At 41.3% G+C, this 249,549-nt stretch overlaps 1 protein-coding gene and 1 long non-coding RNA gene across 18 annotated transcripts; one reads left to right on the top strand and one right to left on the bottom strand.

Annotated features, from left to right (window-relative positions):
* Positions 1 to 9,148: 9,148 nt before the first annotated feature.
* Positions 9,149 to 180,993, bottom strand: ZNF236 (zinc finger protein 236). 12 transcript variants are annotated; one of them, XM_037892973.2, is made up of 34 exons: positions 180,772 to 180,813; positions 179,880 to 179,936; positions 157,061 to 157,203; positions 155,872 to 156,036; positions 151,918 to 152,096; positions 145,050 to 145,174; positions 138,392 to 138,564; positions 134,822 to 134,968; positions 117,017 to 117,088; positions 111,695 to 111,898; positions 109,932 to 110,160; positions 100,230 to 100,502; positions 99,152 to 99,355; positions 91,510 to 91,654; positions 89,254 to 89,514; positions 88,687 to 88,937; positions 87,881 to 87,982; positions 81,517 to 81,668; positions 79,911 to 80,014; positions 78,508 to 78,659; positions 78,120 to 78,332; positions 76,670 to 76,952; positions 75,949 to 76,052; positions 68,514 to 68,879; positions 66,532 to 66,677; positions 63,256 to 63,499; positions 60,590 to 60,769; positions 54,751 to 54,906; positions 49,653 to 49,840; positions 40,584 to 40,715; positions 33,235 to 33,432; positions 27,369 to 27,498; positions 11,602 to 11,778; positions 9,149 to 11,291 (listed from the first exon to the last, which is right to left on the bottom strand). In XM_037892973.2, exons 3-34 carry the CDS (start codon positions 157,085 to 157,087, stop codon positions 11,170 to 11,172), a joined length of 5,604 nt encoding a protein of 1,867 aa, XP_037748901.1. In that variant the 5' UTR covers positions 157,088 to 157,203; positions 179,880 to 179,936; positions 180,772 to 180,813; the 3' UTR covers positions 9,149 to 11,169. The 12 variants fall into 12 exon arrangements, 10 of the variants coding, with proteins under 10 accessions (XP_037748901.1, XP_043395928.1, XP_037748896.1 ...); XM_043539993.1 differs by lacking the exons at positions 179,880 to 179,936; positions 180,772 to 180,813 and adding an exon at positions 180,874 to 180,993; XM_037892968.2 differs by lacking the exon at positions 179,880 to 179,936 and having other exon boundaries at positions 180,772 to 180,880.
* LOC114022626 lies at positions 180,889 to 202,126 on the top strand. Of its 6 annotated transcripts, none has more exons than XR_006288626.1 (4): positions 180,889 to 180,994; positions 185,140 to 185,263; positions 190,546 to 200,750; positions 201,376 to 202,126. It is a non-coding gene; the product is annotated as an uncharacterized LOC114022626 (long non-coding RNA). The 6 variants fall into 6 exon arrangements; XR_006288624.1 differs by having other exon boundaries at positions 189,822 to 200,750; XR_006288623.1 differs by having other exon boundaries at positions 180,958 to 181,087; positions 189,822 to 200,750.
* Positions 202,127 to 249,549: the final 47,423 nt, after the last annotated feature.

Raw genomic sequence — 249,549 nt, 5'->3', positions numbered from 1 at the left:
CCATCAAGATATTTTTCATACATTTAAAAATGACAGTTTACCTCACTGTTATATATAATGGTTCTTTGTAAGGTTGAGACTGAAATCCAGTTCCTCTACGCATCACAAGAGACTGGGCATCTACACTACTTCCAAGCAAGGGGGTTTTAGTGGGATGGAAGAGACCAGGATCTGAAAGAAGGCATGTGTCCACCCTTCATTCCACACATGGAGGGAGAAGGTATAAGCCAAAAGAAATACTACAGCTCTGAGGCTACACTGGTGGCCATCAAGCAGCTCTACTGCAGCATCATGATCTGGAAAAGGAAGGGAGGATTCCTACCCCTCCACTTCTTTGGGAAACCTCTCTGGCAACTAAAATACACAACCTGGCTCTTCAGGCTACAGCTGGGAACTGCTTTCCCCTTCCTTCTGAAAATCCTGCTCTCAGATTCCAGGAAAATGCAGACAAAAATATGGCTTGTGAGACAGTCCATTACATCACTTACAAGAAGCCTGAATCTCCAGATCAAACACCCCTGAACTGTGGTGATCTGTCCTTTTGTCAGTCTTCCCTCCCAGCGTTGGCCTCATAATCTCCAGCTCTTGTCTTAAGTACATGCCACCTGCTTCCTCTCATCTCATTTCCCCATTCATCCTCATCTATTTCAGTTTCCTTGTTAAACCCTCTGACTTCACTGCTTTTCACTTTCTCTCCCAGACTCTCTCAGATCTGGATCAGTCCATAAATCACCACTACAGTCAGCCTCTTGACCTAGTCTTTACTTGCAACTGCTCTCTGAATTATCCCTGTCAATGAATTATTAGAGAGGGTATTACTTCATATTCTTTAATATTTCTCACTTTCATGTATAATCCTTCTAAAATTGAATTCTACTTCAGTGGGTTTTATGGAGATGCCAAATCATACTGCCATAGGTCCAGGCCATCAAGTAGTTCATGTCTGAGCTGGGATTAGAAAACATGTTCTCAAATACAATGCAGCATCTGATACTAGTAAGCTGCCCTTTTTGTGGGCAGAGATCACATAGGCTGCTCAGCAGAGGAATCACCTTAGCTACATGGAGCTGGCTGGAAGACTGTGGTAGCCTTGGGAATGTTGGAAATGCTGTCCATGAAGCTACAAACTGATCATGGGTCTTTCCTAAAAATCAAGGGGAAACATGGTCATGATTTTCCCAGTCTCCAAAAAATAATCACAGGGAGCTATAGGCAGTGGCATATCATAAACAATCTGATCATTAGGAAAAACCAGGGACAGGCTTTAAGCCCTTGTGATCAGTTGACATTTCCCAGGCTCTTTTTATAAGGAATTGGGTGAGAAATGTACTTTAAAAAAAAATGAAAGTGCTGAGATTGTTCTCTAATTTCTAGGTCCTTCACATCTGGGGGGATAATAGAAGATGCTGCAATCATGGGCTCTGCAGGTCCCACAGGCCAGTTCTGCTATAGAGAATTCTCCCATAGCCATGTCCAATTTATACCGTCCAAAGCTCACTATGGGCAACAGTTTTTTAATGACAGAAGTATTCTGTATTTTAGTTGACTGGAGCACTGCATTTTATGTATTAGAAAAGATGGTAGAGACTGTGCTGTGAGTCATAGAATATCACTAGATATCATTGATGACAAATTATGAGATTCAGGTTAATAGTGAATTAAACATTTCCTGACATAATAAAGGTTATGGAAAAATTGTTACCTGATGATTTCCAATGCATTTAGGCTGTGCGTCTCTTCCTGCAAATACCAGAAGCAGTTCAGACTTGTCCACAAGACACTAGGGTTTAGGCACGTTATTTTTTCTGCCCTCATGCTAGCGTATTTCCAAAGCTGTATGAAAACACTGAATTCTTATTATTAGCTAAATATAAGCTACTTTACTATAAAGTATGACCATTATTATTAAAGTTCTGTTTATAAAGAGTTGATAGTTAATAGATGCTTTGATATATATTTAATCAATTGTTATGGATTATTTTAGAGTTCAAGAGGTTATTTATAACTATCTAATATCTTATACAGGTGTGTTTATAACACGTATAATGCATCTGATGTCTGTAGCATGCTTATAACATGTATCAATCATTTACTATCCTTTATAAACAATTTATTAAATTAAACCTTAAGTACAGCCCAATTCTATCTTTCTTAACTGTGTTAACTATACATACAGACTCTTAAAAGGCCATTATACTGATCATCAGAGAATACGTCTCAGGTAGGGCAGACTGGGAAGAGGTCCCAGAAAGGAATTCACTAGACAATAAATTTTTCCTTCTGCATCCCGACTTCTTCCTCAGTCTGAGGGCTGGTCTACACTACTGCTTATGTCACTGTAACTTATGATGCTCAGGGGTATGAAAAAGACACACACCATAAGGTACATTCACTTAAGTGGTGTCCACACTGCGCTATGTCAGCAGCGGATGCTCTCCCACTGACACACCTTCTGCCCCCTGCGAAGGTGGAGTAATTTTGCCAATGGGAGAGTGCTCTCTTGTCAGCATAGCACGTCTTCACTAGACACGCTGCAGCTGTGCGGATGTATCATACTCGTGTAGACTTACCCTGAGACAATTATAATGAGCAATAAGGAAAAAATAGTAGGAAAGTAGGGATAAACAAGGTAAATGGTTTCTGCTTTCCCTAATATGAGTAGCATAGGTACATTATATTACTGCTTGGGCCCCTTTCAGCCAAAAGATGCTTCTGCAGCAAAGTCAGGCCTGCCGATGAGGCGGCAAAGGGGGCAATTGCCCAGGGGCCAGGGCAATTTAAAAGCCTCGGGCCCTTTTAAATCACCTGTGAGGGCGGCAGGGCTCCTAGATGTGTGCGACCGCTCGCAGGCCAACCCCAGAAGTGATGGATTCATCACTTCCGACCTGGGCTCCGCCCCCTCAAGGACAGCCCTTGGGCCCAGAATTCCTGTCAGTGGGCTTGAGCAGGGTGAAAGTCAAGTTTGCAGTACTTCCTAAGTTATTGATGGGTGACAATTTTGCAAGATTTCCTCTGTGGTGGCTAGCACCCCTTCTGCCCAGGAAGTTGTGATGGAGTATGCTGAAGGAGTTCTGACTCTTTGGGCAGTCTATTTGCATCTAACATGCTTCAAGTGATCTGGGATTTAGTCCCTCAGCCAACAGATGGACTAAATTACTCTAGATACTATTTTCACTTTCCTTTGCATCTCCTGTTGAAAATGGTTCCAAGGAATTTCTGAAGCACTGCCACATGCAGTCTAGCCTATAGATTAATCTGTATGCATGAGACAAGACTACCAAAGAGCAGCAGGTAGTGAGAGAGCGAGGATGCTCAGTTCCATGACACTCTAAGAATCACTACCTGGAAATTGCCAAACATTTCTTGTGATGGAAATTCTCTTGTTCTCCTTGTATCTATCTAAATAACTTTTAGATGAAGGATGCTCTGTGAGGGGATCAGCAATGACGACAGTCCATCTGACAATTCTCAAAGTCAGAACTAAATCCAGGGAAGATAATGTAATGCTATAGAAGTTGCTTGACCTAATGAGGTCGCCAAAGTTTTCTTAAAAGAAAGACTGCACACAGTGGTATATCAATATCCTTAAGCTGACTGTTCTGTCTCACCTCTCAATTTATTTCATTTAATCTGTTTCATTATTTCAGTGTTGGCATGCTCTCCTGTTTCTTCATGACCTGATTTTCGAAAGTGCTCAGTGCCTGCAAATCCCCCTAAAATCAATTGGAGCTACAGGTGTTCAGAACTTTTGAAAATCAGGCCATTATAGTTTGGCAATTTGTGTGTCTTTCCTTGTGTGGCAATATTTTTTCCAAAATACCAAGATTTTATAGGCAACAGTGTTCAACAAAATTTTCCCCATTGTTGGTCTGTCGTGGGATACCATGTCTGACAGGAACATGCTCATATCTAGTATTATCATTCTCAATTGGTGCATTTAGATCTCCCAGAAGAATAACTATAATATTTACTGATCGTGCCAAGGCCACGCTGCAATCTTTCACAGAAACAGTGTTTGACTTATTCATCACTATAATTTATTGCACATAACACTGAACTATCACAAAACAAGTAGTCAGTATGTCTGAGTTTACAGGTTCCCACTTCTTCGGTGCTTTAGTAGCTTCCTTGCTCAATAATAAGCCTAAATCTTCCAGCTGCTTGCCATCCTCTCTTCCAGAATTAAAAAAAAGTCACACCTCCCAATGGTACTTTACCTTGTCTAGTCCATCTCATATCGTTTCAGTCAAAGTAGACTTAAGCCAAAGAATTTCTTTTCTCTGAAATAGTCTACCATGCTGCAAAATAAGCTAACATGCCAACTCCCAATTCTTGTCTTAACCTTGGCTGTGAAGATATCCCATTTCAGACAAAGAACTTCCTTGGGGTTTTGATTCTCTATCAATTGACAAGGAGATCAAATGATAGCTTCACCCAGAAAGAGCTTGACCACACTGCCATTAATGGGCACCGCAGAAGATCACTATTGAACAGGGTATATACGAGTGCTGATGTTTTAAGTGACAACCATCTTGTGATTGGGAGAATCAAAATAAAACTAAAGAAGGCACTACCAAATAAGACAGACAGCATGCATGATACACAAAAACTAGTACTTCTTCTTCAAGTGATGGTCCCTATTGTATTCCACTGAGCGGTATGCGCATAAGCAGAGAGCCAGAGCTTTTTAAAAGTAGTAGTGTCCGGTGATCCGCACATGCGCCCTTGTTTCACCTCATGATATCAACCAAAGCGATTAATGGTGGGGTGGACTGACTGTGCTCTCAGTTCCTTCTCACTGCTGCATGGTCCGAGTCGAAGCTTCTGCTGTTCTTTCATCCCCTGTGACGCACTTCACAAACTTTGCATAAAAGACTGTTCTTGTACATAGTTAGCATTTTGTTTTTACTGTTAGAAGCAGTTTCCCCTAGGATTTAAGGAGTTCGGGAACACCGCTTTGTTGGTTTCCCACCAGCCCTCCCCACCCAGCACCCAGGCCAGGGTACTGGATTAGGACAAAGACAACAGGGTTCAAGATTTGCACTTCCTGCCCTTGCTCATTTTCGATCAGTGATGACCACCAGCACTGCCTATACTGCTTGGAGGGAGCCCAGCTTGTGTCCAAGTGCAGTATCTGCCTCTCCTTCCCTGCCCGTACCTGGGAAGGCTGAGCTCTCTCACCTTTAAACAGCATCACTGCATGGTCCGCTGTCGTATCCAGGCCGGGGACACCCCTCACCCCCTCGCCATACACTGGCCTGAGCAAATCAAAGCGCGCACCTCCTACAGTGGAGCTCCATTGCTACAGACCCCGTGCTGGGGACTAGCCATGAGGCAAGGAAGCATGTGAGTAAGCATGCCAGAAGGTCTTGCTCGAGGCCTAAGAAAGACACTGCATTGTCCATGAGTTCCAGCCACCAAGGAGCAGAGAAGAACAATGGCAGTTTTTTAAAGAAGTAAGTGTGAATGCAGCCTGGGCTAAAGTAAGGGTGAGAAGATCTAAGAAAGAAGAATGGAAATATTAAAGAAGAGAATTCAACAATGAGACAGAACTTAAACTGCTGTTCTACAGCAAGAACATGGGGACAAAGACAAGTAAGTCAGAAGATCAGCCAGAAAAAATAAGAAAGGGACAGAAAACAAAGCAAGAGAAGCTCAGGAGGCATGCTAGTGAGGTGTTTCCGAAAAACTTTTTCTAATATCCTAATGAGAGGAACAATTTTAGCCACAGAGGATGGAACATTTCTAGGCTGTGCTCAACCATCCAGAACCACTAATACACACAAAGATGTGAAGAAATAGTGGACTTACCAATATCACTAAGAGCAGTTGCTTTTGAGGAAGTAACTAAGGCCATAAACCAAGTAAGGAGTGGTAAAACACCAGGCTGTGGTAAGAAACATGCTAAATGCTAAAAGCTCAAAAAGAAATGAATTTGAGTTACATATCCAGGTTGTACAGAATGGTTTCGGAAAAGAAGACCTATCCTGACTGGAGAAGAGGTGTTATCTGTGAAATCCCTAAAAAGGTGGATTAATTTATTTGTGATAACAGGAGATAGATGACACTCCAATCTGTACCTGGAAGAGTGTTTTGCATTATCATTTTAAATAGGATGAAAATGGCTGTTGACAAATTACTCAGAGATAAGAAGGCTGGAATTTAATCTGATAGGTCATGTTCAGATCAGATTTTCCCCTTGACAAGACTTATTGAGCAAGGTTTAGAATACTGGCAGAAGATGGTTTTTAACTTCACTGATTTTACAGAAGCGTTTGACAGTGTCCACGGACAAGCCCTCTGGAAGATCCTGAAATGCTATGGAATTTGAACAAAGACAGTTAATCGGATAAAAGCTTGGTAGAATGAGTCTGCATGCTGTCAGGACAAAAAATGGCTTAAGACTGTTACTGGTGTAAAGCAAGGTTCAGTACTATCCCCGCTTCTCTTCTGCATTGCCATAGACTTTGAGATGAGAAAAGCGACAGCTGCTTTTGAGGCCACTGTCATTGTTTGGACAAGAGATGAGCTGCAGGATCTAGATTTTTTCAGATGACAGTCATACTGGATACCAGCTTTGAGGAAATGAAAAAAATTGAGAGTATAAAAGTGGAAGCTACCAAAGTGGGAGTTTGAGACCAAGAGTATGGAGATAAGAGAGAATATGGTCAACGCTGACAGATGTGTGAGTGAGTGATGGAGAAGGGTACAAAAGGGTTTACAACTTTTTTTTAAAAGATCTAGGAAGTAAAGTATTTCTGCTAATGGTCAGCTCATTAAAGAACTGAGGGCAAGAACTGGCAAAGCCAGTGGATCAATTACTTGTTTGCCAAACACCTGGAACAGTAGCAGGATACAACTACATCTTGAAGTGAAATTGTACAATGGTATTGTCCTTTCAACATTACTGTATTCCTCGAAAATATGGCAAAAGTACAGAACAGGAAGCTGAATGCATTTCACCAGCATTGTTTGAGAAGGATTTTAGAATTCATTGGAGCAACGGTATAACCAACGTGGCAGCATTGCACTGCACAGGTCAGCAGACTGTGGACTTAATAAATCAGCTAGAAAACACTCTGGTGGTTTGCCCATGTCATCAGGCTACTCCATGGGAGAAGCACAAGCTACATCTTAGACTGCATTCCAACTGGATGGAAAAAAGAAGGCATGGGGGAGAAGGAATGACCTAACCCCGGACAACTGAAAAGGATGTTGCTATCATGGAAACAACTTATGGACAGCAGTGGGAAAAATGGGTCACCTCATGTGCCACTAGGCACAGAAGGTTCTAAATCGTATTTTGTTGGTTATTACAGAAGAGCTGGAGCTTAGATCCTCCTACAAAAAAAGTGCTGTTTCTGGGAACTCGCACTCACTCTGAGCACAGCCATTAGGCAGTTGTGTTAGTGCTTAAAGCTACTGTGTCATTTTGGATTGATTTGTCCCCCACAGAAAAATTAGAGGGACTCCCCTACCACACATTGGCTGCTCTGACATCTACTATCACAAACTTCTTCCATACCGCCATGGTCAGGAGGCTCCATGGAAAATACATCCTTGGGCTATACTACGTTTTCTGCGAAATTTCACAACCTGGCCACTCAGCCCCACAGCCAGTACAGTCTCCAACCCCCTCCAGTATAAACCTCAGATACATTAGAATCACTGTCGGGTTCTGGGGAGGCAGCTCAGTCCCCTCTGCTCTGTGGAAGTGGCAAGAGCCAAAGGCAGCCCTCCATGCACAAATCCAGGTGGTATGATTTGGGTTGAAGTTGGCATTTAAATCACAATTAGGACTTTAAGCTCACACCACATAGGGTGATAAACTAGGGAAGGGATGAGTTCTCTCCTCTGCTGGATACTATTTGGCTGAAAATAGTTTTCTGCAAGAAGCCAACCTATTTACATTGTAATGGTTTGCTATCTACAATCTAAAAAGATAGAAAATCAAAAATTGCAGGATTCATGATATGATTTTTTTTCCTAGTGATCTTCTCCTGTTTATGTGAAGGAGGATTTGAGAGTTTCTTCTTTTGAGGTTACCACTATGTATTCCAATAAAAGATTCACAATGTCTCTCATACAAGGCTCTTCCAGGTTGGGCAGAGAAAATACAAAATATCATAAATGGGCTGCAGTAGCCAATCAAGGCACGGCCATAAAATGGTGTTCACAACAGTTTTTTAAAAAAAGAAACTTAAAATACAAGAGAAAAAATAGGCCAAGGCAAAATTAAATTGATTTATTGCTAATAACTACATCTCAGCTATCAATGGTATATGATGCTCTTACTCAGAGAGCAAATGCCCAGTTGCCAAAGCAAGATGGACTAAGGTTTCTAGGGCACGCAGAGGTTATATCTGATGTTATCTTTCTCCAATGTGATGCTGTTAGGGCATGCTCCACATTCCATTTCTTTATTTTAGCAAGAAAGTTCCTAAACAACCTGATCTTGTCCTGGACACCAATGTAATTGTCACAACCTCTTCACTTCTACAGAGCATCAGCAGATATCACACATTTGAAGGTTTCCAGTTCAAACTTATCCAAATAATCTGGAGCAGCTCCTATGTTTAAAGGAAGGACATTAAATACCTTTGTGTCAGGCAGAAGACATTCAAGGCATGATTCTAAAGTATATACTGTAACTTATTAAAATGTTCAAAAAGGATATTTACCATAATTGGCAGGACTCTCCCTATTGTGGTGGGTTGAGAACTCGGGAAAAAAAGGCAAGTCTCCCTATTTACTTGTTACTTACTATACTTACAAATATCCACTCATTACCTGATTGGTATGTGATCAAGAGTCTTAAAGCATGGCCCTCTTGGAAAAATGACTATGTATTTCAAATGGCACCTCCTTACTGAAAAGATCTGCTTTCCGTGTACAGTGAATTCTGCTTATTAGCAACCTCTTGGTTCCCAGCAAAAGGCTGTCATTCTCCAGAAGTTACCAATAAGTGTAAGGCAGGTTTGCACGGCCAAACAACTTGTCTGGAATGAGATACACTGCTGAAATGAAAGGAGAACGTCAGTCCTTTATGTTCAACATTGAGCTGCATAATTTTAGTCATCCACAGTTTCCTTGAAATAACTAAGAATACCCATTTAAAATTGTCTTTTAAAAATAACATACACAAAGGAAAGTTGGAAAAAATTAATATTATTAACATTTCTGACTTAAATATTTCCACATAACAAAAATGTTATTTTTATGTCACCAGCTATATTACTTATATACATATGCAAAGAGTTAAAGAAATAAGAGATTCCCTATCAAAAACAACAGTGATTTCTTTCTTCAGGAATCTAAAATGACTTATAGCAGACAAAGTATAGATAATATTTACCAAAAGGGGAAAAAAGTGTTTTTTGTATCCTAGAGTAAATAAAAGGCGATTATTTTTCAAATGGTAAAATAAAACCCAACTCTATTTTACATTACAATGAATCCAATACTGATCTAGAAGTACTCATATGAACTCGAAAACTTGATGAAATCTTCCTGCGATTGGGATTACTATTTACAAAATATACTGATCAGCCACACAGAGGCCCATATATTTGTATATATACATACACACACATATATATATATATATATAACATATAAATAAATTCAAAGGAACAAAAAGTAAAAGTAAGCAAAGAGCTTTCTGTCTTTGGAATGTCTAAAACATGACTTAAGTTTTACTCCAGTGTTTCTTTGTTATGAATACACTTAAAAGTGGCACCTTTTAGAGCAGTACTAAGGCTATGTCTACACTTACAGCGGCAAGTAGAGTAAAGGCACTACACCTGTAGCTACATGCCATGGCAAAAGGCAGGTGGCATGCCATGTCACTAAAGTGAGCAGCTACATACTGCTGTGTGCAGGCAGTAACGAAAAGGCTCTGGCAGTAGAGAGGCAATTGGACACTACACTGCAGAAATTAGCAGCATAGACATGGGAGGCCCTGCTTGGAAATGCAGAGAGGTGTGTTGGATATATACCCTGAGGGCTGAGATATGTAGGCACTCTACTCTACCCACCTAAGCCCTGCCTCACCATCCTCACTGCTATTTATACCCCTGTACTCTACACACTGCCGTAGCTGTAGATGTACCTTAAGTTAACTAGGTAGTTTTACTGAAAAAATAATTAAAAAACAAACAAAAAAACACCACAGTAAAATGCTTTCAGAGTTGATGCAAAAGAAAATAATGATGCTTTTACAGATTTGGAACTATAAATGTCTACAGTACAGATTACTTTTACGTTAACTGAGGTGACCTGTACTGCAGCTTACTTCCAGTCTACTATTAAAATGTACAATTTTAGGTAACCTCCCAACTTTAGTATATGGCTTGTGCTTTCCACAAATACTCAAGTATCTGCCTGCTGATCCTTATGGCTAACCTAAAAACAGGGGTGTTCAACCAGTTTAATCTCTTTTAGTTTGGATTTTCTTTGAATATTTATTGCTGAGTTTGAAGCCTCAGACATTTTGATGGAAAAAAACCTAATAACTGTCTCTACAACTGGAATGGAAATAGCCTGGTCACCTCTCAAGAGATTAGCTACATAAATACCATTTAATGCAAGGGCAATTCACTTTCCAAAATTCCTCAAATGCACCAAAAGAAACTAAGAACAGAAATTTAACATTTTACTTTGCATTGTAAAAATCAATTCTGTACTGCATGCATCTCTATTGTAACACTTTTCTTTCTAACCTCAAATGTTTTTGCTATACATTAAAAAAATAAAATAAAAAAGTAAATGACAATTTTCATGGTTTTCCCATGAAGTTACTTTTCATCTTCTTTACTAATGCAAGGGAATCACTCTTTCCTGATATGAAGCTCCAGTTAATTGTTCAACTAGATATACTGGCTGTGGATTAGAAGATGAAACCGCACGTAGTATTACCTGAGTTCACTGATTTGTAGACATCTTAACACAGATTAATTGATGTTTTTTTCAATATTTTCCCACAAGCTTACAAAAACAATGATTCTTTTTAAGTACTTTTTGTAAATAATTAAAAAAACTATAATATATTATTCTATTGTTAATATTTTCAATGCTTGAAGCATCAACTGTAAAATCCATATGCTTTACTTTTTTCAAAACATATGTTGAGAAATTCAAGTCCTGAAAGCAAAGCTTTCAACTAAGGTGTCATCGAAAAACATTGCTTATACTCTGCCATTCATTTGAAGATTCTTGAACAACTTCTTCTAAATTCAAAGCCCGATTAATATCTTCCCCTTCTTGTTGACTGGCAGATTCTTGTATAGTACCTATTGTAATACAATAGAGAAAGAAAGGAATGACCAATACAGATAACATAAGACTACTGCAAATACAACAAAAACAAGGAATGAGGAATATGCACAAATTATTTTGGTTCATAAATCAGAACATCCCCTTGAAATGGAAAAAAAAAAAATCAAAGGGAATGGAGCATTTCACTAGAACTGTGTATCATCTACATTCTATGTTTTAGATCGTCCCCACCTAAACTACAGAGCAAAGGGGATACTGAAGCCACTCACTGATCTCTGCTTCAAAAAATGTGTGCTTAACATTACTACATATCACGTTACCTACCAGCATAACCATGAGCTCGTTTCATATGGAGTTTCATATTGCTTTTCTGTGTAAAGCCCATTGCACAGTAATCACATTTGTAAGGCCTCTCTCCTGTGTGCTTTTTCATGTGCACCTGAAGGGCACTCTTCTGGTTAAAAGCTTTATCACACAGTGTACACTGAAATGGACGTTCCCCTGCACAACAGAAAAATTTACATGGTAACTTTTCAGGTAACAGAACTACATGGGACAGAATACACTTATAATCCTTGAAGAAAGCATTAACATTTCTACTTTATATTCATGATTTTGTTAAGTTTGACAAATTTGTGTTTTAGAATACCAAGTTATAAAGAAGCTTACAAGTTTGATACTTTTTGCCCTACCTCAGAAAGGTTATATAAATTAGGCCATTTTATTAATTTCTACAAAACTGAACTACTCTCAGACTTGAAAGGTGTGCCATTAAAAAATCATTTCTGCTAGATTTGCAATAAAATACCAAATGTGACCCCTGTCCTCTGTGCCAAGAGGTGAATGATCTCCATACAAGTAATATAAAAGCAAATAAACTTTTCCCTAATTTGCTAGACTTGTTTATTTACAAGGATAAACACAATTTCAATTAGAACTTATTCATTTCTAAACAAACTTATTTACCCAAAACAGACCATTACTCAGATGTTAGGTCTACACACATTTTATTTTTTTTATATTATACATAAATTATAGCACAGTGCTATAGCTCTGCTATAGTCAATGTGTGTGTGTGTATCAAAAAGTCTGTTTTCTTTAACAGTTTATGAAGCACTGTTTAAATATACAAATGTAAAATATTTTTCTTATTGAAAAGTGCAATAAAAGAAAAATCAGAAATTTCTTATATGGTAATCTTATGTTAGCAGCTTCCCTCTTCATTAATCACTAATGGGTAAATGCTACCCCAACCAGGGTGGATAAAATTTTTGATTTTAAAAAATGATTTTTTAAAGTTAAATCCGTTTTTTTAATTGGATTTTTGTTTAAATTAAGGTTTCAGAGTAACAGCCGTGTTAGTCTGTATTCGCAAAAAGAAAAGGAGTACTTGTGGCACCTTAGAGACTAACCAATTTATTTGAGCATGAGTTTTCATGAGCTACAGCTCACTTCATCGGATGCATACTGTGGAAACTGCAGAAGACATTATATACACAGAGACCATGAAACAATACCTCCTCCCACCCCACTCTCCTGCTGGTAATAGCTTATCAAATTAAATCCATTTTTCTTTTAAAAAATAAACCTATTCAAAATTACAACATATATTAAAGCCCAAACTTACTATAATCTAGTAAAACCATTAAATTTAAAAAAAATATTTAAGCAGTAAATATTTGCCGCTGAAGTTTTAAAGAAAGTAAGTCAAGTCTAAATCACTGGGTAAGCACCTGGAACCAGAGTTTGCCGAAATGCTAAACCAGCTTTTGACAGCAGTAGCCTCTTCTGCAGGTGCAGAAGTATTTTCTTCATTTTGATTGATTCAACAAGTTTATTTCAATAACTAGTTCATTCCAAGTTGAGAAATTGATTGGGAATTGAAAAGCAGCAAATCTCGTCTTCCTCTTTCAACCTATGAATAAAAACTAGGTGAGAGGATGAGATCTACTACTACTTAAACCTTGAAGGACATGGTAACGAGAACAATCAGTTCAATTCACTAACTATAGATTATACCTCCTTTGTTTAACACATCAATTTCTTCAACTGCAAAACATGTTTTGATAAACTTTGTTTTTTATGTATTCTTCATATTTAAGGTAGTTTTATGTAATTAATAAAATACCATTTTAAAATTCTGGTTTTGTTAATTTTCAATTGAATTTTAATTTCCATCCAAACAGAGGTTGATACAAATCACAAATACAAATTAATTATTATGCAGTAAATAGGAAATGCATCATTCACTGTTTTCCAACGTAATACAAAACATAAAAATAAAGAATATGAATAAATATACGTTAAGTTATATAACTGCTTAAATAAATATATTTAGGCAGAGTATCCTCCTGGTTAGCAAAAAGAAGTACCAAATTTGTTGAAAAGGCTATATTAAATTGCAAATCAACATGTTTTAATGGTTCTCAATCAATGGGAATGAACCTCTCTTTAGGAAAATTACTAAAAAATACAAAGCAAAACAAAAATGAATTATTTAAATCAAGATCTCCTGCTTGCTGATTTAAATTATTTAAATCAATCCATCCTGACCTCCAGCTATAGAAATTAAGAGGCAGTCCAGTGTTTTTGCTGGAGGCTCAAGGACTACGCCCTGCCCTTCATCTTAGGCCACCAGAAAAATTCTTCCAAAGCTGAAGAAACACTGTAGCAACCAATTATTAGCATCAAGACAACCTGATATAATGCATTAATTAACCTTAAGAGAATATGTCTACATTTTCCTTTAGAAAAAGATTTCCATTTTTAGTCTGGTCATTTACTAGACTATCCAAGTGGACTGAATGAGGAGAAAAGCTACGCAACAGAAAGACAATTATCAGGTAAATTACATATTCTGTTGCTCAACTTCTCTCCTCATTCATCACTAACAGAAGTAGCGAGCAGTGAATCACAGAAGTGTGGGGCAGAACAAGCAGTGTTTTAATTGATATAGTAGAACAACAGGCAGGAATGACAAGACAGTATGTGGGAAACAACTCAGCAGTACCTTCCTACCAAAGGAAGCAAAGGAATGGAAACACTTACTTGTAAAATCATCCTCAGACTAGGCTCATGACCTGTGAATAAGTTCTGCCGGTTCCTTAGCATACTAGCTGGTGCATGATTTTAACCACTTGCCTGCAACAATTCTGAGGCCCTAAGGCCTTAGCATTTTGGACTGAAAGAGACACCTGGCATGTGAACTCAATATGTTTGAAATATATCTTTTAAGTTCCATGAAAGCCCATTTATGTCATACTCTTCCAAAGGAGTACTAACGGTTAGAACAAAATGATGGAAGAAGTATTTTCCAGGAATAGTGGAAAAAGGAACCTACTTGAATAGAAAATTTTCTGAAGCTACAAGAGTAATTTTATACTTTTGACAACCACAGTGTGGTTCTTGTAGAGACAGGAACCAATTCCAAAAACTACCTATTAGAGGTAATGAGAGCAGGTCAGAGGCTCTCACTGATTAATCTTAGCATCTGATACTCAAAGGGAGAGTCTGATGTGCTACATACAGGATACCACTAGAGCTGGTACCCCCATTTCTATTGTGTTTGGTTGTAGGACTCCTATCGACCATTCTGGAGAAACAATAAGGTGGCTGAGATCACTAGAACTTTGTGATTATTATTATAATTCCCTGCTATGTAGTTTCTTTCACATTCTTCTGGAACAGCTGATACTAGCCAATGCTACTGTCAGGATATTGGACTCAATGGACCACTGGTCTGATCCCATATGGCCATGTCTGTGGGAGTGAGGTTTGCGGGTTTGTTTGTTTTTGGGGGGGGGGGGGGGGGCGGGAGAAAGGGGAGGTTGTTCAGAGACACCACTGAAAGAGCTGCTGAAGTTAACTAAAAGGACGTGTACTCTGAGATTTTGGAAACTTGCCTTCTAGATATGCTCCCCACCGTACAAAACTTTCTCACACAGTGAATATGCAATGGTCCAGAATGAACATTAGGTTGACTTTCTGCATGTTATTTGTACTTAAACTATGGAGGCCACTCTGCTATTTCAGCTGCTAATTTTCTCTAATGTTCTCAGAGAAGCAACTCACCTCTAAATCTGGATGCACGATATTTGTTTAAAGATGACTGACTGCTATTCATGGGTATAATATTGCCTTTGTAGCTGCCGAGTCAGAAGCCATTGCTCATCACAGATCACATCAAAGGTCTGACAAGGTCAGCACATGAGATGTTCAACTCCAGGCAAGGATTATACTCCTAAAAGAACCACCTGCTTACCATCAACTAGTTTTTCCTTACTAAGTATATGAAAAACCTCTGGTCTGAATGGCTATAGGTGAGGCTTTGAAATTGCAGCACTGTATGTCCTCTCTCTTATGGTCCTTTGGAAAAAAGCTCCCTTCTGAAGGAGTGCCTGTCTTTCACTGGAGAAGCTATTGCTGCACCAGCCTTAGGTTTCCAAAACATATTACATGTCTTTGTTATATAACATTTAGTTTAAAATTTAGTTTTGATCAGACATCTTCATTTGGATCCCAAGATGATCTCAAAGGAGGTGGCTAAGGAAAGCCTTCTATTTAATAACGTTTGAAAGAGAAGATACTTTGTTGCAAGCCACTATCCTCTTGTCCGGTCTTGCACGTGGTGGTGCATGTGGTACTTCCTCAGGCTGTTTACATGGGGGAGATAGCATGCTACTGATCCTGGCTTGGAGGACTACTCAGCTGAGGAGGGATACTGATACAAATACCTCAACTCAATTGTAGAAGCAGCTTGCTAGATGTCCCCAGGAACATGAAAGGTTGCCTGCCTGCTTCCCCAGGATAGCTAGCATCCAAGTATTATAGGAGCAACCTAGCTCCTCTCAGGTCTTTATTCAGTAAATCGGGATAATTTTGAACACAGAAAGGGATTTCTCACTTAACCACTGTAATCCCATGATGGTGCAGCTTTGTGGGGAGTGGAATGTCACATCTCACAGTCAGCATAGATTTGTCAAAAAAAAATTGTGTCAAACCAACCCAATAACTTTCTTTGACAGGGTAACAAGCGTTGTGGATAGGGAGGAGGCAGCAGACGTGGTATTTCTTGACTTTAGTAAAGCTTTTGATACTGTCTCGCATGACCTTCTCATAAACAAACTAGGGAAATGCAACCTAGATGGAGCTACTATAAGGTGGGTGCAAAACTGATTGGAAAACTGTTCCCAGAGTAGTTATCAGAGGTTCACAGTCATGCTGGAAGGAAAGTGGGGTCCCACAGGGATCAGTTCTGGGTCTGGTTCTGTTCAATATCTTCATCAATGATTTAGATAATGGCATAGAGAGTACACTTATAAAAAGTCTGTGGAAGATACCAAGCTGGGAGGGGTTGCAAGTTGTCATAACCATAAGGGTAGCCTAAAATTCCTTCTTACCTGTAAGGGGTTAAGCAGCTCAAATAACCGGTTGGCACCTGACCAAAGGAACCAATGGGGACAAAAGATACTTTCAAATCTGGGTGAGGGGAGAGGCTTTGTTTTGGGTTCTTTGTTTCTGTGTTCGTTTGCTCTTGGGACTAAGAGGGACCAGACATCAATCCATGTTCTCCAAACCATTCTGAACCAGTCTCTCATATTACAGAAATTTTAAGTACAGCCAGGCAAGGCATATTAGTTTATCTTTGTTTTCTCAATTTGTAGATTTTCCCTTTGCTAGCGGGAAGTTTATCCTGGTTTTTTTGTAACTTTCAAGTTTTGCCTAGAGGGGAATCCTCTGTGTTTTGAATCTGATCACCCTGTAAAGTATTTACCATCTTGATTTTACAGAGGTGATTCTTTTACTTTTTCTTTAAATAAAATCCTTCTTTTAAGAACCTGACTGATTTTTTCCATTGTTCCAAGACCGCGTGGTTTGGGTTTTTGATCATTTTGTAACCAATTGGTTAGGATATATGCTCAAGCGTTCCTCAGGAAAGGGGGTGTAGGCTTGGGGAAATATTTTTGGGGAATAGGACTCCAAGTGGTCCCTTCCCTGATTGTTTGTTAAATCACTTGGTGTGGCAGCGATCCCAAGGCAAGAAAGGAATCTGTGCCTTGGGGAAGTTTTAACCTAAGCTGGTAAGAATAAGCTTAGGGGATCTTTCATGCGGGTCCCCACATCTGTACCCCAGAGTTCAGAGTGGGGAAGGAACCCTGACACAAGTGCTTTGGAGAATAGGATTAAAATTCAAAATGATCTGGACAAACTAGAGAAATGGTCTGAAGTAAACAGGATGAAATTCAATAAGGACAAATGCAAAGTACTCCATTTAGTAAGGAACAATGAGCTGCACACATACAAAATGGGAAATGACTGCCTAGGAAGGAGTATTGCAGAAAGGGATCTGGGGGTCACAGTGGATCACAAGCTGAAGAAGAGTCAACAGCGTAAGGCTGTTGCAAAAAAAGCGAACATCATTCTGGGATGTATTAGCAGGAGTGTTGTAAACAAGACATGAGAAGTAATTCTTCCGCTCTACTTCTGCACTGATTAGGCCTCAACTGGAGTATTGTGTCCAGTTCTGTGGACCACATTTCAGGAAGGATGTGGAAAAACTGGAGAGAGTCCAGAGAAGAGCAACAAAAATGATTAAAGGTCTAGAAAACATGACCCATGAGGGAAGACTTAAAAAATTGGGTTTGTTTAGTCTGGAAAAGAGAAGACTGAGGGGGGACATGATAACAGTTTTCAAGTACGTAAAAGGTTGTTACAAAGAGGAAGGAGAAAAATTGTTTTTCTTAACCTCTGAGGATAGGACAAGAAGCAATGGGCTTAGATTGCAGCAAGGGAGGTTTAGGCTTCCTAACTGTCAGGGTGGTTAAGCACTGAAATAAATTGCCTAGGGAGGTTGCGGAATCTCCATCACTGGAGATTTTTAAGAGCAGATTAGACAAATACCTGTCAGAAACGGTCTAGATAATACTTAGGCCTTGTCTACACTACAGGGAAAAGTCAATCTAAGCCATGCAATTTGAGTTACGTGAATAGTGTAACTCAAGTCGACATAGCTTAGATCTACTTACCACAGGGTCCACACTACGCAATGTCGACGGGAGATGCTCTCCCGTCGACTCCCCTTACTCTTCTCGATCCGGTGAAGCACAAAAGTCGACAGGAGAGTGGTCTGCGATCGATTTAGCGGGGTCTTCACTAGACCACTAAATCAACCGCTGATGCATCGATTGCTGCATGTTGATACCCCGGTAAGTGTAGACAAGCTCTTAGTCCTGCCATGAGTGCAGGGGACTGGACTAGATCACCTCTCAAGGTCCCTTCCAGTCCTATGATGCCTCTAATCTGCTCAGAGGCTGCCTCAAGTGTTCCTTTACACTTTAATATAGAGCCAGCTTGTGGAGTGGGGAAGGGGCAGGGAAAAGAGACAGAGAAAGAGAGATCCTTTCCCACCTTTCAGACTATGAGCCCCTTTCTCTGGCAAAGACAGGGTTTATGGCTGATAATCATAAGGCACAATTCCCACAATTGAAATGAGTCACTTTCCCTAACAGAGAGGGGGCCCTTAGGCTGAAAGCCAGACAGACAATTCCCACTGCACCACATCCTGAGGCAAGGCTTCACAGGAGTGACCGGCTTTTCTACATGTCCACACACATGCTGGTGGGGACGGTATAGTGAGTTTGATACAGAGCACCGAGAGCGCCTCGATGTAGGAGAAAAATCTCAGCAAACACTCCCGCAGTGGGAGAAGGGATTCAACCCTGGGGTTGCAATTGCACTCCACTTGTTATTAACAATATTAATTGCTGCTTTGCAAAAGTGATGCTTGCTTTTGCCTTTTTGGGACCTGTATCTCTGGGGTTTGCAAGACTTACCTCTGAATAACATGAAAATCCCCTAAGTCATAAGGGGAGGAAATGGAGTTGTGTAGGAGCCCTGCTTCTTTCAATAGGCAGCTGAGGACCACTTCAGTATCTTGTGGGCGGAGTAGAGAATTTTGGCTCCTCCTCATGGATTTTTCATTGTAGCCCACATCTGTGGTAGCCACATCACCCCACCCCACTCCCTGAGCTGGCTAGACAATGTTCTCTTCATCTTTAAATTCTCTCCCTCTCTCTATCTGAAGTGCTCAGAAGCTCCTGCCTGGGCTTTTCTGCATTTGAGTCATGGTTCCTGGAAGCAAGAGGGGACTTGACTTGCGGATCGAAATCTGAGGCCTGTACCCTGGGGTCAGCTTGCTGTGAATATGCAGTGCAAGATTTGCCCTTTGCAGAACCTGTAAATGCAGAACCTGTAAACAGGGAGCACTGTTTACATAGCCTGGTGTTTGAAGACACTGCAATCCTGGAGACAAGGTGCTGCAGCAGATTGAAACCACCATGCTGCCAAATACCTGCTCGGAGATAAGTCACTATTGCATGAAAATGAATAAAAATTGAAGTTATAAAACAAAATTGTCAGGAGAAACTGAGCCACCAGAGGCAGAAAATCTGGTGGCTTGAGCTCAAAGCCAGGGCTTAGTCCTGGAGCCTCCTGCAACACAATGCACCACCTCTGAATTGTACAAGTGAGGGGTATTAACCCATTAGTGATGATGATGAGAAACGATGTACATCAGAAATATAAAGTACATCTTATAATAAAATTATTTTACACCACTTACAACCATAACACTTGAGACCATTTTTTTCTATTTAAATATAGAAATTAAAGCCCTGAGAGCTATTCTCATGCAAATTCTACATTTTAAAATTTCATCTGAATGACACCTGATAGACTCCCAGCACTTCATCAAGAAGTCTGTTCCTATAAACAGTTACATTTATTTTTTTCTTTTTGGCGGTATTGCGGAACACTCTTAATTAGAAGAAATCAATTTTCTCAAAATTATATTACCTAATTCATCTATAAACATCTTTGGAATCCCTGGATGTCTCTATTCCAAGTATTCATGGGTTTCTACTTGGTGAACCAACCACATTTCAGACTACTTTAATTTTATTTCTTCATGAACTGCAAATGAAATTGTAGCTAGAAACCATTTAGAAATCTAGCTACTGAGACTAGAAAAAAGGCCAACAAGCTAAAATGGAACAAGAAGCCCAAAGTTCCCTTTTATTTTGGGACATCAAGGAATATCAGAAGTAAAAACTTTTTGCCTGATAACACGAAGGGACTTTTTCTATTGGTCCCAACTGAAGCATGAATGGACACGGTCACCTAGTACTCACTCATGAGAGAGGTTCATGGAAAAGGATGGGGGAGAAGGAGGTAGTGTAGTATGGAGTGAAACTGAATAGAATAACTTTACTAATTTCCAAAATTCACTTATCTGAGACAATTCCAGTCCATGTCACTCAAAAGAAGGATGAAACGTACTCAGAGGGGAATGAAGGAGGGAATAAGTCCACAAAGCATGATTCAAGGTTCTTATTAATTGGTTTTGTGTAAAATGGTCTAATTTAGGTATTGTAACTAAAACTGTAACTTGAGAATCAATTAATAAGGAGTATGGCAGTAGAAATATACTACCGACCACTTGACCAGGATGGTGAATGACTGTGAAATGCTCAAGGAGATTAGAGAGACTACAAAAACAGAAAACCCCATAATAAGGGGGATTTCAACTATCCCCATGCTTACTAGTATGTCTCACCACAAGGCAGGATGCAGAGATAAAATTTCTAGACACCGTTAATGACTGCTTCTTGAAGCAGCTAGTCCTGGAAACCACAAGAGAAGAGGCAATTTTTGATTTAGTCCTAAATGGAGCATAGGATCTGGTCCAAAAGGTTAATATAGCTGAACCACATGGTGATAGTGACCACAATGTAATTTAATTTAACATTCTGAGGGTGGAAGCGGGGAAGAATAGCAAAAAACCCCACCATAGTAGAATTTAACTTCAAAAAGGGGGAACTATACAAAAAATGAGGGAGACAGTTAAATGGAAATTAAAAGGAACAGTCAGAAGAGTTAAATGCCTGCAAGCTGCATGGAAAAATACACCATTAATACAGGGTAAACTAAATGTATACCCCAAATAAAAAACAAAAACAGTAAGAGGACCAAAATAATACCACCATGGCTAAACAGCAGAGTAAAAGAGGCAGCTAGAGCAAAAAGGCATCCTTTAAAAAATGAAAGTCAAATCCTACAGAGGAAAACAGAAAGGAGCATAAAATCCAGAAGGTCAAGTGTAAAAGCATAATTAGGCAGATCAAAAAATAATTTGAAGAACAAATAGCAAAACACACAAAAATTAACAGCAATTTTTTTTAAAGTACATCAGATGCAGGAAGCCTGCCAACAATGAGAGGGGCCACTCGACAATCATGGTATTAAAGGAGTACTCAAGAAAAACGAGGCCATTGTGGAGAAGCTAAATGAATTCTTTCCTTCAGTCTTCATTGCAGAGAATGGGAGGGAGATTCCCAAACCTGAGCCATTCTTTTTAGATGACAAATCTGAGGAACTGTCGCACACTGAGGTGTCAGTAGAGTATATTTTGGAACAAATTGATAAATTAAACAGTAATAAGTCACTAGGACCAGATGGTATTCCCCCAAGACTTTTGAAGGAACTCAGATAAGATACTGAAGAACTCACTGTGGAACATAACCTATTGATTAAATCAGCCGCTGTACCAGATGACTGGAGGATTGCTCACATAATGCCGATTTAAAAGAAAAAAGGCTCCAGAGACAATTCTAGCAAATAAAGGCTGGTAAGCCTAACTTCAGACAAACTGGTTGAAACTATCGTAAAGAACAGAATTATCAGACACAGAGATGAACACAATATATTGGGGATGAGTCAACATGGCTTTTGTAAAGGGAAATCATGTCTCACCTATCTATTAGAATTCTTTGAGGGTGTCAACAAGCAGGTGGACAAGGGTGATCCAGTTGGTATAGTGTATCTTGATTTTTGGAAAGCCTTTACCAAGGTCCCTCTCCAAAGGCTCTTAAGCAAAGTAAGCAGTCATGGGATAAGAGGGAAGGTCCTTTCAAGGATCAGTAACTGGTTGAAAGACAGAAAGCAAAGAGTAGGAATAAAGGGTCAGTTTCCACAATGGAAAGAAGTAAATGGCAGGGTCCCCCAAGGATCTGTACTGGGACTTGTGGGGTTCAACATATTCATAAATGATCTGGAAAAGGAGGTAAAAAGTGAAGTGGCTATGTTTGCTGATGATACAAAATTACTCAAGGCAGTTAAGTCCAAAGCTGACTGTGAAGAGTTACAAAGAGATCTCACAAAACTGGATGACTAGGCAACAAAACGTCAGATGAAATTCAATTTTGACAAATGCAAAATAATGCACACTGAAATAATCCCAAATATACATACAAAATGATGGGGTCTAAATTAGCTGTTATCACTCAAGAAAAACACCTTGCAGTCATCATAGCTAGTTCTCTGAGAACATCTGCTCTATGAGCAGTGGCAGACAAAAGAAGCGAATAAAATATCAGGAACCGTTAGGGAAAGGGATACATAATATGATAGAAAAGATTATGCCACTATATAAATCCATAGTATGCCTTCATCTTGAAGGCTATGTGCAGTTCTCGTCACCCCTTCTCAAAAACAATACATTAGAACCGGAAAAGTTATACCGAAGGGCAACAAAAATGTTTACGGGTATGGAACAGCTTCCATATGAGGAGAGATGAAAAAGACTAAGACTGTTTGGCTCAGGAGAGAACTGACTAAGGGGGGATACGATAGAGATCTTTAAATAATGAATGCGTGGAGAAAATGAATAGGGAAATGTTATTTACCCCTTTACATAACACAAGAACCAATGGGGAATACACATAAAGTAGTACTTCTTCACACAATGCATAGCCAGCCTGTGGAACTCATTGCCAGGGGATGTTGTGAAGGCCAAAAGTATAACTGAGTTCAAAAAGGCATTAGATAAATTAATGGAGGATATGGCCAACTACAGCTATTAGCCAAGATGGTTAGGGACATAACCCATGCTCCAGCTGTCCCTAAACCTCTGACTGCCAGAAGCTGGGAACAGACAACAGGGGACTGATAACTCTATAATTTCCCTTCTCTCTGAAGGGATTATGTCCATTCTCTCTGAAGCATCTGGCACTATTCACTTTCGGAAGACAGGATATTGGGCTAGATGGACCATGGTCTGACCCAGTATGGCCACTGTGTTCATGAATATACCCATATAACCTCAAAAACATGGGTTCACTGAAAACCGAAAGTCTGATGTCACAGAAGCATCTCTCTGTTTCCGGAGCTTGGAATTATAATCTAAGCATCTGAATTGGTAAAGAAAATTTAAGAGAACATTTATACAAAATAAATGTAGTTGGTCACTTATTTTCTGTATTTCCTTTATTATTTCAAAAATTAATGTATGACTATTAGGGCTGTCAAGTGATTAAAAAAATAATCATGATTAATCGCGATTAAAAAAATTAATTTCAATTAATCGCGTTGTTAAACAATAATAGAATATCATTTATTTAAATATTTTTGGATGTTTTCTACCAAGTGTACAGTGCTCACTTTATATTTATTTTTTATTACAAACATTTGCTCTGTAAAAAAACTTCAGTTCACCTCATTGAAGTACCGTAGTGCAATCTCTATCATGAAAGTTGAACTTACAAATGTAAAATTATGTAAAAAAAAAAATAACTGCACTTAACAATAAAACAATGTCAAACTTTAGAGCCTACAAGTCCACTCAGTCCTACGTCTTGTTCAGCCAATCACTCAGACAAACAAGCATTCAGTGTTGGGGGAGGACAGGGGAGGAAAGAAGGAAGCAATGACTTGTGCAGGAGGAAAGCCTGGGAAGACAGGGGGTGACAATGGGGAGGAGTAAGCAATAATTTGTGCAGGAGGGTGAGGAAGGTGTCTTTCTGCTGCTTCTGGAAGGGTGGTTTCTGGTACTGGGCTCACCAGGCTTGACTCATTTTACTGAGCTAGGTGGGCTCCCTTCACCTGAGTGAGCCTTTGTTTGCAAGGGAGGCTGGATTTTACCTCAGGGACTTATCATACTGCACGGGAGGAGAGTCTGGTGCAGGGAGGCTGAGCTGGCCAGGCCCATGTTCTCATGGGTTATCCCCGGAGCGAACGGCTGGCTAAAGGCAATGGGGCACGACGCAAGGGGGTTGATCCCGCGAGTGAGGGGCTGGCCAGGAACAATACGTCCCGTTTTGGTCAGGACAGTCCCCTTTTTCAGCTCTGTCCCAGCCGTCGCTACTTTTTCATCAAAATTGGGTATTTGTCCCGAATACAAGGCAGAACAGAGAGTGGCGGCTGCTGCCTGGTGATCAGCTGAAGGCAGCACTACTCGCCAGCAGGAAAGTGGAGAAATCTGCTGCTGGCGGGGAGTGCTAGCTTCAGAGCTGACCCCTGGGCAGTGCAGAGCTTGAGGGTTGTGGGGTGGGGAGAAAGAGAGATCAGCCTCAGACATGGAAGACTCAGAGCTCGGGGAGCGGAGAGATAAGCCTCAGCCGGGGGAGGCGTGGAGCTTCGTGGGGGGGGAGAGGGTGTCAGCCCCAGCTGCAAGTGGCACAGGATCGGGGGGGAGCGGGGGGTTGGTCAGCCTCAACCCCAGGTGGCATAGGGCTCAGGAGGGGGGCAGTCAGCCCCAGCTGCAGGTGGCACGGGGATGGGAGCAGGGGTCAGCCCCAGGCCCGGGAGGAATGGGGAGGGCAGCTCGGGCAAGCCCTGCAAAGTGAAGGGGGAGCTCCAGCGAGCCCCTGGCCATCCTGTTTTTACTTTAAAAAATATGGTCACCTGGGGGCGTGGGTGTGTGTATCAACATCTCTACTTCTCGCTGGAGCGGGAAAGAGAACCACTTCTTTCTCTAGCCTCTTCTCTTCCAGCCCCCTGGTGGCAGCTTGCGTTACTGCACCTGATTGACAGGGTCTCCAGAGCAGCTCATGCTGCCCTCCCGCCCAGAGGGTCTGTGATTAACATGTGTTAAAAAAATTAATACATTAATTGTGCTGCATGTTAATTGCATGCATTAACAGCAGTTAATTGACAGCCCTAATGACTATATTTCCTCTTATCAATACAATCTCTCCTCCTCTATTACTTGCTAGTTCTGTGTTGGGCGCACACTGCCTGTACATCCTTTCACTCAGACCTTTTTCCCTGTCTTCCTATTTACAGAACCTAGCAGCTGTTGAAGACTAGCTTCCACCCAGGCCATTTCAGGATCCTACTTTCAAGATGCAGTTTTAGATACACCATGTAGCAGAAGTAATGAGCTTAAGTTGCAGGAAGAGAGATTTAGTTTGGACATTAGGAACAACTTCCTAATTGTCAGAGTGGTTAAGTACTGGAATAAATTGCCTAGGGAGGTTGTGGAATCTCCATCATTGGAGATTTTTAAGAGCAGGTTAGATGAACACCTGTCAGGGATGGTCTAAATAATACTCAGTCCTGCCATGAGTGCAGGGGACTGGACTAGATGACCTCTCGAGGTCCCTTCCAGTTCTATGATTCTATGTAAATTAGACCATTTTACACGAAATTTATTAAAGACAGCAGTGCCCAACCTTTTCAGCTTGAGGGTCAAACATTATTTTAAAAACGTTGAGAGACACAAACTACTGAGGGCCAGAGAATTGTTCCGTTCCCTTACCAATACTGAGGCATCACCAAAGGGGGAAAAAAACAATTAAAAAACCCCATGTTGGGATCCTTCCACTATGAGAAAGTCCCAAGAAAGCACAGAGCCATTTCCTATACCTCCCTCCCTGCAGTCTCTGGTGCAGAGGAGCCTGCTGAGAGCAAGGACAGTGTGACTGAAGCCTGCACTCTGGCTGTCCCTCAGGTAGTGCCATCATCTCTAGGGAACTGCTGTCACCTGATCACCTAATGCAAATTAGAGACAGCGAATTGGGGAGCTATAACTAGAGGTTGTTTCTCAGCTTCTCCTCCTTTTTCCTCTGTCCTTGGCTACCCTGGGTATCTAGCTGTGTAGAGGAAAGGAGCTATCCTTTGCTAGGAGCTCCCCTCTGCTTGGACACAGCAAATCAAGCTTCTGCCCTGACATCCTTGGGCCTCCCACAGCCCAACAGGGAAGCAGGACACTGAGCAGCCAGTTAGTAACTTACTTCCCTGTTTCTGCAATCCAACAGCCAGCTGGACTGCTGCTGAGCAATGGGTAGTGGAGAAAAGACAGCAGCTTCTCAGAGCTCATGCCAGAGCTGACTGTAAGGCCTTGTCTACACTACCACTTAATTCTACGTAAAAAAACCAAAACACCCTACTGAGCGACATAACTTACATCTACTTAACACGGTGTCTACACCGCACTATGTCTGTGGGAGATGCTCTTCCATCAACATAGCTTCTGCCTGTCATTGAGGTGGTGCCAATTTAGTGCAATAGTGAAGACAAGCTCTAAGATGTAGAGCAGGCAGTGTGAGGCAGCTGTAAGTGTGGTTCCTCCAACCTGCCTCTTGTAGCAGGAACCTGAGTCACAGGTTGCACATACTAAATTAAAATAATTAGTGTAAGTATTTTCTTGGAAAATATAGTACAAGCTATATAATAGAAATCATGTACTTACTGCCACTATGGTCTTGGAAAACAATCCATCACAGAGTAAGACACTAGTATTAAGTTTGAGAAAACAAGTAATCTTTGAATGACAATGCAGTATGATTCATAGGACTGAATTCCTATAGGCAGACAGTGCCTACTTTGTGTGTGCTTCACCACTGGCAGCCATGCAAAGACAACAGACAACTGCATGCATGTAAATGTTCACCTACATGCCTTAGAAAAATCAAGTCCAATTTTTTAAAACCCTTATATTTAAGTACTGCTTTACTGATATGTCTCTATTAGCATGTACCAGCAACTGACAAAATACCATTTACATAAAAGGGAAAAACTCATGAGAACTTTAAAATAGTAAGTACTGGGTTCTTTTTCTTTGCTTTTTGCTGTTTTCAGATTTTAAGGGTTCTAGCTTTTTCCCCACAATCCTGAGACCTAGAAGCTTTTTTATTATTATTTATGAAAGCTGATATTCTTATATATCCACATGAATCCAGGAGCAGCTTTAAGGAAAACAAAATATCACAAGATCCACAATAAAATCGCAAGAGCAGGCACAATGTAGTTATTACCTGTGTGGATGCGGCTATGCCTCTCCAGCTGACTTGGCTTAGCAAAAGCCTTTTCACAAGTATCACATTTAAACACTCGTGGCTTCTGGGAACTTAGTGAAGGTCCAGCCTGATGGGTTTGCATGTGCTCCTAATCAAAATATGGAAGAGGAAATGGCTTTATAAATTCATTTTTTAAAAAACATGTTTATTTACATTTTTGGGCCAACAGCAGAGGACTTTAGTCATCAATAGAAATAACAGAGTGAGGAAGACGGAAGCTGATATTCTGTTCTTTAAAAATGGCGGAGGTCATTTTCTAAATGAAATCTGAGTAATGGTTGAATGATGTAAGATTTTCTTTGTCATTCCATGTAGTTTATATACTTTTGTTATCACAAAAGTATATAACTTAACAGGCTAAGCATTCATTTGAGAAGTCTTTTTCTCACACCCAGAAGGCATGTTTTCGAGCAAATGAGATTTTAGGCTTCAATATTTGGTTCACTGTAGTTATTAATGGTGTTTCTAATAGGTGCCTCTGAAATACACTGCCAATGGTGGAATTTTTCATTGCTTTGCGTGTTAACTGAACACTGAACATATGGGGTAATCTTGTACATATTAGACATCTAAAGCAAAATAAAGCCATCTATTTGTGTGATACTGTTCCTTGAAATTGTTTCTATGTTTTCTTTAACCAAATCCCTTTCTTCCTCACTATTTACATCTAGAGACCACAAAAAGAGTTTCTAACAGATTCAGCTTCTGGGATTCTTGTAGTGTTCGATATAATGTCAAATTCTGTCCTCAGATACAAGCAAACAAAACTTTGTAGGACACAATCATTTTCAAGGATTCATTTTTCACATAGTGCTATTTGATCCCACATGACTCATCCTTTTAATTCTTCCCTGATGCTGTATATGCATGGCCATGCAGGCACATTAAATAACATCAGAGATGATTAATCATTTTGCACACCTGGAAGCTCTGGTTCCTCAAATTACATAATCCACTAAATATGATGACAACTAACTCTGGCCATACAATGCTTAAGCACCTGCTATAAAGAATAGAAAAAAATCATATTCAATAATTTTGTCTCTGTTAGATAGCATCTTCAGGACTTCTACACAATCTGGAGAATAGTCCGGTCTTCTGCAGAATTTGGAGACAGCTGAAATTTGTTGCTTAACAACAACATCTACTTTGCCATGCCCACTCCACTCGGGGCGCTAGATGAATGCTTCCAAAACAATAAATTTGATTCATAAAATAGGAAGAAGGATGTTGACAAATTGGAGAGGTTCAGAGAAGAGCCACAAGAATGATTAGATGTTTAGAAAACATGCCTTATAGTGACACACTTAAGGAGCTCAATCAAAGAGAAGATTAAGAAGTGACTTGATTACAGTCTATATGTACCTAAATGGAGAAAAAATATTTAATAATGGTATCTTCACAGTCTGGCAGATAAAAGTATAACCCGATCCAATGGCTAGAAGTTGAAGCTAGACAAATAAATAAAGCATACATTTTTAACAGTGAGAGTAACCATTGGAGCAATTTACCAAGGGTCATGATGGATTCTCCATCACTACCACTTTTAAAATCAAGATTGGATGTTTTTCTAAAATATATGCTCTGGAGATTATTTGGAGGCAGTTTGGGCCTATGTTATGGAGCAGGTCAGATTAGATAATCACAATGGTATTTTTTGGCCTTGGAATCTACAAATCTATGAAATTAACAACCCTTAATTAACACTGCTTGAAACATTTAAACAGCTATATAACTGGACTAAACCTAAGCCAACTGGGGAGGATGGATTAGTGAAGATGCTGTTTAGCAGAAAAAAATTACACAAAACATTTTAATTTCCAGCCCATCGCATCTTAATTAGTCCCATGACTTCTGAGTAGTGAGCAATAAGAATGACTACTAAAGATATAATCTCAGGTAGTTTATCATAATGGGTTAGCCTCCCTGACAAAAACAGGCATTTAGACGCTATGTGCCATCTTTATATCTATAGAGATGGTCAGGTAGCAGTTTCACCTCTCTTCAGATGTAGCAGGGGATTTCTACACTTAAGATGCTGATATTTACTTAACAGAATTGGATGTGATCTCTTAAAAGAATCAGTTGCTTAGAGGTGATCTAAGATTTTCTTATACTTTCCCTTGTAAGCCTTTGTACAAAGATGGTCTGGGCCACTTGCAGAGCTAGGCATCTTCCCCCACACGTCTGAGATCTCTTGCTCAAAAAAGTATGAGTTGGCTGTACTTCCATGGGTGAATAAATCCACATATGGTATCCCCAAAATCTTTCTGGTTTTTATTTGGAATACTATTTTGTTCAGGGCCCAGTCTGAGGTCTCTCTCCTCCAGCAGCAAACCAGGTAGCCTTTTGATGTGCAGGAATCTTATGAAAATCTATTTTACTGTATCTGCTGGACTGTTTCTAGTGTTTCATTTTCAGAGGCCAACTCCTTGCTTTTCCCTGGCTATGTAGATATACTATTGTTGTGGTGTTGCCCGACTGATTAGATACCCCAACCCCTTTGTGTTCAAATGTTAGTTTTTCTGTTTTTAATTCCAAAGTCATGCTTAGTTTTTTTCCTGTTCTGACCAATACCCCTGGGTTGTAAATTGTTGGACATAGGCTCACATTGGCTTTGATCACCTTGCAATATGGCCTTGCAAGAGGCAACTATGTGCATTCTTTATGTCTTCCACCAAATGGGGGGAACTCAGGACCAATTTGCTGACCACTGTTCCTCATTCTTTTACATTGAGGTCAAATACTTGGAGTGGTGTCATATACAGCCTTGCCCAGGCAGGATCCCAATACATGACACCAGTGGTAACAGACAATGTACCCTGAACTGCTGGGATTGGATCTCTTTGAATCTACATGGTTTTATCTTGGAATTTAATTCCTGGGTTAAAACAATTGTCCCAGACACATAGGGGATATTTCTTTCCTAGGTAGCATTTTCTGAAATTCATTTCGGTATATTTCAGGTTCATAATGTAACCCTGTTCCTAGAGAACTATTTGGGTTTTCTATGTTGCTATCATGGAGATCTGACTCTTATCAGTATGTTGTCCAGAAATAGCTGACAGATGGGTGCTTGATGACCACCTCCCTACTGGTTTTGTGACAATCTTGGGAGTTAACAGGCTAATTGGAAGTGTTCTAAACTGGAAGTGATGTCTTATCTATACGTAAATAGAGAAACTTGCAATGGCAACAGCAAATCCAAACTTGCAGGTATATATTTACCCACTCTAACATGGGGAAATAGTCTCCTGAAGAGAATGCAGCTGTTAACATTTCCATTCTGAATCTGGATTTCTTCATATTTGTTGTGATGTTTGTGGTCTAGTAACACCCTCATTTTAGGATCTGTTTTTTTACCATGAAGTCACTGTAGAACCTTTCTGGTAATGCAACAGTTCCTTTGGCCCCAATTCAGAGAAAAAACAGGGTTTTTTTTATAGTTTGATGTTTACCAGCATTGAGAGAGGGAATGATTACGAAAAAAAGGGAGTGAAGTTTAAACTAATCGATGAGGGAACCCTCACTGCAGCACAGGATTTGTCTTGTTTGTTGAGGCTGCCAAACTGGATTGCTTCCCAGGGCTTTTACTGACATGCAGTTCTTTTTTTTGCCAGTCACCAAATGAGGAGGACCTCTAGTGTTTCTGTTCCAGGCATTTACCTCCAGTGTTTCTGCTCCAGGACCAGCTTTCTATTGGTTTCCATACTTCTTTTGGAATATGTTGATGAGAACAGGGCTAACGAACTACATCCTGTAGCTGGGATTGAACTCTTTCCCTGTGTTTCTTAGAAGAATTTGACAGGGAACTTGACAGGGTATGTCCTTCGGCCCGCGCTGCTTCCAGCAGTTCCCATTAGCCTAGAGCAGCGAACCGCGGCCACTGGGAGCCACGATGGGCCGAACCTGCGGACTCGGCAGGTAAAAACAAACTGGCCCGGCCCACCAGGAGTTTTCCCTGCACAAGCGGCGGAACAAGTTTGGGAACCACTGCTCTAGCAGATCAAATGTATGCCACAGGTGCTTGCATCAAGACAGTGACAGATTCAAAACTCTGCTGCAAAGTGAGCTTTCAAAGAAGCCATTTCTGCATCTGCCTTTGAGATCAGGGTCAGATTCCCCTTCAGACCAATAGAATTTCATAAAGTCTCATTAGGTGTTTACAAATCCTCTTGGTTTTAAGTGAGACAGTGTCACTTACCTAATTATATTCTCCAGAGAATTTTGACATGACAGGTTTGCTTACCTTTACCTGGCTGAATACCCTGCATTTCTGCACAGGGTAACAAAATAGGCAGGGGTTAATAGTCTTTCCTGCATGTCGTGTTCCTTCTTTTCAAGTTTTGATAAAAAAAAGAGCTGTTTTTTCTAGAAATAAGCCTGATGAGTAGCGCAATCTCAAGTTTTTTGTTCTTAGATTTTTATTTCAAGGTTTCTTCCTTTTGACATTGCTCAGCTTTTTGCGAAGGTCCATCCCTTGTGTTTGAGAATGGAGTGCCTTTAAAAAAAGTTAAGCTAGTAACAATCCAGTTTCTTTTCCTCATCTACTTCCGAGGAAAGAAAAATCTATTTAAATATGATCATCTTGACAATCTTGCATGTTTGACAGCACGTCTGCCCGTTTGCACAGGCTGGAGAGAACCCTCTTTAGTACCAAAGTAGGCACTGCATGAATTTTGGTAAAGTTATCTTAAAGAAGAGCTGTTCTTGTAGAAAGGGAGGTATTGGCATTTACCTCAATCTGAAATGTAGAAAGATCATCTACATCAGAAGTACAGCAATTTTGTAGATGTAGCCTTCCTGATACCTGTAATGAATGCTCCATGCTTGCTGCTGAAAAATTCTTGCTGTGTTGGAATTTTGCTGGAATATTATTTATATGCCATGAGTTTTTTATGAAGGTCGGTCTGTGGACCGAGAATAAGTCTGGCAGAGTTCACTGTTTGCCGAGGAAAGGAGGGGAGCTTCAGAGATGAATTTTTGCCTTTTAGGGGAGTATTTGTTTACCTAGCCACATGCAGTAGTGAAAGGGAGTGGCAAAGGAACGGCAAAGGAGCACTCTGAGAATAATAATTAGAAAACTCCAAAGTAAAACAATATTTACTCCTTCCTGTAAAGTCCAAATACTGTAAGACTGCTTACTCTTTCCAGAAATTCTGAAAAAACACTAAGACAATAGTAACAAAATAAGGAAGTTAAAAAAAGAAAACTTTGGAAAGCAGGAGCTTTCACACTTGCTATCTGCCCTGATGCAGAAGGCAGAACAACTAGAAGTCAAATGGACGTGGGTACTAAGCCACAAGTCTCACCAGTCTCCATATTCTGCAAAGAGAGGAGACACCCAGAAGTCAGGACTAATGGAGATGGCATGCATTAGATTTGCAGAGTTAAAGTTAATTTCTGTTTCAGTACATTTCATCTACAGAGTTAAACACCATTAGAAAACTGAAATATTGAATTAATGTTCTATTTGAAAATGCAAAACAATATAATTCCCCACAAGTATATTTGTTTTGGTATTTTTAATAATATTAGGGCACTATTATTTAAATTCCAGAGTACTGTCTTTTATTAAGTATTTCAGCAGAGATCTGCAGTACAAAAAGATATACCTATTGCTACAGCGAGAGCGAGTGAGAGAGAGAGAGAGAGAGAGGTATTTTTGCACAAAAATGCTCATGTGATGCATGCCCTAAGGCCTAATACCAAAAAGGAAAGATTAAGCAGATGACAAGTATCTTTAATTCATTTACATGACTAAAATTCTAAAGCAAAAGAATGAGTGAACATATTAACTGGGAATTAAGTTATTACCAAGTACCTTAAGATGTGTTGCCCGTTTGAAGGCTTTATTGCAAACATGGCACACATGAATTCTCTCCTTGCCATGAACCTCTTTACTGTGGTGCATTAACATCGTGGCTGAAGAAAACGTCTCACTACATTCAAAACATTGGTGTACACGGCCCTCTTTTTCTACTTGACTGCCCTTAGTCAGGTTAGAAGAAACCTCAGCCACCTGTAACAATTTATAAAACATGATTATACATTCAAAATTGGAGGATGACACTCTCAAAAACCAACAGAATTATTTTTCTTGTTATGTACTCTAGTCTGATCAATGTATTTTCAAATGAATCACATGAGCTGGGCTCCAAACATAAATAAAAAGAACAGAACGAGATTAGGGATAAATATAAATTTGTGTTTGACCATTCCTCCTATGCCTCTGGCAATTTTTTTAAATGGAAGAGTTGCTAGATACATTCAATATCTGAAAATAAACAGACAATATATTGTGGTATTAAGGGTACATGGGGTACATGGTGTGCATGCAGTCAAGTCTATGGAGATCTAATTCACAATATTCTTTATGTAGAAGAGATTGTAAAACCACATATTCAGTACTGGAAAGAAAAAGGACAAAGTAAATGATGGCTGCTTCCTAAGGTGTCACTAAGAGGTTCCAAAATATATAAATTGTCTTACAGGATAATTTCCTTTGATTTATGTCCCTCCCTATCAATCCATCACTGTGAACTCCCTCTGTGTGAGCACAGACCAGAGGGAGTTCAAGCATTGTGCCTGAAAACTCCAGGCTTATACCCCAACTACTTGGCTTCCCACCAGGAGAGTACTTTCAAAGCCATAAACAATAACTCAGATTAAATATTTAATTGTGAATTATCTTTTTTGTGAACTACTGTATGTATACAAACTATTCTTGAAAGCGTATAGGAAAAAAATGAGATGTAGTCAACTGCTAGACTTGGGAGAGTCCATATTGAAAGAGACATTAATCAAAAATATTGGGTAAGAGATTTTCCATTCCTCATGTTGTCCTATTCCCCCCACCTCCACCAATCTATTTATCACTAGGGAAGATAGTGCAGGGGTAGTAATTTGGAGGGAGAGAGAGAGAGAATGTCAGAAATAAAGTAGATTTTGGTGAAACCAAGTCAAGTGAGTGGCCATTTTGGCAAGTGGGAGAGTTGATCCATAGTTCAAGATCACAAAGGGCAAAGAGGTGGTCAGGTCAGGTTGTGGATCAAATGGAATATCAACATGGAAACTGAAGTCACTAAAGATGACTGGAGATTGAGATGAGGGGGAAAGGTAGGCATCACAATCAGGGAATAAGGCATTTGGGGAAGGATCGGGGCAGTAGACAAGAGCTGTAAGTGGCTGAAGGAAGAATAAAGTCTGATGAGTGCTACTTGAAAGAGGAATGGGAGAGAATGGAGAGACCGTCTGCAGGAAGAGGAGGAATCTGACATCCTGAGTATCGTTCTTTGGGTAGTGTGGAGAGAGAGAATTAAAATCCCCGTATTAGAACACAACTTCAAAGGTCAGGGATGTGGAGAGTAGGAAGTGGACAGGACTGTGGTATTCTTTTGTAGAGGAGTGAAAAAGGGAAGAGAAAAATAGTGGTCTTAGTAATGAAACTGGAAGCGTATGGGACCCAAAGGGACAGGAAGGGTGACAGAGCAAGGTGTGGTTGGTGAGGAACAAGGGGCGATGTAGACAGGGGCAAGGTTGGGTGAGATGTTACTTGATGCAAAAAGAGTGGCATTATGGGATGATGGCAGCAGCGAGATGTCGAATGTCATGGAGTTGCAAGGAGGCTGTGAGGTGAACCTGGCAATGAGTGAAAGGAGAAAAAAGAATGGAAAGAGAAATTGTGATGTAGGGCAGTGAGAAGGGAAGATAGGGTGGAACAAGAGGGTGTCAGGAACAAAGTAATGGAGGACAACTATGAATAGCATGGCTGCTAGAAGTCAAAAATCAAATAAGTAGTGAAGCAATTAAAAATGTGTGTGTGGTAGGAAAAATCACATGAACAGCAGAAAAGTTAGAGCAATGAAATCCATTGTATCAATCAACTGGGGTAATGAATTCATGCAAAAATTATTAGGTGACAATTTATTATGAAGAAAATTGAGAGCAATGAAACAGTTAAAAATATGGAAAATCAAGTGATTAACTGATGGATCAATATGCAGAGAATGAGACAATCAAAGGGATAATGAAGTGCTCAATCACTCAAAGAGCAGCCCACTAAATGATGAATTCACTAAGACACAGCTGAGAGGGTATCTCCAGAGACTGATAATAACTAAAATTTTCACCATTGAAAGATGGCATGACACCATTGAGGAGGATAAGGAAGCTGTAGAGATATGCTCCTCAAGTCCTTTCATCCTGTCCCCTGAACTCTTCAGAGATAGGAAAGATGGCAGCAGTAGTCGATTAACTCTGGATGGGTGCAATGTCCCAGTGGTGGGGACTGGGGAAGCTAGCTGTGAACAAGAAATGAGATTTTGCCACACACACCTTTCCCCAACCTCAGACAAATCTATTGTCTCCGGTGAAACAGATTTTAATGGAATATCTTAGACACAGAGAAAGGCAGATATCTGGTGTCGATGGGTCCAGGCCATTGACAACCTTAACGATAAGGATCACAACCTCTAAACTATTCCAGTTTTGACCCACATCTCCTTATTTGGCAGTTTACTATTTTTCTCTATACAGATTTCTTTAAGATTTGATTCTCTCTTCAAAGTAATAATGAAATGGAACAGTCTTTTCTGCCTAGATCTGAAAGATAAGTATTACTCTAACTTTTTCTTCTTCTTTTTGTAAAAGTGTATGACAAAGAGGATTAATAACACTACCACCCACTGATACAAATCAAAGTTGTTTTTGGCTGTGGTCCAGCCTCTTGCTGCTCATTTTTTGGTTACTTTTAAAAACCTTTCTTGTGGGGTTCCACAGACCACTCGTGGCAAGGAAAGAACTTCTTCTTGGATGAATAAGACATTACTCCCAAGTCCATGCTTTATGTTAATCTCAGAACAAGAGGTGAAATCCAATGGCACAGTACTCCTTCATACTTTTTATTCTAAAAACAATGCTTTTTCAGCTGCTTGAGCGTGGTGCTGTATGGGGACAACCTAATTGTCAAGCAGCATTTTTTACTGAGTAGTTTCTGAAAGCTTAGGAAAATGGAGAAACTACTTCCCAAAATGAGAGGGAAAGGTCAAGAAGGATAAACAAAGGGAAATATCCCTGCTACTTTATGAGGAATTAAAAGAGGAAAGCTCCAGGAGAACTTGAAATTGCTGCATCTAGCTACTGATGGGAGGCAGAGCTAGCAAAAACCAGAGTACTTCAGGCTTAAGCCCGGAGTTTACTGCCAAAGCATTCAAGCTTCCTACAATCTTTGCACACAAGGGAAAGCTCCACAATAACTGATGGATGGAAGTGTTACACAAAATTAACTTTTCTGCATAGATACTTGAAAAAAATGTGGGTAAATGACACCAGGTGCTACCAGTGGACCAATGGCAAGCCTAATGAGAGTGGAAGGGAGGAAGGCCAGATTGTATGAGACACAACAGAATCCAAATATTCTACCATAGTTCTAGACAACACAAAAGCAGAATTGGGTAAGTGGTTTTGAACAACTCCTAAGCTTTCCTCTATGTTGTCTGGGATACTAGAGCCTAGATCACCATTCTTAACGATCTGCTATTTTAAAGGAATTAATAATTTAAGTGGAGACTGTTACATGTAGTCCTTCCCTTGCATAAACTCAAAGCATTGAGAGTCAGACAGCATTTTTACTGTAATCATACTGTAACTGTGAGAAATTCAATACCCAATAAAAATTTCCTTATCAATTTAAAATATTTCAGTGTAATTCTTTTATTACTAACCGGTACATAAGTGTTTTTAGGGCTTTGAAAGAAGCTCGATGGCCAAATGTAAAGGCGAGATTCAATCTGTTTAGCCCATAGAGGAAAGTCTAGATTGAAATTGAGCCTGCTAAACCACAGTAAAAGGTGTTAACCTGTGTCTAGACTAGGGAAGAGGTCGATATTAGGTCTGGGTTAGCTAAAACATTTTAAATAATCAGGACCTAAACTCAACCACTGAAATTTCCTCATCTAGACAAAGCCACAAACCCCATTTTTCACATATTAGGGGAGATGATGTGCGCCAGAACAAACATTTTCTGTGATGTTTTCTGGATTAATGTGTCGAGTACCACCAACGTTCTCAGAATAAGCCCTCAATTTTGCAAATGTTTACTCACATGCTTAACATTAAGCCCATAAATTGTCTCACTAATACCTGTGGGACTACTCACGTGCTTAAAATTAAGCAAGTGCATAAGCACTTTATTCTTTTAAAAAATGGATTGCATCAAAGATGTTATTAAGCTAACTACAATATGAAAAGCTTGTTCTCTGTCCAGTTTCTTGAATGCAGCTAGTCTATTCCTCAAATGGTAAAATGATTTTTAAGATTTTTTAAGTGTAAAGCAGGTAAGGACTGTTTGCAAGGGAGAAAAAGTTAATTGCCTTTTATAGAGTAACCAAGGAGATTCAGAACATTTATCAATGTTTTGAAACCAAAGTATACCTTATCTAAGAATAAAAACTGATAATTATGATTAGAAAAAGTAATGTGTCATCTATTTGATAACAATATCCATCTGTCTATTTTTACCTAACAGATTTTTTCCCATAGGTCTGGCTTGCATGATTTACAGAAGAAATAACTAATTTAGTGAGAGTGATTTTTTTCCCCTCACTATGTAATACACGAGGAGTTTCTGCAAGAGACGAATGCTCTTTGTAAAAAGAACTGGAAGAAAAGAGTGATAATATATTTAGTGTGACTGTATTTGTGATGTAACCATTTTCTGAAGTGCAATATGATCCACTAAAACAAATTATAGGGCTAGCATTTACATGTGTTAGCTTGTTGGTTTTACAGATCATGAGCCAGAGATACTTGTACCAGATGGAGCTTCATTTCAATATATCTGTAGTTAGTGCACATAATTAAAATGGATAGACAAAAAACCAAAGACCTTCATCTCAAAGCATAGCTAGAAATACTGTTCTTCCATCTCATTAGAGAGAATGTACTTTTAATAAAGCATTTGAACTGGTAATATAAAAAGCTCTTAACCAGCTCAATGGCTATGAGCAATAGGGGTGATAAGAGGGAATGACTCTGTCATACTTCAAAATAAGGAGAGTAAGGCCTCACTTAGAAGAATTCAGTAAAAAGGCATTTATGTAATAGAAATGGAATTTTAACCTTGACCAATACATGCCTTTATCTTCTGGAAAAGAAAGAACACTGGTGGTTAGATATTTTGTGTACATTCAATGGCAATTCTGAGCATACATGTGTATCAGATGCGAGAAGGTGCATAAAGTTCTGGTGTAGTCCGTTTCTGTTTTTTCTTTAGCAAAGGCCACTTGCTCAATAGCAGAGTTAGAAAGTGACACACTTTTTACCAAACAAAATTCACAATTTTTTAAAGGATTTGGAAATGAGGGAGCGACATGCCTATAAACCTGTAGATTGTGCAAGTGACAGGATCTTTTCCATTTCTTTTATTTCTTCAGCACAAGTAAAATTTTCAAATGTTTTAGTGACTTAGAAGTCAAAAGCCCATTTTCAAAAGGGATTTAGGCACTACAGGTGAAATGGTTAAAAGTGCCTATGTCCAATTAAAATTCAATTGGATTTAGATGCCTAAGTTACTTAGGCATTTTAAAAAATTTCACCCCACATCGTTTTTTAAGGAAATAACTTGAGGCTGCTTGAGAGCTTATTTAAAAATTCAGTAATTTCTAGAATGAGATAAACAACTCAAACATGACAGCACACATTAATGTACATGAAATTATTGAGGGTAATCATGACTAAAGAAGATGTATAGAATTTCAATAAGAACTAAACTAGAAAACAGAAATGGTAGATTAAGTTTACTAAAGTCAAGTGCAATGTAAAGCATATTGAAAAGAACAGTTTAAACTGCAAATTTATGCACTAATGGGTCCTAAATTAGCTGTAACCTCTCAGAAAAAGACTGATGTGTGGGCAGCAAAACCAAGATGTCAGCAATGGTTAAATAAAAACAAACATGATGCTACTGTAACCTGTATGAACAGGGAAAGTAGAGAAGAGTATTATACACAATAGGTAAATTGCTGTTACTCTTGTGTTCATATTGGTCACCTCATGGTAAGAGAAAAGGGCAATGAAAGTTATTTGACACACTGCGATGGTGGAAATCACGTATATATCAAAAAGGCTAGGATTAGTTTGCAAAAAGAAGAGAAAAAGGAGATATAAATATTTGTATTTTTAAAGCTTCCATTTTTAAAACAGAATTTTGGACACTACAAATATTCAAAAGCAAATTTAAACCATAACTTATGCACCTTGTAAGAGTGATTAGGCATGGAGTTGCAGAAACTGCATGCATAAATTATTTTTTTGTCATTTGCAATATTAAAAATCTAAGTCTATATGAATTCTAAGACAAAAGCAATGGCAAGATGGAAGTTATGGATGAGAATTCATAATAGTTATTCATAGTCAGTACATTACAGGGATGATGTAATTCTCCCAAAACCGATCATTATAAAGCCAAGAAATTAAGAGTTAAGGTTAAACTTAATGTTATGAATTGGCAATGCACAGACAGGGATACTAAACCTTTACTTGCCCTGTACTGATGCCATACAATTATCACACTATTATGAGTATGGTATTTTCATGGCTGTGGTTCCACATATGATTAATTTTCAAAGATTATATTTTTTCTTTTTTCCCCCACCTTATGGTAATTTGATACAGAATTGATAGAAAACTTGCGATTAATCTTTTAAAAATTATTCAAATGTAATCCATGCACAAGATTTAAGCAAGTTTCAACTATATGGGAAAGTATGCATTATTCTGTTATTAAAATCACAGAGGAGGTTGGAGGGCGAAGATCTGGGAGGCGGAACAGGTTGGAGTACCAACTTTATTTAAGAACCCATTTTAAAGCCTGTACTAGTTAATAGATTTACATGGAAATTCCCATAAAATGTATTCTATACTCAAAAAGTGCTATACTTATCATGAAGATATCAGATATTTTTTTCATAGTTAACAAAAACCCTGAATCCCTGCTTTAAGTGCAAAATCAACCCAGTCTCAACTATAAAGCTAGAGCCTCTGTAATAAGCTACTTTAAGATAAAGTTAAAAAATTATATGAAACTCTCTGCTTCAGGACAAACGGATCATTTTCATATCTGAGTAAAGTCATGTTTTTATACATAAGAGTACACAAATAAACTACATCTACCTGATATGTTATTTCATCAGAGTTTGTAGATGTTGAATGTGGAGTATGGCTCACCAGTATGACTTGTTGTGAGCCCGAACCGCTTTGGCTGGAGAGACTAGAATCTGTGAGTAAAGCGGGGAACTGCTGACCCTATCAAAATAAAATTATTTAAGTGATTGTATTTACAAGCACAGTCAACTGTCATAATTAACCAGTAAATCCTAAAAGAATTATAAAATGGGGTTAAATAGAAACTCATTTTATCACTCAAGACTACTCTTTAAAAAGATTACTTCAAACATCGGTCTGAACAAATCACTTTAAAACAAAAAAACCAACCAACCAACCAACCAAAAAAAACCCCTAGCACTTTCAGGCCAATGGGGGTTAAAAATATATCCAAATAAGCATATCAACTGTGCTAAATCCACATATTTTGAAGTGTCACATTATCTGAAATTAAACCACATAATGTATTATTGCCAACTCCACAGAGCAGGAAGTCACCAGACCAATGGTATAATACATTATATCATTATATATTTTGACCTACCATTTGCATGGTATATCATGACAGATATACCTTGTATAAGCTGTTTGGGAAGCCCACCATTTTTATTTTTCCAACTCAAGATAAATATTTTTAATGCAAAGCTGAAGAGATTGGGGATAACTGGGAACGTAGTTACCTCCAAAGACTGTATGTGTAAATAAATATATATATATATATATATATATATATATATATATATATATATATATATATATATATACACACACACACACACACACACACCCAATCCACAGAAAATAAATAAGCAAACAACTTAGTCCTAGTTCAGCAAAGATAGAAGCCAGCAGTGGTTTTCACATATTAAGATTGAAGGGAAATGTCACAGAGGATCTGACTGTACATTTGGCCTATGTACAACACCTAAATGTAGTCAGTGATATTAACGTCTAACTTTCAAGGACAACAAATGTAATTCAGCTAAAAATTATATGAAGAGGTAAGTTATTGCTGAATGTGCAAATGGTTTTGCTTTGCTACCAACCACTGAAGTCCTTTTTCATGAAGCAATAGGGATTTTTTCTTCATACTACTTGCCAATGCACCTTTAGCTCTATTGACGTACTGGAAAGGTTCCTAAACAGTGGCTCATGAACCACGGGCAGATAGCGTTGGAGAGCCAAGTGGTCACATGGTGCTGGCTTGCATTATTTTTTTCAGCTGCTAACTTATTTTAAAAAGACAGTTACCAACTATAATAAATACTCTCCTATTATTTTCCACAAAAGAAACAGCTGTATTGCCACAGAAATTATGTGGTCAAAAATGGATGGACAGCAGGTTCACAAGACAACATACTAAAGTCTGGTCCACGCTACAAAATATTTTGGAGGCCTGGATCTAAAGTCACTGATTACTGTGCACCAGCGTTTTCAAGATGAAAAATAAATATCTTATTTAAGTCTCTATAGGTTTATTCACATTCACAAATACTTGCTCCTAGAGGAAGGTACCACTGTCAACCTTTATATAATGTGTCTTCCTTCACTATCTCACACTGGTGTTTCTCCTGTTAATTTTCCTAACCGGACATGAAATGGAAGAGGTCACTGGGATTTACTGTTAAAATTTCTAAAATGTGTTCTTGTATTGTGACTAATTTGTCTAATTTTGATTAAGTAGAAATCACTATTACAAACCCAGTGAACTTTCTCTTGTACAGCAGTGTTACAGAGTAGACAGGAGCAAGGAGCAGAGTTACATATCCTACAACACATGGAAAGAACAGTTTCTTGCCTTACAGCAACCGTGACTCTTTGACACGATGTACACAGTGTCAATCTCACTGTAGGAGGCACGCACCTGACACACACAAGACCAGACTATACTGGATATGAGGGTTGCATAGGCATCCTTGTGCTCCCATCTGAGGGATAAATGGTGGAGGGGTCATGACTCTTCCTCAGTTCCCTTGCAACTCGAAGCCCACATTGCAGACTACTCCAAAAAATGGGGATGGAGGGTTGATCATGAAACCACACTGACTACAGCATCTCAAAGAACCACAGTTACTGTAAGATAGGTAGCCATTCTTTTCTCTTCATGTACAATGTGTGTCAGTGCAGATCCCACTGTAAGTGACTAGCAAGCAGTCTCCCCTTCAGATGGTGGGAGTAAGAAGCCACAGCTGTACAATCAAAACCTATGTCTATACTTACGATCCTGTGTAAAGAAGACACTTTACACTCCCACCTAGCATGGGTATAAGTATCAGCATAGTTGACAAGGCACGGCTTAGGTGAGCAGAGTGCCCTACCTATACAGCCAAGATGTATAGCCTACAACTCTCTACGTGCCAAAGCAGCGCTTCCCATGTCTGCACTGCTATTTTTAGGGTCCCTTTGCCTCAGCCTTCCCCCACCACAGTGAAAGGCTATGACAGCGGGGAGGTACCACGGAACAGCTCAGACAACTATCTGCTGCTGGAGCCTTTCACTGTCACGTGTACCTATACCCTGCAGTGTCAGGTGTGAACACAGCCTGCCTTTCACTGAAGCATGTAACTACACATGTAGTACCTGTATTCTACACACTTCCGTAAGTGTAGATATAGCCAAAGATTGCAATCCCACTTTTGGTGTCTGCCCTGGCTATCCTGTCAGGTGCATATTTTTAAAAAGATCAAAATCTCTGAGCTCAGCACATTTCTGAAGCAGGCCAACGAGGTTGCCTGTGCTCTATTCAGCAGCGCTCCTTGTTGTTTAGCAAGACACACTCATTGACTAGCTGGTAACAAATGGTAATGTACTCTGTGATCTGCTTTGAGAGTCTCTGGGAAGATATTGCTTGGCATTTACATACATCTGATAAAGCCACAAAGAGAGACACAGTGAGTTTGAAGGGCTTTGTCCTTCTAAATAGTAAAGTAGGGCTCTGGAGACATCCAGAGTGTGAAATTTCTTTTCTCTTGGAGAAAACAAGTGTGATTTTGAGAAGAAGACTGCCAAGATGAGTGACTGATTCTGATGGAATTCTAAGATCACCTAGGGGATGAACTTGGGGAGGGGACTCATCATTACCACCTTATCCCTGTTAAAACAATGTGTATGGTGTCCAGCCATAAGGGTTTAGATCTTGCTGACTTTCCATACCAACCTGATAGCAACAAAGACGACTGTCTTGATGGTAGGTGGTATAATGAACATTTTGATGAAGAGTCAAAGGAAGGTTTCATGAGCCACAGGAGGGCAAAAAGAAGAGTCAGGTCTCTAACTGGATGTCAGGCACGAAGGAAGCCCTTAATAAATCTCACCACTGTACAGTGTGAAAAACTGCAGCAGCATACAGTCCAGAATCTGGAATCAGGTTTTCAACAAGATTTCCATTATTTTGGGCTGCCTATATGGAAAAAAAAAATCACCATTTGAAAAAAAAAGTTCTGCTAGTTTTCCTGCTCTGCATAAGAACCTCTTGCACCTGCCACAATCTGTGTCATGAATGCTCATCCACACAGTATCCAAGACAGCTGTGTGCAGCAAGTGCAAGTACAGGTGCAGTATCTGTCCAGAGTTCAGAGACACTGTGTCTGGGCAAAGAAGGGACGCATATAGGAGGCTGGCTGGACATCTATAATAGGTCTGACAGACAAAACTGTCCCTGCCAGTTGGGGGCTATCATGATAATGGTAGCCTTGTCCTCTCTGATCTTGGATATTATCCTGGGGATCGGTTGGAAGGCATAAAAGAGACTGAGAGACCACCAAAGAAAAAAAGCATCCAGCAGAGACCCTAGGTATATGTCTCCGTTGGAGTAGAAAACCTTGCATTTAGCACTCTCTATTGTGGCAAAAATAAATCTATGGCTTATTTGGATGGGTCCCCCATCATCAGAATATTGGGTCTAGGATGGATTCCACAGCAGTCATTCATGGTTAGTTACCACACTTCTGCTCAAGAAGTCTATAAGGTCATGGCTGACTTCTGGAAGAAGAAAGTCTGGTGGAAAATCATCCCGCACTGGTAACACTATTCACCAAATTTGATGGATTCCAGATAAAGTGAGGACCATCTGGTACCCCGCTTGCTGATACAGTGTATCACCATCATACTGTCCATCACAGTTTGCACTATATTGTTTCACAGACATTGCACGAATGCTATGCAGGCCAAGCTGGTGGCCCTCATCTTGACGACGCGTAACTTCAGATTGCCTGGTGACCACACTCCTTGTATTTGGAGTTGATTCAGGTGGGCACCCCAACTTGTCCCTGTTTCATCTGTAATAAGCTTCACTGTTAGCAAGGGGGTCGAGGACAAGACCCACCTTTCCTCATATCAAGAGCTTTAGTCACCCGGTAAGTTCTCACAAAACTTGGGACGGGACAGTGACCAACAGGTTCATATTGTGTTTGGATGGGGAATACGCAGTCCTTAGCCAGTGCTGTAATGGCCATAGGTGAAGTCAGGCAAGCAATATCACATAAGTACATGCATGTATGTGTTCTAATAATCCCAGGCATATGCAAAAGTTCATGGATAGTCTCGTCCTTATGTCACACACAAGCAACTGAAGGGATCTCAATTTGTCTTTTGACATGTATGCTTATGATATCTGTGACTTGAGCAGAGTTCCTCTGAATTCTACATTCTTAGAGGGCATGAAAGATGATTTTTCATAGCTCACCAGGAGCCCTAACTGAAAGAACTGGAGGAGATCTTGATCTAGGGTGTCTTGTCTCATCCCGGAATTTGCCCCTGAACAGCCAGTCATCTAGGTATAGACAGACATGATGTCACTGTTTTCTTACAAGTGACACTACCATGGCCAAGCACTAAGTGAATATTCTTGGTGTCATGGAGAATCAAAAGGGTAGAAAGTTGCACTGAAAATGGTTGGGCCCTACTATAAATTTGAGGTTCTCCCAGTGAGGGAGATGGAGAGCTATGTGGAAGGAGGCATCCTGCAAGTCATGAGATATGAACCAGTCTTGAGCTGGGAGCAATGGAATGATAGAAGCAAAGTGTTACTATCCTAAATCTGAGGCAGCATACGTATTTGTTTAGTTTCCTCCGGTCTAAAGACAGGGATAAAGGATAAAGATGGGGAGTAAAAGCCTCTTCCTCTGTAGTCCTGAGGCACCTCCGATATGGCTCCAAGGCAGAGAAAGAAGGCCAATTCTGTTTGTAAAGGGCCCTTGTGAAAAGGGGCCCTGAAAAAGGACATGGAAGAGGAAACAGGGGAGGGAAAGGAACTGGGTAATATAATCTTGAGTTATGATGTCCAGCACCCAATTTATCAGTGGTAATATCCGATCAATGCCCATTGGAATAAGGTTAGAGAGTTTCCAAAAAAGGGCTCCACAGACCTGTCCTGGTGCAACTCTCGTCTGAGTAGTCACATCTGCTGCCATTATGTGTGGACAGAGTTCATGAAAAATGATGTCCTCTACTGTACCTCATCAGCTTCTTGGAAAGGTATTTCGGCTGCCTACAGTAGGACAGCGTGTGCTGTCTTTGCTGGCGCAAAAGGGAGCTCAGTCACACTGGAGTCCTTGAGCAAGCATAAAGGCAGTGTCAGTTTTCTCTCTGATCCTTCGAATGGCAGATCCTCAACCATAGTTTGTACTCCATGAAGAAGGCACACAGCCTGGAGCCAACATGCTTTCCACATTGGCAACACTTAGGCCATGTACCTAGTTGCAGTGCCTGCTCTGACCATAGCTGCTTATAAGGTCATTTTGGCCACCAGCTGAGTTTTCTTTTATGATGTCCCTGAGCTCCTCTCTGCTCTCACAACATTCACTCTGCCCCAAGTTAAAACGTCACATTTGGCTTGGAAACCCTGATAGCCACTTACAATTGAAACAATGCACAGAGTAGGATTTCCCCCCAAACAAATCCAGTCTTTATCTTTTGGCACATTCTTGGCCGAACAAGACTTCTCTTGGACAGTTGAGATCACTAAAGATCCAGCGACTGTGGCTGAGGCAAGGATGCTGCTGGAGAAGGAGATCTTTTCCTCTTCCATGACTGAAACAAGGGGCTTGGAAGGCAGAGACCTGGCAAGATGGACCGTACGCCACAGGGGCCAAGGAGGCATCCCATATGCATCCATGTGGCTGGTAAGTTGCTGACTGGACCAATGCCAGTCCTGGCAGGCCAAAGATTGGGCTCTGATGAATTCCTTGGGTTTCTTGCTGGCACCACTCATGGATCACCTGGGAGGGACAGCTAACTGCTAGTACCACCTCATCACCAGGATGCAAGCTGTCTCTCTCTTTCATGGGTGGCACTGATGGGTAGGGAGCCATAAGTGCTGGGGCCTTGTTGGCCCTGTTGGATACTGCAGTGCTGATGTATGTCCTGGGTGTGGTCCACGATAGTTCACCCAATGCCAGGGTTGATGATAGTACAGGTGCTTTTGGTACTAAATGTAGTCTGCTGCCCTGCAATCTACTCCTTTTCACTCATTTTTCATGCTGGATAAGGTTTATCCTCTTGCCTTCCGGTCTCTTTCTGCATGAGAAGACACTGAGCTTTTCCCCAAACTCCTGTCCCAGTGTTCTGGGTGGCCTGTTTTAGTGTCCTGTTTCAATGTCTGTGATGGGGAGCATGGATCAGCTTTCATGTTGCACTCCCCATCAGTTTCCAGCCCTGGCTGGGGAAGCTAATGATCCAACTAGCAGACCAAATTCAGTGATGAATCCTGGCCATATGCCACCTGAGGCTCGCTGTGTATACACTAAGAAGAACGTCTATGATGTTGACTAATTTATGCTGGCTATCATACATATATATAAAGCATTAAGTATCCATATTAAGCATTAATATAGCAGTTATAAATCCCAAATTAGTCTGTACCTTGGAAATAATCCCGTTCACCTATATGAAATATCCCATACCACCTTGCATTAACTTTGGCTTAGAGTAGATAGGAATATTGTCAGTATCAGGACATATAATTGTTTCCTTATAGAAACAGAAAGGCAGTTACCCTCACAAACCTATTTATCATAGTACAGGCTTAGGAGGTGTCTTCAGATCCCTTAGTACCTGGAATGCATTTACCCATACTAAAGATAAGGGTCCATCATGACCTAGAATGCACAGTGTGTTCAGAACAAAGATAAGGGGCACATCAGAAAAACAAGATAAAAAGCTAATTAGTTGAACCTAGTTTCAAATGAGGAATATGGTTTCTTTTAAGATTGCTTTAGGAGTAGAACTTTGGAGAACACACCTTCTGTAATAAGGTGAACGTAACACTGCTCTACAGGACCTCTACAGGAAGATTGTTGTCATATAGAACCTTTTTCCTATACCATATTAATAAACTTGACTGACACTGGTTATTTAGTCTCTTGACCAACTGACCATACAATTTATCAAAAATGGCATCATCTTTAATGTCAAAAGTTTTGATAGGTTCAATGCTGCAGTTGGTGACAGTGTACATCAGAGGTGGGCAAACTATGGCCCATGGGCCACATCCGGCCCTCTGGACCCTCCTGCCCGGCCCCTGAGCTCCTGGCCTCGGAGGCTCGCACCCAGCCCCTCCCCTGCTGTTCCCCTCCCCCACAGCTTCAGCTCGCTGTGTCGCCGGCGCAACGCTCTGGGCGGCGGGGCTGGGCAGCGCAGCTGCAGAGCCGCAGCCTGACCCGGTGCTCTGTGCTGTGCGGTGGTGTAACTGGCTCCAGCCGGGCAGCATGGCTGCCTGTCTTGTGCTCTGGGCGGCACGGCTGTAGCACCACCAGCCACTGGTGCTTCAGGCAGTGCAGTAAGGGGCCAGGGACCGGGGGGGTGGGGGTTGGATAGAAGGCAGGGGAGTTCGGGGTGGTGATCAGGGGGCGGGGGTGTGGATAGGAGTCAGGGCAGTCAGAGGGCGGGGAACAGGGGGTTGAATGGGGGCAGGACTCCCGGGGGGGCAGTCAGGAAGAAGAGAGGGGGTTGGATGGGGCGGCGGGGAGCAGTAGGGGGAGGGGTTCCGGGGGCAGTCAGGGAGAAAGGGTGGTTGGATGGGGCAGGGCTCCCGGGGGAGCAGTCAGGAATGAGAGGAGGGGTTGAATGGGGTGGCGGGGGGCAATCAGGGCAGCAAGAGGTGGATGGGGCAGGAGCCTTGGGGGGGCCGTCAGGGGGCGAGAAGCAGGTGGGGTGGATAGGGACCGGGGGCCAAGCCACGCCTGGCTGTTTGGGGAGGCACAAACAGCCTCCTGTAACCGGCCCTCCATACAATTTTCGAAACCCAATGTGGTCCTCAAGCCAAAAAGTTTGTCCGCCCCTGGTGTAGATATTAATGTCAGTGCCAGTTGTTTTCTTGATGCAGTCTTCTTTGCTGTGGTCTTGGCATTACCTGCCTGCTTAATGGAGTGCTGGATGGTGCAAATTTGAGCAGTATGGGGATACTAGAGCCTAGATCTTCTGGGTCTCACGTCATTCTCAGACTGTTCTAAGAGATGGAGCTTCAGTCTCGCTTCTCTTGACCTTTAAGATGAGTAGAGAATGAAAGGCAAACCGAGCACATGCTGCTTGGATGAATTATACACCCCAAAACCAGGCAACTGCTGTGTCCGTCTTTAAGAAAAATTAGTCTGTCAAAGGATGGACAAGGCTTGAAGGTTTTGACTCCACCATCTTGAGATCTTTCTATAAAGGGGTATGTCCTGAGGGGGGAGGGGGAATGGGGAGAGAGTGTTGTATAAGGGGATCAAATCAAGAAATTCAGTCTGGACAGGGATTCAATTGCAGTTGAAAATTAAAGAACTAAAAGCTGTTCTAAAGATTGGTTCCGTTTTGCTGCCACTGACAGTAAGAGGAAACTTGGGGAGGATCACGGGAACTCGGGCCTTCACGCTTTCCCATGGGACCATGAGGTGGCATAAACTGTAGCTCCACATAAGAAATTCTGTCATGGTTCTAGACAACAATGTGCACACTGTTAGCAGCAAAAATGTTTATTGCATCTTCACCTACTGTGCGTAAGTGCTAAAAATTACTTTCTGAAAAAACATTCAGACACTCCAGTCCCTTGAGGTTGTACTATTACTTTACCAAAAGAGCAGAGCAGTAAATTGCACTGACCTGTGAAGTGATATTAAGTGTAACTGAATCAAGACCACTAGATAACATGCCCTGAGTATCAGCCAAGGTCAAGGTGACACTACCATCTCCTCCAACTCCCGACGAAGACATTACTAAATTCTGAGCAGAAACTGTGGATTGAGACATGGGTGGTGTTGAAGGAAGATTTCCACTTGAAGTATTAAGTTCTGCAAAAAATAAAAGTATGCACAACATTAAAAAAGGAAACAAGCATCAATCCTAACTACAGAGCTACCTTATTTTAGGTGAATAACTTAGGTGATAATTTCTTGCTTGCTAATTCTTTACTAAGAGTTGGTGGCACTACTGCAGATCTTTCTCCTCTTTTAGTCATACAGGTGGCAAACAACGGGAAAAACAATTTACTTTCTTGTAACTGGAGTTTGCCAGATATGTAGCATCTGTACACAAAGATGTATGTGTGAGAGCCTTGCGCTGTGCTGCATGGACGTGGGTCCATTACAAGCAGTATAACTGAAGACAAGTTTTCAGTGATAGGTAACACACTATGGAACACCCTATCACAGGGGGTCAGAATGTGTCTTCATCTGATCACCTTAGGAACTCAGAGGAAAAACTCACCTTTTTCAAAAGTCTACTTACACCAGAAGCAAAGATGACAACAAAATTTAAGAAACCCAAAGAAAGAACATTCCACCACAAAACAAAAACCAGTAAAAGTGACCAAACATTAGGATAGCAAGAGCAGAGCCAGATCTTATTTTCCTATATAAAAGGCTCAGATATTACAGTGAGATGTGTCCACTCTAATATAAAAATAACAACAACAACATAAGACCAAAATTCTGTAAACAGATTAGTTAATGCATCTGTTTACAGAACAGGGCCCCAAAAATATAAACCTACATTAGAACACATTACAGTATACGAAAATAATAGAAATGTAGTGGCTTGAAATAGCCACAAGGGAGTTCCAACAGCATCTACATAGACAAGCTGCCTAGTCATGAACCAATTTATTCTGAATCTGAAATAACTGGGGCTATGAGAAAGTCATCCTCAAGGTTGAAAACAGGGTGTTCAGAAAATATTGCAATAATCTAAAAGCTGCACTGCCACTATCTAAATCTAAGGAATTCATTTATAACTATTCAGAGCCAGTTCAGACACTAAGACAAAAGGAGACATTACTTACCTTGTATAATGAGCTATTTGAGATGTGTCCCCCACTTGAGGTGTACACACACCCCTGACACATTTGATTGGAGACTTTCAGCAACAATGCTCCTTCAGTCCATGTATGCACCCTAGCCATCTTCATGCCCTGTACTGAGGACACTTAGGATTGTGATTGACAAACTATCCTCAAGTTCTTTTCTACCACAGAAGTCCCAGTGAGAAGAGACACTGCAGCTGAAGTGAAAGGAGGGCGGGCAGTCGAGCACCCACAGGGAGACATCTTGAAAAACTCTAGTTACTGTACAAAGTAAGTAACAACTTCTTTTTCTTCGATTAATGCCCCTATACACACTCTACTTGAGTTGACTCTCTAGCAGTATCCTCTGAAGGAGATGGGCACTCCAGAACCCAGCCTAGAACTGTTCGTAGAACTGCAGAACCAAATGTAGCATCTGTTCTAGAGGCATTCACCAAGGCCTAATGTGTTGAGAAAGTATGAACTAATGCCCATGTAGCAGCTTTGTAGATTTCTGTAACAGGAACATCTTTCAGTATGACAATGGACATAGGTTGAAATCTAGTAAAGTGGGCTATTACCCTATTTGGACATGGCCCATTAGCAGCTGGATATCAGGAGACGATGAAGATGGAAACCCATTTAGAAAGTATCTGGGAGGACACTAATGGAGAGTGTGTAGGGGAGGGCAGCTGGTGGTGAGCGGGAAGCCAGGAGCCTGTGGGGCTAGGGTTAGGTCAATGGAAGTGCTCCTGTTTAGGATGCGCACTACCGACCGAAGGAGGGTAGTATGGACCTGAACCACTGCAGTAATTATGTAAGATGTCTATGGAAAAATTATGATTTGTGGAATATGATTATCCTATTTGTATGAATGCATCATTTTGTATCTGAAGTTCTACATATTAACTACGTACCTGTATTTCAAATGTTTGCTCCTATGGTAGCACCAACAAGGTATTTAGCCAGCACATTGTGAAGGAACTATCCAAGTTGAATGGCCCATCAAAGAACACTTAACTCACAATGAACCATGGAAGACACCTTAATGGACTTTCCTGTGAACGTTTTAATTAGAGTAGGAGTAATGGCCTCTGCTATAGCAAGCATGGACATGTGACTTGCCCATGTGACGCCAAACTCCATCTTGTTACAGTACCTGTATTTTTCCACAAACTGGACAGAGGGCTTTGTTTGAAACAATGGGTTTCCCTCTGCATGGCAGAAGCTATAAAAGGCCGTGGAGACATCTCCATTTTGTCTCTTTCCTACTCTAACTTCTGGACTATGGTTAGAATGCTCCCATGAGCATAAGTTCAAAGGACTGAGGACCTTCCAGTGATTTGGAAGCAACCAGAGACTTAACAAGCCAGCAGTTTAATTTCATCACTGCTACAAGCCTGATCCAAGAACCTTGCAATTATTGTATGTATTTGATTCCTTTAACCACTTTTAACTCTCACCTTTCTTTCTTTTATAAATAAACCTACCGATATTAGATACTAAAGGACTGACAACAGCATGATTACTGGGTAAGTTAGATATTGACCTAGGTCAATGTGGCTGGTCCTTTGGGATCAGAAGAACCCTTTGGTTGATGAAATTTGCTTTAAATAACCACTCTTCATTAAGTCTAGTGTTTTTGGTGGTGATACAAGGATTAGAACACCTAAGGAGACTGCTTTTCTGACTTCTTGTTAGCCAGTGCGGTGAAACATCAGTTTACTTCTGTTGCTGGTCTAGTATATCTTGTGAAAGAATAACCACCAGTTTTGGGGTGTGTTTGCCCTATTTCTCAACAGTTCATCCTGAATTTGGTATTCTCAGTTGTGATCCACTGAGGCATGGTTACAAGAGGTATTTGCCACTAGAAAAACCATTTTCATGGAAAGATTTAGAAGCGTACAAGAAGCTAATGGCTCTAAGGGAGATTATTCAAACCCCATGTTCACACTTAGGAAGAGAGTTGATAACACTTTGATGAATCTGGAAGCTGAAGGATGAGCAAATACTGAAAAACCCTCCACAGGAGAATTAAATTCTGTGATGGCTTCTAGGTGGACTTGAATGGAGCTTAACAAGAGACCTCTTTTCTTCAGAGTGAATCCATAGGTATCCAAAATCTCCAAGATGGAGAATCAACAGGAGAGAGGTGATAGTAAGTGCACCAGTGGTAAAATCGCTTCCATTTCTGAAGGTAATTCATGGTAGACTACTTTCTGCTGTTCAAAAAAAAGACTTCTTGATCCTCTCTGGAACAAGAGAGTTCTAATCCTGAAAGCCATCTAGGTAGCAAGCCTTTAGCCAGAGAGCCTCCAAGCTGGGGTAACAAATGTTCCCCAAATCCTAAACGATGGCTGGCTGGGAGTAGAAATAAAGAAGGTAAGGAAACCATACCTGTCTTGGCCAGGTTGGTGCAATCAAAATTACCATGGTTTGTCCTATTTGTTTAGAACGATGAAGATTAGCAACATTGGAGGGGAAGGTATATAGGAGACTCTTTGACCAGGAAAGGAAAAAGGTGTCCCCATGGAATAGAGACTGAGACCTCTTCTCAAACAGAATTTTGCACATCTGTGGTTGGCAGTACTGGAAAAAATGTCTATTGTTTGGAAGACGCCAGGTAAGGAAAATCTGCTTTAGTATGGATCTCTCAACTTCCCACTCGTGATCCGAGGTGAAGTGTTGGCTGAGGTAATCAGCAATGGTGTTTTAGCAGCTGTAAAAATAACCTGTTGAGATATGGATATGGTGGACTATACACCAGTTCTATTACCCGAGTGCCTCTGAGCACAGAGAAGGGGATCTCAACCCCTTGTTGATTTATGTTGTACATACTGGTCCTGTTTGTCATTAGACAAACAGAATGACCTTCTATCATGCTGGTAAGCATAATGTACTGCCATGACCTCCAGAAAGTTGATATGTAAACTCCTGGGCGGACTATCTACACAGGATAACATGGTCCCATAGATGAGTTTCCCATCCTCAGATGGATTCATCCAAAAACTATTGCGACAGGAGGCGGCAGATAACTGAAGGGAATCCCTGAGCATACCTTGTCCGGATTCTTCCACCATTCAAGAAAGACTAGCACACGGCTGGGAATAAAGAGCAACTTGTTCAAACTCTCTCTGCTGGGGGGGGTATAAACTGTCCTGAGCCAGGCTTTGAAGCAGGGTATATGTAAGCAAGCGTGTAACGTGACAAAGTACACACTGCCACATGCCCTAAGAGCTGCAGGCACAATCTGGCAACGCTGTGGGGATTCATTTGGACTTGAGCTACTAAGTATGTCAGACTGAGAAACCTGTCCTCTGGTAGGTAGGCTCTGGATGTCGTGGCATCGAGAGTGGCCCCTATGAACTCCATTCTCCACAGAAGTAAGAGGGGTCATTTTGCAGTACTGAGGTGAAGGTGAAGCATGTGAAAGAGAAACACAGCTTTCTTTACAGCAGTTTGAACTTCAGCATAGGAACACCCCTTAAGAAGCCAGCTATTGAAATAAGGGAAACAAATTACTCCCCATTGGCAAAGCTGGGAGGCAACTACCATCGTAACTTTTGTAAACACTCTGGTTGCAGAGCAGATGGGCTGCAAAGGACGACTCGATACTGACAGTGGTCCTGACCTATGACAAAGTGTAAGGCTCTCTTCTGAGAGGGCTGTATTGTGACATGAAAGTACACGTCCTGAAGGTCAAGGGTACTCCCTTGTTCTCCCTTGCTCCCTGTCCTGTGGGGATGAACATTTCAATTGATATGAAACATGATGGAGTCAGGTGAGAGAACAGACAAAATCTTGGGCTTTATAATCAGGGAACAAAACGAATTTAACATTCTAGATTTACTGAACAGGCCCAGCAACTATTTTTCCACACAGAAAGTTATTATTTCTCTTAAGAAATTAATTAGTGCTTACCTGAAGCGTTCAGTGATGTACCCTGAGACAGAAGTTGATCATTGCTTATAGTTAACGTAGCACCTGTTGATTGATTGCTGATTGTTGGTGTTGTCAGTCGTAAACTCCCATTCAACTCATTACTTCCAGAAGAATTATGCTGAATAAGATCTTGACCTAAAGAGAAATTACTTCTATGACATCTGGAAACTCCAGAAAAGCAATTTTTTTGCTAATGTACTTAGTACAAACAAGTTCTCATTAAACAGTATTAGGACAAATTGTACATCTAATCAAAAGGATTAATTTTGTACTTGAGGCAATATTAATAAGGAAGACTATGAAATTGTGGATTTTTTGACAGTATACTCCACTACTGTAAGAATATTTTTAAAAGGAGCAGTATGAAGTGTATTATTACAAGTCAATTCCAGCTAAACGTATAAGTTTCCTCAATTTATTAAAATGTAATTGAAAGAAATCTGTATTATGAAACTGATTTATAGAAAAGGGAAACCATTACCAGGAAATGAAGAGACAGTTCATTAGTGCCTGTGAACATACAGAATTGGTTTGCACATGTGAAGATTTTCAGATACCGGGCAGACAAATTTTTGTACACTTAACTACTGAGCTCACTAACATTTAGATATTCATGAGTAAACATGAAGTCTCATTTAGTTAGGCCTATGAAAATGTACTAATGAAGCCATGAGACCCACTACCTGGACCCAGAGCTTAATTGTTGAAAATCTGTCTGTAGATAAAACGGGTACTAGCCTGTTCTGTAACTGTTGTTCTTCAAGATATGGTGCTCATGGTCATTCCACTTCAGGTGTGCGTGCCCAGTGCACCACAGCTGGAGATTTTTACCTTAGACACCCATCAGCGTGGCACATGTGCCCTCTGCTGCCTGATACTGCGATGGATAGTATAAAGGATGGAGCTGTCCCCAGCAATGCTCAGTTCCTTCTTACTGGACAGACTCTAATATAGAGGGGAAAGAGGTGGGCGTCATAAGAACAACAGTTACAGAACAGGTTAGTAAACATTTTTTCTTCTTCAAGTGATTGCACATGTCCATTCCACTTCAGGTGACTCACAAGCAGTTCAGTTTGGAAGTGGGATCAGGATCTATCTGAACAATAGTGGGAGGACTGTTCTTCCAAGCTTGGCATCATACCTGGTATGCTGATATGGCATAATGAGATGCAAAGGAATACACTAATGAGCAAGTTGCAGCTCTACAAATGGCTTGTACAGACATCAGATCTGTTACACTGGTAATGTGGTAGCACATTCTTATAGAGTCCTGCACTTAGGACGGAAGAATCCAATGCACCGCTACAGACTAGGGACCGAATGGCTAGGCAGCAGTTCTGCAGAAAAGGACCTAGGGGTTACAGTGGATGAAAAGCTGGATATGAGTCAACAGTGTGCCCTTGTTGCCAAGAAGGCCAATGGCATTTTGGGATGTATAAGTAGGGGCACTGCCAGCAGATCGAGGGACATGATCATTCCCCTCTATTCGACACTGCTGAGGCCTCATCTGGAGTACAGTGTCCAGTTTTGGGCCCCACACTACAAGGAGGATGTGGAAAAATTGGAAAGAGTCCAGCGGAGGGCAACAAAAATGATTAGGGGACTGGAACACATGACTTATGAGGAGAGGTTGAGGGAACTGGGGATGTTTAGTCTTCAGAAGAGAAGAATGAGGGGGGATTTGATAGCTGCTTTCAACTACCTGAAAGGGGGTTCCAAAGAGGATGGCTCTAGACTGTTCTCAGTGGTAGCAGATGACAGAACAAGGAGTAATGGTCTCAAGTTGCAGTGGGGGAGGTTTAGGTTGGATATTAGGAAAAACTTTTTCACTAGGAGGGTGGTGAAACACTGGAATGCGTTACCTAGGGAGGTGGTGGAATCTCCTTCCTTAGAAGTTTTTAAGGTCAGGCTTGACAAAGCCCTGGCTGGGATGATTTAATTGGGGATCAGTCCTGCTTTGAGCAGGGGGTTGGACTAGATGACCTCCTGAGGTCCCTTCCAACCCTGATATTCTATGATACTACGACAGGAGGAAATTCATGACAAGATTCTCTGAGTTGAGACTGGAAGAACCTTCTGCCTGTCTTCGTATGCCTCAAACACTTATGATGATGACCTAAATGGTCTAGCCCTGTCCAAGTAAAAAGCTAATGCCCTCATGTGGTATGCAGTCTCTCCTCACTCTTATGAGAATAGGGTTTAGGAAAGAAATTTGGTAAGTATATTGCTTGATTAATTGGAAGTGAGACACTAATTTAGTCAGAATTTTCAGATGTGGGCTAAGTATAGATTGCCCTTGTAAAAGACTGTATAAGGTGGCCCAGCTACCGAGACTTGTAACTCTAGCACCCTTCTTGCAGAGTTAACAGCCATCAAAAAAGCTACTTTCACTAACAGAAGTAACAAACAGGTAATCAATGGTTCAAAGAGTGAACACATCCACTTTGTTAACACCAGATTCCAGTCCCAAGAGGGACAGGATCCTCTGCTTGGGGATATAACCAGTCCAGTCCCTTTAAGAATCTGAGTGACATTGGACTGGAGAAAACTGAGTGACAAGCAATTGGAGGGTGGAAAGTGGAGACAGCTGCTAGGTGAACCCTGATAGAACTAATGGAAAGACCTTGCTGTTTCAGGTGCAATAAAATAGTTCAGAACAAGCTATATAGAAACCCAGTCTGGTGAACCTCCTTTCTGCTGTGACTACCAACAGAACTATAAGAAGAACTTAAATAGGTAATTGTACCTAACAGAAGGCTTTCTGCTGTTCAGGAGGATGTTTTGTACATCTCTTAAACAGAACTCCTGAGAGGTTAACCATGAAGCATCCACGCCACAAGATGAAAAGCATCTGGGTTGGGATGAAGCGAGTGACCACAGTCCTGTGAGATTTGGTCTGATTCTGGAAGAAGTGTAAAAGGAGCCCTGGTTGAGAAGCTCAACAGGCTGGAGAACCAATGCTGATAATGGTAAGCATACATTAGCTTGTCTTTCCAGAGTAATAGGAAAGCTTTCATCAAAGACCCTTGAATGTTATCTGCTCTAGAATTAAAAAAAAGTTAAAAAAGGATGTCACTTCCTGTTGTGATGAGTTGCGAACAGGAGGATGCGAGGAACACCCCAGGTTTGAAAAATCAGTCTTACTATATCTGGCCAGAGAGACTACTCATGATCTCTGTGGAAGATCTGCTCAAGGAGGCTGCCAGACTGTACTGAACACCCGAAGGTGGGACACTTTGAGGTGAATCGTGTTGGCGATACAGAATTCCAAAGCTGTATCATCTCTTGATGATCTGATCTGGCCACTCCCTGTCTGTTCACATAGAACATTGCTGCTGTGTTGTCCATAAGAACAAGAAAAGTCTTTCCTTGATGTGGGGGAGAAAAGCCCAACAGGCAAGATGAATGACTCAACTCTCTCATGTTTTTATGAACAGCTAAATCTTAGTGACACCAAAGACCTTAGTCTGTAGATTCCTCAGGTGGGCTCCCAACCAAGAGAAGTGTCCGTAACCAGAGTCAATGTGGTTGTGCGGACATGAACAGAACTCTAATGCATACATTTGTTAGATCCATCCACCAATTCGTAGTGGCTACAATTCCTACGGGCATTCGAACCAGCATGTCTAGTGATGAGTTGAAGCGTATATTGAGATCACCCACCGATGCAACTTCCTTAGATAAATTTTGGCATGCTGAACCACATATGTACATGAGGCCTCTGGTAACTTGTAATCTGAGGCAGTTCCTTACAGTTGTGACGAGATGGGCCTTCAGATCCAATACAATGACTAACATCATCTGGAATCTGGTTTGCAGGAGGAAAGTCCTGGTTAACATAGAATCCAAGACTACTCCTATAAACAATATTCTCTGAACAGGGGAAAAGACTGAATTGTCTTCATTGATAAGCAGTCCCACAACTCTAAAGATGGACTGGATCTTGGACACACAGAATTCTACCTGGCTCTTGGAGAGACCTCCCACCAATCAGTCATCCAGATATGGAAATACTTGTACTCCTGTTTTCCTTAGGAATGCAACCACCATCACCATGTATTTTGTAAATACTCTCAGGGCCACAGACAGGTTAAAAGGCAGGAGTGTGGCCTGATAATGGGAGTTATTTCCCATAAATCTTACAAATCTCCTGTGGCTTTGACGGACAGCCATATGGAAATGTGTCTCTCTCAACTCAAGGGCAGTGTACCAGTCCCCAGGATCCAGGGAGGGAACAATGGATGCAAGGGTCACCATGCAAAATTTTATTTTCTTTATAGATTTGTTCAGCTCTCGCAGCTCTAATATGGGTCTACGACCTCTTTTGACTCTGGAATTAGACTGCATGAATAAAACTCTTTCCTTCTGTGAAGAGGAGGGACCTCTTCTATAGCTCCCAACAGGAGGAGAGACTGGACCTCCCAACAGGAGGAGAGACTGGACCTCCGAAGGGGGGAACCTCCTCATGAGAGTAGTCCCTGAAGAGGGATTGGGGGGGGGGGTGGTATAGAAAAACACTGAAGGATGTAGCCTAATTCCACACTGCTTAGGACCCATTGATCTGTGGTAATGTGGGTACAGGCATAGGATAACCCGTTGGAAAAAACAGCGATAGGAACTGGTGTAAGGCAAACTTGGAAGCTGTCCTCGACAAGGCAGTCAAACAGATTGCTTGGCATTTCCAGGCTGTCTAGAAGAGCTTATTGAAGACAAAAAGGTGAGGAGGGTGGGCTCTACTCTGATGACTTTTCCCTTTCCTCCTAGACAGGTTGCCTAACCATAAAGGATGCGTAGCACTGGAATGACTGGAGGGTGGAATTGCTTCTTTTTAGGGAGTGGAGTATAAATCCCCAAAGTCTTCAAACATAACCATGGAGTCCTTGAGACTGTGAAGATGATGGCTGGTGCCTCAAAAAGGAGATTCTGAATAGTTTCCTGTACCTTCTGTGGAAGACCCGATGATTAAAGCATTAACACCAATACATCATTATTACAGATGCCCTGGCTCTGGGCTGCAGAGTCTGGACCACCCAAAACAGCCTGTAGCGAGGTCATAGCCAACAGATTACCCTCTTCCAATACTAGCCTCCTCTGGTAACTTGTCCACAAAATTAAGAACATTGTCCCAGAGGAAGAAATCTTATCTAGACAGCAAGGCTTGTTGATTTGAGATACATATTTCCAGGCCAGCAGAAGAATAGTTTTTTCTTCCAACTTGAACTACAGACATACCCAGAGACTTAAAAAGCAAAATAACTATAGTAATATAATAAGGAGGGGACAGAGTCTAATAAGACCATCTTCAGAGCAATGCTATTCAACATTTAAAAAAAAAAAAAGATCTGGGGAAGCTATCTTTAGCCTTGGAGAATCTAAAATACTTCAAAGTAAAGCCACGTTTGCACTAGGAGTGCTTTATCAGTAAAGGTATACAGTATATTATCCCAGCAAAGCACTTCTAGCATACACAAAGCTATACCAGCAAAGCTGTATGTACTAGGTATAAGTATAGCAAAACCAGCCCACACAAACAAAACAAGATTTATCAGTGAAGGCACAACTTTGGCCAGTAGAGCTGCATCTATGCTAGGCACTTTCTACAGCATAGCTATGTCAGTCGGGAATCACATTCTTCACATCCCTGACCAACATAGCTAAGCCAGCAGAGGTCTGTAGTGCAGATATAGCCTTAGGCTAAACTTGCAGGCAGTAGAAACAAATGATTTCACCCTCTAATAAAATATCCAGCAAATGTTATTGTATAGCTAGCATTTTGGATGGGAACTAAGAATGATCGACCAGTGATAAAAATACTAACCAGATATGGTGAGGGTAATTTCTTGTGGGCTTCCTGATGAGTTTGTAGTGGTGGAACCAGCAGCATGAGCTAGAACTTGACTCAAACTTGAGTTATTTATGGTCAATGTTATCTCATGCTGACCATTCGAAGTGGACACCATACCCTGTGAGGTCATGACTTGAGAGAGATCCTGTGCACCTAAAATATAAGTTGGGAGGGAAAAAATAAATATATGATGGTACTTTTTTTGTATAATGAATACAGATCTTTTTAAAAAAATAAAATATTTTTAAACATCCAATGAAATCCTGGGCTTTACAACAATACTAAGCTGTTTAAAGTTGTGTTTTGAATAAGACATTGTTGCTAACCAATCTTTACTTTCCTAAACTTTTAAATCTTTTTGGTAACCTGTCTTTGTGCTGCAAGTTACAGTACACATCTATAACTGTATAAAGGTACAACTCTGCAACATACAGTGCTAAGCTTATTTTATTGTAGCTGGACAGCTAATGACAGTTATAGTTTTAGTACCTCTATTCTAAATCCCATTTTCGATTTTTCCAATTTCAAAAGCTTTCACCAATGTTCTCTAGCCTGTTCTTTGCTAAAAGATTGCTTGAATTTTCAAAAATAAAACAAAACAGCTAGGCTTTTTTTGAGAATGAAAAAAAGAGGAAAAACTATCCACACTAGCCTCAACAGCTATATGAAGTTGTAGTCTGACAGGGAAACCACCCTCATTAAGACATGACTTTGAATATACTGGGGAAAATCAGTTCTATTTTTCCAAAATCTGTCATGAATCTTCAAGAAGAATTACACTTTGCGTATAAACAGTAATTTACTACTAACCAACATTCCAATCAAACTAGGTTACACTGCACATAGCTAAAAGGCTACTTTGGCTATTTTCATTCTATGCTTTTAGTTCATACAGGATAATACAGTTACTGAGGGACAATCTACACTCATTCCTATATTTGCTTTCTACAACCAACCCTCTGTATAACTCATCATGAGTGATGTACCCTAATATCTAAACTGTATCATTACGTTGATCTAAATTTGAGTTATTACAGATTATGTACTATATGTATCTTATGAGTTTTAAACAAACTTTGTATTTGTGGATAATCTAAGCACTATACCCAGATGTACAGGCTTTTTTCTCAACCTGCGTATTATGTTAGATGGGGTGGGATCTGAGTTACTACAGAAAATTCTTTCCTGGGTATCTGGCTGGTGAATCTTGCCCATATCCTCAGGGTTTAGCTGATAGCCATATTTGGGGTCGGGAAGGAATTTTCCTCCAGGGCAGATTGGAAGAGGCCCTGGAGGTTTTTCGCCTTCCCCTGTAGCATGGGGCATGGGTCACTTGCTGGAGGATTCTCTGCTCCTTGAAGTCTTTAAACCACGATTTGAGGACTTCAATAGCTCTGATATAGGCGAGAGGTTTTTCGCAGTAGTGGCTGGGTGAGATTCTGTGGCCAGCGTTGTGCAGGAGGTCGGACTAGATGATCATAATGGTCTCTTCTGACCTTAATATCTATGAATCTATATAATTTTAACATTAGCTTAATACAATTTTTAAATCTGTTCTTATCAGTTTAATTATTGAGGCTAAACATGGAGTTCTAAAGTTATAGAAAAAAATTTGTACAACATGAGAAAAAGTATGTAATCATGTAGACTATCAAAACAGACAGTTAAGTTGTAACTAAAGCTGGGTGAAAATTTTCCAACAGAAAAGATTTCCATCAAAAATAAAATTTAAATATTTTGTGGGAAGATATCGATTTCGTGAAAATTTTGATGAGATGAAATTCAAATGGCTAGTTTTGATCAGGTCAAAACATTTTGTTTCGACTTTTATATCATTATACATTATAATACAACAAATCAAAACAAAGTTTAAAAGTTTTTACCTTATTGAAACTAAATGTTTTGATAACATCAAAATGAAATGTTTCAGCATATTTCATTTCATGAAAAATTCTGAGATTTCGACTTTTCACACCAATTCAGAATGGAAACAAATTTTGAAATCTCATTTTCTATGGGACAGAAATTTCATTTTTCAGCCAGCTCTACGTGTAACCCTATTTCTGGGATTTCCTCGGTTATGCACTTAGCTGTTTTCTCAAACTAGTATTGTTGATCAAATTTTATTGTTTTGTTGAGTGCAAACTACATGTTTAGCACAGTACACCACACAGAAGATGGCAAAGTCTTTGGGACTCATACGGGCTTCTAATCTAAATGAGTCACACTTGTAACATAGAAATAGCTTGCATTCAATGGACCAAGTTTATAAAGGAGCCTAGACCTGGCATCCACTCTAGCCTGTAGGCACAAATGTTAACATTTAGATAACTAATTTGCAAATACGATCACAAAATTAGAGGTCAGAGTGTGCCTGGAAAATATGAGTAAATTTTTAAAAATCAGGCTCCTGATGTTTATGTTGTACAAATAGAACTCGCTTTATGGAGTTGTGTATTTTATCATCAAACTTAAAGCAGCAACGCATTTAATATCAATATCAATTTATTTATTTCATGAAGTCTAGAGGGCTAAGAGCAAGTTAACCAATACCAAGATTTCCATCAATAAATGATTTAAGAATTATGGCCAAAAAAACCATCAAAGGCAAGAGAAAAGGGGCTATTACCACTTCTTACCACTACTGTTAGTTGTTAACACAGAGTCTTGCTCAGACAGTGGTCCTATTGTCATATTAGCTGAAGATGTTACTGTGGGCTGTAAAGACAAGCCTGATATGGGCTGGATAACCACATTAGCTGGCACCGTGCTGTCTGTTGTCTGGAGGGAGTTGTTCTGCGGAGCCATACTGGGATCCCCAGTTAGATGCTGGGCAAGTAAGTTACTCTGTTGTAGTGTCTGCTGTAAAATACTGGGATCAATCTGAAAACCAAGAGAGCCAGATATCGATATGTAAAAGTTAATATAAACCCAGAATTCCAGGTGACAGTGCCTTAAAATGCCTTTAAGTCCCTCTGCCTGTTTAGACATGAACTTTTCCTTTTGAATCTGGACCTTGCCATACTTACATGTCACTTATGAAATCTGGTGCAGAATGCAGCTGATGACTTGTTAAGCAATGAAATAGGATTAAAAAAAAAGTAACACCTGTTCCTCAGCAATTACTTTGGCTTCCTATTTGTTTTTAATGCAATTCAAAGAGTTGCCTATGAAATACTGAAGTCATAAAAAGAAAAGGAGTACTTGTGGCACCTTAGAGACTAACAAATTTATTTGAGCATAAGCTTTCATGAGCTACAGCTCACTTCATCAGATGAAGTCATAAATGGTTTAAGCGCCCACTAAGATGCAAGTGCCTCTTTCTCCAGGTCTGCCATAGCAATTGAGATCAGCAAGTTTGAGCAACTGTAACAAATCATTAGATTTAAACATGAAGGGACTAGTTGCAGGATGTTCTCTTGTTGGAACTCAGTATTTCCTCTGTATTGCCTTCAGGTCACTTTCCTCAGTTATTTGACAGTGAAGGTGAAAGGCAGTAGAGGAAAAGAGCGGACTGAGAGTAGGAATAACTTATTTTTCCACCCTTGCTAGAGTTATATACTTACTTTTGTGTTTTATTAAATTATGTACACCCACCCTCAAGTTTTATAAATTGGTATCTTAGATAACTTTCAAATTTTACATTTATATATGTTTATCTTAGGGCTCTCAAGTGATTAAAAAGATTAATCACGATTAATCGCACTGTTAAACAATAATATAATACCATTTATTTAAATATTTTTGGATGTTTTCTACATTTTCAAATATATTGCTTTCAATTACAACGGACTACGAAGTGTATAGTACTCACTTTATATTTATTTTTATTACAAATATTTGCACTGTAAAAAACAGACGAAATAATATTTTTTCAATTCTCCTAATACAAGTACTGTAGTGCAATCTCTTTATCATGAAAGTTGAACTTACGAACGTAGAATAATGTACAAAAAAAACTGCATTCAAAAATAAAACAATGTAAAACTTTAGAACCTACAAGTCCACTCAGTCCTACTTCAGCCATTCACTCAGACAAACAAGTTTGGTTACAATTTGCAGGAGATAATGCTGTCCACTTCTTGTTTACAATGTCACCTGAAAGTGAGAACAGGGGGTCACATGGCACTGTTGTAGCCAGTGTCACAAAATATTTATGTGCCAGATGTGCTAAGGATTCATATGTCCCTTCATGCTTCAACCACCATTCCAGAGGATAAGCGTCTATGTTGACCATGGGTTCTGCTCGATAACGATCCAAAACAGTGGGAATCGAACATGTTCATTTTCGTCATCTGAGTCAGATGCCACCAAGAGAAGATTGATTTTCTTTTTCTGGGTTCTGTAGTTTCCGCCTCTGAGTGTTGCTCTTTTAAGACTTCTGAAAGCATGCTCCACACCTCATCCTTCTCAGATTTTGGATGGCACTTCAGATTCTTAAACCTTGGGTCGAGTGCTGTAGCTAACTTTAGAAATCTCATATTAGTACCTTTGCATTTTGTCAAATCTGCTGTGAAAGTGTTTTTAAAACGAACATGTGCTGAGTCATCAGCCGAGACTGCTAATAACATGAAATATGCGGCTGAATGCAAATACAACAGAACAGGAGACATACAATTCTCCCCCAAGGAGTTCAGTCATAAATTTATTAATGCATTATTTTTTTAATGAGCATCATCAGCATGGAAGCATGTCCTCTGGAATGGTGGCCAAACATGAAGGGGCATACAAATGTTTAGCATATCTGGCATGTAAATACCTTGCAATGCCGGCTACAAAAGTGCCATGCGAATGTCCATTCTCACTTTCAGGTGACATTGTAAATAAGAAGCAGGCAGCAGTATCTCCCATAAATATAAACAAACTTGTTTGTCTTAGCAATCAGCTGAACAAGAAGTAGGACCGAGTGGACTTGTACCTCTGAAGTTTCACATTGTTTTGTTTTTGAGTGCAGTTATGTAACAAAAAAAAAAATCTACATTTGTAAGTTACACTTTCACGATAAAAAAATTGCACTTCAGTAGTTGTCTGAGGTGAACTGAAAAATACTATTTCTTTTGTTTATCATTTTTATAGTGCAAACATTTGTAATCAAAAATAATATAAAGTGAGCACTATATACTTTGTATTCTGTGTTGTAACTGAAATCAATATATTTGAAAATGTATAAAAACATCCAAAATATTGAATAAATTTAAATTGGTATTCTACTGTTTAACAGTGTGATTAATTTTTTTGAGTTAATCACGTGAGTTAGCTGCGATTAATCAACAGCCCTAGTTTATTTATATACACACTGTATTTAAGTATATGTAATTCAGATTTACGTATGGGAGTTCTTGTTTTAGGTTTAAAACCCATAAAACTACACCAAGTCCATTTTTCCCCACAGTGTGTTCAGAGTAAGCACAGAAAATTGGTTGAAGCCAAGAATTTTCTCTTGCTCTTTTTTTAAGCAAACATTTCTGCTGGATTATGTTCACAACTTTATTGTCCAAAAATTAAATAACAAATTTAGACATGGAGGGTGCTGAATAATACAGGTTTCCTGCATTAAGAGGGAGAACATTCCGTGAAAGAAAGACTGTAAACAGGAGGAAAATCTGAACTAAAATGCTTTGGAAAACCAATGTTATTAACGGATAAAAAGCAAGTTATAATTTGCATAAAATATTCAGAAAAAAGGGTTTCTGGTTTGCAGTGGCCTAAGTTTTATTTTCAACACACACACAAACACACACACACACACACATATATATACACACACACAAACAAAATATTTTTAATACTGTACAACATGGAATCATTACACCCTGTACAGTGAAGTGAAGTCAACAGAGCTCTGCCAGGGCACAGGTAGTCTACACACATGACACTCCATCCACTCTTATTAACAGAAATTAATAATAACCTACCTGTAATGTGATGTTGTTAATACTGGCAGCATCTATTCCAGAAATTTGAACATTCTGTCCAACCAGATTAGCAGCAAGCTGTAACTGTATGCCTTCAAGGGTGGCCAAGCTACCATCTGTCAAGGACACAGTTAAGTCACCTCCAGCTACCAAAGAAAATAGTCATATTATAATTTTTTCTTTATCATTGTTGGTCTCCTTTTTATCCAGGTTTTTTAAATGAAATCATTCTGAAATATCTAAGTATTTGCAATTCTGTGAACCAAGAAAAATAAATTAGATTCAAGTAGTCAGTGCTCCATTTTTTAAATTTATAACAAATCTGCATAATACATTTAGGGGGAAAAAAATCAAAGTATTTAAGCAGTGACCAGCTTCTTTCATAAAGTAGAAAAGTTTCAGAATGACTTTGAAATTCTAGACACAAAGGTCCAAATATTTCAATATTTTCACTTTTTGAATGTCCACCCTCTCTGAATGTAAAACACAGATTTGCAAATGGTTGCACCATGAAGTTTGAATATGCATGCACATACGAAGGTTCTTTGAAAGTTTATCCATAGTACAGCAACACTGTAGTTCAAAGTTCCACCTATGTCTCAATAAATGCTTGTGTGGGTAGAATTTAAATACATGTAAAGATTTCAAATCTGACCTGTGTTAAACTGTTATAATTTAGAAGGATATTCCATTCAATACTTTTAAAAGTGTATCTTTTAAAAACTATACAATAAACAAAAAATGTCCTTTCACAAGTCAGATAAGAACCATTTTAACAGCCAGATGGACTGCCATCTGTCCTGCTTTCCCTATTTTCAATCTTTGTGCTGCCAGAAAGATAAATTTGCTCCCCACTACATCTACAGGAAATATCTGTAGAGTACTGGGCAACCTGCAGCACCAGGAATGCTTTCTAGATACTGCTTATAAGGTTCATTACCCCATTCTCAGGTAAATGAATATTCTGAAGGCCCCTCTTTCTGCTCAAGCAAAACTCAAAAGGATGTAAAACTCCCACAAATTGAACCTGACAATTAATGCTTACCAATATTGTGTGAAATGAAACCAGCCAGTTTCACCCAGTTCTACATAACAGAGTAAGATCCAACTAGACAGGCTAGATGGCGGTGGTTACAACTTGATGGATATGTAAGCATTTATGAAAATGGAAGCAAATTTGTGGGAAATCCTTGCCTATAAAGAAGGCTCAATGAGCAAAATTTTCAAAAGTGCCTTAGATGCCTAAGTCTCATTTTCAAAAATGCTTAGGACGCTAACATCATTTATTTTCAATAAGGTTTAGACACTGAAATGTCTAAGTCTCTTCTGAAAATATTATCCTATACTTATGTTAATTTCTTCTGCATTGCTCATTGTAATATTTTTGTTAATTTTTGCTCTGAACAATTAACTGTAGGGAGGGATCTGTGCAACTGTAAAAGTTCTGTATTTTAAATGCTTTTTCCATATCCACAACTAATGTAAATTAATTTTCCTCTCTTTATAACCTAACACTTAAGGTTAAAAATATATTTTTAAAATGAACCATTTACATAAAACATTAATTTTCTCTTATTTTACAGGAAAGAGCAACAGAATTTAATTAAAATATATCAGAATGTGGAATCTCTAATTTAGGCTCCTATTTCATCTATACTGTCCTCATTTTTGTGTATAGCACTACTGCAATATCACAACAACATGGGGAGCTTTTGTTTTTTTAAATCATAACTTGAGTAAGTTCTCTACTCCCCTGAGAATAATGAATCCCTAACAGACAGACTACATGATATCTTCACTGCTGAAAGCACCACCTTCACCCCTGAAAGCACCACTTCATGAGGAAGAGTCAAATCACAGTTTCAGTGGAAGTCTTATCTCAACAAGAACTACAATTTGGCATATGTCTGTAAACTTTTCTAACAGAAATCAGAGCTTAGTATTTTGGCTAACTAAACCCAAATGAAAGTATTCATTTTTACCTGACATAGAAGCAGGAAGGATCGCCTGGCTCACAAGTCCTTGCTGAAGCAAATTTTGATCAAATTGACCTGTCAGAACAGAGTTATTCATGATAAAAACATTGGGGTCTGTGGTGGAAGAATTAAGAAGATTCACTGGTTGTAGGCCCTCAGCAGATGTACGGGTCACAGGCTTCCTGACCCTCTTGGTTTCTGGTTTATAGTGACACTGTATGTGGGTTTTTCTGCGTCCTGAAGTACGAAACCGTAAGTCACAGTGTGGACACTTAAATGGCTTTGCTCCTGTATGCAGGCGCATATGCACTTTTAGACTCCCTTTGGTAGAAAAAGAATTACTGCATACATGACAACTGAAGAGCTTCTGACCTGAACAAGAGAGAGAGCAAAAGAAGAAATAATCAATAATTACCAGTACTGTATAACAACGTAACAGTCAGAGTTCTAAACAAATATGAAAAGGAAGTTCAATTAGCAGTATTGTTAAAAAATATTGGACATTTCCAAAAAGCTGAGATATGTTTGGTCTCACACCAAGTCCAGAATTTTTTCCATGTAGGTAGGTAAATATAAGGAGTTGTTGAATGTCTGCCTTTTAAAAGAATCTCTTTTACATCCTCTCAACAGATTAATTTCCAGATCCTGGAACCATGCCTTCAGATGGAGAATTTGGCCTGTATCCTGCAAGAGGAGGTTTGGAGTCAACTGCAGGGTGATTGGTGGACAGACTGCCACAAGCATGAGGTAAGGATACCATCTATGTCATGGCCATGTTGGAGCTATGAGAACAACTCTGGCCCATTCCACTTGTACCTGGTAAAGCACTATGAACAGTAGGGAAAAGAGTGGAAAAGTATAAATGAGAGGTGCATCCCACGTAATGTGGAGGGCATCTCCCAGAGACTGGTGACCCAGACCCACTCTTGAGCAGAATAATAGGCAGTCAGCGTTTTCGAGTGTGCTGAACAAATCTATGTTTGGGAATCCCCAGTGGTTCAATATGTGTTGTAGGGCTCTTGTGTCTAACTCCCTCTTGTGAGAATCTCCTGCTCAGTGAGTCTGCCATTGTGTTCTGGTATCCAGGTTGATATATGGCAGAGATGTTGATGCCATGTTAGATACACAAGTTCCATAATTTTAGTGCTTCTGTTCACAAGGATTGGGACCTCACTTCCCCCATTTTTTAATATAAAACATGCAGGCGATGTTCTCCATCACTTCTCTTATGGCCATCTGATAATTGGTAGAAAGTGTAAGCATGCATTGTGGACTGCACATAATTCTAGAAGTTGATGTGCAATCTGGATTCCGAGGGGGACCACGTGCCCTGTAATGTATAGGTCTGTAGATGTGCTCTCCAACCAAGTAGGGAGGCATTGGTCATCAGTATCAAGGACGGTGGTGGTTGGATGAAAGGAACTCCCATGCAGACATTTCAGGGTTGCATCCACCAGTCTAATGAGTCTTTGACTTTGAGTGGTAACGAGAGAGGTTTGTGCAGGCTGTGTCTGTGGAGTACGTACACTGTTCGTAGTCATCCCTGCAGGCAGCGCATGTGTAGTCTGGTGTGTTTTACCACGAATGTGGCCGCTTCCATATGACTGAGAAACTGTAGACAAGTTCTGGTGGAGATCTGTGGACTGGTTCTCACAGTAGGGATGAGAAGGATTATTGTGGAAAATCTGTGAGCTGGGAGGAAGGCTCTGGCCTTTATAGCATCCAGTTTGGGCCCAAATAAACTTCAGAGGTTGAACTGATGTCAGTGTTGTTTTTTGCATGGTTATCTAGTGGCTGAGTTTCGAGAAAAGATCCATTGTTGTTCTTATACCTTGGAACATGTCGACTCTTGACAGAGCCTTGATGAGGCAGTCATCTAAATATGGGAATATTATAATCCCTTGTTTGCAGAGATGCACCGCCACCACTACGAGGACTTTGGAAAATACCCTGGGCATTGTCAAGAGGCCAAGGGGTAGTACTTTGTATTGGTAATGGTTAGACCCTGGACAAATCTAAGGAACCATCTATGGGAAAGGTGTATGGTGATATGGAAGTATGCATCTTGGAGGTCGAGGGCCGAGAGCTAGTCCCCATTCCAGTGCTGGAACTATTGTTGATAACATGACCATACAGAATGACGTACTTTGACCAATTTGTTGAAGTTCCTCAAGCCTAGGATAGGTCTCCACCTGCTAGATTTCTTGTGGATTAGAAAACAGTGGGAATAAAAACCTTCGCCTCTGTGTTGGAATGGGACCAGTTCTACAGCTCCCAGCCACAGAAGATGGTTTATGTCTTCTCGCAAAAGCTGTCCGTGAGAAGGGTCCCTGAAGAGGGATGGGGAGGGGGGAGAGAGCAAGGAACAGAATTGCTGACGATTGCCAACACCCACTTGTTGGAGGTGATTTGTCACCATGACTGATAGACGGGAGTCAAATGGTTGCCAAACTGATGGATTAATTCAGATGGTTGCCATACCTAGATCCGGGGGAATCTCAGGTCCTTGACTAAATCTTCAAAATGGTTGCTTGGTGGAGGATGGATAGGGCATTGCCACCTGCCGTCTGAGTTTGGGAGGAGGTCTCTGTCGCCTATGTTGTGGATCATAATGCTGTCGAGGGGTGAAATGTGGAGGTTGATATCTACTCTGTCTTCTCTTTGGTGCTGGTATGTAAATGCTGAGTGAATGCAGCATCGTTCTGGAATCCTTCAATAAATGAAGGTATTCATCAGTGCGTTCAATAAAGAGTTTTAAGTCCTTCAAACGGCAGATCTTCCACCTTCCTGGGAAATCCTGAAAGATGCACCATGGAGGCCTACCTCATTACCATAGACGTCGCGATGGATCAGGCTGGTCTTTTTCATCCTCTGGGACACGTTGACTGAATTCAGTGAATTTTGAATAGGTCATATGACTATATTTGGCTAGAATTGCTTCATAATTAACAATGTGAAACTGGAGCATAGCTGAGGAATATGCCTTACGACCGAAGAGATCTAATCTCTTCCAGTTCCTGTCAGATAGGATTGTCCTGATGTTGCTGTCCTCTCTCATGGCACCACATTGACCACAAGGGAGTTGGGAGTAAGATGGGAGAATAGGAATTCCATGGGCACTGCAGGGAAATAGTACTTTTTGTGTGCTCACTTAAAGTCAGGTGGTATTGATGCTGGGGTCTGCCATATTACCTTGGCTGGGTCCAACAAGGCCTCCTTGATCGGAAATGCTAACTTTACCGACATGGAGATCTGTAGATGACGAGCAACTTGTGTTGTTGCTGTCTAACCTCCTCCAATAGGATCTTGAATCCTATGGAACAGTTCTTGAAAATGTTTAAAATTATCAGCCAGTGTTGGAGGTGGTGACATGATGGCCTCGTCAGGGTAGGATGAAGTAATATTGCCTGGTGGTATAACAGCTTCCTCCATTTCTTCCTCGTGCTTTTCTAACAAATCTGGGTCTGGGTCAGGAGGCCTAGAGACTGATGAGGATGGACAATGTATTTGGTGCCTGTGTTTGATCTCCTGGCAGTTTGGGAAAGCATGACCTATATGTGGCCCAAGGGTCCCCATAGGGCCAATGGGTGGGAATTAGCACATGGGGTTACATCCATGGGGGTCCATATCAGGGACCTGGTTCAATTCTGGTCTCTGGCTGGATATCGAGAGTGGTAATATGATTCTCTGTGTCAAGCCCCTTGATATGATGGTAGGGTGCAAGGAGCAATGGAGTATTCCCTCCTCACTAGAGAAGGGTGGTGTCATCCTTAGTGTGAAGGAGAACGATGTGGTATGAGTTGGGTATCCAGAGGAGAGGCATGAACAATGGAAAGCTCAGTTCAGAGGAGCAGTGACTCTGGGGTATCAGAGACTATCAGGTCTCTCGCGCATCGGAACTCTTGCAGTACCGGCAGGAGCAACCAGTGGTTGTGTGTATTGGTGCAGAAATTGTGGATACTGCTGGTGCCAAAGGTGGAATGCTTTCTGTTGAACAACCAGTAGATGGTGCCACGTGCTTCATAGGCACAAAGGGCTTGGACAGCGCTGATGCACTCAAAGTCGTTTGTTTAGTTGAAGTGTTCAGTGCCAATTTTGAGATCCTTGAACTGTCCTTCTCGGTCCCGAGTGACAGTGTTCCTTTACGTGGCCCTGCCTTGGACCTCTCGTTAGCACCAGTACTGCAGGTAATCGGATGGTCATAGGCGTCCCCAAAGATACTGAGGCTATGACCTCGTAGGGAATGCCTTTCTTTGAGACGGCTCCTTGGTGGGTGAGCTCGGGGCCCATTTCTTCTCATCTGAGTGAGAGTTTAAATTGTCTTTTAGTAGTAGGCAGCGAGTGGGGGTTGGCTGATGACAATGCCAATAGTGAGCACTGCATAGGAGAGGTATTGGGTCCAGGGTCTGAGGCTGGTAGCACTCAGCTCTCCATTAGTAGAAATTTTAGTCTCAATTCACAGTCCTTTCTGGACCATGCCTTCAATTTGACGCAGTGGCTGCACTTTTTTGATAAGTGCCCCTCTCACTCAGCATAAGCACCATGAGTGATTGTCACTCATGGAGATAGGGAGGAAAGAGAAAAGGGAATTTTTTAAAATTTATTTATAAAGGGTAGAAGGGAGAGAGAAAAATAAAAGAAATAACCAATAACTACGAACTTGCAACGGAAGCACTAATATTACTAAAGGTTCTTGAACAAACAAAGGGCTCTGCTAGGAATACCGCCCCAGACCAAGGGCAGTTGAGAGGGATCTGAAGGTGGCTGGACCACACAGCACTATATAGACGCCGTTCACAAGACAGGAAATGCTACCAAAGACCTCTGATCCCAGGCACAGGGACGCTACCACACCTACAGTGGAGCAACCATAGGGACACTATTCGAAGAAGAACTTGCAGCAGCAAGGCTAGAATCAAGCTAACAACCATTATGGGTGGTAAGAAGGAACTGAGGGGGGTGAGAGGCAGCTCCACACCTTATAATTGCATGCAGTGGCAGGTGGCAGCAGAGGGCCAGACAGGTACTGCTGGGGGGGAAAAAATCTGTGATAACTGTGCACACATTCATGTATAGTGGAATGGATATGTGCAATCAGTCGAAGTAGCAGCAGCGTGGTTCTGGCACATTGTTGCTCAAGTAAAGCACTAACTGAAACTCCCATACTTTACAATGTTTGTTCTTTCCTATCCAAACAAGAACTGGAGGCAGCACAGTATATACCAGGGGTCTCAAACACGCGGCCCGCCATAAGCGCTGACTCCACCGGCAACCAAGCTCCCCCCTCCCCCCGCAGTGCACCGCATCCCCGCTCCTCCGCTTATGTCCCAGCGCTTCCCGCCAACAAACAGCTGTTTGGAGGCGCTTAGGACTTTCCAGGAGGGAGGGAAGAGGAGCGGGGACGCAGTACTCTCAGGAGAGGAGGCGGAGAAGAGGCGAGGTGGGGCGGAGACATGGGGAAGGAGATGGATTAGGGGCAGGGAGGGGGCGGAGTTGGGGCAGGGCTTTCGGAAAGGGGTTGGAAGAGGGGCAGGGAAGTGGAGGGGCCTCCTGGACTAGACGAGCAGTCTGAGGTACGAAGTTCAGCATGTATGATTCTTTGCTGTGAGTAGTTGGGAAGAATGTTTGTTAAACGTATTTTGTATGAATAGTTACTTTAAAAAGTTCCTGCTATTACAGCTATGTTGATAGACTGTTACTGTAGATCATTATCAGTGTTACTGTCCACAAAGAATAGTTACAGGTGTTCATATTTTATTAAAACCCCTCTTCACATTACAGTTTTAAAAAAGTTAATACATTGACTTTTAATAGCATACTATATTACTCTTCGTTTTTTTTCATTTTTGTCTATACTTTTGTATCATTGTATGAAAAGGTTTCAGTGATGCGGCCCTTGGGCCAATGTACTAGTCCTCATGTGGTCCTCATGGTGATTTGAGTTTGAGATCCCTGGTATATAGACACCCATAACACAGAAGAATAACATTTCAGACCTCTCTAAAACTGACTGAAGGAAGGATTTCAGCCAACCAAGTGGATGATGAGCGAACCATGACTACTATTGGCCATTTCCTCTGACAAACTCTCGAACTAACTCCTGAACAAGTTAAACTCAGTTCTTTACGGCAAGACTAACCTGCTTCCAGACACTCTGTGGGTGGCCCAATCCACAACTCTTTACAACTGAATACCGAGGCTGTGGAAGCCTGTTTGGCCTAGAATTGTTACTAGTCAAGATGTGGCTTTAACTGATGTCACAGGACGGTTTATTAAATTCTTGAATTGCAACTCAGACTATTTAGGGAAAGATTGTACAGCCCCAACAAGGAGGTCACTTTTGTTCAGTGAAACAAGTTTGGGATAACATTCATCAACACACATACTGTCTAGAGTTTGTTAGACAGTGGGGGAAAAAATACCGCCTCCCTTGGAGTGAAAGGGATCTTCAGAAAGCACAATAATCTTAGGTTATGGCACTATAAATCACTTTTTTACATGGTCAGAAAGAGCATTATTACACAACATATTGATTCTGTAACCATTACTTCCAGGAGTAATAAATTACTTCAGAAGGGCCTGTATGAATAAGTTGAAAACGTTCAGCCATAACAACTAATACAAAAAGATACTCAGACAAAGAGTTTTGTTAATTCACACACATATTATGGTAGAAGTCTATTAGTACGGGTATTTACAATCTACTGATGCTAGTCATGGTCAGACACTGCAATTACTGTAACAATTTAGAAAAAGACTATTAATGCCAGCCCAAACTCCTTCTGCAGAAAAATGGCCCAAACACTTTCTACTTAGTGTTCCAAGATATTTAAGTCAGTTTCATTTTTAAACTCAGATAAGAAAAAGTACCTTTTGGCCCATGAGCTGTATACAGAAAACTTTTCTAGTTGTATATAATCCGCAAACCCTGCCCTTCCTGGCCAAGAGCATCACTTAGGGCTTGTCTTCACTATCAGGGTAAGTCGACCTAAGTTACAGTACTTCAGCTATGTGAATAATGTCATCACTGCAGCGCGTTGACTGGAGATGCTCTCCCATCGATTTACCTTAATCTTCTCGGGGAGCTGGAGTACTGGGGTCGACCAGAGCGCGCTCTGTGGTTGATCCCTGCTTCATTGATTGCAGCAGCATCGATCTCCCCATAGTGAAGACCAGCCCTAAGTGGTGGACTGTTCCAGCAGGTATGAAAGTAATACATATGTGCAAAGCATGGCTATATTTCCTTGACATGGCTTATCATAAACCTTTTGTTAGAACAATAGGTTTTATCAACGACCACTAAGTAAGATATTGTGGACTCAAAAGTGTTATCAAATGTTAACATTGTGCTTTTAATATCCTCCAATACCTACAGACAGAAGAGCCCATTAAGAAAATAGCTAATGGAGCTGCAAGTACATAAGTTCAAAATCCCACTGACCTGTGTGCGTTTTTACATGGCAATCCAGAGTAGACTTCACAGTAAAACTCTTTCCACATTCATCACATTTATATGGTTTCTCACCAGTGTGGATACGAACATGCCTAGACAAAAACATGTTTTCTTGAATATTTGTGTTGGTTAACTTTCTTAAACAAACATATCAATTTCCATACCAAACAATCACTTTGTATCTTAATAGATCTTTAAAAAGTTCTGAAGTACTTAAACTTAAATTTATGGTTATACTACATACTCAGAACTCTTGGAAAGAGGGTGTTCTGTTGGGTGGGTGATGAGGGGGGATATTTTTTTAAAGATTTTTGCAATTCTTTTTCATTCTCCAAATAGATTTTTCATATTATATATCAAAATTTTACTGCAATAAAAATCTACGTTACCAAACACCTGCATACAATTATTCATTGTAAGATTTTAAAATAACTAACTTAATTCAGGGAAATGGAAATGTGAGAAGAGAGCAACTGTAGTCAATTCTAGAGAATGAAACAGCAAGGAAACATTACAGAGACCAATATGTTTCAGTAAATCACTTTGGAAATGAAAAATTGCTATATAACTGCTAGTTAGTTCCCATAATGCATAGTGAGATAGACACAAATGAATTTAGCTATAAAAGGTTTGATGAAAAGCTAATACTGTTAAATGTTCAGTAAACAATTTAGTACACCCAAAAGCATGACCCTCTGCTTCATCTTACCTGACTAAATCACTGGGTTTTTTAAAGCTTTTGGGACAATAAGTACAACAATTGGCGTATTTGGGCTCCGCTTCCAGTTCTGCATGCTTATCTTTGATCTCACTAATTCTGTCCTTTTCCGCAGCAGACTGGACAAGAACTTTTTCTGAGACTGTGGCACTTTCTCGAGGTCTAATTTTTGCCAGTTCTGCTGTTTCTTCCTCTGTGAAAGTGATGACACCAGGCCGAGACTTTCTGGAAGCAGTTCTTTCAGAATTTTCTTCATCTTCTTCCACACATACAACTATTTAAAAACCACACAGAAAATCAGTTTAATCTAACCTGCAATTATGAACACTAACATGCCTTAATCAAAATCATATAGTTATTGTATGATGTGTCCACATGGCAAAGCTAAGGCTGTTTGGTGTCTTAACTGTGCACGTTTGGGTTTCCTTTAAGTTTAACCTTAAAGCTAAATTTCCTGGTTTTATAATGCTTGTTTTTATGATAAATTACAACATCTTGATAATGTATTTTACACCAAATTACTGATAGGTTTTCTCAACCTGAACTCCACTACAACACAGCTATATTCCCAATGGGAGACTGCCTAGTCTGGAGAACACAGCTATGGGAAAGAGTACACTGGATTCTAACTCTACTCACATCAAAAAAATTGTTAATTAAGTCTCAAATACAGAATCTTTATAGTTAGTGAATTAGGAGCTAGAAAGAACCCTACTTGACTTTCAGATTCCAAGCTGGAATATGCAGGGGTGGTGTTCTACAGAAAATAATTTCTTTACTTACACTTTAAAAAAGGAACTCAATTTAGATAGTATGGAATGCTCAATGCCATTTTTACAAGTCACTTTTTTTTTTTTAGAGTAAAACTGCACTTTAAAATGCAGAAAACACTGAAAGTCCTAAAAAAAATCCACTCTTGTGAGATCTTGAATTCATGGAAGTGCCCACACACATTTCCAATAAAAAGTGAGCTTTTTTCATTCCATATGATATGAATGAAAATAACCTTTTTTTAGCTAGAGATTGTAGCCAGAAAAAGAGCAGGTTGACAGAATGTGAAAAGAAGATCTTAGTCAAAGCAGAAATATGAAAAATATTCTTACAAGTCACTTAATATCTGCCCCATGAAACAATTTTTAACAAATTACTGTGAGGTAAAAAGACTATTAAATACATTGGGATGGAATACGAGGTATAGATGTATTGTCAGCTATTGCTGGGTTGAATATGTCAGACCTATTCGTAAGCGTGTTCCGTTTCCTCTACTAGTTAATGTAAAGGAGCAATTTTACTGGCTTATTGGGCATAGCCTTGCATCTTGAAACAAGAGGGCAGAAATTATAGCACTAATATCACATGAATGCAATTTGTTGATAATCATTTTGCCAGGTTTGCAGTCAAGATCTAGTACAGTTAAAAAAAAAAAAAAAAGGTTGTTCACCTCCTCCTCCGGCCTCTCCAGTGGCTGCTACTGCAGAGGAGACTGTTTGGTGTTTTTTCATGTGCTTTTTGCAGTGAACGGTTGTTCGGAAGCTTTCATCACAGAATGGGCACTTGTAAGGCTTCATGCTCATATGAGTTGCCATGTGCCTGGTAAGGCTGCCATTGGTAGTGAAAGCTGTATTGCAAATGCTGCAACTGAATGCTTTAACGCCTTAAAGTAACAGAAAAAAGAAAGTATTTTACTTTTCTGACTCACCTACACAGCGAACATTAAGAGACAACAGCAACTTCCCAAACGGAAGTCATATAAACAAATATGTATTTTCATAAGTGAGGCTTTTGTGTACACAACGAATAAACACAGTATTAAAAAGGTACTCTGTTACCTGTGTGAGTCTTCTCATGTGATTTAAGAACTCCTGAGGAAACAAATCCACGGCCACACAGCTGACATTTATAAGGCTTCTCACCAGTGTGCGATCGCACATGCTGCTTTAAATGGCTGGATTTCTTAAAACCCTTGTTGCAATAGTCACATCTATTTAAATAAAGAAATGGTAGTTTTCAGGTTGTGCTATATTGACAGTTATTATTGCCTTTTATTTGAACTCTACTGACATAAGTCATTTTTGTTTAAACAAAGGAAAAATGGCAGTGTGAGTGCACTCCTATTCTTGAATGTATGTATTTTAAATCACGTGTCCTCAAAGTTTTCCAGATTTTGTGAAGTTTCATAGGGAGTATTTCACAACCTCAGTTTAATACAAGCAGCATTCACAGCAGTATTTTTTGTTTTACTATGGACTAGTAAGAGGCCTAATTCTGGGATGGGAGAATAGGGGACTTAGATCTTTTCTCAGTTGAAGCTTTCATAGGCAATCTACCTCTTTTTTCTCCAAGGAGTGATGCTCCTTATTCTCAGAAAACTTTTTGTCTGTCTTCTCAGAGACAGAAGCTGGATCCTTGAATGATGGACCTCTGGATCGGACAAATCTTGAGTTCACTGAAACACTCATAGAAAAAGGTGGAACTTGTCCAAGGGGTGGGTCTAAAATACTAGAGCATTTCTGAAGTCAGTCTTATGGAGCTGTCGAATAAAAACATCTGCAAATGTTCTTCCTTGGCCTCTGAAGTTCTTTTCAAGAAGAATTTACGAACGATACATTTGCTGGGGATATGGGAGTCCCCCAAACAAAACAGGACAATCACCTAACTAACCCACTCTAATTTAACATTTACAAGACCTAGAAAAAACAGTTAAGGTAAACACATCAGGTCATGGACACTAGGTAGCTCCATCTCATAGTCATGGGCAGTGCCTTTATGCCCTTGGTACAGACACTCAGTGATCATACACGGTTCTGAAAGATATTGCTGGCCAAAAGACTCAGATCTCAAGTGCAGAGAGCACATGAACACCAGGAGTGGGATATGTATCTTTACACACAGGTATATGGACAAACACTCTGAAGAATGTACGTTCCCACAACCATGATGCTAGCTTACTGAAATCTATTTGGAATAGTTCTCAGTGGGGATTCTCCATCACTTGAAGTTTTGTTCAGAACGTTGTAGTACCTTTGTTCTCTAGGGTGAACCAAATGATCATCAACATGCCTTCACAAAGTATTTTTTATATTGACTTTCTACAAAGTCATTGATCAATTTTTAGATGGCACTTCTGGTTTCCAAAGCACTTAATGGTATTGGTCTTGACCACATTTAAATGGTAGTAACGTAAGAAAATAAGCAAATCAAGTGACAAAGGCTAACATGAAATATAACAGACCTGTATGAACGTCTGCTTTGATCTTCATTGTCCTCAAGAAACTGTGGGCGTTGGGCATGCAGTTCAAGTTCTTCTTGTGACTGATCTTGTATGAGGCGAGTAGTCTAGAAATCAAACAGAGATCCAAGATAAAACTTAAATGCAGAAATACTAAAGTCAAGGCACAGAAGTCTGTATCACAGACTTGGGGCAAATGTGCATCTCAAGTATTCAACAGAAATGATATAAAAGCATAAATTTATAAATACACAAATTCTCTAAGAATTTTGACAGTGGATCTAAACATTAACAATGGGACCAACGCTCCTCTACTGTGAAGCAAGGAGAGTAGCAAAAGTGGAGAGACAGAAAAGCTACTGGGGCTTACAAAACAGGATAAACAGAGCCAGTACCGTACAAATTTCCCCTCTCACTGGGAGTCCCAACTATGTCAAATCTCCAGTCAGGTCCTATTATTTGGGTCATGTAAAGGGGAGAATCAAAGAGCAGTCACTCTAAATAGCAAGCCTCCCACCACTCAGTTGACAGCCAGGTGAAAAACAGTGCTTACAGTCTTTACTACCTTTCCATGAATGTACCCCTTTCATAGGACCAATGACAGCATAGCCTCACAGTGAGGCTGGTACATTACAAAATTTGAAGGAAAAGGAAGCTCCAATGTACATAGCTAAAAAATACTCACTTAACTCCTCTGGAGATACTAAAACTCATCTTTTGAGGTTAACTGGGGGTTTTTGGCCTTACTCTGCAGCATGGGGCATGGGTCACTTGCAGGTTTAAACTACAGTAAATGGTGGATTTTCTGTAACTTGAAGTCTTTAAATCATAATTTGAGGACTTCAGTAATTCAGCCAGAACTTAAGGGTCAATTATAGGAGTGGGCGGGTGAGGTTCTGTGGCCTGCATTGTGCAGGAGCTCAGATTAAGATGATCAGGATGGTCCCTTCCAACTTCAAAATCTATTAATCTAACTTTGCAGAGTTTCTCAGTCTTCTGACCCCCACCCACCATTCATCATAGGATGATATGATGTGGTTGTATATTCTGCAATTTTATAGCACAGCTATCAGGAACACAATCTCAAAATAGTTATGGCATGTATTCAAGTTAGATACAGTAAGGTAATGCCAAGATTATATAATGGAAAAGCATGTCATTTGCACAAAAAAAAAAAAAAAAAAAAAAACCTGAAAAACATTTAAAAGAAGGCTAACCCATAAGAGTTGTTCCATAAATTAGCATAATGAATTTCAAATCTGTCTATGTAAGGTTCCTTCAATGACTCACAGCAAGTGTATCCATAGCATACACATATCTAGATTTTTTGATTTAAGAAAGGAAACTGCCAGAAAATATAAAATAAAGTGACACATTTTTATATTCCTAAACATGTGGATAGGGAAACTTATTATTTTGCCTTTTTTTTTCCAGTTTGTTTTGCTTTTGTTGTGTCTTAAAGAAAAATAACTAAGCAACAAAAGTCTTCTTGAACCTTCCCTCATTTTCTCGGTGCTTACATGAACATCCCCTGGAAGAGGCTAATGTCTTCACAAGGTCAGCCTCACAGAATGAACAACAATATATTCTATCTTTCACAGATACTCACCACATTAATAGTCTCTGGGTTAGGAACTTGAAGCAGATTTGGTTGATGGTAACTTGTTGAAAGAGCCTGAGACTCAAGTGTGCTTGAATCCTGTAGCTGCTGTACAGCTGAAAATTGATTCTGTTGATTGTAGCTATCATTCACTGTAAAACCTGTCATAAATTAAAGATGGTCAAAAGCCCAGAATAATGGAAAATGTACAAAATGTAAAATGGGACAAATAAATAGTGCACTACTTATTTAAATAGTCACTTCAAAAAAAAGATTAAATAGTAATTTACAGCAGAAAACATTACACTCTTCACTAGTAAGCATAAGCAAAATGCATAAGCATTCTGGGCATCTACTAAATTTTCACAATAATAGGGTTACTTACCATTAGCTGGAGTTCTATTAGACAATCTCCTCCATAGAACAACAGTTTGAAGTTTCTTCAAGATGCCTCAATTACCTCAGAGCCATTGAAATTTTGAATTTCTTATACGTAAGCATGCATGTGTCAAACAGGTTGACCCAGCTCCCTTTATCCATGTTGATATCACGCTCCCTTACTTACACTGGAAGCCAATCACAAAGATGCGAAGCTCAGAGGGGAGTATGGCGGGTGAGTGGAGGAGATGACCCAATAGGAGAACTCCAGTTTCAGATAAAGTAACCCCATTTTCTCCTACTTTGGATCTCCTCCACATATTCCCACTCTTTAGATTATAGTAAAGTAGTGCCTTTTAAAGGCAAGTTGCAAAATAAAAATAAAATTGTGTTTATGTACATTACTGACATATAAAGATGGCCTCAAAGATGGGTTTGCTCTGTGGTTTTTCTTTGAAATATCAGATTGTAACCTTCCTCTTTGCTGAAGGAACAAATGAGACAGTGCCATCACAAAAGGCTAACTGAAAGCCAGGAAAGTATAGCTCAGATTTCATCCTGTTCTGTCATCAACATCAGACATAACCCTTTAACAACAACAACACACAATAACAAAAACAAGAAAAAGAAGAGAGGATCTGATATTTCTATATAAAAAACAAGCAGAAAATTTTGGTGGAAAAGAATCAGGCCATAATTATGCATCATTAAGGAACAGTAAAGGGTACAATTTTATTTTTGCTATGCAGTTTGCCTTTAATGGACAACAGATGAAGATTATGAAAATAATGTAGAACTGTACAAGCACATCAAATGACCACAACAGCATCAGAGCCTAAACAGCAATGCTTACAAAATGTTTGCAGATTACTAAGTATCATTCATTGGGATGTGTCAGATGAAAGCAGAAGTTTCCTTCCAGTCCCTCATATAGTAGTTCTCATGACAGATAAATACAGTTATCAGTATAGTAAAGTCACAAATAATTCTAGGTAAAACCTGCAACTGGCTCTAGTTCAGTTATAACGAAGCACTCAGTGTAACTGTGCAGTTTATATAACTATTTCTTTCCTAGATCAATCAAGGTTGGAAGAAAATAGGATTCAGTAACGTGAAATTCAGATGAATCCCCAAGAAGAAAAGGATTCAACTTCCGAACTACAACCCCTCTTTTTTCTAATGGTCAGCTTGCTTAACCAAGGCTGTAGATCATTTATTCACCTGACTGAGGTAACTGACAGACTCAAAAGGTATTCTGAAGAACAAAAAAAGGTACCCTGAAGAACAATGCCTCCCCCCATCCAAAAAAACTCAAAACAGTTGTTAAGTATACCAGAAGAGACCACCTACAAATCCAATCAAGCCAAGATGAGGTAATGTGGTATCTTTTTCCCTCAACAGGGGTGCTAAAATGTCACTATGACTGAACATCATCCATTTCACTTCATGGTTTTACAGTAAAGGGATTATGAACATCCTGAACAATTTCCAAGAAATCCTGAAACAATCTCAAAGTTTCAAATGAAGTGCTCAGAAGGAAGATCTGTACAATCAAAGTTATTGTTTGGTCACACTGAAGAAGTAGGCCCTGCTTGTGAAAGAAGTTCTGGACTGAGTATAAACTGAAGGTATAACAAGGAGTATGAGAGACTCACATTGGTCTGCTTAATTTCTTGTATTAAGATCATATTTCAAAAGTTAAGATTTTAAATGACTCTGGGAATTCAATACAGCAACTTCACTGTTCTGAAGATGCTGAAGGTATCTACTACTACTGTACTTCTACATTGCATCTATTTTATAGATGGGACTATAAGGGACGAAGCAATTCTGTGTCTTACCAACCGTGGCTACATATGAAGTCTGTGATAGAGCCAGATATAGAGCACAGATCTCCCGGACTCTCAGTCCTGTGTTTTAATCAAAAGACCATACTCCTCTCCTGAAGACCCTTACATATCTTCTTCCTTCACCTGACACTGAATAGGGGATATCTGGAATTGAGTCACAGGGGCCTATAACTGGAGAATCCCTGTTTGCAGTGTGTTGTACCAGTGTTGGTCCCAAGATATCAGAGAGACAAGGTGTGTGCGGTTATTTCTTTTACTTTGTCAGCTTCTGTTGGTGAAAGAAAAGCTTTTGAGCTTACACAGAGCTCTTCAGTCCCTCTCAGTCCTGGATGAGATGCTACACCATTTGCAGCATGACGATCAATTTGTGAAGCTTGCTCTTTCTTGGCTTGAGGACGTCGTCCAAGAAATTTTCTTTCACTTTCACATGAAGTTATTAGAGAAACACTCTGGAAATCAGCTCATTATCAGAAAAAAAATGTCTTGCATATAAAGGACCACGGACAAACTACAGTATCCCATGAGAAATATGGCATTTGAATTTTCAGTCATGATCTGGAGTCTTCACTTCCAGAAGTGACATCCTTTGAATGGTAACAATTTTCTGGCAAAGGACTGCCTCTGAACCTCCAAATATGTCCTCAAATGAACAGGAATTGAGCATTCACACGTAGAAGCTATCAAGAAAAACTCAGTGCTTCATCATTCTGGATGTTGTCAAAACCAACTCAAGTGAATAATGGATTATGGTGCTGGCCTATACTGCCGTCAGAGGAGGAAATCAAAACTCTTTAAAAAGTCTGAATGGCAAAAGGAAGGAAGTCTATCTGAACAAAATAGGCACCCTGTAAAAGGCTGTGATCCCTACAAGAAAAATGTAATGTATGATCCTGATAGGTCTATATAGACCTGCATAGGTCTATGTCTGTTCTTTGACAAATACAGGGGGTGTTTGGTTGTTTATTTGAAGTAATAATTATGAAAATGTCAGAACACTCCAACATTGTTTTATTAAGAAATTAAACATTTAACCAATATATTTAACAAGAATTACAGCCTATAAATACCAAGAAAAGAAAAGACGATGTCTGAGACTCAGATGTCCTACCTAATTGGCAGGAAAAAAGGAACTAAGGAGCATGAAGCACAGATGCAGACATAGGGAGAGGGTCGACCAATTTAACGCATGCATCCGCGCATATGCTTACCTACCTGAAATTCAAAAAAACTGAAGGGCTCCAGGATCTTCAAGGAAACTTCAAAGAGTTGGGAATCTGTGGATGAGATTCCAAGTAGAATAGGAGAAGTCTTATACAAATGAGATTTTATCACTTTTTAATAAAACATGTTGAGCAGTATAAATTTCTGTGGTAAAAATGAATATTACTAAGACTCCAAAAAAACAATTTTTTTGGAAAAAGCATTTACCAATCTATATTTGCCAAATGACAAGAAACACACAGAAACTGAAGCATAAATTACATAATACTTCGAAATGAAAACAGTGTAATTTCTCCATTTGAAATGAACGTCCAAAATGGAAAATTAACAACGGAAGAAAAATCAGTAATTCTGCCATTTTTTTTCCATTTGGAAAGATCTCAGATGGGATGGCCAATCACAAAATTCCAATGGACTTTAATGGATCCGGATCAGGCCTGTTTAATAAATCTAGAGACATTAATACCTTCTCTCAACTCTTATTTAAAATGCATTGTAACAAAGTATCAAAATCAGCAAAACAAAATACAATATCCTAAATTGTATAACACACTGAAGTAATAAGAGGCAGTTATATCTTTATAAAGGGAGCTATTTAACTAGACAAGGAACCAAATTAAAAACTGAGGAAATAAAAAACAATAGTAATTCAAAACATTTATGTGTAATTAGGGAGCATCAGAAGGTATTATGTAATTGAGGTCAAAACTAAGTGCCCATAAGTCCCAATTTTAGACCACTCCTCAGTCACAATCAGAAACAGATCATCTTCAAGATTTGCATGCCACATTCTACATTCCACAGGTATTTTTCTAGAAAGTTTTGTAAATACCAGAAGAAGTTTTCACATGACCCATTAATGACTACAGGCCCTACTGTTGCACGACCTCCATGAGGGCATGTTTAAACTACAGATTTAAGGGAGAGGAGGGCGGGCTTCTCGCCTACCCGCCAGGAGCAGAACCCTGAGTGAAGAACTGGGCAGGCACAGCCCAGCTGGGAACAGGGGACAGCCAGGCTCTAGCTGCCAAGCTTTCTTGTCAATTTCAGGGCTCCAATATGGAGCCGTGAAATTGACAAGACAGCGGACAACCAATGTAAGTAAGACAGTGTCTATATAGACACTGTCAACCCTAACTACACCAACGTAAGACCTATGCTTCTTGTGGAGGTGGAGTTATTATGTCGGTATAGTAGGGCACTTACATCAACAGGACAGGGCTGTAGTCTGTACTTAGGTTAACGTCAACCTAAATGTGTAGTGTAGACCAGGCCTGAGTCAGAAATAGGGGTAGGAAACCAGGTAGAAGTATGTCAGGGCAGAAGTCTAGGATGAGATATAGTGGGGGGTATTAAAAGACTGGGGACAGTGGTACATGGAGCAATGGCATGAAGTAGTGCTCTCTAGTCTCTGAATGAAAGACACTGGAGAAAATGGGAAGAGGACAAGCAAGATGGGCAGGAAAGGCAGAATATCCATCCATGAGAGTTGAAAGGGACCTAGGGGTACAGAGGAGATAAGGTATGGAATGGTAGCAGAGCAGAGAGGACAAAAAAGACACATAGGTGCATACAAGGGACTAAAGTGAGGTGTTGAAAGGGTGTGGCATGTTTCAGAGGTAGGAAGAGAGATGCATGCAAGGACACAGGAGAGTACAGAGGTCTTGGGTGGGACATAAGTGTATTGGAGGAGTCCCCAGGAGATGTATCTGAGTTAAGATGGGCAAGAATAGAGGGGACAAGGAACCAAAAGGGAGGGAAGGAGTTTATCAACATCAGAAACTTCTAAAACTTTTGAACACTAAAAGTTTGATCTCTAGTAAAAAGCTCTTGAAGTTTTCTATGTGGATTAGAGCCTTCCTGTAATCATCTGCATCATCCACTACCCACCCCTTATCCCATCCAGGTATATATTTCCCCATCACACACATCTCTCTTCTGGACTTGCTGAAATTTGCAAAAGATGAGCTCCGCTTTGGTGGGCCTTGTAAAAGAACAGAACTTCCCTTTTGCAGACTTTGTATCACAGCCATATTAAAAACTTTTAGTGCTCATTCAAAGACATGACCATTCCTGAACAAAAATTTATTTAAAAAGAACTGAAGTTGAAAGTAAGTTCCAGTGAAGTGTAGAGAACATCCAAAATTATTATGCTTCCTTTAAAAAGTTATTATACAGCTTCAGAAAGCTCCAATGTTAAGGTATCTAAAATCATTAAGTCATGGATCCAGCCAGTTCTTAATGCTATTATCCTTCCCTCACTCACTCAAATACCACCCGATTTACACCACTTGCCCAACCTTGACAACACCCCCACAAAATTGGCAAAAATACACGTAAACGTCAAAAAAACAAATTAATAGATGTTTGTATTTTGACTTTTGCATACAGTTTTGCAAATTTTAAAGGGCATTGCTATGGCAGTATATAAATTTGATAAACTAATGCTGTGCATTTATAGTACCTGGTGCTTTTTCATCAATAATCTCAAAGTTCTTTACAGACATTAAGAAAGCCTCAACACCTTTGTGAGGTAGACAAACGTTAGTGTCTTCCATTAATTTGTTGTTTAGTTGAGACAGAAGAAGATGTTATGAAGACTGCTCATGGTCACTCAAACTAGAAACAGAATACAAAATGCCTGACTATAAAACTCATATTGTAACCACTAGATAGAGATCATTTTAAAGGAAAATCTATATAAGTTTAAATAGCCAAAAACTCAATTTTTTCAGATTACAAGGTCTATTTTCAAAATAGTTAAGATCAGGTTTTCAGACGGTCTCCTTTTTGTGCATGCACGAATGGGACAGCTAAACACATGGTTACCCATATGCACAGAATTGAGGCTTTTAATAATTCTAACACTTTAGGGCCAAATTTACTAAGAGCTGTAATTTAAAATGTTTTTATCTATAACTAACCTTGTGATAACCCTTGCTGATCAAATGACTGCTGTGTTAAAGTTTGCTGTTCAAATTGATTGATGTTCTCCTGTAAAGTATGTTGGGATGTCACAAACCTATCTGAAATCAGGAACATAAATTCAAGAAAAGAACACATAAATTAATTAGGTAGATATACAATTAGTCACAAATACATTTATTTAATATGTCATTATTCAAGCTTTTAAAATCTTTTTATTTTAAAATTATCTGTCAGGCACAGTCCTGCAGATTTAAATCTTTAGGTGGTGTATTTTTTTTTTTTAAAGTTTTAAGTTTTTTTAATCAATTCTATTGGTCAACTGCAAACAAAAACATCTCATTTAACCAAATCTACCTAACTTTTTGATACTGGCAGTGGCAACTAACAAAATATTTTGTATTCTTTCCACCAGCTATGCACATGTGCTTTGATAACAACCTGAAAAGTTGTGCTGGAAGATCGTGATTTACAAAGAAAATGTTTGCATAAAGTATTACACAGCATATTTTTGTGATATATTGTTTAGATTTGTTTGCCAAATAGAAATGGGTAAGGGTTAATATAAAATATTTTATATTTCCCAGTATATTTTACACAATTATGCAGGGTAAGAAAATTAAGTCATTTATGTAAATTTTAAGTAATTATTGTACACTTTTACAGACAATATATGTTTTTCTAAACCATTATTTCAGATGTTTTAAAACCAAATTCATAAAAGTTTTCAAGATAAAATAATTTAAGAACTTCCCCTAAAACTGATTTTTTCTTCAGTGTAGTTTTTCATGTTCTGAATATATACCTTCATCTTGCTCTAAAGGTTGGTCAGTCAATTGTTGCCCCAGTCCTGTTTCTTCTGTGGTTACCACCTGCTGCTGGTCTAGTTCTAAAATAGCTTCCTGATCTGTTGTGACAGCTTCTGGCTGCTGCAGCTCATCACTTTCAATCTCTACTTGCATCTGAGTGGAAACATGAATGCTCTGCTGATCTACTGTTGAATCATCTATTGAAGCAGCTTGCTGATGCTGCTGAAGCTGCTGTGCAAGCTCATACCTGAGAATGAAAGAAGAGATCTTTTATTAGCAAATGATGCACACACCTAGACACTATTTTAGCTCTTTATATGACAGTTTTACTATTTTATCATCATTTATTTGTAATAAAGTACTGCCGAGGAGCTTCAGTTATAGTCCAAGACCCATTATGCTAGATGCTAACCAGGGCTTTTTCCTAATTAATTATATCAAATTACTCTTAACTCTTTTAGAACCCAGATAATAATACATAGCTCCTAAATCAAAGCTAGGTTTCAAGGAAGAACTACTGCAATGTACTGAAAGAGAGTTAAAAAAAAAAGTTTTATACCTACCTATGAGTTTTCATGTGCTTTTTGCAGTTTAATGAAGTTTTGAACGTTTTTTGACAATATGGACACATATATGGTCGAAGATCATTATGGATCCCCATGTGTCGCCTGAGGCTACCACCCGTAGTGAAGGCCCCATTACATATAAGACACTTAAAAGCTTTCAATCCAGTATGAGTTCTAATATGTGCTTTTAGCACTCCAGCCGAGACAAAACCTCTTCCGCACTGAGAACACTTAAATGGCTTCTCACCAGTGTGTGATCTTTTAAAAAAGATAAAAAAAAAGCAAAAGCACAAATTGGGTTTGATTTCTCAATGTCATCAACAGCAAAATAAGAAAAAACATAACCAAAGAGCATCTAACATTTTGTTCAACAAAACCTGAAAATATAAGCTAAAAAATGGTTATATAATTATACTTAAGCACGTAATTATGGCAGAGTTGGTAGAAACTTCTTGCTTATAGCTTTGCCAAACTTAAAATATTTGAGCTGAAATTCTGCATGACAACCTTCTGCCTAAGGCTGATTAGTAAGCATTACTACAACTTCTACTGGAAAATTTCAGCTAAAACAATTCAGCCATTTCCAAGAACGAGGTCAGGAAAAAATGCTGATGATCTTTTTTTGACCTCTAGTGCCACCATGCTTTGGAGCAGGGACTTGAAATTGGGCCGGCGGTAGCCTTTATATCCAGGATATGCCTTTTGCTGTTCCCATGAAAATACATGCAAATTTAGTAAAGTCTTTGAAAAATCTCAGTTTGCAAATGCTCAGTTGAGACTTGCAGCTAAATTCCCTGAACATTTTGTCCACACTGAGCGTGCTCCAACTTTGGGCTGAGTAGGCCCTGGGCTGCTGTGAGCTCAAAGCAGGAAGACTGTCTCTTCTGTGTGTACACCGCCCTCCCCAACCTGGTTAGGTCCAGCAGCTCCCTGATTAAAATGCAGAGCCAGACAGGGATGGAGTGGGAGAGCAGACTGGGAGAAGGAACGAGGGCAGGGAAATGCAACTAAGAATTAGAGTGTTGAGACTGGGAGCCAGTGGGTGAAGGTGAAGACCGAGATCAGATGAGGAGCTGATGGGGAGGGAAACCAAGACCAGCTGTGCAAGGAGACCGGGGCTTCTATGAGAAGCCTGAGTGGTAGAGAATGGAACTGGAACTAAGGAGACATGACTGGAGCAGGCACAATTTGGAAGCGATGGGGCACAAAGGATCAGTCTTGCGGGAGAGGGGAAGTAGAATGTTGCAGAAGAGTGTGACTACTACAACACACTCCCCTATAGAGTCTGGAATGGAATCCAATACTCCTGAGTCTCACCATTCCTCTATCAGTAAATACCTGTGAAACCTACTGGCAAAAAATGTATGACTCATCCCCTACTAGTTCTGATCCACAGAGAGGATGACAACCTACTATTGCTATGAGTAATTCAGTTAGCTCAAAAGGCAGAGGTCTGCGTAATGGATCTAAAGGTTTAAACTCTGCAGATGAACCATGTGGGTGCCAATATAATGACAAATGAAAATTTGTTTTTCCAATTTGCTTTTTTTTTAAAAACAAAGAAATTACACACACAGCCCCATACACATAAAGCCGATCTTAAAAGAACATTAAGGTTGTATGGTCAAGCACTAAAAAGTTTGGAAATGCCAGAATTAAGATTGCCTGTTTAATCTTATGGTCTTTAATTACATAATCAGATTTTTCCCGCAGGAATCATACTGCGTACATAATGCATACACAAAATTATTTCTTGAATTGAACTTCAATCAAACCACCAGTAAGAAAATATGCACAGATAACCACTAGCTGTGAAATGTGCATGCAGTTACAAGGCCAGTTTCCTTTTCTAGTTACAACAGTTAAACACATAATTTGCCCCTTTACCATAAACTCACTCAATTTGTGCAGTAAATGTCCATACAACTGGTTGCACATTTTTATACGTAGTTTAGAAAAATCCGGCGCTTAAGAGTCAACAGGATAAATTCTGCACTAATATCCCCAAGCAATCCCACTGATATTGATGGCAGTGCACAAAGTACAAGTTAGCCAAAAATCTGGACCAACCTGACTTCTTAAGTTAATTCTGTAGTTTCACTAGCTAAGGACAGCAAAATAGTAAAGCTGAAGCCTTAGCAAAGAGTCCTATATAAACACCTCCTACAAATTATTCTTCCATTTTAACTGTCCTCACATTAAATTACTTTTATTAAATACACTTATTTCCTTTCTATTTTGTGTTCATTTTACCTGATATGTTGCTTAAGGTGGCAAGATTTTTTATATGCTCGATTGCAGTAATAACACTTGTATGGCCTGTCTGCTTCATTTCCAAAACTATTATTAAAATAACTTTGGAAAAACTGGCTATTCCTTGGGATTGGCTGGATAAGACCTGCAAATATAAAACAAAAAACAAAATGGGATCATTTGGTAAAGCTGCAATGGTATAAAGAGATTAACCATTTCTAAAAACAATACATATTATTAAATATAGTAAATCGGTAGTAACAGAAAAAAAAACCTAAACATCTTTACAGTATCTTTGTAAAATTACGTGTGGTACCTTAGCTGCACAGTTCCTTCTAGCACTAATGGCTCTAGCCCCTTACAGTAATCCGCAAATATAATCTTATGAGTCCACATAAGACATTTATTTCCAAAAAATCCAAAATAAGTTCAATAAAACGCGAATTATTTACTAATTCACTACCGACTGACTTATATAGGGATCTTATTTCAGTCATTTCACATGACACTTAATTAGCTAGATTTCATTTTATCCTCCTGCTGTGTAATTTTGTTACATTAAATTTAATTGGAAGAGTTTATATAAGTGATACCCCATCACTGTAGCACTGGTCTTCCTCACATTACATAAAACCTACATTTGAAACAGAGAATGGAAATTACCAATGCTTGTTTGCTCAATATCTACCTCCACTAATTGGTGGTTATCTTTTCAGTGCCGTCAGAAATTCATTCAGGAAAAAAACAACCTTATTTAAACAGATACTGTTTATACACTATACTCTGAAGACAGACAACTTCAGCTCTGCAAAATGAGGAGAGTTCCTGCTACTAACTGTCCAAGTCTTAGTCTTAGAAAATTCACAAAAGAACCCCTTCCCAAATGATGTGACAGAATGTGGGGTAGTAGCAGATGTCTCAAGTAAAAAGGTCCAAACCATTCACATATCTTTGAACCGAAAATAGAGTCCTGTGCACAGCAGTAGTGTGCAATCTTGTAAAATGTTACTGTACAATTTATCTTTTTTACTAAGAGACTACATAAATCTGTTTGTGCTGCTTATATTCATAGAAATAGCCAGTTTTTGCCATCTTCTAGCTCTTTTTGCCAACTTCATTGCACTGAGACCCACTTCCAACAACAAAAATTACTACACAACCCCAGTGTCCTGTATTAACTCTAGATTCTGGAGCCTAGATTTTGGGCTGGCATTAGGGGGCGGTTAGCAGGGTAATTGCCCTTGGCCCCATTCCACAGGGGGCTGAGCGAAGCTAAGTTGCTCATGTGTTGGCTTCAGCCCCAAGTAACGGGGCTCACGCTTCAGCTTCCACCCCCGGCAGCAGGAAATCTACCACCACCCCTGGCGACCCCATTAAAAAAAACTTGCGACCCACCTTTGGGGTCACTACCCACAGTTTGAGAGCAGCTATTCTAGCTCTTCATCCTGCCCACCCACCATTCTCCCTTTCTTCCTTACAGGTGTTTTATTTCTCCCCACAAAGGAAAGTTCAGAGGGTTTCTTCTGCCTGGCTGCATACTGCTAACCTTGAAGGTAAGAGCACGAGAGGAGAGGAACCTCCTTTGGGATTAAAAACAGCAGCTAAGAAAAGACTATGTGACCAATTAATTTCTTTTAGCACTGTTTTGTGGGGTAGAACCAGGAGAGGTCTACAGAAGATGATCTGGGTCTTCTAAATCAAGCAGGAACAGAGCTTCACTTGGCAAATGCTTTTCCTGCTGTGCAGTTCCTAAACCTTGATAGAAATGGAGCTCCTCTCAGTAGAGACTTAAAAACTATAGATGGCAGTCACCTCCTGCTGCAAACCTATCCTTGCCCCTCTCCAAAATAGTGCTTCTATCCCCTTTCTTGCAGCTTAGGATCCATGGAGCTACCATATCAAATTTTAAACTTTACAGGTAGCTCCACACAAATTAGTATTTGGAGATCTCTCACATACACTACAGGCAGGTGTACGGTAGTGGGAAAGCATGTGCCCAGTCCACACTAGAACCATCACTCATGCTACCACTGGCATTGAACAAATATTTGGAAAAGTAATGAAAATTCCAACTGTGAACACACCCAAATATTCTCTAATTATATCTATAACTGATAAGATGAATGAGAAAACATTTGAGATAGCCAGGAAAGACAGGACACACTTTACCCAGGATGCAGCAACTTAACTAGATATTTTTGAGAACTTATTCTTTAAAATAACATTTCTCCCCAACCCAAAAGCAGGAATCAATAGTATTGGACATCAGTCAAATTCAGAAAAGTGATTGAAGTCATAATGGCACTTCTTGGTCAATACTTTAATGAAAAATACCACAGGGAACATATAAAGAAACCTGCCTTAAAATATCTGGACCCAGGAGCAAACAAATAAATAGACACATGAATAAATAAATAAAAGAATAAAATATTTTCAACAAAAAATAAAACCTACATCTTTTTAATTTTCTGTCAAGAAACAGTTTAACCATACCACCACCACCACAGAGCAAAGACATTTGCAGCTTGGAATTTTTTGTCACCATTCACACAAAAGAAAATGATAGTTCTCAGAACACTTAAATGTGATTAGGGGGAAGGTGCATGTGCTACCTGTTGGAGGAGTAGCAGAAGTTCAGATTCCTACGCAGCACATTCAAACCTAGTAAGGTGCAGGAATTACAATGTATCTGTAAAAAAAACCTACTTTTCCATATATTTCACAATTCTTAACATTCAGAAATGTGCACTTTAATCAAACCAATCTAATCATTGAAGATATTTTACTACAGAACAAAATATGCTTCTATTTCTTCTTTGGTCTAAAAAATTCACTCCAAGCAAAATTCCTGGCTGATCTTATTATTACACAGTAGGACTACATTTTTTGATGTAGACTAACATGATTAATGTCAAGAGATTCTTAAACCAAAAACATGTAGGAGGGTGTGGAATCAAGATGTATACCTTCCTTTTACAAAGGGAAAAAAGATTTTACAAATTGAATAGGCAAACTGTCTACTCTAAAATATTAGCAACCTGTAAGAATTCTTAAAACCAATAGAAGCACAATGATCTATCAAGACAAGCAATGATAATAGAGAAAGGATTCTATCAAAATACAAAAAGAACAAATGCATTACTGTGGCTATGGACAGCACAATAAACAAGACAGAGGAGAAAGTGACAGATCATTAGTGAAGTTAACAGGACTGGAAAGATTCATTTTGCTATATCACATATCAAAACATGACCATCTAAATTTCACAGCATTCTCAGTAACGCCCTGTTCAGTCACTGATTTGCAGTGGCAGTAATGAATTCTATAATGTTCTCAATGGGAAGAACTGACCTAAGAAGAGAAAACTGTGACCCCCGATGAGAAGAAGTCGGCACCAGGAAGTGTCTCTTCCCAGAGTACACCCTGTTCTTTCCTGAGTGCTTAATGGTGGACAGTACCGTGGAGCTTGATCATCTAGTGGAGTTAAGTCTCAGCTGCTTATACAAGTTTGCCCTTTTGCATTTCTTTCTCACTGACTTTCAGAAGCCATGTCCATAGGGCCACTCCTTCCTGATGCCAAAGTATTCGGTGCGTGCCCTGAGTGAGAATGTTCTGAAGGGGGACACTGGGCAACCTCCCTGAGATTGTGACGCAGTCTCACTTCTCTGTCCTTTTTCGTCCAGGGCTCCAAGTCCCTGCAAATCTGGCAGAGTTTTCTAATGTGACTTCTGCCAAGGCACTTTAGGCAGGTGAACAAGGGTATCCCACTGGCAAAGATTCATAGAATCATAGAATAACAGAGTTGGAAGGGACCTCTGGAGGCCATCTAGTCCAACCCCCTGCCCAGAGCAGGACCAATCCCAACTAAATCATCCCAGCCAGGGCTTTGTCAAGCCTGACCTTAAAAACTTCTAAGGAAGGGGATTCCACCACCTCCCTAGGTAATGCATTCCAGTGTTTCACCACCCTCCTAGTGAAAAAGTTTTTCCTAATATCCAACCTAAACTTCTCCCACTGCAACTTGAGATCATTACTCCTTGTCCTGTCATCTGCTATCACTGAGAATAGTCTAGGATCCATCCTCTTTGGATCCACCTTTCAGGTAGTTAAAAGCAGCTATCAAATCCCCCTTCATTCTTCTCTTCCATAGACTAAACAATCCCAGTTCCCTCAGCCTCTCCTCATAACTCATGTGTTCCAGTCCCCTAATCCAGTCCCCGGATTCTTTGCAGCCGGCACACAGCTTAAATCTCAGAGACTGACGCAAATCCCTGTACTGAATATTGGCAGCCTGAGAATAAGATGGAACCGATGCGCGAAGAAAACAAAGACCAAAATAAATAAATAAATAACTACCAGCAACAAAAACCACTACTAATCTAACATATACCACTAACTATGTACAGTAAGGAAGATATTTTTTCTGTAACGAGAGAGAAACCTGCAGTAGCAAGTCAATGTCCTCTGACTACCAAACACGTGCAGTACAAAGGAACTAGCGTCTAGGGCAGGTCCATCATTTATCCCATCGTGCATCGGCATGAGGCAGCAGAAGCACCTGTGCTGCCCCCACAGGTACCGCCAAGGAAAAAAACCTCCAACTCCGGTGCACTGGGTATGCATACCTGAACTGGAAAGGACATGTGCAATCACTCGAAAAAGAACTATTGATGCTTCCACAACTCTGAGAAATGGAACTTACTTGCTCTCCATGGAATGATAACTATAAGAAACAGTAACCATTTGAAAATCATTTTTTGAGAATGATGGCAGTCTGAATACAAGTTTGAAAAATAACTGACTGCTGAATTTACTTTGTCAGTTCTAAGAAACAGCCAAACAAATCTTATATATTCTAATTGTGAAGCAAGAAAAACCCTGAAGTTCAACATCGGAGAGAAAATGAGAAAGTAAAAAATACTAAATTACTTCACAAATAATTTAAAATATTTACAAATATTTTAACTCACAGTAACTAAAGGAGTTACATTTAAAATAGAAAAAGTTTTGTGAAAACAGCAGTAAGGATATCAACATATATGTACTGTAACAAAGTTCCTGCTCTACCTTGGAGGGTCTTGCGCTTATTGGTGGATTTGCTTGCCTTTGAGCTTCACGGCAGCCCTCAGCCTGGCCGTTTTTCTGAATTCACAGTCCAGGTCGACTCCTCCTGTGTCTGACCAGGAGTTGGGAGGATTTGGGGGGAACCCGGGCCCGCCCTCTACTCCGGGTTCCAGCCCAGGGCCCTGTGGAATGCAGCTGTCTAGAGTGCCTCCTGGAACAGCTGTGCGACAGCTACAACTCCCTGGACTATTTCCCTATGGCCTCCTCCCAACACCTTCTTTATCCTCACTATAGGACCTTCCTCCTGGTGTCTGATAATGCTTGTACGCCTCAGACCTCCAACAGTCCGCGTTCTCACTCTCAGCTCCTAGTGCCTCTTGCTCCCAGCTCCTCACATGCACACCACAAACTGAAGTGAGCTCCTTTTTAAAATGCAGGTGCCCTGATTAGCCTGCTTTAATTGATTCTAGCAGCTTCTTGACTGGCTGCAGGTGTTCTAATCAGCCTGTCTTAATTGTCTCCAGAAGGTTCCTGATTGTTCTGGAACCTTCCCTGTTGCCTTACCCTGGGAAAAGGGATCTACTTAGCCTGGGGCTAATATATCTGCCTTCTATTACTCTCCTATAGCCATCTGGTCCGACCCTGTCACAGTACATTAAGCTTTTCATAGGCCCTTTTTAAAGAATGCTAAAGCTTTCTTTTTGTGGTAAGAGAAACTCAGAAAAAGTGTTTCTTCACTATTGGTAGAACTAAAATGAACTGATCAGGCCATGTTCAAGGGAAATGAAAATGTCAAAGAGAAAAATTTTCTGATAAGCCCAGCCCATGTGTCACTACAGCGAAGTAACTGGAAGCTGCCAGATCTCCCTTGCTGGATTCACCCAGAATGGTTCCTATATTGCCCCTACCATCATCATCCATAGCCCAGTGGGCGGGGGATGCTGGGTTGGGGAGAGGGCATGGCTGGAGCACAGTATGTTCCAGCAATCCCAAGCTAGATGAGAGCCCCTTGGCACAGGTTACTAACAAGTATTTTAGATCTCCCCATTGCTATTTCAAGGACGTCTGGACTAAGATTTAAAAGGTGTATTGTTAGAACATGTTTGTCACTGATTCTCAGCGAACTATGCTGGTCCTGACACAGTGACAAACTATGCACAGTCATGTGCATTTTAAATGTAACATTTAAGAGCTTTTTAGACACTTGGGCCCAAATTCTCTTCTGTGTCCAGTCTTCACTGCAATAGATTACCATTTGTTGCTCCTTATTTCTCAGCCAAGCTCTGTGCTGGTGCTGGCATAGTTTAAGCTTGGTCTTGACTAGCATTTAAAAATGTGCTAGTCAAAAGCATTTGCTAACATACTCTACAACTCTGTCCAATGCCTTGTCCACAGTAGAGCTTTGGAACATGTTAGCAAACACATTTTAAGAACGCATATTTGAATCCTAATCAAGACAGAGCTTAAACTATGCCAGCACCAGCAGAGTTTGGCTGAGAAATAAGGAGCTGCAAATCTATTGCTGTGAAACTGGACACGAAAGAGAATTTGGACCCAAGTCTCTAAAAAGCTCTTAAATGTTACATTTAAAATATACATGACAAAACATGGCTTTTATTGAGGCTACCTTTATTATATAAGTAACTAAAATGGTTTTATAATCCTATGATCTTACTGACAGTTTCTCATTTAAAAAAAGTAATTTGTGGGGTTTATTTTCATTAATAAAATAACGGGGCCCATCTGATTGTTATGGCCATGTTAACATCTTTAACAACTTAGGAATATTCTAGGTCTATAGTTTGATCTTTTTCATTTGAAACTCATGTGGTTATTGTCCTCTGGTTGGAGTTTTGAAAATAATACCATGGTTAGTATATCTAGTTTAAGGTGGACAAAGCAGAAAACTGCCAGTCACTAATGGAGTCTAAATCAACCATTTTTAAGTGAAAATGTAAGTACATATATATCATAATCCCTTGTCCACTGTCACCAACCTCTTATTTATGATACAATTCTTCATCTAAAGCTGAATGACAACTAATCTGTTCCAACAAAATGCTTTTAAAAAGTGATAAATAATATAACATCCTATGCCAGAATAAAAAGATGCCATGTGAGCTTTCTAAAATGTTATAGCTAATGGAACACTACTTCAATTGAGTTCCCACTTACATGAAATCCACTAAAGCCATATAAAATTATAACTATCAAGAATAAATGTGATTAGATTAAGGAGATTTTAGAATATGTTCTCTAAGCATTAGCTCTAAAGGAAACAAATGAATATGTTCACCTTTTCTACACTGCATATTTTACCTTTTTTTTTTTTTTGTTAAGCTTTATAGGATTCTATCAATATAAAAAGGCTTTGTTATAAATTCATAAAGTACACTTTCAATTCAAACAGCTGACATAGTACAGCTTTCTCTGCAGCTGCTGAACAGTTAATTGCAGGTGCATCTTATTTAGCGAGTTTACAGACTGCCTTTGCTTAATAGTGTACTCTACGTCATTCTAAACCCAAATTTCAGGATTAAAATGAGCAAGTTACAGCACATACTAACTCAGTCTTCACCTAAATCAGTGATGAGTATGGGTTCTTGCAAAGGAATATCCGGTACAGGAACGCTGGTCTTTCCTATTCGAACTTTTGCGGGTTTACGCTGATGTCGCATCTTTCGAAGTTCAGTGTGTTTGAAGTGTGAAGCAATGTGAGTCTTTCTGTGGCCAGATGTTCTGAACTTTTTATCGCAGTGAGGACAAGCAAAAGGTCTAACACCTGGAAGAAATTAAAATATATTACTACATGGTTTACTTCCATGTCCCCAGGAATAAAAGCTATGGCATCCAAATAGTAAAATCATAACCGTGTGCTTACAGAGACTGACATGACCAAATGCGGGGAGGATGTGTGTGTTATTTTGACTTAGGGTAGACAGCAGAAATGGGAGATTATGTGTGTTCTGTTTAAGTACATGGCTAACCTAAAAGTAAAGGATAGATATTTCCATCCACGCTCCATAAATGAGAGGGAAACCTGGAACAAAAATTCCCAAATTGATGGGAAGAGGGAGTAGTGACTACATGGCACACTCTTCACTAACAACTACAAGCCAGTAGGAATGCCTGAAGGGTGAACTCCATGCTAGAATACCACAAAATTGGAATCTCAGAACTACTGCACTCAGCAGCTTTCAACTCAGGTGTACAAGCTTCTACCACCTTCAGTGATTCAGTAGCTTCATAACTCAAGTAAGGGTTGTTGTCTGGAGGCCTGAAATAGCTAAAGAACTGGCCCTCCAGGTATATGTTCCAGGAGAAAATGAAAAACAAGAGTGAAGGAAGGAAACAACATAGGTGGACAGTTGTGGTTTAGAAGAGAAAAGGGTGTGAAAAAAGTCATACACCAATGAGAACTGGGACATGAACAAGTTAAAATATTTGGCGAATAAACGTTTAAAATACAAGAATTCAACAGGGCTACCATTTAAATTCTTATGACATTATTTGTCAGAGACAAAATACTCCATTCTATATTCAATATTTATGAAGGTATCTGATCGCCTTCATATCTACACACCAAACTCTATCCACTATTCTTGGAGATCTTCTGAACATCATATAAAACCATAAGGATAATTCACAGGCCTTACCTGTATGCAGACGAATGTGAACTTTTAAGCTTCCTGAGGTGGAAAAACATTTCATACAATACTGGCACTTAAAAGCTTTAATGCCAGTGTGTGTTTTTGTGTGTGCTGTGAGAGTGCTCTTCACAGCAAAGGCGCGGAAACACTGGGGACACTTGAATGGCTTCTCATGCGTGTGAATTCGAATGTGGCGCACTAGATCACTGGGTTTTTTAAATTCTTTAGAGCAGTATGGGCAAACATGCCACCTTATTCCATTCTCTTCACGTACAGAACCTGAAATAAATAACACTGAAATTAGATATTTGTATATACTATATATATTTATAAGTTAATAAACAATCTGATAAACTGACATTGTCACACAAAAGATGAGAATTAAAAATGAGCACTGAAGACGCTTGCCAAGACTTAGTAAACAAAGTGTAATGCACTTCTCAGATACCTTCCCCTTAGAGTAAATACTGCTTATAGAAATATGATTAAAATAAAACCAAGATAATCCTATTTAATCATAGTTACGAACATACCTGTAACGAAAGAGGACAAAAAAACAACAACAAAATACACCTATAGTAACGTTTTATTCTACAGTGTGGAGTGTGTGTATGGGAATAGTATATCATGTATTAGCCATTTTTTAGCTGTATATTTGTGTTGACAGGATTTAAACATAGCATACCAGGATGGATAAAAATCAATGATTTTTTTAAAAAAAAATTTTAAAGATCGGAGTTTGATAAAATGCTTTTTGACGAAAAAACCCATCTAAAGATAGTTTTAATTAAGATACATTACAGCTCAAAGATATCTCTTCATGGAATAGGTATTATACATTCTAATTCTATAGCATGAGACAATATATTCATGTAATGTTTAAGAAAAGTTTTGTAAATGAGTTCCAATAGTTCATGGATTAGGGACCCAATTTATGGGGTTCCAGGAGCTTCTATATAGATTATTTAGGTTAATCTTTCTATCTACCCAATGGGTCTCAGTGCTCAGTCTAGAAGATACCATCAGAGATGCTTAGTTTTGCAGTTCTTAGATGTGGATTTGTGTCTCCAGAGATAACATGCTTGTTAACAGCAAAAATGTTTTTAAATAAATAAATAATATGGAAAAGTGAGAAATAACAAACCTCAACCCTATTGTCCCTCTGTGTATACAGAGCCAATCCCTTACCTCTCTCTAAAAGTGCAAAGTTTCAAAAAGTTCAATTAATAGAAGGTTGTTGGGGGCGGAATAGATCTGGACAAGGAGAAGAAGTCTGGAGATAAATGTGAGAAGGAAGGGACAGGCAGTAGAAACAAAAGTGAAACCGTTTGAGCAGCATATTCCAGAAGTCTTGAGGTCTTTCTGAGTGTAGCCTTCATCGATTTGAGATCTACCATAACATTCTCTCATGAGAAGGGAAAACCTACAATGGCAGCAAGCCGTAAAAGAGACCCAGTTTGGGAATATTTTAATGAAGTTCCTCTATCTGTGGGTAGAACAGGCACACGTGCAAAATGCAAACAGAGCAACAAAGAAATGCAAGGCCTGGTTGCCCAAATGAAACAACAACATGAGAAGTGTTTCTTCTCAGGAGGAAACTGCGTTGAAGATGATGAAAGGAACATGTCTGAACATGCAAGATCTTCAGATTGGTAAACTTTTTATTTCATGCTTCATTCTTAAGGACTGCCTGTCTTCCTTCTGGACTATTCTTGAATTCTCATGTTTGAGCAAAAAAATATAGTTGTTACTCTATGGTACTATCATTTTAGATGCAGTTGTGATAAAAAAAATAAATAGCTGAAATAGGCAGATCTTCCTTTTACAATTTCACCTTTAAAGTAGTACTGAGTGTCAGTAAATGCAATGAGTAATACTAAATGAGCAGTATGGTAATAATAATTAAATAACTGCACTGACTTATTTTGTTTAGGAGAATCCATCCTCAACATACAGGATTCTGAAAACTATCCACCTTCAAGGGGTGGAGGTGTAGGAGGGTGCTCCAGGCTGGGAGGGTTCAGAGGGCGGGACGGGAATCAGGGCAGGGAGTTAGGCTGTGAGAGGGGGTCGGGGTGCAGGCTCCAGATGGTGCTTATCTCAAGCAACTCCCAGAAACCAGCTCCTATGGGGAGGCACAGCCAGGGGGTTTGGCATGCTGCCCCATCCGCAGGTGCCGCCCCTGCAGCTCCCATTCACCATGGCTCCCGGCCAATGGCAGCTGAGGAGCCCTTTGTCTGACCCTATGCACAGGAGCCAGAGGGGGGACATGCCACTGCTTCTGAGAGCCGTGCAGAGTCACAGCACAGGCAGAGCGGGGCAAGCCACAGACCCCGCTCCCCAGCAGGCGCTCGAGGGCCGGATTAAAACGTATGAAGGGCCGGATGTGGCCCCCCCGGGCCAGTTTGCTCACCCCTGGTCTAGAGGGTGAAACTGTTAACCCAAGTCTCGATGGGTGGAGCAATGTCCACAATGATCATGTGGTATGTGCTTGTGTGACAACAGAAGAAGGGAATGTCTTCCTTACAGAAACAACTGATACATCAGGAAATGCACACACAACAGAATACTTACAAGTAGCAGCAGTAAAAGCTATAACAAACTGTGAAAAAAAATTCAAATGTCTAGTACGCAGCTTGGTCTAGTACCAAAATGAGAAGAAATTTAGAAGAGAGAGTCCCAAGCGAATAACATACGGTTGCAGTGCTCATTTGATGCACCTCCTAGTCAAAGACTTCAGTGTTTTAGAAATAAAGGCTACTGTTATTGAAATTGCAAAATACTTCCCTAACAACCACTTTGCAGCAGCTGCTCTGAAAAAAATGGGAAGAACTAAGCTATCTCTCCCCCAAGACGTGCGATGGAACTCAGCAGTGGACTGTTTTGAGCACTAGATCAAGAACTGGCCTAACCTGATGACAGTTTGTGAACAAAATCGTGAAAAAATAGATGGCACTGTCAGTCAAAGTTCTCAACATTGGGGAGAACATAAGAGAAATGTTGAACACATGCTGAGTACCCTGAAGCCTATTGCTGTAGCCTTGAACAAAATGCAGAGAAATAGCTGTTTTACTGCTGACGCTGTTGAAATTTGGAAGGAAATGAGAGAGATCTTAAAAACAGAAATATGCAATGAAATATGCAAGCATTAAAAAAACAAAAGGGACAAGCACTATCTCCAGCTCATTTTCTTGGAAATATTCTCAGTACTCGGTACCAGGGTCAAACCTTAATTGCTAAAGAAGAGGGGTTGGCTATGACATGGACAACCAGCTATCATCCCACCATAATGCCATCTATAATAAACTTCATAGCTAAGGGTGAACCGTTCAAGAAATATATGTTTGTTGATGATGTTTTAAAGAAAGTCACACCAGTGAACTGGGGGAAGTCACTTAAGCACTTGGATTCAGAGACTGTTGAAGTGATAATCTCACTTTTAACAGCAGTAGCTTCTTCTGCTGGCGTAGAAAGAATATTTTCTTCCTTTGGACTAATTCATTCCAAATTGAGAAATCGTTTGAGACCTGAAAAAGCAGGAAAGCTTGTTCTTCTTTTCCAGATTATGAACAACAGGAAAATGAAGGTGAAGACAACTGAGTTAGCTGCACAAGCCAATATTTTAAGTTTCTCATGTTGACCTGGCTGATCCAGTAGATTTAATTTGTTTTTTTTAATATTTCATTTAACTATTTTAGTTAAAAACAATTTTAACAAAAACAAACCTGATTTAAAAAACTTGAATGTTTAACTAAATTAAAAAATTCATATGCTTGTTTTGTTAAAATATTATATGTTTGCTGTTGAAGAAAAAAAATCCAGAATACATAACGTTGTTGTTTTAGTTAAATGTCCGTCTGGTGAGGTTTTCCTCCTAATACAGCATGACAAGAAAATCCTCTAAATATTAATGATTAACCTGTTGAATTGGAGATATTTATGAAGTCATTGGGAGGTGAACTATCTGCTTTAATTACCTTTGGTAAATGAAATAACCAAACAATCATTCATTTTCTGATATAGCTGTAAAACTAATCTGAAAAGTTTTCAAAATAAATCACTTAAAAAATGTATCATGTGTACCTTCTAAAAATGAAACCTACATCTGTCTCTGAGTTGTGAAGAATATGTATTAAGAGAAAGCACCCCAACAGGCACTGCTTGTGAAAGTTCCACCATTAGACTGCACGAGGTAGGGAACATGCAGAGCCACTTGAAGAAAAATTCTCTCTTACATTAAGAACATTCTGCCTAAAGAAATTCAACTTAGTGCACATCCTGAAAGAACTTAAGTCAACATACTATACATGTACCACTGAATTTAAAATAATTTAGGCTACAAATCAGAATTTTGTTCTTATTACATTTATAAAAGGAGAACAGAACTGAAAGATTAAATTTAAGCAATGTACTTTTTCACGGAAACAGGATTCATTCTTCCAAGTTTAATCTTACATTTAAGAATTTTATTACTAATACCTTTCATATTTTACCCCCTACATTTGCAAAATAGTCTTAATGTTTAGAATCCTGTTTGTAGATTATGTGTCATTTCCAATGTATTTGTATTAGCTGCAAATACCAGCGTATCAGGTCTTCACAAACTTGCTTGATGCCCATTCAAATGCAGTAGAATTCCCTTCTTTAAAAACAAGTTTCATATGTCTGACACGTGGTATTTTTAAAGTTTTTCCTTTGTTCTAGCTATCTTAAAAAAATCAAAATTAAAATAAGTTACTTTTGATATTAATGTTACATTTTGCAGTACTTTGGTATGTAGGAAATGGGCTCTACACAACTAATAGGCTTTTAACTCCCTATAAAACTGAGAAGCATCAGACAACACTGGGATTCTCTATATAAGCAATGTATTTTTCAGTCATGTTAGCTCACCTGAGGTAGCTAAAGTCAACTCAAACTCCCCTCTCAGTGCCCATGTAGACACAGTTTAACATCATTTAAGACGGTTTTTGCACAGTAGATTTGATTAGGCAGTTAAGACATAATGCTGACTTGCTCACATCCCATCCTTTCCCTAAGAAAGGGATTGTGATGTCACAAACCCAAAATTATTATTTCACTAAAATAAAAAAAAACTAGAAGCTAAACTAGGAGAAAATAAAGTTCAAAGAAATTGTTATTAATACAATGTTATAATTGAGAGTTTACACTTACAAAATTATAATTCCCATAGCAACCTTAATTCAGTGTTCTTATACATGTAGTATTTTCTATATATTATACATAATGTGTTAATTTTTATGTCTCATTACTTTACTGTAATGTACCACATAAGTGATGGAAATCACATATCTCAAAATGTGTAACTCACTAGGTGGAGTGTGTTATCTCTTTCCCTCTATGCCCAATCAACTGTGGACAGTTAAAGATGTAAGCTAGAGAGCCAGGCTCTTTAGCTGAGGCTGTAGAGACTCATGCTTTTAGCTCTGGAGGTCTTCAGTTCAGTTTCTGGTTTCAGCCAAGATGGCGGCCATTCCTCAAGCACTAATATGTCAGCAGATAATTTAGAGCTTGTGAGAACTGAAACTTCCCTTCCAGAGAGTTTAGTAGATGCACTGGAACTTGGCTTTAGCCAAGCAGAACTTCAGCCTATGCCACTCTGGAGAAGAGGAGGTTACTTATCTGTAACTGTATTCCACCAAGAGTTATATGCATGCACCATGCATCCAGAGCTGGAGATTTCAAAAGCAGTAGCATCCGTTGGTCCGTGCATGCGCCCTTGCTCTGCTTCATGGTTTCGTCCAAAGACATAAAGGACAGGATGGACCAACCGTGCCCTCAGTTCCTTCACAACCACTAATCAAACAGATCCGCAACAGAGGGGAAGGAATGCAGGGCTGGAATACAGGTAGGGACCATACATCTCGAAGATCCTCCAGTTACAGAAAAGTAATCTCCTCTTCTTTGAGTGATGTCTCTATTGTATTCAACTGAGGGTGATTAACAAGCAGTACCTAGTTAGGAGGAAAGAGCGAGGAAGACAATGAAATCATGTTACGGAGAACAGCCACGCCGAATGAGGCATACATCGTAGAGTCTTCCACTAAGGCATATGGGAAGAGAAGGTATGTACCGAACTCCACGTGGCCACCCTAAATATGTCCGTAATCAGTCCATTGTGAAGCACAGCTGTAGTCTATGCTCTCGTGGAATGGACTTATACCCCAAGGGGTGATGACAGTAACGATAACTAATAGCAGAGCATAATGCACCCCGAAAGGCACATAGAGATCCCTTTGAGTGAAGGTCACTTGACCTTTAATCCTTTCCGCTAGAGCAATAAACAGTCTAGGGAACTTTCTGAATGATTTCATCCTCTGCAGTTAGAAGGCCAGGGCCTGTGGACACTGAGGGAGTGAAGGTGCTGTTCCTTCGCTGAAGTGTGAGGCTTCAGAAAGAAAGCAGGTAAGCGTATGGGCTGGTTGAGATGAAAGCAGGATACACTCCAACTTTTTGCCAAAGGTTGTAAGTGCAGGGAAACCTTGTCCTTAGGGAACTTAGTAAAAGGGGGGTCTTCCATTATAGCCTCCAGTTCGCCCTACCCTTCTTGCAGAAGTAATAGCTACCAGGAAGGCAACCTTCATGGAAAAGAGAGACAGGGAGCAGGAGGCCACACGTTCAAAGGGCAATTTCATCAATACCGAGAGGACAAAACTGATTAGTCTTGCTGGGGGAATGGTTGGTCCCATTGCAGAGCAAAGGGCTGAACAGGCGGCTAAGTCTAGAGGAGATCTGGTAGTCTGACCTGGTAGTCAAGTGATGCGTAAAGACAGAATGCCCCTCCACAAGGGGGTGCAAGACACTGCCAGTGGCTACATGAACCTTGACAGAGTTGAGAGCAAGTCCTGAAGCCTTCAGGGACAGGAGATAGTCCAGAAGAGGAGGGATGGCCATGTGCTCAGGGGCAAAACCCCTCTGCTGGGCCCATAGGGTGAAACACTTCCATTCAGCCCTATAGGACCTGCCTCATGGACTCTTTTCTGCTACTCGAGAGGATGTCTTGTACTGCTGATGTACTTCCTGCTCTAGAGGAAGATGTCTGTTCAAAAACCAAGCTCTTAGGTGAAGCATCTGCAGATTAAGATGCCTGATCCTGCAGCCATGTTGCATGAGGAGTTCCAAGAAAGCTGGCAGTGGAAGCAGGGGACACGTCAACATGCACAGGAGGAGGGGAAATCAGAAACTGTGAGGGCAGAATGAGGCGATCAGAATGACCATCGCTCTCTCCTGTCTGATCTTGTGTAGGTCGTGTGGCAGGAGCAGTAGGGGAGGAAAGTCATAAATGATTTGGTCTGACCAGCGGATAACTGGGGCACTGCCTTGAGAAAGGGCGCTGATCTCCTCTTCCCCCCCACCCCCCGCCCAGCCCCCGGAGCAGTACTGGGTACATTTGCTGTTGGTGTGGGATGCAGGAAGTCCCAGGTCGGAGTCCCCCAGCGGTCAAAAAGGTCAGCAGCCACAGTGTCATGAAGGTCCCATTCATGGTCAGCCATGAATTTCCTGCTGAGAGAGTCCAGCATTATATTCCAAGTCCCAGGAAGGTACACTGCTGACAACAGGATTTTGTGGGTAATGCACAAATCCCAAAGACAAACAACTTCCGCACAGAGCACTGACAACATCATGCTCCCATTTGTTGATGTAGGAAATGGTGGGGGTAATTGTCCGACACAATGAGAACATGACAGGAGTGAATAGATGGGAGAAATGCACTACATGTTCTCCGTACTGCCTGAATTTCCAGGATGTTGATATGCATTTGGGATTCCTGAGTGTACGGTTGCCAACCCTCCAGGCTTGGCCTGGAGTCTCCAGGAATTAAAGATTAATCCTTAATTAAAAATTATGCATCTCCAGGAATACATCCAAACCAAAACTGGCCAGTCTACCTGAGTGGCTCAAGTCCCGTGTCATGTGCTCACCCATGTGGGCGCCCCATCCGATGAGTGACACGTCCATGACAATCATCATGCTTAGTGATGATGAGAAGAAGGGTATCCTGGTACAGACCTGACCTGGGTTTGTCCACCATTAGAGGGAGGAGACAATCTTGGGGGCAGGGGAACTGTCAGTAGGAAGTCCATGGTATTGTGCACAGGAGAATAGGCCCTAAGAGCCACACAGTTGCAGGCAGTGAAAGCAATGACGAGAGAAGGCGGTAATGGACGTGCAGGTCACCATGTGACCAAGGGAAAGGCAAATCCTGACCGGAACTGAAGGACTGGAGACCACCTTGGTAACTGGTTCTTGTAGAGTCTGGAAGCTGTCCTCCAGTAGGTAGACACATGCAGAGACTACACCGATGTGGGCCCCAATGAATTCTAGGGACTGTGTGGGATAAAAACTTGATTTTTCAACCTTTACACTCACCCCCAGTGAGGAGAGGAATGTGAAGATTATGGAGGTCAAGACTCGAGCCTCTGCTTTGGATCACGCTGCTATCAGTCAGTCGTTGAGATAAGGGAATATAATGACCCCTTGACATCGAAGATGGGTCCCTACTACCGAGAAAACTTTGGTGAAGACCATAGAGCACTGGTGAGTCCGAACAATAGAACCCTGTATTGGAAGTATTGAGGACCTGCTATGAATCTCAAGAAATGTCTGTGGGTAGGATGGATGTCTACATGAAAGAAAGCATCCTGCATATCAAGAGCCGTAAACCATATGCCCTTTTCTAGCAAAGGTATGATGGCTGCTAGGATGACAATACAAAACTTTGGCTTGCATATGAAGTGGTTGAGATGACTGAGGTCTAAGATCAGTCTCCACCCGCCCTTCTTCTTGAGAACCAGGAAAAAGGTGGAATAGAACCCTGCGTCCTCATAGGTCATAGGAACAGGTTCAAACATTCCCCCAGCAAGGCTAATCCATCCCTGGTGACCCCATCGACCCACTTTGGGGTCCCGACCCACAGTTTGAGGACCGCTGATTTAGTGAATAGAGCCAAGTAATTTGAGATTCGAAACTGAAGGCTGACAGAGGACAAGACCTTTCGACCCAGAAGGTCCAGTCACTTGCCCTCTTTAGCCACTAAGGTGGAGCGTGGGTGGTGCTGCCAGACTCGCTCCATCGCTGCCTCTGTGACCAGGGAATTGGATTGGGGGGGGGGGTGAAAGAAAAGAAACTCAAACCCCTCTGCAGGCACATAGTACCTCTCTTCTCTGCTCCCGTGGGGGTGGGGATGTAAGTGGTCGGAGTGTGCCAGACAGTCCGAGCTGGTTGAAGAATGCTGTAGGGCATGGGATTCCTGTTTTGGGATCAACTGTAAGTCTCTGCTTCCTACACAAAGAACAAGCAACATAAGATGACTATTAAACTCTGAGCAGCAGAAGCTTAAGTATTGCTTGTCACAGAACTCCAACCAACTGGCACTGAAGTAGTACCGGCAATGCCTTTACTGTACTGATCTTCAATCTGATCTAAGGATGAATAGGAAAAATCCAAACTTGGATGCACAGAATGGGGTAGAGAAAATGGAAACCAATGCGCACACACAAGTTCTGTTAAAAACAAATAAATAAAGTATTAGTGTTTTTGAAATTCCATAAGCATTTTATTGATATATCAACTGCATGTGTTTTAGGAAGTTCCTATACACTACAGTGACAGGTGCTACAGAGAACTGTAAGATATTGTAGTTATTACTGAACAAAAGTTGTATGTAGAAAACATTTCCAACATTACCAGGTAAAAATGGTGACTTTTTCTTTATAACCTTTTTCTCTTTTTTATCCATCTTATCTGGGCTTTCTTGCTCTTTATCTTGTTCTGCATTATTAGGGTCAGCTTGATGACTAGAAAGATTCTGAACATCTGGATTGTGATCCTGAGTTGTAGGATTCTTAGCCTGGCTGCAGTCTGTAGGATGCGCTGAGACTGGAATTGAAGATAGCCCACTGTTTTCTAAGGCTTGCTAAGGCAAAACAAAACTAGAAGATTAGGAAAGAAAAACTACACAAGTTATTCTAAACCTCTGCTCAAACAACTATAAAGGAGATTCAATACAGTTATGATTAATGGCATTTAATCAAGTTTCTTACAACTACAAAATTTTAGCTGAATTTCAAAATTGCAAAGATTTAGAGATCTTTCCTGTACAAAGGTGGTAAACAGTAATATGTTTAGCTAATCACATTGTTCAACTGGAACTGTTTTTTTCCAGTAATACGTGTACATTACATTATTCGACTGGAACTGGATTTTCTCCAGCAATGTGTACAAGCAATGACTCCCCAGAAAACTAATCAGATCTACAAAGCCCAATTAAAAAGATGTTTTCTCTTAAATCTCCATTCAAATTCTCATTTTTATCAGTTACTTCTAATTTAAAAAAACAATAAGAACTAGATTTTTTTTTTTAAATTGTATTCCATTAAAGTTGGAGAGATGATATGTTAAATTGTACTACAAAAATACAGACCTATACATCCAATAACTGGAAAAACTAATCTCAAAGCAGAACAATTTCTTCTCTTTTGGTGGGGAGAGGGTAGTTAGGATTCATAGAATAAGGGTATGTTTACACTACAAATGCTAGCCCATCAATCTAGTGGTGTCTACACTGAGGCTTAGGTCAGCTTAGTTACATCACTCAGGGCTCTAAAATTTTTCACAGCCCTGAGCGCTATAATTAACCTGACCTAACTTTGTAGTGTAGATAGCCCTTAGGCTTTGATCCTATTTCATTGTACCCACAGAAAACCCCACTGACCTGATAGGGCTCTGCTCAGGGATAACAGCGCATTGCAGAATTAAGGCCTGAATGTTTCAAAAAGGGGTTCAGATGAATACTGTGGTTGGCTGGTGCTCAAGAGAAGAGACACTAATACATAAATCGTGCGCAACCTTTTCAGCTTGAAGACTGAACAGATCTGAAAAAGATCAAGGGGCCACGACCACTATTTAAGATGAATGTTTTCTATCCTGTTCTGTTCCCTTTCTTCCAGCTGAGCCCCGGAAGCTACAAAATAAGCATTAAGAGGCAATTGGAAAGCAATGGGTTTGAGAGAGGGTTGATCCAAATAGTCCAGCTTAAACATCACAGGGTGCAGCTCAGGGAACAAATTCTCAATTCATAATCAAATAGAAAATTTCTTAACATGCTCATCCTGGATGGCCTCAATTTAGGTCCTTGAATGCCACAAGTAGTCCATGGACCACAGAAAAACAAAACAAAAAAAAGGACAACCTTAATTTTAAAAAATATTTAGTGTCATTCACTTTCAACTAGTATTTATTGCATTCCAATCTGATCGCATAATGGAGCCAAAGAAACATCTTGCTGCACTCTGCACTTTCATTATTTCAATTTTTCCTGTTAGGCAAAGAAGTCAATTCAGGCATACAGACACCTTATTGTTGTAATCAACTTCTGATTTCACTAGAAAGATAAGATAATTACAAAGACACTGTTGAAAGACACTACTTATTATGTAAATACGCCCTACCTGCAAAATGTCTCGATTGAGTCCCACTGCAATATTGAGTTGCTGGCCAGGTTGCTGGGGCTGGTTATTTTCTACTGGACCTGGCTCTGACAGCTCAAGGAGCTGCTGGATGACATCTGTTACAGCCTGTTGCCCTTGTTGACCTGCAGCTGAAGTTACTTGGTTTTCTGTCTGTTGAAGAAGTGGAGACCGAAAATGTGTGGCCTGAAATATACAGCAGTATATGTGTAAAGGAAAATGAAAGAGATAAGTATAAAGAAAGTTTGACTTACCAGTCTATTTTCTTTATCTGAAATATGTCTGCTAATTGTCCATTGTGGGGATGTCCTCTCATGTAAGACTGGGGGGTTTACAGAGCTGTCATTCAAGGACTGCTGTTCCACTAAAGGACTGCTCCTCTAGTCTCCTTCCAGAAGGAGTTTTTCCCAAGCTTACAGTTGTAAGCTTACAGCTTGAATTAAGTTTATGATAAAATATTGGCCCCTCACCCATTCTCACAGCTTGGGGACCTATTTTGAATGATTGAATTTTGCAGGTAAGGGTACACAAAAAAATAAATGTAATCACAAAAAATACTTCAAAAAGCTTTTATTTTTTATCAGAAATACTTAAGTATATTAGTAAACTGTCTAGCATATTTAATAAAAGTAGTGATGCCTCAGTGATACACAGTTTCAGAGTTAAACTCAACTGTTAAGCCTTTGTGAAACAGACTATTGTATATATGTGTGAATTGGTAATACAGTCCACAAATTATATAAAATAAACTCTCTGTGAATAAGTGTAACATCATATTGGTAGACCTATAGCTGAGAAAGAAAGTCAACAGTGGCCATCCAGGATTTCCCTTTTCCCCTTGAAACCATGTACAGGGCTGGAAGACCTGGGACAGCCAACCCTGATTACTAAGAAGCCACATTTGGGAGAAATCAGGAGATTTCCCTATAAAGATCAGCAGGAAGCTGCAAGAAGGGGGGAATGCTCAGGGATCAGAGACTGCTAGGAGTGAGCAGGCTCCAGAAGAAAGTCCCAGGAGTTAGGACTGAGAGTCCAGCCACATAGGGCCTGGAGTGGTCTACCAAAGTATGGAAGCAAAACCTTCATTCTGTATGGACTTTGTTTTGGAATCTTGATTTTTCTTTGAAGTTTTATTTAGGTTAATATGTTCAGTCCCCAAGGAGAGGTATTTCTGACCAAGGAAAAACCTTGGTGATGTTTTATTTCAACAGTCCAAGAGGGGAAATTGGAGGCTCTCCGCCTGCAGTCTGCCCACAAGACTGCCTTATATTACAGGCCTCCTTAATCAATCCCTCATTGTAGGAAAGTGGCCAACAAAGGTGAGCCATCTGGTCCCATCTCTACCACTTTTTTTCAAACAACTTTTATTGTATTGTATAGAGTAAGTTATTACTTCTAATAAAATTACTTCATACTTAGGGTGCTTTGCAGATTTCCAGTGTCCCTGTCATCTGCTTTAAGCAGGAGACCACCTTTTATCACTTCCTGTTGACAGATAGTGCTCTTCCATTTATCTGACACTTTGCTATTCAGGAGAAGCTAACAATTATTTTACTTGGCTCTCAGTTTTACGTCTCAGTCACTATAGTTGAGACACTATATCTTCTGCCAGCAAGCCATCTGCAGTGTTTGTTTGTTTTAAGAGAGTACCTGGGGGCACCTGCCACAAAGAAAAATAATATAGACATGATCCGAAAGACAATTTTATAGATTTATCCTTACTGGGGATCAATTCTTCAGCTCTTTGAAGAAATATTTTGGTCTAAATGAACAACAGGCACAGAGTACTGATTGCTTTCTTCTTAAAAGCCTCCCTCACTTTATATGCCAAGTCCCTTGGAAAATCTCCTTCAATAACAATTACAAGGTTGTTAATTTAAAAACAAAAACAAAAAAAAATAGTGATACTACAGCAACATTCTTCAGACAAGTCAGGTTTATCTTTTTGATTTTGTTTTAATCTACAATCTTCTGCCTTTATATGAGGAAATTCATCCTCCTTGAAATAACCTGTTCCAGGCTGGAAAGTAATAGACCATAAAACGTCTTCTCTGAACTATAAAGGTAATGCCTCCTTCAGTTTCTTCACTTCTTTGATTCAACCTCTTTTTACTCCAAAAATTTAAATAACTTTTGAATGACAAAGTACAATGATGAAAATAATTTTTGTTCTAGTCTAAAAATCAAACTTCTCCACCCATCTTGGCTCGCTCCCTTTTTCTTTTCTCTTCATCCTTAGAAAGAAGGATGAAGAAGAAATCCAAGGACTCATTCTTCAGCTAATTTTATTTTTCCTTTTTAGAACCTGGAATAAAACAAACAGGGTGGCTAGCCTTATTCTTTCCACTTAACTTGAAAACCACTCAAATATACACTTACTCAGAGAGCTTTTCTTTTATTTCCTTAACAATAAAAAGGATACTGCAACATACATTCGCTGGCCATGCAGTTCTGTTCTTGAGCATACACAGACTAATATTCACTTCTGTTCCTCAAGCAATGAGAAACCACCTTATCGCTTCAGGGTGCACTAAGTAGAGTCCTGTCTGCATACTACCAAAGTTGCTTTAGGACGAATTTCACTTAGTCTTTGACTGTAATTTTGTTTTCCATTTTGAAAAGCTATTCCTCCACAGCTCTTTCCATAGCTGAAACACTCTCTTGCAGACCTGATAGGGTAAAGACCTTGCCTTCACATTTTGTGATGATTCCAAATAATTAGGATAAAAAAAAATTGTTTCACCTTGCAGTTCCCTCCTTGGAATTGGATGAATAGTTCTGAATCAACATTAAAAAAAGTGAGCTGACACTCACAAGAATAGATATTTGTCACCCTGTACACACACACACACACAAAGTGTTTATCTTTGTTCATCTTATTGAGGACCAGGGTGGCACGATCTCTGCTCAGATCTCAATTTGACAGAAACTCTGTCTAAACAGATTAACAATAATACATATATTCTTCATTTTGTACTTACTGCTGTTAGACCACAGAAAACAATTTTATATACGGAGGTGCAACAACTTCAGAAATAGTACTTTCTGGGAGCAGAATGTAGCAGAGGTCCTTAGAGGAGCAAGCAGTCCTAGTTTGACAGCTCTATAAGCTGCCCATTCTTCAGCAAGAGGAGGACAACCCTTCATTGAAGGGCTGGCTGAACATAATATTAAGGGGAAAACAATCGATTAGACAATTTAGACAGCATGTGTGTGCATCTGCACTTACACATTAGACTAGGTGTTATGTATGTTTGTATATGTTCACACATAGGTCATAATGTTTCAATGAAACCACAGAAAAGTTTTAGTTACCATTTCCATAATGTTCCCCCATTATATTTGTAAAAGTGCCAAAGATTTCCTTCCAGGCTGTAACTTTGAATGCTTATCATGTAGCCAACTTATAATACAGCACAAAGAGCCAAATGTTTTATTACTATTCCATAATAAAGAGGTCTGCCATCCAGTCCTTTTAAAAATAAGAAAGCATGGTATTGTTTAGCTTTTTAAAAAAAAAAACAAACACACACGCTTTTACTCTTTCCTATCATAAAAATAGTAAAGAACTGTATTTGTCAGACCCGTAATCAACAAGGGTTTGTACCATTTACAAAAAAAAAAAGTGCATTTTAGTGAAAGCAAAATATTTACAAAAGTTTTCACACTTAAGAGCCTAAGAGACTTAATACCCAATTTTGAGAGGTGCAACCCACTGACTTCAGATTTGAGTTGTAGGCAATAACATATGAAAATCTGATGTTTTTACCAAGAGCAAATGCATATAGCAATGGGAATGCTAATCAGGTGACTATGTGGCTGAAATACCTGCCCTCATCAACTGTTCTGGGGATGAAGTCCTGAGGGGGAAAAAAAAAAGTACAGTAGACTAAAGTTTCCCCCTCAATCTCTACCACTCAATCTTTGCTAGCCACCTGCTCACTGCTGATTCTGCTCTGGTTGCTGAGTTACTAAATAGCGGACTCCTTTCTCTGAACACCTGCTTCTTTCTGGAGCCCCACTCAACATCTCTGTTATAATGAGGAAGCAGCAAAGGCTAGAAGTAATGTAAATTCAGACCACCAGGGTGCTCACTGACTGCTTAATCACCAGCTGCATAAGAACTGGTTTCGCCTATCCATTAATGATAAGAGGGGAAAAACGGGTGACCAATTAAGAACATAAGAATGGCCACACTGAGTCAGACAAAAGGTCCATCTAGCCCAGTATCCTGTCTTCTACAGTGGCCAATGCCAGGCTCCCCAGAGGGAATTAACAGAACAGGTAATCTTCATGTAATCCATTCCCTGTCGCCCATTCCCAGCTTCTGGCGAAGTTTTCCCTTGAGTATTGTTTGAAAGCTTTTGAATAATCTGGCATATACATACATGACAACTGCATCTTATTCATATTAAGCCCTTGTCTTTCTTAAGCACCAAGCCGTCATGCAAAATATACAAGGAATGCCACTTGCAAACCTAATGGACTATGTATACTGTATTCCAAAGCATTCTAGCTAAAATATCCTTCGTAAGAAAGTATTTTTGAGTCCTAATTTTATTTCTTCTCTATAACAATACCTTTCTCCTCTCAGGTAATCTACTTATTTTTGATTATTTATAAGTTCCCCACTTTCCACCAAACAAAGGTAGTTGAGCTTGTAGAGACTGATTCAACAAAACAAGTTGAAATCTTCCAAAGAAAGCAATATATTTTAAAAGACAACTGCCTTTTATGAAGGTCAGGGATGGGGGTTTTAATTATAAAATGATATATTAAAAAAGCATTTCAAAGTACACCGTCTGCCACCAGCTCTTATGCTGGTGCTTCCTAGAGAGTCCTGGGAACGCAGCCTTGAAGTTCTCTTCCACAGTTCCTGCATTGCATGAGTCCTCCCTAATGGATGCACTCCCTAATGCTTTTAGAACCCTTTTATGGTACACTAGTCATCTTACCCACCATACAGGGACTGGAATGGGAGTATCTGACGTGTTTTCCAAGAGTTTTTGCATGGAGTTATGCAGTTATCAGGAAATGTTTGCAGTTATCAGGAAATGTTTATGAATTGACTTGTTATACTCCGAATTAACCGTTTACAAGAATTAACAGATTTTCATTCACAAATTGGGCACAGCATTATATAAGGCCCTTTAATCAAATATCAATCCACCTTCCAGAGGACTGTGTTTGTTAATACATAATATTAATAAATGTTTGCAAAGTTCTGAGAGCTGCAATTCCCCTTTTAACATGCCTGCCATCTCAGTACTGACACAAGTAAATTAAGAAAATCTCTATACTTACATTCTTCCATTTATTATCAACAGGTTGCATCAGGTTAGCAGGAGACGTCATTAGAGGCTGGGCCACAGGATCCTACAAACAGAAGAATGGCAAAGACAGTAAGCTACTGTATTAAATGAAAAAAAACCCATAACTTTATATTAAAGTGTAAAACTTACAAATTAGCTTTCAATAACATCAAAACCACAGTTAGAGTAAAAGAGACACTTTAGGAGTTGGATAGATTTCCAGGGTTCTCTTCATAATGCATATACACATTAACTTAGGGGTTCTCACAACAAATTTTTTGGTGGCCTCAGAGTGCAGCCACCAACTCTTGCTGGTGGCCACTCAGAGAATTTTTCCTGAAGTACTTAATTCACTTTAAGAAAAAACAAATAAATATGCAAATATACATGTCCATTGCAATTTATTCGTGTAGCGCTAAGTTCCCTCTAAGCAGTGCATCTGGGCAACTTCCCAGCAGGCTATCAAATGCTGCACACTTCAGGTGTCCCTCCCCCCACTGCCGTGCTGCTTCTGCCCTCTGCCTTGAAGCTGCTCCCGGGAGCCTCCTGCTTGCTGCGCAGGAGGGGGAGGGGGCACTGATGTCAGGGTGTCCTCCTCTGCCCACTCCTGTACCCCATCTCCACAGAGCAGGGGGAGGGGGAAGCTTGCTGGCAGCTGCTGCTGTGTCTGAACATGCCAATCTACTTAAAAGGGCAGGTCTCTCTGAGAGCAGGTCTACATTACGGGGCTAAGTCAACCTAAATTACGCAACTCCAGCTATGTGACTAATGTAGCCGGAGTCAACATACTTTAAGGTCAACTTATTGCGGTGTCTACACCGCCCTAGGTTGACGGGAGAAACTCTCCCGTTGACTTACCTTATGCTTCTCGTTCCAGTGGAGTACCGGAGAGCGATCAGCAGTCAATGTAGCGGGTCTTCACTAGACCCGCTAAATCAACCGCCAGTGGATCCATCGCTGCAGCGTTGATCCACAGTAAGTAGAGACAAGGCCCCCCCCCCCCCAACACACAGAGTCTTTCACAGTCACCTCCCAACACATTGTATTACTGTTGTTACTTCTTCCAATGTCTGTTATTTTAGTTTTTTGACTGGTCTATGCATTTCATAATCTTTATTCCTCTCTTACGCTTAAATTTAATTCTTTGAGTAGTGAGTTCTAAAATGCCTAACTCGTCCTGGCTGTAGTAATTATCCTTATGGTAATTTTTGAAAAACATATATCTAGGTTTTTGGTTTCTGCTGGTGGCACAATCCGCACATTATCTCAATATGGGGCACGTAACAAAATTCTTTCTGCACATGGATGGAAAAAATTAGAGGGAACACTGATATAGGGTTGTTGGGTTTTTTTGCAGACTCAATAATAAAAATAATGTACAGTTGCCTCTATTCTTTACTGGACCTAAACAGAATAAAAACAAATAAGGTGCTTTTCACGTTCTTGTCTTTTGCTGTTGTAGTTTCTTTTCCTTTTTTGGTTGCTTCTTTTTTTAAAGACTTACTAGCTAGCAAGTCTGCTTCTTTGAAAAGTGATATTTGTACATTTGTTAATATCATTTTTCACAGCAGCAGACTTGCTAGCTAGCTGGGAGGTAGCAAAAAGTGATATTAATAAACCATACAAATATCACTCTTCACAACAGACTTACTCAGCCATGGCAAGCCGGAGGACAAATTAAGCCGCGGATGAGCCGATCAGTGGGGAGGCAACAGGGGCCAAAGGTGATGGCGGTGGGTTGGTGAGCCTCTGGCCAGTACCCACTGTCATGCAGCTGGACGCCAGAGCCGGAACCCAAAGCTTGGTGGCTGGCACCACGCAACCAGGATCGGAGAACATGGCTGAAACCCGAGGTTGGAGAATGCAGCAGGGGCCAGGGGCAATTGGAAGGGGGTGGTTAGCCCACTTCCGCCACCACTTGGCTGCTGGGGCTGGATCTGGTGGCCCCGCAGCCACAGCCTGAAACCTTTCGGCCGAGGGACGGAGCCCGCCACCATGTGGCCATAACCCAGGACCAGAGGTAGCAGTGGGGGCCAGGGGTGGGGTTAAGCCAGGGGACAGAGCCAGGTGATGGTGCCTGCCACCCCACGGCTGAAGCCGGAAACCCAAGTCCCACTGCACCCGGCAAGGTGGTGAACTCACATCGGCTGCCTTCTCCTCTAGCATCTGTGGCTCCAGAGAAGGGCAGGGTGCGAGAGGTGATACTGCTTTGTCCCCTCCCCCGCACCCCCCATCACCACCCAGGCAGCTGTGGACACACGAAAAGAGAAACACTGTCCTAATATATGCCTTCCAGTAACCAGACAGTTACATTTAGTATCAAAGCAAGCTTCTTGGGTAGGATGTGTGTACAGATTTTTTTGTTTACTTGTTTGTTTTACTATTAATTAGCATTACCATTGTGCCTAGATGCCCCAGTCAAGGAGCAGAACCCGACTGTGCGAGGCACTGTGACAAACAAAGAACAAAAAATGGTCCCTGCCCCAAAGAGCTTATAATCCAAGTATAAGACAAGAGACAACAGATGGATACTGACAGACAGTCCAAGGAATTAGAGAGATATGGGATATATAGAGAGAGAGAGAGAGAGAGAGAGAGAGAGAGAAAGAGAGAGAGAATATCAACTCCTATCCCCAAATAGATACAAGTGAACTTAATAGTTGCAGAGAAAAATATGCTTTTCAAACAGTATTCACGCTTTTTAAAACAGAAAAGTAAATCCCTTGACCTTACAGTAATAATGCTATAACTTGTATAAACAAAAAAGCCATTTGGCTGCCTTTATTGTTATCTGAGCAATTCCTCCCACAAACTGCTTTCTAACATTCTGTTTCTATCCCAACATTGCCCCCAAAGCATGCTAAGCTCTATATATCCAACTGGATTGAGACAAAATATAAGTCTCATTTGCTATGGTCGTTTTTAGAACCAAGCAACTATTACTAGGTTTGGTTTTTCCCAAATCCTTGGAATTCAAAATGCACCAAGGTCAGCAAACCTTGGCAAAAAAAAAATGGGGGTGTTATGTGACCTTTGGCTTCAGCCCCACGGGGCACGTCTACTGGGGCTCATGGCTTCAGCCTCACTCCTGTTGAAGCCCCAAGATCCAACAGGCGCCTCCCATGGGGCTGAAGCCCCGAGTCCCAGCAGGCGCACTCCAGCTCTCGAACTTCTGAGGATTGTCATATGTGGCTCGGAGGGTCAGTAAGTTTGGACACCCCGCTCTAGTGGTTCTTTCTGAAGGAGAAAATCCTTAATTTTGATATCTTGAAATACTTGTTCAGGTTTGTGAAGTCCAGAAAGAGTCTTAAACCAACAACCTTCGTGGGGGATAAAGAAATACCAGGAATTCTTTGCTATCAATAGATTAGGAAGACAGCTTTTATGGATTCCCTTGATAGCAGAGAGTCCGCCTTCTATAGCAAGACATTCTCATGAAATGAGTCTTTAAGGAGAGAGGGAGCGAGGAAGGAAGTGAGAGCTAGGACCTGGTGCAGAAGTGGTTGGATAATGCTGCCTGCTTCTTGTTTACAGTGCCACCTGCAAGTGAGAACAGGCGTTTGCATGGCACTGTTGTAGCAAGATATTTACGTGCCAGATGCACTAAAAATTCATATGTCCCTCCATGCTTCAACCACCATTCCAGAGGACATATGTCTATGCTGATGATCATAGAATCATAGGACTGGAAGGAACCTTGAGAGGTCATTCTAGTTCAATCCACTGCACTCATGGCAGGACTAACTAATAAATAGATCATGGGTTCTGCTCAATAACAATCCAAAGCGGTGCAGACAGAGCATGTTCATTTTCAACCTCGGAGTCAGATGCCACCAGCAGAAGGTTGATTTTCCTTTTTGGTGGTTTGGGTTCTGTAGTTTCCCCACCAGAGTATTGCTCTTTTAAGATTCTGAAAGCATGCTCCCCACTGCATCCCTCTCAGATTTTGGAAGGCACTTCAGATTCTTAAACTCTGAGTTTAGTGCTATAGCTATCCTAACGGTTAACTTTTTAAACAATATTTACATCCCTAATCTGCAGTGAAAGTGTTCTTAAAACAAACAACATGTGCAAGGTCATCATCCAAGACTGCTATAACATAAAATATATGGCAGAATTTGCATAACACAGAACAGGAGACATACAATTCTCCCCCCAGGAGTTCAGTCTCAAATTTAATTAATGCTTTTTTTTTTGTTTTTCTTTTTTTTAAACACGCTTCATCAGCATGCCCTCTGGACTGGTGGTCAAAGCATGAAGGGAGGGGAGGGATAGCTCAGTGGTTTGAGCATTGGCCTGCTAACCCCAGAGTTGTGAGTTCAATCCTTGAGGGGGCCATTTAGGGATCTGGGGCAAAAATTGGGGATTGGTCCTGCTTTGAGCAGGGGGTTGGACTAGATGACCTCCTGAGGTCTCTTCCAACCCTGATATTCTATGATTCTATGACATAATGTTTAGCATATCTGGCAGGTAAATACCTTGCAATGTCTACTACAAAAGCACCATGCAAACGCCGGTTCTCAGTTTCAGGGGACACTGAAAGTAAGAAGTGGACAGCATTATCCCCCGTAAATGTAAACAAACTTGTTTGTCTTAGCAACTGGATGAACAAGAAGTAGAACTGAGTGGACTCAGAGGCTCTAAAGTTTTATACTGTTTTACTTTTGAATGTGGTTATTTTTTGTACATAATTCTACATTTGTAAGTTCAACTTTCATGATAAAGAGAGTTGCACAACAGCACTTGTATTAGGTGAATTGAAAAATACTATTTCTTTTGTATTTCACAGTGCAAATATTTGAATCAAAAATAAACATAAAGTGAGCAGTGTACACTTTGTATTCTGTGTTGTAACTGAAATCAATATATTTGAAAATGCAGAAAAACATCCAAAAAAATTTAATAAATTTCAGTTGGTATTCTATTGTTTAACAGCGCAATTACAATTGCAATTAATCGTGATTAATTTTTTTTAGTTAATCGTATGAGTTAACTGATAGACCCTAGTCTATTCTACTTCAGGTGACTCCCAAGCAGTTAACTATGGAGAAGCGTTCAGAATCTATCAGAAAAGTGACTGCAGAATAGCCCTCCCAAAGTCAGCATCATCCCTGGGGCCGATGAAATGGCATAGGCTTGGTAAATATGTGAATAGGAGTCTAGGCTCTACATATATCTGTCAACACAATGTTGTTTAAGAAGGCCACGGACGCTACTTGTACCCTAGTGGGATGTGCAGTTTTCTTGAAAGGCAGTGCTGATTTTACAATAACAATATGTCGAAATGCAGAAGGTGATCAATCTAGAAATATGCTATGATGTAACCACCATTCTGTTCACGCAGAAAACAAATAATTGCAGTGAAGATCTAAACGGTTTTGTCCTGTCCAAATAAAAGGCAAGAGCACAGCAGGCATCCAGGGAATGAAGTTTTATCTCATCCTTGTGAGAATGTGGTTTAGGAAAAAAGGTAGGTAAAAAGATGATGGTTGAGATGGAAATCAGTAACCAGAGAGAAACTTAGCAATCTTATCTTTGTATATAAAAAATAATCATATATAGGGAGGGAATGCCATTAATGCTAGCAGTTTTCCAACCCTCCTAAGTGGAAGTAACTGCCACTAGAAAAGCAACCTTAGTCAATAAATACCAGAGAGGATAAAAAGCCATTAGTTCAAACTTAGGAGCCATTAACATGGACAATACTAAGTTCAAATCCCACAGGGAAAATTGTCTCTCTAAAAAGAAAAAAAAAAAGTCTAGATATTCCTTTTGAAAAATCTTACTGATATAGGATTTGAAAACATCCGATGGCCACGCACAAGAGGATAAAAAGCTGAAATTGCAGCGAGGTGTACTGTTAGGTAGCTGAGACAAAGATCTGACTCATTCAGATGTAGTAAATACTCCAGAACATTCTGAATCCTTGCCTGGGCAGGAAAAACATTCCTCTTGCTCAGCGACAGACTTTCCTATTTGTGCAGGTAAGTGACTCAGGTGGACAATTTTCTACTATTTAGTAAAATATTCTGCACTGCTAGTGAATAGTCTTTCTCTCCATTGAGAATTACCCTGGGCATCAAGGGTATAAGGAGGAAAAGCACAGAGCAGACCCACACTCCGTAACAACAGAAACGGATCTGTGAGCAAACCTAGACTTTATCCCGTTCTGCTGCAGAAACAATGGCATTCCCTGTTCCACTTCATAGTGAATAGGCCCACAGTTAGCATACCCCAAGTTTGAAAAAATGTTCATAGTGCGTCAATCTTCAGTGACCATTCGTGATCTCTGCTCAAGGATCTGCTGAGGTGATCTGCCAGAGACTTCTGGAACCCTGATGTTCTGAGTTATATTTCATTTTAGGGCTGTCAAGCGATTAAAAAAAATTAATCATGATTAAAAAAAAATAACTGCGCTGTTGAACAATAATAGAATACCATTTATTTAAATATTTTTGGATGTTTTCTACATTTTACAAATATATTGATTTCAATTACAACACAGAATACAAAGTGTATAGTGCTCATTTTATATTTATTTTTGATTACAAATATTTGCACTGTAAAAAGAAATAGTATTTTTCAATTCACCTAATACGAGTACTGTAGTGCAACCTCTTTATCGTGAAAGTTGAACTCTCAAATGTAGAATTATGTATGAAAAATAACTGCATTCAAAAATAAAACAACGTAAAACTTTAGCGCCTATAAGTCCACTCAGTCCTTCTTCTTGTTCAGCCAATCACTCAGACAAACAAGTTGTTCACATTTGCAAGAGATAATGCTGCCTTCTTCTTATTTACAGTGTCACCTGAAAGTGAGAACAGGCATTCGCATGGCACTGTTTTAGCCTGCATCGCAAGATATTTACCTGCCAGATGCGCTAAAAATTCATATGTCTCTTTATGCTTCAACCACGCAGAGGACATGCGTCCATGCTAATGATGGGTTCTGCTCGATAACAATCCATAGCAGTGTGGACCGACATATGTTCATTTTCATCATCTGAGCCAGATGATACCAGCAGAAGGTTGATTTTCTTTTGTGGTGGTTTGTGTTCTGTAGTTTCTGCATTGGAGTGTTGCTCTTTTAAGACTTCTGATTCAAACCTCATCCCTCTCAGATTTTGGAAGGCACTTCAGATTCTTAAACCTTGGGTCAAGCACTGTAGCTATCTTTAGAAATCTCATATTGGTACCTTCTTTATGTTTTGTCAAATCTGCAGAAAAAGTGTTCTTAAAATGCACAGCATGTGCTGGGTCATCATCCAAGACTGCTATAACATGAAATATATGGCAGAATTTGCGTAACACAGAACAGGAGACATACAATTCTCCCCCCTCAAGAAGTTCAGTCTCAAATTTAATTAACACATTTTTTATTTTTGTAAACAAGCATCATCAGCATGGAAGCATGTCCTCTGGAATTGTGGCCGAAGCATGAAGGGGCATATGAATGGTTAGCATATCTGGCATGTAAATACCGTGCAATGCTGGCTACAAAAGCGCCACATGAATGCCCATTCTCACTTGCAGGTGACACTGTAAATAAGAAGTAGGCAGTATTATCTCCCATAAAAGTAAACAAATTTGTTTGTTTTAGAAATTGGCTGAACAAGAAGTAGGACTGACTGGACTTGTAGGCTCTAAAGTTTTATATTGTTTTGTTTTTAAGTGCAGTTCCGTAACCAAAAATAAAAAAATAAAAATCTACATTTGTAAGTTGCACTTTCACGATAAAGAAATTGCATTACAGTACTTGTATGAGGTGAATTGAAAAGTACTATTTCTTTTATCATTTTTACTGTGCAAATATTTGTAATAAAATATAATATAAAGCGAGCACTGTACACTTTGTATTCTGTGTTGTAATTTAAATCAAATAATTGAAAATGTAGAAAAACTTCCAAAATATTTAAAAAATTTAAATTGGTATTCTATTGTTTAACAGCGCGAGTAAAACTGCAATTAATCGCGATTAAATTTTTTTTAGTTAATCGCATAAGTTAACTGCGATTAACGGACAGCCCTATTTCATTTCGAATGCAAAAATTCCAGAAAGGCTGGCTGTTACGAGGCTGTCAAGCTGATCTGCCCTGTCAGCTGATCTGTCAAGCTGATCCTCTCCACCCAGCCCCTCAGGTAAACTATTGCTGTCATATTGTCTATATGTATTTGAACATACTTGCCCTTTCTCTGGTGGAGAAAAACCTGGCAGAAAAACTCTGAAAATTGCCCTCAATTATACAACATTTGTGTGGGGGGTTTGTTTGCCCACAGACCTTGAGCTTGCAAGGGACACAGATGTGCACCCCAGCCCAAGGAAGATGTGTCCATGACCAGAGTCAGAGTAGGAAGGGAAGAGGAGGAGACAAAGAAACATTGAACTGGACTCTCCACCACTTCAAGGAAGATGGCACACTTGCAGGTCTGTGAATCAATGTGTCCAGAGGATGAGTTAATGGACAGTAGATGAATTTTAACCAGCCTTAAAGACATCTCAGGTATAGTTTGGCACGCTGAGTCACCTACATGCAAGAGGCCACATGTCCTAAAAGTTGCATCCAGTTTCTCATCATTGTTTGTAGATAAGCTTGGAGGAAACTGCGTAATTCCAGGATCACTGGAAACCTGACCTGAGGAAGGTATGGCATTGTTGAGGTTGAATCTAGCAATGGTTCGATAAACTCAATTCTCTGCACCGGAAAGAGACTGTATAATCAGGCTCAGCTAGTCAAATACAATCTGAATTGCTCTGATGCCTTCTGTTGTTAGGAATGCCACCAAATAAGCCAGTCATCCAGATAGGGGTATACCTCAATAGCGATTCTGTGAAGAAGGGCAGCTACTCCAACCATGCATTTGATAAACACTCTGGGAGCTGATGACAGACCAAAGGGGAGGACAATAAATCTGAGAAACCTGTTCTGGTGTGATGAATGACCACACGAGAGCAGCATACCAATCTTCAGGATTGAGTGATGGGATAAACGACGACAAGGATATCATACAAAACTATCTTTCTTATTTCAGAGTAACAGCCGTGTTAGTCTGTATTCGCAAGAAGAAAAGGAGTACTTGTGGCACCTTAGAGACTAACCAATTTATTTGAGCATAAGCTTTCGTGAGCTACAGCTCACTTCATCGGATGCATACTGTGGAAAATACAGAAAATATTTTTATACACACAAACCATGAAAAAATGGGTGTTTATCACTACAAAAGGTTTTCTCTCCCCCCACCCCACTCTCCTGCTGGTAATAGCTTATCTAAAGTGATCACTCTCCTTACAATGTGTATGATAATCAAGGTGGGCCATTTCCAGCACAAATCCAGGGTTTAACAAGAACGTCTGAGGAACAGTGGGGGGGAAATAATAAACAAGGGGAAATAGGTTACTTTTTATAATGAATCAACCATTCCCAGTCTCTATTCAAGCCTAAGTTAATTGTATCCAATTTGCAAATTAATTCCAATTCAGCAGTCTCTCGTTGGAGTCTGTTTTCAAAGTTTTTTTGTTGAAGGATAGTCACTTTGAGATCAGAAATCGAGTGACCAGAGAGATTGAAGTGTTCTCCGACTGGTTTATGAATGTTATAATTCTTGACATCTGATTTGTGTCCATTTATTTTTTTACGTAGAGACTGTCCAGTTTGCCCAATGTACATAGCAGAGGGGCATTTGTCCTTACCCATAAGCATTTTACATTTGGGGACAATGTATACCTTCAAATCAGCGGCACTGTTATGGGTACCCGCATGGCCCCACAGTATGCCAACATTTTTATGTCTGACTTAGAACAACGCTTCCTCAGCTCTCGTCCCCTAACGCCCCTACTCTACTTGCGCTATATTGATGACATCTTCGTCATCTGAACCCATGGAAAAGAAGCCCTTGAGGAATTCCACCATGATTTCAACAATTTCCATCCCACCATCAACCTCAGCCTGGTCCAGTCCACACAAGAGATCCACTTCCTGGACACTACAGTGCTAATAAACGATGGTCACATAAACACCACCCTATACCGGAAACCTACTGACCACTATTGCTACCTACATGCCTCCAGCTTTCACCCTGACTACACCACACGATCCATTGTCTACAGCCAAGCTCTGCGATATAACTGCATTTGCTCCAACCCCTCAGACAGAGACAAATACCTACAAGATCTCTATCAAGCATTCTTACAACTACAATACCCACTTGCGGAAGTGAAGAAACAGATTGATAGAACCAGAAGAGTTCCCAGAAGTCACCTACTACAGGACAGGCCTAACAAAGAAAATAACAGAACGCCACTAGCCGTCACCTTCAGCCCCCAACTAAAACCCCCTCCAACGCATTATCAAGGATCTACAACCTACCCTGAAGGATGACCCAACACTCTCACAAATCTTGGGAGACAGGCCAGTCCTTGCCTACAGACAGCCCCCCAACCTGAAGCAAATACTCACCAGCAACCACATACCACACAACAGAACCACTAACCCAGGAACCTATCCTTGCAACAAAGCCCGTTGCCAACTGTGCCCACATATCTATTCAGAGGACACCATCACAGGGCCTAATAACATCAGCCACACTATCAAAGGCTCGTTCATCTGCACATCCACCAATGTGATATATGCCATCATGTGCCAGCAATGCCCCTCTGCCATGTACATTGGGCAAACTGGACAGTCTCTACGTAAAAGAATAAATGGACACAAATCAGATGTCAAGAATTATAACATTCATAAACCAGTCGGAGAACACTTCAATCTCTCTGGTCACTCGATTTCTGATCTCAAAGTGACTATCCTTCAACAAAAAAACTTTGAAAACAGACTCCAACGAGAGACTGCTGAATTGGAATTAATTTGCAAATTGGATACAATTAACTTAGGCTTGAATAGAGACTGGGAATGGTTGATTCATTATAAAAAGTAACTTATTTCCCCTTGTTTATTATTTCCCCCCCACTGTTCCTCAGACGTTCTTGTTAAACCCTGGATTTGTGCTGGAAATGGCCCACCTTGATTATCATACACATTGTAAGAAGAGTGATCACTTTAGATAAGCTATTACCAGCAGGAGAGTGGGGTGGGGGGAGAGAAAACCTTTTGTAGTGATAAACACCCATTTTTTCATGGTTTGTGTGTATAAAAATATTTTCTGTATTTTCCACAGTATGCATCCGATGAAGTGAGCTGTAGCTCACGAAAGCTTATGCTCAAATAAATTGGTTAGTCTCTAAGGTGCCACAAGTACTCCTTTTCTTTTATCTTTCTTATGTATTTGTTTAAGTTTTGTAGGTCTAAGATGGGCCTTAGCCAGCATCCCCCCCCCCACACACACACACTTTGATTTCTGTGTAAGGAAAAGCCTCAAATAAAAATATCTCCTCTAATACAGTGAGGAAGAACCACTAACATGAGAAGGAACCTGGTGAGGGACAGGGAAGGGGAAAGGGAAGCAGATCTAGTTCTTTGCTGTAACACGTAGCCCAGTTCCACAGTGCTTAGAACCCATCTGTCGATAGTGATGGCTTTCCAGGCACCTAGGAAATCAGACAGTATGTTTCCAAATGGAGGTGAAGAAGAAAAAGAAGATCCCCGATAATGAATATGTTGCTCTCTGACTGAGCACTGCTTTGACATAGTAGGGTGCTGTTCTAAGGTTGAAACGTGTGCTTCATTCCAGGTAAGTCCAGCTATCTTTGAGGGTAACAGAACTGCCTCTGCAGCTGCTATTGAGGAAACTGATTCCTGGAGAGGGGAGTAGGGATTCACCCTAGAATCTGAGGGTGTGTAACACCTCTCTTCTTTTCCCAGAAAACAGTGAGGAACCCTTAAAGGACAAATGCTCAATAATTTGTTGTTCCTATATAGTTATGCTCAAATATTTCATCCACAAGGAAGAGTGCATCATAACTGAAATCACCACCACTCTCACTACCAAACTCATTGCATCTAGAGCAGCCTGGAGTGACAGTCAAGCCAATAGAAAATCCTTAGTCAGCATAGGCCAGAGTTGTTCTCTGGCATCACCAGAAACCTTATCTCCAAACTTGGCCAAAGTATCTATGTTTCAATAATCATATCTTGCTAGCCAAGACTGATTGGCTATGTGGACAGGAAAGCCTTCTTGAGAGGAAGATGGAGAGATGTTGCCATAGAGAGGTAAAGGAGTTTCAGTAATACACCTGTCTCGGCCATGACAGTGCTGTGAAAATAACCTTCGCCCCTTCCTGTTTGAGCAAGATCTTGAGAATTAGAGGTAGGGGTGGGTAAGCATACAGCAAGACACGGGGTCATGGTGTTATTAAGACATTTCCCAACAAACTGTGACTGCATTCTCCCTTGAAGCAGAAAAAGATGATATTTTGTATTGGTTGCGGTAGCAAAAAGGTCTGCTCCCAGGTTTGGCAGATGCTGTGGAAGACTTTGGGAGGTTTTCAGTAGTATTCTGCACCCCTCTCAGGAGTACAGAAGACTGGAGCCAAGATGCTCTCTGCATAACACTGCAGTAGCTAATGATCTAGAAGTCATGTCAGCTGCAACTGCCCCTCAGAAATGAGGGATTGGAATTACTCTTTTTGGTTCTGTGGCAAGCGTTCAGTAAGTGTGTAAATTGAATTGTTAGAATCATATTTCCCCATCAAGGCCTGGTAATTTGTGACTCAAAATTGAAGAGCCACCGATTAATAGCTTTTCCATCCCAGAAGGTATAATCATTTTGACTTTGTCCAAAGGAGAGGGTCTAGAACGAGCCTGATTATTTCTTTCATTAACTGCATCCACCCCCAGGAAATTAGGCGTGGGATGGGAGAAAAAGTGCTCTATTCCCTTGGCTGGAATGTAGTATTTTTTAACTGTCAGCTTGCAGGGGTTTGCCATAAGGTGCATGCAGTTGATTTCAGTGTCTCTTCAACCAGCAGAGCAATTTTTCCCTGGGGGCTGATATTTAAAATGCCCACCAGGGAACGCGGAGACTCCTGAACAGCTTCTAATGGGATCTGGAAGGATTCCACCAGATGTTTTGTCTTTTCCTGGGAAGTCCTAAAGTCAACAGCATAAGAGAGTGGCAGTGGCATTACCATCTCGTCTGGGGAGGAGGAGTACTTGGCTGATGGAGGCAAGCTTACATCAGTCTGTGGCTCTTGGTCCTCTTGTGCCTCTCTTACTGCCAAGGGAGCATGTGGTGCCAGAGAATGCTTTGTCGGTGCCTGTGCATGATTATACAATGCCAATGGGTGTTAGGGTTTCTTTTTAGCTGGCACCCCGTAAAACCATTTACCAAAGTACTCCCAGGGGTTCCAGTAAGACTACTGGAGTAAGGGAAGGTCCGCAATGGCATTCATAACATCTAGGTCTAGGGCACCTGGAGGGCTCCAGAAGGTTCTCTTCAGTAAATGGACTCATAAGGGTGTGATGGTATGGTACTGAGGGAGAGCTCTGTACCGAGACCTCAAGTCACAAGTATCATCCCCTGGGCTAAAAAGGCGGGGGGGCGGGGGGGGGGGGGTCCCAGGCATCGGTGCCAGTACCGAGGGTTGGACATCTGACAGAGACTCAGGCTGCAGCTGTCAAAACAGTACTAAAGAGGGTGCTCTAGTAGACCACCTTAGCAGGGGAGACACCAGTTCATTCAAAACAAGAAGCTCCTGCGGGAAAAGGAATGTGGAGGGTGGTGGAGGGCAATGATAGCCTATGGTCGGAGACTAAAACAGCGACAGTCAGGAAAATGGATAGGTGCCAAGTGCCAAGGAGATGTTGGTGCATGCAGTACCAAAAAGCCAACAAAGGAGCTTAAACAAGGCAATGGTGCCAGAACATGGGGGAGAAGACCTATGAAAGCTAAGAAGTGCTGGGATAGAAGCCACACTGTGAACAGAACACTTATCTGTACAAGACTTTTTATGGGGTACTGACACCTCCGTTTCCACTTCAGTTGGAGCCTCAGCAATACTCCTTAAGGGACACAATGTCTCCCAAGAATGAGATTTACAGGATGACCTACGCTTCTTGTTTCCCTGATAGATGAAAGAGGCTTCTTCCTTTATGAAGTCTTAGCCTCTGGGGATGCTGTCAGGGTTGAAGCAGTAATTGAAGCAGCATGGGATGTTGAGGCTGATGTACTGGGGAAAGCACATCCCCTGGAGCTAGGGAGTATTACATTAATAGAAGTTTCAACCTAGCCTTTCTGTCCTTCCTAGACCGGTCTTTAAACCGTAAGAGACCCCCAGAAGCTTTTGAACGTACCATGAAATCTTTCTATTTATTTATTATTATTGCTATTGCAGTGTGAAAAATGTTTCTCTGGAGTCTGGACCTTGACCAAGAAATTTGGATCTTGACAAAAAATAATTGACTACCACTGGTGTAAGGTGTTGACCATCCTCCCAAAAAGGTCTTAAATTTTTTTGAAATTGCTTAGAGCCGACATTGCAACCAAACCAATATTCTTATCCAAGGAAGTGGCATCCACTATGTCCCCAGTTGGGTAGTCCTCTGTTTCTTGAGGGCCTCAGCATCCCACACATCAATATACTGGATGCTGAGTGGAGGTAGTGTTTGGTACTGGTGCAGAGAGACAAAGGTCTGGGCTGGGGCAAGGTGAGATGGAAACTGATGGGAAAACTCCTGAAGTCTGATGGTCTATTGGAATATGATTAGACTTCACATGATTAGACTTCAATGCCATGGTGAGAACCTGAAAAGACTCTTGGATATAGGATCACATTTGTCAGGGTCACATAGAACCCTGCATCAAGTCTTTCAAGAAGCCCAATATCTGAGAAGGGCTAAGAAGAGGTTGAAGGATCCCATGTCTTCATGCAGAGAATGGCATAGGGAATTCTCAAAGCCCCCTCGATGGTACTCTGTACCATTCATGCAAAGGTGTGACTCTCTATGGTGGGCTTGGAAGAGGACCAGGGCTTGACAAGGCATGCAGAGAAGAGGCCAGAATTGGTACTGGAGTCTGGTGCTTATGCACAATGACATGGAGGGGGCCTAAAGCACTCTAGGAAAGGAAAACCCTTTGCACATAAGCACCAACATGCTAGGTATGCTGTTCTGGTGCCAATAATAGTAGGAAATGAACTGCAAAGACCAGGCCACAGGGTTTCTGCACCAGGCCAGGTGAGGAAGTGTGGTGGTATTCTTTTTTCTTTTTCAAGGCTCCTCAGAGTCAAAATACTTGCAGTTTTCCTTCCATTTGGAAGAGGATCCTTCAGGGAGCTCAGCCACACTTGAAGAGTCTATGCCAATACCCAAAGGGACAGTTTGGTGCCAGAACAGCCAGGGAAGTCCCCTTGGGAGTAACTCCAGGGGTTGGGACAGGAGTAGGTGGCAAATTAATCACTGGAGTAAAGGTAACCAGGCACTGGGACCTTGTCAGATGCCAATCATGTTTAGTAGCAGAGATCTTGCTCTTGATTGAAGAGATACATCCACTGATTGAGCCCTTGATAGCAGCTGGCACCAAGGCAGCTAACTGCCTCTTAAGCACAGAAGTGGGCCATTCCAGACAAAGTGCAGAATTCAGATTCAAGGGTAGTTTGCGCACCTTCAGGCCTTTGAAGAGCAAGTGGTCTGAAGCCTTAACTGCTGTTCCTGGTGACTCCTGGGGAAAAAACCTCACACATTGTAGACGTGAAGGGGATCACATGCTGCCCAGGCATATTGGGCACCAGACGCGTACATCCAACTCCAGAGCAGATGCTGGGTATGACATGCCCTTTAAAAAAAAAAAAATAATAAAAAAAAAAAATCTATTTTGGGTCCCAATGCCAGAAGATTCCTAAGCACTCTGTGGGAATAAGGGAGTAAGATTTACTCCTTTTTTCCTTCTAATTAACACAGAGTAAACTATTCTATAGTAACTGTATACACTAAAAACTGAGAAAAACATATATAACGAATTGGTCAGCTACCTAAAATTTAGAAGTAGCTTCTAGACATGAATGAGATCACTTCTGTTGTCTGTGATGGCAGAGAAGAAACTAGGGCAGCTGGGAGGGGTTTGCATTCCTATAAACAGACTCAGGCATTTGAACTAAGACGCCTCATGAGGGTGCTCATGCACATACACAATGAAAACTGTTCTGAAAGAGAGTTGCATATGTTCACTTCTAGGAGGTGCAATCCTGTAAGTGGGAATGTACAGAGAGGCTTGTGAAGAAGAGCCCCTCTTATCTGACTCAGCAACAAAAATCTTAGAGAGAGGCTCTCAGAAAATGCAGTTAAGCAGAATGTATCAAATACGAACAACGATATTTGAAAGCAAGTCTCATTCAGTCATTTTCAGCGGTTGTCAAATCACAGAAATGTAGGGTTGGAAGGGACAATAAAAGATTACATAGGCCATCAAGTTATATTGAGGCAGAACCAAATATACCTAGACCATCCCTGACAGACGTTTGTACGACCTGTTCCTAAAACCATACAATGAGGAGGATTCCATAACCGTACTCAGTAACCTATTTAGTATTTAACAATCCTTATAGTTAGAAAGTTTTTCTTGATATCTAACCTAAACCTCCCTTGCTGCAGACTAAGCTGATTACTTCTTGTTCTATCTTCAGCAGACACGGAGAACAACTGATCATCATCCCTTTTGTTACAGCCTTTAACGTATTTGAAGTCTGTTATCAGGTCTCCTGTTAGTCTTCTTTTCTAAAACTAAAACATACCCCCCCCCCTTTTTTTTTTTAAACCTTTGCGCCTTTTATCATTTTTTGTTGCTCTCCTCTGGATTCTCTCTCTCTGTCCATATTTTTCCTGAAGTGTGGTGCCCCAAACTGGACACAATACTTCAGCTGCATCCTCAACACTATCAAGGCGAGTGAGACAACTACCTCCCAGGTCTTATAGTTACAAAAAAAGGCTAATATCATTCTAGAGGTTAATATGTCCAAGATTATTAGCTGTTTTTGTAACTACATCATACCGTTGGATCTTATTCAGTTTGTGGTTCACTAAAACCCCCAGCTCCTTTTCAGCAGTACTACTGCCTAGCCAGTTATTCCCCTTTTTATTTGTGCATTAGATTTTTCCTTCTGAAGTGTAATACTTTGCACTTGTCATTATTGAATTTCATCTTGTTGATTTCAGACCAATTCTCCAATTTGTCAAGCTTCTTTTGAATTCTAATCCAGTTCTCCAAAATGCCTGCAACACCCCCCCAGCTTGGTGTCATTCATAATTTTGTTAAGCATACTCTCCACTTCCTCATCCAAGTCATTAATGGAACTCTTAAATAGTACCAGACCAAGACAGATCACTGAAGCCCACTAGACATGTCCTTCCAGTTTGACAGCAGACCACTGATGACTATTCTTTGAGCCATAACTGATGTCTGTCATAAGAGGAGAACATGATGGTTTTGATTTACAAATGTGTTGCACACCCAGAACTCCAGCTGAAGTTAATGATACTCAGCAAATTTGAAAAAATCAGGCCTGAAAGTTATTGGACCATGAGGTGGAAGGGGTTGCAAAAAGGTAGAGCTGATTTCCCCTATGAAATAAAAGGGAATTCATAAAAGTAAGACATCTTCTGTACTTATATGCTCCATCATTCATCTTTAACACATTTTCCTATTGCATGCACCGACTCTTCATAAACTTGAATTTTCTCACACTATTCTGTACAAACATAGCTACTTCTTTTAAGAACTCAGAAGAAACCCATAAGAAAGATATTAAGAGTTCTAATACCATCTGAAGGAGAATCATATCTATTAAAAATATCCAATTTTATTAAATTCTTAAAGTCACTAGCATAGCATAGAAAGTAAGTTAAGTTTACCGTTGTAACATGAGATGCTTCTGTAGTAGTGCTTGCTGAGTTCTGTGGACCACCCATATGCATCTTGCTGATGTGAGTATTTAAGCTGCCTAAGCTTTTGAAAACACAGCTACATTCTGTACAGTTATAGGTAGGGCCATTCTTCACCTTAAGGAATAAAGAAAATATGTTTTTTCACCAAGATTTTCCAGTTGTAATTTTTTCTTTATTTATGAACACAATAAATATACTATAGTCTTAGCTCATTTAAAAGAAAGTTGTCTATTTCTTCAATGCTATTTACCTCCAGCTAACAGAGCAATTCAGTATCACTCTTTGGACCAAGACCATCATCATTCAGTGACATGACTATCATCTGTTATCATGGGGAGCTTCTGTGGAACTTTAGGGTATCTCTACACAGCAAAGAAAAATCCATGACTGGCACGTACCAGCTGACCTGGGCTCGTAAGGCTTCAGCTGCAGGGCTCTGGGACCCACCCACCCCACAGGGTTTTAGATCTCAGGCTCCAGCCCAAGCCCAGAAGTCTACACAGCAATAAAATAGCCCTGCAGCCCAAGCCCCGTGAGCTCAAGTCAGCTGTTACAGGCCAGCTGTGAGTTTTTCTTTGCTGTGTAGACTTACCCGCAGAGAGTAAATTAATATGGAAAAGAAAAATGCCCTTGCCAGTGGTTTTCCAGCTTTTTTCATCTCCATCTCATCTTTGCATTAAAGCAATATTTATATGGAAACAAAAATCCAATAAGGCAGTTTACAAATAAGAACAAGGTTCCTAATTGAAGAGGATATCCAAGTAATGTACAGATGAAAGACTGAAAGCAACAAAAAGCAAGTGAGTTAGTGGTGATGCTTAGAGAATGCATCTTGTTCATTTGCTTTTTTGTCTTAGGTTTTGTTTTGGAATTTTTGTTTTAGGTTTTTTGTATTAGGTTTAGACTTTTGGAGAGTTTCTGTGTAGACCTTTTTAAAATTGTGTGTTCCTCAAGGAATGGAAGATGGAGGCAGGGTGGACTTTGTTAGAGACAAATAGGGCTGTATGGAAGAAAGCACAAAGACTAAAATGCAAAGAACACATGAAGGCGGAAGCAAGGAAATTTAATCTTGTAGCTTGAACAGATGAAGAAAAGACAAGATCAGAAAGGTAGGCAAGAGCTTGTAAAGGATTTTGAAGGCAAGGACAAAAAAATTGATAATCAGGGTGAGAAGAAGCCACTAAAGGGATTTGTAAATAAGTTAAACATAGCTGAAGTGGTGGGCAAGGTAGTTGTTCTGGTGGCAAGATTTGTACAAACTGAACGGGGGGGGAGGCCAAAAGAGAAGAAGGTTGCAGTAGTTGAAACAAAAGACCAAAAAATAAGGACAGACAAAAATTTTAGCAGAGGAGGAAGATGGATTTTTGAAGAGGATGTAAAGAAAAATGTTGATGGGATATAGCAACAATAGTGACATGGTGGGAGGAAAGGAAAGAATGAGCTATCCAAATTATCCCAATGTTGCAAGCCTGTAAAAGAGTATGGCATGCATGGCTGCCAACACAGTAAAACAGAGGGATGAAGTTCTGCTTTTCCCAGAGCTGGTAGCAAGATATTCAGGAAGAGGTATCAGAGAGAATAAGAAATACATCACTAAAGGGAGGAAGAAAGGCCCGTGAGCCATCATGGTAGAGATGGTAGTTGAAGCAATGTGATCGGAGACTGGTCAAAGAGTGTGGAAGAAAAACAGGAGGGGCAAGTATAAATTCTTGAGAAAATACCAGTGAATGTGAGAAAGAGGAAGTGGAAGGATCCACCAAAGACGACACTAGAGGCAGAATCAGAACAAGAACTGCATAGCATGACAAGGCCTTTGGAAGAAAACGTTTCTAGGAGAGCATGATCAAATGATAGATCTTAAAATTGGGAAGGGGGGGGAATCAATACATGGGGATGTTTTAGGAGGATCCCAAAACAGCCTGATGCTATTCAATAATTTGATCAATTACATTGAAGAAACTCATTGCTAATGAAGTGGTAAATAATGAGGACCAGTCACAGAGACAGATCTGAATAACTTGACAAGTGGGGCAGAAATAAAATTGCAAGTTCTTAGATGTACAAATAGAAGAATACATAGTAGAGGCTGCGAGGTGATACTATCTTGACATTGGTGAAATAACTACTGTACTGAAGTGCTGTATCCATTGTTTTGCAGTCCATACTAACACACTCCAATTTTGTAAAAAAAAAAAAAAAAAAAAAAAAAAATTAAAGGCAGGCAGAAGAGTGATTTGAGGTCTGGAAAACACACTTTAATAGAGACTTAAAGGCTTAATATGTTTATCTTATTTAAGCAAGGGTGACCAACGGCTTCTCTAACAATTTAACTTTATCAGTCCTGAAACACATACAGTTCTATCTATGCAACTTCCGACCCTAGATGTAGTTATCCTGGTACAAAGGTGCTTCCGTTGTTACAGCTTATCTCCCTGAGTTTACCAAAATAAGCTACAATGATATAGCCATTTTCATACCAAGACAGACAACTGAGTCACTATTAGGGAACAGCACAGAATTGTATCTGTTTCAAAACTGATATAGTTAAATTGGTACAAAACCTGGGTGTAGACAAACCCTAAATCAAAGTCTACAAGTAGCTAAACATGCAGAAGATACCTTATACTAGCTGACAAATTGAATTTTTCTAGCTTCCAGCCAATGGATCTTGTTTTCAAACTGGCACAAATTTTTTAACAGCGAGGGTAATACACCACTGGAATAGTTTACCAAGGACATGGCAGATTCTCCATCACCTGAAGCCTTTAAACCAAGATTAAGTTTCTTTCTAAAAAGATATGTTCAACCACAAGTTGTTGGGCTCAGTGCAGAAATTTCTGGATAAAGTTGTATAGCCAGTGTTATGCAGAAAGTCAGACTACATGATTATAATGTCCTTTTTTAACTTAATATTTATGAATATAGATGTCAAGAGACCATAAAGAAAAAAGTCAGAATGAAGAGTTCCTATACCATTGTTTGTCTCTTCCATGGTAGTTTCTTTTGCTCCAACTGTAACCCGGAAAGCCCCTTCTAATGGCGATGAGTGGAGGGGTATTGTCTGGGTTTGAAATCTCTGGCTGGTTGTCTTATCTTATAGTTTTGGAAAAGCTGCTGGTTATATATATATCTTTATCCATTTGTATTTTCAACTATATCAAAGGCAGCAAGAGCCAACGATAGTTTTTTTAAAATAATACAAATTGTAATAAATAAAATTATTTTAAATTACTCAACTGATACATCATTAACCAATATACTTGAAAGGTAAGAGTAAATGAACCCTCTGCTACTAATAAAAAAAATGTTAATTCAGATTAATGATTTTAGCAAGTCTAAATTACTATATCAAATTGAGCAAAACTGATCAGTAATCTCTGGTTTAGCATATAATCCATGTTGGGTGCAGGCAACAAGGTACAACATAGGAATATGATGTAATATAAATAGGGTAGGTTAAATACTGAGGGGAAAAAGCAAAAAATTGATAAACAGTATATTTAACAGCAATCATATTAACAACAAAATTGCATTTACCTCTGAATGAACTCTCTGTATGTGAGACTGTAGATTGCCTTTCTGAGAAAAGGCTGCTGGACAAAAGGCACAAGCATGGGGTTTTTCACCAGTATGCTTAATCATGTGTGTCTGTAATGCCCCCTTCTGGTTAAAGGCTTTTCCACATTCACTACATGTAAACGGTCTTTCACCTAAAAAAAACCCAAAAAACATAAATCCATTACCAATGATCATATTATGTATGAGAGAGAAAAATAATGCCATCATAAGCAAAGCACATTACATGTACAGTAATAGTCTACCATCTGTTGTCATTGCATCTAACACAATCACTAAACTGGCTATTTGTTCTTATTTGGATGTAGCTTGCTAGCATAGATTACTTGGTTTTTAAAAATATCACTTACAACGTTACCTTTAATGTTTAAGTTATCCAAAAAGTATTTTTTCCTTTTTTTAAGAGATTAGAATTTAGATGCTGCTTTCTAGTATATGAGGCCTTTTTTAGACTGATTAGATGCCCTAACTAGCAATTCAGATTTTAGAAAATACTGAAAATGCTTCCATGGCCCTACAGGCTAATTTTTTTTTTGAAAGTGCTTGAAGACAGCAGCTAACTATGAAACAAATGTTGTAACTATGGCTCTCGCTGGTGAGATGCTGTACAATTATAAAAAACGCATATTATAAAAAGACAACAAAATTGTTTTATTTTTATTACATTTGTACAGCACCTAAATAGTGTTTGGGGCCCCATTGTGTTATCTATTGATTTATCTACTGATCTATTAAATAATAATGTGGTTTGAGTAAAGTTAAATTAACCTTGCATATTCAGATACGCTATAACGGATTAGAATTTAGGGACTAACCCATTACATGTGCAGTCATTTCACTGAGATCATACCTTCTCTCCCCCATTCCTCCAACCAACACATACACCCTTTTTATTCTTCCTAGTGAACTGCAAATTTCTAAAAGTTTAAAGGATTTAAGGACTCCTGTTCTCTACATGAAATACAATCTAGTTTCTTAAATTTACATTAGAATATATAAGTATGTAGAACAATAAATTCAAGACAGAATGAACTCAACAGGAAAATAACTTTTCAATTAACCTTTGGAAGTACAATAATGAATTGTGAGACTACTTTTAAAATCAGTTGCAAGAGTGACCTCTTGTGTTTCTTTTCTGGATCTTCAATATATAAAACCTAATACAGATATCCCTATTAAAAAGTGAACTGGCACCACAATTCTAGGAGTAAGTTTGACGGATAATTCACATGTTCCCCTTTTCAGTAAACTAAGCTCTCCACATGTACTATGGCTGTTACATTAAGGAGACTGGTAAAGAGGGAACTGGTTGGGAACATTACCAAAATGATTCACCTGTGCTCTCCTAGAAATTAGAAGAAAGAGTTCATTTATTCCTGCTGTGTATTTGTCACTAGGAATAAGATATCTACATGAGTATGAAGAGTTAATCTCTGCAATTTTTGTTAATGACTGCATTTAGAGCCCAATGCATTGCAGTACCATGCTGAAATGTATATATTTCTAGCTCTATGTTTGCCATAAATAGAGCCCTTCATTTTCTATTTTGATTTTATTTTTCCCAGGAATTTATCGGTCTTTATTACAACAACAAAAACAGCTGAAAATTGGTACAAAAGATACACATTTTTCTGGGTAAATATTGGCATTTATTTTGGTGGACAGAAGGACGGGGGGAAGAATGCAGCAGATTAATGCATTGCTTAATGGAATTCAATGTGGTTTGAAATGTGTACGTGGGGGGCATTAGATTCATCAGTACATTCAGATGCACACGCACTCCAGAGCTTGCACGCATGCCTGTGTATTGTGTGCATCTTCTAGACTAATACATAGACTTATTTCAACAGGCAGCTTTGCATATACACACAGATTAATGTATTATCATAATACATATCTCATGTAATTTATTGTATTTTTATAATAAAATTAATTATTTTTATATATTTGAATGATACAATAGTAGGGTGAAATAAATTTTTTTTTTTTAAAACCTGGGATTTTTCTTGTAAAAAATCAGTTTAAACTGAAAACTAAGGGCCTTAGCCATAAAATCCCTGAAAACATACAATATAGTGTAGCGGGCAGATGGCTTACAAGGATAGCTAAAGTGCTTTAACTGCCCCATTCATCTCAATGTGTTAAGTCTGAAACCTAAATAAAAAGAATGTAAACGCAAACATCTATTTATTTCAGTGTTGATAATTTTAGCAGAAACATTGAGCTAATGTGCCTATCCTGCAATTCTGAAGTGCCTCCCACTCATCTCTCCACCAACACCTCCAACAATGCAGTTATACCTGAAACAATCAAAAGAAAAAACTGAAAGTGTGGCGATCGCTTTAAAGAAATAGACTTAACATAAAAATAAAACTCTGTACTATTATTCATTTTCATGTTCCACGCTTAAAAAAAAAAAAAAAAAAGTCAATGCAGCTATTGTAGTATTTCCAGTCTGCCTCACCATACATCAAGAGAATGCACGAATTCTGACACAGAATTTAGATCCTGCTTTCTCTGGAGTATTTTGGGCCTTGTTTAGAGTATTTAGATGAACTATCAAGCAATTCAGATTTTAGAGAATATTGAAATTGCTTCCATGAGTATAAAAACGGGTATTCCCTGAAAATGAATTTTGTAAAGCACTTTGAATAGCAGAATCCAGATTTAGAATCATAGAATATTAGGGTTGGAAGGGACCTCAGGAGGTCATCTAGTCCAACCCCTTGCTCAAAGCAGGACCAATCCCCAACTAAATCATCCCAGCAAGGGCTTTGTCAAGTCTAACCTTAAAAATATTTAAGGAAGGAGATTCCACCACCTCCCTAGGTAACGCATTCCAGTGCTTCACCACCCTCCTGGTGAAAAAGTTTTTCCTAATATCCAACCTAAACCTCCCCCACTGCAACTTGAGACCATTACTCCTTGTTCCGTCATCAGCTACCACTGAGAACAGTCTAGATCCATCCTCTCTGGAACTCCCTTTCAGGTAGTTGAAAGCAGCTATCAAATCCCCCCTCATTCTTCTCTTCCACAGACTAAACAATCCTAGTTCCCTCAGCCTCTCCTCATAACTCATGTGTTCCAGTCCCCTAATCATTTTTGTTGCCCTCTGCTGGACTCTTTCCAATTTTTCCACATCTTTCTTGTAGTGTGGGGCCCAAAACTGGACACAGTACTCCAGATGAGGCCTCACCAATGTTGAACAGAGGGGAATGATCGCGTCCCTTGATCTGCTGGCAATGCCCCTACATATACAGCCCAAAATGCCATTGGCCTTCTTGGCAACAAGGGCACACTGCTGACTCATATCCAGCTTCTTGTCCACTGTAACGCCTAGGTCCTTTTCTGCAGAACTGCTGCTGAGCCATTCGGTACCTGGTCTGTAGCAGTGCATGGGATTCTTCCGTCCTAAGTGCAGGACTCTGCACTTGGCCTTGTTGAACCTCATCAGATTTCTTTTGGCCCAGTCCTCTAATTTGTCTAGGTCCCTCTATATCCTATCCCTACCCTCCAACGTATCTACCTCTCCTCCCAGTTTAGTGTCATCTGCAAACTTGCTGAGAGTACAATCTACACCATCCTCCAGATCATTAAGGAAGATATTGAACAATACCGGCCCCAGGACCGATCCTTGGGGCACTCCATTTGATACCGGCTGCCAACTAGACATGGAGCCATTGATCACTACCCGTTGAGCCCGACAATCTAGCCAACTTTCTATCCACCTTATAGTCCATTCATCCAGCCCATACTTCTTTAACTTGCTGGCAAGAATACTGTGGGAGACCATGTCAAAAGCTTTGCTAAAGTCAAGGAACAACACGTCCACTGCTTTCCCCTCATCCACAGTTATCTCATCATAGAAGGCAATTAGATTAGTCAGGCATGACTTGCCCTTGGTGAATCCATGCTGACTGTTCCTGATCACCTTCCTCTCCTCTAAGTGCTTCAGAATTGATTCCTTGAGGACCTGCTCCATGATTTTTCCAGGGACTGAGGTGAGGCTGACTGGCCTGTAGTTCCCAGGATCCTCCTCCTTCCCTTTTTTAAAGATGGGCACTACATTAGCCTTTTTCCAGTCATCCGGGACCTCCGCCGATCGCCATGAGTTTTCAAAGATAATGGCCAATGGCGCTGCAATCACATCCGCCAACTCCTTTAGCACTCTCGGATGCAGCGCATCCGGCCCCATGGACTTGTGCTCATCCAGCTTTTCTAAATAGTCCCGAACCACTTCTTTCTTCACAGAGGGCTGGTCACCTCCTCCCCATGCTGTGCTGCCCGGTGCAGTAGTCTGGGAGCTGACCTTGTTCGTGAAGATGGAGGCAAAAAAAGCATTGAGTACATTAGCTTTTTCCACATCCTCTGTCACTAGGTTGCCTCCCTCATTCAGTAATGGGCCCACACGTTCCTTGACTTTCTTCTTGTTGCTAACATACCTGAAGAAACCCTTCTTGTTACTCTTAACATCTCTTGCTAGCTGCAACTCCAGGTGTGATTTGGCCTTCCTGATTTCACTCCTGCATGCCCAAGCAATATTTTTATACTCTTCATTGGTCATTTGTCCAATCTTCCACTTCTTGTAAGCTTCTTTTTTGTGTTTAAGATCAGCAAAGATTTCAAAGTTAAGCCAAGCTGGTCGCCTGCCATATTTACTATTCTTTCTACACATCGGGATGGTTTGTCCCTGTAATCTCAATAAGGATTCTTTAAAATACAGCCAGCTCTCCTGGACTCCTTTCCCCCTCATGATATTCTCCAAGGGATCCTGCCCGTCAGTTCCCTCAGGGAGTCAAAGTCTGCTTTTCTGAAGTCCAGGGTCCGTATTCTGCTGCTCTCCTTTCTTCCCTGTGTCAGGATCCTGAACTCGACCATCTCATGGTCACTGCCTCCCAGGTTCCCATCCACTTTTGCTTCCCCTACTAATTCTTCCTGGTTTGTGAGCAGCAGGTCAAGAAGAGCTCTGCCCCTAGTTGGTTCCTCCAGCACTTGTGTTGTACCAATAAAATAAAAACCAGCAGGACCTTATTAAAGAGGAAAAGGCAAAATACCACATTTATTGTGAATACAGAAAGAATCATAGTAAGCAGTTAGTTATAGCGATAACATTCCATTCAATCTCATATTTATTCACACATTCAGTCATACAAACACACACACACACACACACACACACACACAAAGGTTCTGCAAGGTTGTTATCATAGTTACCAGCCTTAGAGTTGCTCATGCCAAGCCACTGGCCAGGTGGCCTGGACATGAGGAGGGAGCAGGGCCTTGTCAGATGCTCATCTGATGCTCCTGGAAGTTGGTTTGCAGAATCAGACCCCCCAAAGTTCTCACTTTCTAGAGTCCATTTTTATAAGAGTTTCTTCCTATGCCAGTCTATGGGAACTGCTTCATCATGCTGTTGCTGAATCAATCAGCAGATAGCACATTCCTGATGGCTCCGTGCTGCTAGATGTTATCTCGTTCTTTGGTTCTCTCATTCTTGAGGCTGTTGGATGGATTCCAGTTTGCCCTCCGGGCGTCCTCTGGTTATTTCCACTTGATGCCTTCTTCAGCCGATGGACACTGGATTCTTAGGCTGGCACCTCCCTGATCATTCAGTTATTATCCACACCAAGCATCCATCCACAAACATCCTCTATCTCTATTTTAATCACAATTGTTAATACAACAAAAGGGCGGGGAGTCTCTGGGTGCTGTTTCTGTTGTTACAGAGTATTGCTTTGAGTCTCTCTCTGTGTGAATTGCTTTGAGAACAGACTCTGTCTTAGAATCTACTAACGCAATTAACAGCTTGCAAGTTTCACATATAGAGGGAGAGAAACAGTACCAAAAACCAAGAGACCTGTTAATTAGTAATACCCTGGAATTTAAACTATGGGGAATCAAACTCATTTGTGATTTTAATACAGAACTTCTTTAATATGATCCAACACTTGCACCAGGAAATTGTCCCCTACCCTTTCCAAAAACTTCTTGGATTGTCTGTGCACAGCTGTATTGCTCTCCCAGCAGATATCAGGGTGATTGAAGTCTCCCATGAGAACCAGGGCATGCGATCTAGTAACTTCTGTTCGTTGCTGAAACAAAGCCTCGTCCACCTCATCCCCCTGGTCTGGTGGTCTATAGCAGATTCCCACCACGACATCACCCTTGTTGCTCACATTTCTAAACTTAATCCAGAGACTCTCAGGTTTTTCTGCCGTTTCATACTTGAGCTCTGAGCAGTCATACTGCTCCCTTACATACAGTGCAACTCCCCCACCTTTTCTGCCCTGCCTGTCCTTCCTGAACAGTTTATATCCATCCATGACAGTACTGCAGTCATGTGAGTTATCCCACCAAGTCTCTGTTATTCCAATCACATCATAGAAAATTTGTACCACCAGGAATATAAAAAAACCACCGAACAAAGTTTTCCTTGGCTTAATACAAAGAAAATTATGCACAATATGCACTAACTGCAGTACATAAGTCTCTAGTACAAAGATAAGTAACCAAATAGACTGATGCTACTGCCAGAACCAGCTAAGAGAAAACAGTGCTTACCCATCTCAATTTTTTTTTTTTTTTTTTTTTTTTTAAAGAAACTCCCACTCCTCCTTACCTGTATGTATTCTAACATGTCGGGTTAACTGACTTGGTTTTTGGAATGTCTTTCCACAGTGGGGACACGAATATGTAAACCCACTTCTGTCAATGTTTCGGTTGTAAGATCTAGTATTGGATACCCTGGAAACATACACAAAGTAGTTACAAATAAAGACTTTTTATCCTCAGATTAAATATTTGAAAAAGATGATTTTTCATCACATCTACTTTTTCTGGATTTACAGTAAATTTAGGTCAGAAATGCAGCTTCATTGACCCTGTACAGCATGTGCTGTAGTTTATTGTTAACATTACAGAACTAATTAACAGCTGCAGCACAAGTACTTTTTATTTTTTAACCCTTCTGCCTCCAACAGTCACTGATCATTTTGAATTTATTTCTCCAGTGACAGTGATGGACACTTCATGAACTATCTTAAGACCTTCTTAGTGTAATTGGGTAAGTGTGGTGGAAGACACTATCACAACTTTACAAAGTTGTTTGCTGGGTAATTTAGTAAGAAGAGAAAAAGCCTCTGTCACTGGATTAGGCTTCAAATACACCCTTAATTAAACTAAGGTGGTGTCAGGAAGGTCCATATCTAAACCTCACAAATTTGAATATCTGGTATTCTCTAATCAGGTGATAAATGGGACTAAGATGGAATGAAGCAGTTTTGCAAGCTTCTATTAATTCACAGTGAATAAAATGTCTATGACTTTGAAAACATCAATCATCGTAGTAAGTGGTAGATGAGCAAATTCAGTTTCTGACTTGGTAAATTTTGCAAGGTTGATAAAACAACTGCAATATCTTTCTATTCTAAAAGAAAGTATGAGCAAGTAGGACCTTCTCACTCAAGAGCTTACTTTAGTGACAAAAATAACTTTTTACCACTTTTTACTCACGTTAGCCTAGCAGAACCTGAACAGCTAAGAAAAAGCAAGCTATATTCTGTTCCATTTCATGCATCATTACTACATCCATGAATATCCATTGACAATAATGAGGTAGTAGTTGAATGAACAATTTTAGAACATGGTTACACACTAAAGAGGGGTTTAGCATGGCCTTCAGACTGGTGAAGAAAAACTGAAGAATTCAGGAAAAGAAGAGGCCCTACATACTCACAACAAACAACAACAACAAAAAATCAATCAATCATCTTCAGTTTTACCCATACTGGTGTTCACTTAATCATATTACAAACTTGAAAATCTGAAAAAGGACAGCCTTTCAAAGGTTTTTTTTTTTCCAGAAAAGAGAAATAATCCTAATACATAGAAAGGAAATGCTGTCTTTTCATTGCAGGAACCACATATTAGATTCTTTATCCATCTGTAATTAGTAACAGTCTAATAAATCACAGTTACATATTCATTTCAGTCTTTGTTTCCCTTAGTCTTTAAAAATTTGCGCACATTACAAGAAGGAGGGGTTATTTTCCCAGTACAGTAAATGGAGTTCTTCAAGATGGATGTCCTATGGGCGCTCCACTTGGGGTGCACATGCACCTTTGACCAGAGATTTTCAGCAACAATGTCCCTTCAGTCTGTGCATGCACCCTAGCTATCCTCGTGCCCTGTACCAAGGGTATAGAGGGCTGAGGTAGACAAACACCGCTCAGCTCCTTCTCTACTACAAAATCCCACAAAGATCAGACTCCGGAGCAGAGGAAAAGGAGCATCCACAGGCATGGGTGCAGTTTGGGGGAGGCAATGCCCTCCCAAACTGCAAGCCTCAAGCAGGCACAGCATTTGCTCCCCCATACGCAGGCCCCATTGGCCTGACTGGAGCTACTACACCTGTATCCATAGGTTCACATATCTCAAAGAATACCAGTTATTTACATGCTAAGTAATCTCTCTTCTTCGAGTAGCGTCCCTCTGGTTACTCCAGAACCTGACCTAGAACCGTTCGAAGAACTGCAGAACCAAAGGCAGCATCTGTTTGTGAAGCATTCACTAGGGAGTAGTGTCAGGAGAAGGTGTAGACCGAAACCCACATTAGCAGCTCACCATATTTCCTCCATAGCAGGAGTTTTCAAACTGTGGGTCAGGACTCCAAAGTGGGTTGCAACCCCGTTTTAATGGGGTCACCAGGGCTGGTGTTAGACTTGCTGGGGCCTGGGACCGAAGCCCAAGCCCCACTACCCAGGACCGAAGCCGAAGCCTGAGGACTAAAGCCCTGCGCAGTAAGACTCAGGCTTCAGCTTTAGCCCTTGGTGGCGGGGCTCAGGTTACAGGCCCCCGTCTGGGGCTGAAGGCCATGGGCTTGGGCCCCCCGGCTGGGGTGGCAGGGGTCAGGCTTCAGTCCCCTCCTCCTGGGGTCATGTAGTAATTTTAGTTGTCAGAAGGATGTCGCGGTGCAATGAAGTTTGAGAATCACTGCTCTATAGGGACATCTTTTAGCAAGGCAACAGATGTGGAGTCCTATCTGGTGGACATCTGGTAGAATGGGCTATGTCCCTAAGTTGGCATGGTACATTAGCAGCTTCACAGCAGAAGAGGTACAGGCAGAAACCCATTTAGGAAGTCTCCAGGTAGACAATGGAGTTCCTTTTAGCTCAGTCCACAGTACAAATAAAGATACAAATAAACCTGGAGAGAGTCTCAGAAGGGTTTAATCCTGTCCAAATGTATGCCAGAGCCCTCTTAACATCCAGTTTATGGAGGGAAGCATTTTCCCTACTCTGATAGGGTTTAGAACAAAATATAGGGAGATGAATTGTCTGATTTAGATGCAAGTCTGAAATGACTTAGGTAAGAACTGTGGATGTGGTCAGCATGTGGTCAGAAGGACAACTTATCTTTGAAGAAAACAGTGTAAGGAGGGTCAACCGTCAAAGACCCTAACACACTAACTCTTCAAGCAGAAGTAATGGCCACTAAAAAGACGGTTTTCATGGAAAGGTGGGAAAGCATACCGGTAGCCATTGGTTCAAAAGGAAGTTTGTGGATGGCTGCCATATGGACTTCAATGGAGCTCACTTCTTTTCTTCAGTATAAAAGTTATTCTAAAACTTCCGAAACAGGCTAATCATCGGGAGACAGAAGTTGGTGAGTACACCATTGGTAAAATCTTTTCCACTGCTGAACTTAAGTTTTTCTGAACTCCTTTTCAACCGTTAAGCAGGACCTTCTGCATCTGCTTTGAACAGGAGAGCTCCACCTCTACAAGCCTTCCAGATCCCAGGCAAGCTTAGAGGTTGGGGTGAAGAATGCTACCTGAGTCCTGCAAGAGAAGTCTGGAGGGTCAATGGTAAGTTGATGGCCAGCCGAGAGAAGAAGCAGGGAAGGTGCCTTGGACAGGTTGATGCAATCAATATGTGTGGGGCTATGTCTTGCCTGACATTTTTCAGGACATTTTTGAGGATTAATAGCATTGCAGGAAAGGCACGTAGAAGGTTCTTGGATCATGAGAGGAGGCATCACCCAGAGAACAAGCACAAGTTTGTGCGTCTCCACTTGATGGTGATGGCAAAGTGATCTAGTGTCAGAAAATTCCAGGTGAGAAACAGCAGTCTGAGTATGGACTTGTTGAGGTCCCACTGCTGATCCAGTGCGAAGTGCCTGCTGAGGTCATCAGCTATGGTGTTTTGAAGATCACCTAGAGAGACTGATGAAAGAAGGATACATTGAGCTATGCGCCAGTTCCATAACTTCATGTCCTCTGTGCAGAGGGAAGGAGATCTTTCCCTTCCCCTCCCTCCAGTTTATGTAGTGCACACTGGTCCTGTGGTCTGTTATTATGTGAATGAAAGGAAGTACTGACAGACACACCTTACTGCCATAAGTTCCAAGATGTCGATCTGAAGAGTGGACTCAAATGGTCCACCTGCCCTGTACACTATGATCCTGTAGGTGAGCTCCCATCCGAGGAGGGATGTGTCAGCAACTATTTTAATAGTGGGAAGGGGATAGTTGAAAGGAACCCCTAAAACACACCTTGTTCAGATTCATCCACAGTCAAAGGAGACTAACTTGTTCAATCTGTCCCTGTTTGGGGTGTAGATTGACCAGAGCCAGGCTTGGAAGTAGTGCAGGTATAAAAGTGGGCATATATGATGAAGGTGCACATTGCCATGTGCCCAAGGACCTGGAGCCAGGATCTGGCCAAGACCTCAGGACTTAATTGAACTTGTGCAACTTGTGTCAGGGTGAACAACCTGTCCCTTGGTAGACAGGCCCTGGATGTTACAGTATCAAGAGTGGTGCCTATAAACTCTGTTGTACAAGTACAAGGGAGAACTTTGCAATGCTGAAGACCAAGCCTTTTGAGTAGAGAGGTGGCTTTGTTTACTGCAGTTTGAACTTCCGTGCAATAAGGCCCCTTTAGGAGCCAATTGTAAAGATAGCGAAAAACGGTTTCTCCCCACTGAAAAAGCTATGCAGTTACTATTGTCGTAACTTTCATGAACATCCTCAGGGTGGTAGATAGCCCTAAGGGAAGACACAATATTGATAGTGGTCCTGGTCCACTAGAAAGCATAGAAAAGTCTTGTGAGAAGGCCATATCGCAACAGGAAAATACATGTACTTAAGCCTGAATGTCTCGAAACAGTCCCCGGGATGTAGTGATGGGATGATAGCCACAAGCGTCTCAATCATGAACTTCTGAATCTTGTGAAAAGTATTCAGCATCCTGAGATCTAAAAATTGGTCTCCATCAGCCTTTCCTTTTGGGAACAAGGAAATATTTGGAATAAAATCACCTTCTCCTTTGTATCGAGTGGGAACTGGTTCCATGGCTCCTAAGCAGAGAAGAAAACAGAACCTCCTGTCTCAGGGGAGACTCATAAGATTTGTCCCTGAAAAAGAGATGGAACAGCCTAATGTTATGACTTCCAATCTGTCAGAGGCAATCTGCTCCTACTAACTGCAGAAATGATCCCCAAGAGGTGGGAGGATAAGTTCAACAGGATAACTCTGCTTCAGATTCCCCATCATGTTTGTGACCCTCAACCAAGGCATCAAAAGGGACGCCTCACAGATGACACCTGCTGCATCAACAGGGCTGTAGTGGAGAAGGGTTTCCCTTTGGGTAGTCTCAGTTTCCTCTTCAGTGGCTCAAGTCCTCTGTGGGAAGTGGAAAACTAGGATGGACAGAACCTCTGAGCTATTAGAGACACAGACCTACTGAACCTCCTTTTGTCTGCAGACGTATACGTACCCATCGAGCAAAGGGTCACTCTACAGTCCTTAAAGGTATGTAGGGATTCATCTGCAGATGAATAATTTCACACCACAGAAGAGGAGGTCCATTACGGTGTTTTAGACCTCATGAGGGAAGACTGAAGAATGCATTGTGCATGACTGCAGTAGTGGACATGGATCAAGCTACTGTGCCAGCAGTGTTGAGGTAAGTCTGTAAAGTCCTCCCCAACAGGAGCTTTTCCTCCACAATGATGGCATGAAATTGCTCCCTGTGTTCTTGTGGGAGGCGCTCGATAAAAATTAAATTTGGTTTAGTTGATGTGATTATAGTTCACAAGTCTAAACTGCAGGATGCAGACAAGTACGTCTTGCTACCAAATAAATCTAAATATTTTTGGTTCTTGTCAAGAGGGTTGCTTTTAAATGGTGCTGCCCGTTCCACTTGTTGACTGTATCCATCACCAGGGGGTTGGGAGCAGGATGAGAAAATAAAAACTCCAAGCCCCTGACCGGGGAAAACCCTTTTTTTTTTTTTTTTTTTTTTAAATCTAGCCTCTTAACTTTGGGGATGGCGGGGGAGCAGCAATGGCTTGCCAAGCCATTTTGACAGGCTCCAACAGCAGCTCATTCACAGAAGATGAGGGTGTAAAATTTCCAACAATTTATACTCGGTCTCTGGGACTTTTTCTAATAGAACTGGGAGAGAGTCCACCATTCTCTTCACCAACTCCTAAAAGTCATCCCCAATAGATGGGTGGAACATAACCACTTTAACCAGAGAGGATGATGAAATATTTGTCTGAAGAGTAGCCTCCTCATCAATTCTTCTTTGTTGCTACTCAAATGTTTCCTCCTGCAATGCAGACTGCTGAAGGGGAATGAACGGAAGCAGGGAATGCTGGCTCTGGTGTTCCACATGAGGACAGGTAGGGAATATACCAAACAGTCACTGCTGCCAAAAATTTCAGATCAAAGGTGCACGGGGCACATGCACACCTCAAGTGGAGCACCCACAGGAACACTAGTCAAAGACACAGCACTATACGTCAGGAACTCTAAACACATACTTTACAGATGCATGTCAACTGGAACTACAGTTTATATTAATAAGTCCATAAATATTAAAGAAAAAGAATCACGGCCTACTCCAATGAGGAATTAAAAATAAAAAAAAAAATGATTTCAGTTCCATTTACATTTCTAAACTTACTCAATAAATTATCTCATAGAACTTGAAGTTAATTATGTCATATTTTTTTAATGCTCTTCCTTTGGCTTTAAAGTCAATATTTGCATAAGGCTAGTGAACTCTCTCACAAACACAAACAGAAGTTACCTGTATACACTTAAAAAGAGCCAAACTACAGCCTCAGATAGTCAGCAATATGAAATATAATCCCAAACAAGGGACTGATTTGTTAAATCCACATTCAAGCAAAATTTCAAGCTAAATCCACAGAAGTTTTACTTGAGCACACTCAGCAGCATGAAGTCCTACAGCACTGCCACTTTCTCAGTAAGACACTTACAGCTGATGTGCATGAATTTAAAGTGCTTGGTCTTGAAGGGGGATGGAAAACCCTCACAAGGGTGCTGCTGCTGGACAATTCCCACTGCCTGTAACAGCCAATACTGTGTAAATTCTTTTCAGGCTTCTCTATATTCTGCTGCTGCAAAGGAGCATCCCTTATTACATGAATATGCATAACTTATCCAAGGATTCACACCTTATTTTGTAGTGAGTTTTCATGTGCTCCTTAAGCTGTGAGGAAGTCTCAAATTCCTTCTTACAGGACTTGCAGCTATGGGTCCTGCTTCCAGCCAATTCCTGACGATGTTCTTCCATATGCATGGACAGCTGGGTCTGCAAAGTAAACTCATCTCCACACTCTGAACAAATAAGATTCTGAAAAAGATAACAGAGAACTTGATTCTCTAGATCATGAAATACTCAAAATATTACCATAAACAGAGTGATTTTTTAAAAACCTATTCAGAAGCTACACCAGATCTAACTTTTGCTTAGTTCTGAAAAAGTGGGCTTTCCTCCTTGGACCCTCAGGGTATGGTACACAGCAATTAAACATCAGCAGCTGGCTCGGGTCAGTTAATTTGGCTCATGGGGCTTAGGCTTCAGGGCTGTAAAACTGTGGTGCAGATGTTCGGGCTTGGTGTAGAGCCCAAGCTCTGGCATCCTCCCACCTTGTGGGGTATTCCAGAGGTCAGGTTCTAGCCCGTGCCCAAATGTCTACATGACAATTTTTCAGACTTGCAGCCCAAGTCAGCTGACCCAGGCCAGCCGCAGGTGTTTTTAATTGCTATGCAGACATACACACAGAGAGACGATCGCTCATGCCCTGAAATATAAGAGTTTAAAAACCTTTCAAAACATGTGGAATTTTTTTTAAAGCTTTAATAACAACTCTGGATATTCTTATTATCTACATAAGTGTCCAATACCTTTGGATGCTCTTGGCCTCCACCATGTCTTGTATCAACGAGATACACAGATTAATTGTGCATTCTGTAAAAAGAACTGAAGTTGGTGCCTTTCAATTTCACTGGAAGTCTTCTTGTTCTTGAGTTATGAGAAAGGGCAGACAGAAGTCCCTGCTCCATCTTTTCTATACCATTCACTATTCTGAACAACTGTCACTGTACCTACTTATCTCCTCTAAACTAAAAGAGTTTCAATCTCCTTAGTCACTCTTTATGTGAAAGTTTTTCCAAACCTCTAATTAGTTTTGTCACCCATCTCTGAACAAAAGCTTATGCCACTGGAAAAGGGGGAGGGACCATTTGACATTCTAACAGTACAAAGTGCCAACTTTTACCCGCGATGAGACATGAGATATTGGACATTAATCTGCCCCGGCACAGAACTGAATATTGCCCATCCTGAACGTCAGACCAGGGTCATTTGTAGGATATGGGGGAAGAAACAGGATTACTTTGTGTGGCTGGGGAATCAAAAAAGTAGTGCCATTTTTAAACTGCTAAAAGAAAATGTGAGAAGTAATAACAATAGAACTACATTATTTGACACAGAACAAGTGAAGAGTTCAAAATGCATATGGTTAAACTGCATTTTTTCAGCACTGTATTTTATCATAAATAGGGCACTACCAAATTCACAGGCATGAAATCTGGTCTCTCCGTGATATCTGGTATTTTGTGTACTTTTACCCTATTTCTCAAACTGGGGATCCTGACACAAAAGGGGGTCACACAAACTTATTGTAGGCGGATTGCAGTATTGCCACCCTTACTTCTGCACTGCCTTCAGAGAGTGCCAGCTCCTGGCCCGACATCCAGCTCTGAAGGCAGTGCCACCAGCAGCAGCCCAGAAGTAAGGGTGGCATGATATGAACACATCCGCAACATTTGCTATTTATGCCGTGACCAACCAAAATGTGTGATTTCTCCATGATTTAAATAGACCCCTAATCATAAGGTTAGCTTCAAGAGCATATGTGTAGGGGGCAAAAGTCTGCCATATAATCTTGGTTCAATATGCTACAATATTCCTTATAGAACACACTGAGCATCAACCATCAAAATCTGATTCACAATAAATTTTCGGGTCAATACTGTATTCATTAAAAATGCAGTCTTCAGAGACTAATAAAAGTTTAACCAGTGATTCCATAAGCTTGATAAGCACTGTACTAGATCCATGCCACAGGAAGGTGGTTGTACGTGGGTGAGGGAGTCACATACCACTGATGGAAAGAAATTTATAACAACTGACGGTGCAGAGAGATTCCAGGATGAGAGGAAGAATGGTGTTGTGATTAAATCACTGCACTGGTAGGCACGCCGAGTTCAATTATGGCTCTGCCAGTCTTCCTGGGTAAAGACTGGGCAAATCACTCGTTATTCCTATGCATTAGTTCCCATTATATAAAAGACATCAAAATACACAGGGGTACTGAGCGGATAAATTCATTTGTGACTGGGGGCTCACAACACACTCCTCTACCCTGGCTAATAGGCATCTAGTAAATGTTTAAAGTCTTTCTTGCATGATGAGTTTTAATTGACTCTAGGGATAATCCATGTCTAGGAGAACCCAGAGGCATGAAAGATGATGGAGATTTTTTGCTCTACTGAAACATCAGAAGAGCCCTCACAGTTGAGAGACATGAATCAACACACAAAACCAGCACTGGAGCAGACTCTGCTGGAACTAACTTTGAAAGAACAGAAGTTTATTATGTGAAGTATCACCTATGCTATTTCCCTTGGCTTCAAAGACTCATTGGGTCCATAACATTTATTTATTTCTGGACCAAACCTAAAATTTGAGGCAGTGGATATGCTTTTGTGAGACGTGTCCCTCACCAAGACAGCATATACACTGCAAGTGACCATCGCTCATGGGAATAGCCTCACGACAGGAAAGGCACCTCTTGAACCCAGGGATGCGGGCATAACCCCGAGAAGGGAGAACTTCCCATTTGGGAAGGGCATAAAAAAGGAAACCTACTAAGCTAAAGAATATCAGGGAGCGAAGAGTAACGGAATTCTTTTTCCCCACCAGGAGAAACAAAAATAAAGGAAATGGCTAATATCTACAAAATTATAATGGAAACATTACCATTACTAAAAGGATAAGGATGTATGAAGAGCTCTGCTTGGGATTCCACCCCAGACCAAAAAGCAGTTGAGAAGGAACTAAGGGAGGTTGGATGGCACAGCGCTATATAGATGCCGCTCACAGCGCAAGACGGGGAGGAGTGCATGTGCGGCCCAATGGGCACTGCTACCGAAGATCTCTGATCTCAGGCACAGGGGGGCTATCGCACCTACAGTGGAACACCCACAGGGACACTACTTGAAGAAGAATCTGACATTTCAGAAAGTCCACAACTGGCTAAATTGGTGCCAAGATTACAAACGGAGCACAGGACAAGGCTAGAACAAAGCAGAACTAACCATAACTGTGCAGAGAAGATCTTACATTCTCTGTGGATAGCACATCTTTTTCTAGTTCCTAAATTTTAGTTCAAGTACGTAAGTGATAGAATCCAACCTCCTCCGGCAGATTTTACAAAATGAGCCTCTAGATCGGTATGAAGCTATCTCTAGGGAAAACGTACCCACTAGGGAAGATGCATGCAGACCCAATGGGCACTGCTATTCTAGAAGGTTCCAAACACTGCACTGCTAAGGGACTGAGTTCCACAGGTGAGACGAGGTATTTTTGAAATTTGAAACAAAGAAAATTTAGGTTTCTTCAACATTAAATTTTTGAAACTAGATGATATAAATAGCATAGAAGATTAAACAGATATGAATCTTGAAATGTTATTACATTCTCATTGAAAACACTTTCATGTTATCTGAAAGCAGGATCAAACTCATTCTTATTTGATGCTTTTAAAATCATTTTTACTTGAATTTACAAAAGGTAAATATTTATTTTCTTGTTACTGCCCTTGACTCTCAATAACCTATTTGCCAAAAATGCAGGGATTCATTTGTATCAGCAGATCAGAATAGAGGGGTATGTCCATTTTTAGCTAATATTATTAAATTGTTTATGTTCTCCATTATTAACTTTATAGCTCTGCCTCATTTACTCACCCTTCTGCGCAAAAGCACATACGCTCAAGAAATTAAGTAACATTCATATCACATTCTGTGTTTCAAAAATTAAAAATGAGGTTAAGAATTACCTCTTCTTTCTCATGTAGCATAATATGAGCTTTGAGACTAGCCACTCTGGAGAATTTCTTGTTGCACACAGGACATGTAGGATCTTCCCCATTGTGAGTACATTTGTGAAGTGTCAGGTTGAACTCAACATTAAATGACATTGGACACTGGTCGCACCGATGAGGCTGTTTGGGGAAACAAGATAAAGATAAATATATTAGGTCTAAAGAAAAGGAGGACTTGTGGCACCTTAGAGACTAACCTATTTGAGCATGAGCTTTCGTGAGCTACAGCTCACTTCATTGGATGTAGCTCACGAAAGCTCATGCTCAAATAAATTGGTTAGTCTCTAAGGTGCCACAAGTCCTCCTTTTCTTTTTTCAAACACAGACTAACACGGCTGTTACTCTGAAACCTATATTAGGTCTAATCTTCTCACAGATATAGACTATAATATACACTAAAAAAATCCACATAATAATTAAAACAAAAACAGGCAATTCAAGAACCTATCTACAATAATGACACAAGAGAATCCTCCTGATTATTTTCTCTCCTCATGGTTCCAGGTCAACAGAAATTCTGACTCCCCAATTTTTCATAATTCCATTTGATTTTTTTTTTTTGGGGGGGGGGGGAGGGGGGAAGAGAGGAGAAACTGGCAAGAGAGAAAAGTGGAGACAAAAACTAAATCTCTGTCTAAAAATGTAAATAATAATCCTGAACTCCTCCTCTGGGCTCAACCAATCATCTGACCAGAAAAGCAGAGAGCATTTAAGAGAATTACTATCTTGTTTATTTCAAGGTTTACTGTGCTACTCTACAATTTTGTATACAATCATTTTTCATTTACTATCGAAAATCTTGATTAAAAGGTATCTTTTTACCAGTTTCCTTAGCCCACCTAAATACTTTGCAGAGACAATGGATAATCTGTGGATACCTAAGCAAAAACTGCTTCAACTGGGGATAAGATCATAGCTGAAATGCTATCCACTGCAAGGTTTCTTTCATTCCTTACAGACTGCACATGTGATGAGGCAGAAGTAAAAAAGAAGTTTTGTCCAACCAAACTGCAAAGTTTGGCTGTCAGCACCATTACTGAACACAGTTAAATGCGTCTTCAACTTCATCTATTAAAATGCTGGATTTAACTTTTGATGTTTTAATATTTTTTAGATTTTTATCTAGATTTACTGAAATACATACCTTGTCATTTCGTTCATGATCCCTCATGTGGCGCTGGAACTGTGTCACTTTTGAAAAGGATAGCAAACAGATCTCACACTTATGGAAGCTTGGTACTTGGTAGGAACAATTACTGTTCTCTGTATTCAGTGTCAGAACACCATCTGCAAAATACGCATTAAACACTTTTGTACAAAGTTTTATTTTCAATTTTTAAATTAGGTTTAAAAAAAAAAAACCCCACAAGTGTGGTCTGAAATGGCAAAGACCCATGGAAACTTTAAAAAGATTTGAACCAGATTTGCAAGATCTCAGGAACAGGAAGGAATATGTTCCTGCTTCAGATGACCCAGAAATTAATCACCATTCCAAACTTTTTATCTCCCTATTAATTTGTAGCTTTATGGACATACTTTTCCCTTTATTTTTAAAATTGATTCTCTCTCCCTTCTTGCTTCTGTATAAAAGGCCCACAGAAACAGGGGACAGAGAAAAAGAATAGCATAAAGCTGTCAAATGAAAAAAATTCCCTTCCAATCTCTATGTTATAGTGAACATGTTTACTTCCAAAGGAAAAAAAAAAAAAAAAAGGTTTTGGGTAACCATTTAAGACAGTATAGTTAATAGTCCCGAATGTACAATGCCATTTGTAAAAGTCCACGTAGGTAGCTGTACAATGAACCTTCACTCTCCCTAAACAAGCATCAATAAAAACAAAAACCACAAATGTAAAACCCTCAGACACGATTACAATTTTAAAAAATAAAAATAAAAAATATATATGCAGGCACCTCTTCTCTCCCCCACCTTTGGTCCCTGCAATCTCTCCATTTCACCAGTCACATCTTGAGAGCTGTGTAGCCAATACTGATTGTTCAAGATGGTTGAGAGACATCAATCCATCAGAGTGTTCTTGCACTTACATTCAAAAGAGAAGTAACATTTTTTATAGGCCAATCCAATTAAGACCCTGTTCACCTTTCCTGCTGTGAAAACTCATAAGGTGATATAAACCCTGAAATATAGTTTGAGGTTTGCATATCTTGTTGCAGAAAATGGTTGGAGTATTACTGAATCTTGCTTTGTATGTAAGCTGTTCTTCAAAATTGTTTTATCAAATTATCCAGAAAATGGAAATCTCGGCTCTAAGGAAATTTAAATATTTAAATTTTGGAAGACATTACATGACTATAAATGTTATCTGGTTTGTTTTTGAAAAATTCAATGGAAAAACTTAGCAGCAGATTTTTAAAAAGCATCTGGTCTAAGATCCTTCAAAGCTTTATTTACAAACAACATTCTGAACTCTAAATTGACTCATGATGTACTATCAGAGCACATGTTCTTCAGGACCAGAGTTTTGTAAATATACCACTTCTCTTCCTATCAAAACAGAACAAAGTGTGTCAGTGATGACAAAGAAATGAAGAGAAAAAATTGCTATTACTAGTTACAAAAGCATGGGATGAGGGATGAAGTCATCGCTCCCCCTCTCCCCTCACAACAGTCACAATCCTCTGAAAAGGTAGCAGTGGAGGGAGGCCACAGTAAAAGTCTATGGGACAGCGTTTTTCAGCAGTAAGACCTTGACTGTGAATACAATCCAATGAGAAATCAGAAACAGCTCAGACATAACCATCTTCAGAAGAAAAATGAGGACTCATGTCTTTGCACTTGCTTTGCCACATCAGAATGGTGCTGAAGCACTGGAGATAAGCACTAAACAAATTATTTATATATGCAGAGTAATAGGAAGAGTGGAAAACAAAAGCCTTCTGATTAATTTCTGCTTCACATAATTGTGTTATAATTAGGAGGAAAAGAGTCTGTCTAGATATGACAAATATCTAGCCTCTATAAATTTAAACCTTTTGCATACTTTCACCTACAGATTCATCCAGTGCTGTGGAAATTCTCTGCAGCTTGTGAACATTACCAGTAACAAGAACTCTTTCCTTCCCTGAAGTGGTCAAAATTCTTAGAAAACCTAGCAGCACAGCTCCAATTACAAGGGACTTTTATCTTATTGTACTTGGGATAGCACACTTATTCAAGTGGCATACAAAGAAGATCAGTCACTAGTCAACCAGTTCTTGTAAATTCTAGTTAGATACATTGATGAGAGGGGAGAGAAAAGAAGAGTAAGAGAGCCAAATTGTGCAAAGTCATTTTTTAAAATTCAGCAGTGTTTTATGCATACATATATCATTATATAGTTATCTATATAGAAATGTACTAAAATTACTTCCAGAATTCAATACGAGGATTCAAAGTGCTGTTAGAACCAGAAACAACAATGAAGCCAAATATTATCCTAACAAGATTTTTTGTAGGTAAAATTCTGTTTTTAATTTTTTTCATTCTCACAAAGCAATAATAAGTAACAGTCAGCAGTCTCTTCATACTTCTCCCACCCCTTGAAAGCACATGATCCCCGAGGACCAGTCACATATTTGTATTTATCGCCCTACTTTGTCTTCCTCTCTCACCGACCCACTAAATCCACAAATATGTTCAATTACATGCACATACATCCCACCCAAATACGCAACCATCTACTCACAGGCTATTCTTGTCCTCCTGTCTATCAGCAGTTAACTGCAGCAGCTTCTGGGCCACTCTGCTCTCCAACTTCCTCTCCCACCATTTCCAGATGGTAATCAACACTAAGAATTTCAATCAGAAGAGGACTTGGCAGCTGCTATCGAAGATTAAAAGTGTAATATTCTCTCGCTAGTCCAATTCCACTATTAAGCAGTTTGGACTAGCTAGAGGTTCCAAGTGACTGAAAGGATATGAATGCTAGTTAATTTACTCTTCCTTTACATTTTGACAAAGCTGAAGTTCTGTAATACAATCATAGATATTTAGGGCTGGAAAGGATCTGGAGACGTCATCTAGTACAGCTCCCAGCACTGAGACAGGAAGGACCAAGTAAACCTAGACCATCTTTGACAAGTGTTTGTCTAACCTGTTCTTAAAAAATTAGAATGACTAGGATTCCATAATGCCCCTTGATAAAAGACAGTTACCTTTTCCATAACTGGTGTTCTTCAAGATGTGTTGCTCATGTCTATTCCACAATAGGTGTGCGTGTTCGCCACGTGCACTGGTGCTGGAAGTTTTTCCCCTAGCAGTACCCGTAGAGGGGGAGTGCCCACTGCGACCCCTGGAGTGGCGCGGTATAAGTGCCTGGTACGGTATAAGGGGAGCTGCGTGCTCCCCCCACCCTCAGTTCCTTTTTGCCAGACAACTCCGACAGAGGGGAAGGAGGACGGGGTGTGGAATAGACATGAGCAACACATCTCGAAGAACACCAGTTACGGAAAAGGTAACTGTCTTTTCTTCTTCAAGTGATTGCTCATGTGTGTTCCATAATAGGTGATTCCAAGCTATATCTGTTGGAGGTAGGAAGGATTTCACAAGTTCCCAGGACGGAGGACAGCCCTGCCGAACCCGGCATCATCCCTGGTTTGGAGGATGATCACATAGTGCGAGGTGAACGTGTGAACCGAAGACCACATGGCAGCCCCACAAATGTCCTGGATGGGGACCTGGGCCATGAAGGCAGCCAACAAGGCCTGTGTCCAAGCCGAGTGTGCCCTCTTAATGGGTGGCGGGGAGACACCCGCCAGCTCATAACAGGAACGGATGCACAAAGTGATCCAATTGGAAAGCCGCTGAGTGGAAATCGGCTGGCGCCTCGCGTGATCAGCCAAGGGGGCGAACAGTTGCGAGGACTCTCTGAATGGCTTGGTCTGCTCGAGGTAGAAAGCCAGAGCCTGCTGCACATTGTGTAGAGACAGCGCTCCTCACTGGACGCGTGAGACTTGCGGCAGAGGACCGGTAGAAAAATCGTCTACCACATGGTAGGCGGAGACCACCTTTGGGAGGAACGCGGGGTGTGGGTGAAGCTGGACCTTGCCCTTATGAAAGGCCGTGTATAGCGGCTCGGAGGTCAGGGCCCTGAGCTCCAAGACTCACCTGGCCGACGTGATTGCAACCAGGAAGGCCACCTTCTACGAGAGGTGAGATCAGAAGCATGTGGCCAGTGGTTCAAACGGGGGCCCCGTGAGACGAGCCAACACCAGGTTTAGGTCCCACTGTAGGACCGGGGGTCTAGAATATGGAAAAATATGGTCCAAACCCTTAAGGAGCCGGCCAGTCATAGCATGGGAAAATAACGTGTGCCCTTGCACTGGCGGATGGAAGGCCAATATGGCTGCCAGGTGCACCTTGACTGATGAGGGCGCCAGGCCCTGGGCCCTCAGGTGGAGGAGGTAATCAAGAATAAGATGGATTGGGGCGGCCACAGGGGAGACACACTGGTCCACCACCCACCTAGAAAACCAGGACCACTTCGCCAAATAAGCGTGGTGAGTGGAGGGCCATCTACTTTTGAGGAGAATGCACTGAACCTGTTCTGACACGTCCTTTCCTCTCCACCTAATCACTGAGCAGCCACGCCGTGAGGTGAAGAGCCGCTAGTTTGGGATGGAGGAGGCGGCCCTGGTCTGAGAGAGCAGGTCCGGGCAGAGCAACAACGGCCACGGCGGAGCTACCGCCAGGTCCGTGAGGGTCCCGTACCAATGTTGCCTGGGCCACACCAGGGCAATCAGGATGACCCAGCCTTGTCCGTGTTTATCTTCTCCAGGACCCTGCTGATTAGAGGGAACGGGGGAGAGGCGTAGAGAAGCCGGCCTGTCCAGGACAGGAGAAAGGCATTGGAGATAGCGCTCCTCCCCAGGCCCTCCCGGAGCAGAATCAGGGGCATCACCAGTTCTGCCGAGTCGCGAATAGGTCCACCCCTGGGGAGTTCCCCACCTTCGGAAGAGCTGGTGGGCCACTTCTGGGTGGAGGGACCACTCGTGTTGCGAGGAAAAGTCCCTGCTCAAGCAATCCACCCTCTTGTTCTGGGTGCCCGGTAGGTGGAAGGCCTTCAGGTGGATGTTGTGGGCTATACAGAAGTCCCAAAGCCTGAGGGCTTAGTGGCAGAGGGAGAGGATCGGGCCCCGCCTTGCCTGTTGATACAGAACATAGATGCCATGTTGTCCGTGAGGACCCTGACTACCTTGCCCTCCAGGTGCAAGCGGAAGGCCATACACGCCAGCCGCACCGCCCTGAGCTCCTTGACGTCTATATGTAGAGTCAGGTCTTGAGCCGACCACAGGCCTTGGGTCTGAAAGTTCCCCACCTGGACCCCCCAACACAGGTCCGATGCATCGGACACCAGCTCCAACAGAGGGGCCCTGTTCCTGAACAGGACCCCTTGGAGCATGTTGTTTGGGGCAGGCCACCACCATATGGCGGTGATCACAGAGTCCGGCACAGTGAGGACCTTGTCCATCCTGTCTGTGGCCTGGGAGAACTTTGAGGCCTACCAGAGCTGGAGGGGCCTCATCCTGAGTCTGGCACGATGGACCACGTACGTGCAAACCGACATGTGACCCAAGAGCTACAAGCAAACCCTGGCTGTTGTCACTGGGAACCTTGTGACCGAGTCGATGAGACCTGTCAGGGTCTCAAATCTGTCTGGCGGAAGAGAGGCCCTGGCCGACGCTGCGTCCAGGAGTGCCCCGATAAACTCTATGAGTTGGACCGGGACTAACGTGGACTTGGTGTTGTTTACGAACAGGCCCACAGTGATGCACATGGACAAGAGGAGCGGCACTTGATCCCTCACCTGCAACCGGGAGGTGCCCTTGACAAGCCAATCATTCAGATAGGGAAATATCTGGACCCCCCGCCGTCTGAGGTAGGCCACTACCACGACATGCATTTTGTAAACACCCTGGTGGCAGTGGACAGACCAAACGGGAGGACCATGAATTGGTAGTGATTCTGTCCCACCACAAAACGGAGGAAGCGTCTGCGCCCCTCGAATATGTGGATGTGGAAGTATGCGTCCTGTATATCGAGGGCAGAGTACCAGTCCCCAGGATCCAGGGAGGGGATGATGGAGGCCAGGAAAACCATGCAAAACTTTGGCCATCGGGATAAGGAAATAACGGGAGTAATACCCCTTGCCCAGTAACTCTTCGGGCACCGCCTCTATCGCTCCTAGTCCTAGGAGCTGCCCCCCTCTTGCTTGAGCAGAGCTTCGTGTGAGGGGTCCCCCAAGAGGGACGGGGGGTGGTTGGGTGGGGAGAAAGTAGGCTAGAGGGTGTAACCCCAAGAGATGGTGTTGAGGACCCATCGGTCTGAGGTTAGCAGTGACTATTCCAGGAGGAAAGCACACAACCGGTTGGAGAAGGGGAGCTTTATTGGGGGTGGATCCCTGATGAGGACTGGCAGGGTGCGCCCAAGCGTCCCATCAAAAGCGCCTTTTCCCCGCCTGCTTGTCCTTGGAGGACCTAGGCTGGGGGCAGGCTGAGACTGCCTCTGAGGGCGTCTCTTATAGTCCTGCTGCTTCTTATGGGCAGCCTCAGACTTCAGGAGGGCGGCCTGGGTGGGAGTCTGCTGCGGCTTGAACTTAGGTTTTGCTGGAGCCGGGACACAGGGGCCCAGAGTTTGGAGGGTCATATGGGAGTCTTTCATGCCATGCAACCTTGTATTTGTTTCCACCAAAAACAGAGCTTTCCCATCAAACGGGAGATCCTGCATGGAAGACTGCGCCTCGCTGGACAGCCCAGAGAGCAGGAGCCATGACGCCCGTCTCATGGACATCGCGGAGGCCATGGATCGTGCGGCCGTGCCCGCAGCATCCGAGGCTGCCTACAGGGACGCCCAAGTGGCCGCTGCCCCTTCCTCCACTAGCGCCTTGAACTCCTTCCTATCACGCTCCTGGAGGAAGTCCTCGAATTGGTCAGGGAGCCCCACAGATTTAATTTTTACCAGCCCAGGAGAGCTTGATGATTTGCCACTCGTAACTGGAAGCTCAAAGACTAATACATTTTCCTTCCGCAAGAGTCCAGACTCCGAGTCTTTGTTCTTTGCGGGGTTGGCTGACCCTTCCGTTCTCTGTGGTTGACTAACTCGGCCACCAGGGAGTTGGGCGCCGGTTGGGCATACAAGTACTCATGCCCCTTAGTGGGTAAAAAGTACTTGTGTTCCGCCTTCTTATAGATGGGGGCCAACGAGGCCGGTATTTGCCACAGGGCATTTGAAATCTTACCACCCCTTCATGGAGAGACAAGACCACCCTACCCAGTGCTGGCTGGGACAGCACATTAAACGGGGGAGTCTGAGGGCTCTTCCATCTCCTCTGCCTGGAGATGGAGGCTTGCTGCCTCCCTCTTTAAGAGTTCTTGATGGGCCCTGAAGTCCTCCTGCGGGGCGGAGGGGAGCAAGGCCTCAATCGCCTCCTCCGGGCGGGGCAAGGAAGACAGTGCAGTGCTCTGGGTATCGGCCGACATCGGAGGGTCCACCACCTGGTCAGACTCCGGACACGGTGCTGAGGAGGTACGTCCCACCGACTCCTTTGTCTGGGGTCTGGAGAGGGAGGCTGACAGCGCTTCCAAAGCTCTGGACACTGAGCGAGCTCCCACCAGGGGCTGCGCTGGAGGCCAGGGTGCCTACTGGTACCACTGAGCTGGCCACAATGCTCCGTGCCACTGCACCTAATGTGAAACCGGCGGGGCCAGCTGTTCAGGTTGGCTGGCCTGCCCCATTGAAGGACGGCTAAGAATGGAGGCCGGGCTGGCGTAAGATCTGCTACTGTTTCTGGACCGGGAGGAGAGGCAGTGCTGGGATCTACGTCGGCCACGGGACTGCGATCTCAACATGGAGGACCAGTACCAATGGTAACAACTGCTCCATGAACCGAGATGCCGGTGATTGACACCCGGGGCTGCAATGTCTTGGTGGAGACTTGGAGCAGGAGTCCGAGTGGGAACGACGTCGACAACTGTGCCATGACCGACTGCAGTACCCCTTCCGAGACGAGTACCATTGGTGACGCCTGCCGCGGTCCCGTCGATATTCGCTCCTTGAGGACGAGCGGTGCTGAGAGTCTCAGCTGGATGAAACCCAGACAGACAGTCTGGTCAGCGTCGAGGGCGATCCACATGGACTCTGCCCCAAACAGTGGCTGGGCAGTGAATGGCATCAGGGACGTTCCCTCAACTGAGACCGGTACCGGGCCGGAAGCGACTGCGGAGATCCCAGTGGCGGCTTGCCTCTGGAGCGTGGGGCCGACATCGGCAGCGCTCTGGGCACCAGCATGGACATAACATCCCAGGCCGCCTGGAGGGCTTCAGGCGTGGATGGCATCCAGACATCCAGAGAGGCCTGTTCCGAAGGGGCTGGGCTACTCCGCTCAACGTGAGTCGGAGGCCTGGGGCCCAGTGGGGATCGAGGACTGCCTGACGTGGGCCTAGCCTCTGTCCCAGACTTCCCTCAGTGCCGCTGCAAAGAGGGAGTCTTCCTGGCCCTCTTGGCATGCCCCGTGGACGGGGAGCAGTGCCGACTGGTCGATGGCACTGGAGGGTCACCGCGTACCAACGCCACAGTGCCAGGTACCACTTCGGAGCAGCATGCCGGAGTCGGGGTCAGCGCCAACTCCATCAGGATGACCCAGAGCCTAATGTCCCTTTCTCTTTTGGTCCGAGGCTTAAACGACTAGCAAATCTTGCACCTTTCACTAATATGAGTTTCTCCCAAACAGCGCAAACAGTCTGCGTTTGGGTCACTTCTTGGCATAGAACGCCTACAAGAGCCACACGACTTAAACCCCAGGGCACGGGGCATGCCCCGGGCCGGGCTCACTGACTAACTAAACAGCTAACTACAGGTACTAACACTGAACAAATGAACAGTTCTGGGGAGGAGCTACAGCAAAGCTGGAGCAGAGTAGTTCCGACGCACCTTCACTGGTGGCAAGAAGGAACTGAGGGTTGGGGGAGCGCACAGCTCCCCTTACACCGTGCCAGGCAGGCGCCACTCCAGAGGTCGCTCCCCTCTTACGGGTACTGCTAGGGGAAAAACTTCCGGTACCGGTGCACGTGGCGAGCATGCACACCTATTGTGGAATACACATGAGCAATGACTCAAAGAAGAACCTACTCCAGTGCTCAGCTATGCTTATAGTTGTAAAGAGGAAACTATTGGGAAAACTTTCTAACAGCGCCTAATGTATTTGCAGGCTGTTATCCAGTCTCCTCTCAATCTTCTTTTCTCAAGACTAAACATGCCCAAGTTTTATTTTTTAACCTTTCCTCACAGATCAGGTTTTTGAAACCTTTATCATTTTTATAGCTTTCCTCTGAACTCTCTGCAATTTGTCCACATCTTTCCTAAAGTGTGGCACCCAGAACTGGACACAGTACTCCAGCTGAGGTCTTAATAGTACCAAATAGAGTGCAACAATGGCCCGCGCCGTTCCAGGCCAATGCGGGCTGCAGGAAGCAGCGTGGGCCAAGGGACATGCTAGCCGCCCTTCCCGCAGCCCCGATTGGCCTGGAGCGGCGAACCACAGCCAGTGGGAGCCGTGATCGGCCGAACCTGCAAACGAAGCAGGTAAACAAACTGGTCCGGCCCGCCAGGGACTTTCCCTGAATAAGCGGCGGACCAGCTTTGAGAACCACTGTTCTAAGGAACCTGGTTTGAGTCTTTCCTCCTGTAAGAAAGATTGCTCCCACAAAAAGATTTAAATCTGTGCTTTCTTCTGTAATGGAACCCCATTTTGAACATTTATCAAGCTGTCCAATTCACCTTTTATCGATGAAGGTGGCACACTTTGTGGCAATTACTTCAGCATATAGGAGCATTAATGATTAACCCTCCCCTACATGGTTTTTCACATGGAGAGTAACTATGAGACCTCACCCGTTCTTTATTCCAAAAGTACTGTTCAACTTTGTATCAATTTATTAACTTGTCAACTTTCGTTCCAACTCCTCGTTTATCTTCAACTAAAATTATTTCACACTTTGTGTTAGGAACCAGGGCCCACAGCACAGCCAGGCTCTGGGTAGCCGAACACTTTGACAGCTGGTTTATAATAGGCAGCCTGGTTGGCTACACTGTCTGATTGGTTAGATGAGCCAGCAGGCTGGCTCTCAAGACCAGCAGTAGCTTCTCAAAGCATTTGTCCACGGCTGCTATAGCTCCTGTGTGTACTTGTTCCCAGCCTTGCTCCGGTCTTGCACCCAAGCTTTGCCTCACTCCAGGTAACACAGTTCTGACCCTCAGCGCCAATATCTTTCTGACACAGATAGCGGGACACTTACAGACCTTGTAGGCCCAGGTTACTGCCCTACAGGCACAGAATGCAGTCCTCCTGCAAGCTCAGGTCGTGCCACCTTTAGTGCCAACTCCCATGCCCCATGAGCCCAAGCTTCCCCTACCTGACAAGTTCAATGGCAAGCATGACAAAATCTGTGGGTTCCTAAGTCCGCATCGTCTCCTATTTCTGCTATGTCCAGTCGTACCCCACTAACCAACCCCAAGTGGGACCGTCAGCCTGCTTAATGGGGAGGCCCTGGTTTGGGAGTCTCTGCTCCCGGAAAAATAAGCCCGCTTTTGGGATAATGTGAGGTCTTCATTCAAGTTATGGTGGTGATCTTTGATGCTGCGAGAGCACAGCCAAACCCACACTTTGGGTGTTGCCACAGGGACACCAGCCAGTTGCTAAATATGTAGTGGAGTTCTGACACTTGGTAGTAGACACTCAGCACTATCATTTCCTGCTCAACTTAAATGGTGAAATTAAAGATGAACTAGCACAGGTGGAATCCTTGTCTGGCCTCGATGCCTGACTCAGCTTATGCATCAGGACTGATGACTGCCTGACCAAACATCACCCAGAAAAAAGGTGGTCCTCTCAGCTCCAGAGCCCTCATCATCCATTACCCAAGCCCATGCAAGTTGATACGGTCTGGCCCCATCTCTCTGATGAGGAAAAGAGCAGATGCCAGGCATCGTGGCTATGCCTACACCATAGGGAACCAGGACTCTGCATCAGACCACCCTGCCAATGCCCAATCTATGCCCAGATCAGGAAATGCAAAGCTCCAGCCCTGCCAGGGGTCCAAGCTGGGCTGACACTTCCCCTCTCCCACTGACCCACACCAACACTTGCCCATCGGCTCCCTGGTGATGCCCAATCAGCACCCAACACATCTCCCTCTCTGGCTCCAGCACCCTGTGATGCCCAACACCAACCTAGAGCCCCTGGTGGACTTGGATGCCTCAACCAATTTCATGGATCTGGAATTTCCCCAAACACACAATACCCCAACCCAGCACAAGGACTCCCCCAGGTTAGTAGATTCCATAGACAGGTCACTCTTTCAATTGGGACTGGTCACCCACCACATGGCATCCTTAGAGGTCACATTGAAGTCCTTCATTTTGGGTTAATTCATGGACTGCATTCATCAGTTGTCCTTAGCATCCCCTGGTTTGTTGCCCGTGACCTGGGCAACTGCTGGCAGTCAGGCACAGTACACTTTGACTCCCCATCTTGCCAACAATCCTGTTTACCTGACAGCCACCCCAGGACCAGCAACCCTTTTCAGTCTACTCAGTCTACCCTTTTTAGTCCTCAAAATAATTCAGAGGTGTGAAGACAGTATCCAGAGGATCCCAGAAACCCCCACAACCTCTCCAATGGCTCCAGGAATTCCTGTTAAACATCAACACTATGCTGACATGTTCAACAAAACAAAAGCCAACATTCTACCACCTTATCGCAGCTATGACTGCCTTATTGACCTCCAGCCAGGAGCAGAGGTTCCCTTCAGGTGCATTTACAATAGAACCTCAGAGTTACAAACACCTCAGGAACGTAGGCTGTTCAGAACTCTGAAATGTTCATAACTCTGAACAAAATGTTATGGTTGTTCTTTCAAAAGTTTACAACTGAACATTGACTTAATTCAGCTTTGAAACATTACTATGCAGAAGAAAAATGCCACTTTTAACAATCTTAATTTAAATGAAACAAGCACAGAAACAGTGTCCTTACCCTTGTCAAATCTTTTTTTGGGGGGGGGGTCGGGGGGGCTCTGCTGCTGCCTGATTGCGTGTTTCCAAATGAGGTGTGTGATTGACTGGTCAGTTCGTAACTCTGACATCCTACTGTACTCCTTCTCTGAACCCAAACTATAGGCACTCTGGAACTATCTTGAGGAAAACCTGAAGAAAGAGTTCATTTGCGCCTCCATGTCCCCAGCAGAGGTCCCACTGATCTTTGTGGCGAATACACATGGCTCCCTTTGGCCTGATGTGGACTATCAAGCTACGATCCAAAACCAGTACCCATTACCACTGTGATGCTATATAATTGAAGATGACCATTTACGTCAGTGTTTCTCAAACTTTTGTATTGATGACCCCTTTCACACAGCAAACCTATGAGTGCGACCCCCCCTTATAAATTAAAAACACTTTTTTTGTATTTAATACTATTACAAATGCTGGAGACAAAGCAGGGTTTGGGGGCGGAGGCTGACAGCTCACGACCCCCCATGTAATAACCTTGTGACTCCGAGGGTCCACAACCCTCAGTTTGAGAACCCCTGATTTATATCATTGATATTACCACTCTTATACAACTGAAACAAGTCTTGTACAAAGTATATCAAGTAAGGTGTCAATGAAAAAGTTGTAATATGTCAAGTGTGATTATCCAGTTTAAATCCATGTATCATCGCTGTATCTGAAGTTATGAATATTGACTATATATTTGTATCTGTTCTTGGGGTGATATGCACAAGGTAGTTTATATCCAGTCTTGTGAGCCCATTGTGAATAGACTATTCAACACTCCCGGTGGAATTCCGTGCCAAAAAATAAAAATTCTGCACATAATATTTTAAAATTCTGCAAAATTCTGCGTATTTTGTCAAAATTAACACAATATAATCATGCCAGTTTCAATTATTTGGTCATTTATTTCAAAATACCAGTCAGTATGTCTATAAAAATACAGATCCCCCCCGCCCCAAAAAAAGAAAAAGAAAAGATTCAGGAAATGTTTTTTTGACAAATAGATTCCTTACTAGGCAAATGAACACAGAACTTTGAGTAATTAACAAACCACAATACAGAAACGTATTTCCCACACCCCTCAGAAGTAGAGCAAAGGCTTGGGGTGGGAGGAGTATGAAATGGGGGAATGGGAGGATTGGGGGAGATTGTTAGGAAAACTCCTCCATGCAGACCCTGACTAACTCCTAGCCTCTTCCATTCAGTCAGGTGTGTCCCTGCACCACCCCTCGCAGTGTGTGGCCCTGCAACCCATCCCACCCTCTCCATTCAGCCCCTGGCTCAATGCTGCCACCGCACTGGCTCCTGAGCCTCCACCTCAGTCTGTCCTCCCCACTAGCCCTTCTGAACCCCAATCTGTGAAACCCCAGCAGCTCCATGTTCCCCACTCTGTCTGCCCCCCCTTCGCCCTGCACATATCCCGTACCTCCTAACCTGGCTCTGCAGGCAGGATGTTGGGATGCACGCAGCCAGCTGCTGACTGTTATTGCCGGTCAGCCGCTGCTGGCTGTTCTGGTGCCACAGTGGCCTCTGGTGGGCGAAAGTCAGAACTGTAGCACTTCTTGGGCAAAATGTATTTTCTGTGCAGAAAAAAATTCTGTGCTGGACATGAGTTCTGTGCGTGAATAGTGGCACAGAATTCCCCCAGGGGCAATTCAAGCTTGATGGGATATTAAGAAGAATCAATTTTCCAGACAACTCTTCCTAAGTACGCCTAAGACTGCAAGCAAAACATGTAAGGGCATGAGATGCGGACAAGTGACCTTGGAGTTCATCAGTAACTTTCCATACACAGGGGCTGTGGGCTTTGTTTGGGACAGTAAATTTCCATGGTAGAGGATATAAAAGACACCTGAGACATCTCCATTTTCCCTCATTCCTGCTCCAATTCTCTGGACTGTGGATTTATAACTAAAAGGAGTATTTTGAACAATGGACTAAGAACCTTCCAATCTTTTGGAAGTTACCAGACTTTTGAAAGCCACCAAACTATTCCATCACTGCTACAAACCTGACCTAAGGACTTTGCAATTATGATCTTTTAACCACTTTTTCCTTTTATTAATAAATTCTTAATTTACTAAGGATTGGGTGACAATGTGATATTTGGGTGAGATGAAATATACATTGACATGGGGGTAAGTGTCTGATCCTTTAGGATTAGTAGAAACTAATGTCTGGGGAATTGGGTTTTCAGTAACCTTTCACTGTCTGGATGGGAACCAATGGCTGGAATGCCTAACAGGGACTTTGTTTAGCTTCTTGTTAACGAATATTATGCTACATAAGCTCTTTTGCTACTGGTTTAGTGAATCTAATTATAGATTAAAGCACTAGTATTGGGGGTTGTCTGTCCTGTTTCTTGCAGTCTGCCTTGAGTGTGGCATTCTCAGTGTGGTCCATTCTAGACATCTGGTCACAACACTTGTTACTGAGCTGTTTCAAAAACTCTGCCAAGATCTTCACAAAACTAGACCTCCGTGGAGCTTACAACCTGGTGAAGATCCAGGAAGTAGAAAAATGGAAGACCACTTCAAGTATTTGGTCATGCCATTTGGGTTGTATAATGCTCCAGTGACCTTCCAGCAATTCACAAATGACATATTTAGGGATATGCTGGACCAATTTGTCATCATTTACCTGGACATCCTCATTTTCTCCAAAAGTCAGGACCTCCATAATCATTGTGTGTGCACCGTCTTGGAGAGACTCCACCAAAACTAACTCTACATGATGCTCGAGAAATGGAAGTTTGATAAGGACACAGTGAAATTCTTGCGATTTATTGATTTGCTCATGGGAGTCACCATGCACCAAGGTCTAGGCCACACCCATGGATATATGCAGGGTACAGCGATTCCTGATTGGCAAATTTCTACAGGTGATTTATTAAAGGTTTCTCTGGCCTGGTTGCAACCATAACAGTGCTGCTGTAAAAGGGAGTCTGGTTTGCTTGATCCACAGAGGCTCAGTCACCCTTTGAATGACTGAACAAAGCATTTACCTCAGCCCCCATCCTAATTCACCCAATCCCACTAAAGGCTGATTTGCCACATGTGCAGTGTTATCTTAACATGCGATACCCCTCCCCCCATCCTTTTTATTCTCAAAAACTAACCCCAGCAGGAAAATATATAATATCTGGCACAAGGAGCTACATGTGATCAAGGCAGCTTTCAAGGAGTGGTGCTATCTCCTATAAGAAGTCCAATTCTTGATCCAAGTCCCGAGGGACCAGAAGAACCTGGAATACCTAATGGATTACTATATGCCTTAACCAATGCCAGATCCACTGGTCCCTCTTCTTTCCTCACTTCAAGTTTCTTGTAACCTGTTGCCTGGAGACAAGAAATGGGAAACAGATAAATATGTCAAACTTGGCAAAGAGCCTTCTGCCACCATGCTCAAGATGTCAAATGTCATCAACAGGACAACTGACAACAATCTGTTGCCCTACATTTGCTCCAAGCTCCCCAACAACCCAATTGCAGCTCAGATCCACCAGATCCCAAACAATGTGGGTATCCGAACCATCTCCAAGTTCCAATGCCAGAATGGCCTCTTATCACAAGGGTTCTTAATTATGATCCAGAGGGACAACCTAGGCTTCAGATATTGACACGATACCACGATTCACTGCTTCAGGGCCATTTTGACCAATTTAAGACTTGGAATCTAATCTCCAGGAGCTTCTGGTGACCAGGCCTATGAGTTTACATCAAGGATCATATAAAGGTCTTCTTACCTCTGCGCCCATACCAATATCGCACCATCAAAACCCTCAGGTCTCCTCCAGTCCTTTGGAATCTCACCCATCTTCCACAACTTTTCAAAGATAATCGTTAATGGCTTAGATATCTCCTCAGTCAGCTGCTTGACTATTCTAACTTGTTTTAAGTAATTCTTAACTTGTTCTTTCCCTATTTTAGCCTCTGAGCCTACCTCATTTTCACTTGCATTCATTAAGGTAGATGTCCAATTGCTACTAAACTTTTTGGTGAAAACTGAAACAAAAAAAAGTCGTTTACCACTTCTGCCATTTCCACATTTTCTGTTATTGTTTTCCCCCTCTCCTTGAGTAACAGACCTACCCTGTCCTTGCTTCCCATGTATTTGCAGAATGTTTTGTTACCCTTTAAGTCTCTAGCTAATTTAATCTTGTTTTGTGCCTTGGCCTTTCTAATTTTGAGCCTGCATACTTGTGTTATTTGTTTATATTCATCCTTTGTAATCTGACCTAGATTCTACTCTGTGTAGGATTCTTTTTTGAGTTTCAGATCACTGAAGATCTCCCGCTTAAGCAAGGGTGGTCTGTTGCAATACTTCCTATCTTTCCTAGACAGTGGGATAGTTTGCTCTTGTGCCCTTAATAATGTCTTCAGCTCATATGTTTACAAAACATTACTAGTTAGTGAATGCTTCTAGATCAAATGTCTGTTTTGGAATAACTCCTGGATCCCAACTCTATTTAAGGTAATTATGAGTGGGATCCACATGTGCGGTATTCAAAGAAGAAAGAGTGGTTACTTACTTTATAGTAACTGTGGCTCTTTGAGATGCCTGAACACATGGATCCTACAACTCTCTCTCCTTCCCTACAGCCTGGAGTCTTATATATCTTGGATTGTGGGTAGTGAAGGAACTGAGTGACAGTTAGGGTTGCTCTGCTCTTGAAGTCCTAGGGAGGGGAAGCTCAAAAGGGGTGCGGAGCACAATCTTGACCCCCTAATGGACACTCAGTGAAAATGTGGCACCTCAGCACAGTAGCTTGTAACATCACTGGGCTCTACATTTTGGAGAACTACAGATACCATAAGGTAAGTAACTGCTCTTTTCAATAACTACTGTATAATTAAGATGTAATCGTGAGAGTTGGGGACCCTTACCACCTCATAGGATCAGAATCAGAATTCAGTTTCTTTTGAAATGAAGAAATTGCTGCCTGAACTAGAAAAAAATATCACCAGTTTTGTCTAGTTTTTACTGGAACCACCCCCCAACCAATCAATGTTTATAGAATTTAAGCTTCTATTTTAAAAAAAATGTTCTAGCCTAAATCTCTGTAAATATAATCTTTTAAATGTATATTCAATGTAAACTGATTAAAAAAATGCTTTCCCAGTGTGCAGACAGCTTCAATACCTCTTCTTTTGATTATAGCATATACTTAGCAGCAAAGTGAAACAAACAAGACTCTTGTCAGTTTCTCTTCTGCTATTCAGAGATTGCAGGCTACAATGAATCATGCTGCAGTTGTTTATGGAAAGCTAAGAACAGCAGAAAGGAGGGGGAACCTATTTATAGAGGAGGAAAACCCCAGAAGAAAAAACAAAAAATGAGGCTGGAGATCAGAGTAATGCAGTAGAGACAGCATCTTCTCCCCCCTACGCGTGAACCAAACAGGAGTCTCAAGGCAATGGTAAAGTATGGACATGCACCCCCTATTCCATATGAACAGTGTAGGCAGAATTCATTATTTTTTTCTTTTAGAATATTGACAAACATCCATTTTTATCTTTAACTGATATTTTAGCAATTTCAATTTTCAGTTTCACAGCAAGGCTGCAGGGGACTGCCTGTGTGGCTGCGGGCTAATGACAGTGGAGCGCAAGGAGCTCATTGTGGGGCCAGGGTTAGGTGATCCCTGCAGGTGCTATGTGCCGGGAAGGCTGTGCTTGCTCAGTGGAGCTGAGACCCTCCCCCGGCTGGGACCACAACAAGGACTATGAGCCCCAAGCCACAGGGGAAGCCACGCTGCTGCTGAACAGGGATGGCCCTTGCACTCCAAGCCAGTAAACGTGTCAGGAAGGCTGCAATGGCATGGCTGCAGAGAGCTCCCTATTCAGCCAGAAGGCCGGTGACAACGGTGTTGCAGGGGCTTCCTCATGCAGCCAAAGGCCCAGGATAGCCGATCTCTGTAGGTGCTAGGTGCAGCGGAAGATGCACTCTCTGACTGCTATTGATGGATTTTATTTCTGTGTCAAATGAAATTAACATTTACTGACAACTATTAATTTATTTCATATCCTGCCACACCTGTAGGTGAGTAGTCTCCATGGATTACAAAATGATGTAAACACTTTTCTTCCAGAAAAAAACAAAAACAAAGAACAGGGGATGAAGCTTCAAGTTTACCACATAACTACCAGCCAGAGGTTTATGGAACTCCTACACAAGGTCCAGGGACAGCCACCTGGAAGAGCTCCCAACAGCCTCCGAAGATTTTGCAGAGAACATCATAACTGAGACCTCTTTCCTTCTATTTTGTATCTAACTCTGACTAGTAAATGTGATACTTATTCAATTTAAGAGCAATTTACTCCTGAATTCATTACACCACAAAATTGTTTCTTTCAAATAAAAGCTCTATAAAATGACAGATGCCTTAATTTAAGAAATTCTTTAATTCAAAATGTCTGTATATAATCCAGTACATATCAGTGAAAGCTATTACACTTTTTTCTGATTTGAGAAGAAATTTCAGGCATTTCCACCTTCTCCAACCCAAGAGATCCTTGTAAAATGAGGTTTTACTGTAAATGACATATTAAAATGTAAAATGACACACTTTGTTCAAGGTGAGTTAAAACAATTTACAGAGTACATCAGAAGCAGCCAACTATGCTGCACTCTTCATTCTGACATATGAACTAGGACAAAAACTCAAGGGTATGTAACTTATTGTTGGCCCTCAGCTGCTCCTTATTTTCCCCTTCCTACCTGGCACAGTGGGAGTATGCAGGCAGAGCCCTGCATGGAACTATTATTTTAATCCTGCTCCCATCCCGCAATACCCACTCCCATATTGTTTCTTGCATTGTTATCCCACTCCCACCCACAAAAACCTTGGATCTGGCAAATCCCACAAGAGACAGATTCCCCCATGATACTAAAAAAAAAAAAAAAGTTGGTTAATATTATAAACAGAATTCAAATGCAATTTTTACCATTAAAAGAATAAAACAAATCTTACTCATATTAGGTAAAAAATCCTTTAGCTCCTATTATAATAGACATCAAATCTCTTTCTACTCCTCGCTTAAATTTAAGTATTAAAACCTTTATTTAAAAAAAAAGAAAAATTTGCTTTACATTACTGAAATTCTGTTTATGAGAAAGATTTAGTATTTTCCTGCAAACTACCACAATGTGTTTTGTTTTTTCCCCACCTGATCCCACCCAAAACAAAGTACATTTTACCTGCTCCTGCTATTATGGCAGCAGGTTCTGTGGGACCCTTGAGATCCCAGCCCCACTATACAGCTCTAAAAGCAGGCATCTTTTCCCAGGTCCTACTCTTGGATTAGAGCAAGTCAAGCCCCTACCTTGCTCTCCCCAAAGATGGCACAGCCTAACAGGGAAGTAGGTCAGAGAAAAGCCCAACCTATCCCTACAACTGATGAGAACTTGCGCGAGGATGTGTACTCAATCAGGGGAAATCATACCCTTAGCCTGTAACAAACACACAGTCCCAATTTCAGGAAAACTAAAGCCATCTGCTGTTCATGATGTTTATTAATGATCAATGAAGGAGGCACATCAAAAGCATAGTTGTTCCGTATCATAACATACACTGTACAGTTTCTTCTGTACAAATCAGCCTCAACATCAACGTATGGATTAGTTACTTGCAGATCTGGGCCGAGAACAGCAATTCTCTTCTGCAGAGCACTGAGATTTAAAAAAAAAAAAAATTCCAATTTGGAAATAAAACAAAAATTTTTTTTACAAAAACCTCTATGAAACAAACCCCCCCCCCCTTTTTTTTTTTAAAATAATAATAAAGTCAGAAGATTTTGTTTTGATATTTTCTAAACAAAATTCTACCTGGTAGGCTGAAAGACACAGTAGAAACTGAAAGTTCAAGAGCTTGGAAACTGGTGCCCCCACAAACCCCTTCAGCTTGAGGCTAACAAGAAACTGGGAGCCTGTAAGCCCTACGGGTGCCAGCTCAGAGCAGGCTTCCAGGCTCTCAGTTCTGACCACCGTATAGGCCTCTAAGGAGCCGAAGAGCTGGGACTCCCATAGCTCCCTGATCCCCTGGAGCCTTGGACTCTAGGGGTATAACTATACAGCAATTAAAAATCTGTGGCTGGCCCGTGCCAGCTGACTCGGGATAACGGCTTGTTTAATTACAATGTAGATGTTTAGGCTCAGGCCTGGACCGGCCACAGGTGTCAGACATACCCTAGAAGCCCCGAGGTCCCTGGAATATCTGCTGGCAGGTTGCCCTAGAGCTGCAGACTCCAAAAGCTCAGGCTTCTTAGGAGCCATGCAGGCGAGATGGCTGCAAACTTCCTTGCGTTCTTTCAAAGCTTCACTGAAATCAAACCTGGTTTTTGTCCGAGTCCCATCAAAATCAAACCAATTTCAACTAACCAAGAAATTCCACTGAAAGAATATTGTCACAATTTTTCAAACAAGCTCTAGTTAATTGCCTTTTCTCTGCATAAATCTGCCAATTATCCATACTTCATTCACAATTATACAGCACATACCACTTATTAGCAACTTCTTGGTTCCAAGCAAAAAGTTGCTATTATCTTAAAGCTGCCAACAAACAAAAGGCCCATGCCTGAAACAACAACCAAGGCGGAAAGCCCTATAGCCAGGGAGCTGCCACCCACACAGAAGGTAACCAGGAACTCCTTCTGAAGTCTCGGTGCTGAAGGCTGGTAAGGGAGGCTGCAGTCAGGACAGCAGCAGAGAAGGTAGAACTGAGCGCCTGCAGAGTTGCACAGTACCTCTCCCTGCACTCTCCGAGTTGCACCCTACCCTGACACTAGGGGCTCGGGTTTGGCACAGCCCAGTGCTTCCTTCCCTGCCTACAGCCCTACAAACCTGTAGCCAAGGTTTTCTGCAGGAAGTAGGGATGCTAGGTTAGCAGTGCGGGCCAAGGGATGTGCTGGTCGCTGCTCCAAGCCAATGGGGCTGCGGGAAGCAGCGAACCACGGCCAGTGGGAGCCGCAATCAGCCGAACCTGCAGACACAGCAGGTAAACAAACCAGCCCGGCCCGCCAGGAGGCTTACCCTGGCAGGCCACGTGCCAAAGGTTGCCAATCCTTGCGCTAGGTTATCAAAAAAGTTGTCAATAAGCAGCATGACAGTTGCTAATACACGAATCCAATTAACATTAAAGTCTATGGGATGTGTTCTTGACAAAAAATTGCTAATAACCAAAAATTATCAAGTCGGCTAATAACCAGCATCCGTTGTATTACATGGCTTAAATTACACTTTGAAACTTAACTACACCTTGTTCTTGAGAAATATTGGTATTACTTTTTTTAAAAATAACCTATACAACAACCGGTAGTTAATTGTCCTCAGCACATCACATTATACCTAAATAATGTACAGGTCTGAGTTCAAAGTATGATTTAAATATCAGAGGGGTAGCCGTGTTTGCTGCTTTTACAGATCCAGACTAAGACTCTTTGCCGCTTTTATGATTTAAATGTTATTGGATATACTTTTATCATATCAAGGCTGAAGGTCAGAATTTTCACACAGTTTGAATGTCTTTGTTTTGGTCAGCTTGCATTATAAGCTTGACAAACATTTTTACCCATTTATGTTACCATTATTCAAAAGCCTTGTGTGTACATTTTAAGTCTATAAAGTACATGCACTGAAAGATAATTGCTTTGTTTTCAAAACACCAAAAGCAATTGTTACAAAACTGACTGCTGATCTGTAGTAAAATCAAAACTGTTTGACTGTCATTTTTTATTTTTGCATTACTTAGTTTAAAACAGCAGAAACGATCGCTTTAAAAAAAAAGTCTTAAAAATGCTTTCAGACTGAAACTTGTTGGGGCACATTTGCATTGTCCGATTTTTCTATACGGAGCATAACATTCTTCATTAGTACATATCTCCTGTTTCACAGCACATCATCACTGTTTTTCCCTGAAAGCATAAAGTCCCAATCCTGCAAGGAGCACCTCACAGATTCCACCTTGCAGAAACGGAACTTGGGACCCAAATCTGCAAACATGCATTTAATTTTTCCATACAAGTAGTTCCATTTAGCTAAGTGTGATTACTCACGCAAAGTTACATGTGTAAGCATTTGCAGGACCAGATCCATAGTTCTGATAGTTAATTGGAATAATTTAACTCCAGAACAAATATAAAGGGCATGCTATATGAATGACACTTCTTAGAGCATTTCCATGCCCAAAAAAACCTAAATCACCACCAATTCTCATATTAGTTAAGTAATCATTCAGCTGCTATAGAAATATTTTCTACTCAACTTTCAACATCATAATATGCATCTGTGGAATATGGGTGGAAAGAACATATGATACATGCTTACCCTCCATTACCAAATATTGCAATTTATTTTATTTTTAAGCCTGCATAATGAACAATACAAAAATGTAATACTTCAACTAAGATAAGAGTTTAATTTAGGAGGGGCAGGGTGAGATTCAAGCATTGTGGAAGGCCCTGGCACAAGAGAGTCCTTACACGTACAGTTTAAGTCTTTGCAGGATCAGGACCTAAGACACTACTGCAGAATTTTCTCACTTCCCCTTTTAAAAAAAATCAATATTAAATAGTACTTTCAAAAACTGAGTGAGATTTTTAAATATCTAACAAAACAAAATCTTTCATTGTAGGGTTAAGAACTTTTAAGGGAGTTTAAAAAATTAATTCAAGATTAGGGAGTATCTATCCCACAAAATAATAAACATTTAGCCCACCTCCTGAGAGAAAATTAAAAAAAAAAAATCAGTTGCTGCATAAGAGAAAGAGTGCTGTTGAATGTCTGTACATCAAAGGATGAATTAAGTCCCTACTCTATGGGAGGGACTCTTCTATGCTGTTACTTACAGGTTCCTGCAATCTAATCCATCACTTTGAAAGCGAGTTGAAGGTAATCAGAGGCACAGACCTACCTGAGCATCTGTGCTAGTTTTTTGGGCTGTTATGATCATGCTTTCCCTCTCTGGTTTCTGTGAGGAAGACCCAGATAAAAAGGGAAAATTGACTATAAAAAGTGCTATCAAATGCACAAAGACAACTACCTGGAAAAAAAAAAAATCTGTTCAGTGATAAATAATCATAAAGCGCCAGAGGAAAAGGCAGAACGGTGTGGCTTTTATGTTGATCGTTTCCTTATGCGCAACACACATGGAGTGACTGTTTTAAAACTCTCTTAAAAGTTATTTCTTGCAAGGAGAGCCCCGAGTTCTCAGCCCGCATTGCACGGCTGCCTCTGTCGACAGCTAGGTCGTATATTTCAAGCCTGTATTTGTTCAGTTTGGGGGGTGGGAAGAGAGCAACAGCCGACCCCTCATCGCCAAACTGTCTCCGGTCAGGCTCCTGCTCCGCTCGCCGCCCAGCCGCTGCTGCAGGGCCCGGGCACCATCGAAACGCGCACCCGCCGGGGAGGCTACTACACGCCTCGTCTCGCTTTCTTATGCTGGCACACCCCCCTCCCCCAACGCCGTTTAAAAGCCGTTCAGAAGCTCCCCCACCCCCCATGCGAGCGAATATAAACGGGCCCCGGCAAGTGCCCGCTCCGCTCCGGCTCGATGCCGCGGCGGCGGCGCCGCTGCTACTGAACGAAGCAGGAACAGCGCAGGGCCGCCGGCCCCGGATCTGCCCGCTCCGTATCATTCCGCAGGGCCTAGCTCCCCCTCCCCCCACACAATAGACCCGGCCTCCCTCCCTCCCCCCCATATCCGGGGACTATATGCGGGACCCGGCGGAGGCTTTTCGCTACCCCTAGGGCCCCAGTCTCGAACCCCACGGCGCGCATCGAGCCTGTCCGGCCGCGCTAGTTACCTGACTCGGCGCCGGCCTTGTTGTCCTCCCTGCTGGGTTTGGAAGGCCGCCCCCTCGGCATGGCTGCCCCCTCCCCCCACACGCGCGTGCGCGCGCACTCACCCCCCCACACTGCAACGGCGGTGGCGGAGGAAGAGGCGGTTGAAGGGTGGGGCAGGCGAGGAAAGAATGGACCGGCCCTATACACAGAGATTGAGGAACTGCATGGAGATGCGCCAGACAAGTGAAACGCGCACGCGCGTGAACCGCGAGCGTGGGGCGGAAGGGAAATGCGCGCGGCAAAGGCGCTTGCGCTTTACCCGCGCGAACGCAAAAGGTCTCAGGTCGCGAGGGAAAGAAAAGTGATTCTAGTGAAAGGCGGCGGCGCATGCGCCCTGCCCAGGATAATGGCAGGGGTTATGCGCGTGCACTCGCGAGCGGGAGGGAGAGGTGCACGGTGACGGATGGCTTTGCCTCTGTGACATCCGGGTACTGTGGAATTCTGAGAGCGGAGCGGAGTTCTAATCGCACAGCGGCAGCTGCTGGGCGGCGGGGTAGGGATGGAGAACCTGCGGGCCGCGTGCCTGCAGAATGGGAGTGGAGCCAGGGAGTGGTATACACACACGTTACCCTTCCAGGCAGGCTCTGGAAATCATGACACTAGGGTAGCCAGCCTGGGTCGGACCTGTTGCTGGAGTTTCCTCACAGGACATAATCTTTAATTAAAGAATCTTGAATTCCTGGAGACTCCAGGACAGAATCCTTGGGGGTTGGCAACCCTATGATCAGGTCACAAGTATTGCCTCACACCAGCCTGAGTCAGGCCCTGGTCCCCTCCCCGTCACAAGTGGCTTAAAAACACCATGATTTTATCCAGCAATGTTGGGTGCTGGACTCTTTTTCTTTGCCATCTGGGGTCTGAGAGCCTTTAAGGGGTGCACACGCTCCGGCTTTTCTCCACAGCTCTGACAATTAGAAATTTAATATTTTTTTAAAAAAATGAACACAGTCTCCCCCTAATCCCTTGTCTGAAGGAGTTGGGATTTTAAGAAAAATCATACAGTGCGAAACTCACCCAGAAATCAAGTGGGCTGGCATCCCTGAGGTTTTTGGCTATAGTCTTCTGATCTTCAAATTCAGTGAGAAGTTGCCCCTGAAACACACACATGCAGCTGCAGTGCACTTTGAACATCTGAGGGGAGAGGGGTATAAAATGTACTCACAAACACTGGAGTCTGCCTGTGCCTCAGCGGTGAGAGGGGCATGCTCCCTTTTCTGCCTCTAAAATCCTCACCACATAGGGTTGCCAGTTTTGGTTGGACATATTCCTGGAAGTTTCATCACATGACAATCTTTAATTAAAAGATTAATCTTTAATTCCTGGGACTCCTGGACAATCCTGGAGGGTTGGCAACACTACTCCCATGCCAGTTCTATTCTGAAAACATTCTCCCCAGTACCTCCCTGTCTCCCAATGCTGCCCTGAATCGTACACCCCTGCCCACATATGGAATCCAGCAAGCATGGGGAGCTTTCATAGCCCTTGAGATCAGACAGGACCATTAGATCATATTGTCTGATCTTCTGTCTAATCCAAGCCACAGAATTTCATCCAGTTACCCCACCATTGAGCTTAGCATTTGACTAAAGCATACCTTCCAGAAAGGTCTTGCTGGTGACCCCCCATGTCTCTTGGTAGTGGGTTTCAATAGTTAATCACCCTCACTATTAAATATGTCTCCCTTATTTCTAATTTGAATTTGTTCATCTTCTAACCTTTGGTTCTTGTTATGCCTTTCTCCATTAGGTTAAAGAGCCCGTTAGTACCCAAACTAAAGGGGTATATTGTAATCAAGTCGCTTCTCAGTCTTCTTTTTGATAAATAGCTTGACTTCCTTAAGTCTTACTGTATGGCATTTTCTCTAGCCTTCAAATAATTTCAGGCTCTTTTCTGCACCATCTCCAATTTTTAACATCCTTTTTAAACTGTGAACAGAAGTGTACGCAGTATTCAGTATCCATTCCATATCCAATTCCATATAGAGTGGTAAATCCACCTCCTTACTAATCTTCATACATCCAAGGACTTCATTAGCCCTTTTTGCCATTCCATCGCACGAGGAGCTCATGTTTAGAGCCCTGCATGGATACAAAATGTGTGTCTGCATCCAATACGCAAACATAGTCCACGGATGCGGATATAAAGCAGATATCCACAGAGTAGAGCAGTGCTCTACTCATATTGAGTTGCTATCTACTGCATCCCCTACATCTTTTTCAGAGTCACCGCTTTCCAGGATAGTCACCCATTCTGTAGGGATGGTCTGCATTCCTTGTTCCTACATTTGGCTGTATTAAAATTCAAATTATTTGAATGCAGTTTATCAAGCAACCCAGCTTGCTCTGTATGACTGCTGTGTCCTCATGATTATTTACCATTTCACCAATCTTTGTGTCAGATACCAATTTTAACAGCAGTGATTTTATATTTACTTCCATATCGTTGATGAAATGTTGAATAGTGTCAGGTCAACTACCAGTCCCTGCAGATCCCCACTCCCATTCAGTGATGGTTCCTCATTGACCATAACTTTTTGAGATCTGTCCATTAGCTAGTTCTTAATCTATTTAATATAGCTCCATAAAATAACAATGAAGCCTATTTTTAACCAGAATGTCATGTAGTACTAAGTCAAGCACCTTACAGAACTCTAATTATATTACACCTAGACTGATGGCTTTATCAACAAAATTTGTAATCTCAAAGAATGAAATCAGATTTGTCTGAATGTAATCAGGGCTTCTTTCCAGCAAGCTGAGTTTGCAAAGAGTACACTTAGTTCCTTTTCTTCCCCTGCTCTGCCAATAGATCACATTTGGTGTTTAGCCCACTCCAGCTTGGTGAAATGAGGGAAAAGGGTTTGAGTTGTTGCTACCCTTGCATTGGATGCCTCTGGGTTGATTCCTTGCCACTGCCCACTCTACACATAAGAAAGGCAAAGAGCAGCAGTGGCCTCTGGTGGCTGTAGGCTAGAACTGTGCTAATGTTGCCAATATCTGCAGTAGTAAACCACATACATTAGCCAGTGATATGGCAGCTGTTTACAACAAGCATCTGCTAACTGGACTGAGAAAAAACACAAGAGGTGACAACTGCATATGTTCATTACCCTGAAGCTATTAGCCTATATCACATCTTGCCACATTGCCATGGATCCCTTTTGAAAACAACTGCACTTCTCTTTTGGTTGTTTTCAAACGTCTCAGGCTCAAGCGCAGAATATTAACACATAAGAAAGAGAAAGAGCTAAGACACTGCCACATTTAGGCTTTATTACTTCCTCTACGTATGCACAGTCTTCTCTCATTGAGCACTTCCTGAAAATAGAGTTCTCAATGAGTATGTCTACACAGCAGCTGGTAGATGTAATTCCCAGCTGAGGTAGATGTACATGCACTAACTCTGCTCAAGTTAGCACCAAAAAATAGTAGTGAGGCTGTGGTGGCAAGGGTAGTGTCTTGGGCTACCCACCCAAGTACGTAGCCAGGGGGTCAGGAGGGATAATACTCAAATGGCAGCTCAGATAGCCGCTCATGTTGCTACACCCATACTGCTATTTTGAGGCAGTAGCTCAAGCAGAGTTAGCATATATACCAGGGGGTGGCCAACCCGTGGCTTGTGAGCTGCATATAGCTCTTTGACAGTTAAAGTGCGGCTCTCAGAGCCCCCCGTGCACCCCTATTCTCGGCCTGCCAGACTGGTCGGGGGCAGCTCGGGGCTTCTGCCTGCAGCGGGGTGGTTGGGCAAGGGGCTTCTTCTGTTCATCAGGGAGGGGGGATCTCGGGGCTTCAACCCCATGGGGCACGCTTGCTGGGGCTCAGGGCTTCAGCAGGAGTGGGGCTGAAGTCCCAAGCCCCAGTCGGCACCTCCCATGGGGCTGAAGCCCCGAGACCCCCGCAGCCCAGGGCAGAAGCTCCTAGCCCCACCACCCCACCGCAGGGCTGAAGCCGGGAGCCCCAGCAGGTGCACCCTGGCTCTTGAACTTCTGAAGGTTGTCGTATATGTCTCGGAGGCTCAGGAAGTTTAGCCACCCCTGACATATACATTTACCTGAGTGCGAATTACACCTCCTAGCTTCCATGTAGATATGCCCTATGACATTACCCTATATCTAGGCATACTTATCATACTGTAAACACCCCTTACTAGGAAACTATCTATTATAACACAGACCGTAAGCACAGAATGGTTTAAAAGAAAATTTGCTTTTAAATATATTAATGAACTCTATGTGGTTGCATTAGCAACAGAAACTTGTTAAAGGTTGCAGACTATAGGCCTGAGCCTATACCACTGAAGTCTATAGGAGTGTTGTTTTTTCTTCATAGACTTCAATAGGAGCAGGATCACAATCCTCTGTTCTCAGTGCACTCTGCATGAAAGTTGGAGGGGAACTGGATTATTGCTGCATTATTCTACCGTGGAGGAGTGGAAGATACTTGCTAGCATCAGGTAGGTGGATGAGCTCATTATCTTCAAAATTTAAGCAGAAAGCTCTTAATGCACAGTATTATTTAGATAGGTAGTTGAGTTATTATTTTAAATTACAGAAATCATTTTCCTAAATGTTGGGGGGATATACTGTGGCTGAGACTATTACACCCACAACATAAAGTGATGTAGTGGAGATCACTGTAAGAATTCTAAAAATGACTTTTTTAGAAGTGTTTCTTTAAAACAGTAGGAAACATTTTCTCCTTTTTAGAAAAGTCAGACATCATTAATTTTCTTTTAAAATCTAACAAACCTGAAATTGTACAATTGAACATAGTTTCTTCACCTTGAATTTTGCACCAAGTAGTATGGTATATTAAATAAAGTTTTACACTTCTGTGGTGTTTTTCACATGAAAGCAATTTAATTGCTATATACATACAATACAACTGAAATGCAGACAACTTGGGGATGGAGTAGAACAGTCCATTAGCACACAGCATACTGCAAAATAGTGGAAGGAAAAATTTTGGCCAGTAATATCAAGGCAAGACGTGCCACTGATCATTAATATCCACACATAGCAGAACCTTGTTTTTTAAGGTCTCATCCAAAATTTCCACCCAATAAGCTTTGTGGTACCCCATTGATCAATTACAGAATGCTCAAAGGAAAAATTTACCTCACCAAGGTAATAAGGTTCATGAAGTGCACAGAAATATAAGGTATAGTCAAGAGAAGAGCTGGATTACAGCCCCTGGGTGCTTGACTTTAGCTTGGTGTACCTTCCCCTAAACTACAGAATATTATATGATGAGGATCTTGCTCTCACTCTGAGGCACTAGTTCTGCAAATATGTATGTTCTTTATTTGATGCATGTTAATAGTCGCTTTGCTCTCTGTGAAACTCCAAAAATGAGTAAAATTAAATATGTACTTAAGTGATTGCCATATAGGACCCTTAATCTGTTAACCTATAGTTGGGGGGTGGGGGGTCTCCATATTTTATGAACCAAAACTTTGTTCACATAGTTTGTTTGACGCATTAATGTCTGTGTTTAGAGGTACTAAGTTTTTGCCAAACCATGTAAGAAAACTTATTAGAAATCCATTTTCTTTTTTTATAATTTTAAAGGATAAAAATCAATGCTTATTTTAAAGCATGCGTTTCTATTTTTTACCAATTTGAATTTTCATGATTGCAGGAAATTATGGGAGTCGGGGTCAGACAATTATTAAATGACATTTAATTTTTATTAAATAAAAAAAGACGTTGACATTCAAAAAGTTAAATCTTTATAGCCACTAAAATACAGATTGTCAACATCACGTGTCAAAATTTACAAAGTATGTATATCCTTACATCAAACTCTAATAAGTTCTCAAACATCATTTTTGTTATTTACCCATCTGTAAATTTCAATTATTATTGATGGAAATATTTTTGTCAGTCTGTGAGTGTGTGTACAATGAAATCAATGTTTACTAACATTTACTGATAAATATTTAATTTTTCTAAGTCTACATGTAGGACCTGCAATATTTCAGATGTTGTAGGATTTCTTTTCTCCTCAAAAAGGAAGGAATTTGTATTATTTTGTTAAAGTGTAAGCTACAAACACTAAATTATCTGATTGCTTACTTCAAGGCACCAAGTTCCCCCTCTAGTGACATAAATAGAGACATTGACCGAGTGAGTTGGGAAGGGTATAGTCCTTAGTTGGCATTTGCGGAATATACAACCCCAACAGGAAAGGAAGCAAGGTTATAACAAGACAAATATTCACCATTTTTAAATTCATCATCATTTAAAAAGTAAAAAATTATATTCAACTCACTATCCATTGCTAATTCCGCTTTTTTCCCCCCATCCAAAATAATAATAACTCTACCTGTCACATTGAGACACTAAGCTCGTTTCACAGAAGCCTCCAACAAGCTTTCATATAGTAAACTGTTGCTCTAATCCAGTGGGTTGATTATCTTGGTCTGAGGTTAAAGACACTGCAAGTGTGCATCTTAATTAGCTTAACTGAGTAGCAGGTGAGCATAAAGCGTGGAGTCAGAAGGAAAAGTGAGAGTGTTGGGCTGCGTAACACCAAATAGAGACACTGAGGAGTGAACTTTGCTCATATCAACTGTAGTTTTGGTTATATTCAGCTTCTTCTGACCTGGCTTAGAATTCAGCTGGTGATGTGCAGGTGAAAAGCTCTGTAAACAATTACATAGTTGTAGACTTAACTGGAGAGTCAAGGAAATTAACATCTTTAGACAACATTTTCTTAATGATACATTGCATAAATTGTACAGCTACAAGTGGTACAACCTCAAAATTTCCTAACTATACCAACATCCAGTCATATGAAAAACTCATAATAATACTTCACTTCTTTAATGTTCTTTGTCTGAGAGTTTCAAAGCATTTTACTCACATTGATTAAACTTCACAATAGCCCCATAAGGAAAGCTGTTTTAATGATAGAAAACAGATGCACAGAGGACTTTTCAAAAGTCATACAGAAGTTTGTGGAAAACCCAGAGTTAGAATTCATGCATGTCTCCTAACTTTAACTCCTGTGCTATCAGACCATCCCAATTCTTTCTTTAAACTCTTGTTTAGATCCTAGTCAATGGTATCTCCTGTACAATAACAATTTTAAGGGTTATAGGAATTTGGATGGGAATTACTTGAACTGTATGATTAAGAATTTTTTCCTAGTTTGTCTGTAACACAAATAAAGTACTCTTATTTTTTGTAAAGAAGAAGGATGTTCTTGTGGTTAACGCAAAAGATGTGATCTTAATTTCCAACTATGCCACACTGCAGACAATCTTTGTGTCCATATTTCCTAACTTTTGAGGGCTTGACTCTGCAACAGTTTTTTTTCTAAATATAATTTCCTAGATTTTTTAAAAGGTTATTTGAAAACAAACAAACAGAAAAAAACAGATTATTTTGTATGGAACTACTGAGTACATCTACACTGCAACGTAAGCCCACGCTTACTAGAATTTGAGTTAGGAGACCCTGGGTTTGTTAGCCTAGGATTTGAGTGTCTACACTTATTTGTAATCCCAGATTAGGAATTGTTGAACCCTGGGGCCCAACCTGGGCCAGCATCTATGCTGCATTATGCAATCCCAAATCCAACCACCCATATCCCAGACTTCTTAGCACCCTCCCAAAAATGTGGCTGCTCTAGCCCTTTGTTCATGATGCAGTGTGTGAAAAGCTGACAGTCCGCCAAACTTGACTATGCAGAGGAGAAAGAAAGTCAGCCTATGGAGGGCTCTCAGAGCATGAGTCCAGTGGGGCTGCATCTACACTGCAAAGTAACAGGGCTTGAAGCCTGGATCCTCTCTTGACTCAGGCTTGGACCCTCGGTTAGTTTTGATTTGTGTGCAGATAGAAGGGGGATTGGGCTCAAGCCTGACTTTGAACCCTGGATTTACACTGCAGTGTAGGCAGTGCCTAATTTTTGCCACGGCACCTCTAGACTAGGCAGTTCATAGCCCCATCTGGCTGCTGCATTAGTTATGAATGTAAAAAATTTGCTTGAACCCTAGCACCACTTTCATTACTAATTAAGCACAGAATGTAGACATACCCACAGTGACCCTCCACATGGGTCATCAATATGGTTGGGCCCTTTAGATCCACAGCACATAACTCTACTACAGTGGTTCCCAAACTGGGGTTTGTGAACCCCTGGGGGTTTGCAGAACGTTACAGGGGGTTCGCCAGAAAAATTTCACTAATGGCAGCCAGAGGACCCTGGGCATTGGCGGCAGCAGGTGGGACCTGGTTGCAGGGCAGACAGCCCGAGCGCCAGGGAGAGCAGGGCAGGGCAGCCCGAGCCCTGCCCCCGTCAGCAGGGGAGCCGGCCACCAGAACCCCAGCACTTCACGTGGGGCTGGCAGCCCAAGCTCCGGTGGTGAGCGGGACCTGCAGCCCAAGCTCAGTGGAGCTCAGTTGACCGGAGTGGTCAACGGGGTCCAGCAGCAGGAGCCCCATGGAGTGCAGAGGAAATTTAAACTTAAATCCCTGGAAATATTCATTTTTAGGAGGGGGTTCATGAGATTTCACAATTTAGTGAAAGGGGTTCGTGGGCTGTTAATGTTTGGGAACCACTGCTCTACTGCATATGCGAATGGAGTAACTGGCAGCAGTAATAGATTATTACCTTCTGCAAGGACTAGCCAGTAGAGATGAATGGAGATGCACACTTTGCTAGTGTGTTTCATAGCTATTTGCTAGACAGCAGAAGAACATTCAGACTCTAATCCTGGGTTAAGTTCTGGGTTTTGTAGGCGAGTATTCTTTAGGGATTATAAACTCTTCTGCCCCGGTCCTTTCTAACTACCTCTTTCTGCCCCTATCATCTGCTTGCTTGTCTGGGGCCCCTTTTGCCTCTACTTCTTCCCTAGAGCCTGGCTCTTTTGCCCCCCCCCTCCCCGTCCCTATTCTTCCCTGCAGTCTGTATTGCACCCCCCCGCTCTCATCATCCCCCCTACATTCAAACAGACTTGGGGGGCATAGCCAATGTTTTCCCCTTCTGTCCCTTTTCACCCCTAGAAGCTGGAATGAGCAGCTGTAAGAAAAGTCCTGTACAGCTCCAACTTGAAGCATGCTCATTGTGGACAGAATCTTCAGAGAATTTAGCTGCAAAACTCTAACAGGTGTCTACTGAGCATGTGTGAATTGTGGTTTCCAGAGACTCATAATTTGGCTAAGTGTGGGTGGATTTTCTGGGGGGACATTAAAAGGCACATCCCTCCATGAGTAGTGTGACACACACACGCGCTAAATTTCAAATCCCTGCTCCAAAGCATGGAGGCACTAGCGCTTTTCTGTGAAACAGTTGTATGAATTTTTTTAAAAACATAGACTAAACAATGTATTACTCCCTAATTTCATTCTTCAGTACCACTGAAGCATTTTTCCCTGAAAATTAAAAAAAAAGTTTCTGGCAGACACCTACCCATGAAACATTTCGGACCAAACAGTTAAAATTTGGCAAAAATTATAAGCAACTGAAGACAGGGTCTCATAACAGGAAATGATAGGCAACCTTACTGTAGGTACACTATCATTTCTGCCTCTATGAATAAGAATGAAAATAATCTGGTTAAGAAGTTTCAACCCCATCCATTAATTCCTTCAATTCTATCTCAAAAATAAGGAGCTTTAATATCAGAAACTGCTTTTCAGGTATTGTTGTTGCATGTATATTTATTTAACTAGAGTCAACTTGGAATGGCTGTAGTCTAATCAACTCCTTGTCTGCTTCCTCCACCAGCAGCAGAACTAGCACGTCAGAAAACATGGCTATCATTTGTGAAGGCAAGTGCCAAACTGCAAACAGTTTTAATTCACACTACTGAAAGCAGTGACTGTATATGCAAAATATGACATCTGAGAAGTATATAACATTTGCCTTGTAGAAGGACTTGCCAAGTAAGAGAGGAGATAAATAAGCAACTAGACTAATGGAAATAACAGACTTAAAACTGAAAGGGACAGAGACCAAACAGAATACAGTACCTAAGATATATTTGAAGAAGTGTACTAAGAATGGAAAACATCTAGCAGAGAGAGTCAGTGAAGTATGTGGCAATACATTTAATTATCTGGAGAGCTGGTTGAACAAGTTGTAAGAAGTTAGTGAAATGAATAATAATTAGAAACACCTGATAACTAGTAAAATAGTGTTTAGAGGGAAAAAATAGAATCTTGCAGTGCTATTATCTTATTATCTTATGCTATTATCTTGGACTCCCTCTGGGTGTTGTCTTCTGTTCTATTTTCATTCCATCACCTCCAGCCACCTACTTCTATGCTGGATGCAAGCAGATGTTCTTAGAAATGTAGATCTCTGGAGCTGCCTGTGATAGTCTGTCCACTTTTTTTCCCCCTCTCAGTTGCAACTTTCCCAGCCCCCACATTGTCAGGATATTTAGCCTTCATTAGCTGAGATAGATGCTTGTGAACTTTTCTGCCTAATTGTCAAAAAGATTTTCTTTTTTTAAAGGTAGTGGTAGTCATAGTTGGGACAGTTACAGGCATATGCTATAACAGATCAAATAAGAAGTAAAAATCTTGATCAAGCCAGAGGACACATGAGAGAAGTACTACCTGAGTTTTCATTAAACAGATCTGCTGTATATATAGATTCTTATGTGTGTATGAGGGATTCAAAGGAGCTGCAAAGAAGCCACATTTTCCCACCTGAAAATTCCCTTGTCACAGGGAAATGCTCAGCTGATGCTAATCTGATTTAGTGAACCCCATCCCCACCCCCAGCTCCCGCTCTTGTGCAGGTGGGGAAGCAAAACTGCAGGACAGTACCCTTCAGCTATACCCAGCTGGTGTGCATTAAAATCACCTCCACCAGGGTTTAGGGTGAGGTCAATCTGCCCTGAGAATTATGGAGCCGTAACTACCCTCATCTCTTCCTCTTTCTTTGCTGTGCCAAATGAATCTGAGCCCCAGTCCATATTAGATACTCATATGGCCTCATTACAGTAATATCTTAGTACCTCACAATCTTTAATGTATTTTATCCTCACAACCCCCTGTGAGATAGGGAAGTGTTATTATCCTCATTTCATAGGTAGGGAACTGAGGTACAGAGAGATTAAGCGACTTGCCCAAGGTGACACAGGAAGTCTGTAATGGAGCAGGGAATTGAACCCCATTCTCCTGTGTTCCAACTTAGTGCCCTAACTATTGGACAATCTGATATAACTGGCTGAGGAAAGGTATCAAACAGCATCATCTGTTGTCCCTCGATGTAGTTGCAATCCAAGATTCTATATGGCTGGAGCTGATTAAAGTACAAAAGAAACAGGCTACACCTTAAAATGCTTATAACCCTTGCTGAATTGCCATGGGAATCTTATAACTGTGGTGCTGGCAAACCAGCTAACCTGTACATGATCCTTAGAGGCTTAACAAGTGGCACTGCAGTTGTAATCAGGACAATTCACTTGTGTGTGGGTATCAAAGAAATGTTAAGTAGACCAGCAAGCACTATCCCATTCATTTGTAGTAATAGGAATCAAGAGTAGATGCTAAATGTGTTTGTCTGTGTACCTATGTCTTGTTTGAAGTTTACCAATGTCATCAAATTAGCTTTTAGATGCTAAATCCTTTTTATGTCTTAATTGTCTTTACATTATATATGCGGCTCTGTTCAGTCAACCTTAAGATCAAAGATGTATAAACACTGCATGAACTAATGATATTACTTATATTGTCTTCAGCTTATCTATCCCTATTATAACAAGTGACCAGCAATTGCCTTATGTAAATCAGTGTAGAGGAATTACCTGTGTATGCATAGGAAATGTTATGTTAACTTAAAAGGATGGGTCCTTGTGGGCTCAATAAAGAGGAATCTTTGAACACGTGTAGTGCTCAAGAAACTTGGTAGCTTGTTTCAACTATAAAAGAGAGGCATTGGGTATGATCCTGTAATCTCTAGTCTGCTGAACTTTTAAACAGGGAAAGTTTAAGCCATTAAATGGAGATCTCCAAGTAACTACTTGGATTGTTCTGGATAATTCATGGAAGGTCTCTAACAGACTCTACATCTAAGATGTTCTTTGGACTCTAATCTTTTTTGGGTGATCCAGAGAGACTTATTGCAAGCTAGCAGATTTAACATCACTGCTATTATCCGGATCTACAAACTCTGAAATTAACTGTAATGTATATGATTCATTTTAACCTCTTAATAACTCTTCCTTTTTTATTTTAATAAAGATTTTATGTTTTAGTTATTAAAGGATTGGTTATCAGTGTGATTTGGGGGTAAAATCTGAAATATATTTTAACCTGGGGTGTGTTTGAGCCTTTGTGATTGGAAGAACTTTATATGTGATTTCTGTTTTTAATAATTATTTATCACAGAAATCTGGTTGTCTGGGTGGTAAACCAGGGACTGGGATGCCTAAGGGGACTGTGTTTGGGCTTCTTGTTAACCAGTGGTGATCCAGGAGCTCACTTTTGTTACTGGCTTGGTGAAATCTAATTCTAGAATAAGCCACCAGTTTTGGATTGTTTCTTACAGTCTGCCCTGAATTTGGCCTTCTCAGGGGTGACCCATACCAGCATGACAGTAACAAAGGGAGTCACCTCACCAATATAGTGAAGGGAGATACCCTGTTGAGAAGAGGCTATTGAAGAGGAATTACATCCTTTAGAATTTGATAATCCAAGTGAATTAAACTGGACAAAATCTTCAGTGTCAGGCATTTCCACTTCTGAAGCCCCAGCTTCCAAGGCATGAATGTCTATTGACTTCCTCCACAAATGATTTTCAACACTGTTAAAATTATAGATTTGGGGTACTTCTGGTGGATGAAATAAAAAAAAAATCTGGTCTCAGGTTTTGACTCTTGTGGATTTTTATTCTGTTGAAGCTAAAAATTCATAACTTAATTTTGGATTTTCAGTTCTACTATACTAGTTACAATAAAGAATACTTGTGGTAAGAACTTTTTATGAGCCATAGTACAATGTAATATTGTGTATGATATCCACATGTCCAAGAATGAATATCACAGGATAGAAGTGCAGGAACAGTTAGGGTTAGATTAATTCAATTTAAACTATTTCTCTCCCCCTACCTCCCAGTTGGGTCTTGGGATAGATGCAAAATTAAATTCCTGGCTATTTGCCACTAGAATTTATCTTGGAAGACATTAGCAGAAGGATTCTGTCCCTACTATGGAAGAGTGTATGGAGCCCCTGGGTACTTGTCTTTCAATGAGCAAAACTGTGTATATGATAAGTAGATAGAAGAAGGCTGTGTCAGTGGTTAGACTACTGGCTTTTGACCTAGGAGACCTGTGTTCAATTCCCTGCTCTCTCACAGACTGCCTGTGAGAGTTTAGGCAGTCATTTAGTCTTTCTGTGCTTCAGTTTCTCATCTGTAAAATGGGGATAATTGTACTTCTCTACCTCACAGGGATGTTGTGAGGATAATGATTGTGAGTGATCGGATGCTGTCGTGATGGGGGTTCTTCTATCTATTTATTATATATATATATATCTCCCAAAATACAGGACTCTGACATAGGTACTATATAATGCTGAACAGTATTAGAGTTAGTATGGAAATCAAGAATATTGTCTTTCACCATTCTTGTATGAAGACTGTGCAGAATTATTGTAGCTACTACAACATTCAGCTTTAAAACTCTGAAGTCCTACTGAATGCTTCTATGCATTGCACATTGCAATGGCCAAGTCACTCCTCTTTAAGTCCTTAGTAGCTTTTCCTTGTCCAAACTACAATGTGTCATGTTTGAGCTTCTTTACTACATCTTTAAAGCCTTTCACAACTCTGTTCCTCCCTAGTTATCTGCTCTATCACCCCTCAACACATACCCCACCAACGATGCCAACCTGAATGGCAACACTCTGCTTCACCCACAAGTATGTGTGTGTGCTTCTTTCCGTGTTTATGTATGGCATGCTCGTCCTGAACCACTCCATAAAGTTACTAACCTGTCCTTCAGTTCTTCTTAAGAACTTCTCCTACAATTATGTCTGCAGGAGATCAACTGATAATGGCTAAGCAGAAAAACAGTGAAGATTGCTGATATTTAAAACAAAGATTTTATAGTATACAGAATTATGAACGTATGCAAAAAGTAAATGCATAATCTGTATTTATTTCCTGTTATTGTTAATCTGATCCTCCTATTTCATGACCCTCCTCCTGGTTGTTACATTCACTTGTTGCACCTGGTCTTAAACTAGATAGAAAGACATGGTCCATACCCGAAAGAGCTTACGGTTTATACAGTAAAAGAACGACACCCACTCTACTCCCCTGGAAGTCAATGAGAGTTTTGCTGTTGACACTGATAGGAGCAAGACCAGGTCATAAAAGCAGCATATTCAAAATTATACTGACAGGTACACCTTCTCGTCTGCTGAATAATTCATGCCTTTAATTTTAGTCCTTTCCCTCATGTGGGCAGTCTATCAACAATAAATCTAGTCACACCACCTAAATTATAAGATGAGAAATATATGTGAGTATTCCTACTTTATAAATACTCCCTCCCCTGGGCAAAAAAATCAGCTCTCCAGTCAGAGAAAAGAACATCAATGCTATGTGCAGCAACATAATGAGAGAGTAAAGGGTTCATAAACCGTCTCTGAATAAATAGGTTCACTTTTTTTCCTTTTAGGTATTTGTTTACTCAAATATTCTTCACTGACTTGGTCTTTATTTTCAGAACTAAGTTAAACCTCTAGAGGCCATGACAGGTCAAACAAGGACTTTCATCACAGAGATGATATCAAGCAACCCTTGAAGACTATGTTCATGTCGATAATCAACATAAGAGTCCTTATTGAATCGCTGTTTGCAAAGGTGCTAAAAAGAATGATGCATTCTGAGGAATCTGTGATCAGCACATTATAGGATATTCTCATCCGCTTCCATGATGAGATTTTATTTACATTTTTAAAGATTATTATTAATTCACACAGAAAATTACCATACAAACTCTTAAGGCAGCATAACCAGCCCTCAATAGGAAGGAAATTAGAGCGCTCACCGTATTCTTAACTGACTTCTGATATCCAAATCTTACAACAAATGTGGTACAATAACATCATGCAGTAATCTTATTCATTAGATTTAGTGAACGGGGTAGATGTAGTAAATCTGCATTGATAGATGCTTTTGTGTGTTCAAACATGAAAGTTATATTAAGAAAAGGATGAAACTGAATAAAAAAGGTTTCTAAACTTCTCACCTTTTTACTTCTGTTCAGTTCCATCAAGCTACATTTTTTCTGGTTCTAAAATTAACACATCCCTGCCTCTCATAACTAAAAGCATATGCTAGTGCCATTTCAGCATACTGGGAGACCAGCAATACCAAGATAATGGTAAGAATCTTTTAAATTTAGTAAATAAAACGAAGAGGTATAGTTAAAAGAGGCCATTAGCAAGTCCCTCTTCTAGATCTGTCACTAAACTGCCTGCTCCAAAATAAAGAGTCCATACATATTGGGTTTGAACATCATGATTGAATAACATTGTGTATTTTATTGATAAAAACATTATGCATAATTCAAATATAATTTTTTCTAGTAGTCATGGAAAAAATGATTCACTTAGCTTGAATAGGTCTGTATGCATAAGAATGACTCAGTAAATACAGTCCACTAAAAAGAGGCCAGAAAGAAAGAAACACAGTGCCCCTAATTTATATAATCCAAAAGAAACACAGTAGTCCTATGTAATCACATGACTCCAGGTGCTGGGGTTTCAAGAAAAACAACAGATGTAGTGAGAATCATCATAAAATTCTGAGAAGTGACAGTACTGGAAAGAGGCTACCACAGAGCCTCTTCTAGAGCTGTTACCCTTGCAAGTTCTGTTTGAAACACATTTGTCAAGTCTTTGTCAGAGCTGGTTTACGCTCCTTGAAGTTCAGAAAGGTTCCTGTTTGAATGAAACCAGTTTTATTTTGTACACTTATAACTGAGAGACAACAAGCAAGGACCGAGAGGTTCATGTCAGTTTGCTAAAACCAAAAATGGACCTTTGGCAAACACATTTCCTCTTCTGAACCTGTGATCCAAAATATAAAAGTAATAATGATAACACCCTGCAATTACAGAAAATAATGATGTACTTGGGCCACTGGCATGACAAGGCTATTCTGCATACTTGTGATCCAAGAAGGAAGTAAGAAATAGCTAAAAGTCTATGGTTAAGGCTCACATTCTGAAAGACGACAGGATTACATAGATAAGTATTGCTCACTATAAGCATCCAGGGTTGCAGCATCTACCCCTAAGAAAGTAATAATAAAATACCAGAAAGATGCTCCCTTCCCATCATTATTTGAACAGACTTGGATATCATCGGTAGGGAGCTGACTGTGGTGGAGAGAGCATGGAATGTGAGAGAGGAGGTGTGATATATGAAGGGGGAGGGGGTGGGAAGTAGCTCCCTTTGATAGACACCCAGCCAGCCAGTTAGCTGTAAAATCCCTCTTGGTCTGTTCTCTGCTTGCTTTACTTGTAAAGGGTTAACAAGCCCTCAGGTAAAAGAAAAGGAGTGAGCACCTGACCAAAAGAGCCAATGGGAAGGTAGAACTTTTTAAAATTGGGAAAGAAACTTTCCCTTTGTCTGTTGTTCTCTGGGCTGCAGGGACACGGATCAGTAATGCTGTAACCAGCTTTAAGCCAGGTATGATTATAGAGTATCAACTCATACCTCGAACCTACTTATCTGGAGCCTCAGATATGTAAGTAAAATTAGAGAATGTCGAAAAAGACATGATTTGGGTTATTTCTTTTATTTCTTATTGGCTTGTGGACTCCTCTGTGCTAACCCTAGATGCTTTTGTTTGCTTGTAACCTTTAAGCTGATCCCCCCAAGAAAGCTATTTTGGGTGCTCGATTTTTGGAATTGCTCTTTTAAAATCTAGCAACAGCCTAAGTTCCAGATGTATTTTCTTTCTTTTTGTTTTTAATAAAATTTACCTTTTTTAAGAACAGGATTGGATTTTTGGTATCCTAAGAGGTTTGTGCATATGCTGTTTGATTAGTTGGTGGCAACCACTAATTTCCTTTGTTTTCTCTCTCAGCTCTTCCCCGGAGGGGAAGGTGAAAGGGCTTGAGGGTACCCCACAGGGAGGAATTCCCAAGTGCTCCTTCCTGGGTACAAGGTTGTTGGGAGTTTTTTGTCTTTGGGTGGTGGCAGCGTTTACCAAGCCAAGGTCAGAGAAAAGCTGTAACCTTGGGAGTTTAATACAAGCCTGGAATGGCAAGTATTAATTTTTAGAATCCTTGTGGGCCCCCACCTTGTGCACCTGGAGTGACAGAGTGGGGATTCAACCTTGACAGGAGGCCACAGTGCCTAATAGAGGAGCCGGCAGCTGATAAGAGTTTTATTACAGAATTATGTAACAAAGACTGGCATTGTAAAGGCAATTTCATATTAGTTTGTTCCTTTAGTTCTCAACAACTGTTAGTCCACATCACATAACTACGTATTTCTGAGTTTGTGAGAACATGTATGGTTCCCCTGCAGGCAGTGCAGCTGCAGGTCACATGCAAGAAAAGTCCCAAATAAGAAATGACAACTTTTTCCCCCCTCTCATATCTGTGATTCTTAGCACACCTTACTGACTTGCAATAAGGTACTTCAGAGTGCACTGAACTGATTGTCAGAGCTACGTCATGGCTAAAAAGTAACAGCCAAGCTAAGAGGAAACGTTTGTGTTAGATTTGTTTGTTGTTTTATTTATGTTAATTATAAAGGCAAGCCCCAGGGATAGCATGAGTATGAACGATATTCAGTCTTAGGTTTCAGAGTGGTAGCCGTGTTAGTCTGTATTAGCAAAAAGAACGAGGAGTACTTGTGGCACCTTAGAGACTAACAAATTTATTTGGGCACAGATATTCATCAGGTATTTGGGCATACCCACTTCATCAGATGCATGGAGTGGAAAATACAGTCGGAAGATATATACACACACACAGAGAACATGAAAAGATGGGGGTTCCCTTACCAACGCTAACAAGACAAATCAATTAAGGTGAGCTATTATCAGCAGGAGAAAAAAAACTTTTGTAGTGATAATCAGGATGGCCCATTTCAAACAGTTGACAAGAAGGTGTGAGTAACAGTAGGTGGCGGGAATTAGCATGGGAAATAGTTTTTAGTTTGTGTAATGACCCATCCACTCTCAGTCTTTATTCAAGCCTAATTTGATGGTGTCCAGTTTGCAGATTAATTCCAGTTCTGCAGTTTCTTGTTGGAGTCTGTTTTTGAAGTTTTTTTGTTGAAGAGTTGGCACTTTTAGGTCTGTAATCAAGTGTTCAGGGAGGTTGAAGTGTTATCAGTGTGCACACTGTGAGGAGGTGGGTGTGAATGCCACCTGCTTATATCCAGGTGCTTCACTTTAAAAAGCAACAAGGAAAGGAAAAATTAGATATTTTGTTTGTTTTAGTACTCTGCTGAAGATTGCAGGACCATCTTTTGTCACACATAATGCAAAAGGTAAGAATGTGACACAGAAAGACTTATTGGACTCTTTAGTATGACATTAGCAATTACCAAAGTAAAGCTCCAATAAACTTTTGGGATGGCTGAAATCCTGACACCTGCTCTAGCCCCTTTAGATTGGATAAAAGGGCTGGAGCAGCATGAAGGTGCACTAATGGTATTCCTATATTGCAATGTAAGCCTGGACTTGTGCCTGGGCTCAAGGCAACGCCCCCTTGCATCTACACTGCAACTGCACTAACCCATGGTTCAGACCCAGGACCCTGTTGGGTCTGAGCTCAAGTCAAGCCAGGACTTAGGGTCTGAGCCGTATTGCTTTGTAGTGTAGATGAGGCCTCGGCTTGACTTAGCTCCCGGGAGTCATCCGAAAGTATCCACAATTCCTTGGGGCAACTTCCTTAGTTCTCTCTATGCCCACAATCTACAATGCACTCTATTAAAAACAGTGCTGCTTCTTGGTCATGCGAGCACAGCTAAATTTTGGTGAATCTGTGGTGTGAGGCCAGTAAAACTGTGGACTTCAGCAAAAGCACCAGGAGTGACCACGCTTACCAGCAGATAGCTAAAAATCTGGCAGCTCTGCAGATTTTCCGGACAGGTGATCAGTGCGGGAGTGAATACAGGAAGACAAGGGATAAGAATCATACCTCAGGTAACTCAGAGCAGCATGCCTATTTTATGATGACCTTGACTGGGTCCTAGGCACTGCCCCAGCACAGAGCTAACCTTGCTTCATGATGACCTGGTGATCTGGGATGGCCCTGAATCAAGAATGGGGAGTGATAGAAGCCAGAGGCCATGGGACTGATGAGATCCCAGCCAGAATCATGAAAAGACTCTTTTAATGAAACCAATCCCAGAGCAGGCTGTGGATCAGGATCAACAGCAAATTCTCAGTCCCTACTCAGAAGAGTTGTTTGATCCACGTCCCACAATGAGGAATAGCCAGCTGCTGAGCCTGCAGAGAACCCAGTGGGGACAGAAGCTGCCCCAGAACTGGTAAGTGCATGATTCAAATAAAAAGTTTATTATTACAGTAATGGAAGGGATTTCTGCTTTAAGAGGCAATGCAAAAATGGTAAGCCCCAGCTACCAGCATTTGGCCACTAATGGTGGATTATATCACAGAGCCTAGGCATCCCTTCCCTCTCCGTCTCCCCAACCCTCCACCAGGGGTAGTTCAAAATGGCAACGTGGAATTTCAAACTTTCATACACAGCTGTAAAGTACGTTTGCTACAGTCATTCTTGTTTTCCTTTCAGTAATTAGAAATTTGCCATTCTGCAATCATTTCTCCTGGATATATGCAGCTACCTGTAAACAGTGAAGAGTGTGTGTGTATGTGTGTGTAACAGTATTCTATTTCCAAATCTAGTCCATTGCAGAGGTAATCCATGCAGAGGTGGAGTAAAGCTGCAGATTTCAGAGAGTTTTGCATTCATCAATAACAAGGTAAACCATGTGTGAGCTAACACAGCATCATGTTAATTCCCTCATGCATTCTGACCCAGTCCTGACTGCTGATAGCTGCAAACTTTTCCTGAAGCAGGAACTCAGATAGTCACACTGTGGGGAAGAGCATATTTTCCAAGCCATCTGTACAGCTAACTAGTCCACTCTACTCACAAGTGTGCTGTTCAGTCACTATTCATTTGAATTCTTCTGCTGCATACACTGCAGGTTTCCATCCAGCAGCTTGAAATCACATCTCTCTCTGCCACTAAGGCATCCCAAGAACTGTTATGTCTTCTAAAATATGAAAGGCCTGAAAAGAGAGTAAAAAACCATTTGCAGTGAGGGTGCTATACACACTCCCCTCCTTCATAAGGCAATTAGTTATACATTTTTATGAAACAGAATAAAGGTGTTAATTTTAAACTTACCATTGCCTCTGCACTTCTGTAACTACGATTAACAAGGCTGTGTTCAGAGACAGAGGACTGAAGCATCCCTTTCACAGTGTAGGATCACTTTAGAACTGTTACAATTTATGTCCTTGAGATTCCACAGTAATTAATTCTGTGCTCTTCCACAGAGCTACTTTGAAAATAACCCTCTGTTTCTTGTCCCGTTTCAGGACCCTCAGCCTATACTGCCTGCTGTTCTAAGTTCAGGAACTTGATCCTTGGCCCAACATGGACTCACGGACCATTCCAAAAGGAAGTGTTCCCATGATGAAGTTATGGCTGATGCTCTTGAGAGGGCAGACCAGCAGGTCCAGTACCAGAAGAAGAAGGATGAAAGACTGGAATAATGGCATGCTGACAGGCAGGAGGCAAGGCTGAGGCTTGCCATCCAGGTGGAGAACAGGGTTTCATCAAGGCAGCTGGTACTTGCAAAGCAGTTCCTGGAACAGGAACAGTGGCTAGAGGAGGACAGAGCTCTGCGGAGAGAACTGTTTCAGCAAGTCCTGTCTACAATGGCTGCAAGAACACTGGCTCCTGCTGCCTCCCCATAGCCTGATGCCCCAGCAACATACCCTCCACCCAGCAGTAGCTTGGACAACTCCATATCGGGGCAGCCCATGAATTCAGGACTCTTGAGCAGCTGGGCAGGGCAGCTAAATACTGTGCAGCTTCCCTTCCTTTCGTCCACTCCTCTTGGATGGAAACTTCCAGCCCCACCCCCATTGCAAAGTGAGGGGTAAATGTGTAAAGAAGAGAAAGGAGAACCTGGGACCAGGGGCATCGGATTGGGTATTAACTCTTTCCTGACCTTTCTTTTTGGGTGTGTGGTTTTGTAAGGGCAGCTGGCTTGCACAAGACTGTGTGAGCGGTTTAGTGTTTTAAGAGCTGTTTACAAATAAAGTATGTTATATTTTCAAGAAAGGTTATTTCTAGCACTGCATAATATCATACAATCATGATTTCAGATAATAAAGCTCAAAACATGTTGAGTAATTAAGCATTACAAAGCAAACAGTATTCCTCTATTTATGGAGGTACAGCAATTCAAATGTCAGTAAATTCTGTCTCTACAGCCATTGGGCCCCCCCCAAACCACAACCAAATTAATTTTTCATCATGTTCATTGTGTCATGCTGACTTACATTGTATGGCAACCAAGACCACTCCATTCCCAAGCATTGTCACCCCAAAAAATAAATCAGCCAGTTTTTCCCTGAAGCACATTCGTACAGGTACTATCCTGCCTCTTCAAATAGGCCAGGCAAGTACATAATGTGAGAACACAAAGCATCCCTTACTTCTGCTGCCGGGATGCAACCAGCTTCCCTCAGTGGTAGCTGCACTTTCTGGCTGAGAGTACTGATCCAGTGTCTTCTCACTGTCATAGGTCCATTCAGGGGGAAATGGCTCACCTCTGGCTTCATAAAGGTTGTGAAGAGCACAGCAAACCACAGTAATGAGGACAGCATTGATTACATTGGCATCCGAATGGATTTGTAGACACCTCCAACATGATTTTAATCTGCCAAAATCACATTCAGCCACCATCTAAACCTGTTGAGAGTGTAATCAAACCCTTTTTTGTGTGAAGGCCTCTGAAATCAGGGTATAGTTTCATAAGCCAAGGCAACAGAGGGTCCCCAGAAAAACAGTGGAGACAGTAACACCATTTATGTCAATGTCATTTGGTGGAAATAGGGTCTCTGCCTGTCCATGAAAGTAGACTCCTGAGCAGTGGAAAAACTCTGGCACCATGATTCTCCTGTACTGCCCACACTGACATTCATAAATCTGTCTCTGTGCTACGCTCGTGCCTGCATAACAATGTGGTAGTACCCTTTGTGTTTTATATAGTCATGTGCTCCTTGAGGAGGATAAACTATGGGCACATCAATAGCCCCGCTGCAGTTAGGAAACCCCATTCAATCAAAGTCAGCAATTACCTCTAAAATATCTTTAATACCCACCATCTTTGGGTAAGCCACACATCTGATTGCCTCAGTTACTTCCACCTCTTCTTTACACACAGGTAACTTTTCAATCCCAAACTGGTTAGTAATGGACCTGTAGCAGCCAGCTTTCAGACAGTTGTAGCAACCCCCTGCTAGACTGGCCTGGGTGATCTCAGATGTGTCTCTTTATGTTGGAGGTTGGGAACAAACTGATCACAAAACTCCAGAAACGTGACTTTCTTCATGCGAAAGTTCTGGACCCACTGCTGGTCATCCCAGGTCTGCAAGACAATGTGGTTCCACCAGTCTGTGCTTGTGGCCCTGCACCAGAAGTGGCGGCCTATATAGGGAACATAAGCAGCTATGACAATTGTACTGAGCAGTATCAGCCAGTGAGTGTCTGTGATGCCAACTTACTCCTCTGCCTTCGGAAATCCATCAGGTACCTTTGGTGGGATGGAAAACGCCACTGAAATGTCCACCAGCGCCTCGCAGATGCTCTGCCAGCTTCCTCACACTGGAGTGAAAGTGCAAGCAAGAGAACTTTGTCAAAAGGCACCTCCTCCATGTTGCTGGCTCTGGTAGCTGGGAGTGCACAGAACAAAATAACCGTTAACAAAATAACAGGCTGCAGGGTGGGCAGTAGAGTTTTCTCATAGTGCCCCATGTTCCTAGGGCTACAGCAGCCACATTTGGGGGTGGGAAGGCACTAGAGACTCTGAGATATGGTAACTTTGTCTGAGATCTACCCATTGAAAGGTTGGACCCACCCTAGGTTCAAGCATGGTTCAGAAAATTCTTAACCTAGGGTTAGAATACAGTGTAGATGCTCAATCCTAGGTTCCCTATCATGGGTCAGCTGACTTGAGTCCTACAAACCTTGGGCTTACATTGCAGTGCAGACATACCCTATAAGCCCGGGATCTGCCTGGGAATCCCTACTGGCACAGGCACTGGGGAAGACAGCCATAAGACTGCCTTCTGAGGACCCCGCTCATGGGGACATACTGGGGTGGATATATTGGGAGCAAGGCCACATGATCTCACCCATACAGTAGTCTGAGGAGGTTTCCATATGTAGACTGAGGACTTTCTAAATTAGACCTGGGGCTACAGCACAGCCGGGGACTGAGAGAGTACAAAGGTGGTTTAAAGCCACCTTTAGCCCCCCTCTGCCTAGGCTGAGAGTTCTATGCTGTGCTGCTTAAGGAGCAGCACAACATCTCACTCAGAGTTGTCACCTATAGAAGTAAATTGTGTCTGGGGGAGAATGGGAGAAATCAAATTATGAGTCCTGCTCCAGAGAGACATAGTAAATGATTCTGGATTAACTGCCTAAAGGTAGTTATGTCAGCGCTGCCTCCCCTTAAGAGCAGTAATAATGATCGTTTTCTAGTCATTTAATTCTGGGCCTTTAAAAAAAAAACACTGCATCACACTTTACATTGTTAACATACAAGGATATTTGTATTAAGTTGTTTGCTGTTTAACAGATGACTAAGCATGTATGTTGTTTAAAAAAAAGACTGCTTTTATTTTTACTTTAATGTATCTCTCTGATTTTACTAGAAAATATTTTTCATTCAACTGGGTCATACTTCATTTCTGTTAGAATTTTATAGGACTCTCGGTTGTTTAAAATCTTCATATAGATTTCATATGTCACATCACACTCTTGAACCACAGAATGATGGCAAAAACAATAACAAATCTTCTCTTTTATCTTCTTGTAAGATACATAAATATAATGGCAATGAGTGTGCCTTAAAAACCTAGATGGATGGATGGTTCATTGGATACACAGCTAGATAGATATATAGATGTTTTAGTTATGCATACCAGAGAACACCTTTTTTCCCCTTTTTGGCTTGAGTGGTTGGCCAACATTTGGAGCCTTCCGGGGTTGTTTCTGTTAGGAGGAGAAATTGTTAGTAGTCAGATATTTCTTTGGTGCAATGCTGTTTATTTACACAGAATGTACACAAAGTCCTGTTTCCCTGAACACAATAAAAACAACCAGAAGGAGGCAGTTTCCCTGTTCAGCAATCCAAGTCTGCCTTTCCACAAAGTATTGTGCCCAAATGAATCTCTGTCTCTTGGCTTCCTCCCAAGGCCATGCTCCCCACTGCTTCTCTCACTGTCTGCCTCTCCCCACCCCACAGAGCTGTAACCAATCAATCTGCAGCCCCTGAATTTGCAAGCAGTCCCCAGGGAAACTCCTCCATCCACACAATGTAGCTTCTGGTTGGCTTTGCCATTCAGTGCCTTGGGAGGCAGCTTCCTCTTATTTCAGCTATCACTATACAAAAGGGGCATTTAACTGCTTCTTCTTTTTAGCCTGAATAAAAGGTGGTTAATATCTCCCACAGACTTTCACCAGGTCAGTGACTGATCTATAGAGCAAAGACATGCTTGATGGCAGCCATTAACACCTTCCAGCGTAACAATATTCTGCACCTTAACCAAATCATTATTGAGATGAATGTCCACTTATAATATGGGCCAGATCTTCACCTGATGCTACCTGGCTTCCACCAGCTGAGGATCGAGACCTAAGTATCACAACAGAATAAATGTGGAGAGCCAAACTCTTCTCTCTGTTGCATTAGTGCAATTCAACCGACATTTACTGGAATTGCACTGTGGGCCTGCTAACTCTACAGTTGCCAGGCTTTCCCTGTAGACTACAGGTTTTCAGACCTTCCTATACATCTGCAGTGAAATCCCCTTCTGATTGGTTATCCCTCATTAGGATGTGGGGGAAATAGAGAAGGGGAGCCAATCAGAGCTGCTTCATGTGCTTAGGGTCAGCCTGGTCACTGGGGAACACTAGTGCTTAGAGCTGGCTGGAAAACAGCTGCTTGCTTCTGACTCTGCAACTACTGCTGCTTCTGTCCCCTGCCAGACCTGGAAGGCAGGTTGATGTCCCCACATTGTTGCTAAGGCCCCTCCCCAAAGCCGAGGAGAGAATGAAATATCCTTCCATTCTTGACAGGTTTCAGAGTAGCAGCCGTGTTAGTCTGTATGCGCAAAAAGAAAAGGAGTACTTAGTCTCTAAGGTGCCACAAGTACTCCTTCTATTCTTGTCCATCATCTGAGCACCAGGAGGAAAGGAGCTGGAGCCACTGTATTTTTTGCAGGAGAAGGAGTATGATGAGCAAAGAGAGCCAGTGGATATGAGAGGCCAAGAGACTGGAAGGGAACAGGACCACCAATAACCCTGAAATGAGGACAGATTTCAACAGAGGGTGGAGAGATGGCAGGATTGATTGGGGTGGGGTGCTTGGAGAGGTCAGCACCAGGATTAATTGAGGGAGCTTCTGTGCAGGTGGGTATGTGGATAGGAGTGAGCAGAATTAATTGGAGAGCCTATGGGCATGGTGGACAGCAGAATTAATTGGATGTGCATGGGTCATAGAAATAACTGCAGAGCTTTATGGGTATATTGACACAGCAAAGAAAAACTTTGCTTGTGGGTCTCGGGCTGTGGTTCTGTTTTATTGCTGTGTAGACTTCTGAGCTGGGCTTGGAGCCTGAACTCTGGGACCCTCCCACCTTGCAGCCGCAGGGTCCTAGAACCTGAGCTCCAGCCTGAGCCCAGAAGTCTACACAGCAATGAAACAGCTCCGTGAGCCTGAGTCGGCTGGCATGAGCAGCCACAGGTGTCTAGTTGCTATGTATACATACCTTACCCTGTTGGAGAGTAGATTAACTGTGGGGCTGTGTTGGAGGTATAGAATTATTGTTTGTGGTGATTGAATTAATTGATGGTGTTCTAGGAGGCAGAATTGATTGGTTTTTCATGGGGAGGATAAAGTAATGAGGAGAGTGGTGAGACACAATGCGTTACAAGTAGCTGGATGCTGAAACCAAAAGAAAAAAAATCAAACTGAAAACAATATGCAGATATTTAACGAGGGCAGTTAACCATTGGAACATTTAATAAGGGATGTGGTAGATTCTCCATCACTTGAAGTTTTAAGGCCACAATTCATCAAACACTTAAGTATGTGTATAAAGGGAATCATTGGGATTTTAACATATGGTAAAAGTTAAGCATATGCTTAAGTGCTTTGATAAATTGGAGCCAAAATCAAGACCGGATATCATTTTAAGGATATATAGTCTAAGACAAGCACAAGTTGTTGGGCTCAATGCAGAAATTTCTTGATGAAGTTATATAGTTAAGGCCCTACCAAATTCCCAGCCATGAAAAACGCATCATAGACCGTGAAATCTGGTCTCACCCCTGAAATCTGGTCTTTTGTGTGCTTTTACCCTATACTATACAGATTTCACGGGGGGAAACCAGCATTTCTCAAACCGGGGGTCCTGACCCAAAAGGAAGTTGCCAGAGGATCGCAAGATTATTTTAGGGAGGTTGCAGTAGTGTCACCATTACTTCTGAGCTGCCTTCAGAGCTGGGATCCTGGCCAGCAGCCACCGCTCTCCAGCTCTGAAGGCAGTGCCGCCACCACCAGCAGTGCAGAAGTAAGGGTAGCAGTACCACAACCTCCCCCTCTTACAATAACCTTGTGAGCCTCCCACCTCCCACAACTGCTTTTTGGGTCAGGATCCCTACAATTACAACACCATGAAATTTCAGATTTAAATAGATGAAATAATTCATGAAATGTATCATTTTTAAAATCCTATGACCAAATTGATAAAAGTGGACTGTGAATTTGGTAGGGCCTTATTGGTAGTGTTATGTAGGAGATCACGCTAGATTATCCAAATAGCCCCTTCTGGATTTAAATTCTATGAATCTGTGACTTCAAAGTAATTTCTGTTGCGTTTTACTTGTTGGTGCAGTGCATCAACCAGACCATCTAGTCCATGGGTCTCAAACACACAGCCCGTGGGAGTTATTTCCTGCGGCCCGCCATAGCTCTCCCCGTCTCTGCCCCCGCCTCTGCCCCCCTCCCCGAGCGCGCTGCGTCCCCGCTCCTCTGCCTACCTCCCAGCGCTTCCTGCCCCCAAACAGCTGTTTGGCAGCGCTTAGGGCTTTCCAGGAGGGGGGGGGAGGAGCAGGGATGTGGCACGTTCAGGGGAGGAGGCAGGGCTGGGGCGGGGATTTGGAGAAGGGGTTGGAATGGGGCGGGAGGGGGCGGAGTTGGGGTGGGGACTTTGGGGAAGGGGTTGGAATGGGGGCAGGGAAGGGGTGAGAAGAGGCAGGGCAGGTGCTGGGTCTCAAGGAAGGGGTAGAGTGGGGGGCGGGGCCGAGGGCAGACATGGAGGGCTTTTGTATCTTCGTATGAAAAGGTGTCGGTGATGCAGCCCTCGGGCCAATGTACTAGTCCTCATGTGGCCCTCGTAGTGATTTGAGTTTGATATCCCTAATCTAGTCCTTTCTTGAAGTCCCTGGGCATTTCACATGTAAAATGATGCTCTCTAGAGGTTTTGACTCAAAAGAGGATTTCATTTATTATTTGAATGTATTGATGGTAATGATTCAATTAGTATAAGATCTGCAACAAAGTTGCAACAAAGTTACTTACTCTGGGTCAGATCTGATCCTGGCATAAGTGTGCACAATTTCACTTAGTCAATAACCCACCGATGCCAGAAGTGAATTTGGTCCGTAGTTAACTGTGCTTTTGTTCTGAGCCAGCATAATTTTCCTCTAAGAATAATGGGCCAGATCCTCAGCTGGTGTAAATCAACATAGCTCTATTGAATTTTTAAAATATATTTCCTTATCCTGAAAACTCTATGTCATTCTCACTATATAAAATTAGTCATGATGACAGTAAGTCCCAACTCTGAAACCTTTTCAAATAAATCTTCATGCTGAATATAAATGGTTGGAATAAAAGCATCTAGGCAGAGGATGCTATAGTGATTATGTCATCCCAAAAAATGATTGCTCTACAGCTGATCTGAGTGCAATTCCAGTGTAAAAAGTTCCTGGCCAAAAAAAACAAAACAAAAAAAACCCAAAAAATTAAACCCCAACCTTGCCTTATTGTCAGAAACAATATTATTGTCGGGAGTAATGTTCTTGGCAAGTAATTTCAGATTTAGTACAATTTTTCAGCTTGTTCTGAATGCAAACACAAAGAAAGTGAATTAAGGGTACCTCTGTTATTCAGCATCAGTCTCTAAAATAAAGTGTTCCTCTCAGTAGTATTTCTTCTTTTATATCACATTCCATTCTTTTATGCACAGTGAGACATGAACTAAACCTAAAATCACATCTAGACTCCATTTATGCAGGACGAGAAAGACCATATGATGGTGAAGCTTGTGCCAGTGAGTGGTAAACTCTGGCCCATGATTATAGTAAAATCTATTTTAAATAGAAGCTGAGGGGTTGGGGAGAAGAGACATCGCATACCAAACTGAAGACTGAAAAGGTGCCAAGAACAGAGGCAGGCAGGCAGAACAAAAAGTGGCAAACAAAAGCAGGAACAGTTCATGTTGCAGGATTAAGTGGATTGCACCCAGCTCCCCCACAGACTTCAGGGAGTGACTCTAAAGATGTGATGCAATTTCTGGAAGCAGATCTCCCACTGAATGAAAGTGATGGTCAGGTCACCATCCATCAAAGCAGAACAACCGACTAAATAGTAAATTTGATTATCCATTCTAACTGAAGAAATGAACTCATTGAAACAAGGAACACAGAGAACTGGTAATAAAGTGGATGAGGCAGAGAAACTGACTGAAAGGTGGATACAAAAATCTAGAAGAGAAATGCAAATTAAAGATTCCTAGGCCATGCTCGAGCCACTAGATAATGTGGAGAACATATCAAAGTGAAATAATATCCCTCCAGTCTGTAATAGGAAACAGTCATTCAAAAATGACTTGCTAAAGTATGTGTTAATAATAATATGTTAATACCCAAGCAGTGGTCAGCCTATTGTGATAAGATAAGTTACTGTACTCATCCTAAGAGTCTTTGTAGAAGTTGCTCAAGGGTCTTAATTTATAAAGAGTATTATTAGGGTTTGTCACTTTTGGGGCAGCTATATATGGAAGATGTGGTAACAGCTGAAATAAATATATATAGTTTCATTAAAATACATTAAGATAAATACAGAAAAAAATCTATAGATGAGAAAAAGTGTGCAAATATGAAAGGAAAAGGCAACACAATTGGCAGCACATTAACCTTGCTCTTGCAGAAAGTTGGAGGGCTAAATAACATGATCAGAAGAGTAGGGAAAGAGGAAGTTTATGCTAAAAAGACAAGAATACAAGATACTCTGCTTCAGAAGCTACATCTGACGAACACAAAACAAAGGAAACGAAAATAGGGTGGAAAAAAAATCTATTAGTCTTACTCCTGAGCCAGAGGAATAGTGGAATAGGAATAGCCAGGGGGAAAGCATTTCATGCAAATTTAGGGCCAGTCTGTAACAGAGAGTATGTGCAAGGCAGAGGCCTCAAGGAACTTTTCCCATATGCCTTGCATCCCCAGCCAGCAGCCACTCACAACTGCAGCACCCCCGGGTATCCTTAGTAGGCATCCAGAGAGGGATGGGGAGGAATAGGCAGTATGTAGAACTAGGGAAAGTAGGCTGGTGCAGAGGGGAGCACATTGCACCATCCCATTGTCTCTGGGCATCTATATAAGTTGGAGAGGTGATGATTTTTTCGTTATTTGCAAATTGGCATGTACTATTAAAAGTGAAATGTGTACACAGTGATATGGAAAATTTTGGAATTCTACAAGCTGATGAGGATACAAAGCATTTGAACAACATCATATTTAAGTTCATATGCTTTGTATGGGATTCTTCCAGTAACCTATGAACATGAGATACATAAGAAATGTGGATGGGTCTGTGTGATAAAATGTGGATGGGTCTGTGTGGGGGAATAAAACAATATCCATAAATGCTAGGTACAATCTAGTGTACAATAAATTTATACACAATGCATTTGAGGCTGGATAAACAAAACAAAATAAGAAATTTAAAATGTGCCCTAATGCAAGCTGCTGTCTTTCCTTTGGACTGGGAGTGCCCCATTATTAAGGGATACTGGTCCAAAGAACTAGAGATATTAGTGGGCATCATAAAACTCCTAGCCCCGAACTGTATCTTAAGTAGAAGTTCATTGCACCAACGTGAAAAACTCAGAAATCCTGGCACCGACACTGCTCTTGGCAAGGAGGTAGCTTTTATCTAAACAGAAGAGGAAAACCTGTATAAACAATCAAATACGGGCTTAAACACAGAATACACAGTGCTGCAATGGAGGAAGTAATATGTGACAGACAGGAAAATGCAAGGAAAAACAAAACAATGGCCCAAATTCAGACCTGGTGTAAGTGGTCCAACTCCACTAAAATCAATGGAGTTAAAGTAACCCTTCTTAATTTAGCCCTCTTTATAGATTATATGGAAACAAACAAACAATTTGGTAGAATATCTGTAAGGTGGAATGTGATATAGCATGGCCAGAGGGCAGCAGGAAGGTGATCCTATTGGGATCCAGGAAGTGGGCAGCCGGAAGCCCGCCCACTGCTAAAGGATCCCCCCCTCAGCCTAAGAGGGGGATCCACAGGACCTGGAAACCAGGGAGGGCAACTAATAACAGGGACGGGAGTGCGGTCAAAGGGTCAAACGAAGAGAACCAGACGGGGACACCGAGCAGAGAACCCCGGACAGTGCCCACTACTCCTCAAAGGCTTCAAGGGAGTCAGTGGACGCTGCCCAGAGGAACTCTGCCCGGAGACGCAAACGGACAGAGGATTGGAAATAGGCCCCACAGTCACAGGCAACTCCATCGGCCAACCTCCTCACCCTAGTTTTATAGATGGCCATTTTAGCCAGGGCCAGGAGGAGGCTGACCAGGAGGTCCTGTGACTTTGTGGGGCCACGGATAGGGAGTGCATAGATAAGGAGGTGAGGGGAAAAGTGCAACCAAAAACATAACAAAATATCCGTGAGGAGCTGGAATAGGCGCTGCAACCTGGTGCACTCCAAGTAGATGTGTGCCAGGGTTTCCCTCACGCCGCAAAAGGGACAGGTGTCTGGGATAGGGGTGAACCACACCAAGTACACGCCCGTGCTCACAGCCCCATGAAGGAGCCACCAACTGATATCCCCGGCAGGCCTCGGGACCAGGGAGGAGTATAAGCTGGCCCACCAAGGCTCCTCACCCTCTAGAGGTGGCAGGAGGTCCCGATACTTTGTGTCGGGGCGGGATGCGACGGTGAGGAGACGAAGGGTATGGAGCACGAGCGTGTATAGATGTTTCCTTGGCGCTGTCTGGAAACAGACTGGCTGCAGATCGTGCAGATCAGGAGGGTGATAGAGGGGAGATATGTAAGCCCCAGGATGATAAGAGCCTTATTCCCTGTAGAGGGAAGAGAGGTTGTTATAGATTAATTAGAGCACCTGAAGCCAATTAGAGCACCTGAAGCCACTCACCTGATAACCCCCCCCCCCCCCGCTTCAATCAGACAGTTGAAGGAGTTGAAGCAGAGTGGTTTGGTGTTAGAGCAGAGAGCAGTTTGAAGGAAAGCAATTTGGAGGAGTTGAAGCAGAGTGGTTTGGTGTTGGAGCAGAGAGCAGTTTGAAGGAGAGCAGTTTGGAGGGAAGCAGAGGAGAGTTTGGAGAAGTGCTGTGGTGGGCCAGGAGACCAAGACCCTAGGTAAAGGGAAACCTGGCTTGTGCAGAGCAGAGGGACTCCACAGACACAAGGAGTAGGGAGAAACCTGGCCCAAGCAGAGAGAGGGTAGGAAGCCCCATAAGCTAAAGGGCCGGAGAGGGAAGTAGCCCAGAGGAAGGAATCGCTAGTTCAAGTGGTTTGCTGCTATCCCTAGGGCCCCTGGCTGGGACCTGGAGTAGAGGGCGGGCCCAGGTCCCTCCCTCTCCACTCCCCTTCTCTGGGATACTAGTGGGACAGTTAATACCCCAGATCAGGGGCGAGAAATGGGGCCCTGAACCCCCCCCCCCAAAGAAGAGAAAGCGTGGGACCCATTATAGTAGTGCCGGCAATTTGCCACAGGACACAAACTCTTTCTTCTGGTCATGAAACTTGCAATAACTGCACACACAGATTGGAATCTCAAATTTTATTATATGGTTACTGTTCCGGCTTATTAAAAATGAATGTTGAATTGTATGTTTATGTATAATTTAGCAAGCTATAGCACACAATAGTTATGTATTATTTTCTTTTTTCAAACCAAGGAGCTAAGAAGAATATACATAGATGTTTTTAGGTATTTGATATATTTAAGATTTGGTTTTGTAATAATTCTAAATCACATCATTTTATAGTTGTAATAGAATTTCTGGGAACGCAAACTGCAGTTCTGTTCGTCCTCCTCTCACCCATTCCTCTCTTTAATTTCTTTCATCACAGCTTTTTAAAAACATTTTTTAAGCCTCCAGGGTGGCATATATGGTGGTCCCTTAGCCATACAATCAAGGAATTCACAGATTTAAAACACAGATTTTATCTACATTCTACACATATTTGATGTTCCCTTCCTTTTGTTGTTGAAAAATTATTTAAATCAGAAATATTCATGACACTGAGGTTATAGAAAGAGTTATTATACTAAACAAAGGATTCCATAGCATTTTAATTTTGCTACATACGTGATTGTGTTGTGTCTCTCAGTCACATATTGGTTCCCACATTTGGGCCTTGGTATCTTAAGAGATAGGATCCTATATATATTATCTAAGTGTGACACAGAGGCTTCTTGAAAAAGGACCCCCTGTTTCTTCAAAAAAAACTCTTACCTCATACCTGATGAATTCACTACACCAAATACACGTTTTACAGGATATTTATCCATAAAGAGTAACATGTAAGGTAGCTACAGAAAGCACATAACTTGTCAATACTCATACCCATTGTGAGATGTATGTACGGGTAATATTTAGGAATAATGTATTTATACTGAAAGTATGCTTTATGGACATGGAGTAGAAGTTAGTCACCAGGAGATAAATCTGGTGTTGACCCGGGATCCTAGAAATCTATTTGCCATGGAAAAACACGGAAAAACACAGAATTTGCATTTTTACAGAGAATCTTTAGTTTTTACATTTTGTTAAAAAAATAAAAACATATACAGTAGAACCCCATTTAATCAATCCTCCATTATCTGGCTCTCTGTATTAACCAAACCACCAGCCGCCTGGGGCTGACCACCTGAGCCCCGCTGTCAGCTCCAGGTGGCTGGTTGTTTGGTTAATACAGAGAGCCAGATAATGGAAACTCAGATAAATGGGATTCTGCTGTATCTCAATAAAACATAGTGTTCAACTGATACCTATATATATTGTGACTAGGGAAACTAAAGTTCAGCATTTTATTTTAATCACAGAAAAACATGGATTTTTAATGTTATCAGAGAATTTTTGTTTTTTTATCGTGGAAAACTAGGATCCCTGGTGATGACGCATTCAAACATGAGGCAGTTGTGATCCTTCCCTATTCAGCCACTGAGATAATGCAAGCTTCTGTTGTCTATCCTTGCCATAGAACAGTCGATGGAAAACTGTCAAAGACAATTGCAAATGATCAAAACCACTTGGAGGTGAAAAGGAACATTACATCAGGCAGGGGATTGTCCTGGCTATGAAAAAAGACAAAAGACGGTTTCAGTATAACAGAGTCTAGGGAAAGATACTCTGTGTCCATTCACTGGAATCCTGGTTTATATGAAAACATCCAGCTCTGCAATGGACTGAACTTTGTGGGAAAGCCTACTTTATTAGATAGGAAAGGTAACTGGGGATAAGTTTAGACTCAGGTTTGCATTTTATGATGTTGTTTTGTGTTGTAACCAGTGTTTCCATCACTTTTTCTCACTTATAGGTAAATCTTTATTCTTTCTTAAATAAACCCACTTTTGTTTTATTGTAAGTGCTCACAGTGCTTTACAGAAGAGGTGGTTTAAGGTAAAACTGGTAAATTGGGGTGCACTACACCTTTGAGTGCAGGGGATCTGGAATTCCTGCCGCTAGCCAGTGAGAGGGCTGGATATCACCTGCATGGTGAAGTTAGGGCTGGCATATGCCAGAGGAAAGTGCTTGAGTGGCTGAAACACTGATTGTTTCAGGGAGCTGACACCCAGCTCTCACAAGAAACACTCTCTCTGGCTGGAGGCAGAGGGTAACAAGGTGGCTCACTGTTCTGGGTGCCTCAAGAACCACCACACATGCATTTGTAGTAGTAGCCACTGGAATCAGTGGATATTGACACCTGCCATGTAACTAGGCTATAACATTTTTAATCTTGTCCCAGATCATGTGCCAGGGGGTGAGGAAATTAAGTCTCATCTAGGCTGTGCCTCAGACCCTCATTACTGCTACATAGCTGGATATATTACAAACTAGCTGTCTGTGACAAGTCATGTTCTGTTAAATACATACAGTAACCAAGTAATTGCCTTTCATACTCTGATTTCTACCTATAGTCATTCCACACATATCTATTGTCTAAATTCAGACATGTTAATACTGTGTGACAAAGTTCCTGCTCTACTTTGGTGGATCTTGCGCTTATTGGAGGATTTGCTCATCCTGGAGCTTCAGGGTGGCCCTCAGCTTGGCCGTTTTTCTGAACCCACAGTCCAGGTCGACTCCTCCTGTGTCTGACCAGGAGTTGGGAGGATTTGGGGGGAACCCGGGCCCGCCCTCTACTCCAGGTTCCAGCCCAGGGCCCTGTGGAATGCAGCTGTCTAGAGTGCCTCCTGGAACAGCTGTGTGATAGCTACAACTCCCTGGGCTACTTCCCCATGGCCTCCTCCCAACACCTTCTTTATCCTCACTATAGGACCTTCCTCCTGGTGTCTGATAATGCTTGTACGCCTCAGTCCTCCAACAGTCCGCGTTCTCACTCTCAGCTCCTAGTGCCTCTTGCTCCCAGCGCCTCACACGCACACCACAAACTGAAGTGAGCTGCTTTTTAAAACCCAAGTGCCCTGATTAGCTTGCCTTAATAGATTCTAGCAGCTTCTTGATTGGCTGCAGGTGTTCTAATCAGCCTGTCTTAATTGTCTCCAGAAGGTTCCTGATTGTTCTGGAACCTTCCCTGTTACCTTACCCCAGGAAAAGGGACCTACGTAGCCTGGGGCTAATATATCTGCCTTCTATTACTCTCCTATAGCCATCTGGCCCGACCCTGTCACAACTGAAATAAAAGACTTTCAGCAACCATTACTATTTATACCCTTAAAGCCTGTCTTTTTTGATCCTGGCTTGATAGGTAGATAGGTTTATAAATAATAACCCCCAGGCAAAATACTCTAATGCTGCATATAAGAAACATTAGGAAATGTGATATGTGAAAATGAACTAAGATACACTGTTGGTTTTTTTAATACTATTTCTTTATATTCAATTTGGACAACAAGAGGCCAAAACATTAGTAATACTTCAGAAGCATTTGAAGATAAAATAGGAAATAACCATTAAAAACAAGGTAGAGTTTACGTCTTTTCAAGAGTGATAGCACAGGTAATCTATCCCATAGAGAGAGAAAGGAAAGCTGAATACAGGGTAAGGGAAAAAAAGAACCAGATTGCCTACGTGAAGAGTTCTCCATTATGCAGCAAGCCATTATAAGTCTAAATATAATGGCGCCACAGGCATTGCCACTGCTATAATCGGGTGTGTTAGCATATTTATTATCAACTCTATTTTTAGGGCCTTATAAGTCAGTGTTAAAAATTAGCTCTGGTCTGAAGCTTGGTATATAACATAAGCAATTTGTATATAATGTGAGCAATTTTTCATGTAAATGATTGGATTGTTTTTAATATGGGGGGAAAAAAAAGAGTAGCTTACTGGTTTCAGATGTGGTTTTGTGCTCCTCTATCAAAGAGAAACCAGGATCTACAAAGCAATCTCATTTCAAAGTGGTCTCTGGTATTGCACCACTCAGAATACACACATAGTCATTTGGTGTAGCCAAAAACCTGCATGTATGTGTGTACCCCTGAATTTGTGTGCTCAGATTGGGTCACCTGACACACAATTACTTGATTTTTCTTCAGTTGGTTGCAGACACATATTCCACTTATGTGTGCATGGGCCCAATGTACTGAAGCCAGAGAACTTTGCTTAGCAATACTTGTTGGAGTAGCGCTCACATCCTCTGGCCCTTGTAGCCTTGTGCTACAGCCACAGGCAGAGAGAGCTTCCTCTGACCTGGTGCCACCGGAACCACTGATGCAGTTAACTGTTATCACAAGAGATTCCAGTGGTTCCGCTTACCTTTTCACCAGCTAATGCTACAGTGCCCGAGTGCTCATCTGCAATACCAGAGGATTTTAAATAAATTGTGTCGAAACTTCTTGAGACAAATGGCATCATCTGTGGGTATTCAGTCTGGGTTTGTTCAGGAGAACACCCATAAGGTATTGGATATTTTTCAAACTTCAGCTCCTGGGAGAGTCGCTCTCACTATGAAATGATACTGGAGCTTGCCAAATCTCTGTGGAATACCCCAGCATCTATAATATCCACAGCTAAGGATACTGGCAAGGTTTAGAGTGGTTTTTCCCTCTCATCTGCTTCCTAATTCCCTGATTGTGACTGAGGCAAATGAGAGAGTAAGTCAGGGTAGGTATAAATCTACTCCTAAAACAAAGAGTCTAAAAAGGTTAGATTTGATAGGAAGAAAAGTATATTCAATATCTTCATTGCAAATGGACTTTGCCAACCAGCATGAAGTGAGCTGTAGCTCACGAAAGCTTATGCTCAAATAAATTGGTTAGTCTCTAAGGTGCCACAAGTACTCCTTTTCTTTTTGCGAATACAGACTAACACGGCTGTTACTCTGAAACCTGTTATTATTTAAATATGACTTTGTAAATAAATTATCAGAATCCTCCAAGGAAGTATTTAAGGCATTTATTACCAAGGGCTGTTTGGTGGCAGACAGCTTTACAGTCAGCACTGAATGTGGTAGATTCTTCGTCCAGACTTAACGGCTTCAGCTGTGACAATGAAAAAGGCTTGTGGCTACAGAACTCCACCATAGCTTCTGAAGTTCAACATACCATAGAGGAATTACCGTTTGATGGTTGTTTTTTGCTTTCTGAGAAAACTGATGAGACTTTAAATTTTTTTAAGGACTGCCAAGCTATTTTACAGTCTTTGGGGTTTATATCCAGGACAAAGATACATCATTTTGCAGATCACAACTCCAGCAGTATCGCTCTCAGCAATACTTTCATCAGTTGTACTACTGGGCTAGGCAACAAGACTTTCCCAGAAAAGGACATAAATCATAGAGGAGATGATCTTCTGGGTTTAATTTTAATCAGCCAGCCCATCCTTCTCCACCTGCAGGACGGCAGCCTATTTGTCTTTCATATCAAGAGCAGCATACCAGTTGTGAATGTTTGAACTCTGTCTCCTCAGTTCAGAGACATTGTGTCTCACTCCTTCAGTGTTTGGGAAAGAACAACTATGGACGGATGAAGAAAAGGAGTACTTGTGGCATCTTAGAGACTAACAAATTTATTTGAGCATAAACTTTCGTGAGCTACAGCTCACTTTATCGGATGCATTCAGTGGAAAATACAGTGGGGAGATTTATATACATAGAGAACATGAAACAATGGGTGTTACCATAAACACTGTAACGAGAGTGATCTCTTAAGGTGAGCTATTACCAGCAGGAGAGCGGGGAGAAAAAACCTTTTGTAGTGATAATCAAGGTGGGCCATTTCCAGCCGTTGACAAGAACATCTGAGGAACAGTGAGGGGTGGAGGGGGGGGAATAAACATGGGGAAATAGTTTACTTTGTGTAATGACCCATCCACTCCCAGTCTCTATTCAAGCCTAAGTTAATTGTATCCTGTTTGCAAATTAATTCCAATTCAGCAGTCTCTCGTTGGAGTCTGATTTTGAAGTTTTTTTGTTAAAGAATTGCAACTTTTAGGTCTGTAATCGAGTAACCAAAGAGATTGAAGTGTTCTCCAACTGGTTTTTGAATGTTATAATTCTTGACGTCTGATTTGTGTCAATTTATTCTTTTACGTAGAGACTGTCCAGTTTGACCAATGTACATGGCAGAGGGGCATTGCTGGCACATGATGGCATATATCACATTGGTAGACGTGCAGGTGAACGAGCCTCTGATAGTGTGGCTGATGTGATTAGGCCAAATGATGGTGTCCCCTGAATAGATATGTGGACACAGCTGGCAACGGACTTTGTTGCAAGGATAGGTTCCTGGGTTAGTGGTTCTGTTGTGTGGTGTGTGGTTGCTGGTGAGTATTTGCTTCAGGTTGGGGGGCTGTCTGTAGGCAAGGACTGGCCTGTCTCCCAAGATCTGTGAGAGTGATGGGTCATCCTTCAGGATAGGTTGTAGATCCTTGATGATGCGTTGGAGAGGTTTTAGTTGGGGGCTGAAGGTGATGGCTAGTGGCATTCTGTTATTTTCTTTGTTGGGCCTGTCCTGTAGTAGGTGACTTCTGGGTACTCTTCTGGCTCTGTCTGTTTCTTCACTTCAGCAGGTGGGTACTGTAGTTGTAAGAATGCTTGATAGAGATCTTGTAAGTGTTTGTCTCTGTCTGAGGGGGATCCTAAGCACTGTGGGACTGGGTTCTGCTGGGTTCATACAATTTCTGTCTTATAAGCCACTGCTTCTTCAGCAGGTCCAGACTTTGTGTGGGAGCTGTAGAGGAGGTTCCTTGTCTTCATCAGGGAAAGAGATTCCTCTCTCAGTACTTCCTGATCCCTGAGTCCCAGGAAGGGGTGGTACCTATCCCCAATCTCTGCAAATACACCAAATATGAGATTCTGCATGGTCATCTGGCTACTATTCTTCTTGCATTGAATCACGACTGGTTTATTGCTCTGGATCTTAAGGACGCCTATTTCCATGTTGTGATTTTCCCATGCCACAGGGAGTTCCTGAGATTCCTTGTCTCTGCTCAACATTGTTAGTAAACGGTTCTCCCTTTTGGCCTGTCATCTGCACCACGTGTCTTTACAAAGTGTATGATGGTGGTAGTGGCCTATCTCAGGAGGGGAATTCATGTCTTCCTGTACTTAGGCAACTGGCTAGTGAGAGGAACAAATCCTCAGTCATGTCCAGTTCACAGTGGACTTTTTCGTTTGACTGATTTTGAACAAAGCAAAGTCGACGTTGACTCCAACTAAAAAAAAAGAGATTTTATTGAGGCCTTGATAGCCTCTATGAATTTGAAGACCTTTCCCACACATGAGCGATTCTAGACAATTCAGCCTCTTTATCTGGATCTCCAATCTCATTCTTCAACCAAGGTCCATGTATGCCTGAAGTTACATGGATATATGGTTGCATGGACTTAGTGGTTCAGCATGCAAGACTGTCTTCATCCTCTTCAGTCATGGCTGAAGTTGGTGTATTGCCTGAGCTGCCAGTCAATGGACAGTCTTGTCCAAGTACCTCCAGCGATACTGGACTCTCTGCAGTGGTAGGCAGAACAGAACGATGTGTGACAGGGTGTTCCCTTTGTCCATACTCCACCAACCAGAACTGTAGTCACCAATGCCTCAACAATAGGTGGGGGAGTGCATTTAGGAATGTTAATGGTTCAGGGTTTGTGGTTGGAGCAAGAAGCATCATGTCGTATCAACGTATTGGAGCTTCGAGACATTTACAATCTGTGTCTTGCCTTACAGGATCAGATCTGGGAGCAGCAGTTCACATATTCACCAACAATATCACCACAAAGTATTATGTGAACAAGCAGGGAAGAGCCTGCTCCAACCAGCTTTGTCAGGAAGCAATAAAGCTTTGGCACTTCTGCATCAACGAAGATATCATAATCACAGCCACATGCTTACTGGGCTCTCAAAACCAGATGGCTGACCATCTCAGCAGGATTTTCTCTGACAACCACAAAAGCAGCATGGTGAAGTCCATTTTTAGGGAATGGGACATTGCATTGGTCAACCTATTTGCAATAAAGAAACCAAGAAGTGCCATCAGTGTTTTTCCTGAGCAGGACTCAGTCCAGGGTCTCTAACTGCTGTCTTTCATCTGAACTGGAGAGTGGACCTGATGTATGCCTTTCCCCCATCCCTCAGGTTATCCTCAAACTGAAGTTGGACCATGCCAAACTTGTAGTGCCTGGTTGGGCAAGACAAAGTTGGTTCTCCGACCTTCTCAGTCTGTCTTTTCAACTGCCTAAATCGCTTCCTCTCCTCCCCAACCTGCTGACTCAGCATCATAGCCAGTTTCTTCATCAAGCACTGAACAATCTACATCTCATGGCATAGATGGTACATGGCTAGATGAGGAGGACAGGCAATGCTTGGAAGAAGTTCAGAGGATCCTGCTTAATAATAAAAAAAACATCTAATAGGTCTACTTATTTGGCGAAGTGGAAGCATTTTTCAGTTTGACCAATAGCTATGGGAATTCAACCCATGTTGGCTCAAGTTCAGGACATTTTGGACTACCTGTGACATTTGAGGTCCTCGGGTCTGGCTTTTAGTTCATTGGTAGCGATCTTCGTGTTCTATCCCCCAATCCAAGGAAAGTCAATTTTCTCAAACTGCATGGTAGTGAGATTTCTGAAAAGCATTAACTGCCTGTTCCCACCTGTTAAGGAAATGATCCCATTGTGGGACCTAAATACTGTGCTGGCCGACCTCAGGGGTCCTTCATTGGAGCCAATAGCAAACTGTTCATTGTCTCTCCTCTCCCAAAAGACAGCCTTCCTTGTGGCTATAACATCTGCAAGAAGAGTCAGAGAATTACAAGCCTTAATGGCAGAATCTCCATATACTCAATTCTTCAAAGCCAAAGTGTCCTTAAGACCACATCCAAAGTTTTTGTCCCATGTGGTTTCATCTTAACCAGGTTATTTACTTGCCTATATTCTTTCCTAAGCTGCACTCAAATGTGGACGAGCAGCTGGTGTTGGGCATTCTGTCTGGAAAAGACTAAACCATTTTGTTCATCACCTCAACTTTTTGTCTCCTGTGCAGATCAGATGAAAGATCAGCCAATCTCCATGCAAATACACTCCAGGTGGACAATTTTGTGTATAACCATGGCTTATGGAGTAGGTCAGACTGCACCTCTGTGGACATTATAGGTTGTTTCAACAAGAGCCCAAGCAACACTGACTGCATTTCTCAACAGTGTTTCAATATTGGACATTTGCAGCACTGCTACATGGTCTTCAGTGCATACTCTTACCAAATATTATGCTATTACTACAGCATCTAGCTCAGATGCAAACTTTGGGAAGGCAGTTCTGCAGTCAGTGTTGAAGTAGACTTTGAGCCCCACCGCCTACTGAAACTGCTTGTGCATCACCTGAGTGGAATACATGTCTGCAACCACTTGAAGAAAAAAAAGACGGTTACTTGCCTGTATTGTAACTATTGTTCTTCAAGATGTGGGTGCAGATATGTATTCCACGACCCACCCGCCATCCTCTTTGCATTGGAGTCTCCCGCGTTTGATTCAAGTGTGAAGGAACTAAGAGTGATAGGAGTGGCACCATCCCTATATAGCCGTGGGAGGGGCTACAAAGGCCAGAGGATGCAAGCATCGCTCTGATGGGTACTGCTAAGTAAAGTTCTTCAGTTTTGGTGCACCGGATACAAGTACACCTGAGTGGAATACACATCTTTACCCATATCTCTAAGAACAACAGTTACAATACAAGTAAGTAACTGTCTTTTTTGTGCACATAGGTGAAATCCTGGCAGTAGTGAAGTCAATGGCAAAATTCCCATTGACTTCAATGAAGCCAGGATTTCATGCATAGTGTCTGTAGTGTCTGCAGAAGAGGAAGGTTAAATTTAGTGGGTCCATATTGGAAGCCACTTTTGAAAATCTGGGTTTAAATAGCTAAATTTTTCTGTATGAATTTTTGAAAGTAGTTTGTCAGATAGGAAGGAAGTATGGCCTAGGGAATAGGGCATTGGACTAGGACTCAGGATACTTGGGTTCAGTTCTTCTTTTTTCAGCCATAGGCTTCCTGTGTAACCTTGGGCAAGTCACTTAATCCTTCCTCAGCTTTAGTTCCTCAATTGTAAAATACAGGGGTGTTGAGAAGACAAACTCCATTAGTGACTGTGAAGCATTCAGATAATATGACTGCGAGGGCTGTATAAGTACTTAACTATTTAGTGTTGCCCCTTTGCCAAGCAGTAGCAGAATTTGGGGCTTTACAAGTCAGTTTTCCAATGTGGAGCAGAAATCAGTGACACAGAGCCAGGTATTTTATTAGTGTAATATATACCTTTCTTTTTTAAACAAAAAGTCCTGTTTCCTTGGACAGAGATGGGGACAGACAGCACACAGGCAATACTCTCCTGCAGAAGTCTCAGATCAAGCACCTCTGCTCTGAACTCGCAAACTGCTGCCTTGTGCCTCTGTCTCTCTAGGGTCTCAGTCAAAATTCACCATTTCACTTAGTACCTTATTCCAACATTTGTCCCTGGGATTTACAGTTGAGAAATCCCTATTCCAAGGCTGCTCATGGACTGCATGGCTCAGACAGGTGTGCCTGCTGATGCTTTGCAATACAAAGGAACCTCAGCACTTCAGCTGCTGGAGAAAGGAAAGTGTTTTAACCCAAATAATATCCATAATGACTTTCTGGGTGCAGTTACTGCATGGCATCTTAACTCTGTCTGTGGGGAGTTTCATCCTAGATCCATATACATCAGTGACTCCCAATGGGCAAGCCATAACAAGAGATTCATCCTTTTAACTTCAGAGGCATTATACATTTATTTGGCTCTCTGAGTCCAAAGTGCAGAATGATTACTTGTGATTCAATATTTTTAAATGACAATGGCCAAGATAAAATACTGAATCATAAGTACTAAAAAGTAGCAGCCATGCATCAAAGCATCTGCTTTGCTAAACAAGTTTTCCTGCAGAATCAGGATTATTGAGCCATTGTTTGCAGTTCATTCTATTTTCAATGCTCATTCATTGCATCCACCAAGGAGTCTTGGAAACCTACTGCAATTAATGCATTTTTTGTTTCCCTCCTCCTTCATTCTTCTGTTAAGTAAACAAAACCAGTGGAAATCAAAACGATCTGAAACAAGTGCCAAAAGTGACTGCATTTGTAGACCTCTGTTTCCCACATTACTTCAGATGTTATCTGTTATGTTCATATCACAAACAATGAGGAGGAAAACACTTGGAGCGGTCACAAAGGTCAATAAACATCTGGCTTATGAAGTATTGCCCTGCTGCCTGCATTATGTTTATAAAATCACTTTAGTCAGGAGAAAGAAATATAATGTACTGAAAGTAAGCAGTAAATTCTTCCCCATCTCGAAGTGTGGGGGATTTACATCTGCAATTTCTATTAGTATAAATCTTTGAGCATCAAAATGAAAATTTACCCAAAAACCTCCTGGAAGAAAGACAAACACAGTGTGCAGTTTTAAGGAGACTATCGTCTTCTCAGCAGGGATAAGGATTTATGAGGGCCCTATATCTCCCCAATCAGGAGGATCTTTTCAAGCACAACACTACCCCATTAGACAGAGGTTTCTGTGCAGAGGTTTCCTTCTGCCACAGAAACAAATCTAAGATCCTCTAAATGCAGATCAACAATGGAACCCTGCAGCTATGTGTGTTCATCTCATATTCATATTCTTCCCAGAATTCCTCTTGTTTATCTCACAGGCTATTGCAAATGCTAGGAAATTCTTGAGATTCCTTAAGGAGGCAGTCATCACCTGCACCCACTGGGAGCTCTATTAAAGAACTTTTAAAGGAAAAGTGCCATATTTATCTGTATTGTCTAGAATCAGGAACATAACTGTGTTTATGACAAAGTCTATTTTTATGATTTCCATTATAGTACAGACTACATCCAGTTGTGGGCCTTTATGTTCTTTATTGATGTGTTTTGCCTGAGTAAGGTTGCAGGATCGGGTTTCTTACTGATTTTTGAAAACTTCCACAGTAAAAAACAAAACTAAATTCTGCAGCCCCTATTCAGGGAAAATGCCTTTTGACTGCAAATAAGGATGTAGTGTTTGGCTGTCCAAGAGGAATGCATGTAACATCATAGAAAAGGATCTACTTCAGTAATTCAGAGGCCCAGTTGTCCCATCATGTGCATGCATGCAACTCCAAGCCAATTGGGCTCCACAAAAAGACTGCATAAATATTAATGTATGAGCTCTAGTCCTCAAGAAGTGTGAGTATAATCACATAATCCCCTACATGTATGTAGTGACTTTCATCTAAAAGGAGGGGACTTGAAGACTAGTGCATGCGATGCAAACTACAAGGGAGATTTTTTGTAACCTTACTGCAGCCACAAAATTAATCCCACAGTGTCTAAATTTAGACACCTAAATTTGAAAATTTTGGCCTAAGTGTTTAGTTCTTGTTCACCATCCCATATCCTTATTCTTAAACTTTTTAAGACAATATCCTTATTATTAAACTTTGCCAGCTAATGAAGAGAATATAGGAAGACATTCTTAATATATACCAGTGACTTCTAATGACACCTCTAGAATATTAACATGCAGAGACTAGGTTTATCCCACTTCCTCCTCCTTGGCATCAGTTTATTGTCTTTTTTCCTAAACAGACCATCTGCATTAGCATTCTTGGTGTAACTATGGTGAGGAAACTGAAATGAATATTGTTTGAGAGCTACACCACATTTTGGCATTCATGCCATGCACAATGATATAACCGCGACAGGGTATTATGGTCAGTGATCACCTCAAATATCCTCCCTGACAGATAACACTGGTGTTTCTGTATAGAAGTTAGTCAGTGGGGCTGGGATGATGCAATAGTTGCCATCAGGCAAATGTTAATAATACCCACTGTCCCTAGGGAAGCTCTCATTGGTTGATTTAGCCTCTACCTTAGACAGTTCCTATCTGATCTAACCACTTCTTACCCAATATTACAAATAAGTCACCTCAGTCATACTTATTCCTCAATTTTCAGTCAGACTTCCACACAAAATGTTCCTAAACATCTCGTTTAGATCTCTCAACTATTCCAAAAATATATCACAATTTCATCATTATAGACCAGGATGAATTTGTTCAGCAGTTCCAACACTTTTTTACCATCCCCTGAAACATTGCAGAAGTGTTCTAAATGCCAAAAGCCAATAGCCAACTTGTAGGAAAAAGATAACGAATCTTCTTTTCTTTTACATTACTTTAAACTACTGTATGCCCATAATATCGAAAGTGGTATTATTTAGAGCCATGTGTGAAATTCACATTGCCCCTCCTTTCATTGTAGGTGAAAGAGTGTCATATAACTCGATGAAACACTCAGTTTTCAGAGCAAATAGACTACTCATGTTGGGGGATTGAGTGATTCGCTCATCTGAATGGTTAAGTACCAGTGACATAATTTGCTGGGACGCCGCACACCAAGAATGCCTGTTGGCAATTACGTCCTGAATTATACGGTACATTTTGATGCTACTAACTAGTCGTCAGTGTCTGAAGCACTTACTATAATTTTGTAGCTACAAACACTCAGCTACTCTTTTTTAAAGTACATAAATGTTAAAAGATGCAAAAAATTTGCAAAAAGGAATGAGGTTCTGATGTCTTAGTGCTGACACAAAGAAGTGTCTTCATGCAGAAGAGAGAGCACTAACAGAATGAGTGTAAGACATGTGAAGAGAGTTATTAAAGATAAGCTTATTAAAACTAGTTAAACCAAAATTTTCAAATGTGAGTCCCCAAAGGTAGACACCTAAATCCATCCTTAAGCACCTAAGTTAGTGGCCTGATTTTTGGAGGGGCTGTGTACCTGCGTACGTACTCCTAGTGAATTCAATATGAGGGATGGCACAGGGCTTGATTAATTAGTTTTTATAAAGCATGCTGAGACCTCAGGATGGTAGATGCTAAAGAAAGGCAAATTATTATTTTATTTTATTCTTGCCCTTAGTAACATGTACAACATAGACCTAAAACCTTCACCCACCAGACAAAAGACTCTGTTATTTAGAAAAGTTCACCCAGTGCCTGGCCACTAGTTGGCAGAAATAGCAGTTATAGGCTATCCACTCAAACACCTGATTGAAACTGAATCCCTGTTGAAAAGTCCAAGCAACTGTGTGCAGACACAGCACCATCCAAATACATAAGTGTTAGAATGAGCAGCCAAAACTGCATGGATGCTTTTCAATGGTGACTTGGGACATACAAAATTTCCACTCCAAAATGTCTAACTACTTAGGAGGCTTGGAGATCAAGAGTTAGTTGGAAGGGATGTGTTGTGCCAACTTACCATTAGAGCGCCCCCTTGCGGCAGAGCTTGATATTGATGGAATCTGCATTTCTAGCACCACCTGCAGGTCAGCTGTCTCTGTGTGCAATTCAGCCCTCTGGTTGAGCAGCATTTATATCCAACCCCCTTCAGGGCAACAAAACCTCAAACTAGTAATCCGAGTCTAAACAAATCTACCCTTCTCTGGGCTCTGTCTTCAATCCTCACTGTCCGCTACTCCAGAGTCTTCTCCTTCCCTTCCCCGTTTCATCACTGAGCACTGGCCTTTCAGAATGTGTCATTTGAGTCTCTGCTCTCTTGCAGGCTCTAGCTCAGGCCCTTTCATTGTAGTCCCTCTGTACCCTGTAGTTCCTCCCTTTCAGAATGAGCTCTCCCCATCTATGGGGACCAGATATCCATTAAGTTATCACCTGATGCCTCCTAGTCCTACCCCCCTGACTGAGAAACAACTAATTAGGTACATCAATTGCACCACCATCCTAACTACTTCCCTATTAACCTCTTTCCAGTCCATAACAGGCTGTCACCCCATCACAGGATGTACTATTTCTACTCCAGTATTTTGTTGGATTAACTTCCTGAAATAAGAAACAACTCCCACAGACTTTTTCTCCCCATTAGGCACTCTCCTTTAGTATCACACATTCATATATAGTGTGCCTTCCATGGCATTTCTAAAAGATACTCAAGAGTATCATGCACTGTCTCTGCCTCTCACTGTTCTGTGAGATGTAGTGTGATCTTATCAGGACACTCCAAATTGAGGAACATAGCTAGGGACATGTGCTCTAGCAAGCCAGACTAATCATGCATTTAGTATCTTCTTTCTTTTTTTGTTTTTGTTTTGTGTTTATAATGGCGAGTGCAAAACCACAATTCTCCCAGGCCAGGAAGCCTGGGTACATACTCTTGTTGCTAGCCCATGCTGAAGCTCCTGCCACCACACCTACACTACTATTGATGCCCATGTTAGCTAGCTTAAAGCTAACATGGGTATGCCTACCTGTGCTACAATCAAACCTTCACTTGCAACATAGACAAACCCAGAATGTGAACTTGATATCATTGCAACATAAGGCTTTAACCATTCATTCACACAGTGGTAGGTTACATTTATCTTAGTGCTAAGGTTGCTTCCAAATAGAATCATAGAATCATAGAATATCAGGGTTGGAAGGGACCTCAGGAGGTCATCTAGTCCAACCCCCTGCTCAGAGCAGGACCAATCCCCAACTAAATCATCAAATGTCTCCCCTATGCCCACTTTTTTTTTATAGTTGTTGAAAACACTGGCAGACTGAAGCAAAATCTATCCGCATTTTTCAAGGCCTTCAACTGGATACATATGCCTAAAACTCTATCTGAATATTTCTCTACATGAGAAAAATCATAGTTTTAATTAAGCTTTCTTTTCAAATGGTGCCAAAACAGAATATTTTCTAGAAACACTACACTTTTCTCTCCAGCATGAAGTAGGATGAAAGACGCTTGTTCTGTGCTTTCATATGCATTCTCTAAGATGATTTTGTGAAGTGTTCTTTGATAATAAAGGAACTGCTTGTTAGTGCAAACTGAAAACAAAGTGTCACTTGTCAGATTCCAAACAAGTACATCCTCAAATGTAAAATCCTCACATGCAAAAAATTAGTGCTTCGGCAAAGTAAGAGTTGGGAGGTCATGCATAGTGCCCTGCAGCATTAAATCAGCCACACTGAATATCCGCAAAAAGAAAAGGAGTACTTGTGGCACCTTAGAGACTAACCAATTTATTTGAGCATAAGCTTTCGCGAGCTACAGCTCACTTCATCGGATGCATCCGATGAAGTGAGCTGTAGCTCACGAAAGCTTATGCTCAAATAAATTGGTTAGTCTCTAAGGTGCCACAAGTACTCCTTTTCTTTTTGCGAATACAGACTAACACGGCTGTTACTCTGAAAACTGAATATTCTGTGTATTTCACAGTATTATACATTAGTAAAGAAAAAAATGTTAACATTTACTTTTAACAAGTGGAAGAGGTGCAGAAAATACTATATGGGACCAGTATGGCTGAGTTAACATTGCCAGAGCAAACCAGACTTTTGGGATTTCCTGATTTTTACTGTACTTGATCTTGTAACCTTAATGTTACACTGATTCATTTTTGTGTTTTCATTTCCTTTTTATTTTTAAAAGGGAAAAAGAGCATTTAAATCAGGCATAAAAGACTTGTGCAGCTTCCAGGCAATGCTAGTTTTTGGAAGAGTCCATGTAGGGCTACATTGTGGCTGTAGGATCAGCCCAGTGTAAGGGGCAGCACATTGCTGTGCTCTCCTTGGAGCAGTCCTTCCTGTCTCCCCACTGATCCATATCACATAGCAAATCATAAGATCTGTCAATTCAGAGATACTACAACACTACTCCATTATCTTCTATTTTAGACCATTCTAACCAGGAAATATAGGATACACTGGATTAGCAATGGCTCTGGAGTGAATACAAGGCTGTAATTCCCTTGACAGATTCTGCTGATGTCACTAACCACAAGAGCAAAGACTGAGCATTTTCTGAACAGAAAGAGTACTCAGACTGAACAGAGTGAAGTGATCCCAGAGAGAATGTAGCTATGGTTATTTAATCATCTATTTAAAAAAAAAACTGTGGGAAAATTGAGAACTTCTGGAAAAGTGGAATGAACGGTGCTGATTGGGGCCACAAAAACAGGAGGCAGGAACTTTATACACTTTTTACACAACTCCACCAGTGCAACTAAAACAACCCTGTTTTCAGAGTCTCTGAGCAGAAAGAGCAGATCAGACCAGCTTTTTCTAGTGTGATGACGGTTGCATGGATCTCCTCCGGGAGTGGGATATTTGGCACGGTAACTATAATTAATCCTGCATATACCAAGTCAACACAGAGGGCTCTCATCCTTTCTGAACATCACCTTCCCTGCCATAGTCCATCTCTTCTTTATTGTTTTTTTTCTGTCCTCAAAACAAACCTTTAAGCACACATGTCTGTAGCTCCTATCCCTGGTTGTGGGAGCATGTTCCATACTGTTCTGGTGCTGCTGGATCAGTCACTATTTGCAGTTTTATTCTCTTGCTGAAGTCTTGCCTGTATCTCTGGGGGGAGTCCAGGATTATTAATAGCCCTTCAGCTCCTATCCCATCTACACAACCTACAGAGAAAAGCTCAGAACGCCTTGAGACAGATCCTCAGGTGTTGTCAATTAGAATAGCTCCATTGACTTTAGTGGAACTACACTGATTTTACACAAGCTTGCCTCCCTATATTCACTTCTGCTTAACTTCTGCCCATTCTCATGCCAGCAGCTTTCCCTGTAGCACCATATAAATGGCTCTTTCTCTTAACAGGGGAAGGGTGAGGATTCAAGCCATTCCTCTTGCATTCTAGCAGATAACTCTATCAATCTGCTAGTCCCACAGGTTGACCTATGCACCGATAATCCGTCCAGTCAGTGGAGCAGAGCGGCAAGAACAGCTCCCATTCAGCTTCTCGTGTTGAAGGCCTGGTTGCTAATTCACTGTCCACAGAACAGTTAAAACAACATTAGCAATGATCATGCTTAAAACATAGTTGTTCCTAGCATAGTACTAGGCCTGACTGCTGCTAGCCCAGTTCTAGCACGCACAGGGATCTTTTTAGGGGGGCCACAGTAGCCAAGTCGTGCTTTAGGCAAATCCCTTTCCTCTCCCAATAATCTACAGATAACCTGGATTTAAAACATGATTCTGAGGAGGAAAAGAATTTTTGTCCCCACTGGTCAGCAAGAATGTACTAGCAGCAACTGAATTTAAATATGTGAATGAGAGTTGTGGTTAGCTTTGTGTTAGCTGCAGAACTGCAAAACATTTGAGGGTTTTCAGTACCTCCCGGGAGTGGAACATCTTTTTCAGCTGCAAACTCAGACTAGTTGTGAGCTCTGTTTCTAATTTGTACAAACAGGGTGCAGGATGAGACCACCAAACTCACTTCCACTTGGAAAGTGAGACAGCTGGTGAATACAAGATCTACATTCACTTGTAATTTAAAGGATTCGATCCTAGTCTGATACGTGAAAGTAGGTATTGTGTATCTTCAGAAGTGGAAGTTTTTTTCCAAGCCTACACAGCGGTATGGGCATCCCAACCTTGCATTTATGCAGTACTTTTTGCCTTCGATGCATTTAACATACATTAAGGGCCAGATTTTGGCGCCCTTACTTACACTGATGAGTAGTAGCTTACTACTCAAATAGTCCTATTCAAATGGGTTATTACAGAATAAGGCACTCCAGAGCACGAGAAAGGTATCATAATCTCTCTTTAAGGAATTACAACACTCCTGCAAAGTAGCAGAGTACACTGTAATTAGGCCAGAATAATTCTACTTTCTGGCCCTGACTCTTGGGTCCAGCTGAGCTGCACTTGTTGCCATTCCTGAGGCGTGGTGGGGAGGTGGCTATATGCAAGTTTTATACAATCCCGGTTTTGGGGGGAAGCCAGTAGTCGATTCAGCCTCTAGGCACAGCTAGAGCAGACTTGTGGATACTCTAACTTGTACTGGCTGCTAGTGGCCTCCAGTGGAATCATCTTTCTTGGTTACCATCCTATCAAGCCAGTGGCTGTGAGGGGTAGGATGTAGAGTCCTTTTATTGGCCCCTTTGCACCATCTCTGTTGCATGTAAGTGTTGAACTGGTGGCCAGATTTTGATTCTTTAAATCTACTTTATTCCCAGAGCTTCTAACCTACACGGATTGCATGATAAAACAGACCCATTGGTATAAAAACACAAAGATGTTCTAGCTCCTCACAAGGAAACTCACCTCATCATAGGTGTGAAATATTATGGTGTGAAATATTATCACCCCAATTTTACAGAAAGAGGGCCACTGATATGACATTAGAACCCAGAACTTCTTGGTTTCTATGCCTGCACCTAGACAACATCCCTCTTACTAGTTTGAAAGTTTGCACTGTTTTTATGTTCAAATGTCAACTTTCTAATAGTGAATGATGTAATGTCCTTCTGTTGAGAGGCAGTGTCATCCAGTGGCTAGGGCTCTAGATGGGGTCTATTCCTGGCTCCGCCTCCATCTGATCTTGGACCAGTCACTTCACCTCTGTGCCTGAGTTTTCTCATCTGTATAAAACATGGATAATGGGAGTTTTCTTCCCTTGTAAAGTGCTTTGAAATCTACAGATGAAATAATAATAAATAATTATTCAGCATCTGATCTGTGTTTGTACAGTCCCTAGCACAATGGGGTCTTGCACACTTAGGTACTATGGAAATACAAACAATTAATAAATAATTATAATTGTTATTTAAGGGCTCACTCATAAGGTATTACAACTCACCAGCATTTGTGATCAGTATAAATGGGATTTGTTCTCTGCCAGGGTATACAAAGGAATAAACTAGTAAGTAAATACAGGGTGTAAATACACCATAAACTTGCAAAAGCATAAGTCTTTCCCCACTTTTCTCCCTGTGTGCTAGAAAACTCCACCTTTACTCTAACGCTATTACTTGGAGCAAAAAAGGATAATAGTCACAAAGTAAAACATCAATTAGTTTAAAAAGTGGAAAAAATGGAAAATGCGAAGTAGGTCAACTTTTAGCCAACAGACTCAACTTCTAGGGTCAGGAAAGGCCAGTGTCATATTTTTGTTCCTTTGCTAGGGAAATTACAGTCATGTCTTTGGGGCTGTGAGTTTTCCAGTAATACCAGGACAAGTCATTTGTGTGTGTGCTATAAACAGCATTCCTTTTTTTATCATATGACTGCAAGATGGACATAATGCATTGCAGTTAATAGTGTTAACTCACTCAACGCTTTATGCTAATACATTAATGTCATTCAAACAATACAACTGTCAGCTTCCACTTTTCCACCCACATTTTGTTATTTAATATGATACCTGTCACACACAAGCAAAGTTTACTGCAAGTTGGCCCTGCTTATTTTGCAATCTCCTCAATAAAGTGTTTAGCCCATATACCTGAGAGAAAGTTCTCTGAAATATCTCCTTAGTTTGGTCAGCATTTCAGCTGAATGACTGCTGCATGTCTTTCAGAAAGATAAAGACTCTCTCATAATCTGACTGTAAAGACCATTTTGCTTAATCCAAGATGTAAAGTTGGCTGTAACATCAAATATTGTTCAAGCCAAAATCCCATACTTGAATAACCTTGAACTGTGAGAAAACTCAGATCCAAATCTGATATTCACAGGTTGGCCCATCTTTAAGATCTATTTAATATTTTCCATTCTCCGTTTGAATAACGAGATTGAGGGGATTAAGTACCTTAGATCCGAAGCTTTGATTTTGTTAAAGTTATGTTTTACAAAATCTAATATAATTAAAATGTAAATCTTTCCCTGCGGTGTTGGAAGCCCCTTTCCCTCGCACCATGCTAGTTCATGAGAAACACAAAGTGAAATTGTTCCATCTGGGTTCACAGTTCAAGCTGAGTGATGAGCCAAACATAAATATCAGTCTTTCTGTCAGTTTGTGGCTGGCCCTTATGGGTGCTCAGAAGGCTATGGGGACCAAAGAGTCTTCTTTTACTTGCCATTTTGAACAAGGATCAGCTGCACTTACAGCCCTTGGACCCTTAAGTACAAGTAATAAGATTCTAGTGCCATTGGGGCTGCTACACATCCCATTCCATAACAGAACAGGAACAGAGTCAGCGCAAGGCGCAGTGCCTGCTACATCTTTCTGAAGGATATATAGCATGCACTTCCACAGAATCCTGAAGGCATATTCATAATATAAGGGTATAATCTGAAATAAGGTTGTAGACACTGTTTTGAATCTAGGGTTCTTCTTTGCAGGACCAATCTGCAGATCCATAACAATGGGTCTTATCCTTGTTTGCAGATCTTAGGGTTTCTTCCCCAAAGAAGTGTTTTGAAAGCACCTCGCATTTGGTACCATCTGCTCTCTTCCAAATGCAACAAAATTGTTCAGCAGAAATATTTTTATAAACCCCCCAGGGATAAATTGTCTCAAGTGCCTTGATTTAGCCATATGAAGATGGGAGAGTCTCTAGAGAAACAGGGAAATCGTCCCAACTTTCATTTTGGTAGAATTTTAACAAAGGGCTCCTGAAAGTGCCCTTAAGTCCTTCTCAACATGTCACTGGGGCACTGGTTCAATGTCACCTAAATCTTTAGCACTGCTTCCTCCAGCTGTTTCTTGGAATTTTCCCATCTAAGCCAGCCTGATCCTGCTGAATTTATGAGACCCAATAGGACAATAGCACAAGGAACTTTAAGCCTACTCTACTCTAGAAAATGGTTGCCGGCATAGCTATATCAGGATAACTATACCAGCAAACTCTCCTAGTGTAGATGCAACTTATGCCACCAACAAAGAGCTTTGGCTGGTATAACTGCATCTACCCTAGAGCTTTTGCAGGTGCAGAAATGTCTCTCTCTCACACACACACATAGGCTACATCTACACTATGAGCTAGGGGTGTGATTCCCCAGTTTGTACACACATATTCATGCTAGCTCTCATTGAGCTAGTGTGAGTAGTGGCGGCCGTGAGTTCAAACCCACTTGAAACCAATGGGTATATGCTCAGCATGGCTCAGCTGTGCTTCTGCTGCCAATGCTTGTGCTAGTGTGGCTACACTGCTGTTTATACTCACACTCGTTCAATGAGATCAAGTGCGAGTATGTGTACCCAAGCAGGGGAATCGCATCCCTAGTTCATAGTGTAGACATAGCCACACACAAAATGACACCCCTAACGGACATTGCTATTCCAGTAAAAGTTTCTAGCATAGACCTGGCCTTACCTGAAAAGATCCTGTCACTACCTGATTAGCAGCTATGGCCTTTGTACAAAAAGCCTTTCCACAGACGATACGGAATGTGATGTCTCCCAAATTCAGATATGTTACTTAAAAAGTTAAACCATACATTTGTGGTTGGTTTCATCTCAGTGATACACTTTTTCGAACAAAAATTACACAATTTTAAACAACTGTGGAGCTTTCATTGCCTGTTTCTGAGAAAAGAAAGTCTCCCTTTATATATGATTCTTTCAGACTGGTCTCACAAGAAACAAAATATTGTTGCTGTAAACCTCTCTGCATTTAGTACATTTGGTTTGGACTCCCTCATGAAATCTATCAGGGGGAAAGAGAGAAAACAAGTCTGCTTTCAGTAGTTTAGTCATTTCAAACAAAACCAGCATAGCCACTCTCTATGAATAAAAGTATATTTTTAACTCAAAACAGAGTTCATCGTCTTCTGCTTTTTACTGGAAGTACACTTAAATGTAGGGAAGGATGTTGTTCTGATTAGAGCATTTACTGGAGGTCAAGAAAAAAATACTCTTTCTAGCTCTGCCACTGATGTTCTGTGTGACCTGTGCAAGTTATTTACCATCTCTCTGCTTCGGTTTCTTCATCTGAAAAAAGGATGTAGTTACACCTACTTTAGAAGGGTATTGCGAGATTATATAGTGTTTGTAAAACATGCCAAGATCCTCAGATGGAAGGTGCTATATAGTGTATTGGATCTTTTAAAAAATCCATTCATATAAGAAAATCACATACAAGAGCAAAGCTTTTTAAGAGGAGCTTTGGTATGAGATCTACGCAGGAACTTTCTACTTGCCGCTGGGCTTAACTGTAGAATCCAGTCTTAAAAAAACAAAACCAAAAATCCATTTTAGAGAGTTGTCAGGGATAACACACACTGAGTTAGTTCTTCTTTTGGCTTATTTTTATTTTTTAAGAGAGAGAAAATTGCTGGGTTGTTGACTGAAGGGTTGTGGGAAAAGTTGGGATTTCAGGAGAGATTTGAAGGAGGTCCAGAAGTCCCAATATCCTGGTACTTGGCACTGCGGTTCAGACTTTTATGTGTGATGCCCGCTGACAATACAGTTTGAAACAGAAATTCCAGAGCATGGCAACAAATAGTCACCAGGTGCATTTGCACCTATTGTTACTGCTTGTATTTAAGGACAGAGGTGACAGCCAGGCTCAGTACAAAGCGGAAATAATGGAGTGGTGTCAAAAAGGGAGTTCACAATGGATGGGCAAGGAAAGAACAAGAGGTCTTGGAAAGTTTTGTGATGTGGTTATGTGAGAGAAGAGCTGCCTTGGGGAGATTTGAGGGCTACAGCTTCAATTTGTAAAGACTATATGGACTACAACGTAAATGTTTGGCTTCCATTCACTGCATGGTATCCAGGCTAAATGGTTTAATTCCTTGCCTTAGGCTTCATGTTCTAACTGAGTATTTCTATGATTATATTTAAATCATCACTATCAGTTATAACACAGGGCAGCTAACCTACGATTCTGCTATAAAACATAATTCTAGATTTATTTCCAGGGATCCTGTTCCAGGATAATGCATCATTTTAATCTGTCTCCTCCAGTGTTTCATTTACCACACTGCTCTCAAAGCCAAGTCAGAGAAGGGACAGGGCATATCAAAGGGGGGAGGGTGGGCCGCAGTGGAAGGCACACAGAGAAGTCATCACATTGTCAAGATAGACTTGAAATAAAATGGCAAAACTGGGTCCAAGCTGGTTGAAGACCTGAAGCTCTGGATCTTTCTATGAAATGGTCTGCAGGTACAGGATTCCCTAACTTAACCCTGTTTATCATGGTCCAGATTGGAATGACTCAGCTGAGGAACTGCTCATTAAGGTGAGGAAAGGTTTCACAATCTGGCCTACTATCTAAAACGGCAGTCAATCCTTGTGGAACTATTTTAGATAATAAAAGCAGCAGAAACAGCCATTTTAAATCATGAAAAGAAACCCTCGCCCCCCTTTTCCCATGATGCCCTTCCTATGTTGCATGTTTTATTATAGTTACACATTTTTGTTTTATTATTACGATTTGTGTGTTAATTGTTTGGGAAGAGTCTGGAGTGCCTTGATGGGGGGAGAGAACAAAAACTAAATACCCAAAACTCAAAACTTCCCAAATATCAGTAACTATATCTATGTATGTTATCACAGAGAAACCTGTGATGTGTCTTACTGCAGCAGTTCCATATATAAACCCTACCTGCCACTACAGGATTAGTGAGATGTAGAGCTGCAATAGCAGCAGCGCTGACATATTCACAAGTTGTTCAGAAATGCTGATGCTATCAAATACCTGGAGAATGTATATTTACATATGATCTATACTTACATATATCCCTACATATCTCCAATATGTACTTATTGCAGAGATATATATGTATATGTATGTACACACCTTGTGATTACATTATGGCTCTAACAGCCAGTGAAACACAATGGGAAAATAGGTTATATCTGAGTCAGGCATAATTCCTTCTCAGAGCTGCTCAGAAATTCATAGATTCAGCAATTTTAAGGCCAAAAGGGACATTACTGTCATACAGTCTTACTTCCTGCATAACCCAGACCACAGAATTTCACCCAATAATTTCTGCACTGAGCCCATAACTTCTGTTTGAACTATAGCGTATCTCTGCAAAAGATATCTAGTCTTGACATAAAGACTGCAAATGATGGAGAATCTGCCTTGTCTCTAAGGTAAGTTGTTCCAATAGTTAATTACTCATACTGTTAAAAATGTACACTTTATTTCTAGTCTGAATTTGCTTCTCTTCAGCTTCCAGCTACTGCATCTCATTATGCCTTTTTCTGCTAGATTAAAGATCTGTTTAGTATCAGAAATTTCTTCCCCAGGCAGGTAGTTGTAGACCACAATCAAGTCACCTCAACCTTTTAAAGAGCACTTACTGTACCATGATCAGTGGAACTGGAGTCAGAGGGCACCTGAAGCCTAGAGTGGCTGTTATTGAGGGGGGAAAGGAATGGGTGGAGTTAGGCTGGAAGCAACTCAGCCACCTGGACAGAGCAGTGCATGGGGTTTAATAAAGTTCCACTTGTTCAGGTTCACCTACATTTCGGCTTCAGTCACGGCTAATGAAACATGGTGGCAGAATCTGAGTGGTGCGTTCTCTGAAGTGCAGCAGCTGGCAGCATGAGCCATAGAACTGGGTCTGAAGACCCCCAGGGCCCTGGATTTTGCAAACAAACCTAGCCCCGTGATGGAGCTAGTGAAAGGAGGAGTTTGAGCTGTAAACGGATCTGGCTATGCAGGAGGATGACAGGCTGAAAGTAAAACTGTTATTTTATCTATTGGGGAACAAGGCAGAGAGGTCTGCTGTACTCTGAAGCTCACCACTGTTTCGGGCTCCCAGCAGTCCTAGGAGCCCTGCAGACTTATTCCTCCCCAAAGCAGAATGAATCTGTGGAGCAACACAGGTTTTTCACTAGAGAATCTTAGGTCTTCCAAGGTCATAAGGGACCACTGTGGTCATCTAGTCTGACCTCCTGTATAACACAGGCCATAGAACTTCCCAAAAATAATTCCTAAAACAGATCTTTTAGAAAAACATTCAGTCTTGATTTAAAAATGGTCAGTGATGGAGAATCCACCACAACCCTTGGTAAATTGTTCCAATGGTTAATTATTCTCACAGGTAGAAATGTATGCCATATTTCTAGTCTGAGTTTGTCTAGCTTCAACTTCAAGCAATTGGATCATATAAAGCTTCTGTCTGCTAGACTGAAGATCTTATTACATATTTGGTCCCCATGTAGGTTCTTACAGACTGTAATAAAGTCACCCTTCAGCCTTCTCTTTGTTAAGCTAAATAGATTGAGCTCTTTGACTCTATCAACCTAAGGCATGTTTTCTAATACTTTAGTCATTCTCTTTGAACGCTCTCCAATTTATCAACATCTTTCTTGAATTGTGGACACCAGAACTGAGCATAGTATTCTGGCGGCAGTCACACCAGTGCCAAATACAGAGGTAAAATATTCTCTCTACTCCTACTCGAGATTCCCCTGTTTATGCATCCAAGGATTGCATTAGCCCTTTTGGCCACAGGGTTGCACTGGGAACTCATATTCAACTGATTACCCACCAGGACCCACAAATCTTTTTCAGAGTCACTGCTTTAAGGATAGAATCCCCATCCTGTAAGTATAGCCTTGTCATGGCCTCTTGAGGTGACCTCTCAAGGGGCTTCAGCTTCATCTGACTGGCCCCTTAGTTTGCTGTCAGTGAAGTAAGTTTTTGGACCCTCGCCCTCACCCTCCTTAAAGCCTGTCAGCCTGTCCCTTCCTAGGCTCATCATCTCTGCCAGTCTCCTGGCTGTTTTCCTGGATGCAGCCTGGTGCAGGGCTGTCACCAGCTTGCTACTCCAGGCCTTCCTACCTCCCCTTCCTTCTCTGCCCTCCTCCCTTTTTAGCAGGTCTTATTTCCTTTATTGGTTGCAGCTGTGGGTGCCTGCCTCCATGATTGGCAGCTCTGGCAGCTGCGAGGGGTTGTGATCAAGCTGCTTGCTTGTAAACAAGAAGGACTCTCCTCCCCTCTCTGTCTATGTTCAGTATGGGGTTTATAGACCTCATTACAGGCCTGCATTTTTTGTTCCTAGATCTATACATTCACCTTTAGTCATATTGAAATGCATATTGTTGCTTATACCCATCTTACCAAGCGATCCAGATTGCTGTTTCAGTGATCTGTCCTTTTCATTATCTACCACTCCTCCAATTTTTTGTGTCATCTGCAAACTTTATCAGTAATGATTTTTTTGTTTTCATGGGAAACTATAAAAGAAGGGATGAAAGCCTTATGAGTCACAACTATCCATGCAGTGAGACAACCGCAAAGGAAAGCAGGTGGCCAGAGTTGCATATCCATAGTAAGATGCAGTTATTCTGGGAGACAGCATGAGCAGGTAAAGGAGAAGTGCCCCACAGTTGGAAAGCATTGCAAGGAATGTGGCAACTTGAATCATTTTAGCAGTGTGTGCAAGAGGAGAGGAAGATCCAGAAAGCTTCAATCAGACTTGTACAAGAGTGGGACGGTACATCAGGAAGCGGTGATGACATCATGACTCTTTCCTTGAATCTGAGAACAGATCACATTCAGGCGGTTGGGACAAGAAAATAACCAGGGACAACAACAACCTCCATGTGTGCAATAACAGAGAAAGGCCTGGTGCAATTTCAGCTGGTTAGTGGGGCCTCCTCCAATGGGATTCCTTGGGGTGAATTGGACTCAGACACGCCCATTACAGAGAGCAGGCGCAATCTAAACTGTTCAATGAGAATATAATGCTGCCATAGGAAAATGTGACTTCATAGTAACTAACACAAAAAAATAACAAGACAGCACTAACTGAAGTTTGTGGTGGTGGATGGTAAGAACCACAGACCCTTCTTGGAGACTGTAGTCATACAAGCCATGGATCTGATTAGGGTGCAGTATCAGAATTTTATAGCTGCAGGCAAGAAGCAAAAGGGGTAGTCCCATGGACAACAGAGACAATTCTAAAACCGTATAGAGATGTTTTCAAAAGGTGACAGGAGTCTCAAAGGAAAGCTGAGACTGGAAGTAGGCTTCACAGTGGAACCTGTGTTCTTGCTATGAAGGAAAATTCCAGTGGCACTATGTAATCCAGTATTCAAAGAGCTTGAAAGCCTGCAGAGCAGGGGTTTCAAAGTACCTGTAGAGGCCTGTACAGCCTGGGTAAGTAGCACGCTGGTGGTAAAGAAGACATCAGGCAAATCACTCATCTGCATAGACCCAAAGCCACTGAATTGGTCATTAAAAAGATGCCACTATCCACTGCCTACAATTGATGACATCTTTCCAGAACTTTCCAAAGCCAGAATCTCGACAGTCTGATGTGAGGAATGGATTTTGGCACATAACCCTGAATAAAGAGTCTAGCATGTGTACAATCTTTGCAACACCATTTGGTCTTCAGATGACTGTGCATGCTGAAGGGAATAAGCCCAGCACCAGAGAAATTGTAGAGAAGACCCATAAAGTGCTGGAAGGGCTGCCTGAAGTAAAAATAATTTCACATGATATCCTTATTGTAGGTGAAGAAAGCAATGATTCAAAAGCTGAACAAGAACATGACAGAGAACTACAAGCTTTTCTGCACTGATGCAAGGACGAGACTATAAAACTAAACCAGAAAAAAGTGTGACATAAATAGCGTGACTTACATTGGGTCTCTGCTCACAGAAGAAGGCCTGAAAGCGGATCCCAACAAGATCAAGGCAGTCCAACAATCAGAGATAGTAGACACTACAGTATGACAGGTCAGCCAAGGACCTACTGGCCCCAGAGACAGACACTCCTGTGAAAATCCAGCCATTAGAGAGACACCAGAAGGAGTGGGCTGAAGATGTTGTGAGGGGTGCAGTGGAACCTAGCTCAAACAAGGTGACTATGCAAGAGGGACAAGTGATCCAAAGGACTGGGAGACATTTATGAACCAGCAGACACAACAGCCAGAGAGAGCCAACATAGATCATCACAGAACAGAGAGACAGAGAACCACCCAGAGGTTCACCCCACAGCAAGAGAGGAGACTCTGCAGAGAGAGATAGTTTGCTAGACTCAGAGACGGATGACAGAGAGACAAAGAGATGTCACTTCTGGTATGGTTGCCTGTTGAGGAGACCAAACTATCTCAAAAGACTATGTAACCAGCTTAGTCTTTAGTAAAGACTTAACTGTATGGTAACAACCTCTGCCCAAAGGGACCAGTGGTGGTGGTCTTGGTGTTAATTATTTGTTTTTAATGTGTATATTAAAGTGTTTGCGAAATAGGGAAGATGTATCATGATAAATGGAACTGGAATCAGAGGGCAAATGTTCCTTGGAGGGGCTGTTATTGACAGGACACCATGGGCACAGGGAATGGGTGGAATTAGGCTGCAGTCATTTCTTCTCTGGCAAAACCAACGAACTATTAAAGAACTGTAGGAATTTAAGGATGCTATATGAAAACACTTCAGTACTTTCTTAGCATTTTTTGAATTGCTAGTGACTATGGTGAGTCATTGAATTCATACCTTGGCATTGTGGTAGGACTGATTTAATCTTTCCTAAGCTATCCCTAATAAGAACATCTTCCCTATTCCTGATAGCTTTGACATTTAGACTTAAATATTTCCCCTGGTGGCAGAATGTACAATTTCCCTGTATCATAGGAGTAGATAGTCATTGGGAATTGGAGGGAGAGGCAGGGAGTAAATGAGCTTGCAGCACAGAAGACAGAACTTTTCATAAGGAAAGATCAACAGTATTGGTCAAATTCAGCCCTTGGGTGTAAGTAATTGCAACTCAATGGGCTGAATGAGTTTGAGTGGGTAATTCAGTTAACTCACTCTTGTACATGGACACCACAAAGTCATATACATTGTTATATTGCACTCATCTGAATGCCTTAAAAACGACGACAAGAGAGAGAAGCACGGGGAATCACTGCAGGGGATGACAAAAGTGAATTTTAAAATGGTGGAGTGAATGAGTGGCAGTGGCGCTGGAAGAGATCATCAAAGGGGGAGATAAGCAGCTGAATCCTCTGAGGAAACACATGCCTGAGACAGAGGCAACTTTAAGAAAGAGCATGGCTGAGGTCAAGCAGCAAACTAAGCTGAGATACTTAACATGTGTTAGGGTGGGTGAGGACAGAAATCTGCTTTTGCCGCACTGAATTAAAATAGACTAGTTAAACCTTTTCAAGGGACAATGGCGAGGGGAGGGAAGTTAGTTATAATAGTAGCATTACATGAAACACTATAATTTTTCATTTTATGGAGGCTGGGAAGGGGAGGTGGGGGGAGTATTTTATCTGAGTTGTTTTCCTTAGCATTTGATTTAAGGAATGACTGGAAAGTTCATGTTTTGCTGAAAGGTCTATTGTTGGTCTGTTGTTGATCTATTGTTAAGTTGCACAGTCTGCTAGTCAGTGAACTTAAAAAGATCACTTTTTTGTTTAAAAATAAAAAGGTGAGCAGTTCTCTGTAGTGCAGTCTACAATATGCTGTTTGAAATTGTCAGAAGCAGTGACTCTGCATTACTGTTTGTCAGAGAGCCAAAAAGTCTTGAGTGGGAACCATTTCTTATGTTAAAAATATATGTCTACACCAGGCTGCTTTCAGCAGAATTGTGAGCAGGAGAAACAGCTGTCACTTCTGAAGGGTTTTTACTACTGCTACATCCAGATTTCTATTCAAAACTGACTGAAAATAATTTCAGAAAGAAGGGTGCAAATAAAACTCTTCCTGACCAAAAGCATCACTAAATGGTTGCGTGTGCTCAGTGTTCAAGTTAAAGGGGAAACAGTTTTTCTTGTTAGAAAAAGGAAAGTAGCTGGAGTTCAATTCTACTCCCACAAAAGTCACTGAATTCACCATACATATACAAGGGCAGGGGAAAATGAATTCACCTTGTTAAAACTCCGCTATTGGGGTTTTCTATTTTCTTGCAGACATGTATACTTTATGTCAGCCATTTACTGTCTTCCCTACTGCTTTTTCTTGCACACAAATTCCAGTAGTAACACATACAAATAAGGACTTCATGAATATCATAGCCAGACTGGACACCTCTCAAATCTCCATCCAGAGAGGCTATCACAGCTCTCTCCTTGTGGCAGGCTGAAATACTGAACATAATTATAGTAGATCTAGCCTGTGCCTTTCTGAAAAATAAAAATATAATGCCTGTTCGACCTCTAGTCTGATGTAGACCTTGTGTTAAAGGGCGCACATAGACCACAGTCAGTCTGCCTCCTGTGAGGTTCCTTACATCTTTTCCCCCACTTCCACATCCATACAGGCCTAAGCCTGTATGTGGCATGTAAATTAATTTATGTGCTTTGGGGGAAAGGTATGAACCTGTAACAGGATGACCGAGTTCTTTTGTATACCTATTGTGTTAGGAACTGCTGGAATCCTGCAGGGAGATTTTATCTACCAAAGATACTTATATGGCCCCTGTTACCTGAGCCCTTTCAAAGCTTTAATATACAACACCTGTGCTATTATTCTCATTTTACATACGCGGAATGGAGGCCTAGACTGTCTAAGTGACTCAGCCAAGGTCACACAAGAAGTCTGTGGTGGAACAGGGAATTGAACCCCGCTCTCCAGCTAGCACCCCAACGACTTTCCTTTAATGAGCCCTGATTAACTGTGCTAAGTTCAGCCCATTTACCAACTCTGGGCATAACGGGGGGATGGAAGTGGCCCCTCTGGTCATTGGAATCTAGAACCTGGGCCTGAGCAGTGAGGATCCTAGAAACAGCCAATATGGGGAGGGTGCGGGGGCAAGCTTGGGCTGGAGTTTCAGCTGTTAGTAAAGCCAAACCCCAGGAAGGGAATGAGATAGCACTGACACATGTGCTGACAATTTTGGAGCGGGGGTAGCAGGGATCACCACCTACTCACAAACCAGAACTGTTTTGATGTGATTTTTTAAAACATTTTTCCCCATTAATGAACAGCAAAAAAGGTTATATTGCGAGAGCTCTCTTCTGGCATCATGCTTATATCCAGTGGCGACCTCAGATTAGAGTGATTTTTAGAAGAAGGCGCTGAATAGGAAAATAAATCCGCATGGGTGTCAGTTTGTTTTATTTCAATAATAGTCACCATGGAAACAAAGTCACTGACCTATTTCTTTTGGTACATATAAGTAAACAATAGGGGTTCCAATTTTCATACATACAACTTTTAGTATCAGCAATTTACCTTACAGAATGTCCATAAAGTGCTATTTTATTGAAGCTCCATTTTTTCCCCTTAAGGCTTATTTTTATTTATTTATTCCCCCAGTTTCCTTCGCCAGGGATCTATTTTCTTGTACAGAGACAATGAAAGCTCAGTGCCATCATTAGAAATCCAGATTGCTTCTATTTTTGTTTTACCTACCTTACGCATAGGTGCAGTGAATCTCATGCTGACAGTGACTGTAAACCCTCAGTCAAGCCGCAATAGGCCCAGACATGCCTCTACTACGCACTTTCGAATCAGATGAATTTAAGATTAATTAGTACTATGACATTTTAAATACTGTGCACCACTACTATCAAAAAGGGGCATCTTCCAAATGACATGCTAGCTCTGATAGAGGTGACACCTTCTTGCTCAGAAGAGAGCAAGAGACAGCCCTTCCCAATGCAGACATTCCCAACCCAATTTTGCCTTGTGACATTTCGTTTGCTGAATTTACTCATGCCAAATTGTTGAAATCTGTGTATATTTTTGGCTTAGTGTATATTACTCCCATTATTTCTAGGAGGAATCACATGTACTTATTGTGCAAAGGAATATGTCTCTAAGTGCCATTAAATCACAAATGGAATGTTTTTAAACATTTGGCCCCCAAAGCAAGTGTGTTTATATTACATACACACTGGAAAAGGAAAGTTCATCATAGCAAACACCATAAAAACAGCAGCATTAAGTAACATTTGTCTACTTTCTTTTAATATTTGGAATCACACACACATAATATATAATACACATTTGTGTACAATATATGATGATCATAAAAACAATTGTGTGTGAGAGAGAGAGAGAAAGAGAGAGAGATTGTGTATGGAAATGTTAAAAGAAATAGTGCTTAATGCCTGCTGTTTTTATGGTCTTTTGCCACAATAGCTTTGCCTTCTCCTTGCACTATCTCAATAACAACTAAGTTTCTGGCACACTTGCTAAGTATTCCGGGCCAAATGCTCTTCTGGAGTAACTGTACTGAAAGTCATAGGCCAAATTTTTCTCTCATTGAAACCAGTAAAAATTCAAGTAACACTGCAGTCATCTTACTCTAAATGTGAACCATAATTATGAACCAAATGTGGCCCACAAACCAAGTTGCATGGGAACAAATCTAAGTCAGATGAAAGAGAAAGTTCCTTTTTTGCTTATTGCTCTCTGAGAAGTCTAACTACCTTATCAGTCACATGGATTGCAGGCTTAAGTTAATGGCCTATGAAAACAGTTTTGTGAACTCAAGTCACTCTTGTACATAGCTGTCCACATCACAGTCACTGTATGCATTTTTCAAAGTAGCAGCCGTGTTAGTCTGTATCCACAAAAAGAAAAGGAGTATTTGTGGCACCTTAGAGACTAACAAATTTATTTGAGCATAAGCTTTCATGAGCTACAGCGTGTGTGTTACCATACACACTGTAACTTACCCGATCACTCTCGTTACAGTGTGTATGGTAACACCCATTGTTTCATGTTCTCTGTGTATATAAAATCTCCCCACTGTATTTTCCACTCCATGCATCCGATGAAGTGAGCTGTAGCTCACAAAAGCTTATGCTTAAATAAATGTGTTATTCTCTAAGGTGTCACAAGTATTCCTTTCCTTTTTGTATGCATTTTGGCACAGCTGAGAAGTGGGTGTTGTCTGGGATATAAATGGTTATGAGAAGTATTACTTTTAGAGACACGCATATGCCCACATTTTGGCTGTTGTGATTTTTGTAATATGCTGGACGAACGTGTTTACAATTTCGTAACTCCTATTGCCCAAATTTACTTAAACTGCCTCAGAAACAGAATATTTTTAAAAAAATCTTTAGCTAATGCTCAGTCAATGAAACCCTCCTTTTAAAAGACATCCAACATCTCTTTTCCAGCTCTGGATTAAGAGCACTGACCTTAAAAATAAATAAAACATGTTCTGCTCCTGTTTTCTCTCTCTCTGTATCTCAGTGGACTGACGCGCAGAGACTGATATGCAATCTTCCTTATTGGGTAACATTTGGCAAGTTTAACTGTTCCTGTCCAATAAAGGAAGTGTTCTGTAATGACATCTGCCTATTAATTATAACAGCAATGTAGAATCTGGACATAGCAGCCAGCTTGTGGTATCAACAAGGATAAGTAAAAGCCTGAGCCTGAGTTTCTGAGCACCCTCAACTTCTGTTAATCTTAATGTGAATTTAGGATTCTTAATATCTTGAAGGATCAGGAGCTAAGAGCAGAAGTTCTCTCATTTCCCCCCCTTTTAATACTGCCATTTTCAACCCAGAGGCAGAGCTGCTATTAGTGTTGTTGTTGTTGTTGCTGCTGCTTCTTTAAGGATCAGTTGATATGTGTTTCTCAGCTGGTCAGGGATCTATCATCAGAATGAGAAAATTGCATGTACCCCAAGAATTGGATTCTAGGCTTCAATTAACCAGTAGAACTCCCATGTTATATATTGGCTGGACAGTGTCCCCTCTTTAAAGTGCAGGTTCATTCAGAAAAGTAACTAAAATGGTACCATCTTACTCAAATGTTGCTCCCTGGGTAACCTGGGAGTTATCTTTGCTTATTTTGCTAACAAAAATAGGTTTCTCCTTATTAGCGCTGCTGACTAAAATAATGGCTGCAGATTGGATGGGAGAAGCTATGTGAAATTGTTAAGTACGATGGTACCATGTTTACACAATTACTCTGCTGACTAAAAGACAGTACACTGTATATCCAACACACTACATGGATAATCAGCTGGATTCTATTACACCTCATACATCATAAACAAAATTGTCAGTTACAAATTATTTTAGAACTTAATTTGCCCAAGGGAAGATTTTTCTCAGTTTCCAGTTGAGCTTGCTGAGCTGGCAGTTAAAAAGAAAAATTGTCTGAATTATGACAGGTTTCAGAGTAGCAGCCGTGTTAGTCTGTAATTCTCAAAAAGAAAAGGAGTACTTGTGGCACCTTAGAGACTAACAAATTTGTTAGTCTCTAAGGTGCCACAAGTACTCCTTTTCTTTTTTGAATTGAAGCACTAAGCAAATTTTATATGGAAGTCATCAATAAAATCTTTAATATGGAACAAAACAATGTAATTTTACAGGGTTACACTACAAGACAATTGAGAGAACTAATCTGAGAGAGAGATCCATGATTAAGCATGTGCAGAGACTGAAAAGACTAAATCACCATTCCTCTTCAGAACTAGTTTCCCTCTGACTTTGGCCAACACCAATAAATTCTAGTTGTGAGATCCTCTCCCCTCCCACCCGAAGCAATGAAAAGCAGTATGGTGCGGTTCTACCAAGAATGCATAGAGCAGTGTGTTTCAGCTCTCTGACAGTTTGTAAAATGATCACTTATCTGAGTTAACCTCCCTGTATTGTATAAAATTAGTGACCTCAAAAAAGAGTCAACTGTATAAGGAAACTACATTTTAAAAGTTCAGTTGGAGGTACCTAATTGCCATTAATTTTCTCCACTTCCTGCCAGAATAAGCATTTTATAACAGCAGAGCTTACATTAGTCAGCCAGCAGGGCACTCCCTTGCATAAAGCCAAAGATTTCAAACCTGGGTGCGTACAGTTGCTCTGAAACCCATATTTAGGTGACTAAGTAAAAATGGCCTCATTTTCAGAGTTGCAGAACACCCGCAGCTCCCATTGACATCAGTGGACTTTTAAGTGGTCATCACCTCTGCATATTAGGCCACTTTTATTTAGGCACCTAACTATGGGTTGTAGAGTCTAACCATAAGCACCCAGATTGGAAAAATTTGTTCAAAGGACTGTCCTACACATAGCTTTTGTACTGATGTAACTATTTTGGTTAGAGGTGTGATTTTTCTACCCGAATAGTTAAAATCAATACATTCTCTAGTATGAACACAGTTGTATTGGTATAAAGGTGCCTAATGCTGGTGTAGCATATTTCCCCTCCTGTGCAGGAATATGCTATATCAGTATAAGCACTTTTGTACTGGCATAACTGTGCCCACACTAGGGGAGTTGCACGACTTTAACTATACAAGTATAGTAAAACAGTACAGTTTTTGTGTGTTGACAAGCCCTAAGGCTAGAACTGATTTCCTGTGAAAAACTCTCAAAGCCGAGTTCTAATGTGCATTTTTCAGTATCACCAGATGGCGTTGTGGTAAAGTTCTGCTTTGCTCTTAGGAGAATGTAACTTTTGTGACTCCTGTTGTTATTTTGTCATGTAACATATTATAATAACAATGTGGTTTTTGTTTAGGGATTTATTTCATTAAAAGAATGTGTAAATTGAGCATATATAAACTAAAGATAATTCTCTGTGCAATCTCAGTGTGAAAGTAACTCAGCATGGATTGAAGGCAATCTACACTAAGGAAAAGGCCACTTCCTGACAATGGTTGTTAGCAGTGGATCCCTCCTAGGCCTCGTCCACCTGTCTGTCCTCCTCACACCCCACACACACCACACAAACTGTTGCTGAAACTGTTAAAATTGTGCAGATGGCAGTTTGTGGCCAAATTGGATCTATAGAATTTAGGAAATGGGAGACACAGAAAACTCAGAGAAAAATAGGGAAATGCCTCAGAAGCTGGGAATGGGGACAAGGTG

Source organism: Chelonia mydas, chromosome 2 (genome assembly GCF_015237465.2).
Source record: "Chelonia mydas isolate rCheMyd1 chromosome 2, rCheMyd1.pri.v2, whole genome shotgun sequence".
Classification (NCBI taxonomy): Eukaryota; Metazoa; Chordata; order Testudines; family Cheloniidae; genus Chelonia; species Chelonia mydas.
This window is presented reverse-complemented; position numbering and strand designations above follow the sequence as displayed.

Bases quoted from the DNA above. Each gene is read 5' to 3' on its own strand.
- ZNF236 (XM_037892968.2), bottom strand. From the start codon at position 180,832: ATGCCGAGGGGGCGGCCTTCCAAACCCAGCAGGGAGGACAACAAGGCC. The intron at 80,015-81,516 runs GTGAGTATCTGT...TTTGATTTCTAG, and splicing joins ACCCAGAGACTATTAATGTG to ACTACTCGCCTCATACAAGA. The intron at 40,716-49,652 runs GTCAGTGCAATT...TTATTTTGATAG, and splicing joins CACTTAATATCACTTCACAG to GGTCAGCAGTTCCCCGCTTT.